The sequence below is a fragment of the Artibeus jamaicensis genome, unplaced genomic scaffold (assembly GCF_021234435.1).
Source record: "Artibeus jamaicensis isolate MK-2021 breed Jamaican fruit bat unplaced genomic scaffold, CSHL_Jam_final contig_477, whole genome shotgun sequence".
NCBI lineage: Eukaryota > Metazoa > Chordata > Mammalia > Chiroptera > Phyllostomidae > Artibeus > Artibeus jamaicensis.
In genome coordinates this window covers 7,631,950-7,865,797 of record NW_026521854.1, presented here as the reverse complement: position 1 = coordinate 7,865,797, position 233,848 = coordinate 7,631,950, and the positions used below count along the sequence as shown (strand labels likewise).

General features: G+C 54.1%; 14 protein-coding genes across 35 annotated transcripts; 8 read left to right on the top strand and 6 right to left on the bottom strand.

Annotated features, from left to right (window-relative positions):
- Positions 1-20,446: 20,446 nt before the first annotated feature.
- HAUS8 (HAUS augmin like complex subunit 8) lies at positions 20,447-43,000 on the bottom strand. Its single transcript, XM_037141947.2, has 11 exons — positions 42,831-43,000; positions 39,399-39,463; positions 37,432-37,487; positions 33,025-33,106; positions 28,699-28,794; positions 28,514-28,608; positions 27,882-27,947; positions 27,618-27,776; positions 26,194-26,335; positions 21,999-22,140; positions 20,447-20,867 (listed from the first exon to the last, which is right to left on the bottom strand). Exons 1-11 carry the CDS (start codon positions 42,857-42,859, stop codon positions 20,690-20,692), a joined length of 1,110 nt encoding a protein of 369 aa, XP_036997842.2. The 5' UTR covers positions 42,860-43,000; the 3' UTR covers positions 20,447-20,689.
- A 266-nt stretch (positions 43,001-43,266) lies between these two features.
- Positions 43,267-125,272, top strand: MYO9B (myosin IXB). 12 transcript variants are annotated; one of them, XM_053668068.1, is made up of 42 exons: positions 43,267-43,382; positions 56,507-57,402; positions 82,075-82,169; positions 86,817-86,879; positions 87,460-87,559; positions 87,820-87,920; positions 89,376-89,505; positions 90,703-90,792; positions 92,156-92,272; positions 92,557-92,691; positions 95,514-95,635; positions 97,298-97,439; positions 97,681-97,885; positions 98,562-98,640; positions 99,677-99,766; positions 101,114-101,227; positions 102,580-102,619; positions 103,573-103,695; positions 104,808-104,888; positions 106,508-106,618; positions 107,891-108,013; positions 109,292-109,441; positions 109,532-109,698; positions 110,596-111,465; positions 112,180-112,252; positions 112,387-112,511; positions 114,931-115,064; positions 115,282-115,475; positions 117,203-117,301; positions 117,421-117,594; positions 117,707-117,748; positions 117,890-118,001; positions 118,876-118,949; positions 119,325-119,517; positions 119,607-119,735; positions 120,211-120,316; positions 120,481-120,612; positions 121,689-121,812; positions 122,302-122,349; positions 122,698-122,837; positions 123,687-123,814; positions 123,933-125,272. In XM_053668068.1, the coding sequence occupies exons 2-42, from the start codon at positions 56,563-56,565 to the stop codon at positions 124,346-124,348; spliced, it is 6,531 nt and encodes a 2,176-aa protein (XP_053524043.1). In that variant the 5' UTR covers positions 43,267-43,382; positions 56,507-56,562; the 3' UTR covers positions 124,349-125,272. The 12 variants fall into 12 exon arrangements, with proteins under 12 accessions (XP_053524043.1, XP_036997844.2, XP_036997845.2 ...); XM_037141949.2 differs by having other exon boundaries at positions 121,689-121,818; XM_037141950.2 differs by having other exon boundaries at positions 98,559-98,640.
- Positions 125,273-126,489: 1,217 nt separating this feature from the next.
- Positions 126,490-129,302, top strand: USE1 (unconventional SNARE in the ER 1). The gene is made up of 8 exons (XM_037141959.2): positions 126,490-126,625; positions 126,939-126,988; positions 127,158-127,236; positions 127,336-127,488; positions 128,012-128,024; positions 128,391-128,418; positions 128,682-128,856; positions 129,103-129,302. Exons 1-8 carry the CDS (start codon positions 126,524-126,526, stop codon positions 129,283-129,285), a joined length of 783 nt encoding a protein of 260 aa, XP_036997854.1. The 5' UTR covers positions 126,490-126,523; the 3' UTR covers positions 129,286-129,302.
- A 544-nt stretch (positions 129,303-129,846) lies between these two features.
- Positions 129,847-133,979, top strand: OCEL1 (occludin/ELL domain containing 1). The gene is made up of 7 exons (XM_037141961.2): positions 129,847-129,863; positions 131,747-131,801; positions 132,213-132,392; positions 132,522-132,721; positions 132,951-133,116; positions 133,365-133,418; positions 133,595-133,979. The coding sequence occupies exons 1-7, from the start codon at positions 129,847-129,849 to the stop codon at positions 133,715-133,717; spliced, it is 795 nt and encodes a 264-aa protein (XP_036997856.2). The 3' UTR covers positions 133,718-133,979.
- A 2,088-nt stretch (positions 133,980-136,067) lies between these two features.
- Positions 136,068-146,085, bottom strand: NR2F6 (nuclear receptor subfamily 2 group F member 6). Its single transcript, XM_037141962.2, has 4 exons — positions 145,118-146,085; positions 141,243-141,337; positions 138,036-138,602; positions 136,068-136,817 (listed from the first exon to the last, which is right to left on the bottom strand). Exons 1-4 carry the CDS (start codon positions 145,399-145,401, stop codon positions 136,543-136,545), a joined length of 1,221 nt encoding a protein of 406 aa, XP_036997857.1. The 5' UTR covers positions 145,402-146,085; the 3' UTR covers positions 136,068-136,542.
- Positions 146,086-149,384: 3,299 nt separating this feature from the next.
- On the bottom strand, positions 149,385-157,755 carry USHBP1 (USH1 protein network component harmonin binding protein 1). Of its 4 annotated transcripts, XM_053668172.1 has the most exons (13): positions 157,236-157,755; positions 156,979-157,127; positions 156,509-156,746; positions 156,311-156,358; positions 153,855-153,980; positions 153,554-153,690; positions 153,242-153,382; positions 152,790-152,957; positions 152,017-152,266; positions 151,245-151,463; positions 150,213-150,316; positions 149,886-150,008; positions 149,385-149,647 (listed from the first exon to the last, which is right to left on the bottom strand). In XM_053668172.1, the coding sequence occupies exons 1-13, from the start codon at positions 157,287-157,289 to the stop codon at positions 149,458-149,460; spliced, it is 1,947 nt and encodes a 648-aa protein (XP_053524147.1). In that variant the 5' UTR covers positions 157,290-157,755; the 3' UTR covers positions 149,385-149,457. The 4 variants fall into 4 exon arrangements, with proteins under 4 accessions (XP_053524147.1, XP_036997858.2, XP_036997860.2 ...); XM_037141963.2 differs by having other exon boundaries at positions 156,311-156,746; XM_037141965.2 differs by having other exon boundaries at positions 156,311-156,746; positions 156,979-157,043.
- Positions 157,756-163,002: 5,247 nt separating this feature from the next.
- On the top strand, positions 163,003-170,170 carry BABAM1 (BRISC and BRCA1 A complex member 1). Of its 2 annotated transcripts, none has more exons than XM_037141968.2 (9): positions 163,003-163,110; positions 164,000-164,337; positions 165,087-165,145; positions 165,789-165,909; positions 166,012-166,090; positions 167,008-167,032; positions 168,593-168,722; positions 168,890-168,976; positions 169,701-170,170. In XM_037141968.2, exons 2-9 carry the CDS (start codon positions 164,050-164,052, stop codon positions 169,902-169,904), a joined length of 993 nt encoding a protein of 330 aa, XP_036997863.2. In that variant the 5' UTR covers positions 163,003-163,110; positions 164,000-164,049; the 3' UTR covers positions 169,905-170,170. The 2 variants fall into 2 exon arrangements, with proteins under 2 accessions (XP_036997863.2, XP_036997864.2); XM_037141969.2 differs by having other exon boundaries at positions 163,009-163,110; positions 164,004-164,337.
- Positions 170,171-171,670: 1,500 nt separating this feature from the next.
- Positions 171,671-177,249, top strand: ANKLE1 (ankyrin repeat and LEM domain containing 1). Of its 6 annotated transcripts, none has more exons than XM_053668036.1 (9): positions 171,671-171,940; positions 172,019-172,171; positions 172,584-172,689; positions 172,785-172,923; positions 173,160-173,933; positions 174,078-174,249; positions 174,546-174,705; positions 174,812-174,919; positions 175,195-175,305. In XM_053668036.1, the coding sequence occupies exons 1-9, from the start codon at positions 171,879-171,881 to the stop codon at positions 175,207-175,209; spliced, it is 1,689 nt and encodes a 562-aa protein (XP_053524011.1). In that variant the 5' UTR covers positions 171,671-171,878; the 3' UTR covers positions 175,210-175,305. The 6 variants fall into 6 exon arrangements, with proteins under 6 accessions (XP_053524011.1, XP_053524010.1, XP_053524009.1 ...); XM_053668035.1 differs by having other exon boundaries at positions 171,672-171,940; positions 173,160-173,855; positions 174,812-174,941; positions 175,195-177,249; XM_053668034.1 differs by having other exon boundaries at positions 171,672-171,940; positions 174,812-174,941; positions 175,195-177,249.
- Positions 177,250-177,705: 456 nt separating this feature from the next.
- ABHD8 (abhydrolase domain containing 8) lies at positions 177,706-183,624 on the bottom strand. Its single transcript, XM_037141972.2, has 5 exons — positions 183,410-183,624; positions 181,504-182,251; positions 179,604-179,774; positions 179,261-179,477; positions 177,706-178,359 (listed from the first exon to the last, which is right to left on the bottom strand). The coding sequence occupies exons 2-5, from the start codon at positions 182,241-182,243 to the stop codon at positions 178,189-178,191; spliced, it is 1,299 nt and encodes a 432-aa protein (XP_036997867.2). The 5' UTR covers positions 182,244-182,251; positions 183,410-183,624; the 3' UTR covers positions 177,706-178,188.
- Positions 183,625-185,347: 1,723 nt separating this feature from the next.
- On the top strand, positions 185,348-185,951 carry MRPL34 (mitochondrial ribosomal protein L34). The gene is made up of 2 exons (XM_037141973.2): positions 185,348-185,465; positions 185,683-185,951. Exons 1-2 carry the CDS (start codon positions 185,392-185,394, stop codon positions 185,894-185,896), a joined length of 288 nt encoding a protein of 95 aa, XP_036997868.1. The 5' UTR covers positions 185,348-185,391; the 3' UTR covers positions 185,897-185,951.
- A 1,371-nt stretch (positions 185,952-187,322) lies between these two features.
- On the top strand, positions 187,323-197,772 carry DDA1 (DET1 and DDB1 associated 1). Its single transcript, XM_037141976.2, has 5 exons — positions 187,323-187,438; positions 194,628-194,708; positions 194,925-194,976; positions 196,038-196,099; positions 197,092-197,772. The coding sequence occupies exons 1-5, from the start codon at positions 187,436-187,438 to the stop codon at positions 197,200-197,202; spliced, it is 309 nt and encodes a 102-aa protein (XP_036997871.1). The 5' UTR covers positions 187,323-187,435; the 3' UTR covers positions 197,203-197,772.
- A 2,051-nt stretch (positions 197,773-199,823) lies between these two features.
- On the bottom strand, positions 199,824-209,315 carry ANO8 (anoctamin 8). 2 transcript variants are annotated; one of them, XM_037141974.2, is made up of 18 exons: positions 208,951-209,315; positions 208,096-208,206; positions 207,852-207,984; positions 207,545-207,683; positions 207,350-207,446; positions 206,578-206,694; positions 206,364-206,491; positions 206,106-206,267; positions 205,647-205,799; positions 205,406-205,532; positions 205,243-205,298; positions 205,088-205,162; positions 203,483-204,286; positions 203,071-203,262; positions 202,816-202,947; positions 202,619-202,729; positions 201,103-201,805; positions 199,824-200,285 (listed from the first exon to the last, which is right to left on the bottom strand). In XM_037141974.2, the coding sequence occupies exons 1-18, from the start codon at positions 209,054-209,056 to the stop codon at positions 199,948-199,950; spliced, it is 3,684 nt and encodes a 1,227-aa protein (XP_036997869.2). In that variant the 5' UTR covers positions 209,057-209,315; the 3' UTR covers positions 199,824-199,947. The 2 variants fall into 2 exon arrangements, 1 of the variants encoding a protein (XP_036997869.2); XR_005082037.2 differs by having other exon boundaries at positions 200,198-200,285; positions 200,447-201,805.
- Positions 209,316-211,559: 2,244 nt separating this feature from the next.
- GTPBP3 (GTP binding protein 3, mitochondrial) lies at positions 211,560-220,275 on the top strand. Its single transcript, XM_037141975.2, has 9 exons — positions 211,560-211,732; positions 212,037-212,284; positions 212,391-212,477; positions 212,564-212,766; positions 212,950-213,022; positions 213,117-213,260; positions 213,424-213,589; positions 213,850-214,128; positions 214,550-220,275. The coding sequence occupies exons 1-9, from the start codon at positions 211,680-211,682 to the stop codon at positions 214,773-214,775; spliced, it is 1,479 nt and encodes a 492-aa protein (XP_036997870.2). The 5' UTR covers positions 211,560-211,679; the 3' UTR covers positions 214,776-220,275.
- An 876-nt stretch (positions 220,276-221,151) lies between these two features.
- Positions 221,152-231,548, bottom strand: PLVAP (plasmalemma vesicle associated protein). Its single transcript, XM_037141978.2, has 6 exons — positions 231,092-231,548; positions 228,338-228,434; positions 227,525-228,237; positions 225,653-225,710; positions 225,486-225,564; positions 221,152-221,808 (listed from the first exon to the last, which is right to left on the bottom strand). Exons 1-6 carry the CDS (start codon positions 231,458-231,460, stop codon positions 221,802-221,804), a joined length of 1,323 nt encoding a protein of 440 aa, XP_036997873.2. The 5' UTR covers positions 231,461-231,548; the 3' UTR covers positions 221,152-221,801.
- Between the last annotated feature and the right edge of the window lie 2,300 nt (positions 231,549-233,848).

Below are 233,848 nucleotides of genomic sequence, written 5' to 3'. Positions count from 1 at the left end.
CACTTGTGCACACGGGTGTTACCTTGGTTTGGCACTTTCACCTGGCTCCAGCAGGTGAGGCCTCAGGCCGCACCCTCAGGGGCTCCTCCCCCATCTCCTGACCGTTCCCTCTGGCCTGCGTCCCCAGCTGCTGTCCTGTCCCTGGAGATGGTCCTCACCTCACCTGTGGTCCCCCCACCCCCTTGCCTGTTCCTGTGGTCAGCGCCTGGGCCCCTTGGGGGCCTGCAGGTGGTGCCTGAAGAACAGGGCCCTCACTGGTGATGTTGCTGAGCCCCAGGTGGCTGATGGACAGAACCACCCAGGTGGGGTCAGTCTCCCCAGAAGCCACACACACCTTCTTGGTCAGATAACGTTGGCCAGGGTGCCCGACAAACTGGATGCCCTCGGGAATGGAGATCCTCACATACACCTGCAGAGGGTGGCGTGGGCTCATGAAGCCAGGAATCTGTGCGCCTCTGGACCCCGGCACATCCCACCACCTGCCGGTCACCATCTGCCCTGCCGGCCCTCTCCAAATGCCGTGCCCTCCTGGGATGGCCCCCTTACCAGGTCCACTCACAATGAATGCTCACCGCTGTCCTGCCAGGGCTCTCCTCCCTCCCTCAGCTCCCCACATCCCACAGGCCCTGCTCCTCCTTGGGACCAACCCCGTGTGAACACCATGGACCGGCTTATCACCTCTGAAGCTTCGACTGGGTCAAAATCTGGCCTCTCTGAACCCACCTAGCACCACACCTTCCCCTCAAGCTCTGCATCCTAGCCTCTGGCCCTCAGTCTGCTGTAGGATCTTCGCACGTGTTGCGCACACAGTCTGGAAAACACTCCTCCCCGAGGGCTGATGGGCAGGACTCGACTGCACCCTCACGGCTACTCTGTGAGAAGCGAGAACATCTCCCAGAGTCGGAGATTAAGCCCTGGAGAAGCCAAGTCGTGTGCCTGAGTCAGTGAGACCAGGTTTGAACCCAAGCAGCCAGACTCTGCAGCCCAGTGGGAAGAAGCAGGGACCGCCCCGCAGCGTTCATTTTAAGACCAAAATGCTGCACACAAACTAGATGACCCAACACAGGAAACCTCCGTGAACTATGGAATCGAGACAACCGTCTCTCTCTGAAAATTCTCAGCTTGACTGGGAAGACACTTCTGGAAAAAAGGTATCATTATCCTGCTTTCCAGACCAGAAAGCTGCCCGTGCGGAAGGAGAAGGAAGGTGCACCAGATCGCACAGCTGGGCAGCACAGGGCCCCGGGCAGCACAGGGCCCTGGCCCACCTGAGTCCCTGCCTCCTCACATTCTGCAGCTTCCCACGGAAAACTGCACAGGCTCACCCATGACCACGGGTCTGTGGGTCTGACCGAACTCTGAGTTTGATTTAAGCTTTATTTTTACAGAGATTGTTACATAACATTAAAGGAGCAGGTGCATGGCATGAAATTATGTTAAACAAAGGTTATTTTGACCCAGAGAGTCATTAGTCAGACAGTTAGAGCCAGCTGTATGAATAGAGCTTTTGATGTCCTGCTTTTCTTATCTGTCTAATTCTATTCCTGTCCAAGGTAGAGGAGGGGCTGTTCCTCTAACAACTTTTAGATATTCAGGGGCTACCTCATAAGGGGGGAGTTTGTTCTCTGGCCAAGAAATTATTTTATACAACTTCATTGGAAGTATGCGACTCATTGACCCTGAAATGCAGGTGTCTAAAAATCCCACCACCTATTAATCACAAGGACAAACATGCAGGGAGAGATAGACAGGAAGTCCAGCCACAGTTGCCTTGCTGTGCAGATGCATCTCATCTGTCCCGACTGTGTCAAGGGATGGCTGCTGGTCGGCTCCCAACACTTTGTGAACTTGTGTTAGGCAAAGATTTTGTGAATAAGATACTAAAAGCACAACCATTAATGAAATCACTGATAAACGGCTTCATTAAAGCTTCGTGAAATGTTTGGCCTTTCGGAAGACATGGCGGGTTCCTGCTGGGTGCTCGCTGGCCGCAGCACTGGCCCTGGGAGCCCATGGTGCTCTGTCCGGCTCGAACAATGACCTGGATTCATGCCCCCTGGCTCCTACGTGTACTTTTCAATGACAGGACTGATGGAGCCTGCAAGGAAGGATCTCAGGGACCTAGAATCCACTATATTACTCCAGTGCAAAGACCCTAAACTCGCAGGTGCATGGGCTGGATCCGGTAATGACTGGAAGGAGCAGTGCCCCTGGGGCCCATGTCTGGTCCTCCTCCAACACCAACAAGTGCCTGCAAACTGGGTTCCCATGTGCAGCATTTGGCCCCAGCCGTGCGCAGAGCATGGGTTGATGCTGGGTATGTAATTAACTGTCCCTTCTGGAGCACACAATGACCCTGCATTTCGTGGATGTCCAGATGCCGCATTAACCAGAATGTGTGCTGACCCCGGGTCCCATGCACTCTGTCCAACTCTAGCACCCAACAGTGTGCGGCGGTGCCAGAAATGGACATGTACCGTCTTGAGCCCGGGAAGACCCTTGCTCCACATGTGATGTGTAGTGTCCAACCCCAGCACCGACCACAGGGCGCAAAGACCCTGCATTCCCTGGTGAAGTGCTGGCCTCAGCAGTGCGTAGAGCGTGCGACGATCCTGAGTACTGTCCTGTCCAGAGCCACAGTCACCCTAAGGACGTGCTGTTGCTGTCTAACTCCAGCCCCAACCCGGGCGCACAGTGGCCCTGAGGTCCTAGGTCCACGGCCACACTACAGTGTGGTCTCATCCAGCTGCCAGCTGATCCCTGGGGTCGTCCGCCCAGCACATGCCGAGTGTGGAAAAGCATCTTGGGAACACGCAACCCATACGTTTCTTTTCCTTGGTCACCGTTAGAGCCCTTGTCCAGATCTGAGTTAGCATCTTCACCCAGAGGCCCGGAGGACCCACTGCTGTGGACCAGGAGCTGCACTGGTGGTGTGCTCACCAGCCGACCACGGCCACCCCTGGCACCGGGGCTGACACTGGCTCCTCCTCCTTTGGACTGGAACAGGCGGTGTTTGGTGAAGTGCAGACAGTGTCGGTGTTACAGCAACGTGCAAATCTGTGCTGCTGCCTAGGGCCAGGGATTGCTCATGAAAAAAACCACATGGGGCACAGTCCGGGGCTTTCCCTAAAACGAGATCCTCAGGCTGGTGGCCGGAGGCTCTCAGGCCAGCTCATCTGGACCCCAAGTCAGCCACCGCATCTCCCAGTGTGGGGGTTCCGTTTCACTCAGCAGAGGTAAGATCCCTGGGCTAATGCAGTCGGACAATGTTTAAGTCTTCAACAAAGGGACTCTGAGCTCGGTCCTTGTAAAGGCGGGGTCTCTCATTGGGGCTGTGTCATGCTGCGTGTTGGGGGCTGACCTGTACGTGGCAGAATGTTTAGCAGCACCCCAGCCCCTGCCCAGCAGATTCCAGCAGCGTTGCCTCCCCCAGACGTGACAACCCCAAAATGCCTTCGGATAGTGCCAGATGACCCTAAGGGGACAAAAATCACCCCCTGGTGGAGAACCGGTATTCTTCAAGGTAACCCACCAGGAATAAAGTTTGCTGAGTTCCAACTTCACAAGGCCCAGGAAGGGAAATCCCATTGCTGGACACGCAGTGCGCCGTCTCACTTATCAAACCATCAAACTGTCATCCCACAGGGGCAGTGCAGCTGGAGACGCCACTGCCCACCCAGTCCCACGGGTGACCTGTTTTCTGGGAACTCCTAAACAAGGGCTGCTTGAACAAACCGCCTCGTAAAGGCTGAGCTTGGGCAGGGTGGGGCAGCCCCTGAGCCCACAGGTTTGCAGGGCTCACCCGAACTTGGCAGGTCTGAAAACTTCCCTCTGAAGCCAGTTCATGGGAGATTCCCCTAAGCAGCTAGTTAATTCACCTCCTCACTGTCAACCCACCAGCAGCTCTCTGAGCAAACTTCAAGAAAAATGTACAAGCCAAACGAACTCCTCCTCCCCCCCAGCCCCACGCCCTTCCTAGGAAAACAAACTCTCCCATTTCTCTGCCAAAACTCCCACCTCTTACCTTCATGCTTCGGACAACTTAAAACCGCCACCCCAGGCCACAGTCCCTGCCGCCCGAGAGAGGAAGGTGGTGGGTGGGCTCCCAGGCAACCTGACCTCTGGGGAGTCCCTATATCTCCCCGGGGCCATTCCTGAAGCCTCAGAGCACCCCCTTTCCCAGTCAGACCCCTAAGTATTGGGGGACGAGAATGTAGGCCCTGCCCTGCACAGAGGCTGTGTGGCCTTGGACAGGTCACTGCACCTCTCTGAGCAGTGTCCAAGACCCCCACCCGGAGAAGGTGGCCAGCCTCTTCTGTTGCCCAGGGCTACTCACAAGGCCTGGGACAGCACAGTGTGCAGGCGGTGCCTCGGCAACAGCAGCAGCAGGAGACGGAGCAGCAGCCCAAGTAGGGAGCCCCACATTTTCTGGCTCTGTGTGGAGACGCAGCACCCAGGGAGAGGGCCTGGCCAGGGTTGGGCAGGGGCCAGGGGCCTTGCACCTCTGTCCCCACTGTGCCCTCAGGGGCCCTTTGTTTGCAGCCCCTGCACTGTGTGCCCTGCTCCACACCAGGCCAGGTTTGGCCAGCAGAACCAGCCTTCACCCCGGACCCACTTGAGGCTGGGGACCCGCCTCATGCACCCAGTCCCTGAACTCATCCCTTCCACTGACTCTCCCCACGGGAGAGTCTGCAAATCCCGTGGGCCAGGCCCCGCCCTTTCTGAGCCTCCTTTCCCTCTCCTGAGGGCAGGATGTCTCCTCAGGGCCCCCCATTATCTCCAGCTCAAAGATGATCCCTCTGTTGTAGGTCCCTCTGGTGGGGCACCCTTCCAATATCATGTTCAAGTCCTCTTTCGCTCTCTGCATTATTGCAGTCCCCCCCCCCCCAATACACACACACACACACACACACACACGATGGCAGAAGAGGAAGTGCAGGGGCCGGAGTAGATAAGGGGACACAGCAAGGGCAGTGGCAGCCTACCAGCACGGTCCACGCGGTCACCAAGCAGGATCTGGTAGTAAAACCCTCAGAGTTCACAGCTGCCCTGCCCAGCCCAGCCCCTCCAGGGACCCCAAAGCCAGAAGGGAAAGGAGCCTGTGTGCAGGAGCAGCTGTGGGGTGTGATGCTCACTGCCCAGGAGGGCACAGTGACCATGTTGCTTGGAAAGTGGCCAGCAGTACTAATGAAACTAGAACTTCATGCGAGATCTGACCCCAACAAAAGGGAAGGGATGTGACCAAGGAGACCCAGCCAAGCAGCTGCATCGTTAAGGTCAGTGAATAACCAGAAGCAGCCTGCATGACCCTTCACGGGACCAGGGACAAACAGATGAAGGAGGTGCCACGTGTGATCCCCACAAAGCCGGGAGCGAGGTGCAGGGAGATGGGAGGGGAGGGGACAGAAGCTGGGAGAGGAATGCAGGGAGGTGATTTCAACGGCACCCCAGCGCTTCCCCTGCCACTGCTTGGGGAGCACAGTCAGGTGATGCAGGCAAGGGTGGCTGAGCGCGGAGGGCCTTCCTGCACCCATGTCCCCCAGGCCCCTGCACGTGAGGCCGGGGGCTGCTGACTCGATGGAAGAGCAGAGACCTCTGCGCACAGCCAGCGTGAGCCCACGCCCAGGACTAGGGCTCAGGGTGGGCTATGAGGGAGCCTCCTCCTCCGGCCTCACCTGATCTCAGCAAAGAGCACGGCAAGAGGGCCTTTGATCTCGCCCAGACCCAAAGGGCCCAAGAAGTCAACCTCAATATCGTCTCCAGGACTTCGAGGTGTCCAGAAAAGAGCAACAACCAGCAGGAAAAGTTGCTCGGGGGGAAGGTGCAAAAGCTGCTGGGACTCTCCTAGGAGGCTTCCAGGGCGGCTTCTGGGTGGAGAAGCATCCGGACCGAGACCCGTCCGGCACTCTCCCTGACACACGTGGAGAGGAGCAAGCGTTCACCGCCCGCAACCGTGACGGTGAAGTCTTGCTTGTGTATGTGCGTGTGTGTCTGTGCGTGTGCACGCCACCCACATGTTCCTGGTCTGGTTAGGGCCGTGGGAGGAAGAGCACAGGATGGGTTTCCTGTGCCCCTGTAACAAATCACCGTAAGTTAGGTGGCTGAAGCAGGGCTTTAGACAAGTCACAGGTTAGGACAAAATATTTGCAGATTTTATATCTGGTTTAATATCCAGCTTATATAAAGAATACCCACAACTCAACAACAACAAAGAGCATATGACCCAATTCGACAACAGGCAAAGGCTCTGAACAGACATTTCTCCAAAGAAGACACAGAAATGGCCGATATCACTGCTCAGTAGGGGAATTCGAGTGGAAACCGCCGTGAGATGCCACTTGACACCCACACAGTGGAATTATTATTTTTTTTCCTCACCTGAGGACATGCTCATTGATTTTAGAGAGAGAGAGAAGGAGGGAAAGAGACAGGAAAAGAAACATTGATTCGAGAGACAAACATTGATGGGTTGCCCTGGCTGGTGTGGCTCAGTAGATTGAGTGCCAGCCTGCAAACCAAAGCGTCACTGGTTCAATTCCCAGTCAGGGCACCTGCTTGGGTTGTGGACCACACCAACGGTAGGGGTGCACAAGAGGCAACTACACATTGATGTTTCCCTCTCTTTCTCCTTCCCTTCCCCTCTCTCTAAAAATAAATAAATAAATAAATAAATAAATAAAGTCTTTAAAAAAAACATCAATTGGTTGCCTGTACACACCCCAACCAGGGACCAGACCTGCAACCCAGGCATGTGCCCTGACTGGGAATTGAACCTGGAACATTTTGATTTTCTGGGTGATGCTCCAACCAACTAGGACACACTGGCCAAAGCCACAGTGGTATTATTTTTTAAAAAACAGACAATAATAAGTGTTGACGCAGATAAGGAGAAATTGGGACTGGTGTGCACTGCTCGTGCAGGTGTAAAATGGCACAGTCTCTGCGGAAACAGTCTGGAAGCTCCTCAAAAACAGAACATGGAATCACTCTATGACCCACTATTCCACTTCGGGCACATCCCCAAAATACAGAGACTGTAAATAAGCGTGGGGCGAAGTAGCAATGTTTTCAGCAGAGAAAGGGCATGAATTAGGTGTAGGGTTGCCAGAATCAGTAAATAAAAATAGAATGATATTTGAATCTCAGATAAATGACAAAAAATAATTTAAGCATAACTATGACCCATGAAATACCAGGGAGGCCACTCACTGTCTGCTGTGTTCCCGTACGGATCTCCCAGGTCCAGGGGCTCTGTCGTTATGAATCCCCACGCCAGGGGGCTCCCTCGCCCGGGTGGCTATGCCTCTAAATGAGTCCCTGTCATGTGTGGTCTGTACCCACCCACCTCACCTGGAGGGCCATGCACCCACCCACCCCCTGGGGACTGGCTATACCTGTCCACCACCTGAAGGCTGTCTACACCTGTCCATTTCACCTGGGGGCCGTCCGCACCTGCCAGCCTCACCTAGGGGCGGTCTGCACCGGCAGGATAAGTGCATGTGTGTCTGCCCTAGGAAGAGGGTGGAGGTGCGATCTGCAGCCTTTCTGATCAGCACCAGAGCCCTAGAGGGGCTGGGAGTCAGGCAACTCCAGGTCGGTTCCCTAGGCTGCCGCCCGGGCCCACCATCCATTCACTGGAGGCCCCCATGAGGTGAGAACAGGGACCAGCCTCTGACAGCACTCGGGCCACTGCTGAGGTTTGACTGATGAGAAAATGGAGGCCCAGACCATCCAGCCCCAAACGGAAACCTGGGCCGCTCTTGCCTTCTGGGCAAAGAGGCTGGAAATAAAAAGCACCACAGTGAATGCCCTGGCCCACCTCGACTCCACCAGCCGATTTGTCCTGGGGAAGATGCTAGCTCAGGGGAAGTGCCAGGAATGTTCTGGACCTGCCCTGGGCCGGGAAGAACTGAAGAGGCACCAGGCTGCGGGCAGCTCCAAACTCACTGGGAGCCTGGGAGGGGCTCCCACCGGCCGCTGCCCGTGGAGGACTCACCTGGCCCTGCAGGGAAAGGCTCTGCAGGGGGCAGAGCCTGGGACAGCTGCCCGGCCAACTGCACGTCCAACCCTGGTGAGGTGGACAGCCCCCAAGACAGGTAGACAGGTATAGACAGCCCCCAGGTGAGGTGGGCAGGTGTAGACAGAACCCCAGGCAGGGTGGACAGGTGTAGGCAACCCCCAGGTAAGGTGACTACCTCCTCCCCTTCTTCCCTTCTCTCACCCCATGTTTGTGGACACCACCCATGGGTGAAGCAGGTGCTCAAAGAGGGACCAGGCCACCTCCCCCACAGCCACTCACAATGTTCAAGAAAATCCATTCTCACAGGTGAGTTCTGGAACCTCTGACAGTAGGACTCATATCACAGGGCCCCAAGGGGACCGGAATCCAATGTAAAGCCAGCCCGGGGCCCAGGACTTGGTCGATAGTCCATATAGGGCACGTCTTCCCATAATGCAGGTGGGGGCTTGCCAGGTGTGAGGCTGGGACCAGGTAGACCGGAAGTGGGAGGGGCCAGTTCCCACAGACTGCTTTCACGAGGAGACATTTCACTGGTCCTTTGTGCAAACCTTCCTAGGCCCCCTCGCCCTCCTGGCTCCCCAGGCCAGCCCCACCCCCACCCCCATCTCCCTGACCCTGGGCCTCCCACTGCCCTGTGAGCCAGCCGGGCTCACCCCACCCCAGCCCTTCCCTTGTCGCTTGGGCGGCTCCAATGGGCTTCAGCTCTAGGGGGCCGACCTCAGGCCTTGCCCCCTTCTTCCTCTACCGCGGCACTCTCTCTGTCAAGTTTTATGGAGACAAAATTTACTTCCCATAAAGTTCGCCCACTTAAAATGTACAAGTCAACAGTTTTTAGTATTTTTACCAGAGTTTTGCAATCATCACCGTACCCTAATTCCAGAACATTTCCATCATCCCAAAGGAGACCCTGTCCCCATAAGCAGTGACTCCCTGCCCCCCCATCCCCAACAAGCAGTGATTCACTTTCTGCCTCCTCGGAACTGGCTGTTCTGCACGTTTCACATGGATGGAGTCGTGCATCACGAGGGCTTTGGGGACCGGCTTCTCTCCCTCGGCATGATGTCATCAAGGCTCCCGCCAGAGGTGCTCCTGCAGCTTATCAAACCCGGTGGAGAAAACCAACCATGTTTCTGCACAGGACAGGGAGGGGCCTCAAAGTCCCTCACATGACAAAGACTAACAACAACAACAGAATTGATAATAACAGTTGGCCTTTCCAGAGTGAACAGCATACACTGGGTATGAACTGTGTTATTTTTTTTTCTCATAACCAGCTTGAGCAAGGACAACTGTTGTCCCCGGTCCTCAGGACACTCAGTGGGTACCCAGTGGCAGAGCTGCGGTCTTACACCTCCCCGCCCTGCCTCGCCCTCGATCCCCAGCAACGAGCCTCCCTTCTGCCCCCAGCTTTGCAGTCAGCCTGGAAGGCTGTTCCCAGCAGCCTTTGCACGCCCCATTCCTTCCTGGTGGGGGAATGGCTGGCAGCCCCCTGCACCTGTGGGGGGCCATGGGGTTTGCCTGAAAGGGCGGCCTTGGGGCTGGACACCCAGCAAACAAGTTGGCCCCAACCTAAATGTTCTCACATCCCCCAAAGAAATACAAGGCAGTTTTTCAGTCTGATGTACTTATCTTTTAAAAATTTTAAAGCCCTCTATTGGTGCTAATGCACAAACTAAACTTTGCATTTCATATCGCTGTTTAAGTCACCCACTGACTGTTCATTACCCCCAAATAGTACAGCTGAGTTCCCAGCTTAAGTCTACAATCCTTCTATTAAGATCAAATTCCTAAGAAAAAAGCTCTTCCTTGCCATTAACAAGCCACAAACAATCTGGTTTATAATATTGAGATTCATTTACTGTTACAAAAATGTTTGTCAGTCCTGGCCGGTGTGGCTCCGTTGGTTGGAGCTTTGTCCCATAAACAGGAAGGTCGCGGGGTGGACTCCTGGTCAGCACACAAGCCTGGGTTGGAGGGTCAGTGCCCCATCGGTCCCAGTCCAGAAGCATGTGGGAGGCAAACGACTGGTGGATGAGGTTTCTCTCTCTCTCTGCCCCTCCCTTCCCCTCTCTCTAAAGTCAATAAGCATGTCCTCAGGTGAGGACAAAAAAGTTATCAGTATAAAAAAGTGCTGTTAAAATTGGGGGAGGAAATGTCGGTTTCGGTAGTGAGCTCAAGTGTGTCCCCCCAGATTTATGTCCAAACCTTCATGTCTGCACTAGACCCTGTGAACACGACCTTGGTTGGAAATAGGGTCTTCCGTCCCCAGGGCTCACGGCTCACCTGGACCTCTCACTGTCAAATGGAGAGACGTGAGATCAGAAGACATTGTGGGGGGATGAAGAATTACAGGGCAGAGGTCAGGACGAAGCCTGGGGGGCACCCCAAATAACTTCTCCCCAGGGTGCCTTTGCCCCCCGCGACTGGGTCACAGGCATTGAGAAGGGCAGCTTATAAAGGCTTTTGTCTCTGTATTTGAGGAACACTTCATCATTTCACAAGTTGTTTAGCATAAAATGTCTTATAAATCTTTAAGAAATCTTCTGCTTCATAATGGCAGAATAATTGCAAAGCCTTTTGCTCAGCTGCTGCCCGATCCCCCTGTAACTCCACATATCTGTCCCCTCCCCTGACGCCAACCCACGGACGGTGTTCCTAACAGCCTCGTGCCCCACGCCCCTCAAGGCAGCTCTGGGAGGCTGGTGTAGATGGACACAGCCATGTGACTGCATGAATCGCTGGCCCCCTGCCAGGTCAGCTGGGGGTCCAGAGACCACAGGCTTCCAGCTCGTAGGCAAGGAAAATGTGGTGCCAACAGGAAAATATGTGTTTGCTTTGTAAGTTGAGCTAACCTGCTGCAGAAGTGTTTGAAAAGACAGTGAAATGGAAGCCCATGTGGCCATGGTGTTGGCAATGCTCCCGCCTTGGCTTTGCTCAGCAGCAGGGCGGGTGCAGCCCCGGGGGCTCTGCCAAGAGCTGATGGATGTGACCTGCGACCCTTCCGCCTTCTGAAAGCATCAAGCATTTGCTGAGTGAGCTGTTTAGGAATGGGTCCTTGGCGAAGGTCATGAGGGTAGTGGGGTGTGGAGTCAGGGGCAGATCAGGCCCTTTGCATCAAGAACACACATGAGTCATTTTTAATCAATCACGAAGAGGAGGAGAGACCACATGCACTTAATGAACGCTCACACCAGGCTGCAAGGAAACAGCGTTAGAAGTCGTGCTGCCCCAAGTAAAGCCTTGGAGATGCCAAGGCAGTGAGTAACCTCTGCACAATCAGGTATCAGGCAGCTGACAATAAAAGCAAAGGAACCATACATGCCAAAGTGGAAAGATACATTAGATTGCGATATGAAAGAAATTCACAAAAATATTAGTTTCCCGTGGCTGCTGTAACAAATGACCACAAACCTGGTGGCTCCAAACAACACAGACTTATCCTCTCTCAGCTCTGGAGGCCAGAAACCTGACATCAGTGCTACAAGGCTGAAGTCGAGGTGCCAGCAGGGCTGGTTCCTCCTGGAGGCCCCAGGGGAGAACCCGTGTCCTTGCCTTTTCCAGAGTCTGAGGCCGCCTGAGTTCCTTGGCTAGTGCCCCCTTCTTTCCTGCATCACCTCAGCCTCTTGTTTCCATTGCTGCATCTCCGACTTCCATGTGAAACCACCCTCTGCTTCTCTCTCATAGAGACACTTGAAATTACATTTAGAACCCATCTATACATGCAGAATAATCTCCCCATCATTTCTGCAAGGATGTAATCATGTCTGCAAAGTCCCTGTTCCCATACACAGGACGTTTGCAGGCTGGCCTGACGGCTGAGGCAGCTACTAAGTGACTGGCCAGGGAGCACATTCAATGTGGAGACGTCACACAAATGGACAATTCGCATCCCAGGCCGGACGGAACAGGATGGCACAAGGTTTTGTCATGCTACTCAGAGCTGTATGCAATTGAAAAATTATTGTTTACTTTTCCCATCAGTATTTTCAGACCACAGTTGATGAGGGAAAACTAAAACAATGGAAAGCAAAACCGAGGTGGGGGTGGGGGCGGGGTGGTGGAGGGGCACTACTGCACAGGGAGACTGCCCCCGGCAGGAAAACTAAAGGACTCATGCCCAGAGGTTTCCCACCAGAGCCTTGTAATTCAGCACTTGGTTGTGGGGCAGTACAGGCAGGGGGAACCACAAAGGGAGGAAAGATGAAGGTCGGCCTCGGTCCCTTGGGACGGGAGGCGCTGGACACAGGCACTTGCTCGCACAGGACACATCCACCCTGCGCCACAGCAAGGGCGCCAGCCCATGTCCCAGGCCCACAGTGGTCGCACTCACAGCGCCGGCAGATGCTCTCAATTGTTCAGGGTCAGAGGGTCACTGAGCTCATCTTCAAACATCGGGGTCTCTGTGGTCACCAGGGAGGAGCTTCCAGAAATGCCTGAACCCAGTCAGTTCCAATTAGCCAAAAGGCAGGGGCTGGGGCTGGGCTGGGGCTGGGCTGGGGCATGGGGAGAGCTTTTCTGTGGGAGAGGGGGCCCAGCCTGGGCTGCCCCAGGGACACAGGCCACTGGGGGTGGGGAGAACCCTGGCCTCGGGGTCCGTGGGGCTGCCAGGTGATCAGCAACACCACCCTTCACAGCTAATTCCATCCATCAGAAGCTCTGTTGCAGTAGGCCGGACAGAAAGCACAAACACTGCCCCGTGCCCCTAAGCTGGGGTCCCGACAATAGGCAAATCCATAGAGGCAGAGAGTGGAATAGAGGTCACCACGGGCGAGGGGAGGGGGACTGGCGAGTTAGTGTTTAAAGAGCAGGGAGTTTATGAGGAGGAGGATGAAAACTTGGGTAGTTAGTGGTGATGGTCACACAGCACTGTGAGTGCATTAGCGCCCCCTGCTGTACACTCAGCCATGGTGACAAACGTTATATGCAGTCTCATACCGCGTTCTTCAATGGCAAAGAAAACAAAAACAAACTGCACATTTGGGTATAGAAGCCAAGTGGTTGTCACTGCCCCTGTCTGTAGAGGATGGATGTGCAGTCCAGGCAGAGGGCGCCGTTTACGCCACGGCCACCTGGAGCACAGCCTCTTGCTCTGCTGTCCCTCACCCCCGCCACCTTCACAGTCACTCCTCAGGGGCAAGTGGAGTCTGTGATTTGTCGGCACCTACCTATCCTGGTCCCATGGTCCAGGCAGGTGCCCCAGAGGTGCCAGCACCTGAGTTTATGGGGGGCGACACGGTCCAGCTCCACGTCATTCCCTCTACCCCGTTCTGATGGCCCGGTCCAGCTCGGCCCGCTCACGTCAAGGCATTCTCCTGGAGGACAGGCACAGGGTCCTTTCTTCCCCAGATCATCCCGGTACCTGCACGTGGTGGCCACAGCTCCTGCCTCTAACTGAGGCAGCCTGGGAGGAGTTCAGAAGCCGCTTCTCATCCAAACTCACTGAACCACCTTACGCTTGCTCTGACTGGTGTGGCTCAGCAGGTTGGATGTTGTCATGCAAATTGAAAGGTCCCTGGTGTGATTCCCTGTCAAGGACATGTGCTTGGGTTGAGGGACAAGTCCCCGTGTGGGGATGTACAACAGGCAGCCAATCAACATTGCCCTCACATGTCAATGTTTCCCTCCCTCTCTTTTCTCCTCCCTTCCCCTCTCCCTAAAAATAAGTAAATTATTTAAAATAAAAATCTTAAGCCAGATGAGCACCCTCCCCCCACTATCCATGCAGTGGGGGATGAATCTAGCAGGCAGGGGTGGGCCCTGAAGCCAAAGCCACAGCACCCTCTTTTTCCCGCAGAAGCCCCGCGTGTCTCCGACGGGAGCCTCTAGGAGCTTCCCCGGCCACTGCAACCAAGCTGCTGTTGTTTCAGACGCAGAAGCTTCTTCCCTCACAGCTCTGGAGGCTGGACGTCTGAAGTCAAGGTGCCGGCAGGGCTGTGCTCCCGCTGGAGGCTCCAGGGGAGGGTCCTTCTTGCCTCTTCCAGCTTCTGGGGGCTCCCAGCCTTTCTTGGCTTATGGCCACGTTGCCCCAATCTCTGCCTCTATCTTCATGTGGGCTTCTCTTCCCTGTCTCAAAATCTCCCTTTGCCTTTTTCTTATAAGAACACTCGTCATTGGATTTAGGACCCACCTGGATAACTCGGGATTAGCTCATCTCAAGACCCTTCACTTAATTACATCTGCAAAGACCCTTTTCCAAATAAGGTCACAGTCACAGGTTCTGGGGGGGTCCAAGTTCCATGGAGATGTAATTGGGGGGACCATGCACTTACAGCCCCCAAGTACCTTCTCTTTGAAGGCCAGCTGAACCTTACCAGTCTCCAGGCACATCCAGTTCTATCGCCCGTACCCCAAACAGACCCAGCCTTCTTATGATGCAGAATTCTCCTGGAGACCAACAGCCGCAGAACTGTGGTCCCACCACCGATAACTGACGCTCAAATGTCCCACACAACACAGCCAGGCAATGTGGACAAGGCCAGGTGGCACTTGTGAGTGCTGGGCTGAGCGGTCCAGGAGAGAGTTGGGACTCGCCCCTGCCCCCGACGATGCTGGTGCAGGATTAAACTATGAAACAGCGTGTGTTACACCACTGGAAGCGATGACCTGGGCTCTTGACTCAAAAAGATGTCTACATACGGCAGATGAAAGTGAGTCAGGTCACAAATGCACAATTCCACTCCACTGTGTCTGAAACTCGATTAGAATTATATGCCCCCAAATGCAAATCATGCTGATCTCTCTCTGGGTAACCATTCCGGATGACTTGTAACTCTCCTGTGGTTTTCTCAATTTTCTAAAATGAGCTTGTCAAAAGAAGTGTGCAAAAATATAATAAAGAAATACTAAAACACTAATTTAATCTGTGAGCGGCAATACTTTATTTTTTTTAAGTATTCAAGTACATGAACAATTTCATCTGATGATGACGGAGAGAATTGACCAGGGAGCTGAGACCCTGGGGACACTGGTGAGCTGGCAGACTGGCTGCCCCCTACAGGCCTTGGGTGGAGTCTCCAGCACCAGGACCAGAAGATGGAAGGAAGATGGACTCACGCAAGCCAGAGAGAAGGGCTGGGTAAGACTCCTCTGCACAGTGCCCTGATTTTTGCAATCCCTCTTCCTCATCGCCCCCTGGAAGACCTGGCCATGAGTGGCCCCTCAGCAATGCTTTCCTCTTCCACCCGTGGCCACGGGCAGGCACACTTTGGGCCCCTCGTTCACCCTGAACTGACCTGAGTGCCCTCCCCTGGGCTGTCACGTAGGTAAAGATCAAAAGGCAATGACAGACCCACGATGACATGCTCACCATCCAGGTTGAGGAATCGCTGCTCCCTGACCGAAACTTCCTTTCTGAAAGAAACCATGAATTCGCGAGTGACAAATGCCCTATTTTCACCAGTCCCACCACCTGTCTGGGGAGCCCTCACACCATTTTTTTTAAAAAATTTTTATTGATTATGCTGTTACAGTTGTTCTATTCCCCCTTTCATTCCCCTCCACCCTACCCCCCCATCCCCACCATTACCCCCCCTTTAGTTTATGACCATGTGTCTCAAGTCCTTTAGATTCTATATTTCCCATGCTATTCTTGCCCCCCCTTCTATTTTCTATCTACTGTCTATGCTACTTATTTTCTATACCTTCTCCCCCCTTCTCCTCCTCCCACTCCCCCTGTTGCTAACCCTCCTTGAGATCTTCATTTCTATGTTTCCACTCCTGAACTAGCTGTCCTTTTAGTTTGCTTTCGTTTTAGGTGTGGTTGTTAATAACTGTGAGTTTGTTGTCCTTTCACTGTTCATGTTTCTTTAACTTCTTTTTTCTTAGATAAGTCCCTTTAACATTTCATATAATAAGGGCTTGGTGATGATGAACTCCTTGAATTTGACCTTATCTGAGAAGCACTTTATCTGTCCTTCCATTCTAAATGAAAGTTTTGCTGGATAGAGCAATCTTGGTTGTAGGTCTTTGGATTTCATGACTTGGAATACCTCTTTCCAGCCCCTTCTTGCCTGTAAGGTCTCTTTGGAGAAATCCGCTGACAGTCTGATGGGGACTCCTTTGTAGGTGACTGTCCCCTTAGCTCTTGCTGCTTCTAGGATTCTCTCCTTCATTTTAATTTTGGCTAATGTAATTATGATGTGCCTTGGTGTGTTCCTTCTTGGGTCCAACTTCTTTGGGACTCTCTGAGCTTCCTGGATTTCCTGGAAGTCTATTTCCTTTGCCAGATTGGGGAAATTCTCCTTTATTATTTGTTCAAATAAGTTTTCCACTGGTGGCTGTTCCTTTCCCCCTTCTGGTACTCCTATAATTCGGATGTTGGAGTGTTTAAAGATGTCCTGGAGGTTCCTAAGCCTCTCCTCATTTCTTTGAATTCTTGCTTCTTGACTCTTTTCTGTTTGACTATTATTTGCTTTCTTCTGGTCTACTCCCTTGATTTGAGTCCCAGTTTCCTTTTCATTGCTATTGGTGCCCTGTGCAATTCCATTTATTTCAATTAGTTTTGCCTTCATATATTTGTCTAATTTGTGGGTATAATCAACCAGTTCTGTGAGGATCCTGATCACTAGTGTTTTAAATTGTGCATCTGAGAGTTTTGCTATTTCTTCATTGCTTAGATCTATAGGCTCTGGGGCTTTGAGATCATCCTGCGCCATTTTTGGTCTGTTCGTGCCCTTTAAGTGTGAGAAGCGGCGCCTTGGACTCCCAGGTCGCTGGGTTGTGACGCTGTATGTGGGGGCGTGGTCAGAGCGGGGAAATGGCGACCCCTCTGCTGTTTCTCACAGCTGGGTGAGGAGCAGTGGCTTAGGTGGTTCACCTGGGCCGGGCCACTCAGAGTCGCTGGGTTATAACGCTGTATGTGGAGGTGGGGTCAGAGCAGGGAAATGGCGGCGCCCTCCACTGCTGCTTGCTGCGGGACCCGCAGGGCCCAGGTCCAATCGCCCACTCCCTCGCCTGTCCACCCGCGCACAAATGTGCGACCACAGTCAACACGCAGCACCGCTCCTCCGCTGTCTCCCCCGCGGTCGCTCACTAGGTCCAACCCTGCGCCTGGATTCCGCGCGCCTGAGTCCGTCTGACCGAGTCCTCCTGTGCAACCCCGTTTCACCAGCCGCTGGTTTTGCCCCTTACCGGTCAGGCTGAAGAATTTGTTGTTAACGGACTTCCGAAAAGTTCAATTTTCCGTGTTCTGGCTGTGTTTTCTGTTGCTAATATTTAGTTGTCTCTAAACTTGGTTGTGTGAGAAGGCACGGCACATCCACCTATGCCTCCATCTTGGCGGAAGTCCCTTCACACCATTTTTATGATTTGAAAAACTTAAGTGGCACCCACATACAGCCTGGCCCCAGGGTCTTCCAGCTCCCGATGTTGCCACTGAGAATCCGGACGTCACCAATGTCCGCACCCGTCATGTTTCTCTGCCAGTCTGAAACTGTCTCATCCCTAGTGCTCTGAAACGTATGGCGGTGCCTCCAGTGGGACGAGCAGCAGCTAACCCGACACCGATGGTTCCACTTCCTGTCCTCGTGTCACCCCTCTCCTGGGGGACCTTCCTCCTGAACAACAGAATGTGGCCCCTTAGCAGGTGGGGACGTCCCTTTCGTGATCAGGATCTAGAGGGCCACTCTACCTTGCTATCTGACTGTCTCCCGCTCACTTTCATTAAATACACTTCAGTGCTGGAGATGTTCTCGTGGAACTGAGGGTGTCCTCCTGCAAGGGACATCATCAGCCACAGCCAGCAAGAGACAGTGGCACCCGTGGAACAGCCAGCGCTCGACGTGGAGCTGAACCCCACTGACAAGAGGTTGGCTGAGCTTGGAAGCAGATGATTCTCGTCCAGCAATTCTCATCCCGCGTTTGGGTGAGACCCTGGCCGGCACCTCGCTTGCAGCCTCAGGAGACCGTGAAGATAAAGACCAAGGCAGCTGCACCCAGGTTCCTGACTCGGAGAATCTGTGACAGGTGTATGCTGTTGTGACCTGCTGTGTTCGGGGGTACTTTGTTCCCCTGCATGGGCCTTTCCTTATTCCCTGAGCTGTGCCCTCAGAGGTCCCTCTGCAACTGGTATTATTTCTTTTCTATAGCTACTTCTCTCTCCCCCCACAATTCCTGCTGGTTGGATATGCAACCCCTTGGATGGAATCTTAATTTTAAAAAACTCGCTCCTATTTTCCATTTCTGTCCTTTTTATTCTGCTTTCTGGGAGATTTCTCACTATTTTATCTTCCAGCCCTACTATTGGATTTTTTGTTTTGGTCATTTTTCTTTGCCATTGAAGAACGCGGTATGAGACTCTGCATATAACGTTTGTCACCATGGCTGAGTGTACAGCAGGGGGCGCTAATGCACTCACAGTGCTGTGTGACCATCACCACTAACTACCCAAGTTTTCATCCTCCTCCTCATAAACTCCCTGCTCTTTAAACACTAACTCGCCAGTCCCCCTCCCCTCGCCCATGGTGACCTCTATTCCACTCTCTGCCTCTATGGATTTGCCTATTGTCGGGACCCCAGCTTTCTGTCTGGCCCACTGCAACAGAGCTTCTGATGGATGGAATTAGCTGTGAAGGGTGGTGTTGCTGATCACCTGGCAGCCCCACGGACCCCGAGGCCAGGGTTCTCCCCACCCCCAGTGGCCTGTGTCCCTGGGGCAGCCCAGGCTGGGCCCCCTCTCCCACAGAAAAGCTCTCCCCATGCCCCAGCCCAGCCCCAGCCCAGCCCCAGCCCCTGCCTTTTGGCTAATTGGAACTGACTGGGTTCAGGAATTTCTGGAAGCTCCTCCTTGGTGACCACAGAGACCCCAATGTTTGAAGATGAGCTCAGTGACCCTCTGACCCTGAACAATTGAGAGCATCTGCCGGCGCTGTGAGTGCGACCACTGTGGGCCTGGGACATGGGCTGCTGCCCTTGCTGTGGGCACAGGGTGGACTTGCTGGCTGCAAAGAAAGGTCTGGCTACAGAATGGACAGCATGGAGGCTGACACTGTGACTTAAACATGAGCATGGCACTCCGAGAGCCTGCTTGGTTGAGTTCCGTTGGATGGATTTTCTTAATGAAAACCTAACAGATGCAGATGGGAAAATGTTTGACCAAAACGTTAAAGGAATGCAAATGCAACAATAACAAGCAAGCATTCCACCTACCTCAGGGTTCCCTGGCCCCCTCTCCCCAGAGTCATTTTTAGCTTTCCAGGTCTTTAGAAATTTTAACAGATTGTTCCATACCTGGCACATTTTGACCTAGTTTCACTTTTAGAAATCACGGCAATCTTCGCACACGATTCACGTTCACAATGCCGAGCTGCCCCTTAGCTAGTTGTCAGTTCCCAGCACAAATGTGTGGGACATACCATCTGCTCCCTCTGCAGCGCTCTCCAGCCCCCGCTTCCCCGAAGCGAGCCGGGCGCCATGCCATCCAACGGGACGAAGCCGGGGTCTGAGTGCAGCATGTGAGAGGGTGAGTGGGGCAGAACCCCTGCTGGTCCCCAGACACTCCGGGACCCCAAACAAGTCCACCATTTTCGCCAGCTTGGGGAAATTTTTAAAGCTAGAAGGCAGTGATTACAGAGAACTGGCACTAACCTGGCTAATTAAGATGACTGACAAAAGGACCGAGGTCCCGGGGGTGTCCCCTTCCACAGACCCAAAGCTTCTTGCACACAAATGGGGTGGGGAGAGGAAGGGATCAGGGTGTTAATTTTCTGAGATGCTAACCCAAGAGCTCCATAGGTATCCCCAGTGAGGGCTTCAGTGGACTTGGAATCACAGAAGTGAAAGGGTTGGTGGTGTGGATGGAAACTGCCAGGTTTAGGCCCCCATGATGGGAAGAGCCTGTTGCCTCCTTGACCTGCATGGTTTCTAGGAATGGCTATTGCATCTGACTGGGACTGCTTCCACTATCTGTAACAGTAAATGCCCAACCTGTGGACGCAGTGCCTGGGAAGCTCCCGTCAGGGATGTAAGGGTTGGTGGAATTACAGTGAAAGTGTGCCTGTTTGAACAGGCTTTAAAGGGAATACGTCTCTTCCCAGAGTGCATGCTGGGGGTGGGCCCTGCATCTCAGGTCAAGCACACCCCCTCCCCAGGGTGGCAAGGCCGAAGGCCTGTCCTCGTCCACAGGAACCAGGAGGGCTGCGGAGCCACGCAGCACAGCCCAGTGTGGGGTGCAGACTGACGCAGTGGCAAAAGCCTGCAGGGACCTCCCTTCGATCCCTTCTGGGACGTTGGCTGAATGGGTAATTTCCATTTGAAGGCCAACCCCTAACTCACTGTGGGATCAGGCAAAACAGCCCTGTGACAGAAGGACAGCACTCATCCTAAAAGTGCAATACTCCTAAGGCCTCAGAGGTCCTGAGGCTCAGAACCAGCTGTCGGGAAGAACGTGACAACACGTGCCTTCCATTCGCCCCACAGAGAAACCAAAGCTCTATGCCAAACAGTTTTATTTTTTGAATATCAGATGAGATTCTCAGCTAAAAATAGCTATACTGCTTAAGTAACTAAAGTGCTTAAGTCTCCAGAATGTCGCATCCGTGCCACTCTGGCACAGATGAGCCCTGGACAAGTGGCGAAGAACGCGCTTTCTTCTGACAGTTTACAGGAAGGGCCCCACTTGGGTTGGGGACAGGGCCTGCGTGTGGATTTGTGGTGCACACGGCGTATGGCTTGTCAGCCCGAGAGGGGCAGGCTGCTGGCCTCTCCCTGAGTTTCCGCCCGGGGGCCCGCCTCACTGAAATACCACCGGCGGGAGGCCGAGAGGCCCTGAGCCTCTTCCCAGACCTCCTGGTTGACTAAGGCTGCCTCTTTGCTCGCTCCGGCGGAGAGTTCCAGCACCTTCGCAAAGCTCCTGTGGGAGGGACAGAAGGGTTGACACATTTCCGCCCTCTGCCTCCAAGGGCCAGAGGAAGCCCAAGTGCCTCTGCCCTCTCCACGCTGGCAGGGTGGAGGCAATGGGTTCAGGCCAATTCCCCCCAAGCACTCGTGGGAAGGCACAAGTCGATGAGCTCTGTCTGAACAGAATCAAACGAGGAGGCCCCTAAGAATAGGACCAGGCAGGCATGAAAGGAAAGATGCATTGTTCAAGAAATATTTAGGGAGCACCGATGCCATGTCAGGACAAGTGACAGCCTTGAACGGGACAGCACCCCAGCCTGCCTTTGAAGTACGTGGTGGTAGGAAAACGGGTACTGAAAGGGTGTGTCCAACCACTCACACCCGTGACTCTGGCCCTCTAGAACGCTTTGGGGGGTCCTGATTTCATCCTGGGGCACATATAGAAGGCAGGTCCACAGCAGCAGCAGGTGTTTTTCATGAGTACCTTTCAAATATTTTAGGCATCTTAGGAAGTGTGTTTAGCATTGTAAAGGAGAAGAAAACCAGATTCTCTTTGGAAGACGAGGAAGAAAGCCCCAGGTCGGAAACCCCCCAGGGGAGAGCAAGAGAAGGAAGCTGGGGTGGCCCTGGGGAGCTGGCCGTGGGCTGCAGCGGGCCTGAGGCTGGTTCCCCAGGGTCGAGAGTTGGTGAAACCCTCCAAGCTGTACCACAGCAATCTGCACCTCTTCTGTCTATACGTACACTTCAGTAGAAGTTCCAAAAACACTGCCCCAAGCGTTTACCCTGGAACACATTTAAAACGCCAACAGAGTAGCCCAAGGGCATGTGCGGTGCTGTGTGGCTCTGAGGAGTGAACGAGGGGTGATGCTACCACACCCCTTCCATTCGGGCGTTGGAGAACTCCCTCGGGGTCTCAGGTGGGCTGAAGGCTTTCTACCCACCCCCTCTCCCTGCCCTGCGGACCCTCGAACGCTACAAATGCCAGAACTGTGGTTCTCTGCCCAGCGCAGCTGCCCACACCCGCTGCTGCCTGACTGGAGCTCTCTTTTACTTTACTTCTTATCTACAAGAAACCCACTTTATTTTTTTAATAATTTATAGTCCTTTCCCCCCTCTCTTCTTGTTAAAGTATTTTCTGAAATACCTTCGGAGCTCCAGATCCTTCTTTTGGGTCATTTCCTTGAGTTCACCCAGCAGGTCTAACACCTTCCCATTTTCTTCTGAACTGCAGACCCCGAGTTCTTCCAGCAGATGGCGTGTGGTTATCAATTCCCGCTGCAAATCATCTGGGGGTGTGGGGAGGGTCATCAGCCACAGCTTCATGGTGCCCCAAGCAACCCACACCTGAGCCGGGGAGCTGACTTATCTTCCTTATTTGGCTAGCAAGCTCTCGTGTTATGAAGAGCTCAAACGCATGAAGCCGTGAAGGAGGACATCCGTGCACTGATACCACTTCTGTGCCCCTTTGCCTGAGACCACAGTGGCCTGGGACCTGGGTCGGGCGCATCCACAATCTAGGCAGTCATCAGAACAGACCTGGAATGCCACTCCAGTGTCCCCAACAGAAACAAATGCAAAAGGTAGAGGCGGCCTGTGCTACAAGTAATTTTAAAAGAATTTGGAGACTTCCGCCAAGATGGAGGCGTAGGTGGAAACACCTTGCGTCCTCGCACAACCAAATCTAAAAACAACAAAGTTTTAACAACAATAAATGCAACCAAACCACACAGAAAATCGACAGTATGGAGTCCGAAAACAACAAAATGCTCAGCTAAACTGGTAAGAGGAGCGAAGCCAGCAGCGGAGCGGGTTGGCCAAAAAGATCCCCGACCCGCGTGGTACACAGGCAGCCGAAGGCGCGTATCCCAGGTGCGGGCTAGCTACGAGCAGACATGGGGAAGAGGCGCAGCTGGCTGTCTGCGGTCGGTCGAGCATTTGCGTGCAGATAAACCAGCGAAGAGGCGAGCGTTGAGACCGCATGGCGCATGGCGCTGGGCTCCCACATTTGCGCTCAGATAAACAGGCGGGAGGGCCAGCGGTGGGACAGACTGGGCTAGCAAAGAGGACTGCCATTGCTCCCTCTCTGACCCCGCCCCTGCATACAGCATCACAAACCAGTGACCTGGGTGGCCCCACCCTGGTGAAGGCCCAAGGTGCCTCTCCTCATACAAAACAGGCACAAACAGATAAAAACATGGCTCAAGAAGAACTCAGAGCCCCAGAGCCGATAAATCTAAGCCATGAAGAAATAGCCAAACTGTCAGATGCACAGTTCAAAACACTGGTGATCAGGATGCTCACAGAACTGGTTGATTTTAGTCACAAATTAGAGGAACATATGAAGGCTAAACTAATTGAAATGAATGGTAATGCACAGGAAACCAATAGTAATGGAAAGGAAACTGGGACTCAAATCAAGGAAGTGGACCAGAAGGAAGGAAAAAATGACCAAACAGAAAAGAATGAAGAAACAAGAATTCAAAAAAATGAGGAGAGGCTTAGGAACCTCCAGGACATCTTTAAACGCTCCAACATTCGAATTATAGGGGTACCAGAAGGGGAAGAGGAACAGTCACAAGTGGAAACCTTATTTGAACAAACAATAAAGGAGAACTTCCCCGTTCTGGCAAAGGAAATAGACTTCCAGGAAATCCAGGAAGCTCAGAGAGTCCCAAAGAAGTTGGACCCAAGAAGGAACACACCAAGGCACATCATCATTACATTAGCCAAGATTAAAATGAAGGAGAGAATCCTAGAAGCAGCAAGAGATAAGGGGACTGTCACCTACAAAGGAGTTCCCATCAGACTGTCAGCAGATTTCTCAGGAGAGACCTTACAGGCAAGAAGGGGCTGGAAAGAGGTATTCCAAGTCATGAAATCCAAAGACCTACAACCAAGATGACTCTATCCAGCAAAGCTTTCCTTTAGAATGGAAGACAGATAAAGTGCTTCTCAGATAAGATCAAATTCAAGGAGTTCATCATCACCAAGCCCTCATTATATGAAATGTTAAAGGGACTTACCTAAGAAAAAGAAGATAAAGATGAACAGTGAAAGGACAGCAAACTCACAGTTATTAACAACCACACCTAAAACAAAAGCAAACTAAGAGGACAGCTAGATCAGGAGTGAACCATAGAAATGAAGATCACGTGGAAGATTAGCAACAGGGGAGTGGGAGAAGGAGAAGGGGGGAGAAGGTACAGAAAATAAGTAGCATAGACAGTAGATAGAAAATAGATAGGGGGGAGGGTAAGAATAGTATGGGAAATACAGAATCTAAAGAACTTGAGACACGTGTTCATGAACTAAAGGGGGTAATGGTGGGGGAGGGGTGTGCAGGGTGGAGGGGAACGGAGGGGGGGGAAATAGAACAAATGTAATGGCATAATCAGTTAAAAAAAAAAAAGAATCCTCTGGTTGCCCTGACCAGCATGGCTGTTGCTTGAATGTCGCCTTGCAAGGTGCAAGGGCAAGGGTTCAATTCTCAGTCAGGGCACATGCCTGGGTTGCAGTCCCATCCCCAGTTGGGCGCATGTGAGAGGCAACAGACTAATGTTTCTCTCCCTCTCTTTCTAAAAATAAACAAAGTCTTTAAAGAATAAGAAGAATCCCATGGATCCCTTCCTTCCAGAATCTCTGCACCTCCCATCCCAGTAGAGTGCAGCTTACAACTAACTGCCCTGCATCCCACTCGCTCAAGGAAAACCAGCGTCTCTCACTCCTGACTCACGTCCCGGCTACCTGCTCCGCATGCACACACATCACAATGACACATTATAACATTTTGGGAACCTTGTAAGGGCTCGTAAAAACACACGTCCTCTTTCCCCCTGACCTGGTCTGAATTGTACCCTCCTAGACACGTTCAGGTCCTAATGACTATGGCCTTACTGGAAACGAGGTCTTCACAGATGTAACTGAGTGAGAGTAAGGTCACCGGGTGGGGCCCATTCCAATAATGGGTGCCCTTCAGGGGAGACCGAAGTTCAGATCCGGAGGTGCTCAAGGGGCACAGCCACACGAAGACGGGGCAGAGGCTGGAGTGATGCTGCCAGGGGCTGAGCTGGGCACCAGCACCAGAGGCCGGGGAGGAGCCTGGGCGGACTCTTCCTCAGAGCCTCCGGAAGGAACCGAACGTGCCCACACCTTAATTTTGGACTTCTGGCTCCTTGAACTGGGAGGGAATGAATTTCTCCTTTTTAAGCTACCCAGTTTGTGGAACTTTGTTACAGCAACCGCAGAAACCTCATACATTCCCTCCCTAATCCCAACTCCTGGCAATTGTCTAAGGGACTTCTCGGAGATGAGGCCCAGGAGTTAGAGGTGCCAGTGGGCTGCAGTGACCACACAACTGGAAGGTGTTCGTTCAGCAAGGATCGCCTTCCATGCCAGACATATACTGTTTCACATCGGAAAAGGCTTGATTTTAAGTGAAATCAGTTGTTGCTCAGGGCTGAGAGCGGGATGGAGATGGGAAGTGACAACGGATAGATACTGAGTTTCTTTTTGGGGGAAACAAAAATGTCCTAAAATTATATTGTAGTAATAGTTGCACACCCCTATGAGCATAATAAAAAACAATGAAGTGCACACTTTAAATGGGCAGACGATACAGTATCTGAATTACATTTCAGTAAAGCAAAGTTTTTTTAAGTCTGTCTGAGACTAATACAGCAACACCCTTTGTGACTCTGAACTGCATCTGTACACAGTTCTGGAGGTAAAGTCCCCCCAATTTCAGGTGGTGATGTTTTACTACACCAGCCTCAAGCAAAACATACTGAGAGATTCAGGAGAGCTCTGCTTAGAAATAACCGAACTAGGGCAGCTGAAAACTTGCTTTGGTAAGATCACTGTTCCAGAGAGACTTGTAGGATCAAGCGCAGCACTTTTCGCACATGCCGATTTCTTCAAGTGAAGGATCAGGTAAGACCCCCTGCAGGAAAGGGGACCCTAAGCTCTGTGCAGAAGGCAGGACAGGGTGAGGGTCTGCAGCTCTATCACTGCCCAGCCAACAATGCACCATGGTAAAGCCCCCCCACGAAGGCTGGGGGACTGCAGGCCGCTCCCCAGGAATGCCTTTCAGCAGGGTGGGAAATCAGTGGGAAACCAGACCCAGGTTCCAATCCCAGCATGGTCCTTACTTGGGGCACCACCCCGGACAAACCACAGTCTTGCCAGCACCCTGCATCCTCTGCCATTGGAAGGGGGATGTGCCATCTACCTACAGGTTTGTGAGGATGACAGGAAGGGATAAAGGTGCCAGCACTCAGGAAGTGCCCACACGTACTGGCAGTTCCTCCTGATCCTTCCCCGGCAGACGCCCCATTTCCTACCTAAGAACTGTTTCTCGTCTCCACCCAGGTGAACCGATCTCACGGGCAGTTTGTGCCTTGTGGTGTCCAGGGCCGTCGCGAATGTCTTGTATTGCTCCTTAAAGCGCTCAGCCACAGCCTCATAGGGGCTGAGCATCTCCATCTGCAGGCAGGAGGGAAAGGGGCCTGTGAGGCAAGACCCTGCAGTGGCCGCCTGGAGGTCTCACGGTGGCACACATGAGGTCAGGACACAGGCTGTTCTTTCGGGACCTCCTAGGGAACCCTCCAAGAGGTTTAGTGGGGGCGGTGGCTCTGCCCTTGCTCCTGGCCGCCCTCCCAGCCGTGAACACCCACCCACCCTCCAGCTCATTCCAGGGCTGGTCCTCAACTGGAATCACAGTGGACCAGGAAGGCTGAGCCCTCCTGCTTTTGAGCACTGAGCTGAAACACCATCTCCACCTCAAGGCCATCCCCACCAACCCCCTTTTCCTCATTCACATTATCTGGATCCTTATGGGGTATTATAAGGATTCATTACTTGTCATTTTTTTTCCTTCCACACCACAAGGACAGGAGCCCCGTTTCAGCCCACAGCCTGGCCACATGCAAGAACAGAGGCACGCACAGAGTGTCAAAGGCTGAACAGTGCCCGGCTAACCTCGTGACTCCTCCAAACCACCAGGAACTCAGAATGTGACTGGATCTGGACACAGGCTCTTTACAAAGGGAGGTGAGTCAAGGGGAGGCCACTAGAGTGGGCCCCAATTGATACACCAGGTGGCCCTACAAAAGGGGGGTCTGAAGACAAGTATGCACTCAGGGAGAATGCCACGTGAAGAGACTCAGGGAGAAGACAGCCATCCCAAGCCAGAGAGAGACCCAGGACACCTCGTTCCCTCACAGCCCCTGGAAAGAGCAAACTGTGCCAATGCCTTGATCTTGGGCTGCTAGCCTCCAGGCTAGAAGGAGTGTCAGCTGTGCATGCTGCCCAGTCTGTGGGCCTTTGTTACAGCAGCCCATACACCGCGTGAGAAGACACATCCCAATGGCCTTTCTAGGTTCCGAGCAGCTGCTCCCTGACCTTCCTTGGCATGGACAACTGTGTCCCATCACTGACTATATGGCTCCAAGACTGTGCCTTCACCTGCACCCTGGCCCCCTGGGCCGGCCTGAAGCTTGTCTCCATGTCACTGAGCACAGGTAGTAGGCACCTGATGAACGTGTGCATGTACGCACTGAAGGGACAGGTCCCTCTTGCTGGGTGGCACTTAACACTACAGGCTCATCTTCTTATAAACTGTCACCTACCAACACCTAGTGGTGTCAAAAGCTGAGCACACACTCAGAGCCAGGTGAGGAGCAACAGCCGCTGTCACTGACCCCTGTGACAATCACCACGCAACCCTGCTGCGACACGCGGCTCAGCGACCGTGGCCACAGCTGACCTGAGCATCGAGGACACCTGCCAGCTCCCGCTTCCTCTGACAGAGGAGAAGTTTGCGCTTCAGCTCATGGGCCTTTTTCTGGAGCTTCTCCTTCTCCTGGCACATCGTTAACAAATCCCTTTCTGCCTTTTCTTCAAACGCAGCAACACTGTTCTCCATCTGTGAAGTTCAGAACAAGAGCTCAGGCTGGGGGGGACTCCATCTCTTGGCTGATGGGGGCCGCCGTTCCACCCACGCCACCCAGGAACGCAGCTCCGTGTTCACCTTTACACTCAGTAGAGTCAGGAGTAACGTCTGGGATTCCATCCTTTCCATCGACTCGGAGAGATCCTTGAGGGGAAGGGAAAGATACTCTGGGTTCCCATGAACTGGTTTACATCCAGCTCTCCCATGGGAGGGACAGAACCCCAGCCCATACACACCTTGATTCAGCTCAGTAATTTGATAATCCACTACTGATAACAACCTGCGTTTCTAGTATCCTATTTAGTCTTTTGGGCACTCTGTGAGAAGGAAGAGGATGGGCCGGCCCCCTTCCAGGGGCTGGGCGGTCAAGGGCCAGCAGGAGAGCCCTTGGTGCCACTCTGGAATCAGGAGTTGAACCTCCCACTCCGGTAAGACCACAGCCCAGACATCTTCTTGCAGGGACAGGGCCTGGCACCACAAACAAGGTCCCGATCTCATCTTTCACGTGCTCCCGCATGTGTCCATCTACTCCTGTACGCATACTTGTAGATGCGAGCTCTACAAATGACCTAAGAACGTGTGTTGGTTTATTTTATCCTAAAAGGCACATTCTCGGAGCCCCAGGCTTTGCATGGCACTGGGCATGGGGCAGGAGGTACCTTAGATTCATGCAGCCCATTAGCAGCTTCCCTCTCATGTCAGATACTTACTGGGTTCTTTTTCTGCGAGGTAGAAAGTGATGTTGACTCGGTTTTCTTCGACATTGTTTTTTCTAATTGTAGAGTCTTTCTGATCACACTTTTGTCTAAGATCAAGGAAAGCATTTTTAAGGTGAGCTTGCTGAGAGGCACTGCAACCCCTCCACTGTGGAAACAGGGTAAAGTGAAAAATGTACCGCTAATGGCGGAGAGATCCAGGTCCGGCGGGGCGGCGCCGTGCCCTTCCAGCAGCGTGGACTGCAGGTCACCTTTGCCAAGGATGCCACTGCTCTCTGTGGGCCAACAAGAACCCTGGAAGTCAACACAGTCACTGCCACACTCCACCCCTAAGCTGGAAGCAGGCAACCTTTTGGACAATGACATTTGCTTCCGAAACTAAGCTTCTTGCTAGGTAGTAGAGAAGGCAGAAAAACCTTTGGAAACTCCCAGCCATCAACTCGAATGTATCTTAAAGAAAAATTAGACAAGAGAGGCAGTCTTTATAAGCCCAAGATGCAAGTCTTTCTCCTTAGTTTAACAAAAGCTGCTGTGTTCACAATGGGATTCTAATATATGCCATATACTTATTACTCCCTTGGCTTTCTCCTTCTTTCTCCAGTAGCTTCTGGACTGTTCACATTCCCTGGCAGTTCCCTTCATCTTTTAGCCTCTATTTTAAAATGTGAAATTGTGCCTTACACCGTATAAAATGGGCACTGGCGTACTGCATGCTTTAATTAAGCAAGGGCTCCAAAGGACTGCGAAATGAACAGCCGGTATGTCAAATGCACCGTCATGCTAGGAATAAAACAGAAAACAAGCTCCAGAACTACTACACAGCTGTGAAAATGAGTGTGTGGAAATAAAAAGAGCAAAGTCACAATAATGTGTAGGGCATGGTACCATTTGTGTTAAAACTTTTATGTAATTCTAAGTAGAGCAGCTGCCTCTCCGGTGAGGAGCTGGTGGGAACCTGAGGTGGGAGATGGTGATTTTTTTATTGCTAAGGCTTTTACACAGGTTAAGTGTAAACAGGTTAAGTTTTGTCATCTGCAAGTATATTTCCATTAAGCAATGTAATTTCCTGGCCCTAGCCACGTAGCTCAGCTGGATAGAGCATCATTCCGATATGCCAAGGTTGAGGGTTCAGTTCCCAGTCAGGGAGTGTACAAGAATCAACCAATAAATGCATAAATAAGTGGAATAACAAATTAACATTTCTCTCTCTCCCTCCCTCCCTCTCTCTCTAAAATCAATACATTTAAAAAATGTAATTTCCTATAAAGCCACATGATGAAACTCAAAAAGCAGTCCCTAAGTCATGGTTATTCTCGGATTCCTTGGCCCTCGCACTACTGACGCCCGGGCCGGATCATTCTCTCTGGTGGGCTGTCCTGTGTGCTCCGAGTGTTGAAGGGCTTCCACCCCAGAGTATTCAAGTACAATTCCTCTGTCCTCATTCCGGGCAACCCAAAATGCCCCCGGACACTGCCCAGTGTCCCCTGAGGGTTAGACTTGCCCCCAGGTGAGAACCTGACTTTACAATGTGGCAGGCCCAGTGTCTGACGCCTTGGGACATGCCAGTTTTCTTGGCTTTATACATGGTGCTCAACTAACGTTAGAAAACACTAGAAGGTTGTGTCTCCTTCTCAATCATGCCTGGGTCAAGAACAGTGCAAATTCTGACAAACATCTAAACCAGTATCAGCATAATTACAGCTTGCAGGCCAGACCCAGCCTACTTCCCGTGTCTGTTAATAAAGTTTTATTGGGACACAGACATGTCCATTTGTGTATGTACGCCTGTGGCTGCTTTCATACTGCAAATGGAGGACACAGTTGAGTCTTCATGACAGAGAGTATCTGCCCTGTAGAGCCTAATTAATGTATTTACCATCTGGCTCAGAACAATAAGTAGGAAATCTAAGTTGTAGGAGAACATATTTAATTTTTTTCTATGAGACTCAACACTGTTGCCATTTTGAACAAAGAGGCGAGAGCCAAGAAACACTCCTGCTCTTTGTGAACTGCTCACATGCAAAAGAGCTGCCCAATCCTGCTACAGAGGCGGGCACGTGGGGTGTTGGACGTGCTGCTACAGTGGGGGGGGGGGGCAGGGCTTCCCGGACGTGTAGATGAACGCATGGACTAGACCTGAACACCAAACCCACTAACAGTGACGGTCTGAGTGGCAGATTGTGAGGGAACTTCCCACCCTGGTCTGCATTTCTCATTTTTTTATAATGAACACATGCCACATCTATAATCAGGAAAACTGAAAGCTTTCTGCATCACTTTGGTGACAACTTTTTTTTAAATATATTCTTTTATTTTATTGATTATGCCATTACATTTGTTCTATTCCCCCCTCTCCGTTCCCCTCCACCCTGCATACCCCTCCCCCACCATTACCCCCTTTAGTTCATGAACACGTGTCTCAAGTTCTTTAGATTCTGTATTTCCCCTACTATTCTTACCCTCCCCCCATCTATTTTCTATCTACTGTCTATGCTACTTATTTTCTGTACCTTCTCCCCCCTTCTCCTTCTCCCACTCCCCTGTTGCTAACCCTCCATGTGATCTTCATTTCTATGGTTCACTCCTGATCTAGCTGTCCTCTTAGTTTGCTTTTGTTTTAGGTGTGGTTGTTGATAACTGTGAGTTTGCTGTCCTTTCACTGTTCATCTTTTTTATCTTCTTTTTCTTAGGTAAGCCCCTTTAACATTTCATATAATAAGGGCTTGGTGATGATGAACTCCTTGAATTTGATCTTATCTGAGAAGCACTTTATCTGTCTTCCATTCTAAATGAAAGCTTTGCTGGATAGAGCAATCTTGGTTGTAGGTCTTTGGTTTTCATGACTTGGAATACCTCTTTCCAGCCCCTTCTTGCCTGGAAGGTCTCTTTTGAGAAATCTGCTGACAGTCTGATGGGAACTCCTTTGTAGGTGACTGTCCCCTTATCTCTTGCTGCTTCTAGGATTCTCTCCTTCATTTTAATCTTGGCTAATGTAATGATGATGTGCCTTGGTGTGTTCCTTCTTGGGTCCAACTTCTTTGGGACTCTCTGAGCTTCCTGGATTTCCTGGAAGTCTATTTCCTTTGCCAGAACGGGGAAGTTCTCTTTTATTATTTGTTCAAATAAGGTTTCCACTTGTGACTGTTCCTCTTCCCCTTCTGGTACCCCTATAATTCGAATGTTGGAGCGTTTAAAGATGTCCTGGAGGTTCCTAAGCCTCTCCTCATTTTTTTGAATTCTTGTTTCTTCATTCTTTTCTGTTTGGTCATTTTTTCCTTCCTTCTGTTCTACTCCCTTGATTTGAGTCCCAGTTTCCTTTCCATTACTATTGGTTTCCTGTGCATTACCATTCATTTCAATTAGTTTAGCCTTTATATGTTCCTCTAATTTGTGACTAAAATCAACCAGTTCTGTGAGCATCCTGATCAAGTGTTTTGAACTGTGCATTTGACAGTTTGGCTATTTCTTCATGGCTTAGATTTATCAGCTCTGGGGCTCTGAGTTGTTCTTGAGCCATGTTTTTATCTGTTTGTGCCTGTTACATGAGGAGCCGAGCCTTAGTTGTTTACCAGGGTGGGGCCACCCAGGTCACTGGTTTGTGATGCTGTATGCAGGGGCGGGGTCAGAGAGGGAGCAATGGCGGTCCTCTCCGCTAGCCCAGTCCATCCCACCGCTGGCCCTCCCACCTGTTTATCTGAGCGCAAATGTGGGAGCCCGCCACTGTGCGCCATGCGGTCTCAATGCTCGCCTCTTCGCTGGTTTAACTGCACGCAAATGCTCGACCGACCGCAGACAGCCAGCAGCGCCTCTTCCCGTGTCTACCTGTAGCTAGCCCGCACCTGGGATCCTCGCCCTTGACTGCCTGTGCACCTCCCACGTCAGGGGATCTGCCCTGCCTGACCTGCTCCGCTGCTGGCTTTGCCCCTCTCACCGGTTTAGCTGAGCATTTTGTTGTTTTCGGACTCCATACTGTCGATTTTCTGTGTGGTTTGATTGCGTTTATTATTGTTAAAACTTTATTGTTTTTAGGTTTGGTTGTATGCAAACGCAAAGTGTTTCTACCTACGCCTCCATCTTGGCGGAAGTCCCTGGTGACAACTTTTAAAAGAAAGCAGGCCATTACAAGGAAGACCCGACCCAGGCAGTAAGAGGCAGGAGGATGAGGCCCCGCACCTTTTCGGGTCCTGGAACCGAATCCCTGGTGGGAAACAGTCCCGCGATCAAGGAACTGGTGCCACAGAGAAGAGCCATGATGGCAACCTGGCTCTTCTCTGGGACCACCCAGGAAGGAAGTGACCTACCCCTGGCTCCTGCCACCACCTTTCAGCTCTCCCACACACCCCAGATCTGTCCGTACCCTGAAACACATGGCCCAGCTCTTGCTTCTGCTGCTTCCCAGAAAGAAAAAAGGGGCTTTCTACTTCCCATACTTGAATATGTAACTCAGCCCCACTAACTTCCTGAGCTCCACAGCTGTCTTACACCCTCCCTCCCCCATTACACACCTTTGCTCTTCAGGGGTGGGTTGGGTTTCCTTCCGCCTTCAGGTTTCTTCCCGCTGGGCTTTAAAGCACCTGCTGCCGGAGCCTGTTAGGGAACACACAACACTCAGGGGGCCAGATGCCTCCCCTTCATAAGACGGGGCTCCCTCAAGGTCTACAAGGTTTGCCCCTGCTCGTACTTTGAAGTAAGGCACAGACTTAAGGAGTTCTGACATTTAATGGCACATATACAGGACAAACTAATTTCATCAAAAAGGATACTCTCATAGAACACAGGACACAGAAATCCACCCAGTGTTTCCCAGTGATTACCTCTGCCATGACTGATGACAGATGACTGATTTTCTGTGTACTTTGTAGCACGTGGCAGTTTTATAGACAGACTGTATATTACTTTGGTCATCAGGAAAAACAAAGTGTTTGTACAGGTGTAAATCTTCAAAATGTACAAAAAGGCAATCAACACATGGAGCTAGCAAGCCATTATAATATAACAATGTAAAAAAAGAAAGAAAGAAAACCCTGCAAAGAGTGAGACCATTTCAAGCACAGACGCCACTCCACTGAACTCGTGTTGGGGCCTAAACAAGCAATAAAAGGGAAACAGGTAGTAGAAAAAGGAATAAACTGCTCTTTGAGACATGATTCTTTATGTAGAAAATGCTAAAACATCTTTAAAAACCTACTAAATTAATAAGTTTAGCAAGGTTTCAAAATAAGAGGGTCAATATTTTTCAAAATCAACTATATTTTTAGTAATGAATAATTTTGCAAATTGAAATTAAAAGACAGTACCAAATTAAAATTAAATGAATCATCAACTAAAAAAAAAATCAAATACTTACGTGGAACCCTAACTAAACACAGGAAGGGCTGTGTACCGGAAACCACAGAACACTGTTAAAAGAAATCCAAGAAGACAAAATAAAAGGAGGGGTATCCCATGTTCATGGATTCAAAGACCCCGGTGTTTTAAAATATCGTCCTCCCTAATCTGACGCATAGATTCAATACAATCAATCCCAGCTGGAGAGCTGGTGGAGAATGGCAAGCTAAGCCTAAAATTTACATGGAAAGGCAAAGGAACTTGAAGAGTAAGTTTTGGAAAAGAACAAAGCAGAATTCACACCACCTGATTTCAAGACTTGCTACAGAGCTAAAGATAACCTGGGCAGCATGGAACTGGCCTAAGGACAGACAGGTAGAACGACAGAAAAGAACAGAGTGCAGAAGTGATGCACACCTATACGAGCAATTAGTTTCTGACAGAGGTGATGAGATGACACAATGGGAAAGGAAAGACATCTCAATCAGTGGTAACGGAACAAGAGAACATCCATACCCTTCAATTCCATCATCACGTCAGGCATAAAAATTGATTTAAAAAATGAATCATCGACTTTAATGTAAAACCTAAAACTACAAAACTCCTAAAAGAAAATATGGGAGAAAATCCTTTCAATCTTGGGTTATGCAAATATTTCTTAGATAAGACACCAAAGGTACAATCTATAAAAGCAGAAATCAATAAAATGGTCTTCACCAAAATCAAGAATTTCTGCTCCTCACAAAATACTTAAGAAAATGAAACCACAAAAGACAAGCCACACAGTGGGAGAAAATATTTGCAAATCATTATACTGGGTTGGTATCCAAAATATAGAAAGAGCTCTCAAAATTCCATGAGAAAATAAACAATCCAACTAAAAAATGGGCTGCCCTGATCATTGTGGCTCAGTTGGTTGGGCGTCGTCCTGCAAACAAGCCGAAAGATCACTGGTTCAATTCCCAGTCAGAACACATGCCTGGGTTGTAGGCCAGGTTCCCAACTGAAGGTGAATAAGGGGCAAATGATCGATGTTTCTCGCCTAATCGAGGTTTTTCTCCCTCTCTCCTTCCCTCCCCTTCTCTCTAAAATAAGAAAATCTTTAACAAAAATAGAAATTTAAAAATGGGCCAAATTTGAATAAACACATTACTGCAAATGTAAGAATGGACAATAAGAGCATAAAAAGATGCTCGATATCATGTTGTTATGCAAATGCAATTAAAACCACAATGAGATACCACTTCACACCCCCTGGAATGGCTTCACTCCTCAAAGTACTGATTGGGACTCCCTGGGGCTGGTGGGAACGTAAAAAGGTGCAGTCACTTTGAGTAACACTGGGTGGGTTCTCAGAACCACATACCTGCTTACACCATCACTAAGTAATTTTGCTCCTGGGAGACTGGGAGAAATGATACCGTGAGCACACAGAATCCTACACAGAGATGTTTAATGCGGCTTTATTCAAAATTATTAAGTACGGGAAACAAACCAAATGTCCCTCACCGGCTGAGCACACCATGCCCACCCACACAGGGGAATGTTCCTTAGCCACCAGGAGGAAACGACACTGACTGTGAAGGCAATGACAGGGAGGGACCTCCAGCACTCTTCGCACGAAAGAAGGCAGATATAGAAGGCTGCATCCCATGTGACACTTTTTAAAGATTGTACTCATTTATTTTTAGAGAGAGGAAGGGAGGGAGAAAGGGAGGGACAGAAACATTGTTGTGTGAGAGATACATCGTAGATCGTAGATTGCTTGCCTCTCACATGCCCCCAGTGGGGACCTGGCTGGCAACCCAGGCATGTGCCCTGACTGGGAACTGAACCAATGATCATTTGGTTTGCAGGCCAGCCACTGAGCCCCTCCAGCCAGGGCCTATATGACACTTCTTAAATGACCTTCTGGAAAAGGCAAAGCTATAGGGACATAAAACAGATCAGGGTCTCCTGGGGAGGGGAGGGGCCAGCTCCATCAGAGCAGCACCAGGAGGTTTTGGAAGTGACAGATCCTTCTGCATCTTGACTGTGGTAAGTCCATGATTGGAGCCATCCGTCAAAACCTGCAGAACTGGACACTGCAAAGAGTATCGCTTACTTTATGCACATTATACAGCAGGTCCTCGAATAACATTGTCTTACATACAGTTGGTAAGACATCATAGGAGCTTTACTCTCCTTTACATCAATCAGCCTCTGGTAAAACTGGTTTTGTTACCCATCGCTTCACTGCAGTTCCAAGAACCTACTGACAACATGAAGTGAGACTTTACCTTAATTTCAAAGATGCAAAAAAAGAAAACAGGGAAGCTCTTGAAGATCTAAAATACTATGTACAGCATGTAGACACATGGGGGCGCTGTAACCAAGTTTGCAAGGCAACATTAAAATGATGAAGTGTGTGGACTGTGATCCTTTGTTGAAAATCACTTCAATGCTGTAAAACACGGATTCCTGGTGATGATGTGTCAGCGTAGGCTCATCAATTACAAACAGACCACTCTGGTGCAGGATTTGATAGTTGGGGGCGCTACGCATGTGTGGGGGGAGAGGGTATGTGAGAAATTTCTGTATCTTCTGCTCAATGTTGCTGCTGTGAACCTAAAGCTGCTCTAAAAAAATAAAGTACATTAAAAAAATTAAGAAGCATATCAAACAGTCTATGCAAAGCTATCAAAGCTATTCTGTTTCTTCATGCTGGATTTTAGTCAAATTTTTAAGAATCCACCATTCACTCTATCCAGAGTAAAAAAGATAGTGCAAACGATTATTTATTTAAGTTTTACCACAAACAATGGTTTGGAAAATAGAGGGATAACACAACCTTCGCCTCAACACATTCTCAGTACATACATGCATAAACAAAATATATATATAATTGGGCAACACAGCGAGTGTTTTCATTACACATCACACAAAGTACGTTCTCATGTTGCTAAGTGTTTTGGGCTGTCATTTTCAATGACTTCATAATTTTCATGGTGACTACAGGTAGTTCATGAATCTATTCCTCTACTACTGGGTGATTCAGGCCCTTATTTCCCCCATAGCTGCGCTCCAAAACCCTGCAGGTATTTTTTAAAAAGATTTTATTTATTTTGAAGAGGGGAAGGGAGTAAGAAAGAGAGGGAGAGAAACAGTAGTGTGAGAGAGAAACATCGATTGGTTGCCTCTCGTATGCGCCCTGACCAAGCATGTGCTCTGACCAGGAATCAAACCAAAAAACTTTTGTCTTGCAGGACAATGCCCAGCCCACTGAGCCGCACACTGGACAGAGCCCTGCAGGTATTTTTTTGAATACAGCCAAGCAGGGACTGCGTGCTGGGCACTCGCCAGAACTGCTTCCGGAAGAGGAGTGATGGGGTTGAAAGGCAGAACAATTTTACATTTCAACAGAAATCATGGCTTTGCAGAGACACAGGACTCAGCATGAAGGGTACAATGGTCTCCAAGGCAACTGGGCAAAACCCCCAAAATAGTGCCCTCGGAACCAGGCTATGCCTGGCTCAAATGACTTGTCTCAGAACTTTAAGTTCATTAGAACTCCCTTCAGAACTGTTTCAAACATTATGTGTTACCTTTTTGGTGGTTTTCTTCTCATACTGCAGATATCGGGACTCCACCACTTTTCCACCTGTGGGGACACACTGCTGGTTTATAACAAAACAACAAGTGATGTGTGAAGACCCACGTGTGTTGAGGACTGACACCACCTACCCCAGAGCAGGGTGCCAGTGGCCCTCCCTTACACTTCTCAGATCCTGTCCTTCAGTACCCTTGACTATGTATGGGACACCTGCTGTCTGCAAGAACATTTATGGGACACCTACTAATCCCTGGGCTTGAGGAAGGGCCACAGAGGTCACAGGAGCAGAGGGGGGTCTCAGGGGTGAGACAGGGAAAGAACAAACCTTTCATAGAGAGCCATCTATTTGCAGCCTCCTCTCCCCTCAACTCACTCCCCATGGTCGTGACCCCAACTGCTCCTTCCCACACACATGGTATGGCCTTTAATACACCCTTGCCCCATCTCTCCTAGCCCAGGAACACTCCCCTGGACATGCTCAGCCCCAAGGCCCTTCTTAGACACAGCATTTCCCTTGTGACAGTCCAGCCTCAGGTCCCCTTCCATGCATGTGCCTTGAACATGGATGGAGATCCCACCTGTCCTCCTAGCCTCTAGGGGCTCTCGCTGCAGCCCCAGTGATCACCCACAGCCCTCTGTTCTGTCCCTCAACCCCTCTCCGGGACCCTCCCTCATACTGTCCATCCCTCTGGTCAGCTGGGCACCACCACCTACTTTACTGGGAAGACAGCAGCAGCCCCAGGATACCCTCCTTCCTTGGCAACCAGCCATCTCCCAACCTCATGGCAGAACACTAGGCCCACCGTGTGGAGGGACCCTTGCCCCTGGGAGAACTCTCACTCTTGTTGTCAGAGCCCAGCCCCCACCCCATAAGGAAACTGCCCTGGCCACCTCTCTCCTCCCCACCCCCAAACCAGTCCTGCTGCTCCTCTGGGGCTCACCCCCACCTCCCTGCTTCCCTTTACGATGCCGGCTTCTCCTCCTCTCCTCCCTCTTCCCTCAAAGAACCCCTCTCCCCACACTGGCTCTCACACCCAGCAGCACACAGAAGAAAACTCATTTCAGCAACACCACCAAGACCTCCCTGTTCCAAGGTCTATCAGCCACACTCAGTCCTAGTCCTGACCCATCAGCAGCACCAGACACTGCTCACTTGCATGCCCCCCTCCTCTTGAAATATCCTGTGCCCTGCAGGCTGGCTGCCACTCTGATGGCTGACATTAGGTGATCTTGCAGGTCCACCAGCTGGTGAAGCCTGAGCACCTCAGGCAACAGGTCCAGCGCAACCAGGGCATCCCTCTGACCTGGTCGCCTCCTTCGCCTCCTCACCTGGCTCACTCACTCCGCTCCCATGACCATGACCCCACCCCCACCGTTCTCCAACCAGCAGGCTGCTTCTGCACTTGCCCCCTTCCCAGCTCTGCTCAGCCCAGCACCTCCCCTGGACCGAGAGGCTACCCCCATCCTGCTGTTTTATCCACAGCATCTGTCACCAACCTCTGCACCCTGGGTCTGCTTACTTTTCCACTCGTTGGGCCACCTGTGGTACTACCACCTGTGTCCCAGACAGCCAGCTCCCTGAGGGCAGGGACTATCTGTCTGGCTTGCTGCTCCATTCCACCACTCTGCAGGGAGTAGGTGCTCAATAATGCATCAAATGCACAATTCTGTACTTTTTCTAGATGTCTCTGGAGCTCAGGGTCTTCCTTTTTACTAAGGAGACCCAGGGAGAGTGACATAGTCAACATCACATAGCTGGACAGTTTGGTTGAGAAAAACTGATTTCAACCATATCTTCGCACCAGCATTTGCACGCCCACAGTTAACAGGGAACCTAGTGCAGGGCATGGAGGCAGTGGTCTCCGTGAGCATGCACCAGGCTGGGAAGAGCCGTGCACGCAGGGCACAGAATCACTTTTCACTTCGCGGGGTCACAAGGCAGACTCTAAGTTGACTCACCTTGTGTTCGTCTGCCTTTTGGTTTAGCACCAGCAGGAGTGCTGGGACCCCCCACAGGAGGCTTCCTGAAACAGAGAGGGGGCCTTGTTAATGCAGTTGACAAGAAGCTGAGGGAAGCCCATGAAAAGTCCAGGCTTCTGATCTCTGGGAAGACGGGCACCTTGGCAGGAAGACGGACAAGAAGCCCTGTCACCTGAGGTGACACACAGCAGCCCCACACCTGAACTGAGAAGGGCCCACGGCAAGAAGAGCGAGCATTTCTGCTCTGCCTCAAAGCTCTCAATTCAAGCCCCGAGTTCACTAACTCGGCAGGTGGTCAGGTGCCTGTGGTTTACTAAGGACACCGGTGAGAAAGAAACGGGGCTCCTTCCGGGCAGAGAGAAGAGCAGCGTTTTCCTGTTGGGCAACTGTGAGGGCACCCTGGACAGGTAAAGGGGTGGGGAGAGGCAAGCAATAAAGCGCCTTTGGCTCAGGCACATGGGGAAGGACATCCTAAGGCAGGGATCAGCAAGACCAAGGGCATGAGAGAGGACAGAGTGTGTGATGGAAACAGGAACTGATCAGCCCTATGGCTTAGCCAGAGAACATGGGGCATGTTCTCTAGCTAAGGAGGCGCACACACCAGGCCAGGCTGGCAGTCTGAGCGCCCAACTTACGGGCTTGGAACCCTCTCTCTGTAAAAGGCCAGACAGTAAATATTTTCAGCTCTGTGGGCCACGTGCTCACAGTCAAAACTACTCAACCTTGCCGTCAGATCGCAAAGCAGTCACGGATGATGCAGAAAGAAAAGGGTGTGGCTGTGTCCCAACAAAACTTTACACATAGCAACATCTGAATTTCATACAATTTTCATGTGTCCAAAACACACTTCTTCTATTGACGTTTTTTAACAACCATTTAAGAATGCACAGGGCCCTGGCTGGTGTAGCTCAGTGGATTGAGCGCAACCTGGGAATCAAGCAACCACGGTTCAATTCCCAGTCAGGGCATTTGCCTAGGTTGCAGGCCAGTTCCCAGCAGGGGACACACAAAAGGCAACCATACACTGATATTTCTCTCCCTTTCTCCTTCCCTTCCCCTCTAAAGATAAATAAAATCTTAAAAAAAAAAGAATGCACAAACCATTCTCAGCTTGCCACAAACTCAATGCACAAACTCAGCTCACCAGCCATTCAAAAAAGGGGGCGCTCTGGCTTTTGCCCGCAGGTCCTAGGAAATGAACACAGTCAGAGCTGTGTTTCATGGAGACCACTGGCAGCTGGGCAGAAGAGAGGCTCTAAGGTCCTGGGACAGGGGCCAGGTCTGCCCCTCACTGTGCCCCAGTGCCTGGGTATTCATCTGCTCAAGCTTCCATCATAAAATAGGAAACTGGGAGGCTTGGAGAGCAGGCATTTCTTTCCCACAGTTCTGGAGGCTGGAGGTCCAAGATCAAGGTGCAGACAAGGTAAGTGGCCAAGGGGAAAAGCAGAGAGGGAGGGAGGTAAGGAGGGAAAGAGACAGGGTTAGAACACGTGTGCAAGCTCTCTGGCGTTTCTTCTTATAATGACATCAATCCTTGGGGATCAGGGCCCCACCCTTATCTCGCTGAACCTTAATGACCACCACAGAGGCTACATCTGCAAATACAACCACATGGGGGCTTAGGGTTTCAACATATGGATTTGGGTGTGTGGGGGCACAGTCAGTCCACAAGAGTATTAGTCATACAAAAAACTTAGGAGTGCTCATTCAAGGGCAATGTTGCCCTCTACAAGACATTTGGCAATATTTGAAGACATCACTGACTGTCACAACAAAGGGGGATGCTATTGGCGTAATGGGTCATGGACAGAAATGCTGCTCAACACCCCATAAGGGTGGATCTGGCATCACAGATCCAGCCCTAGCTGTCTGCACTGTCATAGCTGAGAGCCCCTGGCATGATGATCAGGGGCATGAAATTGAAGACACAGAGAACTTGGAAGGCTGCTGCAGAACCCCTACCAAAAACAGCAAAGCATCGCCCTACACCTGTTAGAATTGCTGCTATGAAAAAGAAATAACAAGCGCTGTAGAGGATGTGGAGAAGTTGCAACCCTTGGCAGAAATGTAAATTGGTGCAGCTGCTGCAGAAAACAATATGAAGGTTCCTCAAAAAACTAAAAATAGAACTACCATATGATCCAGCGATCCAACCTGTGGTTATTTATCCCAAAACCAATGAAAACACTAACTCTAAAAGATATCTGCACCTCATGTTTATTGCAGCATTATTTACAATAGCCAAGACATGGAAACAACCTAGGTGTCCATCAATGAATGAAAGAATTAAAAATATAATTTTAGAGCCCTAGCTGGTGTGGCTCAGTGGATTGAGTGCTGGCCTGTGAACCAAAGGGTCCTGGTTCAATTCCCAGTCAGGGCACATGCCTGGGTTGCAGGCCAGATCCCCAGTAGGGGGCCTATGAGAGGCAACCACACATTAATGTTTCTCTCCCTCTCTTTCTTCCCCTGTCCCCTCTCTAAAAATAAAATAAGATAAAATATATATGTATATAGTTTTATATAAAGCACTATGCTGAGGTAAGTCAAACTGAGAAAGACAGATACTGTATGACCTCACTTATGTGTGGAATCTACAAAACAAAACACTGAACTCATAGATACAGAGAATAGAAGGGTAACCACCCTAATAGAGTAGAGGTGAAGGGGGCACAAAATGAGTGAAGGGGGTCAAAAGGTGCAAACTTCCAGTTATAAATAAGTATTGGGATGTGATGTAAAACATGGTGTCTACATGTGATAATAATGTTGTATATTTGAAAGTTGCCAAGAGAGTAGATTTTAACTGTTCTCATCTTAAGAAGGTTATGGTGGCAGATGTTAACTGGACTTATACAGAAATATTAAATCATTTTGTTATACACCCAAAACTAGTGTAATATTATACGTCAATTATATCTCAATTAAAAAAAATAACAAAGCCTGAATATTATTTGGCCCTAAAAAGGAGTGAAGTGCTAATGCACGCTAAAACAATCAACCTCAAAACATGGGCCACTAAAATATATTGTACACCACAAAATGATTATTCTAACAGCGACAGAGCAGACTTCAGAGTTAGGCAGGTTTTAAGCGCTTTGAAGGGTGACGTGAGGCCTATAGGCTGAGCGGCGATGTCCTCAGCCTGGTTTCGCAGCGGTGGAAGCGAGGCATAAAGTAACAGTCACAAGCTGATCAAAGCAGCGGACAAGGGACTCGAACTGGCGGACCTCAGAGGTCGCCCCCCGCCCCCACGGGGGTCTCTCAGAGCCAGCGCATCCTTGTTGGTACCTAGAGAGGTCAGGACTCACTCCGAGGGCCCCCTGTTTCCCAACGTTGTTGGCCCCAGCCGTTGACCATGGCCTTCCCGCTGGCACCCACAAAACCCAGACCGGCGGTGTCCCAACTCACCCAGAAGCGCGCCCCGAGGAATCCGCCATTTTCCCGCCTTCAACTCAAAGGCCAACTCCTTGAGTTCCGTGGCTGCGGGCAGGACCATATTGCCCCGCCGCAGGAGGGGTGGCCGCGGACCTCAGGGAGAGAAGTGCAGGCGGTATGGGCGATCCCAGCGCGCGTGCCCGTGGGCTCCCCCCTCACACTTGGTTTCGCCCGCCAGTGCCGGGGGCGGTGGCTGGGGCCGCGTCTGGGGGCGGTGTTTCCTGGTTCTCGGGCCCGGTGGCGCTCTGGAGTCCCGCCCAGGCCGTCCCCGGAAACAAGAGCGTGCGGGGGCGCGGTCGGTGGGGGGGCGTGGTTTTTATGGTGCCCGCCCCTGGGCGCTCTGGCGTCACGCCCAGGCCTCGCCCCCCCATCAACCCGGAAGCGGGAGCGCGCAGGGGAGCGGCGGGAGCGGCGGGCGCGGCGGGGCGGAGAGGCCCGCGGAGCGGCCTGAGGATTGCCGGGCAGGCGAGCGGGTTGGCCGGGGACCCGGCGCGGGACCGGCGGCGCGCAGCAGCCGAGGCCCAGGTGAGTGCTTATGACCGCGGGTGGGAATTCGATCATCGGCGGGCTGCAGTGTAAGGGGATGGAGCTGAGGGGTAATGGAGGTGTATGAAGGCAGGGGTCGAGGGGCGGGAATGAGCTTGGGGGATCGCGGAGTGGTTACTGGAGACGGCGTGCAACAGAGACGGAGCAAGAGAAAGTTGATGGGATAGGCCTTGTAAGGGAGTTTGCGGGCGGGTGGGGAGGTAGGTCTTGTGGCTTTGAGCAGCTTCTCTGAAGAGGACGTGGCTAAGTGGTAGTTGAGGGGTCGCAGGAAACGGGTCTGGGAGGGGCAAAGGCAAGGAGGCGATGTTGAGAGGCCCAGGCCGGGGGAGAGGGGCAAGGCCGGTGGGGGCGGGACAGCCTGGGTGCGATCAGGGGAAGGGGTGCAGGACAGCCTGGGGGCGTTTGCCCACAGCTGAGTCGCGGAGGAATGGTGCCTGAAGCAGGGCGGCGCCTGGGACTCAGTGAGTGTTCATAAATGCGAGAGGTTCTGAAACCCCTGGTGTGGTGGCCCGCCAGATTGGGAAAGAGAAAATGGGGGATGTCCTTACATCCCCCATTTTGGGGGCAAAAAGAGGGTAGAAGGCATGGCAAGAACTGAGAGCCTGTCCGGGGTGGACCTCAGGAGGAGGGGAAGGGAGGAAGATACTGTAGCAGCCCCATTCAGATGTTGGGATGCAGTTCACAGAGGTTCGGGAGATGGGGGTGGGGGCTGCCTTTCTTGATTCATCTTCCCGATATCACCCCCAGCCACTGGGTGACCCTGGGTGAATCCCAGCGCCCTCTGGGCCGGGATTCCAGAATTCCGGACTGGAAAAGCACACCACTCTCCTGCTAGGACCTGGCTGCCTGGAGCCTGGGGGTCCCAAGGAGCAAGGAAGCAGGCTCAGGGCCCTCCTTGGGACCGGAACTGGGTTTCAGAGGGGAGGGAGTGCACATTCAGGCACTGGAGTGTGCTAGGCTGTCACCACCTCCTCAAAGTTGCATCCTTGGACTTAAATGGGTAAAATGACACAGGAAATCTGTCCTCCGGCAGCTGTGAGCTCAGCCCCAGAGGCAGCCCGTGCACTCTGCCTTCTCTCCTGTGGGCCTGTAAGCCAAGGGGCTTTAAAGGAAAGCCTCTCCTGCACTGTGTCCAAGGTGGTAGTTGATGGAGACATTGTGCCTTCCAGATGGAGGGTCCGAGCTCCTACCCTGCTGAGTTATGTTCTGGTCTAGGAGTCTCTAGGCTCTTAAGGCAATTAGGAGCAGTGGGAGGTGACATGGGCCACTGGAAAGTTGTTCCACCATCTGATGGGCTGGGTTCTGGTGAGGTCCTTGCATGGAGCAGTTTGGATCATCATTAATTTCTCTTCTTTCCTGACTGTGGGGAATCGTCTGGGATCTGCCAGAGGACTGGGGAGCCTGGGTTTATAGCTCATACAGGAAATGAATTTGGATACCTTGACCATAAAGAGGGCCACAGAGAGATAGCCACCCCCTTAACTTCCAGAATGTTCTGGTTCTAATGGAAGGTGGTTCCAGGACACTCAATCAGAGCCACAGTCATGCCTTCTGCAGACATTGAGCATGGGCTTGCCAATAAACAGGACCAGAATCTTCTGGTTGCATGGCCTAGCTGTTTTTCTCCCCCTGGCACCTGAAGCATGGCCAGGTAGGCTCTCTTAGAGGGGCCTGTGTTGAGAATTCTGACCCCCTTCAAGTCTCTTTTATCTGTTTTCACCTGCAAAATTAATGGATTGACCTCAATCAGCATTTTTCAACTTTGAAACCCAACCCTTCTTGATAATCTTGGTGTCTGCAGCACACAGCCCCCCTTGGATTTTATGTAACTCCGCAACTGGTGATCCCCTCCCTGCCGCAGTGATCCCAGTTTTGGTTAGCTTTCCATTCTACAACTTACATCCAAAAATGATTTTTTGCTGCACTTTCATGTTCCAAATGGAAAGTTATGATGCATAATGTGCTTTGCACATCACATCTGTTCCCGAAGCTCTAGCTGCATCCTGTGGTTGGAAATCACTGGGTGAGACCCTCCCTCAGGTTCAGGCCTATGACTCAAAGAAGCACATGGGACGTGGGAATCTCCCCTTTTTGTTTGGCTGTAGGATGCATTCACAGTCCCCGATAGGGGCTTTTTAACTTGCTCCTTCCCTCTCATCTCCTCCAAGTTGTGTGTCTTGGTTGGGCCCAGAGTTCAGTTAAGCAAGAGCTGAATTGTGCTGGGGGCTGGTTCCAGGGGACAGAGATGAATCCTTGTGGCCTGGAGGAGGGACATTCCAGTAGCCCCACCCCCCAACACACTAATAATGGAGTTGAGTTTGTAGTCAGTTCAGCAACAGAGCTGGTGCAAGTGATGGGAACAGAATGAGGAATGACCAGTGCAAGCTTTAGGTTCAAGGGTTCCTGCAGTTTTCCTCAGAAGACATGGCTGGGCTCCAGCCAAGCCTTGAAAGATACAGAGGTGTAAAACCAAGCCCAAAAGGGGGGTTTGCACAAGCAGATCCCTCTGCAGCTCTACCCTTTATTGAGCACCTTCTGTGATAGACACTTTTATACCCAACTCTTAATTCTGCTAACCAGCAACACAGAGATCCTGGTTTCTGTTTTCCCAATATGGAAACTGAGGCTCAGGGAGATGATGGCTTCAGAGAAGTCCCTGGTTCTCTAGAAACTCGAAAGATAACCTCAGATGGGCGAGGAACAAATTCTAGAGCATAGTTACTCAACTGCAGCACTATTCATATTTGGGACTGGGTCATTCTTTGCTGGGAGGTTGGGGGGTGGGCAGTCCCCTGTATTACAGAATGTTGAGTAACATCCCTGACCTCCACCCACCAGATGCCAGTAGCATCCACCCCCCAAGCTGTGATAACCAAAAATGTCTCCAGACATGACTGCATGCCTCTTGGGGGCAGAATCGCCACCAGTATCAACTTCCGCTCTGTAGTAAAATCTGGCTCCTGCCCACCTTTGCCTTAGTGGGTCTTTGGCGTAAGTTGAGCTCCTCGGGAACTGCTGCCAAAAGCAGGAGTTGGGGAAAGAGGCCAGCAACTGAATTCTGCCATCCGGTCAGTTCTTAATCTGGAGTCTCGATAAAAAGGAGGCACCACTGGGAACCGACCAAGGGGGAGTTGGACAACGTGCCTCAGGAATGGACAGCAGAGGAGGGACAGGAGATGAGCGGGGGCTCTCTGCGTTTGCCCAGACAGCAATGCCATTGTCTCGTTCTTCTTTGTCTTACCACTGACCTGGATTTCTGCAGGATCCGTCCTCGCTTGGCACAAATTGTTGCTTTCCTTCTGAGATTAGAGGTATTCGATTCTCTTCTCAAGAGCTCTTTTGGAGGTGGCCCCGGATCAGTGTGGCTTTTGAAGCCCCATTATCTTCTCCTTTTTGCCCTTTTGGCTCAAGATGCCAGTCCATCTTCAAAGCAAAAAAAATATTAGACAGATTATCTAACTTTTGTGCTTTGCGCATGCTTCTCTGCTTGTTCCCCGATGGTGACATGGCAGCTGTAACTCCATAGGAGGGAATGCACATTCTGGGGGCATTCTGATCCTTTGTGGGCACTGTCCCTCCCACCCTCGGTCCCCACCCACCAGCTCTTTGTGCGTCCCCAAGTCCCCAACTAACTGTGCCAGGCAGCCCCTGCTCGGCCTCCCCGCAAAGCGAGACAGGCCCTTCTCTCTGCCCCCCTCCTAGATGGAGGGTGTTGCAGAACAAAGGGCTCTGTCCGAGCACTGCCAGGCCCCTGAAGAGCCAGCCTGCTGCTGGCGACCATGCAAAGCCCATCCCTTCACTTCCCCAAGTTTTCATTTTGGCCCAGAAAGGACCTCAGAGATTGATTAAGCATGTCTCAGAAACACAGGGATGAGTTTGGGTTCTACTCATTTCCTCATCAACACTTTCTGAGCCGGATCCTGATGATAAATAAAGTAGTGATTCAGGCATTTGGCCCATGCGTGAGTCTGAGTGATGAATAAGCTGACCTGGTCTGACTCATTCATTTATATCCCAGCTCTGCCCTGCTGCACAGCGCTGTGTGTTCCAGAAGGGGCATTTCAGTGCTGTCTGCTGGGTGTGCGAGTTTCCTGGGGCTGCCATAAAAAAAAGTGCCCCGGACCAGAGCTTCATCAATAGAAATTGCCTCACAGTTCTGGAAGCCAGAAGTCCAAGATCAGGTCGGCATGTAGGTGGCCGTCTTCTTTCTGTGTCTCGTGACCGTCCTCCCTCTGTGCAGGTTTGGGTCCAGATTTTCTCTTTTAAGGACACCAGTCCTGCTGGGTCATGGTCTACCCTGATGACCTTCTTTTACCTGAATCACCTCTTTAAAGGCTCTGCCTCCAGATACTGTTAAATTCTGAGATCTTGGGGGTTAGGACTTCAACCGAACGAATTGGGGAGGGAGGTTGGAGACACACAATGTAGCCCATAAAGGGTAAGGGGCAAATTTTATTTTTATTTAGTAAAGGGATTTTGGACAAATAGTGGAACCAATAGAGAGTGAGTTTATTTTGTTTCACTTCACTCATTTAAGTAAACATTTTAGGGGTGGTGGTCACATCAACTTTGAGAGCTTCCTGTTAGGAGATTTTCCAGATCTTGCACGTGTCCCTCCTTACACTCAGGGTGACTATGAAGAGGCAAGGACCCTGCTCAGGAAGGCACAGATCTCCTGGGACTCTAATGGGCACCTTAGCACCAGGCCTGGGTGGTTGTGTGTGTGTGTGTGCATGTGTGCTCGCGCACATGCACGTGCCTGCCAGGGGGCCCGGTGGAGGTTTATGATCGGGGCATTCTGGGGTCCCTGTCTTGACTGTTGCCAAACCCACGGCCAGCCTGCAGAATCACCGTTTCCTCTGCCCCTGTGATAGCGTGTGGGTAGGCCAGAAAGGGAGCTCGTTGATTGGCAGGTGAAATCAAAGATGTGGACGGGTCAGAACCCTGGGCCATCAGCCAGTCAGGTGATGGAAGCTGTCATTGGGCCCGAAAGCAGAACTGGGTCCTTGTGGCAGAAACTGGGCAGGGAGTATGTTCGTGGCCAGGAGGAGGAGGCCTTGCCTGTGTGAAGACCATGAGGCCGGGGATCATGGGTGGATGGGAGGGGGCAACTCTAGGCAGAAAGTACCCCACGCTGCTGGGGGGGTGGGCAAAGTCAGGAATGGAAAAAGGGATGGACCTGGGGGTTTTGTGAGGATGATGGGGCTGTGGATGGCTGAAGGGGTCAGGGTCTCGGCAGCGGTGGAAATGTTCCAAAATTGAGTCCAGTGAGGGGTTATTGCAGAAACTGGGATGGGGGCTCTTGGAGGCAACCAGTCGTTTTTGCTGATAAGAGCTCATCTGCTCAGAGCTCAGAAACAGCCAGTGTTATTCAACAGCTACTTTGTTCCAGGTTCCAGACACCAGATTAATAGCTCGGTTGTCATTGTTGCCCAAATTCTGCATTGCAGCCAGTGATGCAGGTGCTGCTCCCCAAGCAGGGCGTCCCGCAGGCCTGTGATGGGGGTTCCATGGGGACATGCTGGGTGGAGGGGGCTTCCTGTGGACCAGAGAGGCTGGCCCATGCTGAGCCACTGGGCTGGCGCAGAAGCACTCCCACCCCCAGCCTCACCTGAAGCCCTTGAGGATCTGAGCTGCCTTAAAAGCAGAGTGGGGCTTCCTCATTCTCCAGGGGCTGCCCTGTGTGGGATCCGTGGCTGCAAACAGGGCCTTTGTGTACTGTCACCGTAGCTCTGCCCACAGGAGGTCCTCAGGGAGGCTTTCCCCCTAAGCACAATGACAGGGACTGTGATTTGGAGAGGGGAGTCCCAAAGGGCCCTCCTCTGCCCATCCAGACTCTTCCCCAGCAGCCTTCCATGTCTTCATGCACCGCCACTCACCCAGAAAAGACCCAGAGCCCAGCCTCCAGTAGAACCTCAAAGCTATGTCATCCCCCATCCTCTGTAACCAGGACCCACCTGTGTCCTGTGGGCCTGGCTCAGCCACCATCCATCCCCCCCCATTCCTGTAGGAGCCACCCAGTGGAGAGCCCCCCATAGTTCACCTGTCACACGCAGCCTAGCTGAGCCCTTCCTAGTGTCATTCATGTCCTGGTGCTCCCTGTCCCCAGCCAGCCAGCCCTCCCCATGAGACTTTCATGAAAAGTTCAACTCCATCCCACATTTGCCAGGCCCTACTGGATAGGATCTGACCTCCTCGACCCTGCCCCCTCCCCCTCCCGCCTCATTCTGCTGGCCACACTGGTCCCCTTGTTCTGAGGCTGCCCTGCCCTCGGCGCTCACCACCCTCACTGGGCCACCATCCCCGAGCACTCGGCCTGTCCGCCCCTTCTCACTGCACAGGCCTCAGCAACTGTTCACTCTAAGTTCTTCCTGCCTCCTGGTCCCAAATGACCACCCTGCCCTGGTCCCTTTTTGTTCTTAGCAAAGCACCTCTGCTATCTGGAGGTGGCTCATTCTCTGCCGGGGCGGGTGGGGGGCAGCTCATTCTGTGCCCTATATGGTGTTGAGCAGTATTCCTGGCCTCTACCCACCAGATGCCAGTAGCGCCTCCCTCCCCACTATGATGAGAACCAAAAATGTCTCCAACCATCTCCTAGTGTCCGCTGGAGTGGCTCCGAGTGTGACACTCTATTGCACCATGGTTAGAAATGCTTCTGCTTGTGGGTTGGTTTGTGGTCTCGTTTCTCAAAGGCCAAGACACCTTGACATTCTCACTCTCTCCTGTGCCCAACCAGCCTGGCCAAGGTTAGGGACTGGGGAAACCTTTGTTGCCAGGACAGGTTAAAGGATGCAGCCACAAACCCCTGGGAGAAGGATGGGTCTTGAGGGCCGCTGCACAAGCCTGGGGGAGGGGCTTTCTCCAGGGTCAGGCCTGTTGGGCCAGACTAGAAGGCCTGAGGGGCATATCTTTGGGAAGAAAGGGGGCACACTTAGGCAGCAGTCATGAGAGGGTGTGTATGCTTGGAGCATCCAGTGCCCTCTGCACTGGGCACCTGGATTTGTGTCCCAGGGCTGCTGTAAACTGGTACCACAAACCAAGTGGCTTAGACAATAGAAATTCATTCTCATGCTGCGCTGGAGACCACAAGTCCAAAATCAAAACATTAGCAGGGCCACGACTCCCTCCAAAGCCTCCAGGGGGACCCTTCCTCTCCTTTTCCAGCTTTGGGGCTCCGGGCATTCCCATAGCTGTGGCCGCATCACCTCAGTCTAAATAAACCCTACCTTGTCCTCCAGCTCTGAGAGGCCTTGACTGAGAAACATGCTTGTTTTGCAGCTGTTTCTCAGAGCACCCATCTTCCCAATAACTTCGTGTGATTGTTTCTTCCTGAAAAACCCAGTGGGCTCAAGGGCACATGCATGGGAACGTGGAAACATGCTGTGTTCTGAGTGGCGCCTCTTCCTTTCAGCTTGAGAATGATTTCATCTGATAAACATGTGGCTGCAAATTATGGCCTTATATAAACGAAGTGGCTACGCTACACTTTCTGGAGGCCCCGTCCGCCTTATTTTCCAGTAAATTCCAAATTGCTCACCAAACCTATAGGCAGAATTTTGCTTTTTCATGCATAAGGCCTCGGCCAGGCCTTGAGAGGGGCTCATTCACATTCGTCTGCTCACCCAGCCCCAGAGCTGAATTTGTGGTGGCCTCCCCCTCGTCAGTGCATCTCCTTTCTCTAAGAGCATGAGGGAGAGGCCCTGAATTCAGGTTCATGTCTTCTCGCGAGTTCAGAAAGTATACAGTGTGGCATTCGCAAAGTCTTAATTTTTCACAATTCAGGTTTTACAGTGGTGATTTTTTATTGCAGCAAAATGCACATAACATAAAATTCACCACAATTAGTAATATTTACCACATCCACAATGTTGTGTAACTGTCACCTGTATCTGGTTCCAAGACATTTTCATCACCCCTTAAGGTAACCCCATCTCCATCAGCAGTCACTCTCACCTCCCCTCCCCCAGCCCCTGACAACCACTGACCTGCTTTCTGACTGTCTGTATTTGCCCGTTCTGGCTATTTCATATCAGTGGGATCACACACTCTGTGGCCTTTTGCATTTGGCCTCTTTCACTCAGAGGGTTTTCAGAGTTCATCCATATTGCGTGTGTCAGCACTTCATTCCTTGTTTATGGCTGAGTAATATTCCACTGTGTAGATGGACAACCTTTTGTTTATCCTTCATCCTTTGGTGTGCATTTCATTTCCACCTTTTGGTCTCTCAGCAGGAGTTTTATAATCTGTCAGCTTGGCTTCCAATTTGGTGACAAAGGTGTAGTTCTCCCCTGAGTCCTGGGGATACAGACCCGGTCGGTGTGGGATGTGTTTTGCTTCTGTTCACATTGTATACGCTTCTATGAGCATTAATTGGAGGGTAGGTTGGGCATTTTAACATCAGGACATTTGGTGAGATGGTTTGGATGCAGGACGGACACACGGGTGTTTAGGATCTCCTGCCCCTGCCACACGCTGCACCCAAGCTGCGTCTCCCCACTGCCCGCCTCCAGCCCCAGAACCTGGCGCCCTCAGTTCCTTAGCCCCAGACCTGCTTCCTTTCATTCCAGCGCAGCTGGGGGGTTCCCAGGGCACAGGTTTCACATCCACTTGTGACAAGAACCTTAAGCCGCGGTGTGACTGAGTTCCAGGTCTCAGACTCTGTTAAGACTCGATGAGGAAGGCGTGCTTGGAAGCCAAAGAAAATGGTCGAGCTGCTCCAAGGGAAGTGCCATTGTCGCGTAACAGTTATTTATGAATGAATCATCACAGCCCTGCAGCCGCGATCATCAGAACAGCGTGGCTCCGTGCAGGAATCGGCAGCCCAGAGGCAGACCCTCATATGTCAGATAATATAATATGCGATATTTACTAAACAGAGGGGGCTCCCGCGTCAGGGGAAGGATTCTTTAACACAAGACATTAAAACAGTTGCTTCACTCTTTGGAGAAATCATCTGGAACCCCATTTAACCTCCTATACTATACCGGGCTGATTAGTGTCCCCCAAATTTATGTCCACCCAGAACCTCAGAATGTGCCTTTGATTGGAAATAAGGTCTTTGCAGATATAATTAAAGATATCACGATGAACTCAGAATGAATACAGTAGTTCATCATATCTTTAATTGGTGTCTTTATAAGAGGCAAAGAGCCTGGCTGGTATAGCTCAGTGGATTGAACACGGGCCTGTGAACCAGAGGATTGCAGTTCCATTCCCAGTCAGGGTACGTGTCTGGGTTGCAGGCCAGTTCCCAGCAGGGGATGCACAAGAGGCAGCTGTACATTGATGTTTCTCTCTTCTTCTCCTTCCCTTCTCCTCTAAAGATAAATAAATAAAATCTTTAAAAAAAAAAAAAAAGAGGCAAAGACACAGAGAAGTACACTCTGTGACGATGGAGAAAGAGGTGGGAGGGAAGCATCTGCGAGCCGAGCAGCCCCAGGGGTGGCGGCAGCCGGGGGCTGGGAGAAGGGCCTGGGATGGATTCTCCCTCAGCGCCTCCAGCAGGAGCCAGCCCCGCTCACATCTTGATTTTGGACTTTTCCAGAATTGTGAGAAAGTTAATTTCTGTTGTTTTAAGCCACCTGGCTTGTAGCATTTTGTTATATCAGCTCTAGGACACTCATACACCTTCTGAAATAATTTCCAGATAGAAAGAGGCTTAAATGTAAAGGATAAATCTGGGGAGGAAAAGTATAGTTCCATATTATTCAGATCTGGGAGAGGAGTGAGCATTAGACATTTAAAAAAAAATGACCCCCAGATCTGATTGCCTGGAAAAGGTACCATTTGTCTCCAAAACATGCCATGTGCAAAAGTTAACAGATATGAATTAGTTTCATCGAACATGGCAATGAATTAATAACCTTCCTATACAAAGAGTTCCTCCAAAGTGATAGTCATGCTTCAGTGGGAAAAAATGGGCAACAGACATAACCAACTTACAGAAACAAAAAGCTGTTCAGTAGACGTAGTTTCTTAAAAATCCAGCCTGACAGTTGAAGACATGTAAGTAATAAGACGCTCCTTTGCGCACAGTGAGAATCTGATCCACGGTGTGTTACAGGTATAACGAGGCCACCTATGGAATGAGGGATTGCTGGGCCTGAGGGTCCATCCTGAGATTTTGTACCAGAGGCATTGTTGCCTGGGATCTGGCAGAGGGGTTTGAGGGACATTCCAACCTGAGGTCAAGGATGGCACCACAAGGAGGCCATCTGAGATTTGGGTGAGAGAAGCGGCAGGCAGGGTCTGGGGGTAGGCGAATGGGTGGCCAGCCAACTGGTGAACCTCATGCCTTCCCATGGGTCAGGGGGCTCTGGGCTGCTTCTGCATGGTTGGGCTGGAGAAACCTTGCAAGGTCAGGCCTATGAGCCCGGCCTTGAGCTGGGTGGGGAGTGGCCGCAGTGTGCTAGTCAGCCAGTGGTGACAGAAGGGTGGCTATGCTGTGTGGGGCCTGCCAACCTGGGGCCAATGAGAAGAGGCAACAGTTCTGGCGACATGGTGATAGCAGACAGGATGTGGTCAGTGGGAGGAGCAGGGAACTAGACTTTGGGATGTTCCAGGCAGGGCAGAGAGGTGACTGTGGTGGGCTGGAGGTGGGGCAGATGTCCTTGGGCATGAGCACAGTCCCTGAGGGGCCGCAGTGCAGTCAATGTCCTGCCCCTGGACCAGAGCCTGGGGGCTGGGCAGGAGGGGTCCCTGCACAATGCAGAGCAAGTGAGCAGGACCGGGAGAGGTTGCTGGCAGCAGGCGTGACTAGTGGGAGTTTGGCAGCATCTTCTGGGGGAAGGGAGCAGGGGTTTCCATGGCTTGGAGCTGGGCGCAGTGGGCTGAGGGGCAGGTGGGAATGGGAAAGGCTGGATTCAGGCTGCATGGAAGCCAGGAAGTGGCAGGGCTCTACCCTGGGCTGGAGAAGGATTTATTAGTGTCTCTGGCTTTAAGGCACATGAGCTATTAACAGGAGGGTCCTCCCCCTACAAACCCTTGAGAAAGTGGGGAAAGGGGGCTCTTCTGGGGAGGAGAGTAAGGGCCCCTGGGGAGAAGGTGTGGGTAAGGCCGGGCTGAGCAGGGAAGGGCCACACAGGTCTGGCAGAGGAGCTTTCCAGGATGCAGTCCTGGTAGCCCAGCTGGGCTCTGGTGTTGGCTGGAGGGGCAGCTGTAGCAGGACTATCAGGTGGGCCTTTGGTGGACAAGGGCCACAGCTGGTTGGAGCCCCACCAGTTGTCTTTGGCCTTCCCCTCTGGGCAGGCCTGGCTGTCAGCAGCCCTCTTGAGCAAGCCTTATCTACTTCCTCCTGGCCAGGGGTGAGGCGTGCATCAACTGGTCCTGTAATGGCACCCCCAGTCGCTGAGCATAGGGTCTCCTGCTGTCCCCACCAAGGGACCCAGAGCTACAAATGGCCCCTACCGGCCTCTGTTCACCGTGGAGCTTCAAAATTGCCTGGTGATGAGCTTTCCCTGGCAGATGTGGGGCAGCACTCAGCCTGTCCAGTCTCTGGCCAGACTCTCATTGGGGCATGTGGTGGAGGCTGCAGGAGCTGGACCATGTCACTCAGCTCTGATGACTTTTTGCTTAGGCTGGTGTCTGCTGGGAGGACGAAGCAGGCTCATTTGTGTGACCTTTCCACTGCCTGCTTATAGGGAGCTTGGGCGTGAGACAGTCCACAGCCCCCAGCCTGCAGGCCGGATTGGCCTCCGGAAGATATGGTGCGTATCAGCTATGTCTCCGCAGGTGCAAGTCACAGAGGGATTGTCTCTGCCTGAAGCCCTGAATGTTGTGCACACATGTGCCCATGTTTGTGTGCTTGCATGTGTGTTCTCTGTGTTCATGAGTGGGTGTGTCCACGTGAAAGCGCACACGTGTGTATGCCTGTTTGCATGTGCTTGTATGTGTGCACAAGTGTGAGTATATTCACATGCGAGTATGTTCATACGTGTGCATCTTCGTGGTTTATACTCCCTCACAGTTGTTTGCATATTAGTTTCCCCTATCGAACCAGACCTTTGAGCCAAGGTCTGGTTCATCTTTGCAACCTCAGCCACGCTCGGGTGGCACACAGCAATCCCGCACCCGACCCCCACGCATTTATGCCTCTTGCTCCAGGACACGCACGTTATTCACGGTTGCCAACATTGGCCTCGTTTTCTTTCTCCTGTAATGTCTTCGGGAACAATGCATTTTTTTAAAATAAACTTTTTTGTTGGAGTTATAATAGATTTACAAAATAGTTGTAAAGACAGTACAGAGGGTTCCCTGTGTCCCTCGCCCACCTTCCCCTATGGTGACCCTCTCACATTATGAGGCACATGAGTTTGTACAGTTAAGAAATTGACATTGGTACACTGCCATTGGCCACCTCCTGACCTTATCTGATGTCACCGGTTCTTCTGCGCGTGTTCTCTCCACTGTCAAGGAACCCACTGAACTTAGTCATTGTGTCCCCTCTGTCTTTCCCTGCTGTCCATAACCTTGGCAGTCTTAGGAGGACTGGCTGGACGTCTCTCGGATGTTTTCCACAGGAGGCTAGGGTCGTGGGTTCTAGAAGCAAATGTACTCTGAGCACTTTCCCGGAGTGAGTTTTGTGGGGGCTGTCCCTGACATCGTCCTCCTCATTGGAGTTTGGGGTACATTCTTGTTTCGGAGTCCCTGAGTTTCAGGGCAGGTTCATTCTTGTTAGTCCCCCTGTACCTTTTGCTGCCCCTGGTATATTGTGGGGGCATAACCAAGGCCTGCGGAGCCAAGTCTTCAGGAGCTGGCAGGAGAGCTTGTCCAAGAGGAGACGCCAGGAAGGACATGGGCTGGGAAAGGCTTAGCATGGCCATGACCATGGGACTTGCAGGTGGAGAGGCTAACCTTGGGTGGGGAGGACTGAGAGAGAGTAAACTCCAGGGGGAGAGTTTGATCTTAAGGAGCAAGAGGTCTGGTGCTGTCACTCTGCAAGAGCCGCAGAGGTCACTCTTCCCACCCTTTGGTTTTTCAGGAAAGCCCTCTCAGGGGCAGGGTATTCGGGCCTCAGGTCCGGGGCTGTTCACCTGGGGTGGGTGTCCATATTCCCTACCGCAACCAACCCGCCACTCTGACCATGCCGCTGTCTCCCCTTTCAGCTCCAGGACACGCGCCCCGAGCCCGGGAGGCATGCTGAAGCCAGGCAGCTGGCAGGATGAGTGTGAACGAGGCAGGCAGCTCCGGCTGCCGGAGGGAGGCGGCCTACCACCTGCACATCTACCCACAGCTGGCCACCAGCGAGAGCCAGGCCTCGTGCCGTGTGACGGCCACCAAGGACAGCACCACGTCCGATGTCATTCAGGATGCTATCACCATCCTGCAGCTGGACGGAACCAAGCGCTATGTGCTAGTGGAGGTCAAGGAGACAGGCGGAGAGGAGTGGGTGCTGGACGCCAACGACTCGCCTGTGCACCGCGTGCTGCTGTGGCCCCGACGGGCACAGGACGAGCATCCGCAGGAGGACGGTTATTACTTCCTGCTGCAGGAGCGTGACTCAGATGGGGCCATCAAGTACAAGCACATGCAGCTGGTGGCCCAGGCCACTGACACCCGGCGCCTAGTGGAGCGCGGCCTCCTGCCTCGGCAGCAGGCGGACTTTGACGACCTGTGCAACCTCCCTGAGCTGACCGAGGCCAACCTCCTGAAGAACCTCAAGCACCGCTTCCTACTGCAGAAGATCTACACGTATGCGGGGAGCATCCTTGTGGCTGTCAACCCCTTCAAGTTCCTCCCCATCTACAACCCCAAGTACGTGAAGATGTACGAGAACCACCAGCTGGGCAAGCTAGAGCCGCACGTGTTCGCACTGGCCGACGTGGCCTACTATGCCATGCTTCGGAAACGCGTCAACCAGTGCATTGTGATCTCGGGTGAGAGCGGCTCAGGCAAGACACAGACCACCAACTTCCTGATCCACTGCCTCACTGCCCTGAGTCAGAAGGGCTACGCCAGTGGTGTGGAGAGAACCATCCTGGGTGCCGGCCCCGTGCTAGAGGTGAGCAGGGCAGTCGTCTAAAGGGGCCCTCTGCCTTCACGTCTGGGTTTTATTAGTGCGGGAAGATAGTCTGTTACACTCATGACTCCCTAGAAACAGGAGCTTCGCTAGAAGCAGAAGGCTCAGCACGCCGTGCAGGGCCACGTGGGGCGGCAGCAGGGCTGGAGCAGGAGGAGAGGGGGGGAAACCTTGGGCCAGGGTCCCTGTTGCAGTTTTCATGGGAAGTGATGGGCGAGGCAGGGTCCGCATTGGCTGGTTTGAGTCATTTTGGGGCCCTTGGGTGTAGGGGCTGTCTGGGTTGTCGGTACCAGCCCTGGGGTGATCAGGGCAGGTGGATAGTGACCCTTAGTGTGAAAGCTGGATAACAAGGCGTGGGGGCTGGGGCTCTGGCTGGATCTGTCAGCGTGCGGAAGGTGTGTTCACGGGAAGTCCTTTGCCGTCTCTAGGAATTGGCTAACCCTGGGAGGGGCAGGCCCTCCAGGGTCAACCAGGCCCCAGATGTCAAAGCATCAGAACATAGGGAACAAAAAGGCCTGATTAATACACTGATATCATCTGGGAGGTGGCCGTCTGTAGTCCAGGTCCCAAGAAGAAAAGGATGGCATATCCTCACTGAGCCGCTCACGATGGGGCAGTCCAGTGGGGCTGTGGCGTGGAAGAAAGGCAGACAGGCTGAGTGCGGGCCTGGGGGCTGGGGGACAGTGAAGCGAGGGCGGGGCCCCCGGCAGCACCGCGCAGTCGGTGGGGGAAGAAGCACCTTTCACCCCCCGTCCAGCATCCCAGGGCCAAACCCCGGAAGCCATGGGTGTGTTGCTGTGGGCGAGCCTTCTGGATGCGGGGCAGCAGACGTGACCACACACTGGTCCTCATGCTCAGGCTGCTGAGACAGGAGTCGCCTACATTTCAGAACACAGCCTGACCGTTGTCACCTTGTGAGGGCCAGGCCGTGTGTGGGCCCAGAGGTCTGCACTCCTAGACTTGGCAGCTAGGACTCTTTCTTTCTTAAATAAGATTTTGTTGTAAGTAATTATATATAAGTACTTTTAATCATAAATATTTAATTTTATTCAATATAATATAAATTATTGTATTTCTCAGAGCAGTTTCGGGTTCAGAGCAATATTGAGCTGATGGTACAGAGTCCCCACATACCGCCTCGTTCCCATACTGTCCCCTGTCGTTCATGTGTTACCTTTCTTACAGTCGTCAAGCCAGCGTCAACACCTTATTACTAACTCAGCTCCACAGTGTGCTTTGGGGTTCACTCTATGTTGTACATTCTGTGGGTCTGGACAAATGTACACCGATGGGTATCACACAGAGTGGTTCCCTGCCCTAAAACTCGCCCAAGCTCCGTCTGTTCATCCATCTCTCCCAAATCCTGGCAGCCACTGATTTTTTCAGTGTCTCCATCGTTTTGCTTTTCCGGATTAGTTTCTTTCACTCAGCAATACGCATCCTCCATGTCTTCTCCTGGCTTGAGACCTCATTTGCCAGTTAACACCTCATTACCCGGATGTGCCACAGCCTGTCTGTCCACAGGAACCCAGACCGCCCTCCCGAGAGGTGCGGGGATCTCACCTACCTTCAGCCTCTGCCCGTCCCCCAAGCTGAGGGCCTAATGCAGCTGCCCGGGAGGGCTGTTGCGCAAATTCAGTGAAGTCACATCCAGGCTGTGCCTGCCCAGGACACTGCAGTTCCTCTTCCTCCCTGATGATCTCTGAGCTCATCAGCCAGAGATTCACTGGGGCCTCAGTGCCTGGCCCTGCGCCTGCACAGGTAGCCTGTTTCTCTCTTCTGTACACGTAATGTAAAGGTTGTCGTTTTTTGTGTGTTTTAAAAACTTGCGTAACCCAGCCATAGAACAGATGCTTTCCTCTTAAATACTGCGGGACCCAAGTGTGTCTCCCTTCCATTCTGATCTCCTGTTCACTCTGTGAATATTCCACCCGTGGCTGCCAGGTGCCATACACTGTTCTAGGCACTGGGCAATATGGTGGCTGCAGTGGACACAAAGGCCTGCCTGAGCAGAATTGCCTCCCAGTGACGAAAAGGCAGGCGGAGAAATAATAATGGGTTGTGTCAGAGCTGAGAGCCGATCAAGAATAGCAGGCAAGCCCCAGGAAGAAGGGTTGAGGGGGCAGGAGGCGAGAAGGTGAGGCCGAGCTGGGCCTGGGAAGGGGGTGAGTCATGTGGAGGAGGCACGGCCAGTGAAAAGCCAGGAGGCCGGGCCGGGCCTGGTGTGTCAGAGGAAAGGCAAGGGTCCCGGAGGGCACAGGAAGGGGCCTGAGTGGAGTGAGTGGGAGGCAGTGGGGACAGAGAAGTGACACACAAATCATTCATTGCCTTATGGGCTGTGGGGAGGGCCCTGCGTGACACGGGAGCCAGGGAGGGTGTCCCAGGTTCAATTTGGCTCCGTCACGACTCTGAGTCTCAGCTGCGATGAAGCCAGTGGCCCCACTGTCCTCCCAGCAAGGACTGGGATCCATGGTAGGTGCTCTAGGCCAGCACATTGGTGCCTGGCACCAGAGTTCTGAAGAAAATGGTACAGGCGGTCAAAGACATTAGAAATCAAGAATGTGAACCAGAGGGCAGACTCGGTGTTCACCAGTGGAGCGTTTTGCCAACTGGACATTTCCCCTCATGGAACCGGGCAGGCAGGTGCGTGTGCCCATGCTTGGTGAGAGCTCGGGCCCCGAGGTCTCAACAGACATGGCAAGGAGGCAGGACTGGCGTAGTTCCCTTTCCTCGCTTAGGGCCATCCCGCGCACCCGGACGAGGTTCCTGTGGCTGCCACAACCAGGCCCACAGACAGGAGGCCTTCAGATGACAGGAGTTCACGGTTGTGCCTCAGTATCCATAGGGGACTGGTTCCAGGGCCCCCGTGGTAACCAGAATTCCCAGATGCTCAGGTTCCCTGTGAAGAATGGCATCGTGGTTGCAGATGAGCTGTCCTCGCACACAGGCTGCGCCAAGAATGCCTGCGCGTCGCTTTACTCGTGTGGGTTCAGCAGGGTGCCAGCACCTGGCAGATTTGGGTTTTGCCTTTTTGGGATCTTCTGGAGTTTTTTTTCTTAATGTTTTTGATCCTTGGTTGGTTGAACGCACAGACGCAAACCCCGTAGAGTCAGAGGGCCAACTGTACTTTCTCAGTGCTCTGAAGGCCAGAAGTCCGAAATCTCGGTGTCGGCAGGGCCACGCTCCCTCTGAAGGCTCCAGGGAAGGACCCTTCCTTGTCTCCTCCAGCTCCTGGGAGCTCTGGGCGTCCTTGACTGGCGGCCACAGCACCCCGATCTCTGCCTCTGCCGTCACAATGTCTTCTCATCAGTCGTCGGATTTAGGGCCCACCCTCCTCCAGGATGACCTCATCCTAATTCCATCAGCAGTGACCCCATTTCCAAATACGGCCATGCTCAAGGTCTAGAGGACTAGGACTTGGGCATGTCTCTTTGGGGACTCGAGTCAGCTCACAGCAGCCCCCACTGAGTGACAGTTGTGGTCCCTGAGGGCCACTCTGGCTCAGCAGCTACCCAGGAGCCCCCAGTGTTGCCCTCCAGCCTCCTAGCTCCTCCCCAGCAGTTGCCTCAAGGGATCCTGACACATTCTTGGAGGGCCTTAGTCACTCTCCACAGCAGGCATCTGTGCCCTGTGAGTCAGATGCCTCTGACCTCGCCTGGCTGCCTCCCTGGGGCCTCAGCGAGCCAGCAAGGCCCAGTTTCCCCAGCGGTTGGAGGGCGGTGCCCACACCAGCTTCCAAAACCAGCTTAAGCCAAATCCACACTGAGGCTGTAAACATGCTTCCTGGGGCAACCTTTTGGAACGGAAGAAGGTTGTTTTAACTTGGAGCTGGGCTCCCCAGTTGAGGCACCGCTGGTGTCTGGAGCCAGGTCACTCTGTGTTGGGACCATCCTGCGTACTGGCAGGTGCTAAGCAGTAGCCTTGGCCTCCACCCACAAAGTGCCAATAGCAACTCCTCCCCCCTAGTTCCGACACCCCAAAATGTACCCAGACATCACCAAATGTCCCCTGGGGGCAAACAGCTGTCTTAGAGTCACAGCTTGTGATCTCACAAGACCCAGTCACTGTTTCTTTCAGGTGCCAACCATTTACAAGTTGTTCCTGAGTCCCAGCCATTCAGAGCTAAGCCAAGGTACACTTTCTAATAACAGATCGTTTGTTACCGGCTTTCAGACCCCTTTGGGTGTCAGGCCTCAGGGGCCACCGTTTCCGCCTGTCACCTCTCTAAGCCCTCACAACAGCTCTGCTCATTTAAAGGTGAGGAGGCTGAGCCGCAGAGAGGCACACCGGGTGCAAGTGTCCTGGGGCTGCCGGTGCAACAGGAATTTAGTCTTGCAGTTCTGGGGACCAGGAGTCCAAAATCAAGGTGTGGGTAGGGGTTGGCTCCTTCTGGAGGCTCAGAGGAAGAATGGGTCCCAGGCCTCTCTCCTGGCTTCTGGGAGCTCCTGGCAACCCTTAGGCATTGCTTGGTCGTTGCCATGTTATTTTAGCTTCTTCCTCCAACTCCACATCTTCTTTCCATCTGTCTCTGTGTCCTTTCTCTCTAAGGACACTGTCATTAGACTTGGGGCTCACCCTAAATCCAGAACGGTCTCACCTTTAGATCCTTACCCTAATTAATATCTGCAAAGACCCTATGTCCAAATAAGAACCCACTCACAGGTTCCAGGGATCAGGACTCGGACATGTTTGGTAGTTGGGGTGGGGCAGGACAGTGGAGGGGGTAGATACAAGTCAACCCACTCCAGTGTGGGCGCCCCAGGCCACCGTGCAGGCAGCCACATTTGGACCAGGGGTGGAAGCCGGCTGGAGCACAAGCCCGAATTCATGGTGTGTCTCCCTGCGTCTTCGTGAAAGATTTCCTCTCGCCTCAGCCAAAGATCGGCACTGCTGTCAACATCCGGGACTTTTTACATAGAGCTTCGCAAAAGGAGAAGTTGGGTTGTTTTGAGGTTTGGTGTTACCAGCCCCCTCCACTCCTGTCTCCCCCCGCACCCTCCCCACCACCCCCGGTTGCAGCCTTGCTGTGCAGTTCTGACCAGAAAACAGGAAGGGGGCACTGTGGAAAGCCAGTTGTAATCAGCTGATTCGTCTCCTGCTGCATTTAACTGCTACTGTCACAGTTTCACACGATGTCACTTGGCTGTGCTCACTCAGCATGCTGCAGACTCTGAAATGCCCCACCCCAGACACAACATGTATGTGGAACTTGCCTGAGCTCGGAAACACTGAAGGTGCAGATGGCAGGCTCCCCAGGGCAGTGAGCCGTCTGGGTCTTCCTTCCTGTGCACTGAGGTTCATTACCCACCCCAGGTGCCCGCGGAGGACCTTGCCCCGGCAGGTGCAGCAGCCCATGGCGTTGCCCCTGGGCTGGCCGCCAGATGCTCCCAGGACGTGTCTCTTCCTTGGCCACAGACCTCAGCATCGAGGCTGAGCACAGAGGCTTAAGGCCCAGCTTCTCTTTGTCTTTCCTGAACTGTAACAAATGCCATGGGCATTTGCAAATGCACACGGGGTTTAATTTCGAAAGCAGAAATGAAATGAGGATCCTTGCTGGCTGGGCGCTTTCCCAAGTGGCCAGAGGCTACTGTGTGCTGGGATTCGGGGCCTTCACATAGCCCCCTTGGCCTGGTCCATGCAGAGGGAATGGAGGCTGAGAGGCAGTGACACCCTGAGCTGCCCAGCATACCCACAGGAAATGGGGGAGCCAGGACAGTGACACGTAGAACCCAGGGGGTCCAGGAGAGCTTGCTGCTGCCTCTAATCTGCCTCTGGGTGCCCCAGAGGAACCCCTCCTGGGACTGGAATCTGTGCCCACCTCAGTCCTAAGCACCAAACCCCCCTTAGGGCCCCACAGACCCAGTCTCCCATGACCCCACACAGTGCACGGCCTGCCCTTTGCCTGCTGGGCTGCTGGGTCTGTTCCCACTGCTCCGTCAACACCAGGGCACCAGCCTAGGCAGGTTATGCACAGCCACATGGCATCATCCACCTTGACCTACGCCCTCACGGACACCTACCCAGTCTGTACCCTTTCCTCCTACAGGGCACTGAGAGGCCAGCCCAGTGTTGGGGGCACAGTGAGGGGCATGCTGCTGCAGCCAGGGTTTCTGTGGAAGAACCTTTCTGAGATACAATCCACCCGTTTCAAGTGAACGATTCAGTGGGGGGTTTTTTACCATGTTTACTAGGTTGTTCAACCGGCACCTCTATCTAGTTCCAGAACATTCTCATCTCCCCCAAAGAAAACCCCATTAGCAGCCACTCCGCATTTCCTCTCCCCCAACCCCTAGTAACCACCAATCTGCTTTTTTCCCTTCACCCCCTAGCCAGTGGTCAAAGCTCTGGTTGGCCTGGGCCATCCCTAGAGGCTGGGTGGCTGTCTGGAAGTTCGGTGATACGGACATCGGGGTCACCCATTGACATGGGAGGGAGAGGCAGAGCCCAGGCTGGGATTCCGGGCGAATAGACAGTATAGGGAGACGTGGTGACGCAGGGACAGGAAGGGCAGGTGTCGTGTGTCCTGGAGGCTGGGCTACTGAGAGCCCACGATGGATATGGGTCCCACCTGGGTGGGTGCAGAGGACGAGGAACAGAATCTGTGACTGCGTCTGGCCTGCTGTGGCCTCCTCGGGATGTTTGGGGAAGCAGTCGGGGGGCCTTGGGTTGACAGAGCAGCCCCAAGGAGGAAGGTGCTGAGGCCAGAACCCCAGGGCAGGAAGAGGACAAGGGAGGCAAGTTGTACAGAGAGAGAACTAGAGGGTGAACACAGCCTCGAATCGACTTAAGGCCTCCCAGCAGAAACGCAAAGGGACAAAAGCCATTCTTCCACACCACCACCGTCTAGGCACCAGTGGATCCTTTCTCTGGGGTGGGGCGTCCTGTGCACTGTAAGGTATTGAGCAGTAGTCCTGGCCTCCACCTACCAGGTGCCAGTAGCGCCTCCCTCTCCAGTTGTGACAACCAAAAGTGTCCCCCGACGTCACCGAGTGTCCCTAGAGGGCAGATCGCTCCATTTGAGAAAAAGTTTCAGGCCAACTGCGTGCAAAGACTGATTTCAATTTAGCAGATGTTCTATGCTCTGTGCCTAAATAGTTTCAGATTGTTGGGGGTAACATTTTGCTGTTGTTACACATCAACACGTCTGTATTTAGTGCCGTCCCTGCACCTCGTGGTGGCCAGGGAGCAGTCCCAGCTAGTGTTCTCCTTCACTCCCTGGAAGGGGTGATTGGCGCTGCTCTGTCCCCCACCCCCAACCCCAGGCCAGCCACAGCCAAGAGAATGGTCAGTGCCCACCCAAGACCAGAAACATCCCAGCGTCTTTGCCACCACCATGGAGCGTACCCGGGTGCAAGGGTCGGCTTCTCCATCCAAGTTTTGTCTCCCAGGAGAACTGAGTGATGTCTTAAAATATTTTTTGACACTTTCATTCATCCTTTAATGCATAAATCAATACAAACATGTTTTTCCACTAAAAAAAGTGAAATGTGCCCTGCCCAATGTGGTTCAATTGGTTGGGCGTCATCCTACAGAGTGAGGGGTCACCAGTTCAATTCCCGGTCAGGCCACATGCCTGGGCTTCCAGTTCTATCCTAAGTCAGGGCAAGTATGAGAGGCAACCGATCCATGTTTCTCTCTCACATCAATGTTCTCTCCCTCCCTTCTCTCTAAAAATAAATGGATAAAACCTTTTTTTTTTCCCAATGAAATGTTACGTATGTGTAAATGGCTCATTTAAATTTGCCTGATGTTACAGTTTTGACTTCTGCAGGCCACTGACTGCCGCACTCATTGTGTTCCACTGGAAGAGTCATTTGTGTAAGTGGGCAGAGAATCCTGAGGCAGGAAAGAATGACTTTTCCTTGCAAAAGAAACTGAATAGCTCTGTAAATGCAACAAGATATGTGAACTTGACATGCAAGTGAGTATTTTATTTATCCATTCATATAAAAAGATTTTTGAAGACTTTATTTATTTTCAGAGAAAGAGAGGGAGAGAAACAGTGTGTTGGTTGCCTCTCACATCCCACCTGGGGACCTAGCCCGTAACCCAGGCATGTGCCCCGACTGGGAATTGAACCAGCAACCCTTTGGGTTGCATGCTGATGCTCAATCCACTGAGCCACAGCAGCCAGGGCTGCAGGTGAATATTTTAAAAGGTCACTATTAAATTCCTTTTTAGTGTTCTCAATTAAATTCTTCAATCCATCCAGCCCTAGATCTTCTTATTAGCAAAGCTTTGGAAATCGGTTTCAATAATCTTAAAATTTCTAGATATGAGACTAAGGCTAAAACTGTTTTAAGAGCTGCTTATTAATACCCAAAAATACAGTGGCTGGTTTGAGGACCCTCAGAGCTGAAAAGTCACACGCTCCCTGTGGTTTTTCTAGCAGATAAATGTAAGAAAGCACTCATAGTGGTTTTCTGGTGCAGTTAGGGCTGGAATTGCCACCCCCCACCCTGTCCTCCCGGGGTGCCTTTCTGACCCGAACGCCAGGTGCCGGCTGTGGTTCAGCTGCTCTCCTGTAGGCATCTCCCCAACAGGAAACAAACCCGGGCCTCTGATGGTTTTAGATGCTGCCAAGGAGCACACGTGGTTTTCCACTGCACTTCGGCAAAAGTGTGATGCGTTTTATTATCACTTGTGGTTTCACCTGAGTGCTTTTCCCCTGCCTTTTTCATGTGACGTTGCATCTGTTTTTAACGTCTTTTTGCTTACCTGAGGTTTCATTTCTTTTTGTACATACCAGGAATTGGCAAGTGATGGCCCACAGGTTAAAGCTGCCTGTTTCTATCAATAAAGTTTTATTGGCACACAGACACACCCCTCACTTACATATCATCTGGCCTGTTTCTGTAGTTTTATTGCCTCACAGCCACACCCAGTCATTTATAGACATTCTGTGGCTGCTCTCAGGCCACAACAGCAAAGCAGAGCAGTTGTGACAGACACCACGTGGCCTACCAAGCCAAAAATATTTACCATCTGGCCCTGTGCAGGAGAGATTTGCTGAGTCCACATACCTGTGAGTACTCAGAACATTCCACCGTTAGTTTCTGCAGTCATACTTCTCGCCTTCTGCTGAGCTCTGCCACCTAAATGTGAGGAAACCAGGCTCCCATCCTCGGTCCACGCCACTTGTGTCACCACCTCAAATCTCTGCATTTAGATTCCTACCACACAGAGGCACATACATCCAGAAGCACCTATCGACGAGGGTCTGTGATACTGTGATTTATAATAATATTTGGGGGGTGTTCAGGGTCCTATTCCTGACACAGAGCTTCTAAAACCCTTAAGATTTCCTAAGAGCCTGAGAACGGTGTCATTTGTTATGTTAATAGGTGGCTTTTGGAAAGCACCTAAGAATGGGGGCTGGTTCTCAGGAGAACCAACCATGAGATTAGAAGGTTGGAACTTTCAGCCCCACCCCCCACCTGTGGGAAGGGTGAGAGGCTAGAGATTGACTCAGCCAATAGCCAATGATTTAAACATTTGTGCCTATATTACGAAGCCTCCATAAAAACCCCAAAGGAGGAAGTTCAGAGAGCCTCTGTATTGCTGAACAGGTGGAGGGGTGGGAAGGTGGCGAGCCCCGGAGAGTGCGTGGAAGCTCCTTGCCCGCCCCCCCCATAACTTGCCCTCTGCATCTCTTCCATCCGGCTGTTTCTGAGTTGTATATTTTTACAGTAAATCAGTGCTCTATCAACAGTAATAAGCTGGTTTCCTGAGCTCCGTGAGCTGCTTTAGCAAATTAATAGAACCCAAGGAGGGGGTCATGAGGACCTCCGATTTATAGCCAGTTGGTCAAAAGCACAGGTTACAGCTTGGACACACGATTGGCATCTGAAGGGTAGGTGGGAGGGAGGCAGTCTTGTGGAACGGAACCCTTAACCTGTGGGATCTGACATCACCTCCAGGTAGATAGCATCAGAATCAAGTTGAGTGGTAGGACACCCATCTGGTGTCGGAGTACTGCTTGGTGCGGGGGAAGTAGCCACCTGTCAGAATTGACATCAGGATCATAGGGTCGTAAAGTGGTTTTGGACCGACCGGAAAGGAGGGCTGTGGTGTAGACGTCCTGTAAGAGCCTCGGAGGGTGGGCTCACTAGCCTGGAGTCCATAGGCAGCTAGGAAGGTTTTTCCAGCTCTGGCTGATGGTGGCAGGGGGTGTGAGGGGGCTCCTACCCGTCTCGCACCCTCGAGGAAGGCTCTCTGAGGGTTTTTGGCTGGGCCCTGTGCCCCGGGGCCTACATCCTTATTGTGGGGTGACACAGTCTGCCAGGAGCATGGCAGAATGAGGACACCAAACCAGACCCCAGGGCCTCCTGGACTCCTTTTTTCTCATCAGCCCTGGAGCCTCCCTGAGCTGCTGGGAGAGGCTGGGGCTGATGGGACCAGGCCAGACATGCGCACTCTCCAGGGAAGCTGGCATTTGTGGTGGTGTTACATGTGTGGCCAGGAGGATGTTCTGGAGCTCACAGTTGTGGGGCGGAGGGGGATAATTCAGCCAGAGGGAGGAGCAGGACAAGCTTCTCATGGCCCCAGTGGAGATGGTGGCATTCCCAGCCCCAGTGCCTAGCACTCAGCGGTAGCATGGATATTTCAGTCTTACTGCAGGATGTCACAGGATGAAGGAGATCAAGGGAGCAGCTGTAGGAGCTTTCTGCATGAGGACTAGCTGCAGAGTGGGGCCACACCACAGTGGGAGGGGGTGCAGAGGGCTGAGAGGGTGTCTAGTGAGGGTTATGTAGAGGATTGGGGTGTTTAGGGGCCCCTGGAAGCACCAGGGAAGGGGCGACCATCCAAAAGGCAGGGTCACTGGCCCATCCTGCCCGTCCCATGTTCTGCAGAGCTCTGAAGCCGCCTTAGTGGCCTGCTGCATGAAAGCGCACTTTGCAGTGATCTGAAGCTATTTTAGACAAAGGGGGAAGTTATATTTTTGGGACTGCTGCATCTAAGAGAAGAGTGAAATTATGGGGTGTATTTTAGGCACCCAGAAAGGCCTCCTTGGAATTTGCAGAAAGCTGATTAAAAGGCAAAGCATCGCTCAGCCCTGGGACACCGCCCTTTCCAAGTGTTCTGGGCACTTCACTACACCAAGGCTGGGCAGTGGGTGGGGGTGTCCGTCCCTCTGTTGGCTACATCTCCCTCGCTGTTTGGGGCAGGAACATGGCTGGGCATTGAGCTGCTACAGGCTCTGGTGACCTATCTGTTTTCCAGCTATTATCCGGGATAAAATGACTCCAGAGTTACTGTCCCCACAGTCACTGGGGCTGCCTTCTGAAGTTTCCTTCTGTGTCAAGTCAGCTGCTTGTCAAGACACTGGTTACCTGAAGCCTCCAGAGGTGGCCCGTCTTTGGGAAAGGCCGAGGGGTTGAGTCTGAGGCTCGCAGTCACCTGCCCAGCCCTGGACCCTGGCTTGTGGCTGCTGACTGGCTCCTCCCAGGTGGAGTGGAGAGTGGCCCCACTTGTCAGTGGTCAGGTTTTTAGACCCAGAGCCCTGTATGGGGTGGGCTCCCGGGGAAAGACTAGATGTTATCATCACTCCTTTATGACAGAGTGAGTCACAGCAACCTGTGAGAATTTAGAGTCCCATTTAGCACTTCCTGGCCACACGGGGATCTCCAGGGCAGCTGATTTTAACTGAGTCTAAAGCTCAGCTCTCAGCTGGGGGTGATTCCACCCCCATGGGACATTTGGCACCATCTAGAGACTGGCATCTAGGGGCAGAGGCCAGGGGTGCTGCTCAGCGCCCTATAGTGCACAGGGCAGCCCCCTCTGCAAAGAATGATCCAGCCCCAGGTGTGGGTAGTGACAAGGGTGAGAAACTGGCTCCAGTTCAGACACCTTTAGGACGTAGAGTAGAAACTCTGGCTTGGGCCTCTAGACAGAATGCAGGCAGACGTGTAGATCCCGTAACCTGGACAGAACTCTGGGCTTTTCACTGGCAAATATTGGTGAGATTGTGGGGAGGGGAGAGAAGATAACAAGGACACACAGGCCCTGAGGGAAGATCGCCAATTCGGCCAGCTCTCATCACAGTTTACCCCCAGCAAGACCAAGAGCTGCCCCCTGCCAGGAAGTCGGGAGCGGGACCAGGCAGCCAGGCCCCGCTGCCTGTGTTCTGTGTGACCTGTAGCAAGCCGACCTCTCTACTCTGCCTCCTGATCTCTCCTGCCAGGGCCTGTGTGCATGAGCTAATAACCCTTGGTCTTTTTTTCCTTTTTAATATACCCTCAGTCTTGAATACTCTTGCCATTGTCCTGTAGGTAAGTCCTGTCCTAAGGCCTGCTGGGAGAAATCTGGAATGTCTTGTGTCTAGCAGAGCCAACATACAGTGTGGCTCCTGCCACTCTGTACCCTTAGTACCTGAAGGGCCATTTGTCATCCTGGACTGTTTGTTCCTTTTATCAAGCCACCTCGCTCAGCAGCCCTGGTGTCAGCTGCAGAAGAGCAGGGAGTTAGTGAGTGCTGAGATGAGGTCACAGTGACACCAAGGGAGGGGAGACACCTGTCGGGAACTCCAGGGAAGTCCTCCTGTGCGTGGGTAGGCTTCCCTGCCCGATCCAGAGCTGCTTCATAAGGAAAATGTTAGACCCCGGGGAAGGGCCCTCCAGAGAGGCAAAGGCTAGAAGTAGGCTTATTATAGAAAGTCAAGGAGAGAATTGCATCCACCTAAAAAAGCAGTGGCCAAGGGCACTCACCCCCAACTGCTGGGGTGATCACAGCGCCTTTGGATCCAGGGGTCTTCCTGGGCTCAGGTCAGTACCAGCCATGGCTCCCTTAACCCAAGGAAGATGGAGTGACCCACTAGGCAAACAGCCTGTTACTCTTACTGCCCCTTTTCAAAGCAGAGTGGATACAATGGCCATAAAAAGGAGTGAAACACTGACACATACTAGGTGTGGATGAAGTTCTAAAACATTATGTTGAGTGAGCCCTGGATGGTGTGGTTCAGTGGATTGAGCACCAGCCTGAGAACCAAAAGGTCGCCAGTTCAATTCCCAGTCAGGGCACGTGCCTGGGTTGTAGGCCATGTCCCCAGTAGGGGGCCCGCGAGAGGCAACCATGCATTGATGTTTCTCTCTCTTTCTTCCTCCCTTCCCCTCTCTCTAAAAATAAATAAATAAAACCTTTTTTAAAAACATACACATATTGAGTGAGAGAAGCCAGACACAAAGGTCATGTATTCTATGATCCCATCTGTATGAAATGCCCAGAGCAGGTAAATCCATAGAGACAGGAAGCATATTAGTGGTTGCCAGGGGCTGGGGACTGAAGAACAAGGAGTGACTGGTCATATGTACAGGATTTCCTTTTGTGGTGATGAAATGTTCTGAATCTAGATAGAGGTGACAGTTGCACAACATAGTAAATGTACTAAATGTCACCAACTTGTACATTAAAATGGTTAAAGCAGTGAATTTCATGTCACGTGAACGTTAGAACAATTAAAACAAATGCAGAGCGGGCTTTGCGGGGCTGGAACACTCCCCATTGGGAATGCTGTCCGTTGGGACTCACCACACCCAGCCTTCAGATTCCTTCCCAGAGAGCTTGTGTCTTGCTGCTAACAGTAGCCAGAGAAGAGGGGGTTATAAAGCGTGCAGGTTTCAGTCAGATGCTGTCAGATGTCCCGTATTAGCACACACACAGGAGCCGGGCTTCCCTAGACCTAGTCCTATCCGTCCTTGCTCCTTCAGTGACCCTGAGGACCCTCTCTGAGCCCAGCTGGAGCTCCTGATACAGCAGCCAGACATGGGACCAGCTCGGGGTCAGACCCAACCCCTGTCCCTAAAGAACAGACCATAGGTGGAATTTCTCCAGCAAGGGTGGCAAGTGTCTCCAAAATGTTCTATCCAACCACGTGTCCTGGAGATCACCGTTTTTCCTTCCTTCCTTCCTTCCTTCCTTCCTTCCTTCCTTCCTTCCTTCCTTCCTTCCTTCCTTTAAAAAGATTTTATTTATTTTTCAAAAGAGGGGAAGGGAGGGAGAGAAACATCAATTGGTCGCCTCTCACACACCCTCAACAGGAATTAGCCCGCAAGCCAGGTATATACTCTGACTAGGAATCAAACCAGCAACCTGTCAGTTCGCAGGCTGACCCCTCAATGCACTGAGCCACAGCAGCCAGGGCACATCACTACCACATCACCATTTTCATCCACAGAAGCCCAATTCAGACATCTATTGTGGTCATTGATGAAACTCCTGAGGTAGAATGATAAAATTAGCTAGAGTGGTTTGCAGGGGTCACTTTTGAGGTGTATGTCCTGGATCGAGCAGCCTAAGTTGAATCCCTTATAAAGCAGCTTAGCCCAGGGATGTGCAGGCTCTTTCTGCGAAGGGACATAATTAGTGTTTCCAGATTTTAGGGCCATGCGGTCTGTCTTACAACTCAGCCGTCCACTCATTCAGCTCTGCTTTGTAGAGCGAAAGGCAGCCACAGGCTGTATGTAGCGAATGGGTGAGGCTGGGTGCCAATAAAACTTCATCTGCAAAACAGGCAGTGGGAAGAAACAACGACAGACCCAAACTGACAGACCTCATCTGACCGTCCTCAAAACTGCCAACGCAAGGACATGAGGGCAAAACCGAGAATATCCAAATAAATAAAATGTACACTTAGTCAATAGTAACGTATCAGTTGATACTGATTTATTGGTCGTGACAAATGCAGCGCCATCGTGTTAATCACATGCGAAACTGAATGTCGGGTGTACAGAAATCGCTATAATATACTTACAACTTTCCTGGACATCTAAAAAGTTAATTTTTTTCCAAAGGCATCAGTCAGGCCAGATTTGGTCAGCAGGTTTGTGGACCCCCAGCTCAGATAAACTCCCAGCACCTCGCTGTGGTGTGCAAAGCGGATCTCAGGCAGATGAGGTCATGGCAAACTGTACTTTGACCTGATGCACCTTCCCCTTGTCCCTCTTCCCCAGTTTAGACAGCGGCACCATCTCCAGTGGTCTTCGGTCTTTCCTTGTTGTCACCGTGCCCTGTCGTTTCTTCCTCCGAAGTGTTTCCCACCACTGCCTGGGCTCTGGCCACACAGCCCCACTGATGTGTACAGGGCATCGAGTCCTGCAGCCGGGCTGGGGTCCTTAGTACCACGGTCCTGGCTGGGTCCTCATTGGGATGCAGTGCCATCCCTTGCAGGAAAGGTGACTTAGGTCTCCAGGCTCGGTTTCCCTACCCGTCTAATGGGCAAACAAGCCCTTGCTTCTCAGAGCTGTGATGACACAAAGCCAAGAGGCGGGCCCTCCTCAGCAACGGCTTCTTCCCCCGAGCTGGTTTCTGCGTCATCCCAGGGGCCTGGTCCCCCCCCAACCCCCGCCAACCCTTCGCCTTAGTGTACTTGACAGAACAATGCCATCCCGTGGCAGACGGGGCTTGGACCCACCCAGCGTTGGGGTGCAGGTGGGGAGCAGCCAATCTCGGTGAGGCCCTGGAGTATGAAAGTTCCCATCTCAGTGCTAAGCATCAGGAAAGCATTCTGATTAAACTAAGTGTACCAAGAACAAAGCTCTTAGTTCCATCCGGCCCTTGACTGTCCCAATCCAGCTTCAGATATTCAAGAAAGAGCGAGTGGTGTAAGTAGACATTCTGGTGCTTTATTTCTCCCCAAAGGTACTTCACACCCATAATAAACCTGAGAGCAGTGGTTCTCACCCTTCTAGGAATCAGAACCACCTCCGTCTCTGATTTAAGAATTTAGGTTTCTCAGCATTTCCAGAAATTTTTCAAGTCTGGGAGGGGACCCATATCTGAGTCTTTAATAAGCCCCCACAGCCCCTGCATGGATTCTCAACCTTTTTTCTCCTTCACCCCAACCACCAGAACCATACGGTGGCCGTGACTCGCCTGGGGGGATGGGCAAGATGATGGAATTGCCAGCCCCTGGATTAGAGGATACCCCCTCCTGAGGGTACAGGGGGGAGAGAGACCTGCAGGGAGTGTGGGGGAAGGCCTTGGAGACCACAGCTCTCCCTGCAGCCCACCCCAGGGGGCTTCCCTTTTCTCATGAATGCAAATGCTTGGTTTTGCTGCACAGAATGTACCAGAAGACCATGCTATTCTCACTGTCAATATTGGAGTCCTACAGTATGGGAATTACATAGGGAAGCAAACGTCATCCTCAGAAAAAAGATTCCATAATGAGTCACCCACTTACAGAACGATCCCTTCACTCACAGTCCTCTCTTGGCTTAGCCTGAACGTGGCTCATTCCGTCCATCCGCCAGAACCAGTGGGTCCTCTCTCCTGAATGCAGATCAGTTGCAAAGTGAGATTGAAAACCTTGCAAGGGGTGCAGGATTTTAAGAAGTCATAAAAAATGGCCCAGAACATTGCTCCAGCCTCCAGTAGTCACTCAGCCTCACTCCTAGGTAGCGGGGATGGCAGAGAGCTAATGATGGAGGGAAGGAGTCCATGTGCTGCGCAGTATAAACGGGCGCAGCCCACCAATCAGAATATTCTGGTTGGCTCACAAAGCAAGGTTCAACTCTGTTGTATGAACAAGACACACCTAAACCAAAATGGTTCCAGAAGCTACAAATAAAGGGGTGGGCACTGGTGGAATAAGCAGGTAGGAGCAGGAGGAGCAGAGCTATAATTTGAACATGGAGAAGGTAGAAATCGGGCCTCAGAGAAGACTCATCATAATGCCAAAGCCTCAATGAATATGCAAGGTATAATAGTTGTCAATATGTACATATGCATCAAGCAACATGACCATTGCCAGTGCAAAGTGGAAATTATAAAAGATTTCAGGAGAAATAGATACAAACATACAAGGTATAGCCAGAGTTGGTTTACAGTTGTTCATATGGAAAATAACACAATAATAATACAAGAATAAGCTGTGTTTTATGTTCTCGAAACCGTTAACCTACTTTTGCCCCGCCCTCTATAGCAGAGCCAGCGGAGTGCACAGCAAAAGGTGAAAGGCGAAAGGTGAAAGGTAAAAGGCGGCAAACCCCATGTCTAAGGCAGATCCCTCGGCCTTATCTTGAAGCCTCCACTTTGATCTGAGAACGAACCTTGAGTGTTCACGGAGCACTCACAAAACTCATTCCTTATAAGGTCACAGAGTCAGCATCTAGAACTCCCCAAAGGAGAAATATTATAAGTAATATTCTTAATAATATGATAAAACTAGAAGTTAATTTTTAAAGGCCCTTTCACATGGAACATTTGCGTAAATGTAAACTTCTGTTAAACAATTTCGAAAGGGGATCTGCAAACCAAAATTAGATATTTTTAAAAGTCGGTGACAGAATCAGTATTATTAGAATCATTATTGCAATCCACAGGATGTATTTAATGCAGAAGTGAGAGGACATTTCATACCTATAATATCCATAAATATGAACAAATGAAAGTAAGTATTTCACAGATCAAAACCTGAGAAAAAGGACCGATCAGACCGCAAAGAGAATGATTCGGGTGCTAAATGGATGAGCCCTCAGGGATCTTGATGCATTCCTCAAATATATTCGATGCAGTAAGAAGCAAGCAGGACCCCCCTCAAAGCTCGATCTGGTTTTTTTTTTTTTTTTTTTTACTTATTCTGTGATATAACATGTGGTTTCATCATAATCTAAACCAAAATCTAGGGAAATATGAGATAGAATAACTTGTTTTATTCTTGGTTTCTTTCTCCTCCCTCTGCTCCCACGGCTCCCTCCTCCTCCTTCCTCCTCCTCCCTCTCCCTTCTCCTTTTCTTTGCCCCACTTCCGGCCGATCTCCACCTCTGGCAAGGTTTGTGTTGAAACTTTGGCCCTTGGTGGGAATCTGTCTGTTTCAGAAGGTGTCATCCCTGACCCAGGAGCCCTTGCTGTGTTTTCAGCATGTCTGTCCATGTCTGTGTCACTCATCAATGACTCATCAGTGTCACTCTCAATAGGAGTGACAGAGCCTGTCATGTATGGGGGGCACTAGGTGGCTGAGCATCATGCCCCATCATCCCTTGGCTCTCTGCACATGCCTGAAGCCCATCTGTCTGTCCATCCATTCAGCTGCTGGCTGTCAAGAGCCTGCTGGGTGTCCACCAGGCCCTGCAGAGCCTCCATTTCTCCCTCTGAGTTGGGGAGCCATGAGGTTTGGGGGAACTTTTCTACTTCCTGCCCTGCGTCTTTGTCCTCACCCAGCAGCTTCCCTTCCTGGAACAAGCCGCCCCCTCCTAAACCCAGTTCTCCCTCCATGCCAGCTCTGTGGAAAGCGAATTAGCTGTATGTCTCACTTCCCCACCTTCTGCCCCCTCCAGCTCCCAGTGAACAGCTTCTCTGTCTGTCTCTGGCTTCTTCTCAGTGTTCCAGCTGTGCCCCGGGGGAGACCAGTCAGCCTCTGCGACACACGCCCTCTCACGCTTGCCCATCATGTGTCTGAGTGTCAGCGTCTTCCCCCAGCCCCAGCATGCCCTGGCCCCATGGGAGAAGGGGGCGTCATCTTTCTGTAAACAGCCTGATTGAGGGTCAGTATCTTCAGCCCTGCCAGACCAGTCTCGACACCACAGCAACTCAGCTCTGCTGATCAGTCGAATGCAGACACAGACCACATGTGAGCACACATGGCTGTGCGCCAACAGAGCCTCACTTGTGGACACTGAAAGCTGAATTTTGTATCATTCACACATGTTGAGAAGTATTCTTCTTTGGTTTTTTTTTCCTCCAAGCTTTTAAAAATGTCAAAACCATTCTTAGCTCACAGGCCATACAGAAACAATAGCTGGCCGTCGTGTCAACCCCTGTGGAAGTTACCGTCCAAGACTGCCTCGCACGCTGCGTTAGGAGGGCGTCCTCCACTTGGCCACGGCCATTCCGGTCCAGGTTACCTGCGCTGCTTCGCCCTCCAGCAGCAGAGCTGGGCTGTTGCAGCAGAGCCTGAATGTTCATTACTTGGCCCTTCACAGAACAAGGTTGCGAGCCCCTGATTTATACAGTCCTTCCATCCTTGGCCCTGAGAGGCAGGGATTTTCTCCCTAATTTTATAGGAAAGGAATCGAAAACTAATTAGCCCCAATTAACACAGCTGGCAGTAGCCATATACCTCCTGCCCTCCCACCAAGGCCAGGGGTTATTTGTAGGCGATTCCACACGGGAAAGCCCCAGCCCTGACTCAGTGTCCCAGGGCTGTTTGCTCAGCAAAGGCGGGGCAGATCCTCCAGACACCTTGGACCACGGGCCACCTGAGTGGTGGCACTGCCCGTAGAGCCCCTTGCTCCAGCACTGGCACAGCAGTGGGATGCCTCTCAGGCCTCCTCCTTCGGGGTCCGTGTCCCCAGATTGGCACCCCCTATCGGTGGGCTTGGGCCAAGCGCTCTTTTACATGGAAAGGCACCCAGGAACATGGAGAATACTTGGGAGAAGAATGACTTGGGTTCCAAGCAGTGGGGCCAGTGTGCCAGCACCAGCTCCGGTTCCTGTTGGGGGTCTTGTTCTCTCCCCCACCTACCTGGAATGGGAAGCCCAGAAGCAGGGGACAGTCCCTCTCTGTGTCAGGCCCCATCTTCACCCACCATGGTGGCCTAATGTCTGCCAGTGTTCTCACCAACCTCAGCCTCTCCTGGCAGCACCAGGCACTCCTCCAATTTGGCGCCTGGCCCTGACAAGACGGGAGATCCCTGAAGGCCTTTGTGGCTCGTGGTCTGAGGGGGAAAACTGAGGCTTCACCCAGGGGTGGCATTGCAGGGGTAGGGGTGACATCAAGGCCATGGGAGGTACAGGCCACCCACCCTGCCCAGGCAGGTTAAGGGGGCTCCCGGAGGCAGTGATGTTTAATCTTGGCCAAAGTGAACTTGCCTCTTGGGGAAGGTGGAGTGTCCGAGGCTAGAATGGTGCCAGGCGCACAGCAGCTGGTCAGTAAGTCGTTATCTGAGTGACCAGATAACAAATGAGTGAATGAGTGAATGAGACCACACACAAACCATAAACGCTCAGGAAGAGAGGTCGCTGTGGCTAGAAGATCAGGACAACAGAGAAGTTCAACCCCACAACCTATTCCAAGCCACAAGAACGACATAGAACTTGCCTCCAAGAAAGGATGGACATAGGTAAACCTGGAAGCAATGATGTTATTACTTCCAGGCCTGGACACCTTAGTCTGGCTGGAGGGGTGATCACCCTGTATGGTGAGGCTGGGGAACTTCTCTCTGGGATCCTGACCAAGGGCTCACCTGTGAATATGGGAGATGGGTGAATGCAGTGGCCTTTGAGCTCATTCCACAGGTCTTTGAGTTCTGACATCTGAAAGCAAAACATTGTTTGCCTAATGCTCTTAGTCTCAAGGCTTATTCAGTTTTTGTGCTGGACGTGCAGGAGGCCAGGTGTGAGGACCCAGAGGGCATGGGCCAGAGTGGGCAGGCACCCGGAAAGTCCCAGGCCAGTGCGCGACTCCAGGCCCAGAGCACGGGTCTGAAGAAGGAACCCAGGCTTTGGGGTCCTGAGAGCCTGACAGGCAGGGTGTGGGCTGGAAGCGGAGGTGCTGGATTCAAGTCCAGGGCCACGCCCACCACCTGCTCTCAGTTGTAGTCGAGGTCAGCTGACCTCTGTGCCTGCGTTTGCTCAGCTCATGTGCGGACGGCTCATCTGTCCATCTGTCAGAGGAGTGCAAGCAGAAGGAAGAGTGGGAAGCCCACGGCAGGCCCCGCGTGGGGCCGGTACGTGCCACCCTCATCATAACATGTTATCGTCACCCTTCTCCCTAAAATATCTGCTCTGCACACCAGGCGAGAGAAGAACCATCCTGTTAACATAGAACATGCACCTTCTAGAAATTTCTGGCTAAGTAGGAGCCTCAACCCTGGATATCTCCAATTAAAAACTTTTGGCTCAAGAGAAGAACCTCTAAGACAAGGGCAAATGGCCAGACATCCCTCGCCTCGGTCTCAGCATCCCTGACAGGACGGGAGCCACCCAGTGGGCACACAGCACCCCCTGGGCCCGGGCCTGGCTGCCCCTGGCAGGGGAAGGTGGGTGCAGTGTCTTCGTTAGTTGTACCTAGAAACAGTGACCAGGGGCAGGGTTGGATTACAGGGTCATCTTGTTACGTTTTTTTTTTCTTTTGTTAACCAAACTTTTAGTGTGGTTCTTCCAGAGTGTGCGCTTATATTGGAAATGTGTATTTTATATTATAAAAGGGGAAAACAAATTTCCGAGAAAACAGAGACTTTTTGCCAGGGCCGTGGGTTCTCTGGCCTGGTGGGCAGATGGCATACACATGTGGCCTCCCCAGAACCAAGGCCAGATCACAGCATATCATTGCTGGCACTCGGTTCCCACTTCCTCCCTGCTGTCCACCCCCCGCCTCGCGTGATCCACCGGGCACACCAGGCACCCTTGTACGTGGAGGCCATGCTAGTGTCCCTGGCCAGCCCCGGGAGCAGCTACACAATAACTCCCCTCAAAGTTAGCGCCAGGCCAGTGTTTCCTCCTCAGAGGTATAATAGCACCAACCGGATATTTTTAGATCAGCTTTGAAAAGTCGCAGTGTGCTGAGACCGCATACCAGACGCGTGAGGTCACCGGGCCCCACACTGGTAATCGCAGAACCAGAGAGCAAGTGGGCCCCACATCCCCAAGATATTCTCTCTTGTCCCCAGGACGCCAGTCCTGGCCATTTCCTCAGAAGTCACCACGATGACTTGTCTGAAGTTCAGAAAGGACCACTGTGGCTCTTCAGAATGCAAACGTGCACTTCGGGATTGCCTCTGGCAGGCCCTGGACCTGGGTGCTGCAGGGACCCTGGCACAGAGGGAGGCCCGCTGCTCCGGGGAGGAGCCCACGCAAGGCCGGGCATCGCTTCACCATCTGCTCGTAGTTAGGACAGGCAGGACTTCGCAGGCTCCCTCGCAGGGGTTCACCGCAGCACAGAGCAGGCGTGCTCTCAGCTCCAACACCACCCACCCTGCAGGCCCTGGTAAAAGTGGAATGGAACGGGACAGATCCACCTTCTGCCTTTCCAGGAGTGGTGCCTCAGGGACCCACAGGCTTTGCCCCAAACAACAGAGTTCTCGAACTGAACTTAGGGGAAACTAGAGATCAGACCTAGAAAGACAGCTCCCCAGAGCAGCCCTGAGCACCTACAGCTTATGTGGGGGCCCACATAGGGAGAGGAAGAGTCCACTGAGGCTCAGACCACCTGGCCCCACAAACCCCTTGTTACCTACAGCCGCACATACTGGTGCTGCTCAGACTGGACGATTCCGCCACCTCTGGGGACATTTTTGGTCCTCCCACACGCACTGATACCTGGCAGGTAGAGGTCAGGGATGCTGCTCCACATCCTGAAGTGCCCACGGTGGCCCCATCCCAGAGGACAGTCTGGACATGAGTGTCAGCAGTGTTGAGGCCAGGAGCCCCACAGTGGGTTCCAGAGACTCCGGGAGAAGGCCAGGCCCAGGCCCAGCCCCCAGTGGGCAGCTGGGGGACAGCTGCTGGACCAGCAGCTCAGTCACATGTTTCAGGGCCTAGTGACAAGCCCCAGTATTTAATCAATCCCACCACCAAAGACTTCTTCGAAACCCAGCAGGATATGGGTCCTGAAGAAGTGTATGTGAAGCAGAGGAGGGTTGGGTTGTGCAGCTGCTGGCTGACTCCATAAAGCGTGTTCTCGGGCTTGGTTGCGCTTCCACAAGGCCACGTGGGGCTCCCTGAAGCACCTAGGTGACACCCCCGCCCTGAGCAACCCTGCCTCGTAGTATGGGGCTAGGTCTTCTCTCTGGGGGCATCCCTTTCATTGTCACTTTCCCGCTTGACAACTTGGCAGTTGGCTCAGGTTTTCTAGGGATGTCTGTTCCGTGGGTGTGGAGCCCCTGGAGTAGTGGGGCAGGGAGTCACTCGTCCCGTGACCCCACCAGCCAGGAGTGTGACCTGCACGTGGGCCCCCACACCATGCTTGGCTGATGGAGCCATCCTTTAAGGAAATGCCCTGGGCCTTCCCACAGATGCTTTTTATGGGGCTTCTACCTTCAGGCTGCCCCAGCAGGAGCTCTGAACAGGGGCTACAAGCCCCGCCTACAAGCACCCCCTGCATAATGAGGCCCCCAAGAAAACCCAGTGTCTTCTCCACGTCAGCAAGTCTCCCCATTCCCGACTTTCCTATGAGCCCACTGCCAATCCCCACCCCTGCCCTTGACCCCCCTGCCCCACCAGCAGGCCTTGGCAGTGGCCTTGCCCTCAGGCAGCCTCTTCACACAGCTCAGCCGCCTCAAATGGGAATATTATCAGCACGACACCCTTCTCACTACCATCAAGCTTCCCCTCCCCCCTTTGACTCCGGGACATTACCCTCCATGTCACCCCTTCCCCAGCCTCGCTGCCCCCACCTCTGCCAGCTCCTCCCTGAAACAGGGAACCCCACTCCCAGGCACCTTCCCTGCCCCGAGTTCCCCCAAGGCTCCATCATACCTTCTCCGTGTCTGTTCAGCCCTCAGGCACTGTGGGTGCCACAGGAGAACCTGAGCGATCTGGGAACCTGGACAGGAGGCAGAGGGTGTCCTCGCTGTAATCTGGTGGCAGCCCCGGGGGGGACCCAGCAGATGGCAGCTCCATGCACTGTGCAGACTTCCCTCTTCATATGGGAACGCAGGTCTGATTCACACCACAGCACAGGCGACCCCGGAAACTGCTGAGTGACAGCAGCCAGGCACAAGGGCCACAAAGTGTATGTCCCCACTTACGTGAAACGTACCAACCAGGCAAGTCCACAGGGACAGAAAGCAGATTGGTGGTTGCCAGGGACTGGGCAAGCGGAATGGGGAGTGACTGCTAGTGGGGACAGGGTCTCGTTTTGGAGTGGTGGAAATGTTCTGGAACTAGGTATAGGTGATGGTTGTATAACATCCTGTGTGTATTAAATGCCACTGAATCTTTCACTTTAAAATGGTTTTATGTTATATCAGTTTTACCCCCAATTAAAAAATAATAATTTGCTGTGAACTGTTTGTCATCCCACAAAATCGCAAGATCCCTCCAGGGTGGAACCTGTCCCAACATCTGCTCCCTCGCGTCCAGCCTGGTGCCCTCCTGGAACCCAGGGTTCCTTTCCTCCCAGGGCCTGGCCAACTCCTTCTGGAAGGAGCCAGATAATAAATATTTTTGGCTTTGCAGACCAGATGGTCTCTATCTCAGCCACTCTGCCTTCACAGCTCAAAAGCAGCCGTGGACAATCTGTTAATGAACACGCCTGACTGGGTGCCAGGAAACCCTCAGACGGACCCTGAAACGTGAATAGAATTTTCACATGTCAGGAAATATTACTCTTCTTTGTTTTTTGGTTTTTTTTGTTTTGTTTTGTTTTTTTAGCCATTTACAAATGTGAAAACCACTCTTGGCTGCAGGCAGTACAAAAACACGCAGCAGCAGACCGGATTCGGCCCCGGGGCCAAGTAGGCTGTACGAACAATTATGACTAGGAAAGAATCCGATGATTGGCATTTTTAATGTCCGACACTTAAAATTTGAGCCCTTCCTGCAACCCAAACACAGAGATAGAGTGAGCACGTTGGAGGGCGCCAGCCAGGGCCGCCGAGTGGCTTCCGGCACGCGAAGGTCCGCGGTGCCCGGAGGGAACACTGAGGCTCCAGGCGGAAGCCTGGGGAAATTTCATCCTCACCATCTGAAAACCTGTTTTTCTTTTCCTCGCAGGCCTTTGGAAACGCCAAAACGGCCCACAACAACAATTCTAGCCGATTCGGAAAGTTCATCCAGGTCAACTACTTGGAGAGCGGCATCGTGAGAGGGTGAGTGGGCGGCCACCTGCACTGTGCACTCCAGCCTCCGTCTGGGGTCCTGGGCAGCCCTGCAGGGGGGGACCAGCCCAAGAGCGACGTTTGTGAGTGGCACAAGGAAGCCAGCGGGATTTTAAGTCTTTGACGTGAAGGTCTGAGCAGTGGGTCAAGGTGGGAAGTGTAGGTGGGCAAGGGTGGCACCGTGGTAACTGACCCTGCATTCCCCAGGGCATTGTGGGTGGGTTTGGGCACCAGTGGAGTAAGAACAATGAGCTGGAGATGCTAGCGTGATGGGTTCGCTAGGAACAGGAAAGACAGACCAGCCTGTTCCCTGGTATTAGTGAGGTTTCTAATTCAGTCGGTCTGGGATGCCCCAGGCAGAGTCGATGTGGACTGTGGCACTTGCCAAACATGTGTCTCTTTAGGCAGAAGGATATGGGAGCCTGGGTAGCAAACTTCCCTGAGGCAGTTGTCCAGGGAAGTACTGAAGGGTGGGTGGATGGGTGGGGGTAGGCAGATGGGTAGTTGGACGGAAGAATGGATGGATGGGTGGTTGGATGGGTCAGGAATTGAATGGATGGATAGACGGATGGATGGACGGACAGATTGGTGGGCGAGTAAACTGGACTATGAAGCTAGTTGCCTGGTGGAAGTTAAAACAGACCAACATTTTGTGCCAGAAATGTGAGTCCCTTAAGTGGAGACACGGGTACTTCAACTAAATGCAACACTGAAATTATGTTTATTTGTGCTCGGGCAGCTGTGCTTATGAAACTGTCTGGCAGATTCGTGCAGTGAACTAATATTATAGGGAATTACTATTTGGTTACAGTTTTTAAGCCATAGCATCATTTCTGATTTCAGTTCTATAGGATTTTTTTTTCTTTAACAACATGTGTGTTCTGTGTAGTTTTGCTGGTTAAAAAAAAGTTCATTGTGATTTAATACTGTGTAATGTTTTGGGTTGTTTTTATATGCAAAGGTCTTATGAGCCAATAAAATTATTTCAAAGTAAAAGAAAACAGAGGCATTTCAGCGCAGTCCATTGCCTGGACCCCACCCCCACCCTCACACGCAGTCCGGTGTGAGGGGCTGTGGCGGCAGTGGGGTCTATAAAGGCTTCCAGTAGGGGGTGCTGGGGATGGCAGGATGAGAGTCCCTGCATGGTAGAGGTGGGGTGACCTGAGCGACTGGCCCCTGGAGGCCGAGAGAACGTCCCAGCATTGGAGGAGAAAGGTCCTCCAGTGTATCGGGGACTGGGGGGTGACGCCAAACTATCCAGCTCTCCTGTTCGTCTTTCCTGTTTCCTGCTGCCCGAGCTCAGGAAAGTGTGGGTGAGAGGCTCTCAGTACTTGGGCTTCTCCGGCTCCTCCATCCTCGGGGTGCTCAGGAGCTGGTGACTCTCCCCAGGTCCTCAGCCCCCCTCCCAGGCCGGCCAGAGGTCCCTCCTGTAGCCCTGCTGGGCTCCCGCTTGGCATCGTCAGGGGCATCCCCACATCCCCAGAGGGTATGTGCCCCGATTAATCAGAGACCCCTGGAGCTGCCCACTTGTCCCACAGGCCTCGCCTTTTCCTCCACAAAGACCCTCACTCCTTATTTAAAATGTTTTTTCCCCCACAGGTCTAGCAGGATATGCCCAGAGTATCTGACTAGGCAGACAACCCAGAAACATACCAAGCCTGCATTCCAGGGGCTCCTTGGTGGGAAACAGAAATGCTGAGAGGCTGCCTTAACTGTTCCTGGGCACTGGGCTGGCCCTGCAGACCTCAGGCTACATACACACCAGCACCTTTTTTGCTCCCAGCAGGCACTGCTCCCCTCCTCCTCCCCCCCACCCCTGGCTCTTCTCATCTCCAGTCTCTGTTTGGTGTAACAAAGCACCACAAACCCGGTGGCTTAAACCAACAGGATTTTTCTTAAGATTTTTTTATTTATTTATTTTAGAGAGAGAGGAAGATAGGGAGAAAGAAAGGGAGAGAAACATCGGTTCGTCGCCTCTCACACACACCCCAACTTGGGACCAGGCCTGCAACCCAGGCCTGTGCCCCAGCTGAGAACATAACTAGTGACCTTTTGTCCAACAAACTGAGCCACTCTGGCCGGAGACCAACAGGAATTGCTCACCTCACAGCTCTAGAGGCCAGAAGTCTGAAGTCAAGGCGTTGGCAGGGTCCAGCTCGCCCTGAAGGCTCCAGGGGAGGCTCCTTCCTGCCTCTTCCAGCTTCTGGGGGCCCCGGGCATCCTTGGCTTGCGCCTGCATCACTCCAGTCTCTGCTTCCACCTTCACACAGCCCTCCCCTCTGTGTCCCTGTGAGTCTCCTATTTTATCTTTTAGGGCACTTGTCATTGGATTTAGTACCTTTGTAGATAGTCCTGGTTAATCTTATCTCTGCATCCTTCTCTTAATTACACCTGCAAAGACATTTTCCCAGTGAGAGTCCAGTCATAGACTGCAAGTGCATACACACACCTTCAGGGGTCACACCAGCAAGGAAAGATTGGCCATCAGTCAAATGGTCCAGCCTGCCCCACCCCCTACAGGCACCCATCACGCTCAGGGCCAGTGTCACTGAGTAGCTGGATCTCATAGACCAGCTTTTGAGAATCATATCTGTGGCCCTGAATTCAGGAAAGGAAATCTGTTCGCCCACAACCATGGCCTGCCCACACACTGAGGCAGGAGGTGCACTTCCCGTCCAGGAGCGGCTGCAGCCAGCTCTCAAGGATTGGGCCCCGGCCCTGTTCTGCTTTTGGGCAGGTGACACTTCTTGATGCTATTTCCTACTGAGGCCAAGGGTCAGGGGCAGTCTGTGCCTTCCCCTAGTTCCCCAATTTTCAAGGCCTAGTCTTCCTGCAGGTTCAAGGACTCAGTGCTGGAGCATCTCTGGCCCCCTAATAGCCCCCACAGGGGCCCGAGCCTCCAAGATGTTCAGAAGAGGGAAGAGGCTGCTATCAGTGAAATCACAGATCCACACTGGTGGGGACTTGCCATCGCCCCTCCCTGCTGACACAGCCCAGGGAGTCGGCCACAGGTGGAACATGCGCCAGGAGTCTGATTCCAGACCCAGATGCAGCCTCCCTCCCTGGGAAAACAGACTACTGCAAACTGAAACAGTTCCCAGCCAGGGCAGGAATAGAAGAAACTTGGGTTTGAAAGAAGGGAGAATGAGGCCAAGGCCCTGGAAACCCACGTGTGTGTAGCGTGTGCGTGCTTCCTGTACGAGGCTGCAGACAGAAGACCGCCATCCTGGAGAGTCAGGCAGGCTGTGTCCAGCAAGTCCTGGCCTGGGAGCCCGGCCCTGCCACCCCTCGGGCACCAGCTGCCTCCATTGTAAAACTTGATGGGCTCAGATGGAGTTGCCCCACATACCCACCCCACTCCCACACTTGGTTATAGTGGATCCCATGAGAGACGGGTCCCTCTGGCCTCAGGGGGTGTAGAGGGAGCAGGGCCCATGCCAGGCTCAGCCACCTGCTGGGCCACCTGCCTCCTTTGTGGCCCCCAGCAGTGTGTGGCCTCTCCAATTTTTGTACCTCATCCATCAGCAGGAGCCACTGTGCCCACCCAGAGGGATGGGAGATTTCGGGGTGTTACATCCTATGAAATGGCACCTGGGACATTTGCCGTCACCACTCTCAGTGTGGACAGGGTGGCTGCAGAGGGGCCCAGGCCCCAGGTGGCCTCGTGGAGCCATGTCCAGCAGACGTCTGTCACCTGATGAACGGCTACACAAAACACCATGTGTCCACACAGATAGAATATTGTTCAGCCGTGAAAAGGAATGCGGGTCTGGTGCGTGAACACTGTCTCACACTCGGAGTCACTGGGCTGAGTGACGGTCGGACTCAGTATGCATACTGAAGGGTTTTCTCTTTAAATTCTGGAGAACCCAAGCCAGTCTAAAGTGGGGGTGAGCGGCGCCTGCCCGAGGGTTGAGGTTGGAGAGGAATGACGCAGGCGCCAAGGAAGCTTTGCCAGGTGAGGGGGACGTATTCACCATCTCGATTTGGGGGGCAGTTTGTGGGGGCGTGTGTGTGTCACAGCTCATCAGGCCACGCACTTTAAGTTTATTGTGCATCAGTTACCCCTAATAAAGCTGTTCTTAAAAATGGTATGGATTACAAAAGAGCCAGTCAAGACTCATCACATATTATTCAATAAAGCTGTAAAAATTATACAAAAACAAATTTGCTATCATATTTTCAATTAGACAAACATTTAATTGCTGGGGAGATGGTGGGCACAGGGGAGACCTTCCTGTAACACTCAGGATCGCGTGGGTGCTGTTCCCTCCCCCCCCCCCCGCGTGCCCGCCTCCTGGTGGGGGAGCCGCCGCGTGATGCCCCCAGGCTTCCGTGCTTCTGGCCTGGGGAGCAGAAGTGGCCAGTGCAGGTTCCTTATTTTTATAGATGGTAGTCCTAGGGTGAGGCAACGTTTAGGGTAATCGTCTTTACGACATTTAGGTTGATTGTATTTACGACATTTAAAGTGGTATTTTTGACATTAGGGTGATTATATCTATATGCCAGTATATGTTCTATGTTTAAGGACATTAATAGGCAGCTGGCCCATTAACCATAGTGACAAATAACTCTAGTTCTGTAGGAAAAACAATACTAAAATGTGATGTTTTACTCTTTCTCTTCCTTTAATGACAGAGCTGTTGTTGAAAAATACCTGCTTGAAAAGTCGCGCCTGGTCTCTCAGGAGAAGGATGAAAGGTAGGAGGGGTCTCCTCCCTGAGCAGCTGTCGGTGCCTTCCTCCTTCCTCCTTCCTCCTTCCTCCCTCCTCCTTCCTCCCTCCTCCTTCCTCCCTCTTCCCTCCTCCTTCCTCCCTCTTCCCTCCTCCTTCCTCCCTCCTCCTTCCTCCTTCCTTGGGCACCTGGAGATCAGGGGGCTCTGCCCGGAGGCCATGGCACAACTGCCCAGGGAGCAGGCCTGCCGTGTGGCCCCAGGCTTCGTGCTCATACGAGCTAAGTCACCTTTTTGTGTTTATTTTGGTGCCTCCCCAGGGCTTTTGCCCACGTGGTTGGGTTAGAGGCATCTCTGATTGACCAGGGGGTGAGATACACACCCACCCCCGTACCTGCTCCTCCAAAGATCTCACTGGAGAAGCTCATGTTTTGGGAATGTTTTAAAGATATACTAAGAACTGACTAATTGTCTTAAATTGGGACATAGTCGCAATTTAGTGCTCTTTCCTCCCTGGTGTGGTCTCTGAAGCAATATTAATAGTAGGTTGAAAAGTAACTGTTGCTTGGCCTCCAAAAATGACTTTTTTCCCCTAATTTTGATCTGCAGAAACTACCATGTGTTTTATTATTTGTTACTTGGCGTCAGCAAGGAAGAACAACAAGAATTTCAGCTCAAACAGCCTGAAGATTATTTCTACCTCAACCAGGTAAACACCAGGCTTTAGCCACAAATGCCACCTCTGTTCCCCACGGGTTGTTTATGCTCCGCCCGGAGGTCAGAGGCCCTGTGCCTTGGCCCTCTCCAGCCCCCAACTGGCTCCAGGAGGCCCAGAGGAGGCAGCATAAAGGAGCCCATTCATTCCCCGTGTCCTGAGCCCTGCCCCATCTGCTCCAGCCAAAATCATTCCCACACGCCACCTTCTCTGACCCAGAAATACCCAAGGGTTTCACTGACTTTGTTTTTTAGCATAACTTGAAGATCGAGGATGGAGAAGACCTAAAGCACGACTTTGAAAGACTCAAGCAGGCCATGGAGATGGTGGGCTTCCTCCCCGCCACCAAGAAGCAGTAAGTGGCTGGCCAGCCATCCCGCCATCTCCCACGTGGGCACCCCCTGATCTCACTGGTCACTATCTGAGATCAGCTGACACCCCAACAGGAGCTGCAGTAAGGAGGGTGGCCCGATGACGACGAGCACATGAAGGGGCTCTCATCGTGAGTCACTGGGAGATACCAGTGCAAACCACCGGGGCTGTGCACACTTAACAATGGTTAAGATGGTAGATTTTATGTGATGTGCATGTTTGCACCATTAAAAAAGTTTTTAATTTTCGTAAACCACACAGGGTGCTTTCCACACCTGCCAGTATACCAACAAGAGCACACTGCCAGGGGTGCTCATCAGGCCAGCCACTCTGGAAAAGCGCTTGGCTGTTTTCTACTACTGCTGTGTGTATACAACGAAGCACTTACGTTCGCTCACCCCAAAACATGCACGTGCGCACTTATACACACAGTAGCCTCCTCTATAACAGCCCCAAAGTCTAGAACCCTCCCTCCCAAATGCCCATCAACAGGAGATTAAATAAATAACCAAATGTCAGTCTGTTTGTGCAGCGGTCAGCAGACTTTCCAGAGAGGGTCAGGTAGTGAATATTTTCAGCTTCGTGAGCCATAGGTTCCTGTTACATGTTCTGCTCTGCATTTCACTTTGCTTTTTAATGACCCTTTAAAAACTGAACCATAAACTTAGCTCAGGGACCATACAAAAATGGGCCCGAGTTTGCCACCTCCTGAACTACTCTGCACACAGTAGCAGTTGTCACTGGAGACACCGATTCTATCCCCAGGGAGGCCTTCTCTGGAGATATTTTTGGTCATCACACTGCATGTGTGTGGGATGCTGCTCAACATCACACAGTGCCCAGGGCACCTCCCTCCCCCCGCAGCAAACAGGAACCTGGCCCCCAGGTGCCATGGCTGAGCTACGCTGGTCAGCAGAATTAAGTGAACAGACCAAGAGTGTGCTGTGCCGGCCACTGCACCCTCACACGGCAGTGTTTTCAATGTCAGGCCAGATGCAGGACATACAGTGATTTCATGAACACCAAGTTCATGGTCGATGCTAGACGTTAGGACAGCCATTCCTTTGTGAGGCTGGGTGGTTCCAGGGTGTAAAATGTCACATGCCTTGGTCTGAGTGCTAATTTAACGGCGATCTGTGCATTTTGTAACAATTCATCTCTATACTTGGGAACTGTGTAGTTTTTTGCATGTGCATGTTATGCTTCCATTAAAATATTTTTATTTCCCATTATAAAAAAAGGAAAAGAAATTGAGATACCCGTCTACCAAGTCAAATTGTACAGGGAGAGTCCCCAGCAGAGAGACTTAACGTTTTTGAGACTCCGTGTGTCCTGACTAGACTCGGATGTTGTTTCAAATCCTGCCCAGTTGCTGGGAGGTTTCTCTCGTCTTGCAGTTGGGGAAAGCGCCCTAACCGAAGCTCCTTTTCTCTCCCAGGATTTTTTCTATCCTCTCAGCCATCCTGTACCTGGGCAATGTCACATACAAGAAGAGAGCCACAGGCCGAGATGAAGGCCTGGAGGTCGGGCCCCCCGAGGTGCTGGACACGCTGTCACAGCTTCTGAAGGTACTGCTCCCTGTCCTCGGCCACCGTGGGGTATGTGGGGCCACCTCAGGCCTGTGGCCTTGGAGGACCCAGAGCGTCCTGCATGGGCTGTGCTGCTATAAACGAGGGCCTCTGCCCACTTCCTTGCTACGGTCTCTGCCAACTCCCTTCCTCATTTCTAAAGGGAATCCCTGCTGGTCAGGGACACCTCAGCTCCTCATGCTTAGCTCATGGGAGGCTATTTATTTATTTACAAAAGATTTTACTTATTTTTAGAGAGGAGAAGGGAGGGAGAAAGAGAGGGAGAGAAATATCAATATCTGGTTGCCTCTTACATGCCCTCTACTGGGGACCTGGCCAACAACCCAGGCACGTGCCCTGGCTGGGAATTGAACTAGTAACCCTTTGGTTCACAGGCCAGTGCTCAATCCACTGAGCCACACTAGCTGGGGCTCATGGGAGGCTATTTTAAAACCATAGTTTGATCAGCGAGGTCGTTTTCTCACCAGTTCTGCCATCCCCTTGTCCACTGGTTTTCAACCCCAGGGTCAGTGTCTGGAGGCGTTTTGGTTGTCACAACTGGTGATGGGGGGGCTACTGGCATCTAATGGGTGGAGGCCACGGATGCTTCCAGCATCATATAATGCCCACAGCAAGGAATGATACAGCCTTGAGTGTCGGTGGTACCGAGGCTGAGAAGCCCAGCCCTCAGTCTCTCTGTTTCTGAGCATGGCTCCATCTGCGGCTCTGCCTGAAGGAGGACCCTCCCCCCAGCTTCTGCTCTGGTCACAGGGATGAGTAAATACACCTGCTGGGGGCTCAGGGCCGCTTCCCCTGTTCCTGCTCTTGACTGTTGCTGGCTTGTGTAGGGAGCTTGGCAGTCAGGGAGGGCCAAGCCCCTGATAGCCCTGGCCACAGGCTGGAACAGCTATAAATGCAGGTCACCAGGCAGCATGTGAGCCTGAGGCCCACAGTGACACCCAGGGTGTGCCGCCATGCACCCGGAGCTGTCAGCCATGGGTGTGATCATTCTGAACCACACTGAGTATACATAGTGCACACTGTGGATTGGACCTGCTTCCTGGCACAGCCAAGGGGGGGGGGGGGTCCCTCTCCAGCCTTCTTCAAGCTTCAGACTTTATCTCAATGACATAAGAACCCAGTGGGCAAGTCTTCAGCCTCACCCCCTCTTTATCTCCCTTCTTGACTTTGATACAGGTGAAGCGAGAGATCTTGGTGGAGGTTCTGACCAAAAGAAAAACGGTGACCGCCAATGACAAGCTCATCCTGCCCTACAGTCTCAGCGAGGTAAGTGCTGCTCTGGGCTTTCAAAAGGCACTGGGCCCCAAAACCTAAGTGGAGGGAAGTCCTTTGGGAACAGCCGGCATGGTTGATGTTTTTCCTGTCAGAGTGACAGAGCCCTTAGAGCGCTCTGGTTCTCATGTGAGCTTAGGCTCAGCACAAACCAGCCCAAACAGCAAACTGCAGCCTGAGTGTCAGAACTTGGGCCACACGTGTCCCTCTCTGTGTTTCCAGCTGCTTCCTGGGTGTCCTGTTTCTTACCAGCAGAAGCGGTGAGACCTGCAGCCAAATCCAGCCTGCTACCTGCTTTTGTAAATAAAGTTTTATTGGCATGCAGCCATGCCCATTTGTTTACATGCTGCTGTCCTGCTGCAGCACAGAGCTAAGGGGTTGCAACAGAGACCCATGTGGCCTGAATAGCCAAGAATATTGGTCCTTTGGCCCTTTGCACAAAAGCTTTTATCAAGCCCAGAGCTACAGCATGATCTTTACAATCATTATGTGGGTCCCTAAATATTGATAAGGTGCCTCTCTCTGGCCTTGCCCCAGCCTGGATGTGTAGGGTGTGTTTTTGGGGGTTTTTTACATTTCTAGAGCAGTGTGACTGCTGCAGGCAGCTTGGACAGCAACGGGAAAGTACCTAGGCACGGTGGGTGGGGGCAATTTCTAGCTGGTGGTGGAAGCTGCTTGGGCCCTCAGACTAGCACCACAGTCTGAGCCCCCAGGGGCAAAGGTACCCTGTAGTGTGCAAGATCCCTGAGACCCCAGCGGCAGGGCCGCCACCAGGTGGAAGATGTAAGGCTGAGTCTCTCAAGGTTCCCATTTCCATGGCTTCCCAGAAAAGGTAGAACTAGAGGGGTGTGTTCTGGATCTTGATTGCAGCCACCTGTGTCTGTCACCATTTAGGTCTGAACACACCAAAAGAAGGAAGTATTTGTATATAAGTTAGAACTCCATAAGGCCTTGGAAAAATTGTCAAAGCCATTACTGCCTTTACGATGTTGGCCCCATGATGCTCCCAGAACAGCAAGGGGCCTGGCTTTGAACCCAGCAGGGCCTCCTGGCTAGTTTTCCTATGGTGCAAGCCTAGTGCCCTCTCTGAGCCTGCATTCTACCCTCATCAGGCCCTGGTAGCACAAAGGAGTGAGTCAGCCCTTGAGAAAGACTTAGCCGAACCCCATGCTGCTGAGTCAAGGCTTTTGAGTTTATACTTCAGTGTGCCCAGGTATTTGAGCTGACAGGGTGGCGTGCAGAGTGGGAAGGGGTCTGTTGGAGGAGTTGACTAGGTGAGTCATTGCCTGTGCAGACCTTAGGGTAGTACATGTGGGCCCCACCTTGCTGAGGCACGATGTCCCCTCTGTGCCCACAGGCCATCACTGCCCGCGACTCCATGGCCAAGTCTCTGTACAGTGCCCTGTTCGACTGGATCGTGCTGCGCATTAACCATGCCCTCCTCAATAAGAAAGACATGGAAGAGTCTGTCTCGGTGAGTCCCCACCCCGACCCCAGCACCCCGCCAAGCTGGGCTGGGGGAGACTGTGCCCTCACTGCTGCACAGGTGGATGGCCTGTGGTGCCAGGAGCCGAGGTAGCTGTAGCCATTGTCAGGCGAGAGGCCAGTTCCTAGCCCAGAAACCAAGACAGGGTGCAGTTCTCGGGTCCCAATGCAAAATGGAAACATGGCTCCTTATTCAAATATTACGGGTCCCAAGCACGCGACACAACAGAGCACGGAGGACCCAGCAGTGACAACTGTTCTCTCTCCCCCCAGTGCTTGTCCATCGGGGTCCTTGACATCTTTGGGTTTGAGGACTTCGAGAGGAACAGTTTTGAACAGTTCTGCATCAACTATGCCAATGAGCAGCTCCAGTATTACTTCAACCAGCACATTTTCAAACTAGAGCAGGTAAGGAAGTGCCACTGTCACCCATCCAGCCCAGGGGAAGACAGGATGAGCCACAGCCGGGATCTCCCTAGGGGCCTGGTTGGTCATCACACCTGCCCCAGAATTTTTCTCTGCACAAAGGAAAGTCCGGGGAAAGTTCCACCCAGCCCCAGATGAGGCAAACTGTCGGGGAATTTCTCAGCCACAGGTCAATTTTGCACTTTCTCTCTGCTCAAATGTGCTTTAGTGAGAGAGAAATGAGGTTGCCTTGTATGGATTTGCTGTGGTCAGTGATATTGATAACCTGTAGTATGTGTCTTTTCAATAGTAAATATTCACCCATTTTACCCACATAATACCCTTCACGTTGATGATTTTGACAGCGGGAAAAAATGATGGGGTTATATATTGGGTTGGCCCAAAAGTTTGTTCCACTTTTTTTAATTTAATTTTATTTTAATTGTTGTTCAAGTATAGTTTTCTGCCTTTTACCCCCATCCCAGCCTACCCCCCAAAGTTTATTCCATTTTAAATGAAAATAAAAGACACACTTTTTACTTTTACCAATAATTTTATTGAACATGTTCACCATTTTGTTCCACTACCTTCTGCCACCTTGCAGGCAACTTCATAATATCATCTTCCCAAAACTTTTTATCTTTCTGAGCAAAGAACTGTTCCAGGCAGGTGCCTTTTGCAGTCTTCCAGAGAATTGAATTTTTTCCCTTTAAGAGAATTTTGTAAAGATCAGAATAAATGGAAACTCGAAGGTTCAGTGTCTGGTGAACACAGCAGATAAATCAGAGCTTCCCAGCCCAGCTCGAACAGTTTTTACTAGGTCATCCAAGAAACACGTGGTCTTGCGTTTTCCTGGTGAAAGATGATACGTTTTCAGTTGACTAATTCCAGACTCTTTTCTTCAAGGGCTGCTTTCAGTTGGTCTAATTGGAAGCAGTACTTGGAGTGAATCGTTTGGTTTTGCAGCAAGGGCTCGGAATAGCAACTGCCTTCCGACCCTCACGCATGCAGCGCCTTCTTCGGATGGAGACCAGCCTTTGCTGTGGTCGGTGGTGCTTCATTTCGCTTGCCCACGATCACTTCCATTCCACATTATTGTAAAGCATCCGCTTTTTAATCACCCATCACGGTTGGTTTTAAAAACAGAACATTTTTATTACGTTTCAGTGAAAAATCACATGTGAAAAAGGGCCAAGGGTTTTTTTGTGTTGTTTTTTTTTTTTTCACTTGACTTACTGCAGAACCCGGACATCAAAGTGATTAAAATAACCAAGCCGGTGCAAATAATTTTCAATTCTTGATTTGGATTTTTTTAAAGATTTTACTTATTTTTAGAGGAAGAGGAAGGGTGAGAGAAAGAAAGGGAAAGAAACATCAGTGTGTGGTTGCCTCTCACACACCCCATACTGGGGACCTGGCCCACAACCCAGGCATGTGCCCTGACTGGGAATCGAACTAGCAACCCTTTGGTTCTCAGGCCGGCACTCAATCCACTGAGCCACACCAGCCAGGGTGTGATTTGGATATTTTGAGTATGTCAGCTATCTCCTGCAAGGTGTAACATTTACAATTATCAGTTAATGTCTCAATTTGATCTCTGTCAACTTCAGGCAGTCTACCTGACCACAGGATGTTGCCCAGCGAGAAATCTCTGGCACAAAACTTCACAAACCACTTTTGACACATTTGATCAGTCACAGCACCTTCTCCGTACACTGCACAAATCTTTTTATGCATTTCAGTTGTGTTTTACCTTTCTTGAAATAATAAAGCATAATATGCCAAAAATGTTGCATATTTTCTTCCATCTTCAATATTAAAATGGCTACACAAAAATTCACCAATTTTGTTAATTTTTTTAGATGCATGCTGCTATGACAGCTGTCACAATACAATCTAATAAAATTATTTCAAATGAAGTTAAAGACAGCTAAGCACTACTAGAGCCATTGTATGGAAAAAAAGGAACAAACCTTTTGGCCAACCCAATATTTATTTAGCTGATTTTACTATTATGCTTTCTGGCTGTTTGTTGGTCGAAATTAAGTTGTGTGGGAAGAGCAACATACACAGTGATTTGCAAAGCTTTTGATATACAGAGTTAAATTAAGTACATTATTAAAGTTACCTTCACTTGTTTTTACATTTTAAAATATAACAGGTAGATCTGAAGTTTCTTAAGTCACTTACATTACATGACTGTACAGATATTGCAGCTCCTGAGCAGAGGCCCAGGGTCAAATCCAGCCCCACTGCCTGTTTTTATAAATAAAGCTTTATTGGCACATGGACACAGCCACTTATTTACATATCATCCCTAGCTGCTTTCAAGCCACAGCAACAAAATTGAGTAATTGTGACAGATACAAGCTAACTAGTAGAATTCAGCACATTTGCAGTCTAGCTCCCTACAGAGAGTTTGCTGACTCCTGGGAGGCTTTGACTGTGAGGTTAAGCACCTCCCTGTGAGAAACGTTTGAGAATGTGCATTGTTTCATTCTGCTAATTATTAACTTATGTAATAGCCTTAGATAGTGCTCAATGCACTTCTATTGGTATAATATGTATTCTGTTACTTACACATCTATGTGTAGATGCATGCATGCATAAACACAGGGGTGGGCAAAGCAGGTTTCCAGTTCTTGGTGTGGAAAAGCACATGCAGGTTATGACCGTTAATGGTAGCCTTGTTGAATTGGCGGCACAGTACACTCACAGCTGGAAGCCTGCTTCTGCCCACTGTGCATGCACATAATGCACACTGTGCAAACGTTATAAAGCTGTGAAATAGCGAGCTCACTGGATGCCCCGCCCAAACCCTGCAGGAAGAATACCAGAGCGAAGGGATCTCGTGGCACAACATTGACTACACAGACAACGTCGGTTGCATCCATCTGATCAGCAAGAAGCCCACTGGCCTCTTCTATCTGCTGGATGAAGAGAGCAAGTAAGTGTCCATGTCCCAGTGCATCCACAAACCCAGGCACGCAGTCCAGTTCTGCAGCCCCCAGAGCCTTACCCCAAATCCACACATCCCAAGAACGCCCACCTGGGAGTTCTTGGGAAAGGACCATGGGCCCTGAGCCTAGAAGCTGGGAATGGGGTTGATGCATCTTTGCAAAGGGCAGTGTGTGGCATCAGGGCCCAGAAACCCACTCTGCGGAGCCTGGCACCCCTTGTCCCCAGGATGCGGTGAAGGCCAGAAGGGATATTTATAAGGTGTCTCTCTCCTGGTCACCCAGCTGCAGTCACTAAAATTTACTTACTGCAGCTGCCGTAATGGCCACAGCAGGGCAGCTGAAAACAACAGAAATGTATTTCCTCACAGTTCTAGAGGCCAGAAGTCTAAAGTCAGTATCGGGGTGTTGGCAGGGCCACACTCCCTCCGAAGGCTCTAGGGGCTAATCCTTCTTGCCTCTTTCAGCTTCTAGCAGCCCCAGATATCCTTGGCTTTTGGCCACTTTGCCCCATTTCTGCCTCTGTGGTCCTGTCGCCATCCCTTCTGTCTATCAGTGTCACATCTCCTTGTCTTACAAAGAGCCCAGTCGTGCTGGATTAGTGCCCACCTTCATGACCTCATTTTAACTCTACATCTACCAAGGCCCTATTTCCGAATCAGGTCATATTCGCAGCTTCCAGGTATCAGGACGTGTCTTTTTATTAACCCCCCTCTATAGGGCCCTTGAGTGCTGCTGAGGCCCCTGTGGGTCTGGAACAATCAGGCTCACCTCCTGCCTCACACCAACTCTCCATCCAGGGCAGGGATTCAACCAGAATCCAAAGAGAAAACCTGCAGACGAGAAAGGTCAGGGTGTTAGGAAGGGCTAGCTAAACCATCACTCCTAGGAAACTTCCAGACCTCCGTGTGGGGGAGGTATGGGAGGCAGGCCCAGGTGCAGCAGGGTCAGATCTGTCTTTGTTGAAAATCTGGTCATTTGAATTCATTAGGGATTATTTTTTACATTGACTTGGATTTTCTAAAATAGTACATTGTTTATCCAGACAACCACACGAATAGGTCTCTCACTTTCCACACCCTTTCTGCAGCCTTGGAAATGATGCGCTTAGTGGCTATAAGATCTTCCCCTTTGACACCCACCCCCTGCCCCCCATCAAACCCCAGTGTTGGGATTCAGAGGCATGTTGTGCTGCTGTGTTTGCGGCAAGGCTGGATGAGCATAGGCAGGACGTGCCAAAGCCAGCCGCAGCATAGCCTTCCCGGAAGGCAGAAATAGGCACCACGAGTGCCTTATTCTGCCCCCACTCTTCTCCCTCTAACGGAGCCCAGGCAAGACCCCTTCCAAGACACTGCATTCAGACACAGGTGAATCCAAAGCCAGAGTCACCCTGTCCTGGGATCTCTCCTGGAAGCTGCCTGTGGTGGGTCCACTCTTATCTCTCTGAGCTCACTCCACAGCCCTGAGTGCGTCCTTTTGCTCTTGGCCCCTTCATACCAGGTTGCAGGTGTCTGGGCCTCAGCCTCGACGCCCAGCGCAGCCCGAGCACTGTCCACATGCCTGCCTGACTCGGTGGCAAAAGACCTGTAACCTCCATGCAGAGTGAATGATCCCTGGTGTTCTCACAACTAAGTTTCAAATCTTCTTTCCAGCTTTCCCCATGCCACAAGCCAGACCCTGCTGGCCAAGTTCAAACAGCAGCATGAGGACAACAGGTACTTCCTTGGCACTCCCATCATGGAGCCAGCGTTCATCATTCAGCACTTCGCCGGGAAGGTGAAATACCAGATTAAGGTACGAGTCAGGCCCACAAGGTGGGAAAAGGATCACGTGGGTCATCTGGAGCCCCCTCTGGTGCTTCTTAGTCCACCCACTTTAGATCTGTCATGCTGGGCACAGTACCAGGGTGCTCGGACCTGACCCCATATCTGCAGCTCCACAGGCAGAAACCATGTCTGTTGTGATACTGGGTCCCAGCCTGTCACCAGCCCTTCCCATTCTAGCACCAGTGAGTGACTGCCTCTTCCCCCACCAGGACTTCCGGGAGAAGAACATGGACTACATGCGGCCAGACATCGTGGCTCTTCTGCGGGGCAGTGACAGCTCCTATGTGCGGGAGCTCATCGGCATGGACCCGGTGGCAGTGTTCCGCTGGGCCATGCTCCGGGCCGCCATCCGGGCCATGGCCGTGCTCCGGGAGGCTGGACGCCTGCGGGCGGAGAGGGCCGAGCAGGCCGCAGGTATGTGGGGGAGGCCCAGGCACCTTCAGGAGCCCACTTTCAAGTGCACCTTCCAGTGGCAGTTAGCACCTTGACAGTGGTGTGCAGCCACAGCCTCTCCCAGTTCCAGGACTGTTCGTCATCTGTTAGAAACTCTACCACGTGTTTAACCTTTTAAATTTTTCTTGATTTGAGAGAGAGAGAGAGAAACATCAACTTTTGTTCCAATTATTTATGCACTCATTGGTTGATCTTGTCTGTGCCTTGACCAGGGATTGAACCCCACACCTTGGCTTACCAGGACAATGCTCTAACCAACTGAGCTCCCCAGCCAGGACAGGCGTGTAATTTAACATCATCACCCTCACAAAGCAGGGAGGTGTATCCCTGTTTTTCTGTGACAACCTGGGGCCCAGAATTGTTAAGTGGCTCCCTTAGGGCCGAGGGGCTCCGTTTCACCCAGGGCGTTCATTGACGGGAAGGAGGACTGAAAGGTTAAGGCCTTTATGAGGAACAGGAATAAATGGTTGCTGTTTGGGGATCAGACACTTCACGGTTCCCTACTTCTGCCCATATTGGAGTATCAGGTTGTTTAAGGTGGGTTCAAGTCAGGACTGCAGCCTCGAGAAAAAAACAAAGGCCTTCATGCTCCAGGAGACCATCAGACCCCAAGTCTATCTTACTGTGTCCCCAGCAGCACTGGGCAGCCCTGGCATCCGAAGTCACCCGGGAGAGCTACAGAGAGCAGTCACCACCCCCTCGGAAAAGCTGTACCGGTGAGCATGACCTTGATTTGTCCCAGCTGAAACTGGGAGGCAGCAGCGTTGTTGAAAACAGTGCCAGAAACCCCACCCCTGAACCCAGGCTAAGGGCGTCTACACCCAGCATCCGCTTGAACCAAAACGACCCAGAAGCAGACAGCACCTGGCTGCCACTTTTCTGCAACCAGGCCTGGTTTGCTATGTCATCTGCTTTAGGAAGGTTTGGGTGGCTCAGTTTATGCCGCATCCTTTTCGTGGTCACGTTGGGGCAGTTGGTGGGTGGGGCCAAGGGACCACTGGTCCCCCCCCAAACAACAGGCTTGGTTTAGAAGCACTTCCTCTCTCAGCCTGGCCAGGTCTGCTGGGATACTTCGTTCAGTCAGAAATGCTGACACCTCCTTATTGCACGTGAGATACGTGGGGTGTTTTGCGGCCACTTAACAATGACTGACCCAGCTTGTACTAAGTATAAAAGTGATCAGGTCCGTGCTCCCAGGAAGGTGGGGTGAAAAAGGCCACTCCAGACAGATGACTAAGGTGGTGAAAGAGCCAGAGGGGAGCACTATCCGAGCCAGATGAGACAGGCCGTGGGGGCAGCACGTGCCAAGGCCCTGGGGCAACCGAGAGTCCCTGGCTTTTTTCTCGACACAAATCCCCAAGGAGTAAGTCACCACATTTTTGGATATCAAAAAGTTATTTTGTTTTTGTGCCCTTTGCAATGACTTTAAGAGATACATAAAAGTGTGAGGTAGAACTTACACCTGGATAAGTGACTGGATGTCGTTTGTCTGAAAGCACAGAGTGTCTTTTCCCTGCTTTTAAAAAGGTGGTGTTTTTAAATTAGCATTTCCATCTAAAAGGGGATAAGGGAAAAACCACGTATTCCCCCTACTTGCTTATGGGTTATTTTGGTTTTTCTTCCTGCAAAGACTGAAAGGTGGCCCCCAACTTGCAGTCGCTGAAGCGGCGTCAATCTCCCCAGGGCCTGGCCCCCCGGGCTGTGGGTCCCGCCCCTGGAGCACATTTAGTTTATACAGATTCTCCCTTTCAGTGTCTCAATGCTAGATTTCTCAGTTGACGGCTCTGAGGAGTTCGATATTAACGCTTTTGAGGACATCTTTGCTTTCTATGAAAGCAAGAAGTAAGTAGAGCAAGGGCCTTCGAACCCAAGACCAGGGAGGCACAACAGAGGAGCTGGCCCCTAGGCTCTCAGTGCAGCGCCCAGGGCCAGGAGAGAGGGCTCGGGGAGCACCCGGGCGCCGGGTCCTGCAGGGGGCACTCTCACCACATTTGGTCAAGTTAGGGAGTTACAGGTGGAAGCCACAGGCCTTGTCCAGAGCCCTGGCTGCTGCACTGACTGCTCAGGGTGTGGAAGTGAACGTGACCGCTCTGTTGTCTTTGCCCTCTGTGCCTCCCTGGAGGGCGAGGGAGCAGAGGTAAGTGAGGCTGTCCAGCCGGGCATGGTGCATGGAACACACGGGGGCTGCCGGTCGGGGTCTTTCCAGGCCAACTGCCCAGAGCTTAAACATGCACTTGAAATAACCGGAATAAGGAATTTAAAACAAAACCAGAACCTCCCGTCTTCATTGTGCAGTCATTGCTACCTCAGTTCTGAAGGTCTGTCAAAGACATTTGTCAGCTAGACATCCTCCACAAATATTGTTTTTCGGAGCACTCGGTTTTTGCCTCTAAGTTGTTCTCATTGTCACACACCAGTGCCAGAGCATGGCCCTAGAACATACTCTCAAATCTGAACCTGAACCCACAGTCATTGAACAAACTGAAGCTGCTGAGACCGAGCTCTTCCAGGGTAAAGGTCTCCTGCAGCCAGAGTTTCCCGCCCTCTGCTCTGTGCCGGTCACTCTGGGTCAGGGACCGTCACGTGCACTGTGGAGGGTTGAGCAGCATTCTGGGCCTCCACCCACCAGATGCCAGTGGTGTTTCCCCTAGGTCCCCCCACGTGACAACCAAGTGTCCCCAGTGGGGAGGGGACGGGACAGCATCACCCTGGTTGAGAACCCCTATGTGAATTTCAACTTATTCTTCCCAAGGCCTTTTTAAGGAGGTTGGTAACAAGGTAACAAGGAGGCTGACATGTGGCCACAGAATCGAGAGAAACTAATCTTCGGAGAACCCCTTCTACTTTCAGCTCCCCCCGATGCTCTTCACAGACTCCAAAAGGCTCTTCTACGGGAGGCCTTTTCCAATGATGTGAGAAACCGTGTTGCATTATCCACTGGGACTGAAGTGGCCCTGGCTCCCCCAGAGGAGGGGGATCCGCTTTGGGATGGGGCCACTCCTGCCTGAACTCCCCCCACCTTCTTGGTGCAAGAGGGAGAGACAGCAGTGAGCAGGCATCCCCAGCTGCATGTTTTGGCTCCAGTGGCCTAGGGACAGTCCCGACCGTGCCAGGGACCCCGAGGTGGAGGGCCCACTGCTCTAACTTGGTCTCCTTTCTATCACTGTACCCCTCCGCCCCTTCACTCAGCGATTTGCATGACCAAATCATCAAGACCATCAAAGGATTGCCCTGGCAGGGTGAGGACCCCCGTGGGCTTCTCCAGTCCCTCAGTCGGCTCCAGAAACCCCGCACCTTCATCCCGTGAGTCCTCCCAAGGCTGCGGGTGCCTCGCCCCCACAAGTGCAACGACTGCCTCCCCCACTCCCGGGACCCAAACGCTGAATCAGCCACTGCAAGCGCTGCGCTCTCTCCTGTGGTTCCATTCCCACACCTGCAGTTGCTCAGTTCAGTGGCCCTCATAACACGCCCGCCCCAGGGTCTGTATGGCCCTGATCCCCGCCAGCTCCCTGGTGTCCCGCACAGCTTCGCAGCAATGCGCCTCGCACCGAGTGTCTAAGTCTGGATTTCCCCCAGACACGCAGAACAGGGCTTGCTTCTTTCTTCCCCCTTTGCCACTGAGCTTGTAAAGAAGCTGTCAGAAGTAGAGCATGTGATTTTGTGGCCCTGCCTTGTGTGGACGACAGTGTGATGTGGTAGGAAGGACCCAGAAGTCACCTAAACTGGGTTTGGACCCAGGCTCCCTCCTGATCACTGCCTGGCCCAAGTACCGCGAGCTTTCATCCTCTACCTGCAGAGCAGGGGTAACGATGTTGATGTGCACAGCCCCAGGCAGACGACCAACCGATGGACCAGGGCTGCCTGAGAGCGCAGCTCGTACCCACAAGGAAGCCTGTTTCCAAATGCCTTTTTACTGGGCCTCATTCCACCCCTCGGGGATCACGTTGAAACCTGACACGTTGGAGCCTCTCAGCCACGCACTGTGCAGACCTGTGGGGCCCATCTCCTCAGCAGTTCCTCAAAATGAGCCAGGCTGCAGTTTTTTGAACATTTTTTTTCTTCTGTTTCCATAGTGTTGGACAGTGTGGGGGCCTTCCCTCCTTTCTCAGCCAAAAAGATCAGCTTTCGTTTTTAACTCTGAGCCGGCGCAAGTCTAAGAGGCGCCCCTCCCCGGGCCCCATTTAGTGTTCCGCAGGGCAGGGGGCCCGGCAGGGAGTTCTGTGGGCCTACTTCAAGTTTGCCAACATGCAGCAAATACAGGTGGGGCACCTGGTAGGCAATGAACCCTGCAGGGTCCCTCAGAGCTCGGGGTGTCCCCATCCTCGTGAGACCCCCCAGCTCCCCCGTAGCCAGCCCTGTGCAGATGCATGTTCTGCCGTGTAGATTACCAGCCCGCCTCTCTGGCTCCCTGGGCATCCAGGGGGCCCCCAGACCAGATGCCCCTGTCAGCCAGGGAAGCGCGGCACACAAACCAGTAGAGCACCACCTGGTCCTTGGGAGAGGCTGCGGCAGTGGCCTCGTTGCACTTGTGCGTCTCAACTCCTTCCTCTCGGCTGTCGTTCCTTCTAACCTGCCAGGCGTGGCTTGCTGAACTAACCCGGATCCAGACCCCATGTTCCTTCTGTTCACAAAAGCATTTTTAATGTTTTTGACAGGAAAAGTAAAGGTACCAAACAAAAGCAGATCATTCCAAAGGTAAACGCCTGCGACGCCGTCTAACGCTGCCTTGCTTTCGTCTGTCTAGAGCACCTGGCTCAAGTCATTTTCCAGAAAATGGGGGTGGGGGCGGCTTTTAACTTCTCTGACTTCCTTCCTTCCTTCCTCTTCCCCTCGTCTCCTTCACCACCCCTCAAAATGGTCTCCTACTGAGACGATTTGGAGGTGCTATTGTTTGTGTTTCTTTGAAGTATAATTTGCGCAAGTGTAATACAGAGGGGAACTTGCTGTCTGCCTGAGAGGGGCCGGGGAGGGGTGAGCAAGGCCAGGGGGCTCTGCCTGGTCCACGGGGAGCCCAGGGAGCACAAACGGCACCAGAATTTATGCTGCTCAGAGGCAACAGACCCTTCAGTGGTCCTGCCCCACATCAGGGGTCTTTAGCTGCCAGCCACCTCCAGCAGACCCTACACCTCCTGGGTATCCAGGAAGAAGAGGCCATTCATCCAGGGTGGTCCCGCAGGGCGGGGGCAGCCAAGACCCCAGCACTGGGTACGTAATGTGCACCCGGGTGCCCTGTCTCATCTCCACGTGCAGCATGCAGATGGTTACAGAATTGGTAGAAGAGTAAGAACAGCCTCTAGTCTGGTCAGCAGAGGGGACAGTGCGAGTCCTTCTCATCAGCCAATAAATAGAAAGGGGCAGCTGGCAACCCTTGAGCTGCACAGAAGGAAGGCTGTGCTCCATGGCTCTGGCTCTCCAGGCCCTAAGGCCTCAAAAGAGGCTGTACTCAGCCTCCTGACGCCAGTGCCATTCAACAGACACAGCCCAGGCTCCGCCCTGCCAGGCCCACCTGCCCCAATTTCTGGTAGCACAGTCAGGAGACCAGCACTGAGAGCCCGCCCCCCAGGGGTGTTTTCCTCTCCAGAATCAATGCCTCCTGGCGCCTGTTGGGGCCTCAGGAGGGCAGGCCAGACCCAGTCTGTCTGTCCTAGAACCTGCTGGACTCCAAGTCCCTGAAGCTTATCATCAGTATGACCCTGCATGACCGTACCACCAAATCCCTGCTGCACCTGCACAAGAAGAAGAAGCCACCAAGCATCAGTGCCCAGTTCCAGGTGGGTGGCTCGGCCAAAAGAAACTCAACATGGGCCCTGGCTGGTGTGGCTCAGTGGATTGAGTGTCGGGCCTGTGAACCAAAGGGTGGCTGGTTCCATTCCCAGTCAGGGCACATGCCTGGGGTGCGGGCCAGGTCCCCAGTAGTGGGTGTGTGAGAGGCAGTGGATCAATGTATCTCCTACACATCCATGTTTCTCTCCCTCTCTTTTTCCCTCTTTCTCTCTCTCTAAAAAAGTAAATAAGTAAATAAAATTTAAAAAAAAAAAAAAAAAAAAGAAACTCAGCACCGACAGCCAATCACTGTCCCAGAATTCTCGCACTTGGCAGTGTGTGGCAGCCAGGGCCGGGTCATTCGCCCTGGTGGGGGCCGTCCGGTGCAGGATGGAGTGTCGGACAGTGTCACTGGCCTCCACCACCAGCTGCCAGCAGCGTCCTCCAGCCGTGGCACAACCAGGAAGTCTCCAGGCATTGCCCAATGCCCCAGGGGAGACAGAATCGCCCCTGGTTGAGAACACGGAGTTTAAAAAAGTCACGAGTTAGCATGTCCCTTAATGTAACCACTGAGCTGTGTGTCCTTCACTCGTGTCTTCCCTTTTGTCCCTTGCTGCCAAGAAATGTGGGGACACTTTTTAGGAGGAGTCTAGTGGCTGCTGACTCTTTCCATTGGGTTTTCTCATTCTCTCTCTTCTCAGTCCAAGTCTCCCACGCCCACTGCGCTTCCTTTACAGGTATATCGTGTTGGAGATCCCACAGGCCCCTTTTGGAAACAGCAGGCCAGAGACAGAAATCACTGCATACATGGTCCCCCTGAGCCTGACACATGTTTTAAATCCCCTGAAGGGGTTTTTCCGGTCCTCTACCCACCTGCTACCTGAAGCAAAGAGAACTGGATGACCTGGGAAGATGGTGGCCCTTAGCCACAGGGACCCCATAACTCCCTCAGGGGGCTCCCCAGGGTAGCACAGCTTCTCGTCAGAATGTCCAGCTCTAACCCCCCATGTCCCTCATCAGCAGAGACCCCTCAGGTGTTACAGGCAGGCGAACGGATCCCCTGTCACTGAGAGGCGAGCACAGGGTATCCCAGCCCAGCACCCGGTTTCTCTTTCCCCAGACGTCCCTCAACAAGCTCCTGGAGGCACTCGGAAAGGCAGAGCCCTTCTTTATCCGCTGCATCCGCTCCAACGCCGAGAAGGTGAGCAGTGCCCTCATCTCGGGGAGGTGAGGGCCGAGGTCTGCTGGCCAAGGGGGGACCGGGCAGGAAAGGCCTCAAGGACCCAAGTGTTCACATAGGTTCTGGGGACCATACACAGGGCTGGGCCAGCGGTGGGGAGTGGGGGTCGGCGGCCGGCAGCAAGGGCAGCCGCAGCAGGGCTGTCTCCCGGAGCGTGGCAGGGCCCTGGAGAAGGTTTGCTCAAGGTGGAACGGGTCTTGGGTGACTGACACATCCCAGAAGTGACCAACGCACAATGTACTCAAAGGGAGGGGCTGAGGCCGTGCCGCAGGGGCACACAGTCTGCTGCTCATTCAGAAGTTTCTTCAAAGGCAGAGGCCGGTGGGGCTCTGGCAGCAGCCTCGGCCCTCGATGCCGGCTTCCCTCACCCCACGGTCGTTGGCACCTTGCTGGGGGTTGTTTGGGATCCAGGCTCCTGCTCTGGCACAGGTGACCTTACTCTGCCTGTTCCCCTGGCTCCCCCCTGTTCCTGGGGCACTCCACTAACATCAGCCCTGCTTCTCCCTGCCAGGTGCCATGGCTTCTGTCCTCTGCTCCTCTCGCTTCCTGCCTTCCAGTTCCCCCAGGGGCGGCTCGGGGAAGGTCTTTGCCCCTGTTCTTCTGGCAATAGAATCTGACCTTCCTCCATTAGGGATTCTAACCTCACCTTTGGGAAACCCGGAAAATGTTCCATCATCACTTGCTCTGAGCAGGGGCCATGCCAGCAGATGGTTCTTTGAGTTGGGGGACTTTCCTGTGCATTGTAGGGTATTAAGCAGCATCCCTAGCTTCTAAGAGCCCGCCAGACACTGGAAAAGGCACCCCCTTTCCACCCAGCTGTGACAGCACCGCCCCCATTCCATTCCCTCCCCTCCATCTACTTATAACAACACCCGTGGGCATGGAGGCCACGCCCCTGAGCCAGCATTATTCCCGGACCCTCCTGCCCCTTGCCCCTGTAGCGGCAGGCAGATGCCTGTACCCTTGTCATCCCCTCAGCCACCCCCTCCTTCTCTGGGCCTTCACCCAGCTCTCACCCACCTCCCCAGCAGTCAGCCCAGGTCCCCTCTCCTGTGACACCTCTTGCAGGGGCCCCAGCAGTGTCCACCTGCTTCACACGTGCACCTGGCTCCGCACTGCTCCCCAGACTGTGTGTTCCCCTCCATGGAATCCCCAGTACTCAGATAGATACCTGGCACAGAGCACAGGTTCAGCACAGGTCTGGGTCAGGGTCCTTAGGAAAGAACTCTTTGCAGCACACAAGCCTGAATTAGGGCGGTAAGGAGTGACGTCTGTCTCCTGCACAAGATTAGAACAGATCAGGTACCAGGTTTTCTAGAAAAGAGGACTGCCCGAACCCGGCTGCTGACCGGCCTCCCCTTTATTCCAAAACTTGTGTCCAGGGCAAGGAAAGGTGGATGTCGGGGGCCCACAGCTGCCGTGCTCAGGACTGTTCCATAGCAGCCAGGGCCCACACGTGTTTCAGACCACGTCCATATCTGGAATCCCGCGGAATCTTGTCCCACAGCTCCCCAGCCCCAGCCACACGCTTGGGCGTCTGCCCCCGGGCACCTGCCCTGACGACTTGCATCCTGTTTCAGAAAGAGCTGTGCTTCGATGAGGAGCTGGTGCTGCAGCAGCTGCGCTACACAGGCATGCTTGAGACTGTGCGGATCCGAAGGTCCGGCTACAGTGCCAAGTACACGTTCCAGGTAGGCTGAACAGGTGTGGCCACCTACGACGCAGCAGAGGCCGAGGGCTGGCCACCTCCACTTCCAGAGAGAATGCTGCCCTTTAGTGAGAACCTGTCAGGTTACCTGACACCGGGACTTCCCCTCCCGGGACCGCTGGCATTTGTACCAGATCGTTGTCTGTCATAGGAGGGCCGGTTTCCTCAGAGGAGGTGGCTGGAGCCAAGCCAAGCCTTAAAAGCTAGAGGCATGAAACCAAGCCAGGAAGAGGGATTTGCACACACAGATCCCTGTGCAGCTCTGCCCTTTGCTGAGCACCATCTGTGGTGGATGTTTTTATACCCAACACTTTTATTCTGCCAACCAGCAGCAACAGGGCCCTGGTTCCTGTTGTCCTGATACGGAAGCTGAGGCCCAGGGAAGTGCTAGCTTCAGAGATGGCCCCTGGGCATTCTCGAAACACAAGGGATCATTAGTAACTTCATATTGTTGAAGACCAAGTTGTAGAGCAGTTTCTCAGTCGTGGCGCGTTGTGTGCTGTAAAGTGTGGAGCGGCATCCCTGGCCGCCACACACCCCATGCCAGTAGCACACTTACCTTCTGCCTCTAAGTTGTGACAACTCAAGTTATCTCCAGACATTGCCAAATGTCCCCACGGGTCAGCATGGCCTGGGTTGAGACCTCTGGCTTCGTAACACTAGCTGGTACCAGTTGGGTGGTGCTTAAGTGAGCACTGGCCCCGCAGCCGGAGGTGGTGACCTATTTAGGCTTCCCCTTATGGCCCTGGGGACATGGCTTCACCATGGTGCACCTTTCTTTTCTTGTCCACAGAATTGGAAATGCCAATTTTCTGACTCTATGGAAATAGGAAAGGCAAAATTACAGAGAAGGGAGAAAATAAATGCCAGTGTGTTTTACTAATGACTGGCTCTTCAAATTTAACATAATTGTTTTCTGAAAAGGCACGTCCTCCCATTAGGATCCAGCCCTCTAACCAGAGGTGGACTGTGAGCTCCCCAAGGATGGCCCCACCCCTGGCACCCTCCCCAACAATGCCAGCACCCTCAGGCCCTGGGTAGCCACTCACCAGCTTACTGGAAGGTCCATTGTTCTGTGTCTGCAACAGTTTTCCCTGAGTTTTAGATAATTTTAGAAAGCCCAAGGTTTTAACTTCTTCAATACTGTTTACATCAAACCAAGTTTCACCTTCAGAAACTCAGCTTTAACAAGGGAGCTGCCATCCTCCTTGGTGGCATTTACCCGGATTCTCTTCTCTCAACCGAAATCACCCAGGATTTCACAGAGCAGTTCCAGGTGCTGCTGCCCAAGAACACCAGGCCCTGTAGGGAGGTGATCTCGGCCCTGCTGGAGAAGATGAACGTCGACAAGAGGAACTACCAGATCGGAAAAACCAAGGTCAGCATCGCCCCCACTAGGAGTAGCCACTGACCCACACCCTGCCTTCCGTCATGCACAGGGTCCTCCCGTGGTCCTGGGTCAGCCACTGAAAAATAAGGGCCTCTGCTGAGACGGTGTGTTTCGTGGGACCCAGCACATTATTTCTTACACCTCTGCAGCAGGGGTTCAGGCATCAGGCCTGCTTCTGGGTTCCGCACATGTGGGTTGCAGATGGCGACGTCATTCCACGGGGTGTTCAGGGGCTGGGCTGCGACCACTGTCATGTCGGGCAGGTTCCTCCATTCGTCCTCCCTCCACAAACTACCTGCCGCCTCAGGGCGTGTGCCGGCTGCTTCTTGTCCAGCAAGTCCTCACGTGAACTCCCCGTTATAACGTCACGTGATGTGAAAAATCCCTTCATGGTGCCCAACACATGTGACCCAGCCATTCCAATCCTAAATATTGACCTAAAAGAACCAAAAACAGGTATTCAAACAAATTCTGGTACAAATTCGTGTTTGTAGTGGCAGCAGTCACCATGGCCACAAGGAAGAAACAAGCCAAGTATCGATGGGCAGATGACTGTGGGAACAAAACGTGGTCCGTCCACACAGTGGGATGTCCCTCAGCCCTGACCCAAGGATGAAACTTGAACGCATTACACTGACTGAAAGAAGGCAACACAAAAGGCCACGTAGCTTGTGGTTCTGTTTAGGTGAAACATCTAGAATAAGCAAACCCATAAAGACAGAAAGCAGATTAGCAGGTGCCAGGGTCCGAGAAGGGGGAGGGGGAGTGACTGCTCCCTGGACAGGGTCTCCTCTGGGGGAGACGAAATGTCCTGGGTTAGCTGGAGGTGATGGGTGCACAGCACTGAGTGCCCCGAATGCTGCTGAGTTAAGTGGTCGATTTTATGTTACATGAATTTATTTCAGTACATTTCAAAAAAACACTCTCCTCCCTGAGTGGTGTGGCTCAAGGGGTTGTGCATCATCCTGCAGACAGAAAAGGTCACTGGTTCGATTCCCAGTCAGGGCATATGCCTGGGTTGCAGGCCAGGTCCCTGGTTGGGGGTGTGTGAGAGGAACTGATCAATGTTTCTCTTGCACATGGATGTTTCTCTCCCTCTCTTCCCTCCCTTCCCTTGTCTCTAAGAAAACCTTTTAAAATAAGTAAACAAATAAAAGACACTCCCCTTGGTCTGATTGTCAGCACTCCCAAGGTAGCTGTGCAAGCCTCCTGGACTCCGGGGTTCTAGGGTCCTCACTGAGCCCCCTCCTCTGCCCACAACCCCAGGTCTTCCTGAAGGAGACGGAGCGGCAGGCCCTACAGGCAACGCTGCACCGGGAGGTGGTACGGAAGATCCTGCTCCTGCAGAGCTGGTTCCGGATGGTGCTGGAACGCCGGCACTTCCTACAGATGAGGCGGGCAGCCGTCACCCTCCAGGTATCAAATGGGCCCAAGGGCCCAGGTGTGGGGGCGGCCATGGTGATGCACGTCTGGCCCCATGGTGATGAACATCTGCTGTGCCCTCAGTCCTGCTGGCGGTCCTACCGCGTTCGGCGGGCTCTGGAGAGGACACAGGCAGCCGTGTACCTTCAGGCCACGTGGAGGGGCTACCGGCATCGGGTGGCCTACCAGCGCCAGAGACAGGGCATCATCCGCCTGCAGAGCCTCTGCAGGGGGTACCTGCAGCGCAAGAGGTGAGTAGAATAAAACCCTGCCCCCGCCCAAGAACGTTCCGAAAGTTTACTCACCCATGAGCTGCCTGAGATGCAGGGGGAGCTATCGGAACTTCACTCGGGATGCAGAGAGGCTGGCGAGGGCCTGCTGGGAGTCCAGCCATCAGGGCACGAAATTTCCAGAGAGACATTCCAGGGCCGGTGGGTGGTGCTTACAGCAAAGGCCCAGGTCACCGTCAGCTGCATTTGGTCACCGCCAGGGACGCCCGCCCCTCCCCGCTCCAGGCCCATCAGTCGAGCACTGGGATTCGGGGGAACGGTTCAGGCCGCTCTGGACCAGCCCATGGTGGGGTCCCCTCCCACCACACTCACGTGGAGCTTGGGTGTCTGCCAGGCCCGGGTCCCCGCAGGGATTCAGGGGTTTCTTTCCTATTTTAAAGATTTTATTTATTAATTTTAGAGAGGTGTGGGGAGAAAGAGAGGGAGAGAAACATCGATGTGTGGTTGCCTCTCACATGTCCCCGTACTGGGGACCTAGCCCACAACCCAGGCATGTACCCCAGCTGGGAATCAAACCAGCAACCCTTTGGTTCACAGGCCAGTATTCAGTCCACTGAGCCACACCAGCTGGGGCTTAGAATTCAGGGGTTTCTTAACAGGTCTCTGGCACAACAGACCTAACAAAGAAACCCCTGAACTAGCCAGGCAAACCCAGGGCAGAAATGGCCATGAGAACAGGGTCACTCCCCTCGGTCCCCCTTTCCTAGCGGAGAAAACCAAAGACTGTGCCTGGGCCCCCCAACCTAGCCCACAGGTAGCACGGGGGTCTTACCAGGGCATGGCTCAGAGGCCCCCAACGATCCGGGTGGATTCTGGGAGCTACAGGTACATTTGTTCCTTTTACTCTCCTTGCACCAGCTTCCGCCAGATGGTCACAGAGAAGCAGAAGGCGGAAGAGAAGGAGAGGGAAGCCCAGGGAGCTTTGAGGGAAGACACTGCAGCGAGTGGGCCAGGTCCGGAACCAGGTCCGGAGGACGGTGGGCATTCGACACTGGAGCCCGAGGTGAGGCCGAGCCACGAGCCCCCAGCAGAGAGCCTCCACCCTGAGACGGAGGGCCCCAGCCCAGAGAAGGTTCCATCACCCCAGAAAAATGCCACCGAAGGTCATGAGAAAGCTCCCAGCAGCCGGGAGAAGCGCGAGTCTCGGCGGCAGAGAGGACTAGAGCACGTGGAACTCCAGCATAAACACATCCAGTCTTGTAAAGATGAAAACACCCTCAAAGAACCTTCCGGAAGGGTTTCTCCAGAGCAGGAGGAGTGCCTCCCTCAAGACAAAAGGGAGAGCAGAGAAGATGAAGCCTCCTCAGACACAGGGACGGACGTGGAGAACTCTGCTCCTGAGAATCCACCCGAGGGACCACCACATGCCACGTCAGAGCGCCTTGTGCCCAGAGAAACCCCACAGGTGCCCCTGGACTTCACAGAAAGGCCCACCAGCCTGGCTCTGGACACCAGCGTCAGCACACCGGCCCCCAGCACCACCCCTGAAACCCCCCAGGATAAGAGCAAGCCAAGTGGTGGCCCAAGGGCACAGGACAGGCCTGATAGCCCTGGAGGCTCCACCCACATTCAGCGGTACCGGGACCTGGCCTCCGAGCGGCTGGCCAATGCTGTGGAGCTGTGGCGGGGCAAGAACTTGACCTCTGCCAGCCCCAGCACTATGCTGAGCCAGTCCCTGGACCTTAGCGATCGACACCGGCCCACAGGGGCCTCGCTCACACCCACAGAGTAAGCCACATGCCTCCTTCATCTGAGCACGGTGGGCGGGCAGGGCAGGGGACTCGCCATCAAAGCCTGGCAGCAGAACCGGCCTCACATGACAGCACCTGGGGCCGGCTCATTTGCTGGGTGGGGCCGCCCTATGCACTGTAGGGTGCAGGTGTTCCCAAAACACGTGAGCAGCTCCATGTTCAAGTGCTGACACCAGATAGGTGGGTCGCCGGGGAAGGAAGGAGAGGTCCGGTGGGGATGAGGCACCTGCCAGAGCCACCTTGCTGGGGACTGACGAAACGCCAAACCCTGGGGTCCCCCACCGAAACCAGCTGTGTTCCCTGAGCAAGCACCTGGCCTCATGGCACGGGGACAGGTTACACTTGCCCTCGTGGCGGGTTGCATTCAGGAGCTGGAGGAAAAGCACCCAGCTTTCAACTCGCCCTGCCTGACCCTGATGTAGCCAAATACCAGTGACTCCAACTACCAGATCCTTGTCCCAGAGGCCCACTTGCTGAAGGAAAGAAGAGTGGAGGTGGACAGGTGCTTCTAGGGCCAGCACCTGGGGCTAGCTCCCTCTCTGGGTGTCCCGCGCACTGTGGGGTGCAGAGCAGTGTCCCTCCCTGGTCTCCACCCATGAGATGCCAATAGAATTACCCTCCAGTTATAAAAACCAAAAACACATCCGAACGCTTTCTTTTCGATAACAGCCACGTTTCTGTGATCTCACAGGGAGAGGCGCATTTCACTATCCACCAGTGATGTCTCCAAGCTGCTCCCCGCCCCGGCCCAGGCCAAGACTCAGGTAAAACTTCAGACTGCAGCTCTCCCCTCGGGAAGAAGGGGAGTCGGTGGACAGAGCGCACAGTGATGCAAGAACCCCTTGCTTCCCTCCAGCAAGGCTGCCTGCCTTTCTCACCCTGCCCACTTCCCTCACAGCCTCTGTCGGAAAGCGTGGACGGCGAGCCCAGCACGAAGAAGCCAGCCATCCAGAAAAAGAAGTCAGGCGACGCGTCTGCCGGCACAGACCTGGGGCTACTCCCAGGCCCCCAGGCAGACTCTAAGTGAGTGTGGGGGTTGCGGGGGATGCTCCGGCCTCCAGTGTTGGAGCTGTCTGGCTCCTAAACTGACAGCATTTACGGAGCTGAGTTGGGCAGGGGCTTGCTCAGCAGCAGTTCTGTGGCAAAAGGCACTCACGGAGCCCATCTGTCTCACCTCCTCTGGGTCCAGCTGGGCTCCGTTTGGCTTTCTATGGAATCAGAACCAGCTGCCCTGCCCCTACCTCAGTGCCTCCTGGGTCCTCGGGTAGGAAGTCTAGGCCTAGGCTCTGTCCGCACAAGCTCCTACCCAGATGCTATGTGTGGTTCTGTCCCAGAGCTGAGAGAATGGGCTGCAAAACCGGGGAACTGGTCCGAAGAGGCTGAGGAAGGCGGAGTAGAGGCTGTAGGGGGGAGGCAGGGCCCCCCACTGTGGGGAGCCCCCACCACCAAAACAAAGAGCCACCAGCAGGGTGGCTTCCAACAACAGAAACGTACTCTCTCCCAGTCCTGAAGGCCGGAAGCCCAAACTCCAGGTGTCACAAGGGCCCACTCCCTCTGGAGGCTCCAGGGCAGCCTCTTTCCTGCCTGTTCCAACCTCTAGAGGCTCTAGGCATCCTCGGCCTATGGACGCACCTCGGTCCTCACGTGGCCTTCTCTCTCCTGTGTCATCTCTTTTCTTGTCTCTTACAAGGACACTTATCTTTGGATTTAGGGCCCACCTGGGAAATCCAGATGATCTCATCTTGAGATCTTTCACTTCGTGTCTTAGTCCATTCAGGTCACTATAATAAAATACCACAGACTGAGTGGCTTAAACAACAGGCACTTAGCTCTCTTTTGGGGGCTGGAAGTCTAAGATCAAGGGTGTCGAGCACATTTGGCGTTTGGTGAGCACCTGCTTCCTGGTTCATAGAGAGCATGTTCTCTGTGTCCTCACGCTGCAGAATGGACCCAGTTGAGCTCTCTGGGCCTCTTCTAAGGGCACTAATCTCATTCATGATGGCTCTACCCCCAAATCTAATCACCTCCCAAAGGCCCCACCTCCTGATACCATCACATTGCGGGGTTAGGCTTCAGCATGATTTTTTGGGTCCATAATCAAAACTTTATTGAGCCCTGGCTTGTGTGGCTCAGTGGATTGAGCACTGGCCTGCGAACCAAACTATCACCAGTTTGAATCCCAGTCAGGGCACATGCCTGGGTTTCAGGCCCGATCCCCAGTTGGGGGTGCACGAGAGGCAACCACTCATCGATGTTTCCCCTTCTCCCTCCCTTCACATCTGTCAAAAAAAATAAATGAAAAAATCTTTAAAAACAGCTTTAAGAAAAAAACTTTATTGAAAAACTGACACCAAAATAGGAGATCACTGTTGTGTATTTACAAAATTAATTGTAATTCCGCCCTGGCTGGTGTAGCTCAGTGGATTGAGCACGGGCCTGTGAACCAGACAATCGGGGTTCGATTCCCAGTCAGGGCACATGCCTGGGTTGCAGACCAGTTCCCTGCAGGCCAGTTCCCGGCAGGGGATGCATGAGAGGCAACCGTACATTGATGTTTCTCTCCCTCTCTCCTCCCCTCCCCTCTAAAGATAAATAAATAAAATATTTTTTAAAAAAATTAAATGTAATTCCATCATCCTGGTAGAGTGACCGGGAGGCCTCTGTGACATGACACAAATTCAGGGAGTTGTGTGCACTGGGAGCGTTGCTTCCTTCCAAACGCGCACCCTTCTGTGGGCCCGGCCTCCCCTCTGCTGGCTGGCACAGCACTGCACCGGCACAGCACCGGCAAAGTGTGGCTGCAAACCATGGTAACCTTGTAGCAGCCTGATATTTTACATCCATAAAATAAAAATTTGGACTTTGAACTAGCCATTTCTTTTTATGCCCTCTCGTTTCCTCTTCCAAGGACAGATGTAGTAAAACTCTAGCCAAGGGCATGTTGATCCTTTCACGAGCCCAGCCTGTCGCAGTCTCCAAGGTGACGCTGGGGCCAGCAGTGCTCAGTCAGCATCTGGCATCCACTTCAACGTGTGAATTCAGCAGACGTGCACATTCGGTCTGTAGCACCCAGTCACATCTGCAGAGACCCCTTTCCCCGATCAGGTCACGCTCATAGGCCCTGCAGGTCAGCACCTGGACATAGCACTTGGGGGCCACTGCTTACCTCACCAGGTACCCAGCCGCCACGGCGCATGACGCAGTGTTTATTTTGTCATTTTTTCCTAACCTTGTGCCATAAAAACACATGAGGAGGACGGGGTCAGCATCTACTCAATACCTTGCCTTTTCACCTGACTCCTCCATCAGCTCACAATTGACACCAAAGCTTCCGGTTGCATTGGTAACAAAGAAAAGGGTTCTTGGTCTCTTGTTGGTAAGACGACCCTTTCTTTGGCCTCACGTCTGCAGCTTACACGGAACCCTGTACTTTCTCTTTCAGGTCCACGTTTAAGAGACTTTTCCAGCATAAGAACAAGGAGAAGAAGTACAGCTTGGAGGGCGTGGAGGAGACGGAGAGCTCGGGCCCCGGGCAGGTCGTGCTGGAAGCTGCCACCATGAAGAAGAACACAGAAGGTTGGTGGCCCACAGCCTCGGGGAGGGACAGCAGAGCCACTGGGGCCCCTGAGATGTCCATTCCCAGGGGGGGCCCGGGGGAAACAGCCTCAAGGCTGATCCCTACCCCTAGAGGTGCTTTCCGGTTGCGGCCCATTTGCAGTGGTGACTGTGCCCCGAGAGGCTGAGCCACACTCTTCCCCAGAACCCACCCTCACCAGCCACTCCTTCCCCCCAGGGGCCCCATCCGGCCAGCAGCACCGCCACACGACAGGTGAGAAGCCCGGCAAGGAGCCGGGAGGCAAAGGGAAGAAAAACCGAAACTTGAAGATTGGCAGAATCACCGTGTCAGAGAAGTGGCGGGAATCCGTGTTCCGCAAGATCACCAATGCCAACGAGCTCAAGTACCTGGATGAGTTCCTGCTCAACAAGGTGGGCCCTCGAGGGGCCGGGCTGGGGGCCGGGGACACACACGGGGGCGGGGGGAAGGGCAGGGGTGGTGTGCACAGGCTCAGGTCGGGGCCTCCCCAGAAGGATTGTCACCACCCAGCAAAGTGTTCTGAGCCACCCTGGCAGGCCGGAAACAGCGAGTCCAGGAGCACAGCTCTGACACACAGAAAGTGGCACTTGTCCCTCAGTGTGGCATCAGCTCGTTTTCTGTAAACCTGGCCTGAGCTCGCGGAGGACCGCTAGTAACTTACATTCCTCTTGATAAGCACAGAACAGTTGTCCCGTATCCAGAGGGAATGGTTCCAGGACCCCTATAAAGACCAAAACCTGCCCTGGCTGGTGTGGCTCAGTGGACTGAGGGCTGGCCTAGGAGCCAAAAGGTCTCCAGTTTGATTCCCAGTCAGGGCATATACCTGGGCTGCCGGCCTGGTCCCCAGTAGGGGATGTGAGAGAGGCTACCACACATTGATGTTTCTCTCTCTCTCTTTCCCTCTCCTTTCCCCTCACTCTAAAAAATAAATATATTTTTTAAAAGGCCAAAATCTGTGGGCACTCGAGTCCCTCATATTTGCATACAGGCTGCCGTAGGTGCGCCTGCCCATCTCTTCACTCATGTGAGTTCGGGGTAATGTTCAGCATGTGGCAAATTCAAGTTTTGCTTTTTAGAACTTTGTGGGACTTTTTTTTTAGTTGCTTAAAACTACAGATGCAAAACCCACAGATATGGAGGACCAACTGTATTTAAGTTTTGCTGCAAAATGTGGGTCTTTCTAGGGGGCTGGACAAAACCTGTGCAGCCATGTTACAATCCGAAGCATCTGACTCTGGGACGAGCCTGTGCCGAGGGCCACGGTGAGGGGTCGTGGCCCCGGCCGGAGCTGTCTTCCACATGGGTGTGCGCAGACGTGGGCGTTGGGTACCCAGCAGGCACGTTTTAGCCGGTGGTTCCTGCTCAGGGCATTTGAAACCTGCAGTTAGAAGACGCTTCATCTGTTGCGTTACAGTGGCCCTCAGGGGCGGTCGCCGCACGCGTTCGCGCACACAAGGAAACAGAAACAGAGATCCGGGACAACCCTCCGGGCAGCACGGACCCACATCCTCTAGGTCCAGCAGCCTCACTGTGGCCCAGCCGTGGCTGTGAACTTCGCATTTTATTTAGAACAAGCTTTTACAAAGCCCTGGGTCTTGTAGCTGATACTGACTGAGCACACACTTGTGCAGCTGAGGCGAATAAGCCGTGGCCTCAGGCGTTCAGAGCTCCCGCTGTGCACAGTCCCACAGCACACAGAGCAGAGCAGGATTTGGGAGCTTCTCAGAGGGGCAGCCAGCTGACAGGGACCCTGCAGAGGGTGGATGCATCGTGGAATGATCAAGCTGTTTGAGGCAACCAGTCTGGCCAGGGATCAAGTACTCGTGTGGCGGTTCTGCCCCCAGGGGACACTTTGCAACATCTGCAGGTGTTTTTGGTTGTCACAATTGAGGGGTGCTATTGGCACCACAGTGAGTGATCCAGCCCCAAGTGTCAACAGTATGAATCCAAGCTCAAGGCACCAGAGAGGCCAGGGCTGGCTGGAGGGCCCTGGTTTTATCCTGCAGGCTCAGGGGAGGCAGGGCAGGGCTTGGGATGGGGCAAAGCGTTGGCCGCTCAGATGCCCAGCCCAAGGAGACACAGGGACAGTGGGTCTCTCCCACCCTCTCTCCCTCTGCAGGTAAATGACCTGCGTTCCCAAAAGACACCCATCGAGAGCTTATTCATCGAGGCCACAGAGAAGTTCAGGAGCAACCTCAAGACCATGTACTCTGTCCCTGTATGTGTAGCCCCCTAGCCCCAGGGGGACCCTGGCAATCACCCAGCCTTCCCCGGGATGCACGTTGCCCTACCACCCCCATCAGTCTGTCCAGGGGGTCACGCCTTCCACCCCCACAGAACGGGAAGATCCACGTCGGCTACAAGGACCTGATGGAGAACTACCAGATTGTGGTGAGCAACCTGGCAGCTGAGCGTGGCGAGAAGGACCCCAACCTGGTCCTCAACCTCTTCCAGTCACTGCTGGACGAGTTCACCCGCGGGCACACCAAGAATGACTTTGAGCTGCCCAAGGTAGGTTGTGCTGTGCTGCATGTAGGCAGGGTGCCAGTGTGGTGTGGGGGGCCAGCTGGGGAAGGGGGTGCCCCAGGAGCCCACACAGACCTGCCTTTGTGCTCCCTTGCAGCCAAGCAAAGCTCAAAAGAAGAAGCGGAAGCAGGAACGCGCTGTGAGTATGACTGTCTGTACGAGAGTGTAAGTGTGCACGGTTGAGCTTATATTTCCCCACCCAGCACTGAAGACACCTAGTAGTGAATGAACAGCCCCTGGCCCTGAGACGCCACTCAGCGCCCTCCCTCTCGGTCCGCAGGTCCAGCAGCACAACGGGCACGTGTTCGCCAGCTACCAGGTGAGCATCCCGCAGTCGTGTGAGCAGTGCCTCTCCTACATCTGGCTCATGGACAAGGCCCTGTTCTGCAGCGGTGAGTGTCCCAGACCAGCCACACAGCGGATCTTCCCAGAACTCTGCCCTGGCCACATCTTACCCATGCAAACCTCCACCAGAGCAGGTCCCCCTGTGTCCCTCCTCTGGGTCTTTGTACAGACGGCCTGAGCTGCAGGCCCCTCCCACATGTTCCAGGAGAGTCCAGTCAGTCCCCACCAGCAGACCCTGAGAGATGGGCACTGCCCAGGGTGGCCCTGCTGGCCCTCAGATGGGTGCACAGGAGGTAGCCAAGGCAAGACTGGACTAGCTGGCCCTCGCAGGCCTTAGGGGTCTAGCAAGCCTTTAGCACTTGTGTTTTCCTGCCAGGACCAGCCAGGCCTGGCTTCCTTTTCTGCACAGGGTCGCATCCTCTCCCTCTGGGCCATGTGTGAGGATAGCCCTCCACCCCACGTCTGCCATAAATACCTCCACAGCTGCGCAGTGGTCCCTAAGCTTAGATGAGGGTGCACCCAGGTGCCACCTCCTGTTTATCGCAGCTGACTCTTTCTTTCCATGTGTGACACCTGTAGCCCGGGGTTGGGTGTGGCCGGGAGAGACAAGCAACACCACTCACCCCAGCGTCCCCAGGGCCGTCTCCTGGCCAAACTGAGGTGTGAGCCCCTAAACCCTGTTCCCGACTCTCTGGCCCAGCTGGCTCTAAGGCTGCTGCTGATCGCCAGCTGAGAACAGTGGCCCACACAGCCCCCCTGCCTGGGAATCAGGGCAGAGATGTGTGTGATGCAAGTTTAAAATCCAGTTGTAGGGGTTCCCCCACCCCTGCCATCAGGACAGGGGGCCATGGGAGCCTGGGTCCCTGATGCTCCGCCTGTGACCACCCTGCCCCCCCACCCCACCCCACCATGACCTCCCAGTGTGCAAGATGACCTGCCACAAGAAGTGCATGCACAAGATCCAGACCTACTGCTCCTACCCGTGCGGGAGGAAGGTGAGCACACCGAGGCCGGGAGCTTTCCAGAGCAACACTAGGTTCAGGCCCAGGTGCACGCAACCAGGCACCCCTAGTTATGCCTGAGCCCCCTGAGGTAGGGCCGGGCTTGTGTTGCATCTCCGACTCTAGCCCTGCTCGTCCCTTCCCTGGGCAGTGGAAGGGATCCCCTGCTAACTGTGCGCACAAGAAAGGTGGGGTCCCAAGCTGCTAGGCTCCTGCTGCCTAGCCACCCAGCTGACCTCTGCAGCCCAGTGCACTCAGCAGCCTGCAGTGGGGGATGAGGGACAGAGGGACGGAGCCCACAGAGGAGGCCTGAGGGGTGGACAGGGAGGACAGCTAACCCAGGCTTCGCCTCCACCCCCGGCATTGCAGAGCGAGCCAGGTGCCGAGCCAGGCCACTTTGGCGTGTGCGTAGACAGCCTGACCAGTGACAAGGCCTCAGTGCCCATCGTACTAGAGAAGCTTCTGGAACATGTGGAGATGCATGGCCTATACACCGAGGGCCTCTACCGCAAGTCAGGCGCCGCCAACCGCACACGGGAGCTCCGGCAGGCACTGCAGACAGGTGGGTACCACGGCGGGTGGGCGGCAGGCAGGCACATGCAGGGCTCCCGCCTGAGCTGTGCTCACCAGCCTCACCCGCCCTCCCTGCAGACCCCTCGGCCGTCAAGCTGGAGAACTTCCCCATCCATGCCATCACCGGGGTGCTGAAGCAGTGGTTGAGGGAGCTGCCTGAGCCCCTCATGACCTTTGCCCAGTATGGCGATTTCCTCCGAGCCGTGGGTGAGTCCCATGATGGTGTCAGGGGTCACAGTCACAAGCACGGTGTGGCTAGCCAGGGAGGTAGGACCACCTAGTCACAACTGAGAAACCCAGGCCTGGGCCCTGGGGGTGTTGCTCAGTGGGTGGCACATCACCCTGCAAACCAAAAGGTCACCAGTTTGACTCCTCGTCAGGGCACGTGCCTGGGCTGTGGGCCAGGACCCCAGGTGGAGGCATGTGCTAGAGACAACTGCTCACTGTTTCTCTCACAGCGATGATGTTGCTCTCCTACTCTCTCCCTCCCTGCCCCTTTGTCTAAAAAATAATAAATGAAATGTTGTTTTTTAAAGAAAGAAAAAAGGTGGGGGTTTTGGTGAGTGAGATGTAGCCAGAACACCTCTGTGGCACTGCATTGCCCCATGTGGTAGGAGGCTCTCCTGTCCCCATGGTGTGTTGGGGTGGGGCCCATAGGCAGCTGACGCCTTGGCCTTCCTAGAGCTGCCGGAGAAGCAGGAGCAACTGTCCGCCATCTATGCCGTCCTGGAGCACCTGCCGGAAGCCAACCACAACTCCTTGGAGCGGCTCATCTTCCACCTGGTCAAGCAAGTGCCCACTGCCGCTCTCCATGGGACTGGGGTCCCTGTCAGGAGCCCCACCACCCACTCCCGGGCGGGTGTCCTCTGCTGGTTCTGCACCGGCCCATGGGCCCACGTTAAGGGTCTGGGAGGATTCCCTGGCCGTCCCCTAACTGCTGCTTGCTGCGCAGGGTGGCCCTGCTCGAGGACGTGAACCGCATGTCACCCAGTGCGCTGGCCATCATCTTTGCCCCCTGCCTCCTGCGCTGCCCTGACAACTCAGACCCATTGACCAGCATGAAGGACGTCCTCAAGATCACCACGTGAGTGCCAGGCCAGCCCCACCCCGGGTGCGCTCTGGATGGCTCTGCCAGCGACCCCTCCCAGTTCTTTTAAGGCCAAAACACTGGAAAGGAGGGCAGGCACTCAGCCCTCATCACAGGGCAGCAGCCAACATGAAGCCCGTGTTCCCAGCGGCTGACAGCAAACAGAAGTGCTGGTCTCCAGGTTTCTTCTATCTCTGAGCCGTTCCTCAGAAAACCTCAGGTCATTAGACATCAGTCACTAAGAGCACATTGTTTAGGTGACGAGAGAACAAGAACCTGTCTTTATAGGTGGTTTTCACGAGGCAAAACACACTAAGATGGCCAGGCAGTACAGCCCCTAGGCCACACTTGTCACCATTAATGAACAGTGACAGTTAGACAACAAGGAGAGGAGCCTGGCCTGGCCTGGCCTGACAGATTGGCTTCCAGCCCCTTCCAGCACAACCTTTGCTTCTTGCTTTCTTGTGTGCTGGCGGTGATGGGGAAATTGAGTTGTGACTAATTCTCCATCCCGGCTGAGTTCTCCCATACTGAATTCTCTGGGTGGAGTCCCTCTGGTACTGACCTCTCTGGGCTGAGCACCCCCAGCCCCCACCTTGCCCCCAGTACTGACCACTCAGGCTGGCCCTGACTCCGGAGCAGATGAGAGCTGCTGGTTAGGGTGCACGTTCTAGAGCCCTTGGGTCCAGCTGCCTGCAGCCCTTAGTGCAAGTTGCCCAGCCTCTCTGAACGTCATACTTCTTTGTGAAATGGGATAATCTCCACCCTGCAATGTAGCTGAGGAGTCAGTTACTCCAACCGCCTGCATACTTTCTCCTTTGAATAAGGAAGTTTGTTGAGATGGGAACTCAGGCTCAGGGAGGTGGTATGAGTTATCCAAGGTCACACAGAGAGTGAGCTGGGGTCAAGATGGGAGCCACAGTCACGTCACTGGCGCTGCCTGGTCTCTGGATGGGTCTCTACCTTGGCCACAGTGCTGTCTCCAGCCAGCACCTCCCTGGATACTGGGTCCCCTGGCCAGCCATCCCTGGAGGCCCTAAGCGAGTTGACCTCTTGATGCGTCTTCTCCACAGGTGTGTGGAGATGCTGATCAAGGAACAGATGCGGAAGTATAAGGTGAAGATGGAGGAGATCAGCCAGCTGGAAGCCGCTGAGAGCATCGCCTTCCGCAGGCTCTCGCTCCTGAGACAGAACACTGTGAGTGTACGTTGGGTGGGGCCTGTTCTGGGGTAGGGCTGGAAGACGGCCTGCGTCGGAGCGACCCTGTGGGCGGGGCTTGGGTGTCCGGGCTTGGGTATCAGGGCAGGGTCTTACTTCCCTTACCAGGCACAACCCCAGCCACAGGCAGCCCAGTCAGGGGCCAATTCCTGCCTCAACCAATTGACCGCCGCCCTCTCTGTCTCATACCAACTGCCTCTCTCAGGGCAAGGAGAAACCTGTCACCCACGTGGTGGTGTTTCATTCTCCAACCCTGGTCCTTGCTGACTTGGACCCTGCCCGTGGGGGACCAGTCCCACAGAAGTGGCCCAGAGTGGGGCTTATGGGAGACTTAAGAAGGTGGATCCTGGGCTTCCGTGGGAGTACCATGTGCTTGTCCCCATGGTCAGATGTGGCTCAGTGCCCATGACACAACCAGTGTCTTGGTCATGGTCCCATGTGGTCACCCTCTCTTCATCTCTTCCTCAGCCATGGCCTCTCAAACTGGGGTTTTCATCTCCCTATGAGGGGGTCCTGGTATGTACGCCATCAGAGGGCCCACCCTGCATGTCTTCAGTGCAGTGCATGCTGGGGTTTCCCTCTGCCCCCAGGGCCCTAGTAGGACAGGCCCAGCACGTCCTAACCTCCGGCAGTGCATGCTAAGGGAGGCCTATTTCCTGCTGACTACCTGTGCTGAGGACAACTAACCAGCTGTGCGTGGGCCACTGGGTCCCTGAGTCATCCCTGAAGAAGCCTCACTAAGCCCAGCTGTCCACAGCAGAACTAACCTCCCCCAGAGCTGTGCATGCCACCCTCTCTCCACCCACCAGCACTGACCCCACCCACCTGAAGGGGCCAGCCAGACCTGCTGCTTCTCTGTTGCAGAACAAGAGCCCTGTGGCCCGGGCAAGCAGCGGCGGCCCAGAGGAGCTGGGGGTGCTGCCGGAGGAGGAGACAGCTGGCCACGACGAGGACCGGGAAAAGGAGATCCTCATCGAGCGGATCCAGTCCATCAAGGAAGAGAAGCAAGTGTTCCTCCATCCCCTTGCCTCGTCTCACCTGCACCACCTAGCCCCCATTCGCTAGTCCCTCCACTGTGAATAGGGAACCTAGCTGTTAAGGGGCCGATGGGCAAGGCTCTGTTTAAACCTCATCTTGACCACAGGGAACCGTGGTCACCCACAGGGGTGATGTTCAAACCCTGTGTTGAAGGTGGCCTTAGCTAGGGTGACCGACTAATTTATGCCCAGTCAAGATGTGAGTATGAAAGGGGGTACCACTTAAAAATTACACCAGGCCCTGGCTGGTGTGGCTCAGTGGATTGAGTGCTGGCCTGCAAACCAAAAGGCTGCTGGTTCGATTCCCAGTTGGCATACATGCCTGGGATGCGGGCCACTTCCCCATTTTTGGGGCGTGCGAGAGGCAACTAATGGATGTTTCATGTGCACATCGGTGGTTCTCTCCCTCTTTTCCTCCCTCCCTCCCCCTCAAAAAAAATAATAAAATATTTAAAAATAAATATATAAAATAAAAGTAAAAATTATGCCAGAACAGATGTGGCCCAGGGAGCCTGGCCACCCGAGTCTTACAGAGAAGGGCACTCCAGGCACATGCAGAGGTCCTAAGGCAGGAGCTCCCCACCTGCTCAGTAGCAGGCCAGGTGCCAGGCCTTGCCCAGCAGCCTGGCACCTTTCCATGAGCTTTGCAGGGTCACGGGCATTTGGGGCCGGGAATGCTTGGCAGGGGTGATTCTGGGTACAGGGAGTCCCACCTGGGACCAGGATGGCCTGCTCTGTCCCCCAGCATCTTGGTACTTTACGTGGGGTCTTTCTCCATGGGAATAGCCTTGGACATGTGACCCCTCTCACCTCCAGGGAAGACATCACCTACCGGCTGCCAGAGTTGGACCCTCGGGGCTCTGACGAGGAGAACCCAGACTCAGAGACATCAGCCAGCACTGAGAGCCTGCTGGAAGAGCGGGCCGGGCGGGGGGCCTCGGAAGGTCAGTATTAAGGTAGCGTCTGCTTTTTTCCTCCCATGTCCACCCCCGGCAGGCCCCTGGGCGAGGGTCTGTCTGCTGGCCTGAAGCTTCAGTAACTCTGCCATCTGTCTTTCAAAAGGACCCCCTGCACCTGCTCTCCCTTGCCCCAGTGTGCCCACCCCAAGCCCCCTCCCCGAGGTGGCCACCCCTCCGAGACGAAGGCCGTCGTCCTTCATGACGGTCAGAGTGAAGACCCCCCGGAGGACCCCCATCATGCCCACAGCCAACATCAAGCTCCCACCTGGCCTGCCCTCCTACCTCCCTGGCCGGGCACCGGGTGTCCAGGAGGCTGCTGTCCCAGTGAGGCGCCGAGAGCCACCCGCCCGCCGCCCGGACCAGGTACATTCTGTGTATATGACTCTCGGTGCACACGTGCCCGAGCAGGACACTCCGGAGTCCCTGGACAAGGACGACCAGCCACCTGGGGCTAAGCGGAGGTACTCAGACCCCCCGACCTACCGCCTGCCCCCCACCTCAGGCCAGGCCAATGGCTGATGGCCCACAATACCAGAGTCCAGATATCTGGGATGGCCTTGTGCCAGAGCTCCAGACCAGCAGTCAGCTGTTCGAGAAGGATCTGGAATGAAAAGCTCCAAGAGTAATGTGAGGTGGGCACTGGCTCCATGCAGAGCCGAGGCAGGGAGAGGCCGGCCAGGGCTGAGCCCCAGTGCCGCGCAGACGCGCTGCCCAGAGGCCCACATCCGGGCAGGCAGCCTGGCCTCTCCCCTCCCTTTTGTACGATTTTACAGTTAACTGTTACTTTGTGCCTGGTTTACATAACTTTGAACTATAACAGCCTTAACAGAAGACCAAATTGTTTTTTATATGTGTATGTACAAACTTTTATATTAACACCCTGCCTCGCCTTTATAATCTGGACACAGACTTCAGAGTGAAGCCCACATGGCCACCTCACCTCAGAGGCTCAGGCCGCACTGAGGGTGGCTTGGACCAGGGATTTGGACACTTGGGGCACCTGACTGCCCCCAGTCTGTCTGGGACTCATCCTCAGGCCTGGCCAGCAACCACCTGGCCCACACGCAGAGGAGCAATGGAGCCTTCCATGACGATCCAGGCTGTTGGCTGGAGTGAGGACATGAGGTGGGGGGCAGCCTCCACCTGGGACACCACAGACCTCACATCCAGGGAGACTCAAATGTGTCCATCACTCTCTCCACTGTTCCCTGAATGGAGGAGGCCGCCCTTGGCACTGCCTGCCCCATGTGGCAGAACAGGAACTCAGGACTGCTGATGGGCTAGGCGGGCAAGGCCGGGGTTTGCACGTCCCCACAGTGACTGCCTGGGGAATCTCCAAAGTGGAGCTTCCCTCTCTCGCTCTCTGGACACCTGGACAGATGGCCCCTGGTCTGGGACTAGAGGCGTCCTACAAACCATGTGAAATAAAGAAAAAGTGCCTGAGAGGTGTTTGCCTGTGATACCTGCTCTGGGTTGGAGGAGCATGTCGCCACCCCTGGGAGGACCTGCCTGGATCCTCCAGCAAACACTGTTGTTGGAATGTCACACGTACTCTTCACCAGAGGGAGTTGGGCCTGGTGGAGGTGCACACATATGGATCCAGAAACCAGAGGGCGCAGGGAGTTCTTGGAGCTGCATCAGTGAGGAGAGCTTGCTGTCCTGAGAGCTGCCTCTTGTCACCTTGTTTCAGCACCCAGCCTCCCCAGTCCAGGGCCATCCAGACTAGGCAGGTTGGGGGCTAAGGGCCTCACAGGGCCAAGAGCAACCTCCCCATCCTCAAGCTCCCAGGCTACAAACTAGTCCCAAACTGGGAACTGGCTGGCAGGTGGGGCCCATGAGGATGGGCAACCAGTTGGAACTTGCCAGCAGGTGGGGAACTGTACAAGACTACACCTAGGAGAGTTAGGGGGGCTTGTCCAAGGTCACAGGGGATAGGGTGTGTGACTGGGATTCAAAACCTGCTGGGTCTGCCTCTAGATCCTCCCTTTACCCATCCTGGGTTTGGTCTCATCTATTGTGTCCTGTGAGGGCAGCTGGCCCCCTGGTGAGATTGGCATACAGGTGACCTGAGGGCTGGGAAGATCAAAGGGTTGCATTCCAGGGTCATCCCTGGGGGCCTGGGCCTTGGGTGTGACCCTGCCTCATCTATTGCTCCAAGGGCTAACTAACCTGTGTGCCCCTTGAGGTAGACACTCGCTCTGCCAATTTCCCAAGGGAGAAAACGCCAAGGAAAGGCTGGAGGGTTGAGTCAGTCAGGGCTGGGACCCAGAGGCTCATAACCACATAAGTTTGAATGGTACCCCAGGCCATGAATTCCGAAGTCCACGGTCATGATCTCCACCCCCCCGCCCCCAAGAAATTAGGGAAGGCTGCCTGGATGTAGGAGAGCTTAGTGTGGGAAGCACCCTGCCAGGAGTGAGTGTATTGAAAGAATTTTGAGCAGGGTGCGCGTTGCACGTGGGCATGACACCGAAGGACGTGGTCCTCTCAACCCTTCTTGAAAGGTTAAGGTGCTTACGAGGAAAAGAGGCAAATCGGCCCTAAGTAAACATGGACAGGATGGCCTCTCCTTCAAACAAGACTACTCTCGCCCTAAAGCTGTACACCTCCCCCCCGGAAGGAGGTCAAATGGAAGCACTTCCGCCCTCCCTTAAGATGGCGCAGGCGGAAGGGGCGGGGTATCGCTGGGTAGTGATGGCCGCCTCGAGGCTGGAGTTGAATCTGGTACGGCTACTGTGCCGCTGCGAGGCGATGGCAGCAGAAAAGCGGGACCCAGACGAGTGGCGTCTGGAGAAGGTGAGAGAGCCTGCATCGCTGCGCAGATCTCGACTTCCGTAAGGCGGTGCCCGGGGCTAGCAGTGGGTCTCCACAGCCCCACCAGCCGCCCTTGCCACCCCACTTCAGTGGGTTCCGCCACGTCCGCCCTAGTACCCGGGGCTCAGCTGGCCCCGTCTCCTAGGCTTTGGCCCCTCCCGTTTCCATTACTTCCCTGCCCCAGCTCTAACCCCTCGTTTGACGCTACTCTCTTCGTGCTTGATGGGGGGGGGGGGGGCGGGGGCGGGGGTGTGTAGAATGGGATACCCGGCTGACGCCCACTTTTCCTCCCCAGTACGTGGGAGCCCTCGAGGACATGCTGCAGGCCCTGAAAGCCCACGCGAGGTGAGTGCAGGCGACCAGAGGGGCTTCAAATCGTGGGCGGGGTGTGGGGGCAGTGTAGAGACCACAGAGGTAGGTTCTGTGTGGGATCCCTAGGCCCTGTCCCTGCTGCAGCCCTTCCCTGAATCAGAGACAGCAGGCAGGTTACCTTTTTCTATGTCTCGCCATCTAGCAAGCCGGTCCCTGAGGTGATCAATGAATATTCCCGCAAGGTTGACTTTCTGAAAGGGATGCTGCAGGCAGAGAAGCTGGTGAGCATTGGACCCTATTTCCTCAGCTTCCTCAGCCCCCATCAGGCTCTCCTGATGTCCCAGGACTCCACCCTATAGTGACCCCTCTTCCTTCTGCAGACCTCATCCTCTGAAAAGGCACTAGCCAACCAGTTGCTGGCCCCTGGCCGTGTGCCCACCACAGCAAGGGAGCGGGTGCCTGCCACCAAGACGGTCCATCTGCAGTCCCGGGCGAGATACACCAGCGAGATGCGGAGTGAGCTGCTAGGCATGGTAGGGCTCCCTCCCTGGTCCTTGGGATCCCTTCATTCTGGGACAGGAGTTCAGTGCCTGGGGGGTGGCCAGAACGACAGATACTATCGGGAGCAGGGACCCTAGGAGGCCTCTGCCTTAGGCTATAAAACAAGGCTTCCCAACAGAGGGGGCATTCTGGCCAGGACTTTGCTAGAGGAACAGGAGTTTGTTTCAAAAGTGGCACCTGTCCAGTTAAGCCAGAGTTAGCCCAGTACAAGTTTTGGCTCCTGGCTTGCCATTTGCCATGTGCTGCATATAGACAAGATTTTTTCATCTGTAAATAGGATGACAACTGCCTTTCTGAGCACTTTACGTAAATCAGCTAAACCATTCAGAATAGGAGCTGTTGACATTGCTAGTTTATAGATGAGGAAACTAAGGCTCAGAGGATGCAGGACTAGACCAAGGCCCTGACTAAGGGTACAGGGGTTCTGAGAGCAGAAAGGACATTTTTGGGGACGTGACAAGGTGGGTGATTTCCTGCCTATCCTTTTCCCCACAGGATTCTGCAGGAGGTGAGTCGCCCTGAGAAGAACAAGACTCAAGTCCCAGCTGCTTGGGATGTGACAAGTGTCCTTGCTGCTCTCCTTCCCTGGTGCTTCATCTGGGTCCATCACCAAGTCATGTCTGGAGAGGGCAGTTGGGACAGAGGATGTGCCCCAAAAAGAAACTGGAGGGAGGAACCTGGGGCCAGAGAAAACCCAGACCAGGATGAGGAAAACATCCCAGACAAGAGGGTTTTGGAGGTAGAGCTTTGAAGCATGATCAGTTAGGAAAGGACCTATGGGTAGCAGACCCATCCCAGGCAATTAATGGGCAAGAAGCTGGAACACAGAAAATCAATCCTTTCCTCCTTTCTGCTTGGTCTGTTCCTCTTCCAGAGCCGAAGCTGGATGTGAGGAAGAGGACGTGAGTATCTTCAGCCCTCAGGCAGCACTGGGGGGAAGGAGGGCTGGATAAACCACTGAGGAGCCGCCACAAGTGTCTAAATCACCCATCAGACACCACTTCTGGGAATGCTTTACCCAGAAGCCAGAGCAAATAAGGGAAGACTGAGCCCCAAGCACGGCAGTGGCTGCAGCCATAACCTCTGGGTTCCCTGGGAACGTGTTTGTCTCTTCCCCTCCCCTACCCTGTCTCATGTCCACCTGTCCACTTGTGTGTGAGGTCAGTGGGGTGGCAGGGCCCAGGCCAGGGGATGAGAAGCAGTCGGCCGCTGAGCTGGACCTCGTCCTGCAACAGCAACAGAACCTCCAGGAGAAGCTAGCAGAGGAAATGCTAGGCCTGGCCCGGAGCCTTAAGACCAACACGCTGGCTGCCCAGACTGTCATCAAGAAAGACAACCAGGTATGGGGACTATGGGAACTCTGCAGTTTCTACCCTGGGGCATCAGAGAAGCTGATGCCCAGTAGAGCGGTGTAGGGTCTGGGACTTGGCTGGATGAATAGGAGTTTAGTAGAAGGCCAAAGTAGCATTTCTAGCAGAGGAAACAGCACCAAGGGCCAGGAGGGGCTGACTTGCCGCCCCCAAGTGGCAGGGAGAGAGGCCACACTTGACCCCAGTCCTGTCAATACTTGCCCACCTCACCCCTAGACCCTGTCACACTCACTCAAGATGGCCGACCAAAACCTGGAGAAGCTAAAGACAGAATCAGAGCGACTGGAGCAGCACGCACAGAAATCAGTCAACTGGCTGCTTTGGGCCATGCTTATCATTGTCTGTTTCATTTTCATCAGTATGATCCTCTTCATCCGTATCATGCCCAAACTCAAATAAAGACCTATCCCAGCCCATCCCATCTGTCCTCTATCTGCCCTTCACCCCTACCCAGAGGTACCCTTTGGGGTGGACAAGATGGCAAGGCCAGGCCCTTGGAGGCCCCAGGGAGCCATGAAGACTGAATGGGCAGAGGAGGAACATCAAGCTGGGGGCAGGGGTGGTGACTCAGCAAAATGTTCCCCCTTCCATCCCACTTTCCCTTGGTACTTACCTACCTCACGCCAAACTAGGCAGGGCCCCTAGAAGCCCCAGGAGACCCCAGTCTGCTAGAGTCGGAGCCAGACACAGCGCCTCAGCCCTGTGGAGTCGGGGCGAGTGAGGCCTGGAGGGTGGGGGAGGAATGGTGCCGACCAGTGAAGGTCAGCTTTCCTTGCAGTTGAAGGTGGTAATTTAGGGGCAGTGCTCAGCACAGCCTAAGGTCTTGGGACATTGCAGATGCTTCAGACAGTTATTCGGCAAACCCAGAGGGTTGGTGGAGTCCCTGCCCTGCTAAGGCCACAGTCTGATCATTCCAAACAAGAACTGGAGGGCACTGGAGATGGGACCCTGCAAAGGGTCATGAGTGGGAGTCCAGGGTAACAGTGGGTCCTGGCACGTGCCCTCCCTCACTTCAGACTCTGGAGGCAAAGCCTGGGAGGGTGGTGACCAGGGCAGCTCAGTGAGGGAGGGTGGACAGGTACGCAGGAAATGTCTGTTTCAGATCCTTGGTAGCATGAGCAGGCACTGTGGGACACTCATGGAGGTGCCCACTTGGATCTGCACCGACGTGGGTTCAAAACCACCAGGTAGAGCTTTTTAGAAGCTCTAGTGACAACTTTTTAAAAATAGATCATAGGAGGCTCATGCCTGTGGCCCAGGAGTGGTTCAGTGTTGAGCCTGTCCGTAGCCACGTGAATGCATCAGGAAACAAAACTATGGAGCAGACAGGGTGAAATGGTACTTTGTACTGGTGCTGAATAGTACAAAGATCTGTTACTTAAGAACATAATACTAAATGAGGAAGAGATGGGGGTTTTTCCCCTCATTTCCCCTTCTTGGCCAGTGCAACTGGACAAGAAGATACATGACTGAAAAATCGAAAAGAGGTGAAATATTTTGCAGGTGATATGACTGTATGAAAGACCCAAACAAACTAAAAAGCTGTTTTCTTTATTATTTTCAATTGAATTTATTGGGGTGACATTGGTTAATAAAATTGTATAGGTTTCAGGAGCACAGTTCTATAATACATCATCTGTATATTGTAATGTGTGTTCACCACCCCAAGCCAAGTCTCTGTCACCATCTTAAAAAGTTCCTTTGCCCTGGCTGGTGCGGCTCAGTGGGCTGAGTGTCTTCCCACAGAGAGAAAGGTCGCGGGTTCCTGGTCAGGGCACATGCCTGGGTTGCAGGCCTGGTCCCCAGCTTGGGTATGTGCAAGAGGCAACTGATCCATCTCACATCAGTGTTTCTCTCCCTCTTTCTCCCTCCCTTCCTGTTGCTTTAAAAAGTAAATGGGGTGGGCTGGGATGGGAGTAAAAGACAAAACTGTACTTGAACAATAATTAAATAAATTATAAAATTTTTTTAAGTAAAAATCTTTTTAGAAATATGCATAAAGAGCTATTTTAATGAGATAATTCAATAAATTAGCAAGGGACTTAATGAATATTTGAATTAGTTTCCTGTATGCAAAACAATTTGAAATATAGTGAAAGATCCCATTTATGATAACGAAGTAGATACACTACCTGGTTAAACTAACTGCCTGGGTACGGGAAGAGCTGCTAAAAACAAGACAAGATCTGCAGGAAATAAAAAGAAATACAGATGGTTTCTAACTTTTTTCACTCACCAGGTTAAACGAGATTTAAAATAAAATGCATTTGCGGAAAATCATGATAACATCAGGGTTGCAAAGGGTTTGGGAACACCAGTGTTCCACTGCGGAACAGATCAACAGCAGGGCCGCAACAGCCCGTTTCCACATTTAAATGCATAGATGGGTCCCTTTGCCGGGGCAGTCCCACTTCTAGGGGTTTATCCCACAGATAATCCTCGCACGTGTGACCAGAGAAATTTGCGTGTGAATATTTTGGCAGTATTGTCCATAGTGAGGGAAATATTTACATTTGTCATTGAAATAGGATCTCTCCAGAAGGAGACACAATTAAATGCTGCTTCTGGAGACAAAAGGAGCATGAGAAGTTCATTTTTTCCCTAGGCATCTTTCTATTGTTCGAACTTTCTAAACATCCTGTTAGAGGAATGTTTTTGTAAATGTAATTTTTTTGTAAATAGGTAAGTGCAAGTTTGCCAAAACTACCAGTTTTTCGACAAGTAAATTGAGGCTCAGAGAGAGTGAGTCATCGGCCCCATACAGACAGCAAGTCGGGGTCTTGGTTGGACTCGAACCTTGGTTTCACGTTTGTGAGTCCACTTCTCACGTAACCAGGCCCCGCCCGGCTCCTCCCCTCAGCTCCGCCCCCGTTTTGCGGAGCCGCCCCACCTGTTGGGTCCAGCCTGTAGTTAAGGTACAACTAGGATTCAAGCTACGCTGAGAGTAGACCTAGCCTCGGATCCCTGGACACTGGGACAGGTGACCCCGGGCGGGAACGGTCTGTGCGGCGCGTAGCCCCGGAGGGGATCCCCGGGGACCTCTCAGGGGTGGTATCCGGGGGCTCATTGCGCCTCAGCGGGCGAGGTTGCGTCTGCGCGGGGGTTAATGCGAGCCAGGCCCGAGAAGCGAGATGGCGTCACGGTCATTTGCATAGGCCTTTCCGGGTTAAGTAACAGAGAGCTTTAAGGACCAATCGCGTGTGTCTGTGCAGAAACAGTGGGGCTATGGAACGCGCCCTTGACTGCAGAGTTGGCTGTTACCAGGTTCGCCACTCCGCGCGCCCACCCGTGGCGCCCTCCTTCAGGTACTTCTTTCGTGTCCACAGGCCGCCCGCAGACCACCCCCGCCACGCGCGGGCCACGACGACGGTCCCCGCAGGATCCGCCGGTCGGTCCCGGGACGCCCGAGTGGCTCCTCCCCAAGGTTGATGCCCACCCGGGTCCCCCACCATACCCACGGCTCCCGGGGGGACCTGCAGAGCCGCCCTCCTGGCCCAGGGCCCCCGGTGAGTCTGAATGGGAGGAGGGTCCCCAGGGTGAGCCTAGGCAGAGGATTCATTCCCCGCAGTTTAAAGGATCCCGGCTACTTCCCGATACCCTCATTAACTCCAAACTGATTCCTGCGGCGTCCGCAGCATCTGGCGCCTCGCGGCCTTGAAACCAGCGGCCTCCGCTCCCTGTGCCAAACGCAGCCAGGAGTTCACAGGGCAAGGCCTAAGAAGATTGTATTTGAGGATGAACTGCCCTCCCAGGCCCTCATGGGCACCAAGAAGCCTGTTGGAGCCATTCCTGAGGGGCATATGTCTAGGCCATGCCCAGTGCCCGACTATGAGCTGTAAGTGTCCCCCATGTGGTTGCTGAGGCCTGGGGACAGGAAGGGGGCACTGAGTCTGGGGCTTTGACAAGTGAATAAGAGTTGACCAATTGGTAAGGGAAAAAAAGGGCATTTTGAGCAGGGTGCCCAGCATGGGTTAAGAAAAACAAATTGCACTGATTAGGGGAAAGGCAAGGGTTCTTTACACTCACACTCTCCAATACTCTCAACACTGCCCCCTTCCCTGCAGTAAGTACCCGGCAGTGAGCAGTGAGAGGGAACGGAGCTGCTATGCCGCTGTGTTTCAGGACCAGTATGCAGAGTTCTTGGAGCTCCGGCAGCAGCTGGGCTCTGCACAGAAGAAGCTCCAGCAGCTGAAGGCTCTGCTGACCTCACTGCCTGCTCCCCGAAGCCAGGTCAGCAACCAGGTGGAAACCCCTGCCCCACAGCCCTTCCAGGTGGCCAGACCCTGGCCTCCAGCACGCCCACTGGGTCCCTGTCTCCAAACTCTTCCTCCTCCAGACTGGGCAGGCACCACCACACATGAGCCGACATCAACCCTTAAGGTCCTCCCTAGATGGGTCACCATGTCTCTCTGAGCCTGTTTCCCCATCTCTCCTTGGGTCCAGCACTCCCTGAGTCCCTCCTCCTTCTTCCCTTGTAGAAGGAGGCTCAAGTAGCCGCCCGTGTCTGGAGGGAATTTGAGAAGAAGCGGACGGTGAGTCATGGTCTCCTGAATCTCACAGCCTGGCCTTTGCACCCCTGACACTCCCGTAAGTGCCCAGTTTCACAAAAAGAAAACTGAGGCTCAGAGAGGAAAACCCAAGGGTCAAGCAGCTTAAGGGCCATAGGCCAGACTGCCACAAGGACTTTCCTGGCTCTCACCCTGCCCAGGACCCCATCTTTCTGGACAAACAGGCTCGCTGCCGCTACCTGAGGGACAAACTAAGGCACCTCAAGGCGCAGATCCAGAAATTCGACAACCGAGGAGACAGCGAGGGCTCCGTGTACTTCTGAGCTACCTGGCAGAGGGACACATTGGGGTGGGGGGGTCCCACCTCACCCTCGCTTCTCTTTCTACCTCCTAGCCTTAGCTCTTGCTCTTCCACCCGTACAGAGTAGCTTTCCCCGATTGCAAATGCCTCCACCCTTGAGGCTTAGCTCTGATGACCCCTACTCAAGAAATTCTTCCCAGGACCTTCTCCTTGACTCCCAGCCCTAACCCCTGGAAGCAGGTGCTGCTTTCCAGTCCCAGTGGAATAAACATTTCTTAAATAGATTCTATATATAGCTGCTTAACACTGTTGCCACAAAAAAAATTGTTCTTCCATCTTCTAGGGGAGAAAAAAGTCAAGGTTCCAAGATACAGCTTTGCCCAAGGTCTCTGGGCAAGTATGAATCGTAGTCTGTCCAGGGCGCTCCCTCTCTTCCTCAGGTGGCCCTTTCTATGGGAAAGTGAGGGGCCAAGTGTTCCCACAGGTCCAGTAAAGGAGACAAAGGACCATAGAGTCTTGCTGGGGTAGCCCCCTGGAAAATTCCTGTGATGCGATTCTGGGAACCACCTGAAGGGGGCAGATGCGGCTCACCTACAGAAGGCCCTGACACCAATCAGTTAAATGGGTCCCTGTGATTTTCCATTTCTGGGCATTGCAGGCCGAACCGTGATTGGCACTGGGCACTGTGTGGACACAGTTCACACACCTGGCCCGTGGCTCAGGTGCGTGGGACACTGGTAGTGCCAGGCTCCCCATGGGGCCATGTGCTGGTCCCCTTTGAGTCTTGGCCTTTCAGAGGAGCCACACGGGACAGGGACAATCAGGGAAGCAAACTGTGGGCACAGCAGCCTCAGTCCCTGGGCCTGCCCTCACAAAGCCCCTGCTCTCAGGGAGGGTGGCCCTCGGCCCAGTGTGACAACAATAATGGGGTCCTGAGGGCAGTCTTAACAGCCAGGGAGGCTCAAGATGACTTCTCCCAGAAAGGGCCATGTGGGTGGGGTTTTTGTAGTTCAACAGCTGGGCCTGGACAGACATCGAAGTCTTCAGCCTGGGGACTGGAAGCAAAGCAGATGCAGCGGTCTTGCTCAGTCCTCAGGTGTCCTGTGAATCTGAGAAATGGGGCACTGCTGTCCATTCCAACTGAGTGGACATCCATCTACTTACCCACAGGACACTTCAGAAGATACCCAGTTCAGCCTCAGTGGGTTCCCAGTAGCCAGGGCATAAGACCCTCACTCAGTTCCACAGAGAATGGCCTCACACGCACAGTCCCCCATCTTTCCAGGCCTCCGAGATGGACACGGGGCAGGCTAGGGTATGAATGGGGAGGGCTAAGCACTAGCTGGGTGAGACCCAAGCTCTTCCCTCACTGCTTTCAAAGGGGCGCCTTTGATGGAGGGCTTGTCTCTTGCCTGATAAGGCCTCAGTCAGGGCCAAGGTGCCACCCCCCACCACCATCCAGGCCCCCTAGAGCCACAGTCCTGGCAATAACTCCCTTAGGTGCCTTCCACACTGCAGGCTGCAAACAGGGCCAGGTCCCTGATGGCCTCCACCATCCCATATCAACTTAAGTTCACATTTCAAAGTCTGAGAGAGGGAGAAAGAGGGAGAGAAACATCAGTCAGCTGCCTCTCACGGGGACCTGGCCTGCAACCAGGGTCATGTGCAACCCAGGCCATGTGCCCTGACAGGGAACCAAACCAGCAACCTCTTGCTTCACAGGCTGACACTCAATCCACTGAGCCACACCAGCCAGAGCTACAAGTTCTTTAGTTACATATAGATTCAAACTGGCTTGGGGACAGAAGGGGAAGTCTGGGCTATGGGACTAAAACAAGGATTTCCAGGTATGGCTGGATCCAGGGCCTCCTGTGGCATCCTAGGAACCTGATCCTCTTTTGGCTCTGCTTTGATTATATCCTCCTAGTTCCGAGCCCTGCCGTCCAAGCCACTGGCCAGCCCTAGGCCACCTGCCCAGACCGATCACTGTGCCCAGGGGAATGGGGGGCTTTGTCTGGGCTATCATGTGACAGAGCTAGCCCCAGGTGTTTTTCTGAGGACACTGGGGTCCAGATGTCATGATTAAGGGCTAATCAAAGAAAACAATGAGGTGTTTGGTCCAGGGTAGGTATGAATCTATGAGGCTCACTCCCTGAAGCCAAAGCCTGAATTTGAACTTGAGCGATGAGCTAGGCTTAACTCCTACAAACTCACTGGCTGACCTCAACCCCCAGTTCCCCCCAGCCTCAGTTTGCCCACAACGCTGTCCAACAAAACCAGCAAGAGGGGACGTTGTTAGTTGTGGGGTTTCCAGGTGGGGGGAGTAGGTCCCAGTGGTAGGCTACCCTTCCCTCAAAAGATGACCAAGGCTATGCAGGTAGGAAATACCTTTATTAATTGGCCTTAACTCATTAACCATGTAGTGTCCAACGTGGATCATGTGTCCAGAGGAAGCCACCTGACTCACACGACCCCTGCCTGGCTGTGGCCACCCCTGCAGTCCAGACGCCAGGCCTCTGTCCATCACACCAGGGCAGCCAACCCCTCCATCCCACAAGTTCATGCCTGAGGTGCTGAGGGACGAGACTGTCCCAGGATTGGAACCTCAGTTCCTCCCCTCATCTTGGCCAGGGGGTTCTTGGGAGGACAGGACCGGAGCCTGGACCATCAGTCACTTTTTGGTTTCATGATCATTTAAAAAACAGAAAAGACAAACATTTCACAGTCTTTAAAAAATAGGAGTCTGAGGAGAAAGGCTGGGGTCCTCTGGGGATCCCCCCTGAGGCTCAAGCAGCCATACCCCTTGAGGTCTGCAGACCAGGCCACGGAGCCCTGGGTCCTGTCCAGTCATTGGCCCGAGCCATAGGGCCAGTTGAAGGTACTCCCGGACAGCAGCATGTCTCGGATCAGCGTCTCAATGGGCGTCTTGCCTACCAGACGCATGAAGAACAGCTGGGAGATGAGGGAGGCAGGGACTGCACGCAGGGCGGGGAGCCTCAGCAACAGGCGCCCAAAGCGCTGGGGCTGGGACGGATACTGGGCCCGAACATACTCGGTGAGGGCCACCTGCGCCTTCTCCTGCAGACTCTCCACGTGTGCTGGGTCCGAGAGGCCACAGGCATCTGGGAGGACAAGGGCAAGATCAGATGGGTAGGACACGGCAGGAGGACACAGAGTCCCAGGAGTTACTGGAAGCGCCATGGGGCTGAGGATATGGAGGGAAGGGGGCACTCAGGAGGCGGGAGGCAGGGGCCTGGAGCACAAGTGGGGATATCTAAGCAGTGGTCCTCGAGAGACGGAGGTGGCCTCGTGTGAGGAAGATAACAAGGGCACAGGCAGTGATACCTCAAGCGGGGAATGGGACCCTGAGGCCTTGACAGGAACACAAGTTCTAATCAACATCAAGGAAAACAGGGCTGGGGAGGGGACTGGGGGAGAAAGGCAAGGCCCAGAGGGGCCTGGGGTGTGAGTGAACGTGACAGTGTCTAGATGGGGCCCTTTGAAGGTGGGGGCAGGGGAGCCTTCTGGGAAAAGAAGGAAGGCAAAGCCTTATTTCTCACATGAAAGCCACCTCCCAGAATGGCCTGGGTCTGGTCCTCCATCCCTGGCCCCAAGAAGTCACCTAGAGGGGTCTGGAACCTTCCAGAGTACAGAGGCAGCTGTGCCACCAATCCCCAGAATTAGGTAGGGCTTTAGCAGCTGGATGATTACAAGTGGCAAGGAGGGTTTTAGGAGGGCCTGGCACCTCTTCAACGGGAAGGACCTCAAAGCCACACCCCTCTCCACCCAGTGCAGCTCTGGTGGCCTGAGAGCTCTGTCTGCATCAGAGGTCTGGGTCACAGAAATCAGGGAGCGGGGTCCCAGAACTAGGTGCCAGAGCACCCTGCCTGTTTCTGAGCAACCCTTCCTTCCTTCGTAAGTGCTAAATGGGAAGCACCCTGATCTGGGGGGGCCGAGGGGCCCGAACCAAGTACCGGAGACCTCCCCTCCCATGCCCCCGGCCCTCTGATGGCAGTGCTGAGGACAGTGAAAACTCTGATGAGGGGATGGGGAGTGGGGGGATCTGAGAGAACCCCAGAATCAGGCAGAGGCTGTGGGGACCTGAGTCACCAGTCCAGACCCAGCCTGGGGCCTGGTCACCAGACTCAAGAGTTCTTAGGAAGACCTGGGACCAAGGTGACATACCTCCTGTATCACCTCCTCCCCTGCCCCCAATTAGCACTCACAGCAGGTGCAGGGCCACAAGTCTGGCAGGCAGGGGGTCAGGGAGTAGAGGGCTCTGGTGTCACTCCCCCCACCTCCAAAGAGTCCCTATGTTCCCCCTTTGAAGCACATCTTACCAGGTGTGAACAGCGCGATGGCCTTGAGGCAGCCGTATTCCGCAGAGTCGACCTGCAGGCGACCCAGCTTGTCCACCTGCTCCTGGAAGGCACGCACCTGATCCATGAAGGCCACTGCACGCTCAGCGGCCATGGGCGCGGCGTGCAGACCAGCTGCGGCCAGCAGCGGCGCCGTGTGCAGGGGCAGTGCCGCCTGTGCGGCGTTCAGGACAAACAGCTCGCTCCAGCTCAGGCGCAGCAGCGCCACCTGGTCGGCCACCGGCAGGTCAGGGAAGAAGGGCGCGTGGCGAGCCCACTCCACTGTACTGAACAGCAGCCGCGCGGCCAGCTCACACACGTTGTCGATTCCCAGCACTGCGCCCGATGAACCACTGCCTGCGCCAAAGCGCCCGGCCGCTGCGGGGTAGGGCTCGGCGCGCAGCAGCTGCGCGATCAGCTCCGATACAGGCTGCCCCGGGAAGAGGTCCCCGCCCGCTACCGCTGCAGCCAGCACAGAACCAGGGGGGCTGCCCGAGGAGGCAGTCACAGAACCCGGCAGCGAGTGTGGGATGCGGCCACGCTGGACCGCTGTTGGGAGTGCGGAGAGTCGGGCAGGAGAAAGGGGAAGGAGAGAATTGAGGGATGGGGGAGGAAAATGAGTAAAAGGAGGATGGAGGAACATGGGGGAGGGCCATGAGGTCGAAGGAGGAACAGAATAGGGGGAAAGTAGATATCCAGAGAATCATGGGGGGCAGACAGGGAGGAATAAAGGGGGAAAGACAAGTCATCAAAGGGTCATTCAGCCCCTTCCCTCTAAGACCCACCACAGCCAGCCTAGCCCTGAAACCCCCAACCCCACCCCACAGGCACATAGCTCCTTGGGAGGCCAGGGCACAGGGTCCTGGAGACCCTGCTCTTCCCTCTGCCTGCAGCAGAAATGCCTGTCCAGCCAGCCCCAACCCCGCCCCCGGAGAGAAGGACCATGGTTAGGGGGACCTTCCTGGGTGGGAATAGGACCACTGGATGAGGGCAAATTTCATGCATGCCTGGCCCCCTCCCACTGGACTGTGGGAGCTCCATTCAGCAGACAGGGAGGTTTGACCTGTCAACCATGCCCTTATCTGTCAATCATGAGTGCCAGAGCTGAAAATGAGACCAGGGAAGGGGAGCTTTCCTAGAACTTGGGGTCCCTGGACAACCTATCCCTAAAGCAAGTCATCTCTCCTATGGAGATGGGATCATTACTCTAGCTACCAGCCCCAAGCCCCCACTCCACCCCCAGGTCATGGGCCCCAAGAGGATCTGTCTGTCTGGGTCCCTACAGTAGCCCCAGTGCTGAGAATGGAGTCCTGGACAGTAGCAGGTGCTCAATAAACATCAGCTGCCCTCAGTAGCCTTGACTGTGAGGAGGGAGAAGACTCACTGCTTGCCTCAGCCAGTGTCCCCAGTGACCAAGTAGGTGGGAAGAGAGACAGACTAGGCAGGGTGCCAGGCAGAGACTAATTAATGAGCTTTAATGAGTTGGCAGGCCCTGTCTCGCCACCTCCATGAATTCCTGGTCAACCCGCCATGGACCAAATGGGGAGGGAGATGTGAGTGGGAGCCAGGGGCAGAAGCAGGGGCTTGGGTTGAGCCTGGCTCTCAGGGGCTGGGGGACCTTCTTCGCCTTGTGCTCATTCAGTTCTAAACCCCACCCCCATTATTTCTCTATCCTCAGCCATGTTCCCACCTCAGGGCCTCTGTACTTGCTGTTCCCACTTCCTGAGCATCCCTTCCCCAGTCTTCCTCTCATTCAGCCCAGAATGCATGAGTTCAAGCCCCAGCCACAACTCTATTGCTCTCATACCCTGGCAAAATGGCCTCACCTCTCTGCTCTGAGCTCAGTTTCCCCATCTGTAAGATTTAGGACATAATAATAAAGATTATGACATCAATCACTGAATATCGTAAGACTCTATCTGACCTGCTTAGGACAGTACTTGGCACACGGTAAGGGCTAAATGGATAGCAATTCAAGCCAAGAAACACTTATTGAGCACCCTCTGTGTTGCAGGACCTGGTTAATAGGCACTGGGGCTCTGTCTGAAAACAAGGCAGAGGTCCCTGTCCTCAGGGAGCAGACATTCTGAGGAGGGAGCACAGCAAGGTGAATGAAGTGAAATCGAGGAGGATGACGAAGGGCCATCGGGAGGGCTCCCAGGAGGAGGTGCTGTTTAAGCAAACCTTACAAGAAGTGAGGGAGGAACCCATGCGGGCGTCTGGGGGAAGAATGTGCCAGGCAGAAGGAACAGCCCTGAGGGAGGACTGTGCTTGGGACATGAGCTGCAATTATGACGGCATCCACCCCTGAGACAGGAGATCTGACACCCCGATTTGAAGTACATAAGGATTTTAGGTCCAATGGACAAGCAGAGGCAAATCCAGGTGGGGGAATGGGGCAGGAGTCACCTCAAACTTAAAAGGACCAAAGGGAGTGACTAGACAGTTTAAGAGACAGAGTCTGAGCAACCGTTCCTTGCTTCTTCTTAAGGCCCAGCAGAGAAGAAACCAACTTTCGACCAGAGAGAATCAACTGAAATGTAGGAAGAACTGCCAGCCTAGCCCCAGTGGGCCTCGCAGAGACCTAACCCCCAGCATGGGAGCCAGCTTCTGCACTGGTGCCCCGGCTCCTGGTGGAAGTCTCCGAGTTCCACTTCAATTTTAAGAGTAGAGCTCTAGGCCCGGTTGCCAGCACATGTCCACCCAAGGCCCCAGGGCAGAGCCAAGAGTCTGGGCCTCCCTCTGGCTCCCATGGCCAAGGGTCAGGTGGAAGACAGGCTGCCCTTTGACTTAATTGAGCAAATTCCTGCCTTGGGCAAACATAAGGCCAGGGTGGAGCAGGGAGGAAAAGCAAGTCAAATGAAAGAATATGTCCTTGTTGAGAAAGAAAGTGGTGGCTAGACTAGGGAGTAGGGCTGGGGTCACTGAGGTGTCAGAGCCAGGGCACGTGCCTCTGAGGGAGGGGGGACAGGAGAACAGTGCTAACACAGGCCTAGGTCAGTGCATCCCTTGCAGCCCCTGCTCCAGCACTGCCACCAGGCAGCCACGGATAATTGGCTTCCTCCAGCCCTGGGCCACACCGAGGCCCGTAGGATCTCAGATCAGTGGTAACGAGGTTATCGGGCACAGACCTCGAGAGTAAGAGTGAAGGACAGGCCATTTGTCTACCCCACCCCAGGGGAGACTCACCCTCCTTCCTCATGCCCACCCGGAAGCACTTCTTGAGGCGGCAGTATTGGCACTGGTTACGGTGATGCTGGTCGATCTGGCAGTCACGATTGGACCTATGGCCATGCAGAGGTCACCACATGGGTCACCGTGACACCCGCATCTTGCTCCCCAAGCCACCCTACAAGCCAACTCTGAAGGCTGCACCTGGAAAACACCAGTGCCCACCCATCCCACACTGGCCCGCCCACCCACCCCACCCTTAAGAGGTGCAGAGTCTAAGCCTGCAGGTCCACAATAAGGAATGGACGACTGGGAGTGGGTGGTGAGGGATGAATAGGAGTCTGTTATTAAATAGATTAGCATACGAGGGAGGGTACATTGGAACTGGATTTTGAAGACAGAATAGTTCCTCAGGTGAATGGAAAAACGATTACAAGCAGAAAATGCAAGGAGAGCAAAAGGCTGGAAATGTGAAAATATGGAGGCCTGAACAGTTTCATTTCATGTGGTCACTGTCAGGCTGAGGGGTGAGGTCTTGGTCCCAGGGCAGTGTGAGAGCCAAGAACGGACACGGTCAGGGAGCTGGGATTTCTGAGTTGATTAAGTAGAGATGAGGCCAGGCCAAGACCAGTCTACGGGGTCAGCATTGTGGGGTCCCTGCATTATCACCCTGTCCAAGACTACCATGAATGAATGAATGAATGAATGAATGAACAAACTCCTGTCCCCAGTTTAAGACTCCACGCTCACCTCCCTTCTGGAAAGTCCTTCCAACTCCTAACTAAGCCTAAGAAGCCTCCTCCTGGAGGCCCTCAGGGATCATTATTGCCTCTCCCAGGGGCGGGTCAGGTGACCCTGCCCTGTACGGCAATGAGCTCCCCGTCCAGAGTCAACCCCAAGCAGAAGGGTTCAAGTCCTTGTTCTTCAAATGTCCCTGGCACCTCTTCCCTTTGGCCCCTGCCCTCCATAACTCTCTCCACCCTGGGCTCAGGGCTCCCCAAGGCCTAGACCTGGGGCAGACACCCCTGGGCTTCCAGCTGAGTACCAAGTTCACCCAGAAACAATCAGAGTAAAACACTCAATAAAGTTAAAAATCAAACAACTCTCAGCTGGACAGGCAGCCCTAACCTTCCAGAGGCAACTTCTCCACCAAGCCTTGGTTTCCTCGTTTGAAAATGGGAGGCCAGAGGCCAGCTCTTATGAAATGCACTGGGGAAACAAGGGGACAGCAATCTGAGGGGCTCTGGGGTGGGTGTCAGGCCCCAGGCCCCAGCAGGGAGTGCCAATGGCAGCTTTAGGGGAGCTGAGGCTCTCAGGAGCCTCCAAGTTCCTGGATCCTGCAAGTGGAAGCCTCTGAGCCCAGGCCTCGGGCCCCTAAACAGGAGGAGGCCCTGCTAGGGCGGAGGGAGCTCAGGCAGAACCAGAACAAAGCCCAGCAGGCAGGCAGTGGGAGGGTCCTGGGCAGCAGGCTGTGGGCAGCTGGCTGGAAACAGCCAGACCCGGGGTGGGTGGGCGGGTGAACAGACAGGGGCCCAGCTCAGGGCCCCCTGACCTCAGGGGAGGCCCAGAACCTTCTGCTTCAACCTCCCCAGCTCTGGAGTTGGGACAGCCCTCCCAGCCCTCCAGATGGGGAAACAAAAAGTTCTGACTATTACCCACCCTAAAAAGCACATGCTAGGCCCAACTAAGTTTCCTCCTGGGTTTCTGGCTTCCAGTTCAATTTGATCAGAGCCCTCCTTTGCTCAAACGCCCTCCATGGCTCCCTGTGGCCCTCAGTCCAACATTTCAGGCCCACTCAGCTCTAACTTCTCCCATGCCTGGGTGGTCTCATCTCATAATACTGCACCCCCAACCTGCCACTGGGCATCTGCCTGGACCAAACCCCTCATGCTTTAAGGCCTACCTCCCATTGTCCTCCTCTAGGCAGTCCTCTCTGACCCTCAGGCAGAGCCCCTTGCTCCCTGCTAGGATCCCAGACCTATCCAACCCAGACCCCACAGGCTGGGGCATCTGCACCTTACTGTGTCCCCACCAGACCAGGAGAGGGTTGGACTTTCAGTCAGTCTCTCGGGGGGGGGTAAGGGGGGTATCACACTGCCCAGGATGATCCCTGAGGGAACTTGGCTGAATCAATCTGAGGCTCAGAGAGGGGCAGTGACTCCATCTGGTTATACAGCACTGAGTTTCTGAAAAACCTGCCAGCCCCTAACAATGCCTCCTCTCCCCTGTCTTGGTGCTCCTGCCCTCAGGGAGCCTCTGGGATCCCAAAACCGCCTGAGCCCCTCCGCTGCTCTCCCCAAAGACCCAGTCAGAAAGCAGGCAGTTATTCCAGCAGCAAGAATGAGGCCAGTCTGGTGGCCCAGTTAGCACTGGAGGAGAGAGGAAGCCAGCTCACGGTCTCTCTCTCTCTCTCTCTCTCTCTCTCTACACACACACACACACACACACACACACACACACAGAGCCACCCCAGACAGGCCCTGACCCCAGACCTGGGGCCAAACTCCAGATGCCCAGGCACCAGCCCAGGAGCCTCACCAACAAGCCCTCCCTGGGAAGCGCTCTGACCCCAACTTTGCTGCCCCCTCTTTTTTTTAGTTATTGATTTTGGAGAGAGAAAGGGAGAGGGGGAAAGAGAATGAAACAGAGTCCCCCCTAATATATGCATTCATTGGTTGATTCTTGTATGTTCCCTGACCAAGGATCAAACATGCAATCTTGGCCTACCCCAACGAAGGCATAAACAACTTAGCTATCCAGACAGGGCCTGTCCCACCCACCTTCCCAGCCCCAAAATCCCCTTGTTAAACCCCTACTGGGGCAGGGTCTCTCCCTGGGTGACCCAGAACAGACACCTGGACCTCTCTGGGCCTGTTTTGCACTTACAGAAAATGGGGCTCCCCACACTGGCTCTGCAGAGCCCGGGGAATGTTCCCGAGGGACTCAGAGTAGAGGCTTGTCAACGGAGTGAAAGGATGCTCACTCAAAAGTGGTGGGAAGAGGCCCTGGGCTGGACACCCAAACCCGGTTTCAAACAGAGAAGGTAGCAAGGCCTGCCCTGTCAGTGGGGTCTCCAACCCAGGGCAGCCGAGGCCTTCTCGGAAACATTCACCCCACCCGAAGTGGAGCTACCTAAGTTTCAGGGATTTTCCAGGAGCCTCAGGTCTCATCCCTCTCATGGCTGCGGGGGTGGAGCAGCAGAGGTGCAGTGAAATCCAGCCAGCCTCCCCATCCTCCCCGCCCTCCAGAGGCGGTTTCCGGTGACCCAAAGCCCAGGCCGAGCCCAGGGGGTATGTCCGATAATAGGCAGGCCCAGCCCTCCCCTACAACAAAGTCTCCCATGCGAAGGAGACCTCCCTGTGCCACCCATGCCTAGCATTCACCAACGCCTCGGTGGCCAGAGCGACTTTGGAAGTGATATTTGACCCCTAGGGCGCGCCGTATTGATCCCCGCGGCCGCAGACAATGGCCCCTGGACGCTGTAAGCTGCATAGTCCAAGTTCCACGTTCGATTCCCGCAAGGCGCCGTATGACGATGTTCCCCAAAAACGGGGTGCCCCGAGGTTAGGGTCCCACCCTGGCAGCTCCCCACTCTTTCTTCGCCAAGAGATGACCACTCTCCGGAGAAAAGCGAGAGAGTAGGAGCGAGGAACCAGGGCGGAAGGCTCAAAGGGACCACCTGTATGGGGGGAACTGCATCCATACAGCGCCGACTGTATACACCATTCCAGGAATGAAATGGAGAGGAGAACAGGGGGCTGTGCCCCTATCTCAGAGGGGGAGTGGAAGCCCAGGAAGGTCAGCGCCGGGCCCAAGGTGACCGAGCAGGTCAGGGCCCGGGCCAGGCCCGGCTGGGTGCAAGAAAGCGGCGGGTCGCGGATGGGAAGGCTCACCGGCAGGTGTAGCTGAGGTTGCGGCGGATGCTCCGCTTGAAGAAGCTCTTGCAGCCCTCGCAGGTGAAGACGCCGTAGTGTTTGCCGCTCGACTTGTCCCCACACACCACGCAGTCCACCTGCAGCCCCGGCCGCTCCTCGTCCCCCGGCTCCGCGTCGCTGGCGGCGCCGGGGGGTGAGGCCGAGTCTTCCTCGGCCGCGCGCGGGTAGCCTCCTGCCTTGTCCACACCGTTCGTGTCCCCGCCGCCGCCGGGGCCGCCCCAGCCGCCGGTCACCATGGCCATAGCCCCAGGGCAGCGGGGCCGGGGCGCCCCCTCCGCGCTCCTCCCGCCGGGCACCCCTATCGGCCCGGGGGACTCTACCTGGTGCGCATCCGGCCCTGGCGCACGGGGGACACCGGCTGCACCCCCCAAAAAAGTTTTGCAGCAACTTCCTGCGACCCGTCCGCGCGCCCAGGCGGAACTGGTCGGGCCGGTTCCAGGCCAACTTTCCCACGCGTGCGCGGGGCCCGGCCCGGGGTCGGGGGGGGCGCGCTAGAGGCACGGGCCAGGGGCCCCGGGGACTTGTGCCCTGCCGCCCTGGGGCCCCAGCGGGGGCGCGCGGGCCATGGCCCGGCCCGGGCTGCGCAGGGGGCGCCCTCTGGCCTGGCCGCCGCTCGGCCCCGTGCTAGGGCCAACTTAGCGGGCCGCCATTCGGGTGCGGGAGGCCGGGGGGAAAGTTTAGCCGCAAGTTGCGCGGCTACCCGCGGCGAGGGGGAGGGGCGGCGGGCGGGCGCCCGGGCCGGTCGCCGCGCCCCCTGGGTCCCCGAGGCCCCCCGGCGGCTGTTCGGGGCCTGCAGGGCCGCTGGCCAGCGCTTCCCGAGCTGCCGTCCCCGCTGCGGTCGCGCACGCCAGGCCTGGGCCTGAGCCTGGGCCTGAGTCTCGCTCTCGCCGCCGCTGCAGCCGCTGCCGACCCCGTGCGCCGGCCTCGCGCTGCGGCCGGTTTGACACACAACGTTCCATTCGCGGGGCGGGAGGGGGGCGGGGGCGGGGGCAGGGGCGCGCGCCGCGGACTGGGGGCGGGCGCTCGTTGCCCCGGCGACAGCCGCCCTTATAAGGGCATGGGTGGCCGTATGCTGCGCCCGGCGCTTGGGACGGAGGGAGGGGCGAGGGCGGGTCGCGGGACCGCTTGGCCTGACCCTCCCCCTCCTGATCCCCGCCCCCGTCCTCTACAGCTCCAGCCTTAACCCCTGCTGGGCCTCGGCGGGAACCTGGGCGGCAGCTGCCCTCTGCCCTTCTACACTCTCCAAGAAGTCTCTTCAGGGCCCTCCCTTCCACCTCCTGCCTTGGACGTAGCATCGCTCCACCGCCCTCAAGACGCCACTCGGAGCCCCCCATTCCCGGCAGAAGCAATAATGGGGGTCCAGTTGCATCCGTGGGGCTTGCCCATGTGCAATACACACGCGCGCGCGCGCCCGCACACCCTAGGGCATTGCACAATTGCAAGATGGATTGTGTTTGCTTCCTCTTCCAGTAAGTCGCCGCGGCCGACCCCCCACCCACCCAGCCTCTGCTTGGGCAAACACCTGGTGCTCGAAATACCTAGGGGGAAGGGATATGGTGGTCGGCGACTGGCGGGGGCGCAAGATCAGGGGGGTCCCTCCCCAGAAATTCAAGACTCTGGAAGCAGGTCGCCCACCCTCCGGGCGAGGTTGGAGGCGACAGGAATGCCTGCCACCCCTGCCGGGGCCTGCCCCTTCCCCTTCAATTCCCTTTTTTTCCTGTGCTTTATAGAAAGGGATTGGCCGGGCTGCCGGCTGGACTGCAGATGTCTCTTCCAGCTCCCGGAGCTCTCCTCCCAGCTGCCGCCTGCCTGCAAAACCTCCCCACCCCCGCAACCCCACCCAGACCCTGGGCTGGGGCCAACCAGCATATATTAAGCACCTTTTGAATGCTCCAGGCCGCTTTTGGCTAGAGTAGCAAGAGCCCTTGGCTCGGGGTTCGTTAACGTTTAACCGGCTGGAAAAACCCTTCCTTTCACCTTTCACCTTGTAGTCCTGCAAATCCTGTTGCCCAGCCTTATCTTCTGCCCTGCCCTGCCCAGGCCAGAGCCAGACACGAGGCCACCGAGCTGGGCCTCTGAAGGCTGTAGGGGCAGGAGAGCTGTGCCCTCTGCCCCCAAGGCTCCAATGCCCTCCTTTCTCAGAAAGGGGCCTTAGAAAAAGGCACCCCATCTCCAGATGGTATCTGAAGAAGCACCCTGGGCTTGGGGTGGAATGCTGAGAAATTATGCAATGTCTAAAAGGAAACCAAGGTCCTGGAAAAGCCAGCACAGCCCTGCCATAGCTCTAGGACCCTGGCCCTCCCAGGGAGGGTTTGGCTGGATGGGAGGTGAGGAAGGTTTTATCAGGTACAGAGAGCAAAAAGGATTAGGATTAGACATGTGCAAGGACTTTCCATGTGTCTGGCTAAAATGGACTTCTGCCCTGTAAGCCTTGTTGGGGGAAGGGAGCCAGGGTGGTTGAACAGGACCCTTTGGTTCTAGGGCGGCCTGGGAATGTAGGGGTGCTGCCTGGTTACTTGGGGTGAGAACAGGAGTCCTAGTTCCATTGCCTGTATCTTCCAGGATCCTTGGTGGGTGAAGGGGGGCTCAGAAAGGGAGAGAAGGTTCTGGAAGGAAGTCAGAGTGGGGCTGGGCACTGAGGTTTGAAGGATGCACAGTCTGGGGCAGGGAGGCACCATTGGAGACCAGGGTAAGTCTGCAAATCCTAGACCCTTGAGTAGGTCCAACCCCTGGCAGCAGCCCTGCCCCCCTCCCAGTAGCTCAGCTGACCCTGCACCTCCTGGGGCCCCACCTGTGCCTGTGAGAGGGGTGGGAGTAGAGGTCCACATCCAACCCCCGACCCCTGCCCGCAGCCCGAGGTAACATTTGACCTTGAGGCAGCTAAGGACTGGGGACAAAGAAGCCTGGGCCCATCTGCTGAGGGGGCACCTGTGGGAACTGCTAGACTGCTCTGGGAAGCCTGGGAACCAGCCCCTGCCCCCTCTTCCAGCTTGATCTCCTTCCCCGCCCTCCAACAGGTGATCTTGTCTCCTTTTTCCCCTTCCTCCCGTTGGCAACCTGGTGGGACTGGGCCCTAAGGTCATTCTTGGACTCTTGGGAGGAGGGAAGAGGGACAAGAGGGGAAAGGTCGACTCCTCTGTGACATTGCCTGCCTCAGTTTCCTTGCTAGCTTCCAAGCTTGCCTCAGTCCAGAGAGAGTGCTCAGGGTCCAAAGGTCACCAGCCACAGCACTCTCCTGAGATATCTGTGAGTTAGGAGGACCCGGTCGAGTCCAGGTCCCTGACCGATGCTGACCTCAGGTTGGTCTTGCCCTTCCCAGCCAGGGGCAGCCACCCTGCACACACCTCCACAGCTTCAGCCTGGGAAGTGCCCCACAGCCAGACTGGCAAGAAAACCCTGCTAATCCTCAGTTTGGGTTTCAGCTACCGCCCAGGAGGGGACTGCTGCCTACTAATCCTGGCTGCCTGGGTCTCTTTTGAGACTCCACAAGGGGTGTGTGGGGAGTGTGGCCTATGCAAATACATGCTAATCAGATGCCTGTTATTAATCTGACACTAAAACCTCCCTAGCCTAATGTCAGAGGCCGCCCAGGACGTCTAGGACCTGGACGGCCTGCTCACCATCAGCACACACTCTGAGTTCCCCAGTGCCTGCAGTATAGGCCCCCCAGTTTCTGCTGGCAGGTGTTTAAGCCCTTTACCTTAGCTCCACGTGTTTCGCATGCAAGTTCCAAAGCCACCTCTGATCACTCCTCCCAGGACCTGCACCAGAACACTGTGCCTTTCCGACAAAAATTCCACCCTAAACCCCGGGGCCTCAGTCTTCAGGGATTTAGGCATCTTCCTCTTGGGAACATCTGCCAGGTCAAACCCAGCATATGGAAAAGGGGTGGGCGGGGAAAGGTGTGCCCTGCCTGCCCCCACCTCCCAACCATGGACCCCTCGCTGGGCTTCTGAAGACAAGTAAGAACTGGAATTTTAGCTCCAGCTATGTAACCTCATTGACCCGTGAATCCTGCCAGCCAGCCCTGGACACCCTGCCCCCATAGCCCAGGTCACTTCCAGCATGGCCCTGCTGACCCCATTCACATGCCACATGGTACCAGACAAAAGACACCAAATCTTTCTCAAATGGCAGCCAACAACCCATCGGGCCCCAGGCACCAAGGTATATTAGGCCCATCACACCAATCCAAACATGCCTCAACAGGCACAGTCACACCACATGACATAGCTCCAGGACAGTTTATGACATGGCCTACTGCCACTGGTACATTTAGACACGGCCAGGCACAGGGCCTACAGAAAGGTCTCCCCTGGCCGGGGAGGTGGGCGGGGTGGCCGGGGCCTCCCTAGGACTCTTACGGTGGCTTCTAGCACAGCCAGCTCCTCTGTCTGTCTGGCCTGCATTAGTGTCACTTGCTGCTCCAGCTTCCGCCGTTGCTCTTCCTGCTTCCGTTGGGCTCCTCTGAAGGCCAGGACCAGGGCTCTGGAGGGGTGAGGGGGCTGAGCCAGAAAGGAGTCCCCCACCCCACCCAAGACAGGGGCTGTATACTCCCTGACTGGGTCTTCCTGGGATCCCAGTGTCACTCAGCAGGGGCTGACACACATCAGGCACCAGGGGAGATGTGGGATGGATTAAACGTGCAGCCCACCTTATAAGAGGGAAGCTAAGGCTCAGAGGGAGCCAGGAATGCTTCTGAGGTTACCAGGGGAGAGGGACCCACCTGTGAGCCTTACATAAATCACTGTTCAGCTTGGCACTCTGAGCACGTCTGGCTCGCCCCTTCTGAGCCACCTGTTCCAGCTCTTCCCGCAGAGACTGCAGCTGCTCCCACAGGCCCAGGGCCCTAGTGCGGGAGAGGGGAGAGAAGGGCTCAGAGTCACAGCCCATCCTGTCTTCCTCCTACCCACCCCCCTGCCCTCGGTGTTTCTCAGAACACATCTGTGCACAGGTGCACACTCAGCCAGCGCTGCCGCACACAATCCCTCCACATTTGCTCTGCCACAACCCTCAGGCTGAATATCCCACAACCCAGGACCCAGGCACACACCGGGCAAGTGAGGCCGACAGCTCCTGAGCTAGCTCCTCCGGATCCTGCGCTTTGGCCACCTGGCCTCCATCAGTGCCCCTACTGCCACCAGGGAGAGCAGAGCCCTAAAGGGAGGGAAGTGACATTGGCCTAATGTACTCAGCTCAAGATGGGTGTTGATGTCCAGACTGTGGCAGCCCTGGTCCTTGCCCTCGTAGAGCCCCCAGTCTGATAAAATACCCCAATGAGGATAAAATTGCTCCCTATCAAGAGAAATAACAAGTGATCTCAACCAAAGGCAATTCAGGAGGGCTTCCTGAAGGAGGTGAAGTCTGAGCTCAGACTGGCGACAGGAGATCCAGGACTTAACTACACCAAGAAGGGACTGTTCCGAGTTCCTAGCTGGGGCACAGCAGTTACAAAGACTTGAAGGTGGGAGAGATGATTCAAAGGATTCTGTAAACCATCGAAGGCTTTAAGCAGAAGGCAGACGTGATTAGACAGCATGGGGCAAAGAGGAGGGACTCTGAGGAAGCTAGAACCAAAATTTAGGAAGAGGTAAAGCACGCGCAGGGGCTACTGGGGTGAAAAGGGAGGAGTGTGCATAGGCCTGGGAAGGAGGAGGTTCCAGTCTGAGTGGAAGCCACTAAATCCTTTGGGGTTTATTGGGCTTGATACCCTCAAAGAAAGAAATCCCAAATTACGAAAGTGTGAACTTTAACCTGCAGCTTACCATTCAACTCATTTCTTTATTTTATTTTATTTTATTTATTTATCTTTACAAGGGAAGGGAAGGAGAGAGGGGGAGAAATATCAATGTATGGTTGCTTCTCATGCGTCCCCTGCTGGGAACTGGCCTGCAACCTAGGCATGTGCCCTGATGGGGAATTGAACCGCGATCTTTTGGTTCACAGGCCCACACTCAATCCACTGAGCTATACCAGCCAGGGCCCAACTCATTTCTTTGTGAAGCAATGGAACCTGAGTCTTGTCCAGAGACACCTGGCCAGTGGTATACTGCTATCCCTACTGGGTCCAGGCAGGGAGGCTCACCTGGGACCACGCCTCCTCGTCCCCGCTGCTCCCGCCACTACTGTCACCACCACTGCTGTTGGCCCCACAAGTCTGGAGCTGTGCCCGCTCCCACTGCAGCTGCTCCAGCAGGAGCACGTGGACTGGGCCCTGGGCTCTGAGGGCGGCCTCCTGCAGCTCCAGACCCCGCTTCTCCCGCCGTGCCAGCTGTAACCTCAGCATCAGGTCCTCCAGTGTCTCCTGAGAAACCAAGGAGAGGGCAAGGAATTTGCGCCTCCGGGTGAACGTCTAGGGAAACTGAGGCCTCAGGAGGCACTGACCGAGGGCTGGTCAAGGAAGAACTCAGACTCTCACTGCGATCTTTTCTGGTGAGAAACAGCAGCCATAAAACTATAGCTGTAGATATGGCAGTTCAGAGAGGGCAAGCGTTTTAGCCAAGGCCAAGTAGCGACACCGTGGAAGGCTCCGGAGTTTCTCCAAGTCCAGACCCCTGGGTCCTTCAAGACATGCTACAAAGCTCAGATTGTGTCCCCTGCCCCGTTTCTTTCCCACAGGAAGGGCATTTTGGAAAGCCACACTCAAAGTCTTACGAGAAACAGAATTCCAAAGGATAAGCTCCTATTCATCCCTCAAAACCCCAACCCCAATTCTCCCTCCAGGAAGCCTACTTCTAGACCAGCAGAGCTTTCCCTTGCTGCCTGGTCACCCAATCACAGCCCTCTCAGCTTCACCAAACAGTTTGTCCCACGAGGAAAGACTAACAGTGACTACAGTGACCACTGCTCATGTGTACCCGTGTGGTCTCCAGGTCCTGCTGGATCTGCACCTTCTCCAGCCGGGGCAGGGCTGGGCTGGGTTGAGTCCCCACAATGGCCTGCACCAGGGCTTCTGCGTGGGGTACAGTGGGCATGGGTGCCAAGGTGGAGCCTGGCTGTGGGGGAATCTTCACCAGAGCACGACGCTCCTGAAGACGCCGGACACAGCCCTGGAGCTGGTCGGCCACCTCCTGCAGTGCGGGCCTGTCCACACTGCTGCCCTCGGGGCTACAGAAAACAGAAAAGGGCCCAGTGTCAACCCCAGCAGGCGCGGTCGTGCTGACTTCATGCCCACTGTGGTCGGCTCCAGCATTTTCCATCGTACTCTCTGTGATAGATCCTGTGACATCTGTGGCGGGTGCTGTCCTACCAGCATCGTGAGCACCATAATGTAACCCCCAATGGGCACCATTATCCATCAAGACAACATAGTGAGCACCATCGCACCGATGGGCACTGTTCCTCACGCCCACACAGCGAACACTATCACACCAACACAGTGGGTATCATCTCTCAGCCGACGGGCCTTGTTAAGCTCTGTAATGCCAGTTCTAATCAGTGGGCACCACCATCTGTCTTCATGCCAACCCTGGTGGGTCCTATACCAACCCCAGTGGCTGTCAACGACCATGGCGAATCTGTTGAGTGGCAACCAGCCAACTCCAGTCAGGTCTCCACAAGGTCAACTCCCCATTCTCCAACTGGGACCCCATTCGTGGGCCCACCCAGCTCCCGGGTTTCTCAGGGGTACCTTGGCTGAGGGTCCCACCGGGTCGCTCCATCCATGGCAGCCTCCTCTTGGGCTAGCAGCCTCTGAGCCTCCTTCTCAGCTGCCTCCAAGTCACTCTTGGGGACTTCTGCTCCTGAGTCTGCCTCCCGGAGAGTGAGCAGGACCTCGAACACTTCCTCACAGCGCTCACTGCGGGACACGGGTTCTGAGCGCTCCGGGTCACCCAGCCTCGCCTTTCTGTCTAGGTGCCGCTTCCGCTGGCTCCTGAACCCCTCACTTTCCGCCCCCCACACGCGCACCCTCGGAGGGCATGCAGACCCCTTCAGCACCCTGGACTAAAATCGCCTTAAATTCATTTCCGTGGTGGAAATGCTCTCCTGCAGGGGCCCTGCCTCTCTTTGTGGATCAGGGCTATGCCCTGAGCACACTCATCCTCTTCCCAGCCAGCGACATCGCGGGCGGGATGCACCAACCTGTACTGCAAGGCCAGACGTAGTGCTGTGGCCTCGGCCTCCCATCGGCCCAGCTGCATGCTGAGGCCCTCACACTGGCCCTTGTAGCCCTGGAGCACAGCTGACAGGAGACGGTTAAAGCATTTGAGCTTCTCGATGCTCCTGCCTCCAAAAGTGGGGAAAAGCAAAAGTGAGAGGCCTCACAGAGCAGTCCCCTAACAGATTTCCACTCTTCTCCCCCACCCTCACTCCCACTTGGGCCACGGATTCGGGTTCACGTCCTAGTTGAGGAGGTGCCGGTGCTCTGACAGGCTCAGCATTTGCATCTCTTACCCTCGGAGCTGCTCCATCTGAGCTTCCACCACGTGCAACTCAGGGGCGAGGGGCTGGCAGGGGAGAGCCCCAAGGATCTGGGCACTGGAATCACTCTGGAGGCGCCGGAGCAGAGGGTGAGACAGGGAGAAGGGATCCTGCTAGCAAAAGGGAACTTAATTTACCCAGATTGTCATCAAGAGCCCAGTACCACGGGTTTAGGCCTCTCCAGCAACTGTTCAATCTCGTGGCCAAAATTTGAGTCTCACTGCCCTGAACCCCGAGGATCTCAGATTAGTAGTTTGGAGCTTCCCACACTCACCTGAGCGGCCCGGGACTCCCTGGCAGCTCCAGCGGGGCTTGAAGCACGGCCCGGGCCACCTACTTGGCTGTGGGAAGGAGGTGGAACGCACTCCAGCCTCAGCAGGGAATCCTGCAGCTCCTGGACCTGAGAGGTATGAGGCACGCCAGGCCTGTGGGCGCCAAACGCCCAGCAGACCTCCCCGACACCTGCTCTTGGAACAGTAGCAAACGCCCCTGCTGGAAGGCAGGAGCCCCAAATACTCACCTCGCCAAATCAGCAACTCAAGACTTCTCTCTTTTTTTAAAAAAATTTTATTTATTTATTTTTAGAGAGTTGGGGGAGGGAGGGAGAAAGAGAGAAACATGGATATGTGAGAGAAACATCTATTGGTTGCCTCTCTTATGCTCCCCACTGGGGACCCGGCCCAAACCCAGGCATATACCCTGACTGGGAATCAAACCAGCAGCCTTTCAGTTTGCAGGCCGGCACTCAATCCACTGAGCTACACCAGCCAGGGCTCTTTCTTTAGCTACACAGATGGCCAACAGGTACATGAACAGGTGCCCAACATCACTAATCATCAGGGAAATGCACATCAAAGCCACAACGAGCTATCTCCCCACACCTGTTAGGATGTCGCTCTCAGACAGACAAGAAATAGCAGGTGTTGGTGAGCATGTGGAGAAAAGGGAGCCCTCGTACACTGCCGGGATTCTCAACAATACAGAGGTTCCTCAAAAAATTAAGAATCGAACTCCTGTAGGATCCAGCAATTCTAGTTCCATCAATTCCATTCCTGGGTATTATCCAAAGGAGAAAAAAACACTAATTAAAAAAGATACATGCACCCTAGTGTTCATTGCAGCATTATTTATAATAGACATGGAGGCAAACTATACGTCCATCGATAGGTGAATGAATTAAGAAGATATGGTACACGTATATAACGAAATATATCTCAGTCTTAAAAAGGAACGAAATCCTGCCACTTGCAACAGCATGGGTGGGCCTCGATCCCCTTATGCTAAGTGAGATGCACTAGACAAGACGACTACGGTATGAGTGACTACGGTATGAGTGAGCTCACTTATGTGAATGAGTATGTGGAGTCCAAAAACAAAACAGAATACTGAACTCGTAGACACAGAGAACAGACTGGAGGTTGTAGAGGTGGTGGGTGGAGGTGAACTTAAAAATAAACAGATAGGGGCCCTGGCTGGTGTAGCTCAGTGGATTGAGTGCAAGCCTGAGAACCAAAGCATCGCCGGTTTGATTCCCAGTCAGGGCACATGCCTGGGTTGCAAGCCATATCCCCAGTATGGGGTATGCTAGAGACAACCATACATTGAGGTTTCACTCCCTTTCTTTCTCCCTCCCTTCCCCATCTCTCTAAAATAAATAAATAAAATCTAAAAAACAAAAAACAGATAAGCCCTGGCTGGTGTGACTCAGTAGTCGGGCACTGGCCTGCAAACCAAAAAGTTACTGGTTAACGCCTGGCCGTGCACTTGCCAGGGCCCTGGTTGGGGGGTGCAAGAGGCAACCTGTCAATGTTTCCTTGCACATGGATGTTTCTCTCTCTCTTATTCCCCCTCCCTTCCCTTCTCTCTGAAAAATAAATAAAATCCTAACAAAGTAAATAAACAGATAAACTTCTCTCTCCCAGCTGGGAAATGGGTCCCACTCTGTAGGAAATGGATTCTGTGGTTTGCTCCGGGCCCCTGCAGCCCTGGTCTTGCCACCTGTAGATGAGGCCTGCTCCCCGAGACTGCCCTCAGTCACGTGACTTTAATCCACACGCTGAGGAGGCCTCTAGCCTTCACGCCCAAACCTGCCAGCTCCACCTTCAACATCACCCAAATTTGCCCACTTCTTGCCACCTGCGCAACTTCCACCCTCTGGTGTCTGGACTAGCGCCTCCTCCAGTATCTCCAGGATTCCACTGCTGCCCCCACACGCTGTTCCTCCCACTGCCCCCAAGGGGGCGCCCATGAACACCTGTGTCATCCGGCCACTCTCCCCAGCTCGGGATCTTCCATGGCTCTTCACTCTCAGCAAAAGCTCAAGTCCTTCCTGCAGCCCTCAGGGCTCTGCGGGGACTGCCCTGTCACCTCCCTGCCCTAATCCCCTCCCATTCACCCCCACGCTGGCCTCCTCAAGGTTCTTCAAACCCGCCAATCACACTCCCACCTCAGGGCCTTTGCATATACCCTCTCCTAGGCCTGGAATGGTCTTTCACCAAATCTTTGTATGGCTCTTCCCTCGCCTCCATGTGGTCCTTATTCAAGTGTCACCTCCTCCAAGGGCTTCCCTGATCACCTTAATTAAGACTGCAAGGGCCCTGTGTCTTTGGAGCTCAGTAGTCAATGCTGAGTAAAAGTTTTCCAGGTAAGCAAGTGACTGAACATCGCCTGGGCCAGGCTGCCTGCTCCCTCAGACAGCAAAGCCCTGGGAGGCAGGGATGCCCCACTCACCTCTCTCTGCAGCGTCTCCTTCTCTGTCTGGACAGCCTCCAGGGAGGCCTGCAAGTGGATTAGCTCATTCTCACGGCTGCCCAGGGCCAAACGCAGCCAAGCATTCCTCTCTGCCAGGTGGGCTGCCTCCCGCTGGAAGCCCCCCGCCCCCTCCTGCTCCAGGAAGAGCCTTGGGTCCCCCTCGATTCTGCTCTCCACCTCCATTGGCCCTGGACAGCTCAGGGGCTGGCAGCGCCAGGCAGCAGCCGCAGCCTCCAGTGAGCTCAGAACCTGCTGGAGAGTCTGAAACACACTGGGGGCCCCAGGTCCACAGGGGATAGTCTTCTGTTCCCGTGGGGCTGCCGCTAGAGCCTGGTGGTCTTCTGCAGGCTCATGAGGCTCCTCGAGGGCTGGGGCCGGTCCCCTGCTAGAGTCCCCATCAGCCTCTTTGTCAGTTCTGTGAAGAAGTAAGCAATGGAAGATTCTGGAAATAGGGACACCTGAGGTGGCTGGCACACAGGAGCTGTGTGTCAAGGCTGGGGCTGCATCATGCAGGGTTTTAAAACTCAGGCTCAGGCAGGCATGGGGAGCCATGGCATGTGCGTGAGCAGGGGCGGTGGTGGGGGACACAGGCGAAGCTGTGGGTGGGAAAGAGCTGGAGTAGGTGACACAGACCAAGAGGGCCTTACCTGCTATCCAGGCTGTGCCCACTCTCTTTCGCCTCAGGGCCCAGCAGCTCGGGCTTGCAGCTTTCCTGGGATGGCGCAGGGCCCAGCTCAGAGCTTCCGCTGGCTGGCTCAGCCTCCTCTGAACTCTCTGCCACAGGGTCCAGCTCACCCTGCACATGACCACCAGGGCTGAGCTCTGAGCAAAGCAGAGCTCTGAGCAAAGCTCTGAGCCCCGGGGTCTTGCTGAGCTGGCTGCAGCAGGGAGGGGGGACACTTACAGGCGGAGCGTGCCTCCCTCGCCGGCTCCGGGGCCGTGTGGCCCGCCCACTCATTGCTGTCCAGAAATCAGTGTGCCCTGAATCCCTCCTTTGTCCCCTCTAAAACCACAGCCTGATGCTCTTGCCTTTGTTGTCCTGGCAAATGACAGACTCAGTGTCCTCTTCTGTGAAGTGGGCATTGATTTGCCCCCTCCAGAAGGGGTCTCGAGTCATCGGTGTTGATTTGGCACAGTTAAATGCCTCTGTTGACAGACAGCTCACTACCTGCCAAGGTTGCCCTGACCTTTCTCTTCTCCTGTGCCCTCTTTATCTGTCACTGCCTTGGTGCTCCCCTCCCTCCCCTATCGGGTCTAGGATGAGGACTTCAGGAGTCCTCTCTCCTTCCCAGTGCCCTCCTTAACTAAAGGACCCATTACTGGGGCTGTGTCCCCTCAGCCCTCTCTACTCTGTTCCTCCGGGAGCACCTTGGTCAGAGGCCTGAGTCCCTGGGATACGCTTGGGGTCACTCTTGCCACTGCCCGCTCAGGCCGGACTGGCCCAGGCTGGCCTGGGAGGGGCCAGGAAACAGGAAGCCCCCTCCCCTGGTCACATGACTTGTTATTGTGCAGTTTCCTTCTCAAGGACAGCGCCTTCCTCCAGTTCCAGCAGGGAACATGTGTCCAGCTCCTGAGAGGTCCGCCCTTCCTCACCTCAGCCTCTGAGGCCATGGCCCTTCCACCCCTGAGCCTCAATTTCCTCATCTGTGAAATGGGGGATAAACATAGCATTTACCTATCGTGTCGTGGAGTTTTAACAAGCATTCGCACGTGGCCAGGCACCATCGAGGAAACGAACCAGAGTCACACATGCGCTCTTTCTTCTCTATTACCTCACCTTGTTCTCCATCGCCAGTCCCATCTCTGCTTCATCTGCCAGCTACTGTTTCTCCTACAGAAACGCTGAATTCCTCAGAGCCTACGTGGTCCTCACATCCTGCCCATTTTTCCTGCATCCGCCTCTAGTGGACTTTCTTGTCTTCACCCATAGTCACAGTCCAACCCCCTCTTGGCCCACCAGCACCGCCTCTGGGCTCCTCAGCATCCCCATCCCTGCTCACTCCCTTCCCCACGCAGGCCCGGAAGACAGAGAGCATATTATTCATTTTCCTTGCTCACATACCTTCTGTGGCTCCCCATTGCCCTTGGGAAAAATTTCAAGCTCTTCTTCTTTTTTAAAAATTGATTTGAGAGAAAGAGAAAAAGAGGGGAAGGGAAGGAGAAAGAGAAACATTAATTTGCTATTCCACTTATTTATTCTTTCATTGGTTAATACCTGTATATGCCCTGACCAGGGCTTGAACCTGCAACCTTGGCATATTGGGATGATGCTCTAAACAACTGAGCTACCTGGCCAGGGAACATCTCAAGCTCTTCAACCTGGCCAAAGCCCTTAAAAATTGTACCTGCAGCTTCCACCCATATACACTCCATGCTACAGCCATGATGGCCCCCTCCATGACGAGCTGACGATTCTCGTTCTCTCACACCCCTCGTGGCCATGCTGCAACCTCTGCTCCAAACACCCTGCCTATTGTCCTGGGTTCACTGCAGACACTACAGTGGCCTGAGTCTTCCCGGTCCAACCGACAGACCTAGGAGGATGAATCTTTCTGCTTGTGGAGGGAGATAAAATGTACATCTCTGACTTGGGGGTATCCAAGGGCATCAAAATCCTCACGCTTAAGCCTTGCTCCAGCCATATTACACTGGGAGGGCTCCGCCACTCCAAAGCTCTTCCGAGCCTCCAGACCTTGGTCCAGGCAGTTTCTTCTGCCTGGAATGCCTTTCCCCCTCTTGTTTCTCCAGCAGATTTTCCATCCTTCAAGGCTCAGCCTACAAAGTTCCCCCAGTTGTCATTAAACCAGAGCCTGGCTGATGTGGGTGGGCTTAACTGACTCTTAAAAATACAGAAACTGAGGTTTAGAATGGGTTTTTTTTCCCCCACTATACTTTAATGATTCTCAAAATTCTGTAACAGATTTTTGGCTGAGTTGTTTCCATGAAAAAGTAATGATTTTAAAAACTATAACTTAAAAATTGCCATACAAAAGAGCATATATGATCCACAAAACATTTTCCTTTCCTTCTGAAGGTTTACGATGCATTGCAATCATTAACCAGTCTTTTAATATTAAATTTAAACCACCAGTTGAGACAAAGAACACTGACATCTTCCTTCACCAGTGATTAAGACGGGGGTGGCAGGTGTCAGGGACAATATTCATTTGGCCTTCTGAGCTTTCTGGGAAGACTTGGTGATGACAGCTGCCTTGCTGTCCACTGCTTTGATGACACTCTCTCATGAGAGCAACTGTCACGTGTCATGAACAGCAAAGCGGTGCAGAGGAGGACAGTCAGAGAGCTCTCCACACACACAGGCTCACCAGGACGCATGTCCACGATGGCAGCATCACAGGTTTCAAAAACTTCAGGCCACCTTCCCTTCCAGCTTTTTCCCAGAACAACGATTAATCTCCTTCAGCTCATAAATTTCTAAGCAATGTGGCCTGTGGGACAGTCCAGCACGGGTGCGTTTCTGGTACTGATTGGGCCTGGGTGGTTCAGGATAATCACCTGAGCTGTGAAGCCAGCCGTTTCTACCGGTGGGTCATTTTTGCGGTCACCAGCCACAATCCCACGATGAACATCTTTGACAGGCATGTTCTTGACACTGAAGCCCACGGTGTCCCGGGGAAGAGTTTCACTCAATGCTTCATGGTGCCTCTCAACAGCCTTTACTTCAGTTGTAACGGTGACTGGAGCGAAGGTGACCACCAGGCCAGGTTTGAGAACACCAGGCTCTACTTGACCCACAGGGACAGCACCAATTTTGTAGACATCCTGGAGGAGCAGACGCAAGGGCTTGTCAGTGGGACAAGCTGGTGGCAGGATGCAAACCAGAGCTTCAAACATGATTCCACCGGCATCGCCACCTCTACGGGTGACTTTCCATCCCTGAACCAAGGTGTGTTAGCCCTTGGCTGCAGCATGTTGTCACCATGCCAACCAGAAATTGGCACAAATGCTATAGCATCAGGGTTGTAGCCCATTTTCTTAATGTAGGTGCTGAGTGCATTTACAATGGCCTCACATCTCTTCTGGCTGTAGGATGGCTCAGTGGCATCCATTCCGTTAACACCAACCACCAGGTGTTTCACACCCAGTGCGTAAGCCAGAAGGGCGTCCTCACGTGTTTGTCCATCTGTGGAGACACCTGCTTCAAATTCACCAGCACCAGCAGCAACAATCAGGACAGCACAGTCAGCCCGGGTGTGCCTGTCATCGTGGTGCCGGTGTCCTGGGGCACCGGCGACGGTCACATAGTGCTTGCTTGGTCTCAGATTTCCACGGGGACGTATCGATGGTGATACCATGCTCGTGTCTGGCTTTCAGCTTATGCAAGACCCAGGCACGCTTGAAGGAACTGTTTCCTGTCTCAGTAGCCTCCTCAAATTGTTGGGTGTTTCACTTGTCGATCCCACCACATTTGTAGATCAGGTGACCCGTAGTAGTAGACTTGCCGGGATCAAATGACAGCGATGTTTGACATGAGTCTTCCTTTTCCATTTTGGCTTAGATTTAGCAGTGTTTTTCATGACACCTGTGCTCTGGTGGTAAATCCTTTGTAAAAAAAAAAATCAGAATAGTTTTCAAATAGTTATGGGGCTAAGGGGGAATTGTGCATGAAAAAGGTAGGTGATTTGAAATAGTTCTGGCTTAGTATTTTAAATTTTTTATTGAATTTATTGGGGTGACATTGGTTAATAAAATTATATAGGTTTCACGTGTACGATTCTATAATACATCATCTGTATATTGTATGGTGCGTTCATCACCTCAAGTCAAGTCTTCTGGCTGAGTGGTTTTTTTAAAGCTTTTATTTATCTATTTTTAGAGACTGGGGGAGACTGGGGAAGGAAGGAAGAAAGAGATGGAGAGAAACATCTACGCGAGAGAGAAACATCCATCAGTTACCTCTCGTTCATGCCTGATGAAGGTTTGAGAAGGGCGTCCCCATCTCAAACAACCTAGAGACCTGCAGCCAGAAGTGAGCACCCCAAGCCCGAGAGCGGACCAAACCATGAAGATGAACATCCCTGAGTTTGTCTCAATGTTCAGAGCCAGGCACCCCTGAGTCCAAGAGCAGACAAACCCAGCAGTGAGGAAGTCGGAGGCACCCCTCACAGCCCAAATCCTGGGAAAGTGATACACCTGGCACCAGGGTTTATGCAAATGAGAAGGGGGTTAAGCTATCACTTTCATCAAAGTGTGTGTTTTCGTTCTGAGATTCAGGGACTTAGCAATTGCTGGCTGTAGTAAGGGGATGAAGAGGAAGCTACCTGCAGAGTCTGGAGAGACAAAAAAGAATTAGAACCCTCTATTCAAACCTTGCAGAGACAAGGCTGGGGGCAAACCTGGGTCAAGCTTCCACTGCCCACTGCTCCCCTAGTTGAAAGTCTCAGGAGGCAGAGAGAGAAATAGAGAATGTACCCATATGCCCCACCAAAATGTTAGGGTGGTAGGTGATGCAGGCTGTGAAAGAATTCACAAAGAGGAGAAAATGCAGAAAGCAAAGTTTTTATTCACTTTCCAAGAGTGGAAAGGGGCATGGCATGGAGAGATACACCAGCACTGAGGGGTGGCAGCTTTTAGCTTTTATTGGATTATAATTGGGTTATAAAGGGTGGGGGAGTTGCTGTCATGTGGCCCCTGGGCTGCTGGGAGCCTTGCAACACAGGAGGTTTTGGGTGGTTTTGCATAAGCTACAGTTTGCTCCAATGTAATTTTTTACTCGTGGCTGTGGGGAGCGGTTAGTCACGGTTTGCTCTTGCTTTTCCAGTAGTGCTCTAGTCCTGGGCACATAAGCGCAGAAGAGTAAAATGGCAGTCGTGTTTGACAACGTCATAAGACCTGATTGGCCAATGGTACCACGATAGCAAATGACACTGGTTTTGTTCTTTCAATAAAATTACAATTCTATAATACATCACCTGTATGTTACGTTGTTTGTTCACCACCTGAAGTCAAGTCTTCTGGCTTAGTGGGTTTTTAAAAATTTTTATTTATTTATTTTTAGAGAGAGGGGAAGGGAGGGAGCAAGGAAAGGAGAGAAACATGTGAGAAACATCAAACAGTTGTCTCTGTTGGCGCCTGACCCCGCATCAACCCGACTGGGGTGGAACCTGCAACCCAGGCATGTGTCCTGACCAGGAATTAAACCAGCAACCTTCCGCTTTGCTGGACGACGCCCAACCAACTGAGCCAACGCGGTCAGGGCCTGGCTTAGTACTTTGATATTTTGCAAAATATATGTAAAATAAGAATTAAGTATTTGCTTGTGGTCTTAGCCCTGGACCACGCCCACCTCATTCCGCAAAACCCGCCCTTCACCTATCACCCGCGTCTTTCTTAAATCCTGCCCAATCCCGAACCACCCAGCCTTTCACACGGCAAACTAGGTTCTCTCCATCCCTTTAAACCTAGTCCATCCAAAGCTCCCTGCGCCTTATTCCAGCCTATCACTGTAGAAGCACTGACCCGCAAAATCTGATTCCGCTAGAAACAAAAACTCCGCCTCATCTTGCTTTTAGCCAATCACACTTCAGATCCCGTCCCACTCAGCCCTACTCCTGTCTATCACCTTCTAAACCCCATTCCCCTAACAGAATCCAGCCTATCAGCTTCCAAGGCTCTTTAGCAACGTCCAGTTTGTCATTCCGGTCGTCCTAAGACCTGCTGAACTACATTTCACAGGAGGCGTTGCGGCTGTGCCTCACCGCTTCCGGCTGCGAAGATGGCGGGTTTGTAGCGTGAGTCGGAGGGAGGCTTAGGCTACGGTGAGCAAAAGTTGGGTGTTGGAAGCGTACGGGTCTCGTCCCTCGAGGCCTAGCTACTGTAGCCCCAGAGATCCCGCCCTTTGCCTCCCTTGAAGCTTCCATCTCCAGCCCTGGTTTCCCCTGTAGTCTAGCCTCTATCCCTCTTGCTACAGCTAAGGCTTTGTTTTCCTTAGAAGTTGCGGGGGCTGCGAGGCTCTCAGAGACCATCCCCGGCATCCCGCACCCATTGCCCAAATAGGCAGGCTGTTCCATTGGCGTCCTATTTTTTCTCAGATCTGTAACACCCAAATTCGTGTCCCTCCCTTGTGCAGACACCCCCTAGGCAGCCCAGCACCCACTGTGGAGAATCCCAGAGGTTGTTATTCCTTTATTCACCAAAACCTTTTCAGTTTCAGGTAACGGAAAACTCAACTCAGTCTATCTTAAAAGGAGACAAGACAGGGGAGCCAGTGGCTTATAGACTGGTTCCAGGTGTAGTTGGATGCAGACGCGAGTCTGCCATTCTCTGGATGAGCATAATCCGGTCAGGCTTTTCCCCCTCTCAGAGTGTACAGAGGCTTCTAGAAATTCTTGACTTGTATCTTCCCAGCTCGGCAACTGTAAGGAGCCCCTTTCCCTAATGGACTACTGGAAAGAGCTGCACCTCACTGGCACGTATTGGGTCATGTCCCCATCTCTGAGCCATTCGTAGTGGCCTGTTGTGCTCACTGGCTGGGGATGGAGGTAGCCCTACAGAGGAGAGCTATTACCTGAAGTCAGAGTGGATGCTTAGCTGATAAGAATATAGGCACCCATTCTACAGACGAGGAAACTGAGGCTGTGAGAGGAATGAGCTGCTGCATAGTCAGTAAGCAGCTGAGGGTAACCAAATGTTTCTGAACCTCCTAAGACAGGATTCTGGCTTCCTCCATCCCTGCTTCATCCAGCCACTCAGGAGCCATGGAGGTGGCAGAACCCAGCAGCCCCACGGAGGAAGAGGAGGAGGAGGAGGAGGAGCAGTCAGTGGAACCGAGGCCCCGCACTCGCTCCAACCCCGAGGGGGCTGAGGACCGGGCACTGGGGGCCCAGGCCAGTGTGGGCAGCCGCAGTGAGGGCGAGGGTGAGGCGGCCAGTGCTGATGACGGGACATCCAACCCTCTGGGAGCTGGCCCCAAGCCTTGGCAGGTGCCCCCACCAGCCCCTGAGGTCCAGGTGCGGACACCAAGGGTCAACTGTCCAGAGAAGGTGGTAAGTGGGAATTTGGCCATTAGCTCTGAGGCTTCAAGAAACTTGGGTTAACATTCTTGCCTTTTGGGATTCACTCTGCAAACAGCCCTTTGGTATGAGTTTCCAGGGGCTGTCACAACAAATTACTGCAAACTGGGTGGTTTTAAAAAGCTGAAATTTCTCTTCTGACAGTTCTAGAAACCAGGAGTGTGAAATCAAGGTGTTGGCAGGGTCCCCCTTCCCCCCAGAGGTTATAGGGGAGGAGCCTGCCTTACTCTTTCACCTTTGGGTGGCCCCAGGCATCCTTGGCTTGTGGCTGCATTACTCCAATCTCTGTCTCCATCTTCACACGGCCTTCCCCTCTCTGTCTCTGTGTCTCCTCTTCTGCCTACGTAAGGGTACTTGTCACTGGATCAGATGATCTTAGCTCAGTTTCTTTAATTACATCACTAAGGACCCTAATTCCAAATAAAGTCACATCTGAGATTCTAGGCTAACATATCTAATGAGGGCCACAGTTCAACCCACTGTACCTTAGTTTCTTTGTTCCTGTGTCACATATTCTCACTCATTAACTTGGACTCATAGTCCAGTACTCTTTCCCCTGAGCCTTCCAACGTGGGTGGCTTGGCTGGGAATTGGAGGTCATCTTACCACTTTTTTAGACATGTCTGCTTTAAGAGGGCCAAGCCTGTGGGGGCTGGCGTTAACATCCAGGTCCATGCGCCGGCCAGTCACAGTGCCCTCACTGCCCTCCAACTTCATTGCAGATCATCTGCCTGGACCTGTCGGAGGAAATGTCACTGCCAAAATTGGAGTCGTTCAACGGGTGAGAGGGACATTTTAGGGCTTGAATATGTAGCCACAGCTGGGAGGGGCCCAACCTGAAAAACACAGGGCTGTCTTTCTGAGACTTACACCATTGTGGTCTGGCTCAGGGCCTGGTGGTATCCGGGTGTAGCAGCAGGAACTGGTAGTGTTACAGTGGTGGCCCATCAGGCTCTGTTCCAAGCATGTGAGAGCTGTCGTGTGCCACCCGTATCATAGAAATGACTTGGAAACTCAGAGAAGCAAAGTGACTTGCCTAAGACCTCAAAGAATACAGGAAGAGCCAGAATTTAAGCTAACCCCAAAGCCCTTGTTTTCAGCAGGTGGGTCTCTGTGGGGTTGACCAACAGGGCCTGACGGCTCTGGGAGATGCTGAACACAAGCCTGCCTTGTCCTTGCTGGCACCCCTGGCCACCATGGCTGAGCAAAGTTCTGGGGGGTCCTCACAAGGATCAGATGTGAGGTGCAGGCTGGCCAGAAGGATCCATTTGGAGAAGGTTAGAGCTGAAGAGGGCAGGTCAGCTGGGCCCTGCCATGCCCCCTGCTGTAAGACCTGGGCAGGGGCCTCATTGCGGGGCTCCTGGAGAGTTCCCCAGGATGGGGGCCTACCTTAACCAGCCCTCTCACTCTCTGCCCCTCCCCAGCTCTAAAACCAACGCTCTCAACGTCTCCCAGAAGATGATTGAGATGTTTGTGCGGACAAAACACAAGATTGACAAAAGCCATGAGTTTGCACTGGTGGTGGTGAACGATGACACCGCCTGGGTGAGGCCAGGGCACCCCGGGACCCCCTGGGGGCAGGGACAAGGCTGGGATCCTCTGGGGGCAGGGAGCACCTTGCCGAGGCCTGCGCTTCCTTCCTCACAGCTGTCTGGCCTGACCTCAGACCCCCGTGAGCTCTGCAGCTGCCTCTACGACCTGGAGACGGCCTCCTGTTCCACCTTCAGTATCCTTCCAGGGAGGGTACCCCATGAAGCAGGTGGGGGTGTGGCGAGCTGGCCTGTCCTGTCATCCCCAGAGCCCCAGAAGCCTGAGCCATGGAGGGGGCCGACTCAGACTGGCTCAGGACCAGGTCCCAGCTCTGCCACCGCAGGCTGGGGCCAGTCACCTCTCTTGCTCTCAGTTTCCTTCCTTTCCTTTTTTTCCTTTTCCTTCCTTCTTTTTTTTTTCTTTCCTTTTCCCTTTCCCTTTCCTTTTCTTTCTTTTCCATTTATGACTTTATTTGAGCCAAACCAATGACATCGCCAGGAAGCAAGATTTCTCATGCTCCCCAGGCTCTCGGTTTCTTCGTCTGTAAAATGGGAAGCAGAGAACCTCCTACTCCGTGGGTCGCTGTGGGGGTAAGGTTGTCACAGAAGCAGAACCAGCTGATAAGGACTCCAGATGTCAGAACTGCACCCACAGGGCGAGCACTCCATGCAGGGCCAGTTACACTCCGTGCAGGGCTCCATAAATGGCATCATGTGGCCAAAAGGTCACAGTCACTACTACATCATACTTTATGCTAATTTGAACACGAAAGGCCCACACGCAACTCAAAACTGTGAGTTAGAAAACTGGGGAGCGTTGGGAGGAGGGGAACAGGTACACCCGTGACTCTTTGCTTGTAAGGAGTGTAGCCCTGGCCCTGAGGGAAACCGCCGTTTTGAGTCACCAGTCTTCAGTGCATCTGAAGCCAGCCCCCTGGTCCGTGATCTGTGCTAAGGGAAAGGGGCTCAGGGAGGCGACTAGGCCAGGGTCACACAGGTTTCCCGCACAGCGACACTAGGTTCGGAGGCGTATGAGGTCTTTTGTCTCCGGATGAAGGAAGTCGTCCACCGGTGCCCTGCCACCAGCCAGTGTTCTCCTTAGCATCCCCACCAGATATGGAAGGTCTCTTCAGTCTCATGTAAGTCCTCCCTTCCCTGCATCCTGCCCTCTGCCTTAGTCTTGCAGGGGCCTCGTGGTCCTCCGTGCCATCGTTCTAACCCAGGGGGCCAGCTAGTAAATGCTTTTGGCTTTGCAGACCACGTGGTCTCTGTCATGCCAACTGGACTCTGCCGTCGTAAGCCAAAAGCAGCCACAGACCCTATGGACACAGTGGGCATGGCCCTGTGCCAATAAAAATTATTGATGAGCACTGAAATTGGAGTTTCATACCATTTCCGCATGTCATGAAATATTCTTTTTATTTTTCCTTCAAGTTATTTTTTTTTAAGATTTTATTTATTTATCTTTAGAAGGGAAGGGAAGGAGAGGGGGAGAGAAATATTAATGTTTGGTTGCCTCTTGTGTGTCCCCTGCTGGGAACTGGCCTGCAACCCAGGCGTGTGCTCTGACTGGGAATCGAACTGTGATCCTCTGATTAGCAGGCCTGCGTTCAATCCACTGAGCTACACCAGCCAGGGCTACTTCAAGTTATTTAAAAATATAAAACCTATTCTTTTTTTTAAAGATTTAAAAAAATTATTTATCTTTAGAGGGGAAGGGAAGGAGAGGACTATCAATGTATGGTTGCCTCTCGTACATCTCCTGCTGGGAACTGGCCTGCAACTCAGGCATGTCCCCTGACTGGGAATCGAACTGCGATCCTCTGATTCACAGGCCTGTGCTCAGTCTACCGAGCCACACCAGCCGGGGCAAAACTTATTCTTATCTTAGCTGTGGACCCTAATATTCCAATCCCCGTTTTCAACCAGCCCCTGGTGCTGGGCACAAAGCTTGTGTTGCCTTTATCATCATAATTAACTTGTTACAAACATCTCAGCAAATCTTGCAAGTGAACCCCTGGGGGTAAATTTGCAACGGAGGACACGCTGGGTTAAAGGGCGGGGAGGGGGTACTTTTGCTAGACATTGCCAAAGTACTGTCACAGAAATTAACCCTTTTTACCTCCCCTGCCGCTGTGATGATCTTTTCTTTGGGCTTTTTTTCATTCATTTTAAAGCCATTTGATATTCCCTCAGTGATTTCTCTATTTGTCTGTCCCCTTTACCTATTTTTCTATGCAGAGGTTGGCTTTTTTCTTGTTGATGATCAGATTTGCTTTTTACATAGGAAGGACCTTAGCCCTCTGCCTAGTGCCCTCTGCTCAACATGAGATCCATTTGTGGCCAAGTAGGGAAATGTGTCTTGACCTAGCATATAAGATTAGGTCCCTGCCCAAGAGTCTCCTCACCTGGTGGGGCAGTGCTATCGCTAGATGATGGGGGACGCTCAGGATGGCCAGAGCAGGCTCCAGCTTTGTGTTTAGCAAAGCCTTCCTGCTGATGCAGGAGAGGTCAAGCAGAAGCTGAGGCTCGGGAGGCATTCTGGGCAGAAGGAACAGCACGTGGGAAGGCTCAGAGGCAGCTGTGGACTGGGGAGGGGTCAGGGGAGCTTTGCATGCCCAGCAAGGAGTGAGGCTCTCCAAAGTGATCACCGGAGGGTCCCCCCAGACTGTGCTCTGATTGGTCCCCTCACTGTGCAGCCAACAGAAGACTGAGCTGCCAGTCACAGAGAATGTGCAGACCATCCCACCCCCATATGTGGTCCGTACCATCCTTGTCTACAGCCGCCCGCCCTGCCAGCCCCAGTTCTCCCTGACAGAGCCCATGAAGGTAACTGGGGCTGGGAGAGGGTGGTGAGACACTGGGAGGGACTTCCTGAGCACAGGAGCTGGGCACCTGCTGGCAGGTCCCCCAGAGTCTTAAGACAGAAGCTGGGGAATTGTGGTCATGTGGGCACGGGGTGACGACCCCAAAGGCCCACAGTTCTTCTCCTGCAGAAAATGTTCCAGTGTCCATATTTCTTCTTCGATGTTGTTTACATCCACAATGGCGTCGATGAGAAGGAGGAGGAGATGAGCTGGAAGGTGAGGCTGTGGCAGGTGTGGGTGGCAGGTGGGTATAGATGTGGTATCTTAGAGCCCACCTACCCTGGGCCTCAGAGATCCCACCTGGATCCTGGTCATTCGGTCATTCAACAGCCATTTCCATACACCTGCTGGGAACTCAGAGGGGCAGCTGGGATGGTGGGCCAGGGAGCGAGTAGGTTCCTGCACACTTCGTCCTCCATACTTCCTGCTTCTCTCTCTTCCTGCCTTTGCCCTGGCTGTGCCCTCTGCTTAGAGCACCCTTCCCTCACTTCCTCCCCAGGCTCTCTGCTGGTCATTCATGTCCCAGCCCTGAACTAGCTATGGGACCTTGAGTGGGCTGCTTACTTCTCTGAGCCTCCATTTACCCAACAGTGAACAGGGGAGTCGAGACCAGCTCCTACTCATACCTCAGTATTTAAGCCACAATCCCTATTATGGGAAGCTTTCCCTGCTCCTCAAGGAAGATCAGTGTGGTGGCTGGGGGGTAGTTTGCATCCAAATGTCTTCAGATTGTGGGCTCCAGGACTGAGACCTCCGTGTCCTTATGCTGAGTGGGTAGCAGGGAATGTTTGTTGAATGCAGGTATGTTTTCTGCCTGGCAAACTCCTCTTCACCCTTCGGGACCCACCCCTAGGACCCCCCTCCTCTGGGGTACCCTCCAGGGGCAAGGAAGGCCTGTCAGGGGAATCCTTGCCTGAAGACCCCCTCCCTGGCCCCACAGGACATGTTTGCCTTCATGGGTAGCCTGGATACCAAGGGCACCAGCTACAAGTATGAGGTGGCACTGGCTGGGCCCGCCCTCGAGCTGCACAACTGTATGGCCAAGCTGTTGGCTCACCCGCTGCAGCGGCCCTGCCAGAGCCACGCCTCCTACAGCCTGCTGGAGGAGGAGGAGGAAGCCACTGAGGTGGAGGCCACCGTCTGAACCACCCCTGTGCGTCTGGCCTGTGCAATGAGACCTGGGCCTGGAGTTCTTAAACCCCACTCCTTGGGACCCTGGGGGACTTCTAGGAGGCACTCAGGGTACTTGGGGGCCCTGGAAGGAAACCTGGGATTTCAGGGAGCATCCCAGGGCCTGTGGGCACCCATTCCCCATGTTTCCCAGCCCGCATCTCTCCCCAGTTTGTCAGTTATAACTTGTTCTTCCCTTTGTGATTTTTGTCATCAGAATAAAAATCTGAGAAGTCTCTAGTCCTGGTCCACACCAGCTGCTTTGTGTTCATTGGGATCTTCCTGGTTGCGAGGAACAGAAAACCCAACCCCTAAACAGAAAGAGGAGTGGCTTGGTTCTTGTGGATGAGATTCCAGGGTGCAGCTTCAGGCTTGGCTAGACCCAGCTGCTCAGACAGCACTGCCATCGGGGTGGGCTGCAACACCGCGTGGTGTCCTGTGTGCCATGCTTTCCCCCTAACCTGTGGAAAGGGGTGAGGTGGTTGTGTGGACTCCAAGAAAGAAAGTACCTACCAGGAGGGCCTCCTGGTCGCAAATTGGTCTCAAACTAAACAAAAAAATCTCAGGAGCCATTGCTGAGCAGAGGCCTCTCGTGTAAGCCAGGCTTCAGGTAGGAACGCTGCCTACTTTCCGTACTGAAACGCCTGCCTGGCCGCGTGCACCGTGTGCCTGCTGGGAGAGCCAATGCTCGTGAAGGAGTTCCTGGAATCGTCTGTCAACCCACAGGGTGGAGGTACTTCCCTTAATCTAGTTGCAGCAGTGCAGCCTTAACCTCATTAGCGTCTTTGACCATCAGAGTGGCTCCATTTCCATCAGTCAGGACAGTGCTTTTGGGGCCAAACAAACATAGATTTCGAAGTACTCGCACTAGAATGGCCATGAGTTGGGTTTCTCTATATAAGTTCCCTTCAGGCTGGGGACTACTTCCTTTTCCACCAAAGGCTTTTTTTCCTTGGCTGGAGCTGAAGCCAGATGCCCATGAGGGCTGCAGTATTCTGTATTGAAGTGTTTACCATAAGTCTCCTCTTTACTCCAAATGAGGGATTCCTGTTGGCATTGAATTGGCACCGAGGCCATTGGTTGACAGTTGCGACCATGACCCAAGCGTCGGCGCAGGCCAAATGAGGGCTCTCAGCACCCCTTTATGGCTGAGTTATGGGCCAGAGCTCTGGCGTGTTCTGATTGTTCAGGCTGGGGTCAGTCCTCTCCTGACAAAGGGAGGATTACTGCTCCCAGTAAATAGTGTGGCTGCTCCTCAGAAGAAGGGAGACCAGACAGGCTCGGCAGATCCACGTTTCAGCTATGTCTGAATAATGAGCAATTGTCAAAAACATTTACAAGAGAGATTCTCAACGCCATATAAAAGTAAAATTGCTTCCTTGGGCAACAGCTTTTTTACCCCCACAGCATTTATTGGGCACCCGTGTACCAGGCCCCTGTGATGAGATGCTCATTCCATATTACACCAGCCCAGAAGGGATTCTTCTATTTGCAGATGGGGAAACTAAGGCTTCAGAAAACCAGCGCCCCAAAGTGACGGACTCCTGGCTCTGGGAAGGGGCAACACTGAGGTGGAGGCAGGAACCGTTAATTGAATTTTCGCGCTAATGAAGGCCTCTTCCGTGATTTGGGTCACCGGGTCATAGCTCCACCCCCTCCGGGTTGTGTCCCCGTTTCCCGTTTTTAACACCGAATAATGGCACCCCAGGCGGCCAGTCCAGTCCCTGCCTGAGTACCACTGGAGGTCGCGGACCTGAATAGGCACTGCACCTTTCGAATGCCAATGTGTGCCATGCCGGTGCAGTGTGAGGTGTCATAGCTGGGGACACTGTAATGAACGCAAGTGCGGAGACTAAAGCCAAGGGGTGGGACAGCGCGTGCGCACAAGGGCACCGCGGGAAGTTTGAAACTGACAGAACAAGCTTCAGGACTGGGGCACCCGGTAGGCATGGACTCCGCTGCGGACCTGGCGCAGCGGCTGCGGGCGGCACTGTGGGAGGAGGAGCCGTGGTAAGAGTCGGGGCCAGGGCAGAGGGGGCCGGAGCTAGGGGCTAGGGTCGCGGTCCACTCTGACCCTCTAATCTGCAGGGCTGTGGAAGATATGCTACGCCGGGGTGCCGACCCCAACCTGGTGCTCAGGGATGGCGCAGCAGCCATACACCTGGCTGCTGGAGCCCGGCACACGCGCGCTCTACGATGCCTGGAGGCTTTGCTGCTTGGAGGAGGGGACCCCAATGCTAGGTGAGGTGGATCCTGGACCCGAGGCGGGTCCTTCCACACAGAGGAGGGGTCTCCCGAGTCCAAGGGAGAGGCCTGGGAGTCCCCGACAGGGCATCCCACTTTCCAAGGGTGGGACCCGATGCCAGCGGAGCTTGGGGAACTAGTGCAGGGATCCTGAAGGTCCAAGGGAGGGGGCTAGAGTCCCAGACCGAGGGTGGAGGATGGGGTTGAGCCGGGGCCAAAGTGGGGATCAAATGTTCGGATCTGGGGGTAGGTTCCTAGGATCAGAGAGCAGAGAGATCCAGGTTGAGGGCACATGATCTATATTATGAGGGTGTCTCAGGCGGGAGGGTGGAGATGGGGTGATGGGGATGAAGGCCAAGGCTGTGGTGCTCAGAGGCGGATATCAAGCTCCCTCCTGCTCCTGCCCCAGATCAGCTGAGGAGCTGACACCACTGCACGTGGCCGCTGCCTGGGGCTGTCGCCGCGGCCTGGAGCTGCTGTTGAGCCGAGGAGCAGACCCTGAGTTGCGTGACCAGGTGAGGTGCCCTATGGGAAGAGCCCAAACGCAGAGGTGGAGAAAGGGAGGGAGGGAAAGGGCTTCGAGCGCCCCCTGTTGATTGCGCTGCCGCAGGATGGACTCCGGGCGCTGGACCTGGCAGAACAGCAGGGGCACCAGGACTGTGTGAGCGTCCTGAGGGAGCTTCCGACGCTGACCAGGACCCCGACCTGGACCCGGGTGGCAAGCCAGGAGCCAGAGCCTGAGCCCAGCGGTGAGCGGGGCCTCTGTGGACACAGGGGCTTGGCCTACGGCCCATGACGGTGTCTCTGTCACTGATTTCCGCTGTGTCGCTGGTTCTGTCTCACGTCCAATGTCTCCAGTCAGCTCTGTCTGCTTTCACTCTTCCTCTTCCCCTTGACTGCAGCACCTTCTGTCTGACCCAACTCCCATCTGTCTCTGGCTTCCCCTCCACTGCTCTCTGACCCCAACTCTCATCTTCTGCTCCAGGCACAGGTCTCAAGGGGAAGAGGCCGGACATCAGCCCCTCTGGACCTCCCAATGTGGTGCCAGACCCCACAGCACTGGGCAGAAGTGACAGCAGGGACATGGACCTGGAGACTGGCCCTGGACCCCCCAGCCTCCTTGCCTCCCCTGAGGTTGCTGACAGGAATGGCGGCTTAGAGTCCCCACTGGGGTGTTGGGACTGCAGCTCAGATGCCTCCTTTTTCACCGTAGCTGAGGCCTCTGGCACCAAGGACCCAGCCCCCTATGCATCCCTCTGGGCTGAGTCATTGCCCCAGACCAGGCAGCAACTTCTTCCCGGTATCCGACCATCCCGGAAGGCAGTAATGTCTCTGAGCACCCCACAGCTGACATGTGGAGCCATCATGACGGGCAAGGAAGCTGAATTAAAAGCCCGTCTACAGGCTCTGACTCTTACTTTGCCAGATGCCTCCCCCTCCCACACGTCCCTCCCAGATGGGGTCCGAGCCCACAGTCCCCCTCGGGAACCACTGGCTGGACCCCTTGACTTCCACTTCCTAACAGATGATCAACCATCCCTTGACAGTGAGGTGGCTGCCCTCTGGCTGACAGAGGACGAGGAGAGCTCCACAGGTGGCAGGGACACAATACACTCATGCCAGTGCCTGCCAATCCCGGCCATGTCCGACCTGGAGCTGCTGCAAAGGCTCCGGGCCCTCGGTGAGAGCCCAGGCCCCGTCACGCCCTTCACCCGGCCACACTACCTCCGACGACTACAAGAAGCTCAGGCTGCTCTTGGTTAGTCCCTTCTGGGCATCCAGAGTTTGAGGAGACTCCAGGAGTTCCTGGGGACTCCTGGTACTCAGTCCTACTTTTCTCTTCATCTCTGGGAACTGCCCCTTCCTCGCTCTCCCTCGACTCAGTTGCCCCTCCCATGCCCAGACTTTTCAGGTCACAGCCCAGAGCTAACTGAGGCCCTGAGAACAGGCCGAATCCCAGATGCCCAGGCCGACGAGGATGTACTTGCCCAGCAATTTGAGCAGCCAGCTCCCGGCAGAAGGTGGCGGGAGGGGGCAGTGAAGTCCAGTTTTACATATCTGCTGCTGGACCCCAGGTACTCAGAAGTGGGAGCTGGAATATTCTGGGATTGGTTTCCATATGCTCTGTGTCCTCAGGAAGGGAACCGGTCCTCTCTGGTCATAAGCTTTATCTATAAAAGGCAGTTGGGTGGGGAGGAGGCACTTGGACCTAATTTGAGCGGCTGAGTGTCTTTGGGGACAGCCACCATTCTCTTGTCCTATAAAATGTGGGTCACTGGATGCAGGCTCAGTGTGCCCTGTGACCTTAAGAGATTTTCTTTAGGGATACTCTCGTCACTTTTTCCTCTCTGAGCTAACGCTTTTCATCCAGGGAGACTCAGGACCTGCCAGCCCGAGCCTTCTCACTAACCCCAGCTGAGCGCCTTCGGACTTTTGTCCATGCCATCTTCTATGTGGGCAAGGGGACACGGGCCCGGCCAAATGCCCACCTCTGGGAGGCTCTCAGCTATCGTGGGCAGCCAGGAAAACAGGTGTGAGGATAAGGACCAGGGTCAGGGCAGGGACAGCCAGACCGTGGGCAGGTAAAGGAAGGAGGGAGTTGGGGGGCAGACCCCTGACCCTGCCCTGGTCCCCCAGGCCTGTCCCAAGGTGCGCCAGATCTTGGATATTTGGGCCAGCGGTCATGGTGTTGTGTCCCTGCATTGCTTCCAGCATGTGGTCGCTGTGGAGGCTTACACTCGAGAGGCATGTCTTGTGGATGCCCTAGGTGGGTGCCTGGCTCAGGGGGTGGGGTTCACAGGAAGGGCACTTGATGTACCAACCCCTTCCCCTCTTCCCTCTAAGGGCTGTTTGTTTGTTCGATGAGTAATTATTGAGTACCAACTATGTATCTTCCCATGCACTTATTTGGCTCCGTGGGTTTATACTTCCTTGAGGGGAATACACAGTGGGTTCACTGTCACATACTTCTACCAGGAGTTCACTGAGGCTGTCCCTGTGATCTCACCCTCCATCTCTAGGGATCCAGACGCTGACCAACCAGAAACAAGGACACTGCTATGGAGTGGTGGCGAGCTGGCCACCCTCCCGGCGCCGCCGCTTGGGGGTACATCTGCTGCACCGTGCCCTCCTTGTCTTCCTGGCTGAGGGTGAACGAGAGTTGCGACCCCAAGACATCCAGGTGCATGGCTGAGTACTGGAGAATTGCCCATCTAGCCTGGATAGAGACCAGTGTGTTTGGATGTACCCGCTGACCTGTGCTGGCAGCAGCCCTCCATCTCCAGTTCTAGAAGGCTGGGGGTGGGCAGCAGGCCAGGTCTTCCCCTCAGACTGAGGGAGGACTTTGTTACATATGGAACTGCTGGGTAGGCAGTGAGTTCCCTGTCATGGGAGGAGAACAAGTGGACCAGAAGGTTCTTTGGAACATTGGGTGCTTTGAAACTTGCCATTGCTTTGGAAGTTTGGTCTTCTGTGTGTAGATAAAGTCCACTTTCATCTCCCAGACATGGGGGACCCACTCTGGGCTGGGGTCTCCCTCAATCACATGAAGGGAATCTACCCAGTTTAAGAGCTGGGCTCTGCTTGCCAGATGTGGTACCTCAGATCAGTGACTTGTCTGTCTGAGCCTCAGTTTCTTCAGGTGTATAAGAGGGACAGTGAGGTTTTACCTCAGGGGTCCTTGTGGGGATTGGAAGGTGTGGCTCAGAGCCCTACACTGACCTGGAGGTGGCCCAGGTGGAAGGTCTCCTGGGGAAGGGAAGTGTCCTGATGCTCTCGAGGTGCTGTGTGCAGTGACAGGAGGCCAAGGCCAGGGACCTTGTGAGTTGTGCGTGGAGGACACCAGTGCTTGAGGTCTCTGTGCAACACTTCCCGGCATTGGTTCTCTCAACCTGTCTCTTCCACCATAAAATGGGATCAGTGACCCAAACCTCTGGTGAGGCTTTGCAATTTCAGACTATTCACATATACAGAGTTTTAGTAAAATGCCAGGCTGTGGTGCTGGTGAGGTGTTGGTGGGATCATTTAAGTTTTCCAGAAGTTGTTTCTTCAAAGCATCCAGTGGGTTTAGGGACGCGGGGAGATCCGCTGCCTGATTGGGCTCACCGCCTGGCCCTCATTGTGACTCAGCTGAGTCCTGCAGGGGGCGATCAGGGACCCCGTAACCTGGGCAGAGAGGTTCGCTGCCTCTACGGCCCAGCCCTGGTTCCTGTGCCGCGCGGGACACCCCCCCCCCCCAGGGCTCAGTTTGTACTTAGAGACTCATCTTCTGGAAGGGGCCTGGGCTCTCCCATTTTAACCTAACTGAAGAAACCTCTGTGTGAGCTGAGCGGCTTCCCAAACACCAAGTCTTCTGATAAAGGGACAGCAATGAAAACTGTGCTGGGAGGGAATTCAGAGATCCCCAAAGTCCTCAAAGAGATGGATTTGTCTAACAGAGTTTCCTAGCCTCGGCTTTACTGACACTTGTGGCTGAATTATTTTGGGGGTGGGGACTGTCCTGTGCATTGCAGGATGTCAAGGGACATCCCTGCGCTCCACCCACTAGACGCTGCTATTGCCCTCCCCCTCCCTGGTGTGACAAAACTGTCTCTAGGATTTCCCAAGGGACAGCCACGCCCCTGGTGAGAACCCCTGGACTAAAGGAAAGGTGGGCTCATAAACCAGTGGGGAAAGGGCTTGAGAAGCAGCAAGTGAGGGACAGTTGTCTCCTCCCACTATCGTCAAACCACCAGTGTACCTAGATAAACAGATATTAGGGTAAATAGATAGGAGCAAGAGCATGGCTCTGGGGCAGGGAAACCCTTCTAGCAGACAGGAAAAGAGATTTGGAGGCTTCAAAGTAAAAATCTTGCCCTGGCTGGTGTGGTTCAGTGAATTGAGTGCCAGCCTGTGAACCCACAGGGTACTGGTTCAATTCCCAGTCAGGGCACATGCCTGGGTTGTGGGCCAGGTCCCTAGTGGGTGCGTGCAAGAAGCTATTGATCTGTGCATCTCTCAACACAATGATGTTTCTCTCCCTCTCTTTCTCCATCCCTTCCCCTCTCTCTAAAAGTAAATAAAATCTTTTTTTAAAAATAAAAAATTAAAATCTTCACAACAAAAGCCATCCTGAACCAAGCTGAAAGATAAGATTGGATAGCAAGAGGCACCGACATGCTGTGTGACTTGGAGTGAAGGGGATTCAGTGGGCTGACGGGTGTCGGGCATTCAGCATTGTACACAGGTGGCGCTCAGTTATTGCTGCTCTGATCCCATGCGATATCTAGTGATCCTCACCTCAACCTCTGTATGGACCTCAGTTGAACCACTTCCTCCCCTTCATGGACAGGGAGCTTACCCCCTAACTATTTGCCCTCTGCTCTAGGAATACTGCCCAAGCACCCCTGTGTTCAGAGGAGGGAAGGGAAATTCAGGAAGCCATCCTGGAAAACCCTAATGGGGAGGCACCCACATCAGCCCAATCCATAGATGGGAAAACTGACGCTCAGGGGAACATCTGCCCTGTGGTCACCCAGCACAGGTCTGTAGGCTTGGATTGTCACTTTTTATTGAGTTACATGTTGAAATGTGCAGGTTCTGTGGCATCAGACCCCCCATCCCTCCCCCCCTTGGGCAACAAAAGCTACCAGCGCCAGGGAATGGGGGTGAGGGGGTCTTGGGAAATGGGGCAGGGCCCCTAGGGTCCCTGGACCAAGCACAGCTGACATGTAAGACAGAGTGGGGTAGGTGCCACCTTGGCCATGGCCATGGCTTTGGTGGGGGGCTTCTGTACAAGGTCATCCTCGGCAGAGGTCTCTGCTACAGCCATGTGGGCCCTGGAGGACACAAGCAGAGTGGGGGGGGGGGTGTCCACCTGGCTCCCTCGAATGTCACGCCCAGCCCAGCCAGCCTGGGGCCTCTCCCCGGCCTGACCCCACCCACCAGAGCAACCACTTGCCCGGGTGGTTCTGGCTGCAGACCCAGCACAGGCTCCCAGCCTCCTGCTCATCTGTGATGCCCTGCTGGCCCAGCAGCTACTTCTTCTCCTCCAGGGGTAAAGGCAGGGGTGCTGGCAGGGCGTTGGGCAGGGGCTCGGGCTCCCAAAGCAGAAATTCATGGAGTAACGTGTTGACCGTCTCAGGACACTCCAGCATCACCATGTGGCTTCCTTCGTCTATGAGCTTCAGGAAGGCCAGGAGCAAGATCTGCAGGGGATACAGGCTTAGTGCACGTGTGACAGGTTCCCCTGTGACTCCCTGCCAGCCACCTAAGCCATGTAGCATCTGGAAGTCCCTCCTGCAGTCTACCCTTCATAGTTCCACTTCCACCCAAGGAGGAGCTAGAGGATGGCCTGTCACCCTTCGGGAGCCCAACTCGGTATTCATCCACTCCACAGTTATTTATGTTTCTACAATATGTCCAGAGCAGGGTTTCTCAACGCCAGCACTACTGACATTGGGGCCAATCCTTCTTTCCTGTGGGGCTGTCCTGTTCATTGCAGTGTTTGAGCACATCCCTGGCCTCTACCACCAGATGCCAGTAGCACGCTTCCCTTTCCCACCAAGCCTCAACAACAATAAAGTCTGTAGACATTTCCAAGTTCCCCTTGGCAGGGGTGCAGAATCATCTCTGGTTAAGAACTGCTGGTCCAGAGCTATTCCAAGTGCTAATGATCCTAGGCCCCTTTTTGGCAATCTCTGATCTAAAGACCCCCTGGTCTGGTCTCTCCTAGAATTCCATAGCCTGCCTCACTCATTGGTCACTTATACAAATCCCAGCTGTGAAGAGAGCCTTTTATTGAGTTACAAGTTGAGACGTGCAGCTTCTGTGGCACCAGCCCCCCATCCCTCCTGCTTTGGTCAACAAATTCCACCAGAGCTTGGGAATGGGGGGTGAGGGGTCTTGGACAATGGTGGGGAGTCCCAAGGGTCCCTAGACCAAACACGGCTGACAGTGCACAAGACTAATAGCTGGCCAGGATGGCCCTACTTTCTGGATTGCTCGATCTAAACTCTCATGTCCCTGAGGCTGAAGAACATGGTCAAGTTCCCCTGGGCTACATGAGGGGGATTTAGGAGGCTAATAGCTGGGGTGCTGAGCTCCTACCTCAGCCATGCGCTGGTCTTCTTCCACCGGCACAAACTTGTCATGCATGCCATGGACGAGAAGGACAGGCACAGTAAGCTCAGCATGGTAGACCTCGTCACCCTCGGGCCAGTACTGGCCACTCATCATGGCCCGCAGCACGAAGGACGACACGTTGAAAGCATTGCCCTCCTTCAGTAGCTGCTTCTCTTTGGCCCCTTGGCGGGCAAAACCAGCCCTGGTGGGAGGGAAACATCGCTGGAGCCCTCACGCCATCTGGCCCACCCGGGGGGCCCCCGTGGCAGCCTCCCCTCCCACACAACCTGGGGAGCTGCTGGAGGCACCCAGAGTTGAGTTCACTCACTTGAGGAAGCTCCAAGCTAGGCAGGGTGACAGGCAGTGCAGGACGCACGCGGGCATGTTGAAGATGGAGCAGATGCTGGGCTCCAGGGCCGTGGGGCCCCCGCCGTTGATCATGATCACCTTGTGCACCAGGTCTGGGTATTCGTGCGCCAGGAACGTGCAGAAAGAGACACTGCCCGGTGGGTGGGTAGGGTTGAAGGGGGACAGTCAGCAGAGTACAGGCAGTGAGGGGGTTAATGTACATACTTTACCCCAGAGGCAGGTCCTTGAAGGCCAAGGTTCTTCCCCTAGGGTCTGTGGGCATTGAGAGGGGGTGAGGGATGGGTAGAGCATTTTGAATGTTCTGAAATGGTGAGACTGTGTGTGTGTGTGTTGAGGGTAGACTTTTTTTTTTTTTTTAGGATCTGAATCTAGGACTCTCATCAGATTCTCAAAGTTACCATGACCTCCAAAGGGATAAGAATTACTTATTGCCAATTGTTGGGAAAGCCATCTGATTAAACAAGTCCTTTGGCTGCCCAGAGAAGGTCACTGTTTGCTGTGTATCCCTTGCCTTTAAGGGTCTTCTCTCACTGACCTCTGGTGGGCCACATCTGCCTACCCTATGCAAAGTGGAAGGGTGCAGCCTAAGGATCCCCCCCAGTCCAGCTCCTCATCCCCTCTAAAGCTGGCTGCTTATTTCTGTAAACTAAGTTGACAATTTTGTAAATCTGTAAAATATTTTATAAATAGTTTTATCAAAATACAGCCATCCTCCTTTTTACAATAATGGCTGCTTTCCTGCTCTGGCATTAGAGTGGTGAAACTCCAACAGAGTCTGACGTATGACTCAGAAACCTAAAATATTTACTGTCTAGCCCTCTAAGAAGTTGGCCAATCTCTGCCATGAAGAAGGACAATGGGACAGGCAGGGGTTGGGTGGACCTGACTCACTGAGTATCCTTCAGTAAACGACTTAACCTCTCTGAGTTTCCATCTCCACACTAGTGAAAGAGGAACTATGCTGACTACATGGCATTGTTATGGATCATAGGAACTATCACAGATGAGTGCTTATTTAATTAGAGGAATCATTTAGCATAAGCATCTACCTTGGGGGTTGTTATCACATAAAAAAAATAATAAGTTACCTCCCAGCTTTGCTTCCTTTCTTTTGGAAGGTTATGTAACACTTTTTCTTATCTAATTGCATGGGCTACAACCACTAAAACAATGATTCTCAACCTGGCTGGCTGTTTGGGTTCTGCCTTTCCTCCTGGGTAAAGGAGGGAATGGTACCAAATAATGGTGATCAGGTGGCACCCAAGTCCAGAGTCTTCCATAGAGAAGGCTTGCATGTAAATGTGAGGTGATATTGTAAAGAGATGATATCACCTCTTTAAGGGAGAGTGAATTAAAGCAAACTCTGCCTTGTAAATAGAATTCATGAGATTCCAATTAGTCCTTCCTTGGAGCCCTTGGGATCTCCAGGGCAAGCAATTTTTGAACTTAGTTGAAAACAGTGGTTGTTAGCCAATAATAATTCTGCCCACTAGGGAAACTGGCAACATCTAAAGACTTTTTTTTTTTTTTTTTTAATTGTCACAGTTACCACTAGACCATTCTGCTAGTGTTATCTAGTGGGTAGAGGTCAGGGATACTTCTAAACATCCTACAGGGCACATGAAAGCCGATGAATTACTGGACCAAAAATGTCAATAGTGAGAAATTCTGCTTTAAAACAATGTTAAACGATAGCAGTTCTGGTGAAAATCCCTGTCTTGTTGCAGATGTCAATGCGATTTTTCAATGGGGGAAATCAGTTTCGATTTTTCAGTGGGGGGTATCAGTTTTGTGAGGAAGTTGTCCAGTCTCTGTCGCCCCCACCACTTATCCCTACCCCCACCCCAGCATTGGCTCACCCGTAGGAATGCCCAATGAGCACATTTCGCTTCTTGGCATAGCGCTTGAAGATGGCGCGCATGTCCTCTGCCAGCGCATAGAAGGTATAGGCTGCAGCCACTTGGGGCGCTGAGCTGGCCCCGTGGCCGGCCAGATCCGGTGCCACCACCTCATAGCCCAGACGCACAAAGAAGTCCAGCTGCTCCTTCCAGATGGCCAGGGAGCCACCAACACCATGGATGAAAAAGAGCACCACATCTGCCTGTGTGCCCTTGCAGCTGGTGATGCGCTTCTCACAGTCAATGTGGATGGTCCGCTTGGGGCGCCGGGCTCGCCGCCGTCGCCCGCCACTGCCACTCCCGGTGCTGACAGGGCCCGAGCGGCCTTCGCTCCCCGCTGGGTCCGCCAGCTCCACCTCTAGAGAGGCTGGCGGCTCCCCAGAACCATTCTGCCCATGCAGGAGGTCAGCTCGTGGTGCCCGGCCCAGGTTCTCCACTAGTAAACGCCCGTTGCGGTACACAGTGATTCGGCGCTGGCAGCGGACCAAGCCTGACCGGTCCCCCTGGGCTGCCTCAGGCAATGGTGGAGGTGGGGTGGGGGCTGGAGCAGGCCCAGCGTGCTTTACCCGCAGCACGCGGCCAGGCTTGACCTCCACGAAGGTGTAGCCATCGCTGGACTCAACGCTCTCCAGTGGCCCCACTGCATTGGGTGGAGCACCCAGCAGGCAGCAGAAGATCCCGTCGGTCACCCCGGTCAGCATGATGTGTCCTGTGAATAGCGGAGACAGCTAACTCTTGGACCCTTGAAGCTGGGTGCCCTCTACCGCCCACACCACCCAATCCCCCACACCTGAATCAAGAGTCACCCTGAGAGGCACCTTCTAGGTGCCAGTTTATGGAGGACCAGAGCCAGCCAAGCACCAAGATATTCTGTCTGGTCAGTGCCTGAGTGGTGGTTGGCCACCCTAGAGAGGACCTGGCTATGGCTCACCCCAAGAGGCCTCCGTAGGGTAGGTGGGGTAATCAGGGGAGCCTTCCTGGAGCGGGGAACATTGTGGCAAATGTGGCCCAGCCCTGAGGACCGCCTCCAGCTCAGGTTTATAGCAGTCATGGTTTCCTAAGCCCTTTCATTCATTCATTCACTCATACATTAATTCATTCACACATGCACTCTTTGATTAACTCACTGTCACTAAACCAGCATGTTCTGCGAGCCTCTGAAAGCATATAAAAATGCTCCAATCCTAAGTCTCTAAGCCTGGCTCATGAAAAGTGAGGCCCTAGCAGACAGTTTGAGACTGAGCTCCAGAGGCTTTGTCCATATCTCTCCAAGGCCATGGGACGCTGGATTTGTTTCACAGACGGACAAGCTGAGGCTAAAACACTGGATTCTGGGGGTCTGCCCAACCCCTAATGGTGGAGATAAGGGTGGAGAAGGCAGTGCTCTGCCTGGGGGCCGCCAGGTCTCCATCCTGCTCCGTGGGCCACCCCTCCCGTGTCCATGGCAACCACAGGCAGTTACATAACTCAAGGGGGATACCCGCGCAGCACACCCCCATTGTTTAGGGCCTGGAGATGGGACCAACCCTTCCCTCTCCCCATCCTTTGCGCTCCAGGGATAACACACGCCGCCCAAGGCCTTGGGTAGCCTATACTTGCTGACAGAGGGAGAGCAGGCCTCACCCCTCACCTCCGGCAGGGTCCCAAGTCGAGATTGCAGAGGATAACACCGATGCGCCACGCCAGCCCCCCTCCCTAGCGCCAGGCCCCTGCCTCTGAAGTGCCCATCAGCGCTGTGGCGGGGTCAAGGCCACTGGGGCCCCACGACTTCCAAACAGCCCAAGCACCGGCTTTGTGGACACTCCCCTTCGAAGTCGAAGCCCTGGAGGCCTCGATGTCCCCTTCCCAGGGATCACTGCCCGCTCACCTCATCGAGGGCCCGGGGCCCGGGGCAGGGCGGAGGGGTCCTAGAAAAGGAAGCCAGCGTCCGTCTGCGGGCGTCGTTTACATGGTGGCGTTTACATGGTGGCGCGGGGTCGGACCCGGCGCGTCTACGCGGGACCGCGCGGGCCACAGATAGTCAGCGAGAGGGTATCCCACAGCAGCTGAACAAACCGGCCCTTTAAGTCTCTCCCCGGAGGGCGGAGCCGCGTACCGACGGACGGGGATCTCGACCAATTGCAGCTGCAGACTGACCTGCCCTAGTTAGACTGTCAGTCAGAAGCGTCATCTCGGGATGGGGGCGGGCTCTGTGAGCAACGGTCTAGCCCACTTCAGGGACGTACAGAGGTAGAAGGAGATATTGGGCCTGCTTGGCCCAAGGCCGAGAAAGGGTCACGTGTTGGAGTTTGCTGAGCTCAAGGGGACGGCACCCAGATACCCCTTGGGAATAGGATCCCTTCTGCCTCCGAACCGCCCTGTCCCCTCTAAATGAAGCCCCTGTGCCCTTCTCTCTCTGCTGACCTTTCCATTTAGAGACTCCTAGATATTTTCAATTTCAGGTGGGGAAACTGATGTTCATAAAGGGCGCAAGGTCACAAGGCAAGTGGAGTGGGGGGTGGGCAGAGATGGAATTTGGAACCACGGTTGTTTGATTCCAAGTCCTGTAAATTTATTCGTTAAAGCTTTAAACAGAAGTCTTAGAGCTATGGGTAATTAGGGAACTGGAGTTCTCCAGATGGGCCAATTTAACCGGTGACTCTGTGGTTCCAGCTGGAGTCAGAAAGCCCAGATTTCAAATCCAGCCTCTGCCCTTTGCTGCTATAGACCTTGGGCAAGTTGCTTTCCTGAGACGCCATTTATTTATCTCTACGAAATTAATCCCCTCACGAGTTCTCTGCAGGCGAAACAGCACTGTAAGAGCTCAATACTTTATTGGCACTATTGTACTGGTGTATAGTCTTGTAGTGGTTTGCTAAATGATGGTGTGGGTAGGATGGGCTTCAGAGGACAAGGGCTTAACCATTCCTTGCCCACTGCCAACTCCTAAAATTTGCTACCAGAGCTGTTAGGTCCAGCCACCCACTCCTGCCCACTCGAGTGCTCCAGGGAGACTATTGCAGCGAACACTCCCCACCCTCCAAGCGGGGAGATGCTGGAGTGCCTGCAGGTACTCAGCCCCAAGACAGGTCTTTGAGAGGCCCCCGGATCTTCCAGGAGAATATGAGGAGAGCCATGTGGGGGCAGCGTTGGGCCAGAGAGGGGCAGCGTTTAGGAAGAGAATATCCGAGAAAAGGGATTTAAAACGGTGAATAGGAGAGTACCAGACAGGAGGGCGTGGCCGAAATTCATGGTGCATATGTGGCTTCACAAGCCTGACCAAAGAGCTGGATATTTTCCCTAGGACAATGGGTGTGTGAGAAGGAAATGGGCTTAGATCTGAGTATTTGAAAAATCCTTCAAAGTCCTAATTGGGCCACTGCCAAAGGCAAGATTGCAAGCTTATAGAGAGCAACTGGATCCCGGAGAGGAGCAGGGATCATCCTGCGGACATTCAGCCAATTCGAACTCAGGCCTCCTGGGCTCTCTGCCAGAGGAAAGCTGCCAGGCAGCTGTGTGCCATCTGCCGGACTCCCGATGGAGGTAGGAGGGTCAACTAGCCATTTCCTGCAGCTGCCACCAGCTGCGCCACCGCCACCCCGGGGCATCCACTGCCAGGCGACGGTGGAAGGAACTACAACTCCCAGCAGACTTTGTGACACAATGCTTGTACGCATGCGCATGCTGAAGAACTGCCGTTCTACGTTACTGGTCCACAGGAGAAACTACACTACCCCGTGGGTACTGCCGATCACGTCTTCGGCACGCGAGAAGTAGAACTACAACTCCCAGAAGTTTCCGTTCCGCAGCTGCGGAACCTGTAAGTTTCGGAATAGCTGGCGCGGGTGTCAGCGTGTTTAGCTGCTAGACATGGCTCTCTTGGGTACATCCCTGAGTCGCCTGTTGTGTCCTTTCAGTAGGTCAGCGGCGATACTGGGTGTCAGGTGAGTCCCTAGGGGAATTAGCACGGTATTGGGGGCTGGACCCAGCTGTTCGCCTCCCACACGACTTGCTAGTGCCTTACACACTTACTGATCGCCTTTTGCAGCCAGGCTCAGTCCCGGCACGAATCCGGAAGGTCATGCTTGGAGAAATTGAGCGCATAACCGAAGTCACTCAGCCACCCCTCTGACCTTTCTCGCTATCTCTCTACCACTGCAGGTGGCTTCAGCCCCAGGCCTTGCTGAGACTACCTGACGGCTGGGGACTCCCCGGCACGCAGCCAAGCCGGGGCAAGGCGCGCGGGAATGAGTACCAGCCGAGCAACATCAAACGCAAGCACAAGCATGGGTGGATCAAGCGCTTGAGCACGCCAGCCGGTGTCCAGGTCATCCTTCGCCGCATGCTCAAGGGTCGCAAATCGCTGAGCCATTGAGCGCAAAGCTGCCGATGGGAGCCCCGACCCCCATTAAAGCACTTCCCTCCCTGCAGCTGTTTGTGTGTGTGTGTGGGGGGGGGAGTTTGGATGACTTAGACACGAGTGCTTCTCCAATTGTGGGGTTGGCCCGGGGCCAGAAGTCTGGAGTTGGACTGGAAGGGCGAGTGGGAAGTCAGACCTTGCCAAGTCCCTTTTTATGCTTTTGAAATAGGAAGAATTTCCAAGATACTGCAACAGTCCATGGAATAGTACAGTGAACCTCGTGTACTCACCCATTTCTGACCACCAATTACAACCAGCCCTGCCCCTTCCTGTGTTGTTGGGTTTTTTTTTGAAGCAAATCTCAGGCATCCAGTTATTCTGTAAAAGTTTAAGAACGCATCTTTCCAAGATAAGGGCCCTTTAAAACATAATCACAAGACTTTTCACACCTAGACAAAGTCAGTAATTCCTTAATATCATTAAATGTCTAAATTTCCACGTGTCTTATATGTAACTTTCACAGGTCTGGGAAGGCTTGTGAGGAGGTGGGAGAGATTTGAAGCTTCACTTGTGCCTTGGTAATTTGATGTATAACCTTGAGCAAGACCTTAGCCCTCTGAGGCTCACTTGTTTCCTATACAATAAGGCGTTAATTCTTTGCTGTATGCCTGTTGAGGTAATAATACTTAGCTTCTCTACTTCCTCCTACTGGATCTTTGTCCTCACCAGGCTGTCACTCGAGGATTGGGGAGTAGGGGCTTGATTGGCAAGGCAATGAGAACACAGCGGAGACTGGGCTATGGGAGCCTAGAGAAGGCTCCTGACTTGGCTCTGGGAAAAATGCATTCAGAAAAATTCTCGGAGGAGATCGCAAGGTTTAGGAGGCCCAAAGGAAGAAGGGATTGCACAGGGGTCAGGATAAAAAGTGGACGAGGGGGACTGGTGGGGCCCAAATTTTGGAGCCGAGGAAGTGGCACTGCATCTTTGGGGGACTAGGGAACCACAGGAGGTATTTGAACAAGAGAGTCTGATATGTCAGTTTAAAGACTTTGAAAGAATTAGTGCGGGAGCTGTTTAGGTAAGGAGGAACCTAAGGTTGGTTCGGTGGACCCCCGTCTTCTGGGACAGCAGTGGGAACCCGAATAGCTATCATATAAAAAAGCATAACAAACATCAGCCGAACGCCTGGAGATGCGGACTACAAATCCCAAGAAACTTCCACGGCGCGGCCTCCGCCCACTTCCGGATTTTACTGCCCTATCTTTAACAAGTCCCGGGCGGGGTTTTGCTCTGTCAACCGAACTTGACCACGAAGAAGGAGGCGTGGCAACCAATGGGAACGTGACTTAGGGTAAATGGCCAGTGGGAGCACGCAGAGACCGCATACTTTAGGGCGGGGCTAAAGGACGGACCAATGACGGAAGGGCAAAGGCGCCATCAGGGTAGGCTGTGCCGTGGCTGGAAGTTCCAGTGCGGCGGCTGCTAAGAACGGGGCTGTGGGGGTGGCGGTGGTGGCTGAGGCGGTAGCTGAGGCGGCGACGGAGGAAGCAGAAGATGGTAAGAGCGGCCGTCAGGCCCGAGCTCCCCATTCGCGCGACAAAATGGCGCCGCGGTCCGCCCACCTCCAGTAATCCCCGAATCCCCCCACTTCCCTGCCCCGCGCCACGGGCCCGGCCCCGCCCATCTCCCTGACCTATGACCTTCGACCCCTGGGCCCTGCTGTAAGCATCCTAGTGACCCCGCCCTCTTTCCTCCGACCCCTGACCCCACCTAGGTGTGTAGGCCCTCACACTTCATTCATTTCCGGGTCGTGGCCCCTCTGGAAATCGCCTACGATGAGGGTGGGGGTTTCCTGAGACCCTCAACTCTGGCCTCGTTCTCCGTGCGCCGGGCCAGGCCTCCTGTTAGGGAGGGCTTGTGAGGCCGGTCTGGGCGTCTGGGCGGGGGAGGGGGGCTTGACTTCGTGACATGCGTTCTTTGTCGCCAAAGGAAGTGCGACATCGCAGACTGTCTGGATTCCCCAGAGCCTTAACCCCACCCCACTATTTAGGTCACCGACCTGCCCTTTAGAGGGAGCAACTTCATCTTTTTCATATCCAGACTTCGTAGGGTTGTGACAACTTAGGGAACTGACGTCGTAAAGGGTTTAAGACAGTGAAGCTAAACAAATAAGCTGGGTGACACCGAGCCTATGACATCCTCTCCCCTGTCTCCTAATCTTGAAGTGGGGATAATGCCACTTGCTAGTTGGGAATTAAAAATCCCCTTTGGGCCACTCACTCATCCTAGGTTTTGGGTGTGGTGATTCTTTGGGGTTCAGTTCCCCAGCCTGTAAAGTGGAATGGTGACCCAGCCTCAGAGTTGGGCTGAAGCCCCGCCCCTCCCACCTGCCACTATTTGGAGGACTGTCGGGGTGACGGAAACTTGTCTGGACAAGTTAAAACCCCAGGGTATCAACCCACAGATCATAGTCCTTGGGATGAGTGAAAGAAGACTGCTAGTCAGGAAGGAGATGGAAAAGTGGGTTCCTAGAATGAGGGTACCCCAGCTTGGGTGCTATTCTGGATTCGTCACTACAAGCTCCCTGCCCACACCCGGTCTGTAAGAGGGCTCTGTTGGCACTGCCTCCAGGACACGACTTCAGTCTTTCCACGGCTCCCCACCCCTGCCCAGGCTCCGCCATCTCCTGCCTGGAGGCCTGCACCAGGCTTCTCCCTGGTCTCCTTGCCTCCATCTGCCCCACTAGCAGTTTGTAATTTGCCTGAAACCAGATTATAGCACTTTGTAACTTATAAAATGCTCCAGAAACTTCCTATTGTAACCCAGATGAAGTCCCAACACCCAAGGCCCCTGCCCACCTCTATGACCTCAGCTCCAGTCTCTGTACTCCTCCCTCCCAGAGCTCCAGCCACACTGGCTTTGTTTTCACGTCTTCACCCTTCAGGTCCCTGCCACCCCCGTGCCGTTTCACATGGTGCTCTTGTTTGGAATGCTTTTCCTTTGAGCAGCACCTCCTCAAAGGGCCCCTTGGTGACTTCAGCCTCAGTGTCTCTCTTCTCTTAGCACACCACTTCACCTTGCATGGGTTGGGTCACTGTGGGCTGTCCAGAGGGGGACTGACACATGGATGTTCAGTGTTTCCTGAGGCAGTGGACAGCGTCTGGGCTCCGCTGTGGCTAGGATTTGTCTGGCTGAGGTGAGGACTTCTCTCTGTGTATGAGAACTTGTTTCCCTGCTTACCTGTCTGGAAGGGAGTACAGGCAGAATCCTGTCTTTATACATTTATTCAGCACAAATGCAATGATGTTAACAGCTTTATTCCAGAGAGCTCTGTGCGAAGCTCCTTCCCTGTGTCTTACTGAGACTCAGCACAAGCCTTGCAAGGAGCCCTGTTGTGACCCCTGCCTAGTGCACTGGAGAATACGCAGGGCTGGGAGGTCATGAAGCCAGGGAGGAGCCCAGCCCAGATTGAGTGCAGGTCTGAGGCTCCTGACCCTTTCGACACTCTGCTGCTTGCCCCATGTGAGCCCTGTTAGGGTGAAGTCAGCCCTTCCTTGCCCTCTGCCCATACGGAGGCGCCAGTCCAGCAAGGGAGATGAGCATGTAAACAGATGGCTTCCTTAGGGTATGAGTGCAGCTCTGGCAGAGGCCCCTGAGGTATGTGGAGAAGGAAGGGGCAGGGGACTGTTGTTGAGCTGGGCAGAGAGGTTGGCAGGTGTCTCCCACATGGAGAAAAGAGGAACATTCCTGGAGGGTGGCCCAGCATGGGCTAAAGGTATCTGTGGCAGGAGGCAAGTGAGAACCAAGCTCAGCCAGAGCTGTGAAGGGCTTTGAGCCAAGTCAAGGACCCCGTCCTCATGCTTCAGGTCTCAGCTCTTGTAACATTGCTGCTCTGCAACCTTCCCTGACCCCTCCTCCCCTCCTCCGTAAACCGGCAGACCTTCTCACTGTCTTCGGCCTGACACAGCATCTCAGGGTACCCTTCCTCAGGCCCATTTTACATTCATTGTGCAGTCCTTTGATCCATCCCTCTGTGCCCTGCATGGGGTGCTCCTGGGGTCAAGAGCAGGTCTGCTGTGCCCTTCCAATGCCCTGGTGCCTGGCTTGGGTCTGCCACATAGAAGGGTTCCCAGAAAGCCTGGCTGGCTGAATGAAGCTGGCCCTATAGTCTTGGATTGAGCTGGAACAGGGGTTCTGGGTCAGGAGAGGCAGGGGTGAGTGGCTTTGAGCTGGCTTTGGGACAGTAGGTCACCCAAATGAGAGAGCCACCTCCTGAGTGGGAGCAAGGTGCTTGTCCTACTGATTTCCCCACTGGGTTTCCCCCCAGAAGTGAGGACACCTGCTCTTGCCTGCCCCGGAGGGTGGTGGCAGATCACCTGAACATTGGCTTCCCCAACAATGTAGCACCTAGGTTCAGGCATGGAGATGGATCCCTGCGCCCTAAGGGATGGTTAACGTGGCCTCTGGGGCCTCTGAGCCCTTGGATTTCAGAAAGGGAAACTGAGCCCCGGAATGTCACATAACAGGAGCTTGGCCTCAGGGCGAACCTGGATTCAAATCGTCTTCCTCATTTTCTTGTTGGGGTTGGATCCTCTCAGATGAGTGTCATGACCTTCCTGCCTCAGTTTCCTTATCCTTATGACAGAGTGATTCCAGACCAGAAAGCCCCTGGTCTAGAGTGGGCCATGTGGGAAACCCCTCCTTGGCTGTCCCATTCCAGGCAAGATGAGAGTGTTGCACTGGCGCAGTACTGAGAAGTCACTCCCTGCCCACGGCTCCTGGCCTTTATGCCTCCCCTTCACCCCCATGCTTTTAGGCCTGAATTTCCTGAGGTAGACACAGCTCCCACTGGCCTTTATTTGTCCATCTTGTGGCTGAGACTCATCCCTCTTCCCTTCTCCCCACCAGAGTCAGGGTCCTTCTGCTTCAGAGCCCTCCCCTTGCTTGCCCAACGTCAACTAAGCTGACCCTAGAATGTCAGGGATAAAGGACTTTTCAAGAATCAGGCTGTGAAAGAATCCTCTTGCTGGCTCCCCAGCACTTTGTGGGCCTGAAACCTTTGGGGCTGCCCCAGGCAGAAGGTGGCAGAGAGGAGCATCCCGCTCCCTCTCAGACTCTGGCATTTACCCCCTTCACGGGGCAGCCTTGGGGTGCGGGAACCCCAGGATCAGCCCCTAAGCTGATCCTGGTCCACTCGGTGCTTTATGAAAAGTTCAGCTAGCCCTAAAAACCTGACGCTGTAACATTGAAGTTGGATTTCTGGGTTTTCATGGAGCTTGGGAGCCAGTCAACCCTGGGCACCCAGTTCTTGTCTCAGCCACCCTGCCCCCTTCACTCAGGTCATCACTCCCATTTATTACCACAGTGGCACATGGGGTTTTTTATGGTGGACAAGGCATTCTCCATCTGGATACCTGTTAACGGTGGAAAAACGGAGACAAGACCGGGATAAAAAAATAAATTTTATTTATTTTTTTAAATAAAATAATTTTATTTCTTTTATAGCCACACCATAGGCTGGATTGGCTCAGTGGATTGAGTGCCAGCCTGAAAACCAAAGGCTGGCCTCATGCTTCGGGTCTCAGCTCTTGTATCATTGCTGCTCTGCAACCTTCCCTGACCCCTCCTCCCCTCCTCCGCAAACCGGCAGACCTTCTCACTGTCTTCGGCCTGACACAGCATCTCAGGGTACCCTTTCCTCGGGCCCATTTTACATTCGCTGTGCAGTCCTTGGATCCATCCCTCTGTGCCCTGCACATTGCTGATTTGATTCCCAGTCAGGGCACATGCCTGGGTTGCAGGCCAGGTCTCCAGTTGGGAGTGCATGAGAGGCAACCACACAATGATGTTTCTCTCCCTTTCTTTCTCTCTCCCTTCCCCTCTAAAAATAAAGAAAGAAAATCTTTTTTTTAATTTGAAGTATATTTTACTGATTATTATAGTTGTCCCAGTTTTCCCTTTGTGCCCCCGTCTGCCCAGTGCCCCTCTTCCCTCCACCAGTCCTTCCTGCCTTAGTTCATGGCCATGGGTTGTGCATAGAAGTTCTTTGGCTTTTCCATTTCATACACTATTCTTAACATCCCCCTGTCTATTTTGTGCTTACCATTTATGCTTTTAATCCCTGCATCTTTTCCTCCATTCTCCCCTGTCCCCCTCCCTGCTGATAACCTTCTATGTGATCTCCATACTTATGATTCTGTTCGTTTTGTTTTGTTTTTTGCTTACTTTATTTATTTTTTAAGATTCAGTTGTTGATAGTTGTGAATTTGTTGCCTTTTTAAAAGATTTTAATTATTTATCTTTAGACAGAAGGAAAGGGAGGGAGAAAGGCAACCACCAATGTGTGGTTGCCTCTCACATGCTCCCTAATGGGGACCTAGTCACACACAACCCAGGCATGTGCCCTGACTGGGAATCAAACCCACACCCTCTGGTTCATAGCGGGGCACTCAATTCACTGAGCCACACCAGCCAGGCAATTTGTTGCATTTTTAATGTTCATAGTTTTGATCTTTTTCTTATGTAAGTCCCTTTAACATTTCCTATATAGTAAGGGCTTGGCAATGATGAACTCCTTTAGCTTTACCTTGTCTGCACTTTATCTGTCCTTCCATTCTAAATGATAGCTTTGCTGGATAGGGTGATCTAGGTTGTTAGGTCCTTGCCTTTGAGGACTTTGAATACTTCTTGCCAGTCCCATCTAGGCTGCAAAGTTTCTTTTGAGAAATCAGCTGATAGTCTAATGGGAACTCTTTTGCAGGTAAGTCTCTGCTTTTCTCTTGCTGCTTTAGGATTCTCTTTTTTATCTTTAACCTTTGGCATTTTGATTAAGATGTGTCTTGGTGTGTTCCTCTTTGGGTCCAACTTGTTTGGGATTCTTTGTGCTTCCTGGACTTGTGTGTCTATTCCTTTGCCAAATTAGGGAAGTTTCTTTCATTATTTTTTTAAATTTTTATTTATCTTTTTAGAAGGGAAGGGAAGGAGAGAAATATTAGTGTATGGTTGCTTCTGGTGCATCACCTGCTGGGAACTGGCCTGCAGCCCCGGCGTGTGCCCTGACAGGGAATTGAACCGCGATCTTTTGGTTCGCAGGCCCGTGCTCAATCCACTGAGCTACACCAGCCAGGGCCTTTCATTATCTTTTCAAATAAGTTTTCAATTTCTTCCTCTTCTCCTTCTGGCATCCCTATGATTTAGTTGTTGGCACAATTGGGAATGTACCAGAAACACCTGATACTTTTTTTTTTTTTATAAATCTTGTTTCTTCATTCTGTTCTGGTTGAATGTTTATCTCTTCCTTTTGTTCCAAACCATTGATGTGAGTCCCAGCTTCCTTCCCTTCTCTGCTGGTTCCCTGTAGATTTTTCTTTATGTCACTTACTGTAGTCTTCATTTCTTCCTTTATGTTGTTGCCACACTCAATGATTTCTTTGAGCATTCTGATCACCAGTGTTTTGGACTCTGCATCTGATAGCTGGCTATGTCTCCATTTCATTTAGTTCTTTTTCTGGGGTTTTGTTTTGTTCTTTCATTTGGATCTTAATTGCCCCCTCAATTTGGCAGCCTCCCTGTGTTTGTTTTTGTGTATTAGGTAGACCTGCTTTCATTCCCTGTCTTAGTAGCTTGGCCTGTTGAGAAGGCACCTGTAAATTGTGTGGGGCGGAGTCTTAGGTAATCACCAGGGTGGGGCAGCCTTCTTTACTCCATTGTGACTCTCTGTGGGGGGAGGGCTTGCAGAGGGGACTGTGCCACTGCCTGACTTCTGGACATTCGCCTGGCACTCGCTGTTTCTAGTCACTTCACCCACTTCCTATATGTGACTGGTGCCCTTCTAGCAGAGCTGTTGCCCTGGGGTTGAATCCCAGAGTGGGTGGGTTTATGTAGGTTTTAAGACTGGGGGTCCTTTAAGCAGAGTTTCCTGAAAATATGGCAGTTTCTTCTGCTACCCCAATACCCACTGGTTTTTATAGCCAGAAGGGATTTATCTTACCGGTGCTGGAAGCCTGGGCTGTGTGGTCTGGTCTGGGGCTGAGATCTCTGATTCCAAAGGTATCCCCCTCACCAATTTTTATCTGCCACAGGTGAATGTGGAACTGCCCATGTCTCTTCTGCCACCACCACCCCTCCGCGCCACACGGTGCCTCTCTGCCTGTCTCCATGTCTCAGCCCCTCCTACCCATCCTCCTACCCAAGGATGAATGTGGCTTATTTAAATCCTTGGTTATCAGACTTCTATACAGTTTGATTTTCTGACAGTTCTGGGTGTTATTTGTTTTGAGGTTTATGTGTAATTCTTCCTGTGGTTGCACAAGGAGATGAAGAGTGTCTACCTCTACCTCCATCTTGACCAGAAGTGTAAGACCAGGAGTTTAGTATTTAACAAACACAGAGGACAGATCTGCAGTTGGACAGACCTGGTCTATCTCCCCACCCCCACTGCTTACTTGTGGTGTGACTTAAAAAAAAAGGACCTGTACTCTCTCAGCCTCAGTTTCTCCACCTCTTGCCAGGTTACAGGGCTGTTGTGAGGACCTGAGGTAGAACATGCACTTCCCTTGGGCTTGGTTACGTTTCTCTGGTCATACAGTGTACACATCAGGTGGCCAGCTGAAGCATGCATCCCCAGAAACTTACAACACAATACAAAGAAGGAAACGAAGTCACCTGGAAGCCTGACCTCCCACTGCAGGTGCTCCAGGGCTGGTCCTTGCAGGGTTTCTCACTTACCATATTCCCTGTCTTTTAGGCAGATTTTTTGAAAGGACTGCCCGTCTACAACAAAAGCAATTTTAGTCGATTTCATGCTGACTCTGTGTGTAAAGCTTCGGTGAGTACAGGATCAGGGAGCTGTGTGTTGGGGGGGCGTGATATGCACTTCCCCATCATCATCTTGCTGGGAGCAGAGGCCCATCTTTAAGCCCATCTCCACCTAAGATCTTTATGCATCTTCTGATCTGCACTGGAGGGCGGGTTTCAAATCAAGGGGTAAAGGGACCCTCCTCACCCCATACTTCTAACCCACCTCTTCCGGACCCTCCCACAGAATCGACGCCCCTCAGTCTACCTGCCCACGCGGGAGTACCCATCCGAACAGAGTAAGTGGCCCGTCACTGTCTTGTGCAGGCTGCTGAGGGGAAAGGTTGGAGGGTAGTATAGGAGGTGACTCGTGGGACGCTGGTCAGTCCTGGCCCTTGGGAGCAGCAGGAAGCATGGCTTTCTGCACGACTGTCATCTCCACATGCTGACATCCACATCCAGCCCCTTGGGGGCCCCAACTGGCCCTCATCTATCACTCACTGACCCTCTCTCCATCACCTGACAGATGTCCCCTGTCAGCTCCACGACACAGACCCCAAAACATTACTGTGGGGCAGAGACCCAGCCCAACCCGGGTGGACAGCATGGGCGGGGGTATCCAGATGGAGGGGCCTGCAGGGAAAGGCCTGGAGCCTGCAGAGCAGGAAGTGGTTTATCATGGCCATCATGTTTTTTCTTTTTAAGGATTTTATTTTATTTTTAGAGAGAGGGGAAAGGGAGGGAGAAAGAGGGAGAGAAACATCAGTATGTGATTGCCTCATACATGCCCCTATTGGGGACCTGGCCCACAACCCAGGCATGTGCCCTGACTGGGAATTGAATTGGAGACCTTTTAATTCTCAGGCCGGCACTCAGTCCACCAAGCCACACCAGCCAGGGCCACGTGTTCTATTTTAACCATGGAAGAGCATGCGCAGGGACCCTGATGATTGGCTTCTGTGGTCCCGGGTGCAGTTGTGTAGATCTGCGCTTCTGGTTGGCCTGGGGAAACACATGCATGAGCCTGCAGGCAGGAGCTCCTCCTGGGACCCAGTGTGGAAACCTGAATGCAGTAGTGGACTCCACCTTTCTGAGAAGCAGGGACCCCAGAGCAGCTGGCTTGAGCCCCTGGTAGTGGCTGTGGGCTCAGGAGGGAAAACGCTTGGGTTCCTGAAAACTTCAGGTCGGGCTACAGACCTGAGTCCCAGAGAAGCCATTCAGGGCAGAGACAGCTCTGGAGGCCAAGGAGGGATAAGCACCATCCTGGGAAGGGCAGTGCTGGCCAGGATGGAGTCTGGACCATCTGCAGCCGTCTGCCTGCAGCCTTTTCCTACAACTGCTTTTCCCCTTTCTTCCTTAGTCATTGTGACAGAAAAAACGAACATCCTTTTGCGCTACCTACACCAGCAATGGGACAAAAAGGTGAGGCTCAAGGGATTTGGGTGGTGAGGGTCGGGGAACATGGTACCCAGCACAGGGGCTCTGAGTGGGGGAGGGACATGGGTCTGGGAGACCAGGGGTTCAAGTGAAGTCTTGAGGGCTGATTAGGAGTTTGATAGGCAGTCCAGGAGAGGGAAGAGTGTTCCAGAAGAGGAAATGGCAGTGCAGAGGCCACAGAGCTCTGATGCTCGGATGGGCAGGGGCTTGGCCAGCAGTACCAAGGCTCAAGCACCTCCAAACCCCAGTTCCTGTGGCTTGCAGTCCTGGCGGCAGCTGGGTGCTGGTGTGATTATCTGGAGTCTTTCTTCAGTGGCAAAACATGCACACGGTCAAAATCCAGGTGGTACCTGCGTGTGTGGCTGCTGAGGAAAGTCATCTTCCCCACCCTCCCCCGAAGAGGCTGCCTTTTTAACACGCAGGGTGTTTTTCTCTTTATTGAAGATCTCCACATACTGCTTCATAACAAGATCAGTTTGTTTTTTCACCTAACACTGAACATCTGACAGCAGCCTGCTCTGGGTGGGATGGAAGAGGGACCCCATTGTGAAGTGACTACTTAGAAAACTTGAGCTCCTGGCCCACACTGGCCCCTTCTCAGCCCCACAGGCCTTGATTCCCGCCAGTAGGGGAGGTTTCTCCAAAACCAGGGCCACCTTCTCCTGCAGCAATGCATGGGCTTCCCCAGGGCTCACGAGGGCCCTTTTTCCTTCAGCAGGGCGCATCACTCCTTGGGACATTTTGGGCCATGTATGGGTCCTTGTGAGCCACAGTGACTCTGCAGTGCTCATTACAGGCCCACAACCCCTGAGGACTGTGGCTTTAGTGGGGCAGGTCCAGTGGTGTGAGGGGCCGCTCAGCAGGGGCCTTGGGTTTACTTCGCTGCTCTAGACCCAGCTCTGTGACCCCCTGCAGCAGGATTTGGGGAGGTTACCCAAGTGAAGTCTCAATGGCCCTCTTCTTCCTTTGTCCCCCAGAACGCTGCCAAGAAGAGAGACCAGGAGCAAGTGGACCTTGAGGGTGAGAGCTCAGCTCCCCCCCGCAAAGTCGCACGGACCGACAGCCCAGACATGCACGAGGACACTTAAGACTCACACCCCCCGATAGGTGCCTCCTGTCTTGTCTGCTCCTCACCCGCCTGCCGTGTGTAAGCACCCTGCCCGCCCGCCCGCCCGCCCACACCCTGCCATGCACACCACTTCCAACCTCATAGGAGCCAATGTATTTATTTTCCTTGAGTCTTTATTTATGCTGTAAAATGTACCGAGCGATGGTTAAAGGGGACGTCAGACCCAGTAGTGTGATGTTGGTAGATGCTTCTTAAAAAACAACATTGTTACTCACTGTCCAACCCCACCCCAGACCCCCTCCTCCTGCTCCCCAGTCCTCTGGAAAACAAGAGTCTGTCTGAGTGTCTAGAGATGAGCCCTGCTGCAGCTGGGTGACTGGGGTGGGGCCCTTCTCCCCACTTCCGTCCTCTGGTCTGGCCTTAAAGACTCGGCCTTGACTCTGTTTCCACCGGGACCTATTCCATGCCCGGACCCTTCTCTGAGAGCTCGCCACAGGGAGAAGTCAGCCCTTCTGGATCTTTCTCTTAAGTCATTTTATCATGGACTAGTGCGTGCTCCGTGTCCACCCCAATAAAAGGATCTTTCCTACTTGCTCTCGCGTCTTTGCTCCACGTGCCTCGGCCCCAGAGGACCAAGCCACTGAGAATTGTCTCATCATCACCAAGAGGAGCCAAGAGGGGCCTCCGTGAGCTGGGTCCCTGGGACCAGCTGAACTCTCCTGCAGGCCTGCTGCAGCCGTCTTGCTCAGAGCTATGCCCTGCCTGGACTCACCCTTCTGCTTCACCTGTCAAGTGTCCCTGATGATCAGGACACCCCCCAGAGACCATCCATACCACCAAGGACAGAGTAGTGGTGGACCTCACACCCAGGACATTGACAAGCAGGGTAGCACGCCACCAGCCACTGTGGAGACAGCCCCTGGTTCCAGCAGAAGACACGTGGAGTGCAGCGGAGCGAAGGGGGCTTTCAGGCTCCAGGCAGAAGGTTTGAGGCCCTGAGCACTGGGCCCAGGGCTGGGGATTGAGGCCCTGGGGTGGGTTTCACCCACCAGCCCTGGACGAGGACTGCAGTATTGGGGGTGGTGAGGGGTTGGGTCATAGAGCTGGAGGGGGTGCCTGCTCCATGTTTTCCTCATGGAGGGTCCTTCCTGAGACAGACTGCTTGGGTCTGGGCTGCCTAGTACCACCCTGGGTGGCAGATTCCAGGGCAGACCACCCAGTTGTGTTGTGAAGCCAAGGGGCTATGCTTCCCAGCTCTAGGCAGTGTCCATACCATGGGTTCTGTGTTGGGTCCCTGTGGTCACAAGGCCAGGGCTCAGGAAGTGCAAGCTTGCCGGTGGTTATGCAGACGTGGCCAAGGCCCTGGAGGCTCTTTGACCCACTAGGAATCCCATTCCCAAAGGCCAGGCCGACCCTGGGCCGGCACATGGCATTGCTGATTGTTACTGTCTGAGAAGCTGGTGGGGCATCAGCTTCAAAGCCACTGGGCAGAGCAGGAGCAGGTGGCACCTGCACCCGTGCCTCCCTGGCCCTGGCTCCCCTTCACATCGTGCCAGTGCCGTTTGTGGCGGGGGCCCATGGCCATGCCCCACCCAGACATTTCTGTGGTCGCTCCGGCGTAGGCCCCTCAGCTGGCCTCTGCCCACTCCTGCCTTTAGGGCCCCCGTTACTCTGCCCCCCCAGACACCGAACTCTGCCTTCCCACACCTCTGTGCCTTTGCACAGGCTGCCCTCCTGCCTCTAGCGAACCCGTTTCTCTTCCAGGGCCCTTCACAGTTCCCCTTCTTCACATTGGCTCCCCGAGCCCTGGGGTGGGGCCCGTTCAGGCTCTAAGACGTTGGGTGTGGATGAAGTGTGGAGAGAGGGCCCATCTGCCCCTGATCACACGGGGAAACCCCAGCTGCTCAGGTTGGAGAGCCGTCCCACAGTGGGGCGTCCCAGCCACCCCTACTCCACCGTGTCCAGGAATCTCTGAAATGTAACATCCCCTCAACATTTCAACTTGGGCGCAAGGTGCCTTCTGACTTTCATCCCCCAAGTTCTCCCCACTGCCCTTGGCTCCTCAGATGGCAGTTTGGGTGATGGGTGCACCAGGAAGCACAGCTGAGAGGGTCAGTGTCACCTGTCACCCTGCAGGGCTGCAGCTAACTCAGGGCTTAGGCGTGGCACCCAAACTCCTGAGTTCTTTCAGTACTTTGAGATTTCTTCCTTTGTTTAGGAAGCTAAAGACACAGCAGGCTTGAGGTTCAGTAGCTCCCACAGGGGCCTTGGGCCTGGAGTCGGCCCCCAAATCTGGGCTGTTCCCAAGGTGGTACAGTCTGGAGTTTCCTGTGTGGCCTCCAGACCCAGTTCTTAGGAGGAGGCACCAAGGCTGCAAGGAGGACACCCACCGCAGGCTCACCAGGCCCCAAGAGCCACTGTCAACCTCAAGTTGCCGGGCCCCCGAACCCTGTTTCCATTACTGTCCTCTGGCACTGTTTGAAATATTCTTTTTATTGCATTTCTGCCGTTTTACAAAAATATGACAAAATAAATTAAAAACAAATAAATAACTGCCTGTTCTGTGTGTCTTCTGTTGTTTTTTGGGGGAGGTTCATACCCCCCATCCTAGCCAAAAGGAAAACGGCAGATGGGGCTGGGCCCTCACCCCAGGAAGGGGGAGACCAATAATGGGGGCCTGGGACCCAAAGCATGTCTTCTGGGTGGTGGCCGCCGTCGGTGACTGCTACTGCGTAAGAACAAGAAGGCAGGGCACATGGCAGAGCTAGTGCCAGCCACTGGGCCAGCACACAGCCTGGGGGCTGGGGCTGGGAGAGGCCTCGGGGAACTCAGAGGATGGCGGCAGAGGCAGAGGCGCAAGGCTGTAGAAGCTGGCGTCCCCTGGCAGGGGCTGGGGGGCAGGCAGGGGCCCAGCCAGGGCACAGGGTGGGCACTCTGTGTTGGTGGCAGGGGCCTGGCGGGGGGTAGTGCCTTCACCCCCACAGCCCCAAGGCCCATCCCACTGCCAGCAGCTGGCGGGCGGTGTCGGGGGCCCGGGCAGCGGCGTTGGTGTTGACGGTGCGGGGCTCCGGCTGCCGCGGGTGCAGAGGGCCAGCGCTGTCCCTGCGGAGGTGAGAGGGGCCGTTCCGGAGGATGCCGCCCTGCCACCAGACCCGACTGGGGACCCTGCCTGCACTCCCTCCCCAGCTTCTAGGCACATCAGGGCCTTATTGCTTCTGATCAGTTTTGGGGTACACCCCGCCCCCCTGCCTGCAGCACTGTACCTTTCCCCCTCTGGGGAGAGGCCAGTCTGAAAAACTCCCTTGACTTCAGACCTAAGTCCCTGGTCCTGCAACTTCCACCTCTTGAGCTCCCGGGTAATGGGCTGCCGGACCCCTGGCTGGGGGTGGTACAAGTTAGGTGGGAGAGGCCAGGGGTGAGGCCTGTGGGTGCAGCCTGTGGCCAAGCTGGCCAAGCTCCCTGATTGGGTAGTCCCAGCCCCCCTTCCAGAAGTCTTCGTCAAACACGGCTTCAGTTTGGGAACTTGCATAGAGGGTTGCGGGGGGGTCCAGTCCCCCCAGAGTAAGCTGGGTATGGAGTCTCATGGGGTAAGGAGGCTGGGCCGGGTGGTGAAGGGGCCTCCCTCACTTCTGGCCTGGAGCTTGGTGGGCCAGGTGCCCTGGGAGGGCAACGGGATGGGGGACTTTGGCATCCCTCCCTGGGGTGAGGAGGGTCAGGCACAGGGCTCCAGGTACACGAGGGTCCCAGAGAGACTGAGCAGGCTTTGAGAGGTTTCAGGTAATACGGATCCAGGTCCCCAGTCAGTATCAGTGACCAAGCCTCCTCTATCCCCTTTCAGCCCCTCCCCACAGACCTGGCTAGCTGGCCATATACCCATATCCCAGCCCAGAGTCCCCACCCCCGAGTTAAAGCTTGTGACCTGAGCCTTCCTCTTCAGGCCGGAGGGTGTCTGGCTCCTCAGCCGCAGCCTCGTCCACCTGCCCACTGCGCTGGGCCCGGCCGCCGCTGCTGCCACTGCCACCGCCACTGCCACTGCCACCGCCAGGGGTCCCGTCCAGCCGGATCTGCCCGCCCGCCCCATTGGCCCCGGCCTCAGCCCGGGCCCCGCCACCAAAGGGGAAGAGCTTGCCGGCGTGGAAGGCCTTGGGTGGTGAGTGGCTGCGCTCAGGATCCCGACGGGTCTCGGGTGACTTTAGGAACTTGAAGCTGAGGAAGGCTGGCAGGCGGGTATCACTGCCTGTGGGCGACTGGGCAGGGGTTGGCCTCGTGGTGGGGCTGGGCCCCGTGCCTGCCATCGAGGAGGATGTGGCCCCTGATGACAAAAACTTGCCCTGCAGCGGGATGATCTGCTTCAGCTTCATGACGTTGTTGGGAGCCAGCAGGGACCCTGGGCGCTTGGGTCGCTCTGAACCATGGCTGCCCACCCCACTGCCCTTGGCCTTGGCTGAGGCCTTCTCAGGGGCAGCAGGGTCCAGCCCTGCACCCTCAGCCCGGGCTTCCTCCCGGCCGCTGGCGTCACGCTCTCGCCGGGCGTGGTGCTCTGCGTGGCGCTGGCGCTCCTCCTCCTCCCGCCGCCGCCGCTGCTGCTGCTGGTAGTGGTGCTGGGCCTGGCGCTCGTGTCTCTGCGGGCGGAGCAGGCCGTTAGGGGGACTGGGAAGAGAGGGTGTTTGAACATCCTGAGAAGCAGGGAAGATCCAAACACTTATTGGGGGCTCACTCCATCTCTCGACCCACCATGGGGCTCTGTGGAGGTGAGGAGAGATCTAAACACTTACTGGGCACCAAACACATCCCTAGACTCACACCAATACTTTCTGAAAATTGACAGAAGAACATGTACTGGCCACTAACTGTCTCAAGCCATGTGCCAGGCACCATTTTACGAACTGGGGGAGTATGAACAGATAGTGGGCCTCAGTGGTCCTCTGCTTTCTGGAAAAGCGGCAAGTGACAGAGCCATGGCCTGGCACAGACCAGAGTCCACACTGGCCAGTCCAGTTGCCGCATGCGGCTCTGTCAATGCCAATGCAATTGCATGTGGCCCCCGCTGTATGGGGCCACATGAGCAGCACAGACACAGGACACCACCATCACCATGGCGAGCACCGGGGACTGGTGCCAGAGAGCTCACAGACCCCCTTTGAAGCCTTCTGAGGGACGCAGCAGAGGGTGGGCTTCTGGTCAGGGACGTCAGCTATGTCCCTGACCCTGAATGGGATGCCGCTGGACAAGCTGGTGGTGACGCAATGTTCAGAGTGCCAGCCTGGTGCCGGGTGCGCCCATGATTCCAGAAGGGACCAGATCTTTTTGGAGCACCAAACATTATACCACGCTTTGCACACCTGCCCTCCTGCTAAGGCCATGGCTGCAAGCCAGACGAAGAGACGGCCCACTGAGCGGAGCCGGTAAACAGAGCCCAGCCCCATCCCGTGTACCTTGAAGGCCTCCCGGCGCTGGTACTCAAGCTTGGCCATCTCCTCAGCCACCCACCCTGGGATGTCAGGGATGGCCACATGGATGAGGTACTTGAGAAGCAGAGCGAAGTGCTGAGGTGACAAAGGGGGAGGTTGGAAGCTGAAGGCTCGGGGAAGCCCACCACCACCCAGCTCCCTTGCCTGGCCACCAGCCCCACCTCAAGCACCACCACGGACACGATGGCCGCCTCTGGGCTGAGCCAGGGGAAGAGGCGCTGTAGCTGTCCACACTGGCCGATGAGATAGCAGTTGACGACAATTGCCAGGACACCCATGGCCTCCATCACCTTCTGCAGCGGGGGGACATGGTGGAACTCAGTCGGTGTCAGCCCTCCTCTGTAGGCCTTGCTTTCCTTCCTGGTACACCCCGTCTCCCTGTGCACCTCAGTTTGGAGCCCCTGGCCCTCCCACACCTGCCACTGGCCGATGCTCTCGACCCGCTGTCCAAAGGGCCGCTGCAGCCCGGTGCACAGCTTGAGGGCATCACTGCGGATCTCAATGAGATTGTTGACCAGGGCGCACAGTGCAGCCAGGGGGAAGGCAGACGAGAAGAGCACGACGTAGCCAAACTGCACGAACATCTCCTGGTAGTCCTGGAATGTGTCCTGCGGGCGGGCACCTGCTTAGACCAGGACACCTCCTCCCTTAGACCACCTTTCTCCGCCAAGCCCACCTCCCACAGGCAATCCCGGGTGGACTCCAAGCCTCCCCTTCGGCAGGCTCCTCACTACACCAAAGGGCCCCGTTATTTTCCAGCACCTCCACCACCACAGCGAGCACCCGCCCTTCTCGGACCCTGCCTCCACCCTCAGGTGCCTGCCTTACCTCGTACTTCTTCATGCAGCTCTCGAGCTCAGCCTGGGTGAGCTGGGGCGAGTGCTCCTCCTCGGGTGGGTCGATCCAAGAGGACCGGTTCTGCCGCTGCCTCCGGGCCAAGTCACCTGAGCCGGTCTCTGGCTCTGGGCCCCCATCTGGCCCCTGGTCACGGCCCTCGCCCCCAGCCCGGCGGAGCACGACAGCTGGGGGCTCCTGCTCAGGGCTACCAGGAGCCCCCTCTGCCTCATCATCCTCCTCAACTAGTGTGAACACGCCTGGCTCCAGCCCCTTCTCCACCATTGTGGGGCTCCCCTCCTCCAGGAGGGCCTCTGGGCTTGGGCCAGGCCGATGTCTCCCAACTGCCCGCTCAGCAAAGCTGACCTTCTTTAGACGGAGCCCGCAGTCCAGGAGGCTGCCCTCCTCACCCTCTTCCTCGTCCTCCTCCTCCTCGTCTTCCTCCTCATCATCTTCCTCCTCTTCCTTATCCCCTCTCAACCCATTCCCCACCTCCCCACCTTCCCCCGTGGGTTGCTGTTCCACTGTGGCCTCTTCCTCTTCCTCAGGTGCCCCGCAGCCCCCGCTGAGACACCTGCGGCCCCCTCCGCCCCCACTGCCACCACCCTCTTCAGCCTGGGGTTCAAGATGGTAGGGTGCAGGACGCCGAAGGCTGAGCAGGCCGAGCAGGGCCCGGGCCAGCTCCCAGGCAGCCCGAAGGCTGAGCTCGCCTCGGCCCAGCCGCCGGTACAGGTGCGGCTGCAGGACCTCACGCACATTCTGGAGAAACTGGCGAGTGATCAGCAGAGTGGCCAGCATCTAGGGGCAGGAAGAGGGACAAGAGGGGCCACATGGGGAATAGGCAGGACCTTGGGAACCAGGACAGGCTAGTGGGATGGGGCCCCCGCCCTCCCAGAGCACATTTCTAGACACACTCTCTGAACCCAGTTCCTAATTCCACCCTTATGAATGACCCTGGACACAGAGTCCCCAGCCTTTGCAGCTTCCAGCATTGTTCACCTGCCACCAGCCACAGCCCAACCAGCCACAGCACTCCGAGCCAACCTTGCTGGAGGTTCGAGGCCACCCTGCTTACAGCGCCACCTGGGAGCTCAGCCAGTGCCCGGGGCCTTCGGGGGCCCCTGCCATCTGCTCCCCACCAGTGGAGCCCCATCCCCTCATAGCATGCACCCTTAGCTTGTCATGAGACCCCCAACACAGCCACACTGCCCACCCCAGCGAGGCCCCTTGGGCTCGCCATCTGCCCATACTTTGGCCCGGGCCAGGCACAGGAGGCCCCGGAGGGAGAGAAGGAGCAGGTGGAACCGCAGGGCCACGAGCGGGGCCAGCACCGCCCGCAGCTGCCGCTCGAGGCTCTGGGACAGGGACAGGACGAGCAGGAGCTGCGAAGGGACCGAGGACAGGTGGACAGACAGATGGGGATGACAGACAGAGAGAGGACATGTGGATGGACGAACGGACAGAGAGGAGAAAAGGATGGAGGAGGGGGGAGGGGCTGGAAAGCCTGTGGACCCCTTGGGCCAGGCCCGGTCCCCTCACCCCCCATCCCCACTGGCCACCATGGGAAGGTGGGGGCACTGCCTTGGGCCATGGCCTCACCTCTTTTAGGCGCTCCATGTCCTTGAGGTAGAAACCAATGTAGAAGAGGCTCAGGTAGGAATTGACAAACTGGAACTGTGGGAAGCAGGCGGGTGGTCACCCTGCCACCCCGTCTTCAGGAGTCCTGCTGCGCCCACCTGCTGGCTGCTACTCACCAGAACCACCTTGATGATGAGGTGCTTCTCATAGGCACTCTCCAGCCGGTAATTCTCTGGGGGCCGAGCAGGCAAGTGAGGGGGGCAGCCTGGATTTCCTGCGGGCATTAGGGACCTCCCCCCCAGGGGCTGGGCAGCAGGGACCTCCTTTCAAAGGGCATACCCATGTCGTTGAGCCAAATGGCGAGCTTCTTGTAGCCCTCAGCGCTTATGCTAACCAGCAGGGCCAGCACAACCTTGGGCAGGAACCGAGCAAGGCGAGGCAGCCCCTTCACACTCAGCACCAGCTCCTGCACAGGCAGGAGGTTCGCAGGTCACCCTGGCTGCTGGGCTCAGCTCGGGCTGGACCTGGGCAGGTGGTCACCAGGTCCGGGCGGGGGCCAGGGCTGGGGACCAGAGATCACCTGCAGCTGGAAGCAGCCGAGCATGAGCAGGAACACGCAGGCCAGGCAGGTGAGACACAGGGGAACACTCACAAAGAGCTGGAAGAGCAGCCGCTTCCAGGGTGGATAGTAGAACTCCTCGGCCCGTGTCACGGGGCTGATGCGTCGCACACCCTGGTGGAGGGCAGGGGCTAGGCCCAGCTTGAGGCAGAGGGGCTACCCGTGGGCCCCCCCCATTCATCTTCTGAAGTCAATTTCCCCATGACTTTTCTTCCCCAGTGCCGCCCCCACCTGGTACACCCTTCCCCGTCTCTCAATTCCAATTGCCCACCCTCCGCCTCTGAGCAGGCAGGGCCTCCACACTTGGCACGGCCTTTTTGATGCTACAGCTGAGTTTCACGCCTCTCGTCTGCTCCTCCAGTGCTCCCTGCCTCCCATCCCCATTCTTGGAGTCCTTGGACTCGGCCGCCTCTGACTAACCCTGAACTGGGGCCGTGGCTCCTCCATGGCTTCCCCCGGAGAGTCCAGCGTCCCCCACTTGTAGGCCAGCTCTGCCCCCCTCCGCTTCCACTCCTCCAAGAACAGCGTTGACCAGACCACATTGAACAGGGCGAAGACCACACAGGACACATCCTGGCTTGTCTGGGGGTGGCAGAGGAAAGGTTCAGCTGTTGTACAGGCCAGCCCGGGGGGAGAGTGAGTAAGGTGCCCCGGCCCACCCTGGCCCACGTCCGGCACCTGATCGGTCTCTGTGAACGTATACAGGACAGAGCCGAAGACGGCTGGGTACACCATCGCTGACGTGTAGAAGCCCAACCAGGCAAAGTACATGGCAATCTTCACACCAAAATAGTCACAGATCTCGTCTGCAGGGGTGGGTGGTGGGAAGGGTTTCTCAGTCAACCCTGCCCTCCTCCTGGGACCCCGGCACACCCCCTGGCCCAGGCCACACCTAGAGGCTGGTTTTCACACACAGCCTGTACCCATGACTTCATGAGGCGGTTCAGAATGCGCTGCTCGTGGATTGGAAACACTTGCTGGATGATCCCACGGGCTGCCAGCTCAGGGACTGTTGGGGGAGAAGAATGAGTGACCCTGGCCCCTCTGCCTCTTCCTGGCCTGGCCATATCTCCTTGGCTGAAACCCAAGCCACAGCTTTTTGCCTGCTTTTAAACCTGCAGAGGCTCTTCTCGGGAGGAGTTCTGGGTGGGTGGAATACCCAGTGCTTCAGAATTTGGGAGGTGTAGGCACAGACACAGGTGGGAAAGGGTGCAGGAAACCTAGAAGGGCAGGGTCCCAGTGGGCAACCGTGTTCTTAAATAAAGCCACTGGCCTCGGTTCACTGCTCTGAATATCTGAGGAATGGTGCAAAGTTGGCATCAGAAGTTGAACTTGCAGCGGCTGGTTTCCAGGAGGGGAAACTGAGGCCCAGGGCCGCACCACACAAAATACACCAGAATGCTGTCCATGGTCCTGCCCTTTCCTTATCCGAGACTCAGAAAAAGTTCTTGCGGAACTGCCTCTTGGGGTTAGATAAGCGCACCCTTTGCTAAGGCCAACTCCCCTTGCCTCCAGCTCTTTGATTTAATTTGACTCGAGGCTCCACCCAATTCTTCACTATCTCAATTGTTGTATCTAGGCCCCGCCCTCCTGCCCTGATAGGCTTTCCTCTATGAAACCCACCCAACTCCCCACACAGGCAGGGTTGGCCCCGCCTCACTCACTGATTGGCTGGTCCTCCAAGAAACGCACGTTATGCAGCGCCTCACCCTGTTTGGCACGCAGGTTCTGAAGCCAGAAGCGGATGATGCTCTGGCGCTCCTGCAGGAAACAGGGCGTGAGCACAGCGAGTAACGCCTGCAGACTAGGGAGGGGCTAGGCATGTGCGGGGATGTGTGCTGGGGGCAGGGACTGAGCACCTGGGAGGTGAAGAAGTGTAGCTCACTCTCCACATTCTCGTAGATAAAGTCCTCCTCGCAGGAGAAGCTGCGGGTACCCCCGCCAAACTCGGCCTTCACTGCTTTACGCAGACCCAGTTCGTCAGCCCCTCGGAGTAGGCTGCGGGAGGGCAGGGAAGGTGGATTATGGGAAAGCCCTGGCTCTCCATCTAGAGCTAGGGACGGTGCACCTGCTGGTCATCTGAGTCAAACACAGAGTGTAGCTGGTGCTTGGAGGAACGGGGAGCTGGGTGGCAGGGTCAGAATGAGGCCAGGAAAAGGGACTCACCTCTCATACGTGGCGGTGACGAAGAAGGCGTAGGCACGCGTGTGGCGATGGTGGCGGACTTGCACTATGAGTTCAGGAATCCCCACACGGATGTGGTTCAGCAGCCACAGCAGTGTGTGGTCATCCGTCGTATCTGCCAAGGGGCGCAGGGACTGATGGCTCTCGCCAGGATGGGTCCGAGGCCTCTTACAGACTCCCACTCAGGGGAGCCCCGTCTGGGCACTGGGCAGGTGGGCACAGGTACCTGGGAAGGTCATCAGCACATCGCAGTTCTCCGTGGGCACAGTCTTCATCCACGCCTTGTGGGACACCAGGTATCGACCTGCTTGCAGGAGCCGCTTCCCAAAAAGCTTATCTGGGGGCAGGCCGGCCAGGCCCGGGTCAGGCCACTACAGGACCGGAAGCCTGGCTTCCAGCCCCTGCCCCAGCTGACACATTCGCCAGGGCTCCTGGGCACTCAGCCTGGCTTTCAAGGCCCTTGGAGCTCTGGCCTTGGCTCATTTCCTGGCCTTCAAGTCCTTGAACCAGCAGGCCCCCCTCCAGGAATGCCATTCCCCCAGACCCTGCCTTACAAATCTTATTCTTGAGGCCCAGCTCCGCCTCCAAAACCTCAATCGATAGGGCATTCCATTCGCAGCCCTGCGTGCTTCACCATGTTATGTCAGCGAGTTTTCACAGCTGGGTGTGGTTCTTACCCCCATTTCACAGGTGGGGAAACCGAGGTCCAAAGTATTGAAGTCACACGGCCAAGGTCAAACAGCAGAGCTGAGATTCGACCCCAGAACTGTATGATTCTATACTCTTTGGGGAGAGGAACTCTCAAGCGCATCCCTGCCCAGCAGAGATCGGGTAGCTCAAGGCGTGACGGGGCTCGGTCTCGAGTCTGGAGGGGCGTGTCCGTGTCTCCTCGCTGGGACCCCCTCCCGCTGCAACGTTCTGGCCGCGCCCGTCTGACTGCAGCTGCAGTGCCAGGAGGAGACAGGCTCCTCGACTGGGGCTGCAGCTCGGAGACAGATGACCCCAATTCCCCTCCCCGTGCAGCTGCCACGCACACCCCAGTCACCTGCAACCCTGACTGATCCAGCCGCCGCACACCTACCCAGAACTCCGGACGCCGGGGCTGCAGGCTCGCCCTCTGGTGGGGGCCTCTTGCCGCGCTCGCCCTCTAGGGACGTGCCCCCAGAGCCGGAGGTAGCTTCGGCCATGACGAGGTCAGGGTAGGGCAAATTAGGGGCTTCGGGCGGCTGGGGCGCCGGGGAGCCACGGGCACATGGGGCCGGTGCGGCCGTGGAGCGCGCCAGAGGAGGAAACAAAGGCCGCGCCCGCCCGCGCCAGCCGCCGTCCCCTTGTGCCTAAGCGTTGCTTCTAGTCCCCGCCCGTGCCGAACCTTGAGTCTCTGGCTTCGGCCCTGCGCTCGTAGCTCTTGGGTTCTCGACTCCGCCCTAGTTGTTTTCTGGGTTTCTTTCTCGCCCTCCCACTTCACTCTCTGGTGCTCGTTCCCGCCCGCACTGAAGGTGTACAGCCTTCCTTGTCCCCGCCCGCTCCAGATTCTGGGTCTCGTCTCCGCCTGCTCCGGATTCTCCACTTGCGTTTCCCCATCTGAAAAGGCTTCTTTGGAATCTGAGATGGGCGTGATTTGACTGCAACAAGACGTTGAGCGAGGGAGGCCTGGTCTGGGGAGATTCCGGGTAACAATAACTTCAACTGCCACAGCAGGAATGTGAGTAATTACAGCAGGTCCTGTCTCAGAGCCTTAGCCCATGCCCTAGGACCCTGCCCAAACACCCTTCACAGTCTCCCTGCATCCTAACACCCATCAGGATATAACCTCAGAGAGCACCGGAGAGAGTTGCCCGTTTAGCATATAGAAATACAGTCCTCCCAGTTAGATGTGTTAACCTAAAAAATCAGGCCTTTCAAAGTGAGAAGGAAAGAGCATTTATTTGAGGTCAATGAGAACAGCTATTTGGGATAAAATGATTAGGGCAGAAGCAGCCCAGATCGTGTTCTGAAGAGGAGACGAAGGCAACAGGGGAGCCGTGATGGCAGCGGCAGGAAGGCATTTCTGTTGGCGCAGATGACATAACAGTGATGCCAACTCTAAACCACGTTTTAAAATTGCAGACTACTAGTCGTAATATCCTTCTTGTCTTTGCAGACGGTTCTTTGGAAACAAGTCTGCTTAGATCCTGTCCAAAGGTCGTTTTGCCCTGTTTTAACATTCCAAAGGTTGGAGGCATTAGACACGCCAGGCAGTTTCTCTGGGATGGCGGTTTCTCATCCATTTTATTTTATTTTTTTCGGTTGTTGCTTGTTGGTTTTAGTTTTAGGGTTTTTTTTTAAAAAAGATTTTATTTATTTACTTTTAGAGAGAAGGGAAGGGAGAGAGAGAAACATCATTTGGGGGTTGCCTCTCACACGCCCCTTACTGGGGACCTGGCCGCAACCCAGGCATGTGCCCTGACTGGGAATTGAACTGCTGACCCTTTGGTTTGCAGGCTGGCACTCAAACCACTGAGCCACACCAGCCAGGGCTTAGTTTTAGTTTTTATTTATCTTTGTTTTGTTTGTTTTTCTTTCTGTTTTCCACTCTAGTTTAATGTGACTCAGTTTATATTACTTTTTGCAAATGTGAATTTCAAATAAATGAATAAGTTTTTCGTATGTCCCAAATATTACATGGGATACAATGTTACTTATTTTTTATCTGAAATTCACATTTAAGTGGGTGCTGTATTTTGTCCGGCGCCCATACTCCTTCCCATCCTAAATTGCCTTCTCCCTTCCAGCCCAAGGAGGACGGGCGCCCGGTCCGATTCTCAGAATGCACATAATGGGCGCTTGATGTATACTTGTGACAGATGGAGCAACTCGGAGACAGCGAATTTCATTGTTCGTCACTCCTTTACAATTTTAAAAATTGAGTAGGACTGGACGTGGGAATAACGAGAACTCGAGCTTGTCCGATTGATTCTTCCCGAAATGCAGGTGCGCTGCCCGCCCGCTCCGTCCAAGAACCAGAGAATTGGCCATGCGGGAGCGTTTCCCCCGAGACCCGCCCATCCAGTGCCAGGAATCTACCATCAGCTCTTTTTGCAGCCACGCTCCTGTGCTCTCCTGGGTTAACCTAAAAGTAATCGCGAGACTCCCGTTTCTGGCTTTTGGGATTCCAGAGACAGACAACACACAGCTTTGTAGGGCCACGCAGAGCTGGGCCAGGGGAGAGGGAGGGCTGTGCTGGGGGTTTCAGGAGTCCACCTTGAAGCTAGGCCCCGAGGATGAATTTGTCAAGTGAGGCTGGGTATTCGGGGCGAAGGAACAGCGGGAGGGAAAGCTGGGGAGGAGCGAAAACCTGGAGAGTTCCCGGAAAACAAGTAGGCACCTTCCCAGAAGTTTGGACAAGATTTGCCCTGCGCCATTGTGTCGATTCCCCGGAACTCATCCCCCGGGCCACTTGCCTCACCTAAGGCTATGGAGTAGCCTGATAGAAAATATGGGACTCTAACTCTCGCCTCTCTGGAATTCCTGTAAGCCTTGTGCCTGCATTCCTCCCAGCTCATTTCCAGTATCTAGGATCCTAAAAATGTGGTCTAGTGTTGCCAAGGGGAACGCCATTTCGCTGCACCTCTGCGTGCAGCCCCGGCCACTTTCCCCGGCAGCAGCCAATCGGAACGAGGATCTTCAGTGGGTGGATAGTACGTCTTTAAATGCCCCCAATGGTAGTAGAGAACCCTTGAGGACTTTACACAAGCCATGGAGTGGGCGGGGCCCCGTCGGGAAAAGAATCCTTTAGGTTGGGCTGACAGGCGGGTCGCTGGCTGAGAATCCATGTGGCGGGGGCTTTGGATCCTGGTAGCCCGGGCGGCACGTGGGCCTTGCAGGTAGATGACCGGGATAAAGGGTGTGACAGTGTGTGTGGGGGGAGCTGCTTTGGCCCCAAAGCCTCTCCCTGGGGCCTGGGGGCTCGGTTGCCTGCGGTAGAGCCACCTTTCGAGTTCTCCCAAGCCCGGATCTGTTCATCCCTCAGCCGAAGAGCCCACATCTAGGTCACTTGGCCTTGGAGTCTTTAATCAGGTCATCCTCTGGCCTGAGGCCTTCCAGTCTCCATCCTCTAACCGCAGAGACTGGATCCACCTGCCTACTCTGAAGCAGAGCCTCCAAGAAGCACTCTCTCCTCTTTCCCAGACCGTGCACGCGTCAGGGCAGTGGTGCCCCAGCTCCCGGATCCGGGGCTACCATTTTTGCGCTGAGCTCTGGCCAAGGTCGCTGTGGCATCGCTGTGATCCGGACCAGTGGCCCTGCCAGCGGTCACGCCCTCCGGAGTTTAACGGTGCCCTGGGACTTGCCTCCTGCTCGCAGGGCCTGCCTGCGTCTGCTCACCGACCCCTGCTCTGGGGAGCCCCTGGACCGCGCCTTAGTGCTCTGGTTTCCAGGTGAGGATCTCCAGATCCCGAACCTCCTCCTGTAGCTCCCTTGACTCAGTTGACTCCCTTCAGGCGTTTGCCCGGGTTGTGCCCTCCTTCCCCCTCACTACATTAGGTCCCCAAAGTTTCACGGGTGAGGACTGTGCGGAGTTCCACGTGCATGGAGGCCCAGCAGTGGTGAGTGGCGTCCTGCAGGCCCTGGGTGAGTGCAGCCTTGGGTTCCAGGTCTGACCCTGTCAGTGGGCCTGGGTGGGGGCCAGGGTCTCAGTACCCAGGACCATCCCACAGGCAGGGTGCCAGGGCTGCGGCCTGCGGAGGCGGGTGAGTTCACCAGGCGGGCCTTTGCCCACGGGAAGCTGAGCCTGACTGAGGTGGAGGGGCTGGCAGATCTGATCCATGCGGAAACCGAGGTGCAGCGACGGCAGGCCCTGCGGCAGCTGGACGGGGAGCTAGGTGACCTCTGCCGTGGCTGGGCGGAGACCCTCACTAAGGCAAGTCCCCATTTGCACCAATTGCCATTTTCTGCCTCAGAGACCCCACCTCCACCCTCTGCATGAGAACTTCTGGTCTATAAACTTCCAATCTGGCCCCTTAGGTTGGGCTGGACCTGGGCAAATTGGAGGGCTTAGGGATGGGTTCCTGGGTGACCGCACCACATCCCTCCTCTCCCTCAGGCTCTGGCCCATGTGGAGGCCTATATCGACTTCGGAGAGGATGACAACCTGGAGGACAGTGTCTTGGAGCAAGGTATGGCCACCTGGGGGTCAGGTGTGGGGATACCTGGCGTGTCAGCCCCCAGAAGCCCCCTCACTCCCTCCTTTCTGCTTTTCTCCATCCACAGCTGACAGCCAAGTGCAGGGGCTGGAGGTGGCACTGAACGCACATCTTCATGATGCCAGGCGCGGGCAGAGGCTCCGCTTAGGGGCACACGTGGTGGTCACAGGACCCCCCAACGCGGGCAAGAGCAGCTTAGTCAACTTGCTCAGTGCGTGGGACAGGGGCAGGGGGCGGGGCCTGAGCTGTTCAGTTGTGGGGAAGGGGGCAGGGGAGATGAAAGAGGTCTGTCTAGTCAGGGGCTGGAGCTTGGGAGAGGGGATCACTCACCTTCCCCGACCTCCCCCGCCCTCTGACCCTCTTCCCCTTCCCAGGCCGGAAACCTGTGTCCATCGTGTCCCCGGAACCAGGGACCACCCGTGATGTGCTAGAGACCCCTGTGGACCTGGCCGGGTTCCCAGTGCTCCTGAGTGACACAGCAGGGTTGCGGGAGGGCCAGGGGCCCGTGGAGCAGGAGGGTGTGCGGCGTGCCCGTGAGAGGTGGGCAGACAGTGGTGGGAGAGGGAAATGGGGCCCTTTCTCTTCCTGTTCCATTTATTTTCTTTTTTCCCTGAATCAGAAAATTAAGTGGGGACTCTGTGATTTGGACAGGGCAGCCCTTAGAGTTTTGCTTCTGCCCACATGTTCCGCCTTGCCCCTCATGCTCTGCTCCTCGCCTAGCCCTCCTCCCCGCCCTGTCCAATGTCTGTGATGGCTCTGCTCTGGGGTCACTCTTCTGTTGGTTCTCTCTGTTCCCCCAGGCTGGAGCAGGCTGACCTCATTTTGGCCGTGCTGGACGCCTCTGACCTGGCCTCTCCATCTAGCTGCAACTTCCTGGACACGGTTGTCACCCCCGCGATAGCTCAGAGCCATAATGGAAACAGCCAGCGCCTCTTGCTGGTGCTGAATAAGTCGGACCTGCTACTTGCTGGGGACCCAGGCCTTAGACCTGAACTGTCCCCTCACCTGCTTATGTCCTGCCTGACTGGGGAGGGGCTGGACGGCCTCCTGGAGGCACTGAGGAAGGAGCTGACTGCAGTGTGAGCCCCGCCTTCCCACCCCTCACCACCCCATAGCTTCCACCCAAGTTCAAGTGGGTTATTAGCCGGGGCTCTGGGCATGTACCTGCCTGCAGGCTCAGTTTCTATATCTGCAGAATGGGTATGACCATCCCCACTTTTTTTTTTTTTAATTTAATTTATTTATCTTTAGAGGGGAAGGGAAGGACAGAGGGAGGGAAACATCAATGTATGGTTGCCTTTCGTGCATCCCCTGCTGGGAACTGGCCTGCAGGGAACCGGCCTGCAACCCAGGCATGTGCCCTGACTGGGAATTGAACTGCAATTGTCTGGTTTGCAGGCCCGTGCTCAATCCACTGAGCTACACCAGCCAGGGCTGACCATCCCCACTTTGAGTGGTAGTTTCAAAGTTAAAAGAGACTCTGTTCTCTGTCTCTTGCAGGTGTGGGGATCCATCCACAGGCCCACCACTTCTGACGAGGGCGAGGCACAAGCATCACCTCCAGAGCTGCCTGGAAGCCCTTGGCCACTACAAGCAAGCTAAAGATGTCGCCCTGGCGGCCGAGGCACTGCGGATCGCCCGGGGGCACCTGGCCTGCCTCACCAGTGGAGGGGGCACTGAAGAGATCCTAGACATCATCTTCCGGGACTTCTGCGTGGGCAAGTGAGGGGCCAGTGTGGACGGATGCCCAGAAGTCTTGAGACATCTGGTAATATCTTAGGCCAAGTGAGATTCTCATTTCCTAGGGAAGAACTTGACTGCAAAACAGTGAGTGAGCTACCTGTTGCTGGTGGTGACCCAGCTCTAGCTGGGCCATATTCCCTCACAGGGACTTGCTGGGGGTTCAGGCCCTGGAGTGAGGCTTTGGGCACCTAAGGCTGGAGGAGCAGCCGTGAAAGGTTGAGGGAGTGGGTACGAGGGTCGCAGGGATCTTTGTTTTATAGTTTTTTTAAAATATATTTTATTGATTATGCCATTACAGTTGTTCTATTCCCCCCTTCATTCCCCTCCACACTGCACACCCCCTTCTCCACCATTTCCCCCCTTTAGTTTATGACCACGTGTCTCAAGTTCTTTAGATTCTATATTTCCCATACTATTCTTGCCCTCCCCCCATCTATTTTCTACCTACCGTCTATGCTGCTTATTTTCTGTACCTTCTCCCCCCTTCTCCTCCTCCCACTCCCCTGTTGCTAACCCTCCATGTGATCTTCATTTCTATGGTTCTGCCCCTGATCTAGCTGTCCTCTTAACTTGCTTTTGTTTTAGGTGTGGTTGTTAATAACTTGGTTGTAGGTGAGTTTGCTGTCCTTTCACTGTTCATCTTTTTTATCTTCTTTTTCTTAGGTAAGTCCCTTTAACATTTCATATAATAAGGGCTTGGTGATGATGAGCTCCTTGAATTTGATCTTATCTGAGAAGCACTTTATCTGTGCTTCTTGACTGTAAGGTCTCTTTTGAGAAATCTGCTGACAGTCTTATGGGAACTCCTTTGTAGGTGACTGTCCTCTTATCTCTTGCTGCTTCTAGGATTCTCTCCTTCATTTTAATCTTGGCTAATGTAATGATGATGTGCCTTGGTGTGTTCCTTCTTGGGTCCAACTTCTTTGGGACTCTCTGAGCTTCCTGGATTTCCTGGAAGTCCATTGCCTTTGCCAGATTGGGGAAGTTCTCCTTTATTATTTGTTCAAATAAGGTTTCCACTCATGGCTGTTCCTCTTCCCCTTCTGGTACCCCTATAATTCAGATGTTGGAACATTTAAAGATGTTCTGAAGGTTCCTAAGCCTCTCCTCCTTTTTTTTGAATTCTTGTTTCTTCATCCTTTTCTGTTTGGTCAATTTTTTCCTCCTTCTGGTCCACTCCTTTGATTTGAGTCCCAGTTTCCTTCCCATTACTATTGGTTTCCTGTGCATTTCCCTTCATTTCAATTAGTTTAGCCTTCATATGTTCCTCTAATTTGTGACTAAAATCAACCAGTTCTGTGAGCATCCTGATCACCAGTGTTTTGAACTGTGCATCTGAAAGTTTGGCTATTTCTTCATTGTTTAGATTTATCGGCTCTGGGGCTCTGAGTTGTTCTTGAGCCATGGTTTGATCTGTTTGTGCCTGTTACGTATGAGGAGCGGAGCCTTAGGTGTTCACCAGGGCGGGGCTACCCAGGTCGCTGGTTTGTGATGCTGTATGTGGGGGTGGGGTTAGAGAGGGACAGTGGTGGTCCCCTCTGCCGCTTCCTACCACTGGGGCCTGCGAAGCCCGTCTCACTGCTCGCTCCTTCACCGGTTTATGTGCGTGCAAATGTGTGACTCTGGTCAGCCCTCAGTGGGTCCACTGCCTTGCGCCCTCAGTGGGTCCGCCCACTACTCCACACCTGGGATCCACCCACAGCTGCTGGCGCACCTGGGTCGCTCGCCTGGGTCGGTCCGGTGGATCTTTCCTGCCTGACCCTGCTCTGCTGCTGGCTCTGCCCCTCTTACTGGTTTGGCTGAAGGATTTGTTGTTGTCAGACTTCCGTATAGTTCAATTTTCTGTGGTTTGGCTGCATTTTTGCTGCTAAAACTTGTTGTTTTTAAACTTGGTTGTGCGAGAAGGCACAGTGCTTCCACCTACACCTCCATCTTGGCAGAAGTCCCTGTTTTATGGTTTTTATTTTATTTTTTAAATACCAAAGGAAAAAAATTCAGGTGATCCAGAAATGTTGAAATATGGAGCTCCTCCGCCTCCTGCCCCCCACTGCCACTGGTGTCGCAGCATAACTTGTGTCCTTCTAGAACTCTCTCTGTTTGCATACTTGGGGATGCACCTGTTTTATCTTGTATTTTATACATACATTGAGTTATTTATTGCTCTGCAACCTGTCGTTCCTTTTGTAGTGTTAGCCTTGAAACTTTGTCTCTTGTATCTTAAAAGTGACTGACAAAATCCTGGGGGCCCTACTCCCTTTCCAAGCTTAGTCTGCACCGATGCACTCATTCATTCATTTACTAACTTAGTGAATATTTATCGAGCGCTTGCCACAGTCTAGAATGGTACACATCATTTCACTGGTTCTTCATACCGGTGGAACGTGGCAGGCAGTTCTAAAGGTGAGGGAACACACTCAGAGTGGTAGCTGGTCACCAGAGGTCCCCAGCTTTGGTCCTTGCACATAGGTCTTTCAACTCGAACTTGAGTCCACTGTGTACCTTCTGTGCAGTAGGCCAAGTGCAGGATGCTGGGAACATGGGCAGAAACATGCAGGCATTACCGCTCTCCTTGTTAGAGACAAAGCTCCTCCAGTGAGGTCTGATGTCTGCTGTGTGAACTGAAAATGAGGGGACATGACCTGGTTAGGGACATGTGGGCTGGATGCCCTGCAGAGCAGAGGTGGCCTAGGCACTGACATCTGAATGGCGAAAAGGAAACCAGAGGGAGGAAGCTTGTGAGAGCGTCTCAGGCAACGGGCACAGCATGTGCAAAGGTCCTGAGGTAGAACGTCACCACGTGTTCAAGGAACAGTGAGGTCACCTGTGTGGCTGCAGCAGAGCGAGTGAGGGGAAGAGAGGAAGGTGAGTTCCAGTGAGGCCTTTGATTGAGATGGGGGGACTGCTATGTTGAGGATGAACCAGCAGAGGGCGCCTTGCTCTAACAAAGCGGGTGCAGAGCTGCAGCCCCTTAAGGTTGTGAGAATCCAGGCTGCCATACCCACCCGCCTGATGGCTTATGAGTAGTCAATTCCCCTTTCCAGAGGTGGAAACTGAGTCTCAAATAGAGTCAGGATCAGCCTCCAGTGCTTGATGATACAAGCTCTTAGATTCCAGGGGACATGTGATTGGAGGCTGGGAGGTGTCCAGGGCCCTATGGGAGGGTCTTCAGGAGGCTCCAACCATCCAGCTAAAGGGGACACACCCTGACCCCAAGTCTCTGTAGACTTCATTGCAGTGTGTCGCTATTTGTTGATCCTTTGCTTATTCAGCAGCTGGGATTGCCCCCCAAAGGAGGGCTCGTGGATGGAAAGGGTTACTCAGGGAGCTGAGTGCATTCTGCAGAAAAGAATTGATGCCCGGAGAGAAAAGCAATAATGTGGGTCTGGGCGGGGGGTGTCCATGTGTCACGGCATGGGCCTTCTGCGGGGCTCCCAGGAGGGGCGAGCAGCATCCAGGTGGGGAGGGAGATGCTCATGGGACAGGATGCCTGGGCCCCCTGCCCGCCTTCCCCTAGGCGCTGGCACACGGCTGGACCGAGGTCCTTGGCTACGGTCCCTTTTTTCCAAGAAGGGCGAGGTGATTTGTGGGAAGCAGCCGTGGGGGTTATTTATAGAGGTCACAGGAAATCCCCGAAGAGTCAGAACGTCACCCGGCAGCTGGACCACAGGGTCACAGAGGGGGTCTGCCAATTGCTCCTAACTGGTACTCAGGCCCTGCCCTCTCCCTGGAGAGCCACCAAGCCTGGGTGAATCGGAGCTACAGGATCAGGACCAGAAGGCGTGAGGGATGGCGGGATGGGGCTGGGCAGACCCAAGGACAGTCAGGGCTATGCTTAGGACATCCAGGAGGGCTGCCTGAAGGTGGGATCTCTGGGGCCAGGCCTTGGAGGAAAAAGAATTTGTCAGGTAAGAAAAGGCATTCTAGTCTGAGGGCATAGCACAAGTTACAATTAACAGTCAGTCTGGCCCTGGCTGGTGTGTCTCGGTGGATTGAGTGCCGGCCTGTGAACCAAAAAGTCACCCTGTTCGATTCCCAGTCACGGCATGTGCCTGCGTTGTGGGCCAGGTCTGCAGCTGGGGCGTGCGAGAGGCAACTGATGGATGTATCTCCCATACAGTGATGTTTTTCTCCCTCTCTTTCTCCCTCCCTTCTCCTCTCTCTAAAAGTAAATAAATACAGTCTTTTTAAAAAATCAGCCCTGGCTGGTGTGGCTCAGTAGATTAAATGCCAACCCATGAACCAAAAACTTGCCAGTTCAATTCCCGGTCAGGGAATTGAACCCACACACCTGGGTTGCGGCCCAGGTCCCCAGTTAGGAGTGTGCAAGAGGTAACCGGTCAGTGTACCTCTTGTGTATCGATGTTTCTCTCCTTCTCTGTCCCTCTCTCTAAAAATAAATAAGTAAAATGAAAAAAATTAAAAAATCAATGAACTTATCCTTGGGTGAGTATTTTAAAAAGTCAGTGACTCTAGTCAGAGAAATAAACATCCAGAACAGCCGGAGCTGGGTTTATTGTTAATGGGGCGAGGGGGGGGGGGTACCACAGAGATGAGGAACTGGACTTAGTGCCCAGGGTAGTAGGGAGCTATGTGAGCAGAGGGCTGAGGTCAGATCTTGCGATGGGAAGTCCCTCTGGACCAGCACGGGTACTATAGCAGACGCAGAGGCTGAGGTCTGGGTGTTGGGGGACCGGATGGGGGCTGGTTGCAGGGAGGACATTCTGGGATGCTCTGGATGGGAGACACCAGCCAAGAGTAAGAGACCTGTGCCCATGTGTCCAGAGAGTTCAGAACGATTACGTCACACTCATTTCTCAGATGAGAAAATGGAGGCTGCGATGGACTGAGTCAAGATGTGAATCCCAGATATCTGCCTCCAGACCCAAACTCTGGCGTCTTAAGTTTGCCGGGACTGGTTTGTGTCAGCAGGCCAGGACTTCAGGCTGCCCAGGCAGTAGGCTCAGGGTCACAGGGATGTCCCCACTTCCTTGGGGCCTCCAGACTGGTCTGTCTGGGCGCCTGCCCTGGCTAACCCCCCTGCCCTGACTTGGCGGGGCCCCAGCCGAGCGTTTCCTGCAGCAGCTGTCTGTCACCCGCACTTCCGCATCCAGGAAGTATCGCTCCTTTGTCCCTCCAGACTTGCCTGCCCCAAGCGTGAGTTGCCAGCCCCAGCTCCTCATGACTCATCCCCCTCCCTGCCCGGAGTTCCAGGGGACAGGGGACTGGGACGGACTGGGAGGGAATCAAGGTCAGTTGGGGTGGGGGTAGGGGTACCAGCTGAGATTCTAGATGACGATTTTTAGGTTGTTTACTCCATTGGTGGCCGTTTGCTTTTTTTTCCCCTGGAGTTTTTGTTTTTCAGGGATAAGGCACCAGGAATGGGGGGACTGGGTCAAAGGGTTGGTACATTTTTACTTTTTTTTTTTAAATCCCCACCTGAGGACATTTTTCATTACTTTTAGAGAAAGAGGAAGAGAGAGAGAGAGAAATATCAATGTGAGAGAGAAGTGTTGATGGGTTGCCTCCCATATGGGCCTAGACTGGGGATCAAACCCACCACCTAGGTATGTGCCCTGATAGGGAATTGAACAGGAAACCCTTGGGTTACAGGCTTATATGCCAACCAGCTGAGCCACACTAGCCAGGGTGATAGATCTTTATCTTTATTATGTATTGCCAAACTAATTTCCAGAAGAGCTATGGCAAGAGTTTCACTTACGCCAGTCCTGTAGGAAGATGTCCCCGCCCCACCTTTTTTTACGCCTTTACCAGCAGTGGGTGGTAGGGACTTGAAGCCTTTTTCTCCAGTCTGCTGGGTACGCTGCGAGTTTCCTGTGCTCCTCTAATGTGCTTTCCCCGGCTACCTGGTCATGGAGTTGAAGCGCTCCCAAAGTAGGCCGGTGAACTTTCTGACATCCCATCTTGCCACAAACAACAAAACAAAACAAATGGCCCGAGACTTTTGTGATATTGTTCCTGGAATAATTTTGGCAAGGAGGAGTTCCTGCAATTCACGACAGGCCGTGGTAACCTCAACAAACGTTGTCAAGACTTGGGGGAATCTTTGCAAATCTAGAAAAATAAAAGCTGCAAAAGGATAATCTGCTCCATGAGAATCTGCTTTGTGAGTATCTGCTGTCTTAAAAAAACACAAAACTGACAACGGTGCTGCATCTTCCCACATGCAGATGCCCAGACTGTGGGGGACACTGGTGTCCCCCATCGTTGTTCTGGGTCTCCTGGCCCCAAGACGCTGGGGCAGGTGTGGGCAGGGGTCCTCCAGCTTTCATCTCCTTTCTAGGCTTTCTCTTGCTCAAGGCCGGGTGGTGTCGTTTCAAAGCATAAACCAAGGCTCTGGAGTCTTTGAAGGGACTGATAACATTTATTTAGTGCCACTAACATTCTATAGGGACCACAGGCATGGTGTGGGGGGAGAGGGAGGGAAGAAGCCGTGCCCTTGCCAGCGGCCATGACGGGCTAGCGGGCTAATCTGCCTTTGGACCAGATGCTCCCTGGTGTGCAACGAGGGTCTGGAAATTCTCCTGGGGATGGAGGTGAAGGTCTTCCTGTTCTCGCTTCGCCAGGCCTGAAGGGCTGCGGGTGAGGAAGCATCAGCAGATAAGAGAATCGGGAGTCTGGGGGGAGGGGCAAAGGGCTGTGTGTGCAGGGCTGTGTCTGTGTGTGCAGGGCTGTGACACTGGGCGAGGGTTTGGCAGGAGTGTGTGTCATGTCACGTGTCTGCGTGACATCATTACTGTCTCTGTGGGCTGTCATCCTGGCATCTGTGGGTGAGGGATGGTGTGGTGCGGGTGTGGACTGTGAGAGTGTCGGGGCCTGGGTGGGGAGGCGAGTGTGGGGCGCAGGCCAAGGGTGCCCACTGTGGTCTGCGTGTATGGAGGTCGCCTGACTGCAGCCCTTGCTGCGTCCCGCGCCGTGGGTGTCTCGCTGCAACAGGTCTGCGGATCCACGAGTCGGGGCCACCCCTTGGTCCTCGGGGCCTGGAGCCTGCTCAGCCACTGGGGCCGAAAGGAAGTGGGAATGAAGCGGTGAGAAGGACGAACCTCGCCCGGGCTTGGCTCCTCCCCCCCCCCCCGGCCCCCTGATGCTGCCAAGGACTCTTCTTCGGCCCCTTCGGGTTCAGTCCCCCAATGGACTCCTACTTGTTGAATGTCTTTGGATGGTGGGACTGAGACTCGTGCCTCTTCACTGTACAGAAGAGAAGGCTGAGGTTCAGAGGGGCCCCCTCCTGTGCCCCAGACGTCTGCTGCAGTCTGTCTGACTGTCGTCTTTGCTCCCTAAAGCCCTGGGGGTCCTGGGAGTTTGCCCTGCCCACACTCAGGCCCACACATTCATTCCCAGGAGGGTTTTTCTAAGGAGCAGCCCCTACTCACCTGCTCTCCAGGGCCCGCCCCCAGACCCTCAGGACAGAGCCATCTCTTGATCCTGACTTCAAGGCTCCGTCCACTCTTCCCCACCAGGCCTCCTCTCCGGGACTCAGACCTCGCCACAGTTCCCCCAAATGCCAAGAACTGTTATCCCTCTTCACGCCACCCCCCTTCGCGGGAGCCATCCTGCTGCTGTCGGGAATGCCCTTCCCCCTGGCCTGGCAAAGGTTCTCCCGAGGGGTCAGGGGTTGGCGCAGAGGCTGTTTCCTGGTGGGGGAGGAGGGGGCCACAGCCAAGTCCGCTTCCGCTGGCCCCCTCCCTTCCTTCCCCGGCTCTCCCCTGGGGCCCCAGCCTCACGTTCCTTCGCTGGCTCCGGTCCACCCTCCCCAACTCAGCTTCTGTCTGACGCCCCTGCTTCACTCGTGTGGGCCAGTCTACCGGGGGAGGGCCGCCCCTGGCCATTTTTTACAGACCCAGGCTCCTGGACTCCCGTTGCTGCCCTGGACCAGTGTGGTCAGTCAGCTTCACGCTGATCCCTGGCTCCTGCCTTCCCCCCAACCAGACAAGAGGGTGCTGACCCGTGAATCAGGTCACAGCCTCCTCTGCCGGCAGCAGTATCCTCACCACAGAGCCCTGCCTAAACTGTCCCCTTGTCACCTCCTTGATCTTACTCTGCCCCCTTGATCAGCCCCAGCCACATCAGCCTCCTCACTCAAACCCACCAGAGGTGGCTCTGCCTCAGGGCCTTTGTACACACTGTGCTCTCAGCCTGGTGTACTCTTCCTAGGAACGCCCTCCCCCCAGTGGCTGCTGCCTCACCTCCTTTGGTTCTGCTCAGCAGTCACCTCCCCAAGGAGGGCTGCCCTGCTGCCCCCCACCCCACCTGCCCTGTAAAATCCTAACTTCCTCACACTCTCTCATCCCTGTTCTGTCTTGCCCATCACCACAGGGCCTTATAATGACTCATTCATCTGGTTTATTATCCATCTCCCCACGAAAATGGGAGCCCCAGGAAAGCGTGAGTTTCTGCGCCTCATTTGCGCCCGTGGCAGGCGCCCAACAGCAGTTTAAGAAAATATATGTTGAGTGAACAAACAAACCATAACTTTGATGGCAACAAACTCAAGCAGTGCTTCCTGTGTGCCCGGCTTAGAACCAGGGCTGAACTCCCGTCTTCGACCTTCCACAGTGTGACTCTTCCACCTCCAGCCATATGGCCCCTAAACCAGTATTTTCTTAACATGTCTTCATCTCAACTGTGTTTACTTTCTATTCATGAAATTGACCTCCACTGGACACCCAATCTTATCAAGTGTAGGAAAGGTCACGCACTTGCTATTGCTAGAACATGACCCCCCAAAAAATGTGCAATTAAGAAGCAGGACCTTGCGCTCAAGCCCTACAGATGCTGGGCGCTGGGCCCTGGGCCTGCCCTCGATCAGTGAGTGCAGCAGGCGGGTGGGAGGCTGCGGGTGGGGTGAGTTAGCGCCGGTGGGTTTTTCTCCAGGTGCAGAGCAATAGGCTGAGAAGGAAATCAGCTCCTAGATCATGGGCTGGGTGAATCGACGCTGAACCTCAGGCCTGGCCCCTGATTGGGCACACCTAAAATTTGGATGTTGTGGTTCCCCAGCCCGTGATTGCCTGCGGTTACCCGCTGAGTGGCTGGCCCAGTCAGGACTTGGCCCCAGAGCGGATGGCTCTGGCCTGCTTGTCCCCAGCCCCTTTCTCAAGGGCAGGAGCTCAGGGAGCCAGAGGCCCTTCCTGAGACCCTGCGGAGATAAGCAGGAGGGGCGCAGGCTGAAGAGGGCATTGTTTTCTTAGCAGGGGGACGGCATTTGGGGTAAACAATCTCAAGAGCTTCCCCTGTCTCAGCTGGGACCTGGACAGGCCTGGCTCCGGCCCTGACTTGCTGACGCATGATGCCTGGGCTGATCCCTTCCCTGGGGCCTTAGTACCCTCTCTGCGAAATGGGGATAAGAATAGAACCTCCTTCCTCGCCACGATGGCTTCAAGCCAAGATGGAGAAAGGAAGCCTATCTGCTCTGTGCAGGGGCTTCTCTCTACCCGTTCGCTTCCCTCTCTGCAGGCTGCCTGAGGCTGAGGGGCTTTGCCCAGGCAGAGCCTTTGGAACAAGGAGACCGGTTCCTAGGAGGGGGCGCGTAGTGGAGAAGGAGGCACCTGTGGTGAACCTCAGGCTGTTGAGGACAGACGTCAGGACCCCAGGCCCATGCTGAGTGCCCTGAGGTAGAAACGGACCCAGGTGGACGACAGTCCGCTGGTGAAACCACAGGCTTTAGGGTCTGAGGGGTCTGACTTAAAATCTCGGTGCCCCCTCGACCTCGGGTCCTAAAGAGCAAATGGGACTGAGGAGCTCCAGGTCCTGGGCCCGCAGTGTGTTTCTAAAAGGGGGTGTGGCCTCTGCCTAGTGGGGAGCACAGGTAGCTCCTGGGGTGGCGGCCAGAGTTTCCTTCCCCGTGATGTGCAGAGTGTCGGCCCTGGGAGGCGTGGAGCCCTGACCCAAGCGCAGGCCAGCTGCCCTTGAGACCCCCTGCTGAGGCCCCCAGACCCTGGCCCTACCTAGCCCCTGCTGGGCAGCACTTTGCAGGTGGCAAAGCATTTCCATGCCCTTGATTTCAGAGGCCCCCATTTTTGCAGAAGTAGAAAGTGAGGGGTGGAGTGAGAGGCCCAAGGTCACCCTTACTATTGCTCTCCCTCGTTCCCTCCCTCCACTGCAGCCACCCTCTCCGACCTGGGGCCAGGCCACTGGACCTTCTCCCTGGCTGTTCGTGCAGCCTGGGGAGCTGTTCCCTGCCCTCCCCCGGCCTGCTCCTGCATCCCCTCCAGTTCAGGGGTCCTCTGCTCACCGAGGCTCTCCCTGATCACCTGGGCTCATGTCCCAGCTTGCTCCTCCTTCGCTGGGCTATCTAGAGCATGATGCCCACCTCCTCTGTGCACACCCTTCATCCAGAAAGTGGGAGTAACAGTAGCTCACCCACTGGTAGGCTGACTGAGTTAACAGTGCAGGGTGCTAGAACGGTGCCAGGCTCACAGGAAACACCTAATAAGTAGGCTCTTGGTCATGCTTTTCACCACAGCTCCATCACTGTCTCTCTGGCCCCTAATTGGAGGCCCATGAGTAGAACCCCATACATCTTGGTCACTGCTGCGTCTGCAGGACCCAGCATAAGGCCTGGTACACAGCTGGTACTCAATAATGGAAGCAGCAAGTGTGAGTTGAGCCTCCTTCCACCCTTAGTCCCGAAACCAAAGTCCTGGGACTGAACATCACCACCTGCGCAGCGCCTCACCTGGACAGGGCTGCGTTGCCTGCAGAGAGCTTCTGGGACTCCAGGATCCTCTTCTTGAATTCCTCCAGGCCAGCTGGGTCTGCAGAGAGAGGGGGTTAGGCCCAACCCATTGTTCCCCTGGGCTAGGGATAGGCAGCAGCCCCCTTCCCGGCTCTGCCCTCACTCACCGATGGGCGGGGGGTTGGGGGCAGGTCCAATAGGTCTTGGCACAGGCCCCGTCTGCGACTGCGAGAAGAAGGTAGAGGGAGGTTGGTAGATGCTGGGACCCCTGAACCAGAGTGCCGGGGAGATGCCTGCCCCTCCTCGCCCTTGCAGACCCGCTCTGAGGTCCTCCCAAGGTGCAGAAATGGACAGGTGACATGGGGGATACAGGTGCTGAGTGATGCATAATCTTCACTTGTGCCCACTTGCCCTTGAATGACTGGGGACTCCAGGGACTGGCTTCACTCCCCAGAGACCCCACTCCGTAGGGCAGGCCCCCACTAACCCCCACTGAGTCCATCCACCCAACCCAGTGCCCCTGCAGACTGCAGTCAGCCCTAAACCCCCGGACCCCAAGTCTTACTGCCATGCTTCAAACACCTTGAGCCAATCCCCCCAGACCTGAAATCCAAAACCAGTTCTGAACTCCTATTTCTTAAAATCTGATCTCGACATGAAAATGGAGACTTCATTAGAATCAAACCCTGACCTAAACACAATCGCAGTGACAAACCCGATCTGATACAACTTTAGACCTAACTCTGACCCTAACCCTTTACCTAGACCCAGCCACTATGAAAAATCCACTCCCAATGCCCTGGGATTCCCCTGTGACCACCCACAAACACGTTCCCAAGGTCACAGTCAATCCCAACTCAATTTAGGCGCCCCAGCCTCTCCCTGAAACAGAGCTCCGCCCTGCTCTCCCCAGGTCAGCATCTACACAGCTTCCATTCTAGATCCAGCCTTGAGCTTCACCATCCCCCCTGTGTACCCCCATCCTAACCCAGGGTCACCTACTTCCTCACCTCAAACATACCCCAGTGCCAGCCCAACTCAGCATGCAGCCAGCCATCCAAACATGCCCTGACTCCAGCTCTTAACTCACAGTCAGCGTCCATCCCTGCTTCTCCTCATGCCCCTGAAATCCTAAATCCACTTTTGGCCCCAAACTTCTAACCATCTCTAGACCCACCAGCCACCTGCACCTACCTGAGCCTCAACTCCAACTTCAGTGCTTCAACCCAGACCTGGCGCCACTGACACCCCAGATTCACGCCTCCAACCCCGGACCCACCGCTCCATGCACACGACCCCTGACCCGATTTTTAAACCTTTCCTGTAACCCAAACGCCAAACTCAATCCCAATTCTAAGACTAGTGAGATGGAACCTAAAACTAACCCAAACCAGTTCTAGACATGGCAGTCACCCAGAACTCGCCTCGACCCCACACTAAACACAAACTCAACATCTCGTCAAGCCTTTCTCCAGACCCGCCCCACCCTCTGACTCAACTCAGACAATCCCCCACCCTGATGCCAACCCTCAGTGAATCCCTAATCTTCACCCTAAACCAGTGTTGAGGCCCATCCTGCCGCCCTGAACTCTACCACAATCCTTAACCCTTTCTCAGTGTCATTCTCAATGTCAAACTCCACCCCAATCTTAATGCCAATACGTGGATACACAACCATAATCCTTAAACCAACTCTACACTCAATACCCACCAATGTGCGACCCTACCCTAAATTCTAAGTCCACCCTCAATGCCTCAACTCAGCCAGATCACAAAGCAACCGATGATACCCTAGGTTCGCTCCTCACTCAACCCAGAGCCCAACAGCCACCCCACCTCCGACTTCAGTCTTAACCCTGCCCTCTCCCCTGGCGTTGATTTCATTTCACACTTGGCGCCTGTGCTAATGTCGACGAGACTCTGAAGTGAGTCCTAACTCACCCAAATGCAAACCAACCTCAAACCCAAGCTAAACGTCACCACCAGTTTGGCCTCTAGGCCCAACCCAATGCCACTCGAATCCAGGGCTGCCAGCCTACCTTGGCCTTTATGCAGGTGTCCAGGGCCGAGTTTCTGACATCGAGCTGCATCTTAAGCTGCATGATCTCCTGCTTCCTCTCCTCCAGCTCCTTGGCCAGGCCGTCTCTCTCCTTCCGCAGCGCCGCCTTGTCCTCCAGCGCTAGCTGGGTCTGCTTGGTGCACTCCGCCTGGAGCTTGGCCTCCCGGGCCTGCGCTTCCTTTTCCGCCTTATCCTTGGCCTCCTGACTGGCCCGCAGGCTCTGCTCAGCCTCTAGCTTCTGGCGCTGGAGGTCTGAGTTCTCTCGGGCCACACGCTCAATGCCACCTCGCAGGCTCTGCGCCAGCTCCTCCACTTTAGTGCTCATAAGGGTAGGCATGTGGTCACAGATTCTCCGTACTGAGGCCAAATCCAAGTGAAGGGGATGGTACGCGTTGTAGCTCAGCGTGTCGAGGGAGCGTGGGATCACAGAGTCCCTCCAGAGGTTGCGCAGGTCCGTCTCAAACTTGTCCTTTTCCAGTGGGAGACAGAGGGCCTGCACCTTCTGCAGTTGATCCATGGCCAGCTGTCGCTCCTGCCGCAGCTGCTCCTGGGCCTTGCTGCACTCCACCACCTGTTCATCCACCAGCCGCTTGCTCAGCCCCAGGCCTTCCTTATCTTTGGTGCACAGAGCCTTCTCCTTGGCCAGCTCCACCTCTAGCATCTTGGCCTTCTGGTTCAGCAGGAGGAGCGAGGCTATGGGTACAGGATGATAAGACTCAGGAAAGTTGGGGGGCTGCCCAGAATCTGGACGGGGAGGCCACCACCCTGTCCCACCACTGCCCGAGCCACTCACTGTTGTAGCTCTTGTTAGCCTCCTTGAGTTGTTCTTGGCATTGCTTCTCATTCAGGATAATGGCAGCCATGTACCTCTGGTTGTCCACGTAGACCACCTGCCCAGACGGGACACAGGACAGGGCTCAGAGGGGCCTGTGGGCTCCTTAACCCTGGGCTGCCCAGATCCTTGGGGCTGGAGCCCCAGATCCAGCACCCAGATGGCCTGGTTTTGCCCATTTCCTGAGAGTGTGGCTCCTGAGTAGGGAAAGCTGATCTGACCTTCAAGTGCTGTTACAATTAATACGATTTGGCAATGAAAAGGAAGGAGGCAGTGGGCCAGGCTACCGTGTGGACGAACCTTGAAAACATGATGCTGAGTGATAAAGTCAGTCACAAAAGGCCACACAGTGTCAATTCTCTTTAGCTAAAGTGTTTTTAGAATAAGCAAATCCATGAGATGGAAAGCAGATTAACGGTTCCCAGGGGCTGCGGGGAGGGAGGAATGTGGAGTGTCTGCTGATGGGGACGGGGTCTCCTCATACGGTGATGAAAACCAGTCTACAATTATTTGTGGTGATGGTCACACAGCTCTGTGAGTGCACTAAAAATCAGGGAACTGGACGCTTTAAGTGGGTCGGTTATATGGCACGTGAATTAAGCTTTTACAATTTAGCAAAGGCCCTGCCTTCTGAACTTCGGAAGGGAACCCTGCACAGAAACATAACAAGTAAATGAGTGGAGACCACAGCGGTTTGTCTTTCTGTCCCTCCTCGCCCTGAGGGGGCTGGGCCTGTGCCCTGGGGTTGAGGGGAAGATTCAGCCACCTCTGCTTTCACAAGCCTGAGCCAGGGGAGGGGAAGGGGCTGCAGGGGGGGCTGGAGTGAGATGAAGCCGAACTCGAAGTGAGAGAGAGGCTGTCATCCACTTAGAACAAGTGACCCACATCCTGGGTCCTGGCACCTCCACACAGGTGGCAGTGGGCAGACCTTACAAGGAAGTCACTGAGTCCAAGTCTCCTTTCTCTCCCAGGACCTCAGGACCAGAAATGCAGCTGCACTTGCACACAGTTGAGAAAGAGCATGTTTCGCAGCCCGGACAGAACTGGGGAAAGACCGAGGTTCATATCTGCTACCACGAGGCACGGGGGCAGTGGGAGCGGCTGAGGCAGGTCCGGGGGCTGCCCCACAGCCACCAGCACCCTCCCCCCCCAGGGGGGGGGCATGGCATCCACGGTCGCCTCAGGAGAAAACCCCGAGGGGCTCCAGCCAAGAGGAATTTGTCAACTCGAAGGGAATAAAAGCCTGTTTTTCAAAATCCGAAGCTGTGAAGGCCCGGATTCTGAGATCTCTGACCTCCTGGGAACGGAAGCAGATTTTGGGGCGCTTGTGCGCATCTAGTCCTGCAGGACCCTGATTCCCTCCTCAGGACTCCTCCGCTCGACCCCCGGACGCGGGGCGTGTCCTGGGTGATCCAGATTCCCAGGGGTTGAGACCACTGAGGGGCCCACCCCACCCGGCTGGGGGCTGAGGAAGTGCACAGCCCTGCCCTTGGAGTCTGAGGGGGCCTGCGCCCCATGCTGGAGGTCTGCTGGGGGACTCGCCCTGCTTTGTTTGAGGGGGGATGCTGCCATTTGGGGGTCTGATGGGGGATTCCCCATACCTCCCAGGAGACCTGAGGGGGGAATTCTCCCCATTTTGCCCTGCTGTGGCATCTGAAGGGAAGACTCATCCTGTCTGAGGGCCTCATGGAGAGCCGTCCTTCCCTTGGGAAGGTGCCAGCCTGCTCTGGAGTCTGAGGAGGGAGTCTCCCATTCTGGGCGTCTCAGGGGCACCCGGACCCATTTGGGCGCCTGCGGGAGACATGCCCTGCCCTGGGGTCTGAGAAGGGGAGACATGGCCCTTCCTGGGGCACTTCTGAGGAGGCCTCTCTGTCCAGCGAGGAGGGCTGGGGGTGTGAGGGTCCAGCAGAGGCTTATCCTCCCCCACCCCGCCTGCCACCTCCCCACCAGCCGGCCAGGACCCCTCCTGTGGGGAAACTCCAGGCTACCCCCACCGGCGTTCCTCCCCGTCCCAGCCAAGGCCCGAGGGGAGAGCCCCCTGCTCAGTGCCTCTGGCAGCAAAACCTCCGCAGACAGAGCTCGCGAGGGTGGCACGTGTGAGAGTGAGCATGGGCGATTGCCCAGTGAGTCTGATGGGAGCGCGAGCCGGTGAGTCCCCGGGGGGGCCCCTCTTGTGCCACCGTGACTTTTTCCTGGGGGCCGCCCGCTTCTGCCCCGTGGGGGAAGCTGCCCCCTTCTCAAGCTCCCATCTCCTCATCTGCAGAAGGGCTGAGAGTTTCTCCCTACCTCTTGGGCTTCGGCAGTGAGACAATATTCCTAGAGCAGACACTAGCATAAGACAAATATAGGCCATTCATACTTATTACTAAGAAAGAACCAAAAGTTCTGAGTTTTTACTTGGCCAGTTCCTGGGTGCAGTGTTTTTGCCGCTGGCGCATTCTGAGTGCTTTTTGTTATTAAGTCGTGGGCTCAGGGCTGATGCCCAGTGACACTGGAATTTCAGATAGATAACAAATAGTTTGTTTTTTCAGTATGTCCCAGCTATTGCATGGGATATACTTGTACAAACAAAACATGCATTGCTGTCCACTAGGGCTCCTCAGGCAAAATGTAGGGTCTGGGCCTCCCATCTTGTGGATGTGGAAACTGAGCTCAGAGAGGTGAGATGACTTTCCTGGGGTCCTTGGCTTTCCGGTGTGGGGCCCTTGGCCTTACCCGGTCGGCCTGGCACTGGCGGAAGCTGGCATTGATCCGGTCCAGGTCTCGGCGGGCGCTCAGCAGCATCTGCATGATGGCGTCCTTGGCGCGGGTGGTGAGGTTGAGCTCCTTGGACAGGTTGGCCTGGCTGGCCGTGAGCCCCACGACCTGGCTGTACAGGCCGTCGGTCCGGCGCTCGGCATCCTGCAGGTTGGACTCGGTGCTCACGTGCACGTTGCCATAGACCATGAAGAGGACCAGGCCCAGGATGATGAGGAACTGGATGAGGGAGACAAAGAGGAAGAAGTAGCGCAAGTAATACCAGCAGCCGTGAGAGCTGGCCCCGGCCCGAGAGTAGGGCCCTCCGTTCTCCACAGCCAGGCCCATCTCTTCCCGGGGCTGCTGCCTGGTGCGCTGGTGCTGCTCTGCTCTGCGGAGTGGCTGTGCCCCTTCTGGACCCTGCCGCCCACAGGGGGGAGTGTTTATATTACTCATCTTAATACTTCCTCTGCCTGGCTCCTTCCTGGCCAAGAGGAAACAGGGGGCAGTGGGTTATCTCAACACTCCCACCCAGGCTGTGAAGGGAGAGTGGGGCGGGGTGGAGTGGGGGGACCAAGGCCTGCCAGCCTCTCTGAGTAACGCTGGGTGGGGCCCCAGCTGGGCGACCAGGCTTTCTCAACCTCTCTGAGCCTCAGTTTCTTCACTGGCCCCTGCTCTATGCCGGGCGCTGTTTCCAGCACTTGCAGCAGATGCCCTCCTGTCAGCATCCCCATCACGCAGAGGAGGAAAACTGAGGAACAGAGAGGAGAAGGGACCACTCCTGGGTCTTAAGCTGTTCATTCTCCATGTCCGCTTACCTCCCAGCAGACCGACTACAGATGTGCGCCCACCTCACAGGGCTGTGTCGATTAAGTGGGCTAAACTGAGCAGAGTGCTTAGCTCACAGAGGGCTGGTCCGAAAGTGGTGGTGGCGTGGACCCCCCAAGTCGTCATCCCACCCAATCCTGGCTCGCACAGGTGAGTGCACTGGGAGCAGCAGCACGACAGCAATGAACTTGGAGCCAGGGAGAGCTAGTCTGGCCTGTGTGAGCTCGTGGCAGGGGCTTCTTCCACCTGCTCCTCAGCTTCCCCGTCTATAATGTGGGGTATGCACGATGCCCCGTCGCAGGGCCGTGGGGGGAAGTGGTTGTTATTACTATCACTTCTTGCTGGAAGCATTATTTTGGGGCTCCATGAGATGGTGAGCAGGAAGTGTCAGACAGCTGAGCCTCACTGGGGGTTACCCCCAGGTGGGCAGGGAGGGGAGTTCGGAACCAAGGAGCAGAGAGTTCTGGGTGCGCCCTCCTGCTCGTCGTCGCCGCAGAACCAGAAGTTTCAGAGAAATGCCCCATGCTGGGTGATGGGGCATTTCCAAGAGGCAGCAGCCCCAGCCCCAGCTGAGAGGGGTCCTCAGGCTTGGGGAGACAGAGTGGGACACAGCCCATAGCGCCCTGGGTTCTCGAATGACAGGAAGGAGGGATGAGCTGAGGACAAAGGGACAAGGAGGGGGCAAGGAGGCTGGACCCTGCTCGGGTGATAGTTGCTGTTCACCGCTGGGTGTGGGGTGCACAGCAGGGTGAAGGCCGCCGCAGGGGGGCCCATCCCCCACTAGCTGGTGTGAAGGAGTGGGGGTGCTGACAGTGGGGAGCGGGGCTCCAGGGTGGTGTCCATCAAGGAGGCAGGAGTTGTGTCGGGAAGGAGGAAGTTCCCAGGGGTAGGCAGGAAACCCCTGTCTGACCTTTGGTCCTCAGAGCTACCCAGTGATTCCTGATTCCCAGACCCTTTCCATCTGGTTGGTGAAGGGAGGAGGGTTGGGGGCTGCAAGTGGTGCCCAACCAGTTGTTCTTCAAGGTTGGCCGGGTCCACACAGAGTTCCCCCCAATCTCAGCAGGTGGGAGAAGGTGGTCTTCCATCCTCCTTGGTGGGGCCATCGTTCGCAGAGTGAATTCATGGTTACAGTTCAGGGCTGTGGAGTTCAGTTCTGGCTGCACCACTTACCACTGTGCAGCCTCGGGCCAGTGACCTCCTCCTCCTCCTCCTGAGCCTGTTTTCTCCTGTCTAAAATGGAGGCAAGCCCTGGCCAAGTGCTCAGTTGGTTGGAGCGTCGTCCTGAAACACCAAGGCCGTAGGTTTGATCCCTGGTCAGGGCACATACCTAGTTGCCTGTTAAATCCCTAGTTCAGGTGCACGTAGGAGGCAACTGATTGATGTTTCTCTCTCACTCTTTCAAAGCAACAAAAATATCCTTGGGTGAGGATTAAAAAAGTTTTTAGCTCTGGCTGGTGTGGCTCAGTGGATTGAGGTCCAGTCTGTGAACTGAAAGGTCGCTGGTTCAATTCCCAGTCAGGGCACACGCCTGGGTTGCAGGCCAGGTCCCCGGTTGGGGGGCACGTGAGAGGCAACCTATCGATGTATCTCTTGCACATTGATGTTTCTCTTTCTCTTTCTCCTTTCCTTCCCCTCTGTCTATAAATAAATAAAATCTTAAAAAAATAATAAATTCTTAATAAAAAAGAATAAGGGTATTAAATATACACACTAATGTCTTTAGTATCAAGGTAAAAAATAATAGCCTATTTCTTTTTGGAAATTTGGTCTCACATTCTTTATTTGTAATGCTCCTTTTTCAAATAACTTGTTTTAATAGATCAAAAAATTCAATTGATTTTTTTGAGAGAGAGAGGAAGGAACAGAGGGGGAGAAAAATAGAGAGTGAGAGAGAGAAAGAGTGAAGAA

Coding starts and splice junctions, on each gene's coding strand:
- OCEL1 (XM_037141961.2), top strand. Junction 131,802..132,212: donor GGGTCCAGCCTGTAGTTAAG/GTACAACTAGGA, acceptor TCGTGTCCACAG/GCCGCCCGCAGACCACCCCC. Junction 133,419..133,594: donor AATTTGAGAAGAAGCGGACG/GTGAGTCATGGT, acceptor CACCCTGCCCAG/GACCCCATCTTTCTGGACAA.
- USE1 (XM_037141959.2), top strand. CDS start 126,524: ATGGCCGCCTCGAGGCTGGAGTTGAATCTGGTACGGCTACTGTGCCGC. Junction 128,419..128,681: donor CTGGATGTGAGGAAGAGGAC/GTGAGTATCTTC, acceptor GTGTGAGGTCAG/TGGGGTGGCAGGGCCCAGGC. Junction 128,857..129,102: donor TCATCAAGAAAGACAACCAG/GTATGGGGACTA, acceptor CCTCACCCCTAG/ACCCTGTCACACTCACTCAA.
- ABHD8 (XM_037141972.2), bottom strand. CDS start 182,243: ATGCTGACCGGGGTGACCGACGGGATCTTCTGCTGCCTGCTGGGTGCT. Junction 179,775..181,503: donor CTCATTGGGCATTCCTACGG/GTGAGCCAATGC, acceptor CCCACCGGGCAG/TGTCTCTTTCTGCACGTTCC. Junction 179,478..179,603: donor CTAGCTTGGAGCTTCCTCAA/GTGAGTGAACTC, acceptor CCCTCCCACCAG/GGCTGGTTTTGCCCGCCAAG.
- MRPL34 (XM_037141973.2), top strand. CDS start 185,392: ATGGCTCTCTTGGGTACATCCCTGAGTCGCCTGTTGTGTCCTTTCAGT. Junction 185,466..185,682: donor GCGGCGATACTGGGTGTCAG/GTGAGTCCCTAG, acceptor CTACCACTGCAG/GTGGCTTCAGCCCCAGGCCT.
- BABAM1 (XM_037141968.2), top strand. CDS start 164,050: ATGGAGGTGGCAGAACCCAGCAGCCCCACGGAGGAAGAGGAGGAGGAG. Junction 167,033..168,592: donor GAAGGTCTCTTCAGTCTCAT/GTAAGTCCTCCC, acceptor CTCACTGTGCAG/CCAACAGAAGACTGAGCTGC. Junction 168,977..169,700: donor AGGAGGAGATGAGCTGGAAG/GTGAGGCTGTGG, acceptor CTGGCCCCACAG/GACATGTTTGCCTTCATGGG.
- NR2F6 (XM_037141962.2), bottom strand. CDS start 145,401: ATGGCCATGGTGACCGGCGGCTGGGGCGGCCCCGGCGGCGGCGGGGAC. Junction 138,603..141,242: donor GGTGGGCATGAGGAAGGAGG/GTGAGTCTCCCC, acceptor CACTCCCAACAG/CGGTCCAGCGTGGCCGCATC. Junction 136,818..138,035: donor CATCGCGCTGTTCACACCTG/GTAAGATGTGCT, acceptor TTGTCCTCCCAG/ATGCCTGTGGCCTCTCGGAC.
- PLVAP (XM_037141978.2), bottom strand. CDS start 231,460: ATGGGCCTGGCTGTGGAGAACGGAGGGCCCTACTCTCGGGCCGGGGCC. Junction 228,238..228,337: donor GGCTAACAAGAGCTACAACA/GTGAGTGGCTCG, acceptor CTGTACCCATAG/CCTCGCTCCTCCTGCTGAAC. Junction 225,565..225,652: donor CCCCAACCCCCCGCCCATCG/GTGAGTGAGGGC, acceptor CTCTCTCTGCAG/ACCCAGCTGGCCTGGAGGAA.
- ANKLE1 (XM_053668034.1), top strand. CDS start 171,879: ATGGACTCCGCTGCGGACCTGGCGCAGCGGCTGCGGGCGGCACTGTGG. Junction 172,172..172,583: donor GGAGGGGACCCCAATGCTAG/GTGAGGTGGATC, acceptor CTCCTGCCCCAG/ATCAGCTGAGGAGCTGACAC. Junction 174,706..174,811: donor GTGGGCAGCCAGGAAAACAG/GTGTGAGGATAA, acceptor CTGGTCCCCCAG/GCCTGTCCCAAGGTGCGCCA.
- ANO8 (XM_037141974.2), bottom strand. CDS start 209,056: ATGGCCGAAGCTACCTCCGGCTCTGGGGGCACGTCCCTAGAGGGCGAG. Junction 206,695..207,349: donor CTTGGAGGACCAGCCAATCA/GTGAGTGAGGCG, acceptor CTCCCCCAACAG/TCCCTGAGCTGGCAGCCCGT. Junction 205,800..206,105: donor AGCCACGGCCCCAGTTCAGG/GTTAGTCAGAGG, acceptor GCCCTCCACCAG/GGTGTGCGACGCATCAGCCC.
- DDA1 (XM_037141976.2), top strand. Junction 194,977..196,037: donor GGAGTACCCATCCGAACAGA/GTAAGTGGCCCG, acceptor TTTCTTCCTTAG/TCATTGTGACAGAAAAAACG. Junction 196,100..197,091: donor ACCAGCAATGGGACAAAAAG/GTGAGGCTCAAG, acceptor TTTGTCCCCCAG/AACGCTGCCAAGAAGAGAGA.
- USHBP1 (XM_037141963.2), bottom strand. CDS start 157,289: ATGAGTGGGCGGGCCACACGGCCCCGGAGCCGGCGAGGGAGGCACGCT. Junction 157,128..157,235: donor GAGGGAGGCACGCTCCGCCT/GTAAGTGTCCCC, acceptor GGTCATGTGCAG/GGTGAGCTGGACCCTGTGGC. Junction 153,691..153,854: donor GGGAGTCCCGGGCCGCTCAG/GTGAGTGTGGGA, acceptor TTTTGCTAGCAG/GATCCCTTCTCCCTGTCTCA.
- HAUS8 (XM_037141947.2), bottom strand. CDS start 42,859: ATGGCGGATTCCTCGGGGCGCGCTTCTGG. Junction 27,777..27,881: donor TGACTCTACTGAGTGTAAAG/GTGAACACGGAG, acceptor TGAACTTCACAG/ATGGAGAACAGTGTTGCTGC. Junction 22,141..26,193: donor AGACGAGAAACAGTTCTTAG/GTAGGAAATGGG, acceptor CCACACCCCCAG/ATGATTTGCAGCGGGAATTG.
- MYO9B (XM_037141948.2), top strand. CDS start 56,563: ATGAGTGTGAACGAGGCAGGCAGCTCCGGCTGCCGGAGGGAGGCGGCC. Junction 104,889..106,507: donor TCCGCTCCAACGCCGAGAAG/GTGAGCAGTGCC, acceptor ATCCTGTTTCAG/AAAGAGCTGTGCTTCGATGA. Junction 119,518..119,606: donor CCGGCAGGCACTGCAGACAG/GTGGGTACCACG, acceptor CCCTCCCTGCAG/ACCCCTCGGCCGTCAAGCTG.
- GTPBP3 (XM_037141975.2), top strand. CDS start 211,680: ATGTGGCGGGGGCTTTGGATCCTGGTAGCCCGGGCGGCACGTGGGCCT. Junction 212,285..212,390: donor CTTAGTGCTCTGGTTTCCAG/GTGAGGATCTCC, acceptor TCACTACATTAG/GTCCCCAAAGTTTCACGGGT. Junction 213,023..213,116: donor GGACAGTGTCTTGGAGCAAG/GTATGGCCACCT, acceptor CTCCATCCACAG/CTGACAGCCAAGTGCAGGGG.